Source organism: Artibeus jamaicensis, unplaced genomic scaffold (assembly GCF_021234435.1).
Source record: "Artibeus jamaicensis isolate MK-2021 breed Jamaican fruit bat unplaced genomic scaffold, CSHL_Jam_final contig_1132, whole genome shotgun sequence".
Lineage (NCBI taxonomy): Eukaryota > Metazoa > Chordata > Mammalia > Chiroptera > Phyllostomidae > Artibeus > Artibeus jamaicensis.
The window spans coordinates 7076285-7357409 of record NW_026521221.1 but is presented as its reverse complement, the minus strand read 5'-3'; the positions used below and the strand labels follow the sequence as shown (position 1 = coordinate 7357409).

At 46.2% G+C, this 281125-nt stretch overlaps 13 protein-coding genes, 1 long non-coding RNA gene, 2 other non-coding genes and 4 pseudogenes across 25 annotated transcripts; 8 read left to right on the top strand and 12 right to left on the bottom strand.

The window, feature by feature from the left end:
- Positions 1 to 552: 552 nt before the first annotated feature.
- CHAC1 (ChaC glutathione specific gamma-glutamylcyclotransferase 1) lies at positions 553 to 2927 on the bottom strand. The gene is made up of 3 exons (XM_037161692.2): positions 2539 to 2927; positions 2077 to 2112; positions 553 to 1656 (listed from the first exon to the last, which is right to left on the bottom strand). The coding sequence occupies exons 1-3, from the start codon at positions 2791 to 2793 to the stop codon at positions 1255 to 1257; spliced, it is 693 nt and encodes a 230-aa protein (XP_037017587.2). The 5' UTR covers positions 2794 to 2927; the 3' UTR covers positions 553 to 1254.
- Positions 2928 to 8308: 5381 nt separating this feature from the next.
- On the bottom strand, positions 8309 to 8412 carry LOC119061326 (U6 spliceosomal RNA). Its single transcript, XR_005084757.2, has one exon. It is a non-coding gene; the product is annotated as a U6 spliceosomal RNA (small nuclear RNA).
- A 5788-nt stretch (positions 8413 to 14200) lies between these two features.
- DLL4 (delta like canonical Notch ligand 4) lies at positions 14201 to 23968 on the bottom strand. The gene is made up of 11 exons (XM_037161809.2): positions 23547 to 23968; positions 23180 to 23449; positions 22590 to 22647; positions 21534 to 21800; positions 20793 to 20853; positions 20580 to 20710; positions 18690 to 18859; positions 18302 to 18521; positions 16456 to 17158; positions 15786 to 15894; positions 14201 to 15253 (listed from the first exon to the last, which is right to left on the bottom strand). The coding sequence occupies exons 1-11, from the start codon at positions 23610 to 23612 to the stop codon at positions 15248 to 15250; spliced, it is 2061 nt and encodes a 686-aa protein (XP_037017704.2). The 5' UTR covers positions 23613 to 23968; the 3' UTR covers positions 14201 to 15247.
- A 22215-nt stretch (positions 23969 to 46183) lies between these two features.
- VPS18 (VPS18 core subunit of CORVET and HOPS complexes) lies at positions 46184 to 55057 on the bottom strand. 2 transcript variants are annotated; one of them, XM_037161792.2, is made up of 5 exons: positions 54650 to 55057; positions 53459 to 53600; positions 50416 to 50507; positions 48389 to 50259; positions 46184 to 47504 (listed from the first exon to the last, which is right to left on the bottom strand). In XM_037161792.2, the coding sequence occupies exons 1-5, from the start codon at positions 54738 to 54740 to the stop codon at positions 46779 to 46781; spliced, it is 2922 nt and encodes a 973-aa protein (XP_037017687.2). In that variant the 5' UTR covers positions 54741 to 55057; the 3' UTR covers positions 46184 to 46778. The 2 variants fall into 2 exon arrangements, with proteins under 2 accessions (XP_037017687.2, XP_037017689.2); XM_037161794.2 differs by lacking the exon at positions 54650 to 55057 and having other exon boundaries at positions 50416 to 50596; positions 53459 to 53547.
- A 103-nt stretch (positions 55058 to 55160) lies between these two features.
- LOC119061285 (uncharacterized) lies at positions 55161 to 65733 on the top strand. 2 transcript variants are annotated; one of them, XR_005084749.2, is made up of 4 exons: positions 55161 to 55379; positions 55729 to 55848; positions 64368 to 64497; positions 64930 to 65733. It is a non-coding gene; the product is annotated as an uncharacterized LOC119061285 (long non-coding RNA). The 2 variants fall into 2 exon arrangements; XR_005084748.2 differs by having other exon boundaries at positions 64368 to 64529.
- Positions 65734 to 74512: 8779 nt separating this feature from the next.
- On the top strand, positions 74513 to 76583 carry RHOV (ras homolog family member V). Its single transcript, XM_037161834.2, has 3 exons — positions 74513 to 74798; positions 74998 to 75056; positions 75270 to 76583. Exons 1-3 carry the CDS (start codon positions 74591 to 74593, stop codon positions 75711 to 75713), a joined length of 711 nt encoding a protein of 236 aa, XP_037017729.1. The 5' UTR covers positions 74513 to 74590; the 3' UTR covers positions 75714 to 76583.
- Positions 76584 to 88446: 11863 nt separating this feature from the next.
- On the bottom strand, positions 88447 to 100698 carry SPINT1 (serine peptidase inhibitor, Kunitz type 1). 3 transcript variants are annotated; one of them, XM_037161797.2, is made up of 11 exons: positions 100099 to 100698; positions 99372 to 99911; positions 92541 to 92668; positions 92270 to 92408; positions 92013 to 92183; positions 91819 to 91845; positions 91359 to 91484; positions 91193 to 91243; positions 90050 to 90220; positions 89792 to 89839; positions 88447 to 89362 (listed from the first exon to the last, which is right to left on the bottom strand). In XM_037161797.2, the coding sequence occupies exons 2-11, from the start codon at positions 99826 to 99828 to the stop codon at positions 89151 to 89153; spliced, it is 1530 nt and encodes a 509-aa protein (XP_037017692.2). In that variant the 5' UTR covers positions 99829 to 99911; positions 100099 to 100698; the 3' UTR covers positions 88447 to 89150. The 3 variants fall into 3 exon arrangements, with proteins under 3 accessions (XP_037017692.2, XP_037017693.2, XP_037017691.2); XM_037161798.2 differs by having other exon boundaries at positions 100172 to 100291; XM_037161796.2 differs by having other exon boundaries at positions 99372 to 100698.
- Positions 100099 to 112893, top strand: PPP1R14D (protein phosphatase 1 regulatory inhibitor subunit 14D). The gene is made up of 5 exons (XM_037161827.2): positions 100099 to 100179; positions 105853 to 106125; positions 112111 to 112194; positions 112395 to 112427; positions 112620 to 112893. Exons 2-5 carry the CDS (start codon positions 105877 to 105879, stop codon positions 112683 to 112685), a joined length of 432 nt encoding a protein of 143 aa, XP_037017722.2. The 5' UTR covers positions 100099 to 100179; positions 105853 to 105876; the 3' UTR covers positions 112686 to 112893.
- An 891-nt stretch (positions 112894 to 113784) lies between these two features.
- ZFYVE19 (zinc finger FYVE-type containing 19) lies at positions 113785 to 120257 on the bottom strand. The gene is made up of 12 exons (XM_037161711.2): positions 120223 to 120257; positions 120043 to 120125; positions 118635 to 118756; positions 118417 to 118470; positions 117912 to 118030; positions 117681 to 117826; positions 117235 to 117343; positions 115423 to 115620; positions 114935 to 115014; positions 114526 to 114624; positions 114266 to 114393; positions 113785 to 114181 (listed from the first exon to the last, which is right to left on the bottom strand). Exons 2-12 carry the CDS (start codon positions 120094 to 120096, stop codon positions 114103 to 114105), a joined length of 1188 nt encoding a protein of 395 aa, XP_037017606.2. The 5' UTR covers positions 120097 to 120125; positions 120223 to 120257; the 3' UTR covers positions 113785 to 114102.
- A 172-nt stretch (positions 120258 to 120429) lies between these two features.
- On the top strand, positions 120430 to 145902 carry DNAJC17 (DnaJ heat shock protein family (Hsp40) member C17). The gene is made up of 11 exons (XM_037161712.2): positions 120430 to 120551; positions 135204 to 135273; positions 135566 to 135624; positions 135843 to 135930; positions 137748 to 137833; positions 138081 to 138177; positions 138723 to 138766; positions 139212 to 139286; positions 139821 to 139901; positions 140349 to 140459; positions 145720 to 145902. The coding sequence occupies exons 1-11, from the start codon at positions 120474 to 120476 to the stop codon at positions 145840 to 145842; spliced, it is 912 nt and encodes a 303-aa protein (XP_037017607.2). The 5' UTR covers positions 120430 to 120473; the 3' UTR covers positions 145843 to 145902.
- On the bottom strand, positions 127612 to 135054 carry LOC119061229 (TATA-binding protein-associated factor 2N-like; annotated as a pseudogene).
- On the bottom strand, positions 142634 to 145725 carry CUNH15orf62 (chromosome unknown C15orf62 homolog). Its single transcript, XM_037161713.2, has one exon. It carries the CDS (start codon positions 143357 to 143359, stop codon positions 142829 to 142831), a length of 531 nt encoding a protein of 176 aa, XP_037017608.2. The 5' UTR covers positions 143360 to 145725; the 3' UTR covers positions 142634 to 142828.
- Positions 145903 to 146078: 176 nt separating the features above from the next.
- Positions 146079 to 149888, bottom strand: GCHFR (GTP cyclohydrolase I feedback regulator). Its single transcript, XM_037161709.2, has 3 exons — positions 149504 to 149888; positions 147769 to 147863; positions 146079 to 146522 (listed from the first exon to the last, which is right to left on the bottom strand). The coding sequence occupies exons 1-3, from the start codon at positions 149537 to 149539 to the stop codon at positions 146399 to 146401; spliced, it is 255 nt and encodes an 84-aa protein (XP_037017604.1). The 5' UTR covers positions 149540 to 149888; the 3' UTR covers positions 146079 to 146398.
- A 9653-nt stretch (positions 149889 to 159541) lies between these two features.
- Positions 159542 to 176511, top strand: RMDN3 (regulator of microtubule dynamics 3). Of its 2 annotated transcripts, none has more exons than XM_037161717.2 (13): positions 159542 to 159633; positions 160020 to 160213; positions 161925 to 162117; positions 162449 to 162592; positions 169296 to 169581; positions 170554 to 170656; positions 172633 to 172693; positions 174310 to 174385; positions 174541 to 174618; positions 174854 to 174952; positions 175271 to 175324; positions 175456 to 175536; positions 175771 to 176511. In XM_037161717.2, the coding sequence occupies exons 1-13, from the start codon at positions 159557 to 159559 to the stop codon at positions 175822 to 175824; spliced, it is 1500 nt and encodes a 499-aa protein (XP_037017612.2). In that variant the 5' UTR covers positions 159542 to 159556; the 3' UTR covers positions 175825 to 176511. The 2 variants fall into 2 exon arrangements, with proteins under 2 accessions (XP_037017612.2, XP_037017613.2); XM_037161718.2 differs by lacking the exon at positions 159542 to 159633 and adding an exon at positions 159698 to 159718.
- On the top strand, positions 173523 to 173631 carry LOC119061330 (uncharacterized; annotated as a pseudogene).
- An 84-nt stretch (positions 176512 to 176595) lies between the features above and the next one.
- Positions 176596 to 207376, bottom strand: RAD51 (RAD51 recombinase). Of its 2 annotated transcripts, XM_037161715.2 has the most exons (10): positions 207117 to 207376; positions 203294 to 203396; positions 201683 to 201820; positions 194640 to 194757; positions 193916 to 194007; positions 187662 to 187756; positions 180586 to 180699; positions 180102 to 180231; positions 179749 to 179870; positions 176596 to 178228 (listed from the first exon to the last, which is right to left on the bottom strand). In XM_037161715.2, exons 2-10 carry the CDS (start codon positions 203378 to 203380, stop codon positions 178105 to 178107), a joined length of 1020 nt encoding a protein of 339 aa, XP_037017610.1. In that variant the 5' UTR covers positions 203381 to 203396; positions 207117 to 207376; the 3' UTR covers positions 176596 to 178104. The 2 variants fall into 2 exon arrangements, with proteins under 2 accessions (XP_037017610.1, XP_037017611.1); XM_037161716.2 differs by lacking the exon at positions 201683 to 201820.
- Positions 205655 to 206190, top strand: LOC119061242 (60S ribosomal protein L17-like; annotated as a pseudogene).
- Positions 207377 to 210221: 2845 nt separating the features above from the next.
- KNL1 (kinetochore scaffold 1) lies at positions 210222 to 268690 on the bottom strand. Of its 4 annotated transcripts, XM_037161800.2 has the most exons (27): positions 268585 to 268690; positions 268093 to 268136; positions 262541 to 262593; positions 261702 to 261741; positions 260135 to 260194; positions 258431 to 258492; positions 251698 to 251750; positions 251220 to 251253; positions 250641 to 250678; positions 238394 to 238446; positions 232299 to 237338; positions 230662 to 230800; positions 229980 to 230047; positions 229464 to 229562; positions 228189 to 228304; positions 226439 to 226529; positions 225729 to 225845; positions 224433 to 224520; positions 221115 to 221192; positions 220906 to 220945; positions 219712 to 219813; positions 219197 to 219297; positions 216328 to 216396; positions 215541 to 215650; positions 215236 to 215354; positions 214434 to 214556; positions 210222 to 213549 (listed from the first exon to the last, which is right to left on the bottom strand). In XM_037161800.2, exons 3-27 carry the CDS (start codon positions 262573 to 262575, stop codon positions 213450 to 213452), a joined length of 6975 nt encoding a protein of 2324 aa, XP_037017695.2. In that variant the 5' UTR covers positions 262576 to 262593; positions 268093 to 268136; positions 268585 to 268690; the 3' UTR covers positions 210222 to 213449. The 4 variants fall into 4 exon arrangements, with proteins under 4 accessions (XP_037017695.2, XP_037017696.2, XP_053522291.1 ...); XM_037161801.2 differs by lacking the exons at positions 268093 to 268136; positions 268585 to 268690 and adding an exon at positions 267556 to 267627; XM_053666316.1 differs by lacking the exons at positions 268093 to 268136; positions 268585 to 268690 and adding an exon at positions 263086 to 263118.
- A 356-nt stretch (positions 268691 to 269046) lies between these two features.
- TRNAS-GCU (transfer RNA serine (anticodon GCU)) lies at positions 269047 to 269128 on the top strand. Its single transcript has one exon. It is a non-coding gene; the product is annotated as a tRNA-Ser (tRNA).
- Positions 269129 to 277513: 8385 nt separating this feature from the next.
- LOC119061241 (apoptosis inhibitor 5-like) lies at positions 277514 to 279198 on the bottom strand (annotated as a pseudogene).
- Positions 279199 to 281125: the final 1927 nt, after the last annotated feature.

The following is a 281125-nucleotide window of genomic DNA, read 5'->3' as shown; positions in this document are numbered from 1 at the left end:
AGAAAGGACAGCCCACATCCCAGAGGAGGCAACAGTAGCACCTGGACTTCAGAGGTCAAAGGAAACACTAGGTCCTCCAGGCTACAGGTCTTCGCCACCAGCATTGTGCCAAAAGTCTTCAGGCCCCTACCCTAAGCTACATGCTCCTCTAGCAGGAAGCCAGAAGTTGAGCCGCACTATCAGGAAGAGGCAGCAGCCAGCCCGGGAGAAAGACCTGGTCTGAGCTCCAAGCCTGCCAGTCTCCTTGGGGCAGGGACATGGATACCGGTTCAGTGGCAAGAACACCGCTTGCAGAGCCGCCAGATAGAGCCACGCAGGCTGAATCCGGCATGACTCCATGGCGTTCTCTCTGCGCACTAAGACGTGAACGGCGCCCCTGGGAGTGATGTAACCCAGAAGCCTGCCTACTGAGCTGCCTGCTTCCTGGGACAGAGACAAAGAGGGAATCCTTTCCTCTCTTATGAGGCTTCCAGGGCTTCGCCACCTCTCTTACCCTGACCCCCACCCCACCCCTGCCATCTGAAGAAAGAATCACATTCCAACAGGCACAGATATTAAGAAATCAGTTTATGGGTAATATTATGGGATAGACTGGGATGGTGCCAGGGCCTATAGTGATAAATTTCACAGGAATAAACAGACAGACAGATAGGACTGACACAGACATAAGGACAGGAAAACAAAGCCAAATGGGTCAGAGTTCTAGACCCAGCCTCAGCAGCTGTGTCTGGGCTCCAGATCCAGCTTTGCCCTGGGGGATGAGATGGGGTAACGGGGTGCTCAGATCCCATAGGACCCCCTTTCCTCACACCCTCCTGTCCCTCACCAGCAGGCTGAGACCATTCAAAGGTTGTATTTCTGGGGCTACGGAGTTAGAGGGTCAAGGCTCGTGGAGACTCCCTGGGGAGGTGGAGGCCTGGGTGGAGTTGGGTTAGCAGCAGCACTGAGGGAAATCTGGTCAGGCACCAGGCAGCGGTGATGGGTACCGCTCAGCAGGGCCCGTGAGTCCAGGGCAGGCCCCCCACCCTGCCCACCACACCAACATGGTGCAATAAATACTTTCAAGTAGTAGGTCAGTGTCAGGAAGGAGAGAGCTGGAGACTGATGGACAGGCAGGGGCTTAGAGAGAGGAGTCCCCGCTGCCCACTGAGTCCTCTTAGTGGGCTCCAGCTGTACCAAGTCTGTCTGTATGCACAGGAGTGAGGATCTAGACCCCATGTCCACTCAGGCACTCCCTGCAGGGGCTCAGCCCCCTCAGACCAGTGCCAAAGCCTGCTCGGTGGGGCAGAAGCAGGGCAGCATGGTGCCCACAGCGTCCACAATGGCTGCCAAGTGCTCATCCTGTGCCTGGGGCCCACAGAGCTGCATGAAGTCTGCCAGGCGCAGCAAGTACTCAAGGTTGTGGCCAGAGAAGCCGCGGCAGGACAGGATCTGTGTAGCAATGGCCTCCTCAGGCGCAGGCCCCAAGTAACCAGGGTTCTGTGGGGTGGCCACGTAGGCCAAGGCCTTTAGTGGTTCATCAGGAGTGTCTTGCGGGTAGAAGGTGACCTCCTTGGTATCATAGCCACCGAGCACTGCTTCTCGCACGTTCAGGTACTTCAGAGCCTCGTTCACCTGTTCATCCTGCACCTGGTATGCCACACCCCAAGTGCAGCCCTAGGAGGAAACAGGGGCACAGGGGTCAGTCACAATAGCTCCTTGCTGGTCACACCCACCCTGGGACTCTGGGACACCCACCCTGGGACTTCCACCCACCCAGAAGGGAAGTGGAAGGAAAGCTGATAAGCCAAATAGTAGCAAAGCCTCCACCTCCCTTTCTTAAACAAGGTGGTCTGGACCCAGGGTGAACAGGATTACTACTCAAGAGTGTGATCTAAGAACCAGTAGGATCCTGTGCAAGCTTATCAGGAATGTGTTTCAGGCTTTAACAAGACCTTCAGGGAACTCTTGTGAGAAGCACTGAGCTGGACCACCCTTTCCTCTGCCCAGAGGGACATCTAATTTAATTTGAAGCCAAGGACCTGGAACCCCTCCATGCTCAGCCCCAAGGGCCCCTCTCTTCGCTCAGGCACTTACCTCATGATCTTCAAGAAGGGTCACCACACGGCCAGGCTGGGGGGGAAAAAAGAAAGATTTTGAAAAAGACAAGTTAGAAATCAGTTCTGCCATAACTGCCAGAGGATTTATCAACCCTGCCAGCAGAGGCCTCAGGGAGCTCCATTCATCCAGGGGAGAGCAAAGAAGTAATGCACAGATGCAGGAGAAACAGACACATGGCAGTAGCTGGACTGATAATCAGAAATATTCATCACAGGACCACAGTTGCCCACAGGATCACAGACTGCAGCCATCACACAGTAATCCACTGGGCACCCAAATTTAAGCCACAGGGTTAAATAGGTTAAACCCCGGGCACTGGTTTACCTATTTCACCCATCAGCAAGGAGTCAAGGTCTGCTCAGAGAGCCCTGGACATTCCAGCGCCCACTGTCCTGCCCCTACCCATCCTTATTCCCCAGGTCATGGTTGGATGCTCACCATCTTGTCGTTGCCCCTATGGAAGGTGTCTCCTTGCCAGAACCGGCGGCTGTAGCCACGCACAAAACCCACACGGCTGTCGCTATAGGCGAAATCGGGCCTCCATACCAGGGAGCCATACCCAAAAATCCACAGCGCTTGGGGGTGGCCGTTGTCCCGGGGGCGCTGTGCAGGCGGCAAGGCGGGTGGAGAGGCGGGTGGCGAGGCGGGTGGTGAGATAGGCGAGGTGTTCTGAGCTACGAACTCCTGCTTCATGGTGCCGGGCACAGGGACGGGCCCGGACGGTCTCCCGAACAGGTCTCCGGCGTGGGCACGGAAAGACCGACGGACTCGCACACCTGGCCTGGCACCGCTTAGACGCTCCAGCTGCGTTGCCCTTTCCAAGGCCCTTTTTAAACCCTCCGGCGGGCAGGCACCGCCCGCCGCCGCCAGCTGTCACAGTGATTGGGGCGGGGCAAATCCCTCCTGGCCAATTACCTTTGGGTTTTGCTGTCTGGTTAACCGCTCCGTCCTGTGAGTGGGTAACTGGGAGGCCCTTCTCGCCCGATGATTGGTTCAACTCCACCTCTGTAGCAAATATGTCAGGAGTGATGCAACCGCGGGGGAGGTTTTCCCAGCTTTGACATGCAGCAAGGGCGCCTTGGATTGCGTCAGGCGACCTGCAGCGGGCACGGACGTAGGTAGGGACGTGGTCACCGGTCATCTCCCCGTCTGCCTGTCCATGACCTGGGCCCTTCGAGAATCTCGGAGGGCGGGTGCCAGGCGGTGCGTCCCCAGCAGTCCTGCCGGTGCACCTGGATGAGCATTACCACTCCAGGCAGCACAGACTCACCAGGGTCAGTATAGGGCACCGCCATAAGGAGCTCTCTGGGTGGCATAAACGTCTGTTTCTGGGGCTCCGCCTGGGAGCACGCATTCTGGAGAAGCCGTTGGAGGCACCTTCCGCATTCCACACAAGTGTTTCACTCCGTATGCCCACGTGAGCAAATAGAGAAACTGAGTCACGAGGCTAACAAGGGGTTCTGCAGAGACTGAATCTGGCCGGGCGCCAGAAAGCTACGGAGGCTCACGTGAGTGCTATGCCACAAACCAGGAGTGAGGCCCCCTGAGCCCAGGTAGGCTGAAGAAGAGTCAGTCAGAGTTCTGAAACTGCCATAGTCACTTTGGCATTGTGACCACGGAGAGAAGGATGTAAGACTTTTGCAGCAATGGCTGGAATAATCCTTAGGCAATCAGATTCCTGGAGCCAGGACAAGGAGGGCCCAAATTGAGGCCCCCAGAGGGCTGTGAGCAGCTACTGGCCTTCTCCCTTGGTTACTGGCCTCCCCACTGACCGGAAGGGTCCTCGGGCCTCTTGGGGTTGACTCTCTAAGTATCAGCCAGGCTCTGTCCCCCAGGGACACCTCCAGCTGGAAAAGGGAGGAAGAAACAGCAGAAGGCCTAGCCCTCACAGCGGCGCTGGCAGTCTGAGGGGGGCCCTCTGGCAGGGGCAGTGGATAGCGCTGCTCCTCATTTTCTTCCAATTAGACATTCAAACTAAAATTTATCTGCACATTTAAAGCAATGATTCCAAAGGTGTCTAAGATATATATTCTCCAGTAGGAATGTTGCAGTACGGTGTATATAATATGAAACTAGTTCTTTTTTCTTTCCCTTAAAAAAAAATGATTTGAAAGAGTGACAGAGATATCAACTTGTTGTTCCACTTATTAACACTTTCTTTGGTTGATTCTTGTCTGTGCCCTGACCAGGGAACAAACCTGCAACCTTGGTGTATCAGGTTAACACTCTGACCAACTAAGCTACCCACTAGCACAAAGCTAGTTCTTTTAAAATGAAACAAGTTGTACATTAATTGTTGTAAAAAAAATCATCATCATCATCTGCGAGAACATACCTAAACTGTTAGTAGAGCTTGTCATCAGAGGAAGACTTTCAATATTAAACGCTGTGGTCCCCAACCTTTTTGTCACCAGGGACCGGTTTCACGGAAGACAGTATTTCCACAGAATGGGGGGTGGAGTGGGGGCGGGTTTCAGGATGATTCAAGCACATCACATTCGAGCTCCCCGCCTGCTGTGCAGCTGGTTCCTCACAGTCTGTGCACCAGCGCTGGCTCCTGGCCTGGGGGTTGGGGACCCCTGTTAAATGTAAACATTTATGAAAAAGTTGTTTTTTTACAAGGAGCATGAATTATTTTTCCAACTGGAAAAAATTACAGGCAACATTTTTTCTGGCCATTCCTTTCTCTTTCCCTCCACTCCCCATGTTCTCTCTCCTCTTCTCCTCTGCCCTCTGTCCTGTCCCCATTAGTCCATATGACACCTCCCTTGCCACTAGCTTCCCATGGAGAATGTCCCCACCTCCACCCACTAACTGTGGGGAGTGGGGTGGGAGGCCGGAAACCGGTCCCAGCACATTGCTGGAAGTATCTGAATTTGCACAAACAACCCTTTGAAAAGGCAGCTTGGTGATATCAATCAACAATCATAAAGTGTCCCTGCCCTTTGACCTAATGCTTCCACTCCAGGAAATTATTCAAAGTATGAGGCAAGCCATATACCTGAAGATTTTTCAATGCATTCTTGTTTATTCTAGCAGAAAGAAAAGAAAAACTACTTCACTATCCAATAATAGCTAAATCTTCAAGTAAATTATGGTCAATCCACATGATAGAGAAATATACAAACATAAACATGTACATAAAGAAAACAGATATCCAATAACAGATGCTTAATTACATAAATCTGATATAAACATAAAATTAAATCGTGCGGTCATTAGAAACAATTATCTATGAGGCATAACTAAGTGAAAAAACAGGTTATAAAATAACCTAATACAACACTCTAAATTTAAAAAGTCTGCATTTCTTTCCTTAGAAAAATATCTGGAAGGACACATAAACACAGACATAATTAGGCATAATCACTGACCATAATAATCACATGGTCAGATTACGTCTAAGTAGTAGCACTGTATGGAATTAGATTTGTACTTTCTTTTTTATACCAGTTCAGAATGTCTGGGATTTTTTTTAAGAGAATAAAAACCACTTCTATTCTGAAAAAAAAAGTTAAACATCCAAATAAAAATCCATTATGAAAACAACATACTATTGTTGCCTATGATTGCCTAGTCAGGCAAAAGTGCAAAATATGGCTACCACATGCGTCATGCTTAAAACTATTAAAACAACAACAATAAGACACAGGAGGAAAAAGGGGGTTCACTACATCACCAACGATAAATGTGTTGGGCTATTGGGATTAGGGGGGTTCTTTCCTCTATTTCCCAAGGCTTACAAAGTGTACTTCTTAATAATAAAAAGTTCCTTCTACAGAAGAGTAATTAGTGGTTTGCTGGTAGCTTAGGGACAGACACACAGCAGAACCACCCCGGGGAACATATTCCCGATGCCCATTCTGAGCTCTGCTCCCACAGCACCGAAGCCCCCGTTTTCAGAACCCCTTTGGTGAGCGCCCCCTCCAGGCGGAGAGGCGCTCCTTCCTCTTCCCTCCTCAGCCCCTTCCCTCACTCCTGCGTTTGTTTTTCACCCCCCACCTCATGCTTATTAACAGAAACCATATCCATCCCAAGCTGGCCATGAGCTAGGCAGTTTGCTAAACGCTTTCACATCTATTCTAATTACAAACTTCGGTGCTTTGTGAGACAAATGTAATTTCACAGATGGGCAGACTGGAGTGCTGACAATTCAGGTAATGTACTCACAGTGACACAGCAAGGGGTGGGGCCTGGGCCTGAAGGCAGGTGGTCCGACCCCAGAGCCTCCTTGCTGTTAAGCATTTGACATTCTGCCTCCCACAGACCTCAGGGGTCCCTAAGAGTCACTTCACCTTTGCATGCCCAAGGGGAACCAATAAAGTGCTGGCTCAGGCAGGTTCTCCACAAAAATAGGTAGAAGTAAAGCTCTTACTTGGTACCAGCCAGGGTACCCTGGAGTCCAAAAGTGGAGGCAGTAAAACACTCACTCAGCTGGTTCCTCTCTAACCTCTGCAGCAACCATCCTATCTTTTCTCCTAAAATCCCCTCGGGAAGGGCTGCAGGTGCTGCGCCCAGAGAAGCACCAGCTCCGGAAAGGTGATGAGAGTGTCACCGCCACCTGGAAGAGTCGCACATGATTCGCACATGATGTGCGCATGGCGGCTTCCTTTTATGGGCCGTTTCCAAATTAATCTTTCCTTATTGTTCCCCTTCGGGCAGTCACTTCCCATTTCCTGATGATCTGTTCCTTCTCAGTTCTCATTCCAGTCAGGGATCATGCTAATTTATCATGTTAAATGATGGCGTTGCTCTACAAAGCTGCTGATTCCAGAAGGGTGAGAAATCTTCCCAGACACGGGCTCTAAGCCCAGCTTGCTCAGATTTGAGCCTGACTCCATCGCTCATCACCAGGATGGTCCAGGCACACTCTCCATGCACCTCGGTTCTCCCAACTGTGAAATGGGGAATAATACGACCTACCCTGTAGGTTCTAATGAAGACAAAGAAACAACAGCCGCACCTGCTGTGTGGGGGCTCAATACATGTTGGCTCCTTATGATTTTTACCTTTGACTTTTCACTTGCCATTTTATCTAGGGTAGAGCCATAGTCTACCATGATATTGTGCTTTATAAGAAGAAACATCTATTTGGTCTCTGTCCTCTTATTGGCACAGAGCCCCTAAGCCCCAAGGGAATCGTCCCTTGGGATTCCCTCAGTGACAGCAGTGATAATGGTCTTTCACTACTCATAACAAACCTCCAACAGCCACATCTTAGTTTATCATAAGGAGCAAACTTTTGAGAAGCCCCTCAGGATGAAGGATGGTTTCCAGGGGAACCAACTACATGGTTGGAGAATTGGAACCTGCAAAACTCCAACCTCCTGGGAGGAGAGAAGGGCCAGAGATTAAGTTCAATCACCGATGGCCAATGATTTACTCAACCAATCATGCCTATGCAATGAAACCTCTATAAAACCCCAAAAGGACAGGGTCCAGAGAGCTTCCAGGGCGGTGAACATGTTAAGATGCTGGGAGGGTGATGTGCCTGGGGAAGGTGTGAACACTCCGCATCCCCTCCTGCATCCCTTGTCCCATGCACCTCATCCATCTGACTGTTCCTCAGTTATGTTCTTTCATAATAAAATAGTAATCTAATAAGTAAAGTGTTTTCCTGAGTTCCGGGATCCACTCAAGCAAATTCGTTGAACTCAAGCTGCGGGTTTGGGGAACCTCCAATGGAAAGCCAGTCAGTAAAAGCACAGGTAACAACCTGGACTTGTGATTGGCGTCTGAAGAGGGGGTGGTCTTGAGAGACTGAGCCCTCAATCTGTGGGCCGCGGTGCCATCTCCAGGCGGAGAGTGTCAGGACTGAGTTAAATGTGGGACACCAAACTGGTGTTGCAGGCGTGTGTGGTGTGTGGAAAACCCACACGTCTGGTATCAGAAGCGAAGCAGTGATCTATCAGTTCTCACTTAACATTAGTGATAAGTTCTTGGAAACTGCAACTTCAGGTAAAATGACATATAGCAAAACCAACTTTACCTTAGGCTAATTGACACAAACAAGAGATAAGTTCCCATGGCATGTTTCTGGTTACAAAAACATCACTATGTAAAGACTCCTCACACTTCTAATATTAAGCATGAAATAAATGTGAACTATATATGCATTTTAAAATATCTTTATCCTCCTGAGGACATTTTTTCATTGCTTTTATTTTTTTCATTAAAACATTTTTTAAATTTAATCTTTTTTTTTTTCAAAACTATGCAACACTTTCCGAATCTGTATGTCGTCCTTGCACAGGGGCCCTGCTAATCTCTGTATTGTTCCAGTTTCAGTGTATGTGCTGCCGAAGCGAGCACTTCATTGCTTTGAGAAAGAGAGGGAGGGGGAGGGAGAGAGAGAAACATCGATTTGTTGCCTTCCCCACAAACTCTGACCAGGGATTGAACCTGCAACCTGGTACGTGCCTGACTGGAAATGGAACCCACAACCTTTCAGTATATGAGACAACGCTCCAACCAACTGAGCCACACCAGCCAAGGAGAGCTATATGCACAATTAAGAAATATTAAAAACAAGTAAGATTATTTTCCAACCCGCTTGTTCCAGTTCAGGGCCATGGGTAGCCAGACCCTATCCTGGCAGCTCAGGGTGCAAGGTGAACCCAACCCTGGATGGACAAGCCACCCCTTTCATCACACTCCACACCGCACACACACAAGCACACACTAAGACTGGGACAATTTTGAGCCTCCAGTTCACCTCGAAGGCTCATCCTTGGGATGTGGGGGAAACTGGGGTACCCGGAAATAACCCATGCAGACATGAGAGAACATGCAAACCACACAGATGGTGGCCCCCGCCAGGAACTGACTTTTCCTCCCTTATCAATGTTGTAACAAAACAGCACTGAGCCAAACGACAACTTGAGGACCTGCTGCCGGAGAGCACTGAAAGTAAGTGAGGTGCAGAGGAAGAGTGAGTTTTCCTTCACGTCTCAGTCTGAAGAACTGTGTGGTCAACAAAGTGATCGGAGTAAGCATTTGATTCAGTGAAGGAAATCTCCAGTTATTTCACCCTTATTTCTTGCCATACAAGTCACAGATTGCTCCAGCAAATAGGATGCAAAAGAATTGTGTGTAAAAGGCAGAATGGGTGATAGTCTGCCCCAAGAACACTGTAAAAGGAATAGTAGCTTGAGCAAGGAGATTTTCGGTGTGTGCTTGGTGAGAGGGGCACTAAAATAAATAAATTAATTAAGAGAATAAATAATCAATACTCTATGAGAGGCTACACTTTCCACAGGCCCCTGAGAGTTAAGTGCGTCCTTAGGTCCTTGGCCCATGTGCAAGAAGGACATGGGTCCCATGAACACTCTGGCAAAAGATGGGAAGAAGGAGTAGCTGAAGCCCTGAATACAGTCCACCTCAGACAAGGGAGAAAAGAAGACAGATTCTCTGCTGGTTCTGTCAGCTGAATCCAGGGTCAAGTGGCAGAGGCTACTTGATTCAGCCATCCACAAAAGCAGGGACTGGAAGGATTCACCCACATCTTGGCAGAAGGGTTCATGGGTTGGTGGGAAAACCTGGCTCCCTGCCCACTCCTTGCTTCCAAGGAGGGAGGAAGATGCAGCTGCCCAGGCACCCTGGGGTGGTTACGGGTTCCAGTTACATTCAGAACTCCTGCCTAGTCTACCTAGAAGGGGAGGGGCCAGGGCTCCAACAGAGGGTTGGGATGGTGAGGCCTTGCTCCCAAGTCCAAAGAGAGAGGAAGGTGTAGTTTGTGGGGGCAGGAAGTAGCTGGTTGCTGGGCTGAGGAGACCTGTAGCAGGAAGCATTTGAATGGAGTGACAGGGCTGGTGTGGAGAGGAGACCCAGAGGGACAGAGTCAAACATCAGACTCCACGGAAATGCTCCAATATGGTAGGACCTGGCTGTAAAAGAGAATCCTAGGAGACCAGCCCGCGTGGAGAATTATGACTGCTCAGAAGGGGCCTGACTGTGGGAGCAGACATGGAGGCCCCCAGAGGGCCAAGAACATGAAGCCCCTTAAATGAGAGCAGCTGGGACACCATCCCCCACAGGCCAACTGAGATGGGAAGGAGATCCTGGAACCTTGTAGGTCTTTTTAACTAGAGAGATAGAAGAGAAAGAAAGCACTAAGTGAAGGAGGTCACTGATGGAGGTGAAACTGAACAGACCAGGCCTAGTATGATGAGCCTGGCCCAGATGCCTGCCATGGTGGGAAAGGGACATCAACCCCTGGACAAGCCAAGTGGCACATACCTTTCTGCTACCTCCCAGGGCCTGCTTGCTCTGCCTCCAACCTGAGCCAGGAGAAAGGATCATCGGAAACAGAGATCCTGCTGGCCCTGCCTAGCAGGTCTTTGGCTCTGCCATGACCCAGGATGGCTTTGGCCCACCGCCAACCTGCTGCTAAATCCAGACTCCTGAAATGTCAGTTACCTTGTGTCTGGCCATAGCCTCAGCTGGCTTTTCAGACCCTGTGCCATGGCCTCAGAGGGTCTTCAGGGATGAAGGGAACAGGCTGAGCCCACTCTTGGCCAGAGCATTAAAGGGAACAGGGCCTCAGAGTCCAGGGAAAAGGTGGCAATAGACACTGGTGGCAGATCGCTAAGGGGAAGGGGCCTCTTGAAGACTTGGGTTCCTGCTGTCCCTTCCCACAGCCAGGGTCTCTCTTCCCCTACTCCCCACATCAGAGGAGGTTGATCTAGACTAGTGGTGTTTCTCAAAGACACGGGCACAAAGGGAAGCAATGGTGGAGGCAACCTGCAATCTCAGCCGCCTTCTTGGTGTTAGGGCTACTGCTAGGTCCATCCATCCAGAGGTCCTTTCCAGTCCACCCCCATCCTGTGGCTTGCTACCATAGCTTGAGAAGACTTAACCACAATCAGTGGGGGAACTCGCTGCTCACGAATATTTTCATACCCTAACTCGTTTTGACCTCATAGTAATGTGCAAGAGATATTATCATCCTCTAAGAGATTAAAGATAATTAACAGATGGTTGGCATCCTTGGGCAGTAACCATGTTTTATCACCAATGCCCGGCATATAAAAGGGACTCAAACAGTGTGGAAGGAATGAGGAAATAGATGGACTTGTCCCAGGTCAGCTGGCAATAAGAGGTGGTGCCCTTTCCAGCCCATCCTCATTCCCTTCCATTCAGGATGCTGGCCGACGGAGATGGCCAGAGGACCGCGGACTGCGAGGTGGAGCGGGGCTGGCTGCTGAGCCGGTTCAGAGTATGCGAAAGGGCCCTACTTCTTTGGACACCCTGAGTCATATTTAGGGGAAAGTGTCGCACTGAGGTCTCTCCAGTTTACTCCCTCCGCTTGGGGTTCGGTGCTGGAAGGAGCTCTGCGAGAAAAGAGCGAAAACTGAATTCGCGTCCAGCTGCCGCTCTTCCTGGCAGGTTCCCTGGGCCCAGGACTGAGAAGAGCGGACCTCAAGCCCGGAGGGGTGGGGGCCCCGTTCGTGCTCCGCCCCGACAGCCGCACAGCGCCCTCTGGTGCCGGGCAGCTGGGTCCAGCGGGCTCGCCGGCCCGGGGCGGGATTCGGGGGTGTGAGAGGCGGGGCCTAGCGGGCGTGGGAGTCCGCGAGAAACCCGCGGCCTTCGGCGGTTTCCCGGCCGGGGAAGTAACCTAGGTCGGGCAGCCGCAAACAGGAAGTCGGTCTGTAACAAAGCGTGGGGGGCGGGGAGGCCGGGACCTCCGGGACTCCCGGTGGCCACAGCAGGTAGAGGGCTGACCCCGCCAGCGCACCGCACCACCTCGTTCGGCCGCTCCAGCCTAGGAGTCGAAAGGGACACGCTGTGAGCTCTGGGCTGGACGGAGGGTGCGGCCGCCCTGGGAGGGCCTCCGGGACCTCCCAGGCGCATCCTCTCCCCGGGAAGGGACAGTCATAGTACCCTAAGTGAATCACTTCCATCCCCTTCCGGGAATGCAGCAGACCAAGTCGGGCGGAGGGCTGGGTGTGCAGATCCTGGGGACCCACGCAGAGACTGGGAGTGCTGCAGAGAGGGGAGAGCCCTGTGGGTCCCTGCCTGGGGTGGAGCATCCATTCTACCCGAGTCTAGTCTAGTGGTTTTATTTAGCCTGGGATGGGGGACGGGGCGGGAGGGAGATAGGGCCACTGTCTTTTTGTAACCCCCGACCAGTCTGACCGTGGCCCTGAAACAGCAGAGGGCACCCTGGCTGAGAAAGCAGGATAAAGGCATTCCTTCCTTCCTTCTTCACAGCTCTCCCTGACTCATCTCCCCACAGTGATATCCAGGTGGTTCCTAGCCCCGGGCCCTGAAATAGTGTCCTCAGAGCTAGAGGTCACTGTGGGGTCAGACTTATCCGTAAGCAGGGCACTACCTCCAGCTGTTAAGGAACCGCTAAACTGTGAATTCTCTTGTGAATATGTGTGCAAATTAAACACGGGCATTTGCTAAGCCATGGAGAATTAGAAAATGAGTCTAGAGCTGTCATGTGGCCCTGTTTCTGCCAAACATGGGACCTTTCCTGTGGACCTGGACACTTCATCAGAAAAGTGTTGGGTAACTTCACTGTGAGAAGGGGCTGAGCCCTTAGGTCTGGAAATCCTGGGGAGAGGAGGGCTTCCATTATGGCCTTTTCACACCCCAACTGCCTGGCCCACTGACTGCCATGTCTCGAGAGGTGAAGCCCAGCATGAGCTACAGGTTGGAGCTGCCCAAATCAAGTCCACACGTGGATCCCCTCTTTCCCCAGAAAACTGGCATGGTGGGCTCTCCCAGCTCCCCATCTAAGGTATCCGAGCCAGTGAGTGAGCGTAGCCAGCCAGCTTCTCTCCAGGGCTCCTCTTGGATGGGCTGGCAGCCAGTGCAGTCCAGCACAGCCTGATGGTGTGGACGTGCAGGCCTGCGAGTGTCCTACCTGTCTCCCACATGGGAGCCTCGTCATCTGGCCTCTGTGTCCCAGCCCAGTTTCCCCCGCCCCCCAGGGTCCGGGAGCCGCTTTCCTGTTTCGTTTTGGGCAGGAAGAGTGAGGTGGTGTTGTTCTTCCCGCTGCTGCCGGCTCAGGCTGTGGGAACGGTTCCCTGAATGCTTTCCTGTTTGATACCCTGTGTGTGCAAGGAGAACACAGGGACCAAGGAGCGAGGCATGGAGCCCATGCCTGCAGAGAGTGTGATGAGCAAAGGTCTCTGGCAGAGGCCCCCAGACCAGGGGCAGAATGCTTTGTGTGCGTGCGTGTGCTGGGGAGAAGGAGGAAAAGGGAGACCAGGAGCACTGCATATACTTCGACTCCACTGGGAGCATCTGGTGGGTCTATTTTGTCTTACTGTGGGCAGGCTGAGACTGAGAGCAGTTGCTCGGCTTTTTGTCAGTGGCTCACTTTTTCATCATTTGCTTTCCATGGAGCATGTTTGTAAGGACTGTGGCGGCCTAGGACCATTCTACACCTTAGGGGAAGTGAGGCATGAAGCTGAGGCTGGAAACTCCCTCACTAGTGCGTCAGCCAGAAAAACCTGGTCTCAGGGAAGGCCAGCCTCTCTTCTTCCTCCCCTCCCTGCAGACCAGGTGCCCAGACTCAGCTCTCTCACTCAGCTGCAAGGAGCACAGACCCAAGGCAAAGCCCCCCACCTCCCCCAAGACCAGTACCCCTCGGGGGCTGAAAAAAGGAGTAGGGTGCCAGCCCATCTAAAACCCTGCATGGGCAGGAGGAAGGACCTCATTCTCCAGCAAGAGAATCTTTTTGAAAAGAGAATTGTCCTCTTCCCCCAAATTCCTATATCCCCCAGGCTGACTGTGGAGTCCATGAGCTCTTTTAGACTTGAAGAGAGAAAAGGGGGGTAGGTTTCAGTCAAGGGGCATATCTCTCGAGAAATGGTGGAGCATAAAGAAGATGGGGAGCCACAGCCGGCCTCCAACCATCAGGCAGGGAAGGCTGGCCTAGGCTGGGAACTGGATGGGCGAGACCAGGCTCCCGTAGGACTGGAAGGGGACGAGAGCTTGGAGCACAGCAGGCCACGCGCAAGGGCATGCACAGGCCCCAGGGGTTCTTGGGGAGCAGCTGGCAGCAATATGAGAAGGGGAATCAGAGAGGATGGGGGGAGGGTTCCCACTCGGCCATCACAAAGACAGGACCCGAGAAGTAATAAACTCCTATACACATCTTTCCATATTATAAATACACATTATATACAAAATAATGTTATAAAATGTAGAAAGGTCAGTGCTTCTGATTCTTAAATTATCGAAATACTAGACTCCAAAATAAACTACAAAAAAACAAACAAAATAAAAACTCATATTATTGATTTCTGAAGATCGACTAGGGGCAGTAGTGGGCATGGGCAGAGCTCGGACTCAAGGCCACAGTAACGGGCTTGAGGCGGGAGGAAAGGGCCCAGGTGATGACAACACCCAATTTCTCCCTCGCTGGAATTTCCAACATCACTGCCTTGAGCTCCCTAGTTAGTCCTGTCCCGCCCTGACTGGCCCTCCACCTGTCTGCTCATAGGAGCCCAGAGGCACCGGAGGCCGGAGGCTGTGGTAGCCAGGTAGGGCTTACCAATGTTCTCGCCCAGAGGGCCTGGGCCAGGGACAGGCTAGGTGGTGTTATGACAAGGCCCACACACGGTAGTTGGAGGCACACGGGCAGAAAGTGCTCCTCCCACTTCAGGTGCACACCTCACCTGCAGGGCAACTCCTGCCAATAGCCACACTGGATGGTTTCCTGGCCCACAGGTGGCCCTGCCCTTGCTGGCCTCCTCTCTTCTCTCTGGTTTGGACCCAGCTGTCACCATGGAGCCAGGGCCAAAGGCACTTTTGGACACAGATGTCAGTGAAGCCACAGCAGCTCCAGGCCCTACAAGGCCCTGCCGCTCCCTCGGGAGAACAGGCCAGAGCTCCCAAGGAGCCCTCTGAAGGCCACTGCTGGTAGGGCAGGTCCAAAGTGGCACCTCGCTTCTCCTCGGTTCCCCTGGCTGGTACGGCTGCCAATCTGATGCCAGACAGACACCCAAAGGTGTGGAAGGTACTGCATCTCTTGGCAAGTTCACAGTCTGTCCAGTTCATGCCATTCCCTCTTCCTCCTGAGAGCAGCACGTTGCGTATTAAAAATGTCCCATCCAGGATGCAATGTAAACAATGCAGAAAGAAGGTCCAGCCGCTGGGCAAAGCTGGGATGTCCTGGGAAGCTTCTGCCTTATACCTGGGGAGCATATGAGGAGTGGGTTACCCTGGAGCACAAAGCCCTCCCTCCAAGGCTTCCTTGGGCTTCCCTGGGAAACCAATGGGGCATGTGGGGTGAAGGAAAGGTAGGGCAGCCCTTCCCAGTCTTGGGCCCCAGTACACGCACATGCCTGGCAGCCTATGCTCATAAGGTGGGCCAATAGAGGAAGCCAGGGAGAAGGGGCAGGAGGGCCACCAGGCAACCACCCTCACCCACTGGCAGCTGGGAAGCCGGGAAGCAGTGCCTGGGAGCTGGCCAGGTGCCATGGCTGCCCAGCCCAGCACTAACACAGCAGGAAGAGACCAGGCCAGGCTCATGAGCACGGCTCCTGTTTCATACCCTCTGTGGCAACGAGGCTAGCAGGGGCCCAGAACCACCAAACCTGGCTTGCCAAGAAAGGGTCCTGGACCTCCCCAGAGTGGCCCCTGGCATCAAGAGTAACCAGGCCACTTTCCCATCCCCAAAAGGCTATCGGGGATCTACCGGAAGGGCAGGCGAGCCTAGCACTCACCTCCGTGGCAATGACACACTCATTCCTCTCCTCTGATATCAAACACACAGACTGGTACATGGAGTCCCTGGGGGCGCATATCGCTGATATCCGACACTCGGGCTTCTCACTGAGGGAACACAAGACTGGCTGCTGAAGGAGGCATGGGGAGAAGGCTGGGGGAGGGCTGGGGGAGGGCTGGGGGAGGGCTGGGGGAGGGCGGGGCCCTAACTGGGACCCCGGACGTCCGAAGGGCATTGGCCAAAGTGGCTCTGGGAGAAGACACAGGGATTGGGGGTGCCCGCTGCTAACCCGGGGTCAGGCAGGAACAGGCCCCAGAGAGAGAGCCACAGGACCACCGAGCTTGTCCTGGAGAGGGTCTCAGGCCTGGCAAAAGCCAGCACTGCCATTAGAGGCAAGCCATTCCATAGAAAAAAGGGAAGTCATGAGACACACAGTATGGACACGTGACATGTGTTAGTGAATGAATGCATGAATGAATGCATATGAGGAAGGGAGAGAGGGAGGGGCGGAAGGCTTCTGCAGAGCTCTTGTTGGAGGGTCAGCAGCAAAACCCCATTTGCTTAAAAGCAGTCAAGGGCCTGGCGCCGGCCTCCCACCTGTCCTGGGGGAACTGATGGTTCCACTTAGGGGTTCGTGGCCAGGCCCTGGGCCTCCCAGTGCTGCTCACCTGTGTAACCGCAGTGGTGCCTTCTCCCCTAAGCTCTTGTCACTGTGGGAATACTTCCCCAGCATAATCCCCCGGCCCAGGGGTCCTGGGGCCAGATTATAGTCCAAAGTGTGGTTCTGCTGTTTGCCACAGTTGGACTTGTCCAGGCCACAGTCTACTTCCAGCTCCTTCTTCTGGTTTGTGTTCTTCAGCTGAGCAGCGGGGATCAGGTTGTCCTTCTGGAAGTCTGACAGGTTGTTCATGGCCTCCCTGCTGCCATCGTCTGGCCGCCGAAGCCGCAGCTGCCTCACGGCCACTGCCACCATGCCCAGCAACACCAGCACCACCACCAGCCCCACGCCCAGAGAGACAGCCACCCAGGGGAAGCTGGGAGGCATGCTCACAGGAAACTCGCAGCGGCTGCCCACGAAGCCATAGGGGCAGTTGCAGACGAAACTGTCAGGGGAGCGGCCAGTGTAGCAGGTGGCCCCATTCAAGCAGGGTCCTGAGGCACAGGCATCGCTGGCTGTCCGCACCTCACAGAGCCTGCCAGAGAAGCCAGCAGGGCAGGTGCACACGAGCCCGTTCTCCAGGTCATGGCAGGTGCCACCGTGGATGCAAGGACTACGGGCACAGTCGCTGATCTGGAGTTCACAGTGGGGGCCCGTGAATCCAGGGCGGCAGCGGCAAATGCGGTTCGGGCCTCGGTTCAGGCACTGGCCCCCTGTAGGCACACACAGGGCACAAGTCAGCAATCGCCCAGGATGCCCTCTGGTGCAGAAGGTGAGCGCTCCCTCCCAGGGAGGCGCGCAGGTCCCTCTGCCTCTGTGAGCACAGCCAGCATGTAACAGGTCCCACTACGAAGAGCGCCGCAGAGTCAGAAACCTGGAGTGAGGTGACCCTGGTCGCTACGCCTCCGTGGCCTCATGTATCAAGATTACTAGCTTCTCACAGAGCTGTCCAGTAGAATCAAGTAGGTAGGCTTGGGGGTGACCAGCAGCTGCTTCTAGTGTGGATCTGGCACCTGTGGCTTTACCTTATTTCTAAGCCTCAGTCTCCTCATTTGTTAAATTGGGGTATAACCCCCATCCCCTCCATAGAAGGTCTCTGAGGGTTGGGTGGGGCGATGTGGGATGATGCATAAGCGCAGGAGCGCATGCCTGGTACATAGTAAATGCCCAAATAAATGTAATTATCATTGTTTCATCCTGTCTTCATAACCACATGAGAGAAGACAGGTGTTGTATTTCCCATTCGGCAATGAAGACACTGTGGCTCCAGGGAGTTAACTGAGTGATACTCCAGGAAGCAGCCTCCACCGCAGCCCTTCCAAGCCCCTCCGGCTCCTGAGGCTTCTCTCCTCCGCAGGGCTATCTTTTTGCCTCAGGGCAAGTCACCAGGAGGCCAAGGAGACAAAGATAATCAGCATTCTTTGGGTCCCAAAAGATACTGAACATTCTAGATGCCTTGGGCAAGGCGAGGCATTCAGGAGCGGGACCGACTGCACTAGCCTCGCTTGACGGGGGACTTGAGGCCTCCAATGTCCCTCTCTCTAGCCTAAGACTTCCTGGAGAGGGTCAGAGGCCACCCTGGTAGGGACAGGGCTCTGACATTGGAGTAGGAAAAGAAGCCACTCAGAGTACACACCACTGCTCCTCCCAAGGCCTGAGCCCACGGCTAACCTGCTCCTTTGCCAAAGCTACTCAGCTGATCAACCAAGCTCTTCCCCACCCAGGGCAGACGGTGACCCATCTCAGCCTGCCCAGAGTGACAGACAAGGCCTCTCTCTTCTCCTGACCCTCCCTGACCAGAAAGCTTTCTCATCCCCAGGTCTGGTACACCAGATTAGCAAGGCAAGAAGACACACCATTGGCACACGGGTTGCTGGTGCACCTGTCCACTTTCTTCTCACAGTTGGAGCCAGTGAAGTTGGGAGGGCATTCACAGGCATAGCTGGTCCCCTGGTTGCGCTCCCGGCAGGAGCCCCCATTGAAGCAAGGGGAGTTGGCACAGCTCAAAGTGCTATGTTCGCAGTGCAGGCCGTAGTAGCCCGGCGGACACAGGCAGTGGTAGCCATCCTCCTGGTCCTGGAGAGAGACCAGAAAGGGGCCAAAGTCAGAGGCTGGGATGCAGGGATGTATACCTCGGGGTTAGGCCCCACATGTCCACGATGCCTGTCTGTGGCCCCCTGGGGTGGAGTTGCCTGGGCACCACCCGGCCAAACCTCTGCCTTCCTGTGCTGGCCTGGGCCTTACCTTACAGCTGCCCCCATTGCGACAGGGGTTGCCGTCACACTCGCTGAGCTTCAGCTCACAATCCACACCAGTGTAGCCTGGGCGACAGGTGCAGGTGTAGCTCCGCTGCCCACTGTTGGAGCACGTTGCCCCGTTCTTGCACGGGGAGTGATGGGTGCAATAGTTGAGATCTGCAAAGACAGGAGCTCGCCGGCTGAGCAGAGCCAGAAAACTGTCCCCACCTCCAGGCTCCTTGTAATGCAAGATCACCACCCATGTTGGCCAAGAGGCTTCAACTCAGCCTTCCAGGCCCAAACACCCTCCCTCCTCCACAGCGAAATCACCACTATTGAAGCACCTTGACTCACACCTGACCAGTGCAATTGACAAAAGTTGAAAAACACAGGTGGACGACTGCCTGCCAGGTACGCTCACAAACACCAGCAGGCAGGTAGAATAAAGGTAAGGAAGGGAAGTGCCGAGGAGGAAGTCAGAAAAGGCTTCATGGAGGAGAGGCAGCTGAGATAAGCCTAGAAGGAGGGATCAAATTTTAACAGGTGGAAATGGTAGAGGGGAGATGAGAGCCACCGCATGTATTTTTTTAAGGGGACTACGTTATGTGGTTATTTTAAAATATAAGTGCCCTGGCTGGTGTGGCTCAGTGGATTGCATGCAGGCCTACAACCTGAAAGGTGGCAGGTTCGATTCCCAGTCAGGGCACATGCCTGCGTTGTGGGCCAGGTCCCCAGTTGGGGGCATGTGAGAGGCAACTTGTAGATGTATCGCTAGCACATCCAAGTTTCCTTCCCTTTCTCCCTCCCTTCCCCTCTCTCTAAAAAAATAAATACATATGTGTGTGTATGTGTATTTGTTTTCTTATTTGAAAAGGACAGGGAGGAGGAACCAGACAGAGCAAATATGGGAACTGTAAGGGCTGCGTCTGCATGTCATCAGTATATGACTGTGTCACCTGGGAGCAAACAGGAGCAGAGGACAGAGAATGGGCAGGAACCAGGTGTGTGTGTGTGTGTGTGTGTGTGTGTGTGTGTGTGCTCACTTGGGGATGAGGGGAGAAAGCAACATACACACACAAAAGAATACAGGGGCTGAATTTTAAGTTCCTTGTTGTCATCGAGTCAGGGCTCAGGGAAGTTCTTTCTATCCTGGCAAGCTCTTTGCCCACCCTACCCAGGCTTGTGCTGCTGTTTCCATGGCAGCACCATCCCATTTGACCCTGAAAATGGGAGGCACATGCTGCAGCTGGCTCCCAGGATGAAAGAGATAAAGGATCCCTCCTCCACAGTTGGGGCTGGCAGAACCCTGTACAGCCAGAGGAGTGACCAGCCCTGCCAAACACCAGGAAGACAGTGTGGGCTCAGGCAGCTGCCTGGCAAGTGCAACTGGGGATGAACAAGGCAAACTGTTTCTAACCACACCAAAAAGTCAGTTAGATGTCACTCCACCCAGAGGCCCAGCTTACACAGCCTCCAGGTAGCCGGTGGGAACACCCCACCAGACAGCTGTTTAAGGGAGAGCTGCTCAAACAGACCTGGCAGGTAAGCAAACACTTAGGGGGTTAATAGGTAACTATGAGGTAGAAAGAGGAACTGAGCCCAGCATCTCTCTCTCCCTCTGGCCTTACTGGAATTTTTGAGTGCAGCCTCCAGGCTACCAGTTTGTCACCCTCCCGGCTTCTCCAGCTACCCACCTCCCCAGCACCAGAGGAAGAAGTATACACCATCTTATTCTAGGCCAGTTGTAAAAATCCTTGAAAGTCCCAAGCGTCTCGGAAGATAATGGGAAAGCCAGCTCAGCAGTGACCAAGCAAGAAGGGTCCAGGCGATAACTCTAGTTCCCACCCCTTGCCCATCTCTCCCACCTTCCGTCCATCCCCTCTTTGCCCTCACTCACCTTGGTCACAAAAGAGGCCTCCCCAGCCCTCGTTACAGGTACATTGCCAGGGGACGCTGCAAGTGCCATGGCGACAGCCATTGTGGGGGATGCATTCGTTGCACAGACGGCCCTGCCAGCCTGGACGGCAGCTGCGAAACAAAAGGGAGGCTGAGGATGAGCTGAGCGCCAGGCCAGGGAATGCCCCTTTCCCGCTTCCTGTCCCCTACTCACATGCACTCGGCGGGCTTGCTGCAGTAGCCATTCTGTTCGTGGCAGCCAGAAAGACAGACAGCTGCGGGAAGGGAACAGAGCTGGGTGAGGTTGGGACGATAACAATGCTGAAGACCAGTCTCTCTTTCCTGGCCTCGGGGACACCCCCAGCTCTCCTGGGCTCACTTCCCACCCCTGGTCTCCCAGAGAAGGCATGGGTGTCTTAAAGGGGACCAGTGGCACAGAGAAAGAGAACTAAGACTGGATGGAATGCAGTAACAGGGTCCTTGTGTAGGCTTTGGCACAACGGAGAAAGGCACTAGGATGAAAGAGTTCAGCTCTGACTGCTGTGACTCAGTGGATTGAGCACCAGCCTGCAAACCAAAGTGTCGCTGGTTCAATCCCCAGTCAGGACACATGCCTGGGTTGCAGGCCAGTTCCTTGTTGGAGGGCGTGCAAGAGGCAACCAATTGATGTTTCTCTCGCACATCGATGTTTCTCTCCCTCTCTTTCTCCCTCCTTTCCCTCTCTCTAAAATAGATAAATAAATTATATATATATTTAAGAATTCCAAGTTCAAACCTGTCCTAAGCATGCCCAGCTGTTCCTGAAGGCCAGCTAGTGGGCAGGCCACACCTGCTCTGTGAGGGGCCAAGGGATGCAGGCTGTAAGAAGTCACTGATTCTGTGTTTCGTGTTTCTGTTTTTGCTCAGGAGACCCCCGCCCCACCCCAGGCAGGCAGGAGAGAGATTGGCTGCTTACGCTGTTCGCAGTACTCCCCGGTCCAGCCCGGCAGACAGGACAGGCTGCCGTCTGGCTGGCACACATAGTGGCCGAAGTGGTCATTGCGCTTCTTGCACAGGCGTGAGCAGCTGTCCCCATAGTAGTTGTCACTGCAGATGACCCGGTAAGAGTAGCGAAGTTTTGTTGGGAGAGGGTCGGTCTGTTCATCCAGTAACCAGTTCTGGCCCACAGCTAGGGAGCCCTGGATGGTGATCTTGCTGATGAGCGCGTTTGGTGGCATGGCCTCTGAAGGGGCAGAGGGCCAGGTCAAGGAAGGGCATCCTGTCCCTGAGGGTGCCCGCAACTGCTGGGTCAAACCAGATGTTCAGATGACCCCACTTGCCAGCAAGCACAGGCCAGAGGAACCCAAGGGTCCCACTTCTTAGCTGCCCTGTGTGTGTGTGCATGTGCAGGGGGACTGATACTATTCAAAAGGGGGACAATAGAAGGATGTTAAGATTTCCCAGTGTTCTGGAAGTAGATAGGCAAGGGAAAGAGGAAAAGAGGTCAAAATGGAGAGAGAGAGAAGAGAAACGAGAAAAAGAAAAGCTCTCCATGCAGGAAGGACTCTGGGAGCAAGGATTCCTCAGGTGCCCTTTCAGGGGTTCTGCCCTCAGAGATGGGTAATGGTTTTCTTTTTCCTTTTCAAAGTGAGAATTGTTGTGCTGCTGAAATATCCTTTTCCTCTGTGTCAGAACAACATCCCAAAGCCATTATTCCCTTTCCAAAGGAGCGGAATTCGCAAAAGGTGTAAAATACAGGAAGGGGCCCGTCAGCGGCGCTGGCAGCTTCGGCCTTTCTCACCACCATGCTCCCCGCGTTCCCACGCCAAAAATAACCCGCAGGAAACGCAATTGTGCTCAGAGTCCAGGCAGCGGGCGGAATCCGAGCGTCCAGCGCGGGGCGCAGCTCCCGGCCGAGCTAAGCGTCCGGCCCCTACCCCCCACCCCGCGCTTCCCCCGCCTATTAATACAGGTTAACTCTTTCCGTGCTGCGCCGAGTCGCCCCCCTGTGGCGGCGGAGCGAGCTACTCACCTGGCCGCAGGTCTTCTCCCGGCGCGTGCCAAGCTTCGATGGTGAGTGAGAAGGTGCCCTGGGAAGCGGAAGGAGGGGGCGGGAAAGAAGGCTCGATGAGCAGGGAGGTGGTGGGGATGCCTTACGGCAGCCGGTTTAATTAATCTAATTGCAGGATACGGTTACTGCGCCCGGGTCAACCTAACGGGTCTGCGCGCACCATCGCGCGCGAGCAAGAAAGGAGAGAGAACCTTGGATACGAGGAGGGTTGAGGGACGGGGTTGGGGGGGGGGGAGGGAATGTACGCGAGAACCACTCGGAGGTGGGGGACGTGCCTGGGTGATGAATATCGTATCCCGAGAATTGGGAGAAAAGAAGGCGTGCAACTGGGAAGAGGAGACTGGTGCGAGCTTTCCAGAGGATGAGGTCCCAAGAGAGAGTCAAAAGAGGATCAGAAGAGAACGCCCCTCGTTTTGTTTTGTTTTGTTTTGTTTTGTTTTGTTTTGTTTTGTTTTGTAGGGGAGCGAGGTATCTGGGGAGAGGGCTTTGGTCTCAGGGAGACCCCTTCAGTTGGCTTTCGTCACCTCCCAGTGCTCCCAGGCTGTGCTCACCGGCCAGGTGAAATTGAAAGGCAGTTGGAGAGGGTTGCGTCCCCCGCCGCTACTGTCGTCCGCGATGGCAAAGGAGTTGGTGCCCAACACAGGTGTGGAGACGCTACCGAAGGTGCAGGGCCCGGGCGAGAAGACCGTCTGGAAGTGCTTCAGGCAGACGCGGAAGAAGGTCCGGCAGCCGGGTTCGCACCGCAGCCCGCTGGCCAGTACGCCGCGGTCGTTGACAAACTCCTGAAGCTGCAGCTGGAAGACTCCGGAGCCGGCTGCGCGCTATTGCACAGGGTGGGAAGGAAGGAGGGGAGCCGTCAGCTCCTAGGACGCCCGGGCTCGGGCCCAGAGCGCGGTGGGAGGGGGCGCGGGACGTTACCTGCTGACAAAGTGCCACCAGCAACAGTAGCGCCCAACCAGAGGCGCTACGGGACGCGGCTGCCATTCCCTGGGGCGTCGCTCTCTCCACCCGCCCGCCCTGAAGCTGGCTCGGTCCTGGACTCTGTTCGCCCGTGAGTCCACCCGCAGGAGGAGTCTCTGAAAAGCCAGGCTCCGCTCGGAGCTGTCCTCCCGCCTCGCCTGCTCGCCAGTTCCGTTCAGACTGCCGCGGTGGGTAATCCAGGTGAGGGCGGCTGGGCGGCGGCCACGCAGAGGACGTGTCCTCGAGCTAATCCCGGGGCCGCAAGCCTGCTGGTGCCGGAGTACACGGACCGCACCGAGGGGGCTGGAGCTGCGGCTCTTTGCCTCGTGTTCTCAGCCTGCGCTCCGCGCTGCTACTGAAACCTGCGTGCTCGGGAGCCTTCCTTATATATATTGGCTCCTCTCCTCTCAGCCTGTCACTCTCCCCTCCCCTCAGGGCCTCTAACTGCTGTGGCCTCAGCGCCGCCGGGAGGGGGCCTCCGCCCCCGCCAACCCCCCTCCCCGCCAGCCAGTCAGGCCCAGGTCCCCGCCCATCCGCGCCGCTCTCAGCCCCCGGGTCTCCCAGCTCTGCGCGTGCCGAGGTGACCAGTTCCTCGCAGTCTCCGGATTACGCGCGGAGTCCGGGGCAGTGGGAGAAGAGGGGGAGGGCCGGGAGAGCAAGGAGACTGGAGCCGAGCGAGTGGTTCCCGGAAGGTCGCGGGGGCGGAGACACTGGGGAGTCCCTGGGAGCCTCGCGTCCGCAGGCAGCGGTAGTTACCTGCAGCAGGTAAAAAGAATTTATGTCCGAAAAGTGAAACCAGCGCTAAAAAGCTCCGATTTCCTGCTCCTTCACGGAGCCTCTGAAGCCCTCTCCTGCTCCGGCATCGACCTGTGAGGACCCACCCACCACGCCTCCCGAGCGCGGCAGGGAAGCGAGGGGGCGCCTTAACCCTCTCTGCGGTCGCTCGCAAGGAGCCAAGCGTTTCTAAGGCTCCGAGCGCCCTCCCTCCACCTGGTGGGCCTCTCCTTCATTTGTTGAGGGGGGGTGTCCAACGAGTGCTTTTTCCATTCTGCCCGCCCCCCGCCCCCCACCAACGCGCCCCGGCTGGGGCTCGGCGAGGGCCAGCTCTCGGACGCTGGGTTCGAGGCCGGGAGGAGGGGGCGTGGTCCCAGAGGTGGAAGGGCGGGCGTCAGCTGTATGGTAATGAGAGCCTGACCCCACCTCCAGCGCCTCCGCTCACCTGGGCTCAGCTTCAGCTCCAGCGCCCACCATCTCCCCCGCCCCACCCCAGCAGTCCCAAGTCCCTCCTGCGTCCTGTCGCTCCGTTGGGGCAGAGAGGTATTCTTCTGGCTCCAGATTACTGGAGAGTCAAGGTGAAGGGCTGAGGCTGGGCAGACCCTTTGCTCCAGGACGAGATGTAGAGTGGAACTGGGAACGTTCGGACTCGTTTTAGTTTCAGGAGGCTACAGCATCTCTCCTTCGCAGCTACCCCGGTGGCCCCACTTCTCCTAGTGGCGACAGTGCGGCTGCTTTTCCCGGAACCCAGCGTTATCCCCAGTGACCTTAGATCGCGGAGAGCCGGCTTCTCCCAGTCTGGGGTGGGGTGGGGGGAGAGCGCCCTCTCTCTTCGACGCTGAGGGCCGTGGGGGCCCTGTGGCTTCAGCTGTCAGCCTGCCCGCACCGCGATGGCTGTGGTCGGGAGATAAGATCGGTACGGGGGGGAGCAGGGACGCGCGGGCCCGAGGGAGGCTGGGGGCGCGGAACGGAGCCCAGCAGCTGCCTGTGCTGAGCATGGTCTGATTTTTTGACCTGGGGTGGTGGTGAAGTGGGGGGAGGAGGATGAGAAACAAGAGGTTGGGAGCGTGGGTCGGGGGAGGGGCGAGGTGAAGAGACGGGCTCCGGGGTCCCCCACGCACGGCCACCCCTCCCAGTCACCATCTGGCACGAGCGGGTTGGCGTGGGGAACCGAGGTGGGGCGGGGGCCGGCAGATGGGCCCAGGCTGCGCTCCAGAGTTAATGTAGGTTATGGGCAGGCAGAGTCCCCAGGCCCGAGGGAGGGGGAGACCAGGGCGTGCTTCCCAGCGAAACTGGTAAGTGGGTTTCCCATCCTCTCTCTGCCACGCTGTACGGATCCCTAGACCTACCTAGGGTGCCCAAGAGTGCACTCCTCAGAGCTGACAGCCAGCCCTGCCTAGTTCTTGTCTGCTTCCCCCCAAGCCCTGGCCTGGGGGTTCATAAAAACTTGGTTCTTGTGTGGTGCTGTCATTTGCCTGTCAAGGGAGACATACAACCCACAGGAGGCACTCGCCTAACACTGGTAGACCCGGAACACTACCTACCCCTTACACACAACTGGGCTAATGTGTCCAAAAGCACTTTGCAGCCACAGACCAAACAAAAGTAAGTACCGTCATTTTCCTCAGAGAATGAAATGCAAGGGGTCCCAGAAACCTAAAAATTCTCTGACCTGAGGAGGAAGGACATCACCATCAATCAAGTCATTTATGAAGCACCTAACTGGAGTTCATTATCCCGTTAGGACTCTGCCCTCCGCCCTGCATTCCTACTTGAGCTCCAGTCACCTGGGCCCAGCTTTGCCCACTTTTGGTAAACAGGAGAGGGTCGGAGCTGCGGCGGAGAGTCAGCACTGGAAGCCTCCACAGCTGGGCCCCTCCCTTTTCTTTCTCACTGGCCACTCGCAGACAGAAGAACTCAACACGTGTCCTGGGGGCTTCCAAGAGCAGGAGGCTCTGAAGCCATCCGAGGCCATAAATCACAGTGGTGTCGGACCCACGTGGACACCTGCGGCCCCGGCACCACCTAGCCTCTCCCTTCACCACCCTGGGCTCCCCCACCCCCAACTGCGCTGATGGTTTACGGTTCCTCACCCCACCGGCACCGCCACACTATCCAGAGCCCCGGGCCCGAACAGGGTCGAGGCCCAGCTTCACTCGAGCCCCCACAGCCTCCTCCCAGGGGCCTTCTGTTTCTGCTGCCCTCTCCGATTACCAGCTGCACAAAGCCCCGGGACAGGCAGAACCTGCACCTTGGCCAGAAAAGGCCAAGGTTGCCTTTCAGCCATGCCCTCAAACTGACCCCGGGCTATTGGGGCGCGACAGGGGCCCAGAAGAACCTGGGGATACATCCCGGGCCTGGGTAGCCTACTCGCCCTCCTCCCCCACACACCCCCGGGACAGCGTTCTCCTCGGGGCAAATTGCACGGCCGTGGGAGTGCGTGGGGGCCAGGCTGGCCAGGGGCGGAGGAGCGGGCCTGGTTTGGGTGGGGCGCTTAAGCCCTGAGGGGCCACGTGCGGGCAGCCGCTGCGGGGAGCGGCACAGAAGGCGGGGAGATTTGCAAACTGTTGCTGCCACATGGCTGCTCCGTTCGATCCATTCACATTGAAATGAGGCCGGCGCGTGCCTCATCTGCCGCAGGGCGCTGCCACGCGTCAGCACGGCCCGCCGCGTGCCAACTGGGGCAGTGGGGCTGGCAGGGCCTGCCAGCCGCGGGGGTGCAGCCTGGGCCTTGGGGCCAGGAGGGGTAAGGAGTCGGAGCCGAGGTACCCTAGCCACTTAGGCGCCGCAGTTCCGTGGACCTTGGCCCTGCAAGTGGGAGCAAGCCGACGAGAAAAGACCAGAACCAACGGGTTTCGGAGGGGGGTCAGGATCGATGCCGCCGCTCCCCGCAGATGCGCCCCGGCAGCGCTACTCTCCATCTGCCGCCGCTCGCACCTGCCGGTCAATAAATCGATTTTACAATTTAATGCAGCAGCTTCCCGCCAGCCTGGGACAGATGCCGCCGCAGAACCACCGCCCGCCCTCCCCCCTCCCCTCGAGGGGCGCCAGCGGTTAGGGCCGGGATTCCCGCTCGTCAAGCTGCGCCCCGCGGGGCCTCGTTCGCTTCTCTCTGGAGTCACTACAAGGAACTGCCTGCTCTGGGTCTTTCCCGAGGGACAGAATGGGTTCCCCGTAAGACAGGCCTGAGACTGGTGGAGGAGAGAGGAAATGACTTGGTGACGGCCTCCAGGACTCCATGGGGGCTTCACGTACTTGTGTGTGGTGGTGGTGGGGGGGGGGGATGTAGCGCCTGATAACATCTGAGAGCCCCTGTGAGAAGGGGGAAGGAGGGTCCGGTTCGTGGGCTCTGAGAGACACTGAGTCCTAAAGGGTCTGCAGGATGGAGTTGAGGCCTCTCCCCGCCCTCTGGCCAAGTCTGCCGCAGCAAGCAGCAGGTGGACCTGGCTCTTGGCATTTCCTAATCCTGTGGCCTTAGGCTTGTATTTTAACTATAACTCAGTACCTCAGTTTTCTCATCTTCAGAATGGGGATCATAATGATAGTGACCTGGGAGGGTGACCGAGGGACTATATCTGCTTATGGGCTTGCAGGGCCCCCGGGATATTAATTTCCTTTGTCACAGGTGACATCCTGACAGCCAGGGGCAGACTTGGAGTAGAGGGGAGGTCTTGGACAGCATGAGTTCCAGGGGGAAGAGAAGGAAAAAAGATAGCTGAAGATAGTCACAAGGGATAAGCCAAGAGGAGCAAATGGTGAGAGAGGGAGAGAGAAGCCAGGTGGAGCATGGGAAGGAGATGGATCTTGTGGAAAACCTCAAATACGAGGGCCTTTTGTGGGGAGAGAACCTTCCCTGGGGTTGGAGAAGGCAAGAACCACAGTGCGGAGCTAGCCTAGGCCCTCAGGCTCCAGGGAACATTGACAGATTCTCTACCGGAGGGAGAACAATGGAGCTCTAAGAACTGGGTTCAGAGAAGCAATAAAGGTTTAAAAGGATCTAAGCATAGGCTGCAAATCAAAGGGTCACCAGTTCGATTCCCAGTCAGGGCACATACCTGGCTTGTGAACCAGGTCCCCAGTGGGGGCCACATGAGAGGTAATCACACATTGATGTTTCTCTCCCTCTCTTTCTTCCTCCCTCCCCGTATCTCTAAAAATAAATAAATAAAATCTTTTTTTAAAAAAAGGTTTAAAAGAATCAATTGCCCACGGGTTTGGCCTTCCAAAGATAACGCTCTGACCAGGGCCAAGTGTAGGTCTCAAGCTGATATCTCTCCTCCTTCATGGTGCTGTTTCAGAGCAGAGGTGGGTGGGGGAAGAAGACAACTTCTGGACTGTTCTGGTCCTTCAGGCTCCTGGCAGCTCAGGGGTCTCAGTCCTCCCCAGGTCACCAAGAGATCACACAGATTGGACTGGACTGTCCACTGGCTGATGGCTCATGACTGATGGCCCAAATGTCCCCAGGAAAGGAAGTCCGAGTGGGTGGGAACATTGTGCAGGAGTCAGCGTGCCTCCTCTGGCTCCTTTTGAGACCCAGAAGGTCTCCTACCTTCTCTCCCCTAGGTTCCCAGGAGCCTGGAGGCCTGGGCCGGCTCCATCCTCTGATTCCTTTGCCTTCTCCAAACCCCAGCACAGTTACCAGGTGGTAACTGGTGTGGGCTGGGCCCTGCCTTCCTTAGTGAGAACAGCTTTGGCCTGCAAAGACAGTGGGCCCGAGAGAGGAGAGGCTGAGGACCTCTAATCCAAGAAGCCCCTTTAACTGTGTAGGAAGGAAGCTCTCCCCAGGCCTCCTGTGTGCTGATCAGGAGGAAAGGAGAGAGAGGAGGGGCAGGGTGGAGACCTGCTGGCTGGAGGCAAGGACCCTCACTGGTGGTGACCTGGTAACTGTCCCAGCTTCATTTACCAAACCAAGGGGATGCCTGGAAAGCTAGGGCCAGGAGCCATGCAGAGGGTATTTCCAGCCACAGAGGAGTCCAGGGTTTAGGGCAGCCTCCACAGCAACTTTCCCAGAGCCCCTGGCTTCCCCTTCCCTAGCTCTTTCCTGTCCCCACCCTAGCCAGTGAGCAGGGAGGCTCAGGGGAAGGGAGGGAGTGTTCAGGGTGGCCTCCGCAGGGAGACCCTCAGGTTCAGGCCTTGCCCCAGCCTGCCCTTGCCTCCAGCCCAGATGCCTCAGGGCACAGAGAACTCTGACGGGGGCTTGCTGGGCCAGAGGACAGAGGGCACAAGGGGAGGCGCTGCTGAGAAAGAACTTTCTGCCAACTTGTGCTGAAGGACAGGGCATAGGTGAGTGTGGGAGCAGAGCCTGAGTTGAAAGCAAAGGTTCAGGCACCCCCTCAGCCCCAGATCTTGGATTAGCTTCCCTGCCCAAAGGCTTTTCTCCCCCTGTAGAGGCCTCTTCACGCATTCATCCTCTACCCTGGCCGTGCTAGCCTCCCTGCTCCTCCCTCTGGCGCCCTCCCCACTGTGAGCTCACCTGCCCCTTAAACCTCTCGGGAAGCTCTCTCCAGCCCCACTGTCCCCCTCAGCCCTCCCTTCCCCTCTTCTGGAAGCATCCAGGCCAAACATTGTCCCCGATCCCGTGGGGTCCCTGGGTCCTTGTGTAGCCTCCACTTTCTGCACCTGAGCTACTCATCTCCTGGAAGAAACTCTGACCTCTCCTCACTTCTTCACAGAACCTCTGATCTCTAATCCCTGATGCCACCCAGGACTTGAAGGGAGAAGAGATAGGGGATGGGGTCACACCTCTCCCTCTTTGCAGGTCTGGGAACCTGGGAGTGGGGGTTGTTACTAGACGGGCCGAGGTTCCCTGCAGCCTCCCTGGAAGGAAGGGGTCAGGCCTGAACCAGGAAGTGCTGTTTCACATACTCTCCTACACACAGAGAGGAACCAGGGACAGGTGCCAAATCTGTGAACAGCTGCCTGAACAAGCAGGTCGCTGTTCCCTGGAGAAGGCTGGGGAGGAATCTGACTGCCTTGGTCAAGTAGGTAATGGGTCTTAAGCAGAGGACAGTGACCAGCTGTCTCCTTCTCCCACCACAGTCAGAACGAGAGGAAACAGCCTTCGACTGCGGCAGGAAGGATTTAGGTTAGATGTACGGGAGAACTTCCTGTGACCGTGTGTCTACACTCTGTATCCCAGTCGTTAATCCAGGTTGAACTCTCCCCTGGAGTCGATGAGAATCTCATGTTGATGCTTGCTAATGAGTAACTCACCTTGCCTGCGTTTATCAAAGAACTTCCAACCCAGAGAATTCTCCTTGTGTCTAGACTGTCCCCGGGTAAGAAGTGCAGGGAGACCTGGGAGGAACTAATACCTAGACTGCCTCTCAGCCCCGAGGAGGTTTTTGGGCAGTGCTAGGCCTCTGTGAGCTAATGCCACTTCACCACTCTGGCCCTCGGCAGTCTGGCTGCCACTCTCATGAAAACCAGCCCCACGGATCTGTCCAGCCCAGAATAAATTTCAGAGCAGCGGTGAACACTCAGGGTCTCCAACATCAGGACTTACAGTAACAGCCTCAGCTAACTCTACACACTTAGAAACAGAGAGGCTTTCAACCCTCTCATGCACCCACTCGTGCCGGTGTCCCGAGTCCTGCCTGGGCCTCGTGAGTGCCCCTGCTGTCAGACCTGCTCTGCAGAGATCCCCGTGCTGTCCCGTGGCCACCGCCCTTCTCTCCTGCTTCCCCTTCTCTCCTATGCGGCCTAACCCCCTACCTCCACTACCGCGGCCCCCTCGGAGTAAGAAGAAAGCTGGGGAGAGCTGGGAGAAATCCACTAGACTGCCATCAAAAGGAGAGAATGCAGGCAAAAGACATGTTCCCTCAGGGCATGGTTAGTTTTTCTGGGGCCCGTACATGCCCGCGCACATAGATGGAGTCTGGGCCCATCAGTTCACCAGTGGTGGGTGAGGTCTGCCACGTGCCTGGTACTGGGCTAAGGCCAGTGAGACCACAGAGAACATCGAACACAACTCCTGACGCCCACGGGACTGGGCCCTCAAGGGTCAAATGAGACTCTGTGGGGGGGATTGAACTGGACCTGAAAAATAGAGCAGAACTTAGATAAGGAGGAAAGAAGGGGTTCCTGGCAGGAGAAACGGGGAGCAGAACATGATCAGAGTAGAAATGAGGAAGGCACAGCTGGAGCAGCCCTCACACGCAGAGGGGGCAGGCGTGAGGTCCAACAGTTCAAGTGCGGAGATCTGCCGGGTGCATGAGTCCAGACCCGACTGAGTGGCCTGAGGGAATCTTTAGGGTTTCAAGCACAGCAGGGCGCTCAACCACCATCTGGCAGTGGTGTGCAGGGCGCTCCGGCGCAGGGAAGAACAGAGGGAAAGACAAGGGCAGCTAGGAGCATCTGTGGCTGGTGGCCAGGTGCGTACCTGGGCCTGGGTGTCTCTGAGATGGCTGGGCACTTGAGAGTGCCGGAGCCCCGATGATGGCCTGCCGGGACTGGCACTGCACTCTGCTTGCCGGCAGCTGCTCTTCCCCCTCATGCCTCGATTTCCAGAGAAAGCCCTGCATAAATGACCAGCATCAGGGCTGCCCTGGCTCCTACACTGGGAGTGGGGGCTGCCTTGGCCATGTTACTCTCCCATCCAACCTTCCCCTCTTTTCTCTCAAAGGCCTTGGCCCTGCCTGGCAGCCCAGACTTGCTTGGAAGAGGATGAAGGGTTGAATTGGGCCTGGGTTTATGCAACCTCAGTTCTGGAACCCACAAAGGGAGTCCAGAGGTGTCTGCAGAAAATGAGCTAGGGCCCTACATCTAGAAGCTGAGGATGAGATGAGCTCTTGAGGGCACTTACATTAGACCAATCCCATATTCCATAGTCAACGCCTTGAATACCTCCAGGGACAGGACCCTCACCCCCTCCAAAGGCTGATCCCTGCTATTGAGATGGTTCTAGTTGTAGAAAGTGCATCCTCTTGTTGATCCGAAAGTCCTGCTCTGGCCAGAGTGGACTGATGGTATGGGAGAACTTGGTCTGGCCTGGGCCTCACTGAGGGGCTTCTGGAATGCCCCTGCCAGAGGGAGGGTCCACCAGCATCCAAGGTCTAAGTCCTGTGGGCCTCCCCTGCTGTGCCTGCTTGGCACCCTGGGCTGGGGCAGTTTAAGCGTGAGAAGCACAGGTCCATTTCCAGCTCAGAGCTGGTGGGTGGAACAGCCAGGGCGAGGCCACCAGGGTGAGGCCAGCCCTGGGCAGCCCTTCTCAGCCTCACTGGGGAGTCCAGACTCCGGTCAGCCTGTCAAAAGGACCAACCCTCCCCAAGCTGAGATCATCGCCCTCCAGCCTCCATGGCAGCCCCCACCCCCAGCTGAGCTCACTGCCCCGGTCCTCTGGGGGACATTGTTGTCTCCCAGCCCCTCCCCCGGGCTCAATGAGCTGTTTGTTGGCATGTCCGGCTAGGGCAAGGGGAGGGCGGGCACACTAGGTCCTCACACAATGGGGATTCCGTCCATTCTGAGGTGGCTGCGGGAACCAGGCTGGCTTTGTCCCTGGGACCCTCATTCCCACCATTTAGCAGAGCCGGAACTCCAGGCGGAAGGCCCCGTATAAGAACAACAATGTCGTCACCCCGTCTGTGGGGGAGGGCGCTGCAGGCCAGGCCTCCTGGGGCCCAGGGGACGCACAGTCTGGGGCAGTCTGAGGGGCACTTGGGACAAGTCCTAGGGCTGAGGCTTTGCCTCCAATCTGAGGGAGACTCAGGAAGCAGATGGGCGCCCCCCCACCCCACACCACCTGGCCTGCCAGTCCATCTGCAGCCTGCACCAAGCGTTGGAAGGGGGCTCCCTGGCATCCCCAGCTATGCTCAGCGACTCCAATTGCAAAGATGAGCCCTAAGGTGCAGAAGGAATGGGTGCATCCGGTAAGCCCTGTTGGACAGTGTGCCATAGAGGGACTGAGTTAGGGGCAGCTTGACTTGCATGCCTTTCTTCATTCAACTTGGGCAAAAGTCTTTGCTCAGAGCTGGGCTCAGGTCTGTTTCTGGGCCTCTGGCCCAGCCAGCTTGCCCCTTCGGAAGTAGCACTGGCCTCTTAGACAACAAGTATTTATTTTCCAGGGCGGAGGGCGGGGTGGGGGAGGCGGGGTAAGCAAGACGTCATGGCGTTTCCCTCCTGCCTGGTATTGCAGTGGTTCTCACAGTCTGGGCACTGGTGACATCACCAGCCTTTCCTCTTCAGCCCCGGCCTCCTTACCTCCTCCTCCCCTTCACCCCACGCACTGACCAGGCCATACAGCTCCAAAGCTCCTGCTTCCGGTGCAGGCACCTCTGAGCGGGCTCTCCTGAGGGCAACGAGAGCAGCCAGGAAGTTCTGGACAGCCCCTCGTCACTGGTTACTGCCCTTGGCATTCAGGCCGAGCCTAGAGATAGCCCCTCTGTGCTCACTCTCACCAGAGTCGTCGGTATCCCCCCGGCCCACTCCTAGTGCCATGCGGGCCCTTTAAGGGTCTTGGGAAGCCAGAACAACAGGAAATCCAAACGGCCTCATTAGGCAGCTCGGAGCTCAGCACAGTAATTAGTGCCCTGAAAACAAAACAAGGAAAAGCAGGTGGTGGTTCCCCCCCTCCATCTTGGCTGCCCCCGGCATGGCCTGTTAGTACCCAGAGCTAGGCAGCTGGGATCTGGGCCCCTCCCTTCTAAGCCCCCTCGCCCCAAGCTCCTGAAGCCTGCTGCCCACTGCCCAGGCCAAGGGTCAGAGTCTAAGCTTCTGGGGAGCGGGCAGTAGATTCTCAGCCAACTGTTTTCCCCTCGGGAGACTGAAGCCCTGGGGACGTGCGCCGGGGCTTCCCCTCTCCTGCAGCCAGGTGGCTACTTGTCCATAGCATGTTCCACCTGTTTGAGAAATGCCGTACTGGGGGCTGGGAGCTGAGTCGGGCTTCTCCAGAGGCAAGGGGGAGACCCCTGGGAGTCCCAGGCCACGAAGGCTCCCTTAGGAGAGGAGAAAAGCCTACTTTTGGTCCTGCCTCTCAGGTCTCTGATGATTCTCCAGGTGGACCAGACTGCTTGGGCAAAGGAGGTGGTAACCCACAGGCCCTCAGGTCAGATCCGGGGGACTTGCAAGCCCTTCATTTGGTAAGAGCCTGGCTGGGAGCAAAAAAGGAACCCTAGTGAGTTCTCGTCTGCCAGGCTGCAGGCCTGACCCCTGAGATAGCTATCTTTATTTGTTCTGTTAGAGAGGGACATACTATGCTCTACTTAAGAAACAAACATTCAGTCAATAAACGTTTATGCAGTGGTTGTAATTATCCCTACACTGTGCTGATGGGAACTTCTGGGAATGTTTTGAGGACTACAAATGGTACTACACCTTGTTACCCTGTGATAGCTTCTGACGGCTCCTCCCTCCATCTTGAGAAGGTTTTGAGAGGGGAGACTGTGGCTCTTTCCATGCGCATATCCCCCCAAAGACCTAGCACTTAGGTGACTGGTACATGCATATAAACAATCAAAAATGGCCCTGGCTGGTGTGGCTCAATGGATTGTGTGCCAGCCTGTGAACCAGAGGGTCTCTGGTTCAAGTCTCAGTCAGGGCACAGGCCTGGCTTGCTGGCCAGGTCCCTAGTAGGGGGCACACAAGAGGCAACCACACATTGATGTGCCTCTCCCCCTCTTTCTCCCTCCCTTCCCCCCGTCTAAAAATAAATAAAATTTAAAAAATAAACAACATTTTGAACCACGGACAGTCCCTGACTTCAAAGTGGTTACCATGGAAGCCCAGTGTTCAGTAAAGCACAGCAGTGGCACCACGGTAAGGCCCTCTGACCCTTGAAGAAAATCACAAGCTCCGTGCTCAGAGCCCAGACCATCCCCAGGGCCCTAGGTTTTGTGCACGGCAAGGGCTGAGGGCAGTGTGGGGGAAGGGACCTCGGCCCCCCTGAGAATAAAGCTGAATAAAGCTGGTCTGGCAAGGACACTGGGGTGTGGGGAGGAGCTGCGCTGGGCTTGCCTGGAATGGGGGGGGGGTGTGGAGCAGGACAGCTGGACGGGCTGGGTGTGGATGGTGGCCAGCTTATGGCCAGTGAATGGGACTATAATTAAGCTGTGGGTAGGTTTCTGGTCACACTCCTGTTGGCTGAGAACAAAGGCCCCAGGCATCATTGCCCAGGGAAGGAGCAGAGGGAAGGGGCGGGGTAACCCAGAACCTGCTACTGGGTTGGGCAGCTGGCCTCCAGCTGGGCAGAGAACTCTGCAGGCACCTCTGGCAGACACCGGCTAGGTGACAATTTCTGAGGGGCTCCAATCTGGAATTGAGGGGCTAGGACTGAGGGTAGAGGTGAAGGGGACCAGCCAGCAAGTCACCAAAGGGTCATGGGGTCACACGGCAGGGTCGTCAGCCCTTACTACACACCAAAATCACTTGAGCAGCTCCCTAGAGATTCTGATATAACTGGTCTGAGGTGAGGCCTGGGAGGGACTAAGAGCTCCCTAAGTGGCCCAGTGTGCAACCACTCAAGACCCTGCTGCTGGCAGGGAGCTCAGGACCCTAATTTAAATGCCTGCCCCTCCCCCGAGCCCACAATGCTCAGAGGCCACACCCACCGGATCAAATAGCACAAGTGCTCTGGGCAGAGAGGGAAATGGGCACCGGAGTCTCCGAGGCCTGGAGGTGGGGACTTTGGAGAAGCCCGCTTGACCCCCCGCCCCCTAGTGGAAAGTTACCCAGGGAAGCAGCTGTGGGCAGACAAGGCCAGAAGTCTGGAGGAGGGGTGCCCATGGGGAACAGCACCCGGGGGAGCAGGCTGGGGACCAAGAGGGTGGAGCGGTGGGCTCAGAGCACCTGAGCTAAGGGGGCCTGCTCCCGCCCAGGGACGTGTGCAGGTCCTGAATCATTTCCCGGATATAGCTTAACAGCCCAGACTTCAAGGTTTTGGGGGGGAAATCTTTTTTCCAAGTTCCTCGATCTGCCATCCCCCTCCCCCGCTGGCCGGATAGGCCTGGACCAGTGTCCTCTCTCTGCTCCCCCTCAGCCTCCCAGCTCGGGCTTCTCCACTGAGCTTGCTGGACATTGTTTCCCGCCTCAGGAAGTCTCTGATGCCCTGCGCTGGATTTTGTTTTCCTTGTTATCGGGACAACTAATATTTTTTCCTGTGCGGAAAAAAAAGAGATTTTCCCAAGCAGATTACAGCTGTCAGTGAAGGGGGAGGGGCTGGAGGTTGAGCCCTCTGTTCACCCTCCCCTTCTGCCACTCACATGGCTGAGCTTTCAGATGAGGGAGGAAGTCCTGGCCTCTCAGGCGGCTGGAGCAGGGAGCAACTCTGGCCTTGCCAGGAAAGACCCCTGTCCCCTGCCTGTGGGGCCCCTGCTCCCTGTTAGCAGGTTGACCCACTGGCTGGGCCACCTTCCCGAGGACAGGGAGAGGGTCCTGGCCTTGCCTCCCCTCCAGTGGACAGGGGCAGAAAGGGCAGGCTGCCCCACAGTTGCAGAGTGGCAGAACGTGAAGAGAGACACCCTGGGAAGGGTGGGAACAAACAAGAGCCCCGGCTGTGCCAGACCGTGTGACTTTAGGCAATTCCCGCACCTCCCCATGCCTTGGACTCCTCACCTCCAGGTGGGGAATGTCTGGATACTAGGCTCACCTACCTGAATGGGTGTGTGGCGAAGACACAGATGAGAGCAAGTATCTGATTCAATGTCAAGAATTCTTATGACCCAGGTCACAAAGGTTAATCACAGGTGTCTGTGTGACCGGCCTGAGGTTCCCACAACCAGCAGACCAGAAAACAGAGGCTGTCACCGAGCTGATTCTGTTTGAATGGCACACCCACGCACCCAGGCACTCGTGTAACACATGAAACACACACAGACAGAGGCCTATGCCTTCCTCCTTGACAGACAAGCCTGAGATTTCTGCCCCAGGGCTGCGGCTCCAGGGGGCGGCCGCCGGGCCTGCAGGGGGAGCGCTGCAGCCCAAACACACTGCGGCAGCGGGGTCCCTCCTAACAGGACCAGGTTTCTTGTCAGGTTGACGACAACAGCAAATAGTATGGTTCAGGTGTGGGTTACTCAGCTGTTTGTGGTGTGCAGTGTATTAAGAAAACCAGGCCCTGCCTGCGGAGCTCAGTCGGTTAGAGTGTCATCCCAATACGCCAAGGGTGCAGGTTTGAACCCCGGTCAGGGCACAGACGAGAATCAAACGGTGAATGCATCAATAAGTGGAACAACAAATCCATGTTCCTCTCCTCCTCTCTCTCTCTCTAAAATAAATAAAAGATAAACAAACCAGCCCCGCCCCCACGCCCTGCACCCTGCCGTGAGGTGAGCGGTCTGCTCTGCGAGGGGCTCTCCCCCCTCGTCTGTGATCGGCTTCTCGAGGGCTGTGTGTGGAAGTGAGCGTGGTCATCTGTGGGGGAGGAGGGGAAGATTTCCACTTAGACTTATTTTTTTAATAAAAATAAATTAAACTTTAATATTTAATTTTTGACTATTGTGCAAAATCTATACATAAATATTCATAATGAAAAATGTTTGGAGACCACCACCCTGGGAGGTTAGTGAGGGCTTTATATACTATTAGAAGCCGGTTCAGATAGGGTGCTGGGTGAGGGAGGGGAGCGTGGAGTCGGGGTGCAGAACCATTCAGGCCCAGACTACAAAACACCACCAGCAGCGTAGACCGTGGCGACCACCACTGACCTCAGACCGCCTCCCACCCCACGTCCTCCCTTCTCCCTGCCCACCCTCGGACCTGCTCGTGTGACCCCAAGTGGGTTCTAGGATCTTTGGCTGCCATGCTTCCTGCAAGGGAGAGAGTGGTCCTGTGTGACACTCCCTTCACCCTCGGGCTGGCTGCATTGTGGCCAGGGTCCCAGCAGCTGCCATGCATGCTGTGTCACCCCCAGGAGAAAAGTCCCTGGCGGGAGGCGGCCCTCTGCCGGGAGGCTGTTTCCTCAACTGGCCAAGGTAAGAAGTGGGGGATTTCCAGCCCTGTCCACTGTGCTAACTTCAGTCCTGGGGCTCCTCTCCTTTCTAATGTGGCGCAGGACCGGGTGGGGACAGCAACTCCAGAGTTAGACCCGAGAGTTGGCAAGGGAACGTGTGGACTTCAGAGTCCGCTAAGTACACAAGCCTCCGGCCGTTACCCTGTGTTCTGGAGGGAGCCGAGCCGCGGGCAGAACCACATGGCTGCGCCTGGGGCCGACAGGGACCCAGCCCTGGAAGACCCCGGCAGGCATCCTGGTGAGGAGCAGGGCTGGAAATCCAGAGCCACACTTACTCATGGGTCTGTGGGGAATGACTCAAATCGATGAATGCCCCTGCCTAATCCTGGTCTGCTCTGGTTCTGGTGAATGGCAGGTCTAAATCTTAGTCTTTGAGGCCCTCCTAACCGGCTGGCACTTGCAAGAACCCTGGAAAGTCAAAGGAGCCAATGTGGGCCCTTGGGGGTGGAGAGCCAAAGAGCCTCACAACTCAGACGTCTTGTCCTGAATCCTTGACCCAGGGAAGGAGAGCCATACCCTAAGAGCATTCTTCGTATTCCTGCACTGTGGTCAGCTGGGCAGGGAGGGCAGGTGCAGTCCCAGAGGCTGAGTGGAAGGAAAGGTTGACAGTTGTGGTGACCTGAGAATGGTGGTACACACGTGTCCCAGCTCCAATGTCAGTGCCCTCGGGCCCAGGCACGGGCTTAGGAAACAGCCAGTGTGTTCGCTGTGTACACATGTGCTTTTGCATATGTACACATGCTCCTAGGCTGGTATGATGGGGGCATGCCAGGTGGAGGGATTCACGCAAGGTCCCCGAGCAGGAGAGAACCCGATGGGTAAAATAATACATTCAGCCACCATCAGTGCGGGCTAGCCACACGCGTGATACCTCCCTGCTGCGTTATCACCAATCTGTACAGCAACAAACCAGTCCCCTGAGGGCCGTGTTATCTCTGTTTTACAAAGCGATAAGCTGAGTCAAGTGTAGAAAAGTTAAATTCTCAGCCTGAGGCCACATAGTGACCTAGTAAATCTAGGTCATGATTTGAACCCAGGTCAGTCTAAGGCCATGCCGTGGATCCCTCTAGCAGGTTCCCCTTCAGCATGGTCCCCAGTTACGATCCATCTGCTCCTCGTCTCCGAAAGCCTCGCTGCCCTGGTCTGAGGTGACAGGCCTTTCTCCTCCTTTACTCCTTCCCCTCCAGTCCAGGTGGCAAAGCAGAGCCTGTCCAAGGCCACACGCAGCCCAGGACACCGTGCCCAGACCTTCTCACATGGAGCCAGTCCCCACTCCAGAGAGGGTCTGGCTGGCCCTGGGCAGGATCAGCTAAGGCTGAGCTGGGGCAGCTGTTTACAGTAAACAGAAAGCTCCTGAGGAAGGAAGGAGGGGGAGGGCCTGGGGTCGTCATGGAGACAGGAACGAGCACTGGGCCTCAGCCCTCATCCACAGCTTGTACAAGGTCCCAAGGAAGGTCTGGACCACAAATGCAGGAGCGGACAGGCAGGGCCTCAGAGCGATGCCCCCTGAGGACACTGCCCCCCATCATGTATCGCTACTTATTACTAACAGTAACAACTACTGTTTATTAAGTTCCACAGCACACAGGGCCCTAGGCCCTGAAGAATATGTTTTCTTATTTAACCCTAACAACGACCAGTCTCTAGTTAATAGATGAGAAAACTGAGTTTCAGAAAGATTAGGCCATTTGTCAAAGCCACATAGCTTGTAAGTGACAGAGTAAAAATTTTGAATCAAAAAAGTCTTTTTACCAAGGCAGGTAGGACATAAACCAGCTGGTGAAGCTGTGTCCCTCGGCTAATGGGGAAACTGAGTCCCTTGGGCACCAAGGGGAGTTTCCTAGGCTTCCGGCCTTAGTCAAAGAGATTGCTGGGGACAGAACCCATGTGTTCCAGTCCTAACCACTAGACCACACGGCTTCTCCATGGCTTCGGCTGGGAAGGTCCAAAGAGAAACTCCCTTTCCAGCCCCAGCGTAGAGTGTAGACTCTTCCCCAGCTGGCGGGCCGAGCCCGTGGAGGCCAGGCTGGGCCAGGTTGCTGTGGGGGATGCCGGGGGGGTTTCTGCCCACACATATGGTTTCCAGATTCCAAGGGATGAAAAGGAGGCCCTTAGGGCGGAAATGGGGGATGTGCGATGACAAATTTAGACTGATTACTTAAAAAAAAAAAAAAAGGCCAAGAAACCCTAAAAAATAAAAGCAAAAATTCCGCTAGAAAACCAAAGGGAATTATTTGATTGTGAAACTGATTGTCGTGAGGTGCGGCACGGCTTAGTGCGGAACACTGTCGAGGGCTCTTCAGACTTCGACTGCTCAGTCTGGCGGGAGAGAAGGAAGCCCTGTCTGCTGTCCCCGGTCTACCGGCTGGGCTTTGGGACAAGGACAGAGTCTGGCGGGGCACCTGGGAGAATGTCTGGGTGTTCAGGAACACTCATTGCAGGCGGGGGAGGCTTCCGGTAAGGCTTGGGTCCTTCAGACAATTAGACTCCAAGGGTCCTGCTGGCCTGTGGCCAAGGGTCCCCATGGGCTCAAGTAGGGAGCTGCCCCAGGCAAGGCTTCAGCTGGTCTGTCCCCAAGAGCATGTGAAAGGGGTTTGGGGTGCCTCCGAGTCTCAGCCTTAAAGGAGAATGGCCAGGAACAGAAGGTAAAAGAGAGGACAGTTGCCTGGAATTCTGGCCTGTAGTAGGCCTGAGGGGTCAAAGGTCAAGGGGGGAACAAGAGGGACTTCCTGAGGCTCCCAGGGGAGTGCCAACTAGCCCGTCAGCCAGCCTGTTGTGCAAGCTCTGGGCTGGACAGTGAGTGAGGGCAGGCTGGCAGAGGAGCCGTGCTCAGCCTCCTCAGCCCATCCCCTGCGTCCCCTGCGTCCCCTGCAGCCGGAGCAGCACCCTCTCCCCCAGGAAACAGCACCCGTCCCCCAAGGGAGCAGCACTCCGGCCCCACCTCAGTGTCCATATTCTATCTGCCCGAGGGCTTCATCTGTCATACTCATCCTGAGTCTCTTTCCCCTGGAATCACCACCTTTGAAGAAACCAGAAAAACCTTTTCAAGCGAGCCTCTTTCTTGCAATTTCAACCTGATTCTCAAAGAGATCAGAGGGGTTTCTGAGGGAAGAGCCACGAGAGGGCTCACAGGGTGCCGGCCCTAGAGGAATGAGGCACAGAGTCCAAGAGAGGAGAAAGCACGCCAACGGGGATGGCTCAGGCGCCAGGTCCCAGGCTAACTGGGCGATGATGCGCTGCACTGCTCTGCTCTGGGCTTTACCCGAGCCTCTCAGGTCTGTTACATTTACTCCCATTTTACAGGTCGGGAAACTGAGGCTCTGAGGGTGTGATTAAACTGACAGCTGGTAAATGACAGGGCAGAGACTTGCCCTTGCTCTTTCCAGATCTCCTCCCTGTCCCTCAGCACAACCCCACTTTGTCTGGAGATGAAAAATGAGCACAATGGCCCTTGGCCTCATGGCTCAGTTGGCTAGAGCATCACCTAGGTCACCGGTTCAGTCTGTCTGGGGCGCGCGCGTGAGACACCTGATCAGTGTTTCTCCCACAGACGTTTCTCTCTCTCCTTCCCTTCCCCTCTCTCTAAAATCAATAAGCCTGTCTGTCTGTCTCGCTCTCCCTCCCTCAAATGATAATAAAAAAAAATACCATCAGGTGAAAAGAAAAAAAAAGAATGAGCACAACCAAGGGCCTGGACAAGCGTTTGGCTCCCGGTGGGTGTAGGATCGCTGATGACTGATGGTCAGTCTCAAGAAGGGGCAGGACCCTGGACGGACCTCGTGCCCACCACCAATTTCTCCTGAGATTCAGCGTCTGTAAAATCAGAGGGTGGAGTTGGCAGCTCAGTGATTTTCAAACTGGGCTCCTGGCATCCCCTAGAGATTGGGATGGGGGTGGGGGCAGGAAGGACAGTGAATAGGGCTGTGCCCCAAGCCTGGCTTCCCCCAGGAAGCTTAGCATATGAATTTCAGGTATTGGATGTCCATGAAAGTTTGTATCTGAACTAGGGTCCCACATCACCCCATGGCCTCTGAGCAGCTCTGACCTCGGGCAGCCACGATCTAGGCAGTTCGGATCCTGGGCTGGTGAGAGGAGCCGCAGGATCTGGGGAGGGAAGTGGGCTAGACCATGTCTGGGTTCCTAGCCCTGGGGGAGGAAGCAGGTTGAGGTCAGAGCCGTGGGTTGAAGCTACGGCAGAGGAGGCAAGCTACAGAGATACACGGCACCTGCCCCTACACCTGGGAAACACAAACAGACCTTTGGCCATAGCAGGCAGCCTGGGGACCGGGAGAGCACACGGCTTCCTGGGGCCATACCAGTGCCCTTTTCTCTTTTACTGCCAGGTCTGCCCTGGCTTGTTCTCCATGAACATCAGTTGCTGGTCGCCAACCTAGAGCCCCTAACCTCCCATGACCTCATGTTTTCTAACTGCCAAATTTAAGGGCTACTTCAAGGCAAAAGCGGAGAAAAGGCAAAGCTGCTCAGGAAGAGGAAAGCACCAAACAGGGGGCATTCTCCAGCAGGCGCTAATAATCCCCTTGAAAAAAGAACCCTCCTTTATGCCCCCTTTATCACCCATCCTAGACCAAAGTTTGAGTTTCTGCATCTGTTTTCCCTTTTGGAATTTGAGCATAAGAATGGTTTCCCTGCCTTGGCAGCTTCAGCACCCCTGGAATATAATCATCTCCGTGTTCCAGGTGGAGGAGAAATCTAAGGGCCGCAGCTGCCCAAGAGCTGATCTAGCATCCTGCTTCTATCCTGCTGCCCACCCCGGGCCTAGCTCTGACCACCATTCACCCTCAACCTGCTGCAGCCGCACTCCACATAAGCAAAGCTGCCAGCAGGGTCCTTTGTGGTGCTGCTCCCTTGTGGCACAGCCTAGGGGCCCCACCATGGGGCAACAGATGGACCTATGGTCTCTACAGAACAATGGTGGAGGAGGGGCCCTGGCATAGCCCGCCCCAAACAGGAAGCGCTGCATGAGCTTCAAAGAGCTGTCAGGGCCAAGGGGCTGAGTGGTTGGAGCCAGTGCCAGGACTGGCTGCTGCCTGAGGAGATGCCTGCCAGCCTCGGGATGACCAGCCTGCAGTGGGGGTGGGGCTGCAGCTAGGTTTTGGGCAGAGGATGCCTTGCAGGTCCCAGTGCCAGTGCAGCAACCTGTGACCCTGGAGTAGGCTGAGGCAAGGGGGCTTGGACCCTAGGCTGTTTCCCAGCCCCCTGCCACTCACCTGCGGGGCTGCAGGTTCTTTCCCAGGCCACTGTGGGTCTGACCCTCCAGCAAGTAACCACGAGGGGCAGGGCTGGCACCAAGCCTGCCGCCCACTCCCTGCCTCCTGCTCCCAGCTGCTCCGTTCAGAGCCTTTTCCTCTCCACTTCCTGTTCACACAGGGGGGGGCGGGAAGTGGAGGGAGGAAGTTGGGGGAGGCGTGTAGGGGGGGACCCATTGAATAAAAGGAATTAACCGTTTCCCTCCTCTGACCTCTGGGAATTTCCGCCTGTGAAAGTGTCTCGAAGAATCTGCAGAGCTGGGGGACTTGCGGGGAGGTGTGCCCCTCTTGCTCCCCCCACCCAGTGGGGCCAGATAACTCCCTCTGGGCCTCCTAACCTTTTGTTTCCCTGGCGCCAGGGGGGCAGCGCCCAGGGCAGCCTGGAGCCTGGTGGCCTTGTAGCCCCCTCCCAACCAATGAGGTTGGTGCCAGCAGGCCTGCGACCCAAGCCCTGGTGGCACAGGCAGGAACTGCAGGAATTGCTGGTCCCGGGAGCAGGAGCTCACACCCAGGCTGCTCAGGCTCTGAGTCCTGAGCCCTCCCTGCCAGGGCTGGTGCCCTTGGCCAGTGTGCCTTAGGGTCAGGAGAAGGGAGGGTGGCCAGGTGGCTAAGCAGGGCTTCAGACACTGGCCCACCACACCCTCTGATGGCCACTCCCCCAGGAACTGTGGAAGGGAGCTGGTGGGTTTGGGAAACCAGTAGACAGCGTCCCCTAGTGTCCACTGTGGACTTGACCAAACGGCCCCCCAGGGCCTTCTCAAGGGCGGGCCTCAGGAAGCACCTGCTCTCAGGACCAGTGGCCGCCCTGTGTCTCCCCCAGGTGGCTTCCTTGTTTACAGGCCTCCTGCCCCGATCCCAGCGTCACTGACTGGCCACTCCTTCTATTTCCAGTGACCGCTCCAGGAGCAGCTCATTCATCTTGGCCCCTGCTCTCGCAGCTGCTCTCCTACCCCACCCCCTTCTGGCCCTCCCCCAGGCTTAGTGCCAAGGCCCTCAAGCGCCTTCTCTCTCCCCTTCATTCCAGGCCTTGCTTGGTTTCCAGGGATCTAAGAGCTGTGGCTTCCCGTTGCCTTGACTCAACGGAACCCCATTCTGTCAGTGCCAGGGAAGCCTGGGGCCTTTTTCCAGGAAAGAGGAAGCAGCCTAGACCAGATGGGCAGGCTTAGGAGAGGACAGAAGGGGCAGGGGCGTCCCAGGCTGTCTTAGCCAAGTCCCCTGAGAGGAGGGAGCAATAAGGCAGCGTTTGTTTAACTAACATATATTAGGCACCCATTATGTGCAAAGACAGAAGCCCCAAGCTGTTCTAAGTAAGCAAGGGACCGTGCCAGTGGCAGGCCAAGGTTTATACCGAACACTGACTGGGGTTGGGGGGTGCAGGGGTGGGGAGCAGCTCCCCTGAGCCCTCTACTGGACATGTCTAGACGTGAGGGGAGCTTTAGGCCACAGGAGGAGAGGGAGCAGGCGCCCTCCAAATCTTCCTGGAACAGTGGAGAGAGAATAGGTTTATGATGTCCTGTACTTATCCCACGAGATCCCACCCCCTGACACACACGTTTACTCCCACTCTTGGTTCTGGGAGAAGATAGAAAGCTGAGGCTCATCCAAGATGAGCAGCTTTCAGCCCTCGAAGGTGGCAGAGGCCCTGAAGAGACGCTGTTGCTCTGGCGGTTGGGGAACTCAGCAGGACAAGATTCCACCGGGACTGCGGGGGGTAAGTCTTGGAAGAGGATTTGGCTGCAGCAAAGAGAGAAAAGCCTGCGGACACCAGCCAAGTGCCCTGACTCCAGCCGATTCCCGATTATTTCATTTCAGTCTGGCGGCTGACAGACCACACCCGCAGAGCTGGGGAGTGGACTGTGGACACCGGTGTTTGGAGCAAAGGGTGCTCAGCTGATGACACAGGAAGGCCCTGCTCTAAGAATCTTTCATTGTGGCTTAGCCGCCAGCCACAACTAAAGAAGTGTAATCTGGGGGGAGGGACAAGCTATGGGAGCTAGGCAGAAAAAAACCTATCTGCCAAATGCCATGATTGGTGGCAGTGGCAGTCCCACCTCCACATTGGGCCCTGACGTTATGGCTGAGTGCCAGACAGTGGTAGGGAAGTACCAAAGCCGGGCAGAACCTGGGAATGTGGGGATCCAGGCTGGTAAAGAGAGGGGCAAGTAAAGTCTAACATGTGGAAGGGCTGGTGAAGGGAGGAGGAAAGGTGGGCTTAGGCTCATGGTCAGGTGGTGGAGATACCCAGAAGATTCTTGGGACAACTAGGGAAGGAGCAGACTGAAAGCACCCAGGGAGAGAGTGACTGGAGGAGTCAGCACCTCCAGCTGCCCGAGGCAAAGGAGTCTGGGGGAGCAACACCACCTGCTGGCAAAAGGGAAGAACAGTCCCTGCTCATGGACAAGATGGTAGGCGTAACTTCCAGCTGAAGCCTGGGGTCAGAGGATAGAGTAGGGGGACAAGAAAGGGAACAGAAAATGGCAAAATCGCCCTGTCACACCTCCAGGTGAAGAAGCAAAGGCCAAGGCTTGACAGCATGTAGGGCTCTGGCACCCCAGTCCCTTCTGGGGACTGCGCACACACTACTCAGCCCAGCATCAACATGAAGCCATCAATCAAATGCAGACAGTTTAATCCTCTCCAACCCACTATCAGCTCCCACTGTTTCCATGGGGCCCAGGACACACCTCACCGTGGAGCCCCAGTGTACAAGAGCACACCCACCATCAGCCCTTCCCAGTCCCCATGCCCAGGACTTGGAGGGGCTCTTTTCACTTCTGGGACCTGGGGGCAGAGAGACGAGAGGGGTTCCTCTGAGGGAGAAGAGGCACGGAGTGAAAAGGAAGAATGGCGCTCTCACTCTAGGTGAACAAGATGTGTGCACAGAGTGAAAAGGAAAAAACGACCTGCTAGATGCTGAGGGAATGGAAAGGCGATCAGAACTGTGACTCTCCAGCCTGCACTCTCTGCTGGGAGGCAGGCTGATGGCCTGGAGGAACAGCAGGGCTCTAAGGCAGCTCTGAAGAAGGGTATGAGCAGTGGGCAGGTGCACTCAGAGCTGAGCCCCTTGGGCGAGGGCTGGCCCTCCACTCCCCCATAGCTGCAGCCCAGGGGTCTCCAGATGACTAAGTACACACTGCCACGCAGCCTTCCCAAGACTGGACTAGCAGCTGCTCCTGACTGCCTGCCCCCATCAGGGGCAGCCCCCTCCTACAGCCAACTGAGATGCTCCTCCTCGTAGTGCTGGGGGTCAATGAAGGGCCGGTCGATAGAGCGAATCATCAGCTCCCCACAGTACACACACTCAGCCGCCACCAGCTCATCTAGGTCAGCCTTGAGCTGTTCCCGGCTGGGGCCCCCAGCGGCAGCCCCACCCTCAGCCTCCTTTGCCCGGGCAGAGCCCTTGGTTGTCGGTGGAGCAGCCCCCAGCTTGCGCTGCAGCTCCTCCAGCCGGGCCTGCTTGTAGGCCGGCAGGCCGGGCCGTACAGCCTGCAACAAGCAGTCAGCATGGAACATGTGGCCACACAGGAAGAGGTAAAAAGGACGGTTGAGAAGGGGGAAGTCGCAGGTGGCACATTTGTCCTGGGGTTCCACAGTGCCATAGCGACCCCGCAGCTCCTGCAGGTCTCGCCGGATGCGCTGGGCACTGGCGGTGGCCTCTTCCATCTCCCGCTGGAGCTCCTGGATGTGGTGGTTGTAGGCTTTGAGGGAGCTGCAGATCGCCTCCTTAAAGTGGTCGATGGTGACAAAGTCAGGAAAGAAGGGCAGCACATCCTCGATCTTGAGCAGGGGGCAGCTGGCCAGGCAGGCCATAGCTGTCTGCACATCTTCCTCTTCCTGCACCACGTGCCGAGCAATCTTCAGCCACAGCTTCTTTCGGAGTTCCTCATCTTCCTCGGGCAAATCAGCACACTGCTTGGCCAGGTCCACATCCACCTGTGGGGAAACGGTGGGTGTTAGGGTCAACCCTCCTCCCCACCCAGGACAGAGACCATGGGAGACACGGATGCCCAGGGAGACCCCGAGGCAGGATTCCCAGCGCTCCCGGCAGCAAACAAGGAGGGGCTTCTCGGGCCAGGATAGGAACCCATCTCAGTGACAGGCCTGTCCCTGTCACAGCTATATAAGAGCTACTTATGACGGTGGGGCTTCAATTTCAGTGAACTTAAAATTCACCTGGGGAACATGGTCAAAATTCAGATTTGGGGGCCCACCTTCACATATTCTGATTCACTTAAGTTCTTTAGGTAATAATTCATGATCTGAGAAATGTCACTCAGCATCTTCTGCTTCTGCACCTGGGACCATACACAGTAGCTAGCAGGTATGCACCCTTTACCTAAGCAAGAGGCACCATTCTGAGTGCTTTTCATATACAGTACTTTTAAAAAAATTTTATTGACTGGTATTAGAGATAGAGAAACATCAGTTTGTTGTTCCACTCACTTATGCATTCATTGGTTGATTCTTGCAGGTGACCTTATCAGATTGGGATGATGCTTTAACGAACTGAGCTACCTGGCCAGGGCCACATACAGTACTTTAATCAACCTTATAAGGAAAGTACTATAATATTACCCCCATTTTGTGGATGAATAACCTGAGACAACAGACAGGTTCGGGACTAGTCTGAGGTCACACAGCTTAGAAAGGAGCAGAATCAGAATTCAAAGCCTGACTTGAGTCCCTGCAAATTAACCTCTATAATTCTATACTACAGCACACCCTGGCCACAGCCACCTACCTCTCCAGCCTGTCAGCATTGAAGCTATTGGTCTCCAGGCCCCTCTCTTAGAGGCCGTGAAGATTCAATGGCTCACCTGCAGGGCCAGGTCCACAGCCTCCTCATACAGCTCCAGGACCTTGTAGACGTGGACACAAGCACGGTGGTGGCCGTGCTCAGCACAGAGTCGCAGTGCGTACTTGAGATCGTAGTGCACACGGTGCGGGCTGGTCCCAGCCTGCTCAAGGTAGGCTAGCAGAGAGGCTGGCTGGCCTCGGGCATACAATGACAGCAGGTAATTGTGAATGGCCTGCTCAGTCTCGCCTAGCACGTTCACGCAGAACTCCATGTAGCGGATGGCCTGGCTCACCTGCTGGGCCTCGCCGCCCTGGCTATAGCTCACCAGGGCAGGGATGAGCTTCCGGGCATCGAGCCGGCTACCCATCTCAATCCAGGCATCCACCAGCTGGCGAGGAATGTGACGGATGAGGATGGGTGAGAACTTGTAGAAGAGCTGGGGGTCCCGGTGGCGGGCAAGCACGGCCAGGGCCTCCTCGTAGGCCTCATGCTGGCAGTGGTACGCCACCACCCGCTCGTAGTCCTGCATGATCACAGCAAAGTACACCATGTGTTCCGTGTCCCCATGGCTGGCAAGCAGCTCGTGGATGGAGGACCTGCTGGCGAAGAGCCACTCCCTGTGGCGGGGGCTGCTGAGGAAGGCACGGAAGTGCTCCCGTGTCTCCCGGTAGAGGTTTAGGGCCTCTGGGTCACCCTGCAGAGCCCCGAGCCTGCTCAGGTAGAGCTCTGTGAGCCAGGTGGTCAGCAGCGTGGCCTGGGTACGCTCGGCTGGTTTCAAACTGGCCAGTTTTCGTTGTAAGAACTCAACGAGAGCCTCCTCCTGCCGGGCCTCCAAGAACTTGAGGGCAATTTCTTCGAAGTAGCTCTGGGTCAGAGCGTAGCAGCGGGCACTCTCCAGGTAACGACGCTGTTGAAAGCAGAAATCGGCCTCCCGAGCTAGGACGGTGTCCAGGCAGTCGGGCCGCTCTCGACAATACTCTTTGGCCAGGTCAAAGCGGTTCATGTCCAAGTAGGTACGCCAGACATCACGGGCCTCCCGCTGCACATGGTAGCGGAAGACGGCCCGCTCGGTGTAGGCCCACAGGTGGCCGGTAGAGGAGTCCTTCACCATGTGCCTCAGCGGCCCGAACTTCTCCAGGAAGTGATCCCGAAGCACCACCTGCCCCGTCAGCGTGCACACCGCCTCCACCCGGTCTGCCAGCAGCAGCAGGAAGTGGAACTGGGTCAGGACAATGGCCAAGGGTGGGCTGGCCCCAGGTCCTACCCCGTCTGGGTATTCCCAGACTCGTTCCTCACTCAGCAGGGAGTCAGGGCGCCCATTGTCCAGTGCTCCGTACAACACGCCATCCCCCATCATCCAGGCGAAGGCCCTCGGCGCAGAACGCAATTTGGGGGTATAAAAGGCCAACTCACTGTAGCCCAGACTGCTGGGGAACTCACGGAACGGGGGTGGGTGGTCAGTGTAGGCAGCAAAGAGCCCCAAGAAGCCCTGCGCCTCAGCTCCCTCTGCTGTTCGGCCTATGAACTGGAACAGGCGCTGCCGAGTGGTGGCAATAACAAAGATTCGCCCATCAGGGCCGCGCTCTGCTTCAAGGGAACACACAGGTGCTGGACCCCCTTCTTCATTTAGAACATACAACGGGCGGAAGTAGAGGTCTGGGGCAGGGCCGAAAAGCCCACCCTCGCTGGCTGAGAGCTCTGCTTCGAAGATCTGGCCTTGGGCAGTGCCGACGAGGATAGGGCCAGTGCTGCTCTCGGAGCCCAGTGCTTTGTTCCAGCCCACGCTCTCCACCAGCTGCCCCTTCCAGCGTGCCAGAGGCCGTACCTTCTGCCCATTACGGTTCACATAGAGGACCTCAGTGCTGCTCAGAGCAATTAGCAGGTGAGAGCCTAGAGGGGGGGAGAACATGGATCCTAAAGGGTGCTGCTATTCCCACACTCAGCCTCCTCCTTGCCCCAACCACCCTCAGATCCCACCCACCCAGGCAGTGACTTAACCCTAGCCTCACCCCCACCCCACCCCCTCAGACCTCCATCACCACTCACCTGTATGGTCCAGGAACATCTTGTGAACTTTGGCATCATCCTTGCGCCCCAGCTCCACGTGATTGGGTTCATTTGCCTTGCCCAAGTCAATGCTGTCAGGACAAGAGAAGGGCAGATCCTTTTCTCCAATCACAGACCTCTTTATAAACTGATGAAAGCCACAGCCTTTCTTCCCTGAAATCTATATACACACATAAAATTCCAAAACATACACAGGGTCCTACTTAACCCTCAGCTGAAAGTTCCTGCATCTCATTTTGAGAAGTCCACTGAGCAGAAGTCTTTTCCTCTGCTCAGCAGGTCTCCAGTGCATCTGGGAAGATGGGCAGGGGTACCCCAGACTTCTGGGTGAAAAATGAACAAATAGTAGCTAATGGTTATTGGGCACCTTCTATATATCAAGCACCATGCCAAGAGCTTAATCTAGTATGATCTCAATTAATTTTCACAAAAAACTTGAGGAATGCTCCTGTTTGAATTATATCTCTTTTATGAAGTTCTTTTCAAAGTATACGCTCATTCTAACTAAAGAAGTCAATGCAAAGATGTATAAAGTTAATGATTTTCTTCTCAAACTTGTCATTCCCAACACAGAAAACTGATGTTAACATCTTTCTCCATGAACATAAATAGGGTTGTTTTGTCATTTTTCAAAAGAGATTTTATTTATTTATTTTTAGAAAGGGGAAGGGACGGAGAAACAGAGAGAAGGAACCTCAATGTGCTAGAGATAGCCCTGGCCTGTTCCCTGACTGGGAACCAAATCGGTGACCTTTTAGTTTGCAGGCTGGTGCTCAATCCACTGACCCACAGCAGCCAGGACTATTTTGTCAATTTTGACAAAAATGGCTTCATATTATATATATGTGTGTATACATGCACATTAATTTATAACTTTCTTTCCTCACTTAGATGTTTCATATGTATTCCACCGAATCAACAGATACAGCTCTAAGTCATTGTTTTAATTTCTGCATAATATTCTCTTTTGTGACTGAACCATAATTTATTCATCATTTTCCTGTTGATAAGCATTTGGCTCGAGTCCAGTTCTTCCTGCCACAAATAATGCTGCCATCAATGTCCTTGAATCTATACCCTTGCAAACTGGTACTTTTCTTTCTATTGCTGTATATTCCCCCAAATGGGGTTGTTGGGTCAGTTACATATACTTTAAATTTTAATAAACTTCACCAATTATTTTTCAAAAAGATGGAGGCAATTTATACTCTCACCAGCAATGTACGAGAGTCCATTTCTGTGTATCTTCACCAACACCGCAAATTCCTGTTTCTAATTTTTGCCAATCTGATAGGTTTTGGAAAAATGGCATCTGTTACTTTAAATTGCATCCCCAGAGTTTAAAATATTTTCAGATGTTTAACGGAAATTTGGAGTTCCTCTTCTGTGAAATGCTTGTTTATATTCTTTGCCCTCCCTTTTCTACTGAATCGTCTGATTATTAATTTGTACGGGCTTTTTAAGAAACAAGATGGTAAATTGTTAGTCATGTGGAAAAAGATGATTTTCCCACCACCTTTGTCTTGACTTGACTCATAGACTTTTTTGCCTTTGTTTTGTCACAACGGCAATTGCTATGCAATCAATTGTCTCTTCTTCCTGTGGCATCTGGACTTTTTAAAAAAGATTTTGTTTATTTACTTTTAGAGAGAAGGGGAGGGAGGGAGAGAAACATCCATGTTGGAGAGACACGTGGACTGGTTGTCTGTTGCTCGCCTCCCACTGGGGACCTGGCCCACATCCCAGGCATGTGCCTTCACTGGGAATCGAACCAGCAACCTTTCAATTCACAGGCCAGAGCTCAATCTATTGAGCCACACCAGCCAGAGCAAGAATTTTCCAGCTGAAGTAAAAGGTCTTTCTGCAGCTCCAGAACACAGACATTTATGAATAATTTTTAAAATATTCACACTGCTGTTTAAATTTTTTAATTCATTTATTTTTAGAGAGAGGGGAAGGGAGGGAGTAAGAGAGGGAGAGAAACGTCAATGTTTGGTTGCCTTGTGTACCCCATACTGGGGACCTGGCCTGCAAACCAGGCATGTGCCCTGACTGGGACTTGAACCAGAGACCCTCTGGTTCACAGGCTGGCACTCAACTCACTGAGCCACACAAGCCAGGGCTTATTTTTTATATTTAAATAACTGTTCCACTTAGATTCACTTTTGTGATACAGAGGCTTTGCTCTGTTTTATCCCAGATAGATAAACAATTTTCCTAATACGTTTGTCATATATTATTTTTGTTTATATATTTATTTCCAGCTTTATTAAGACATAGTATTTCTATGTCTTAATAGAAGGATTTTATGTCTTTATAGTGGATTTATTTCAGGACTCTAGACAGTTCCACTGATCCAAGTGGCTAACTTATGTGTTGGTATTATCTTTAACAGATGAAGGGACACATTCAGAGTGGCTGCGTGACTTGCATGAGATTTCATAGCTCCTAAGTGACAAAGCTGGAATCTGCAGAAACCTGGGATTTGAACGCAGGTCTACCTGAGTCCTTTTTTTAAAACAGGTTTCTTTTATTCTCATTCTTTTTTTTTTTTCCCACCCGCCCCTATTCTCATTCTTATTTGAGAGAGAGGGGAAGTCAGGAAGGGGAGGAGGGAGGGAAGGAGGAAGAGGAGGGAGGGAAGGAGGGAGGCGGGGGGAGACAGACAGACAGACAGACAGGCAGACAGACATCAGTGCTAGAGAGACACTGATCTGCTGCCTCCTGCATGCGACCCAACCAGAGATTGAGCCCACAACTCAGGAAAGCACCATAACCTGGAACTGAACTGGTGACCCTTAGGTTACAGGCACACACCTCAACCAATTGATCCATGCCTGCCCTGGTCTGCCTGATTCTGAACTACTGCACTACACTGCTTCTCTTTGGGAAGGATATTTCCTGAAAACTCCCAATCCTCTGTGTTTACCTACCCAGAGGGCAGAATAACCTGAGTCAGTTAACAGTCCCAAAATATCACCATTCCACTCCATACTCCTGTAAGTTTTGGACCCTCACTTACCGGAGCAGTGTATCCTTGCCCAGGCTCATGCAGAGCTGATTGCAGGAGACGACAAGGCTGGTGATGCGCTCAGAGGGGGTAAAGTCAATGCGCTGCTTCGTGAAGATGGGCGCTTCCTTTTCTAGCTGGGCATTCACATACCCTACAGACAAGGAGCAAAGAAAAGTTTGGCTATGGAAGAGATGGAGGAAGGGTAAGGAGAAGCAACGATGATAAAAAACAGCTCCTCTCCACTTCCCCAATATATTCCTACCCCAAGACCTCGGTTAACAAATAGTTTAATATCAATATGTCAAGTAGTTTGCTAATCACCCCTACATTAGGGGTCCTGGGCTCTTCCCACACTTCTGACAGCAGTGAGGGGCTGATTCTTAGAACACTTGGGACCCTGTTTCACCAAAATGTAACTGCTCCCAGTGATAATGGAGGAAAATGCTGGACATTTTCCCTTATCAATCTTTGGCCCAGCAACCCCTGCTTAAGTAGCGTCCTCTAGTTCCACTGTTTCCCCTCGTCTCTGCCCATGCAGTTATGCCCTCGGTGAGTATCCAGAGGAATACAGGTAGAGGGAATCCTGGAAAACTGTTCTAGTTGGTTGGCTAACAAACTGAAGCTGCTTTCTCTTTAGGTTTTACTCTCAATCCTTTACCTCAATCTCAATCCTTTATTGCTCAAAATATTCTAATACTTCACACACGCCCAGCCAATCCTGTACTACTTTCTACAAAAATTTTCCCTCAATGCCAGGCCTAAAACACTTCATTTCCTTCAGTTCCATAACAAAATTCATTCCTTCCCCTACAACAATCCCCTTTCACTAGTTTCATGGCCCACTATCTTCCTCCCACCAGAAGGGCCCTGGTGAGAAAATCACAGAATCAGGTAAATCCTGAAGCCTATTCTCATTTCTCAAGTGTAGCCCTGTAGGCAAGTCACTTCCTTATCTGGGTCCCACTTCCCTCTTAGGGGGGACCCTAGTGGCACGGCCTAGATTACATAGCTGTTCTTGTTGTTCTTTCAATCTTCAACCATCCACCAGATGGGGGCCAAAAGAGCCTGAGGAGAATGAGGGGCCTAGACCCAAACTACAGGTCCAGGAGGTGAACCAGAAGTCTGGAGCCACCCTCCCGACTCCTACCCCGCAGGCGTCAGGGGAGCTGAGAGGGATGGCGGTGCCCTCCCTTCCCTTACCCGAATGGGGGATGCCCACGCTGGGGCAACCGGGCTGCAAGACGGCCGAGCGAGACAAGGAGTCCTCATATTCATCCAGGATGGACGCCATGGTGCCTGGTTTATAGACTCTTCGTCCCAAGCCCAGAGATTACAACAGGGCTTCCCCCAAGTATCCCTGTCGTCCCCACTGGAACCTGCGACTCCCCAGCCTAGACAGAGATCTGACAGGTCCCGGCAATCCGCCGCTGACTCCTCCTCTTATAATACAGAGGAGGATCTCACTCTCGCCTTATAGAGCGAGGAGACCAGGGAGCCCTCCCCCGTGAATCTGGTGCAGTCTTGCACCACTCCCGCCCCCAAGAGCTCAGAGACTCCGTACAGCATAACCCAGGTGTTCCCAACCTCGCCCCGGCTGCTCAGCTGACTCCCGCCCCCGAGACGCGCGCCTATAACGTAACTTCCGGGTTCTCAGACGCTCACGTACGCAGGCGCAGGAACAGCGCCGGGGCGGCCACTGGGAGGTGTCGCGAGTAGTGAATGGAGCGGGCCAGGGGGGTGGGTGGAGTAAGGCCTGACCCAGTCTTCTTTGCTGGAGGTAGGGACCCGGGAGTGTGACTGCGGTTTTCTGCTGGGGGCGGAGACCTGGATGCGTCCTTGTTGAAGACCAGCGGAGTGGTGGACTGGCCCCGCCAAACAACAGCCTCTCCTTCCAGTACCTTGCTGCAGTTTCGGGCTTTGGCACTAGGAGGTAATCCTGGCTTTCTCAGCCGCTTTCTCCGATCCACCCAGCGCTATCCAGCTCCAGCCTCGCCGGTCCCCAGCACATTTCATGCCCTGGTTTCCTTCGCTCACACATCCTACCCAGCTCCACTCCCACCTTTCTAAACAGCTCGCTGCCCTAGGCCCCAGAAGAACCTCCTTCTTTTCCTCAATCTAATCTTTTTCTCGTTCCTACCTTCGCAAAGCACAGGCAAGCAGTCCTGATCTCTCTTCTCACGCATCCGCGGGCCCACCAGCTTCCAGAAAGTGGCAGAGCTGAGTGCCCCAGCCAGTGGGAAGCCATGTACTACCTAACTTGCCTCTAATCTGCTCCGTAGTGGCTCCTCTGTGTGCGGGGAAGCAAGAAGAGGCGGCAGAGAAGAAAAGGCACAGCTAAGGAGTGTCAGACTGCTTCCATTCACTCATTCAACAAAAACTTACTCTGTGCCTGGCCTCTGGTATGTGCTAGTCATAGAGATAAGTAAAAGTACAGTACTGCTCTTGACTGTCATAATACAACAGGGACGATGAGCCAATAAATAGATAATTAATGCTAGAAAAGAGGCTGATGGATTTGTTCACCCAGTACACAAATGAGTGCACTCTCTGTGCCAGGCACTGTTCCAGTCTCTAGGGCACAGCAGGGGCAAACCCACAGATGTGGCCACAGCGCTGTATGAAGGAGCGAGGAACAAATAACTGCAAAATCTGGCAGGAACTAGGGACGATCCGCCCTAGGAGGCAAGTATGGTGTCCTAAATGACAGACTTGCGGGAGTGCGACTGCGATTGGGTTTCCCTCTTTCTCCCTCGTTGGCGACTCGGAGTTTGTTCCTTTATGGGGCCCATGGACTCTGCTTTGCTAAAGTAGGAGGCTTTTGGCCAGAGTCACCGCCATCCTGCTTTAACGGGTAGCCCCTCGCATAATGACAAAAAGCTCCCCCTTTGCTCTCAAAACTGTCCAGGTTTGCACGGTAGACCGTGTGGCCAGGATACTCTTGCCTAACTTCCCTGCCAGGTGCAAAGAACTGGACCCTCACCAGCCCCCACCGAGGGCTCTCTGGGCCAGGAGTGCCCCAGAATAGGGTGACTGCTTATTTTGTCCAAGATAAGCACCCATCGCTCCAGGGTCTCACTTCTCCCCATCATAACCTGCAACCGGGAGCCGCTCTCGCCGCCAGGGGCGCTGCCCCATAGTCTAAGAAGCAGTCCCCAACCTTTGTGGCACCAGGTACCACTTAGTGGAAGACCATTTTCCATTTTTCCATGCACCCAGAATCCGCGCGGGGAGGGGGGGTAGGGGGTGGGGGGGCGGTTTTCCAGATGATTCAAGTGCATTTCATTCAAGCTCATCTCTTGCTGTGCAGCCGGTTCCTAACAGGCCTCAGATAGGTCGAGCTTGGAAGTTGCAGGAGTTGGGCATTAGGCAGGATGTTGCCTCCCTGGGAAAAGTGATCCTAGCGAGGGAGCTACCCCGCTCCCTGCTTGAGGCTCCACACCAGATCACCTGTTATCTGCACTAGGGAAACACAAACAGCTCCAGCCAAAGGTCAAATAACCATAAAAGATACATTTACCGAGTACTGGTAATGTTCCAAGCACCAAACTACAGTAAGTCCCTAATAATCATTGTTATTTCATTTTGAGCACACACTATTGCTATGAAGTAGGCACTGCTCTTTTCCCCACATTACAAAAGTAAACACTGAAGTTCGATTGTGGAGCAACTTGTCCAAGGTCCTGTGGCCAGGAAGTGGGAAGCCAGGAGGCAATATTCAAATCCAAGCACATTGCCCATGTCCCCAGTGCAAGCTGAGAGAAGAGGGTGGGGGGCCCACCTGATTCTCAGATCTGGACTGTGCAGAGAGAGTGTGCTCCTTGCATGGAGCCCATTAGCATGGTGGTTTGTGTCTCCCAGACGCAGAGTCCTTCCAGCTGTCTGACTGTTTCCAAAGCCTCCCTATTGGGCTCCACTGCTCTCTGAGATGTGGGGTGGGGCCTGAGTGGGTTTTGCTTGCTACAGACACAGTACATACTCCCTGTTGAGGTGATTACAGCTGTATTCTTCCACATACTCATTACTAAATCCTTAGGCTAGACTTTGGAATAAGAACCACAGACCAGTGCTCTTATCCCTGCCCAGCCCAGTCACTCTAGCTGTGACATTGCACACCTGATGCTCCTAGCTTCAGTTTCCTCGTCTACAGAAATAGATACAATGATTACCTAGGTCTGTTTGGAAGAGTAAATGAGGTTGTCTGGTAGAAAGCTCACTACTATAGCGTGATGTCTAACAGCACGTGCTCCATAAACTCCAAATGTGGCTTTAATCTGACAGCCACTCTCCAGTCCTCCCTATAGGTCTCCCTGGACCTGTACAGCTCCCCCTCAAAACTGCTATGGCTTTTCTTGTCCTCACCATTTACTGGCACCTAATTATGAAGTGTAGGCATTATGCTTTTATAACAGAAGCTGACTGTGGGAAATAACTTGAACTTTGCTGAGCAAAGGGATACAGAGGTGCCTTAGGGAACTCACAGCTGCAGGCAGATCCACTAGTTCCTACCCCTCACAAACCAGGTGGTAGCTGCTGTGGGACAGATAAAGGGTGACTGCTGGGCCAGGGAGAGAGGTTTGGTATGCAAAAGCAGGTGAATTTGACCTAGGACCATGTGATTGAGCTCAATCTGAACATTGGCATCTGAGGCCCCTGCAGGGAATTAATTGAAAGAGACCCCCACACCTGTGGGGCAGTCACTAACTCACTAATAAATATTTATTAAACAGTTGCATGAATGAGCTTTGTCATGCTTCTGTTTTTACATTTGTAAAATGAGAAAAAGTTGCCTTACACTATTTTGAGTGTTATAAGGTATCCATATCACTCAGCATTGTGCCCATACCTATAAAATGTCTAGTATGGGTTGACTATTACTAGTACTTGTGAGCTGAATGAAGACCCAGGCCAAAAGGAATCATTTAATTGACATAAGTAATTTATTTTTTAAAAATAGGTGTTTTTTAAATGGTTTTAGGTTTCCAGAAAAAGTGAGAAGGTAGTCATTTCCATATACCTCACATTCAATTTCCCTTAGTATGAACATCTTACATTATTAGTATGGTACACTCGTTAGAATTAGTGAACCAATATTGACACACTGTTATTAACTAGAGTCCGTGCTTTAGTTCAAAATACAGACTTCCTTAGTTTTTAGTTAACATCCTCTCTCTGTGCCAGGACATCAGAAGGGATTCAGTTGTCATGTTAGGCCCATCCCTCTTGACCATGGAAATTTTTCAGACTTTCCTTGTTTTTGATGACCTTGACAATTTTGAGGAGTGTTGTAGGATGCTCTCTGTTGGAATTTGTCTCATATCTTTTTTTCATGGTTAGCAGGTGTTATAGGTTTGGTAAAGTATTATTACCATACATCATATCAAAGGTACATACCATTAACATGACTTATCACTGTTGATGTTGACCTTGATCACCTGACTGAGGTAGTATTTGTTAGCTTTCTCCACCTTAAAGTTTCTCTTTCCCCCTTTTGTACTGTCCTCTGTGGAAGGAAGTCACTACACACAGCCCATGCTTAAGGATGGGGGTTTATGTTTCCTGGAAGGTGAAGTATACATCAATTAAAATTCTTCTTCATGGGACATTTAGGCATTTGTTTAGAAATTGATTTTCTTTTATATTATTTTTCAGTATATTTTCTTGATTATGCTATTACAGTTGTCCCAATTTTTTCCCTTTTGCTCCCCTCCACCTGGTACCCTCCTTCCCTCTGGGAATTCCCACCCCCCTTAGTTCATGTTCATGGGTCACACATATAAGTTCTTTGGCTTCTACATTTCCTATACTATTCTTAACATCCCCCTGTTCTTAATTATGCTTCTTAATCCCTGTACCTTTTCTCAGCCCATTCTGCCCCTTTCCCCACCCCATTTGCCCCTTCCCCTCCCAGCTGATAACCCTCCAAATGATCTTTATGTCTATGATTCTGTTCCTGTTCTGCTTGTTTCCTTAGTTTGTTTTTGTTTTTTAGATTTAGTCGTTGATGATTGTGAGTTTGTTGTCATCTTGTGTTTTTTGGGGTGCAGTCCTCTTTGGGTCCAGCTCGTTTGGGACTCTCCGTGCTTCCTGGACTTGTATGTCTATTTCTTTCACCAGATTAGGGAAATTTTCTTTTTTTTTTTAATTTTAATTTTTTTTATTGATTATGCTGTTACAGTTGTTCTATTCCCCCCTTCATTCCCCTCCACCCTACCCCCTGTCCCCACCATTACCCTCCCTTTAGTTTATGTCCATGTGTCTCAATTCCTTTAGATTCTATATTTCCCATGCTATTCTTGCCCCCCCATCTATTTTCTATCTACTGTCTATGCTACTTATTTTCTGTACCTTCTCCCCCCTTCTCCTCCTCCCACTCCCCTGTTGCTAACCCTCCTTGAGATCTTCATTTTTATGTTTCCACTCCTGATCTAGCTGTCCTTTTAGTTTGCTTTTGTTTTAGGTGTGGTTGTTAATAACTGTGAGTTTGTTGTCCTTTCACTGTTCATGTTTCTTTATCTTCTTTTTCTTAGATAAGTCCCTTTAACATTTCATATAATAAGGGCTTGGTGATGATGAACTCCTTGAATTTGATCTTATCTGAGAAGCACCTTATCTGTCCTTCCATTCTAAATGAAAGTTTTGCTGGATAGAGCAATCTTGGTTGTAGGTTTTTGGATTTCATGACTTGGAATACCTCTTTCCAGCCCCTTCTTGCCTGTAAGGTCTCTTTTGAGAAATCCGCTGACAGTCTGATGGGGACTCCTTTGTAGGTGACTGTCCCCTTAGCTCTTGCTGCTTCTAGGATTCTCTCCTTCATTTTAATTTTGGCTAATGTAATTATGATGTGCCTTGGTGTGTTCCTTCTTGGGTCCAACTTCTTTGGGACTCTCTGAGCTTCCTGGATTTCCTGGAAGTCTATTTCCCTTTGCCAGATTGGGGAAATTCTCCTTTATTATTTGTTCAAATAAGTTTTCCACTGGTGGCTGTGCCTTTCCCCCTTCTGGTACCCCTATAATTCGGATGTTGGAGCGTTTAAAGATGTCCTGGAGGTTCCTAAGACTCTCCTCATTTCTTTGAATTCTTGCTTCTTGACTCTTTTCTGTTTGGCCATTATTTGCTTTCTTCTGGTCCACTCCATTGATTTGAGTCCCAGTTTCCTTTTCATTGCTATTGGTGTCCTGTGCAATTCCATTCATTTCAATTAGTTTCGCCTTCATATGTTTGTCTAATTTGTCGGTATAATCAACCAGTTCTGTGAGGATCCTGATGACCAGTGTTTTAAACTGTGCGTTTGAGAGTTTTGCTATTTCTTCATCGCTTAGATCTATGGGCTCTGGGGCTTTGAGATATTCTTGCATCATTTTTGGTCTGTTCTGGCCCTTTAAGTGTGAGAAGCGGTGCCTAGGACTCCCAGGTCGCTGGGTTGTGACGCTGTATGTGGGGGCGTGGTCAGAGCGGGGAAATGGCGACCCCCTCTGTTGTTTCTCACAGCTGGGCGAGGTCTTAGGTGGTTCCCCTGGGCCGGGCCACTCAGAGTCGCTGGGTTATGACGCTGTATGTGGAGGTGGGGTCAGAGCAGGGAACTGGCGGCGCTCTCCCTGCAGCTTGCTGCGGGGGGACGGCCCGCCCCCAGTCCAACAGCCCACTCCCTCTCCTGTCCGCCCACACACAAATGCGCGACCACAGTCAACACGCAGCACCGCTCCCCCGCTGTCTCCCCCGAGGTCGCTGGCCTGGTGGCTCTCTCGGTCGCTCACTAGGTCCAACCCTGCACCTGGATTCTGCGCGTCTGGATTCCGCGCCTGAGTCCGGCTGACCGAGACCTGTGCAATCCCGCTTCACCAGCCGCTGGTTTCACCCCTTACCGGTCAGACTGAAGAATTTGTTGTTAATGGACTTCCGAAAAGTTCAATTTTCTGTGTTCTGGCTGTGTTTTCTGTTGCTAATATTTAGTTGTCTCTAAACTTGGTTGTGTGAGAAGGCATGGCACATCCACCTATGCCTCCATCTTGGCGGAAGTCCTCCGGAAATTTTCTTTCATTATTTTTTCAAATAAGTTTTCAATTTCTTGCTCTTCCTCTTCTCCTTCTGGCATCCCTGTGATTCTGATGTTGGTACATTTAAAGTTGTCCCATTGAGTCCTAAGCCTCTCCTCATTTTTTTCAATTCTTGTTTCTTCTTTTTGTTCTGGTTGAATGTTTAGTTATTCTTTTTGTCCAAATTGTTGATTTGAATCCCGGCTTCCTTCCCTTCACTGTCGGTTCCCTGTATATTTTTCTTTATTTCACTTAGGGTATTCTTCATTTCTTCCTTTATGTTGTTGCCTTACTCAGTGAGTTCTTTGAGCATCTTTATCACCAGTGTTTTGACTTTGCATCTGATAGGTTGACTATCTCCAATTTAGTTATTTTTCTGGGGTTTTGTTCTTTTCTTTCATCTGGGCTATATTTCTTTGCCTCCTCAATTTGGCAGCCTCCCTGTGTTTGCGTCTATGTATTAGGTAGAGCTGCTTCAACTCCCTGTCTTAGTAGTGTGGGCTATGTAGGAAAGGCACCTGTAAATTGTGTCGGTGGGGCCGTAGGTGATTTCAGGGCAGGGCAACCTGCTTCACTGCTTTGTGGCTCTGTGGGGGTGTGGGGTGGGGAGCTCAGAGAGGGGTCAGTGCTGCTGCCTGGCTTCTGGAGGCCTAATGGGCACTTTCCCCCTGCTTCCACCCACCTCCCATATGTGATTGGTGCCCTTCCAGCCACCCCTGGGGTTTGCATATGTTCTAAGTCTATGTGGGCCCTCTCAGTAGCAAAAATCCAGCAGTTTCTTCTACTGCCCCAATGTCACTGGGTTTTATAGCCAGAGGTGATGGGGGTTCCAGCATCTTCCTGGTGCTGGAACTCTGGACTATGCAATCTGGCCTAGGGCCAGGGTCACTGGTTCCCAAGGTGTCCCTTGTGATTTTTATCCACCACACATGAACCGTTTGTTCCTCCGCTGCCACCGCTTCTCCACACCTCACTGCATCCTCTATACCCCTGCTCTGCAACTCCGCCCCTCCTACCCTTCTGAATGAATGTGGCTTCTTTATATCCTTGGTTGTCATACTTCCATACGGTTTGATTTTCTGACATTCTGGTTGTTATTTGTCTTTGAGATCTGGTTGTAATTCTTTCTATGGTTGTGCAAGGAGGCAAAGCATGACTACCTACACCTCCATCTTAACCGGGAGTTCCTGAAATTTAATTTTTAATCATGACAACATATGTATATACATTTTTTTCTTTTTTGTTTTTTTCTTTTGTATATACATTTTAACATAGAACCACAAAACTTATTAAGGAAACCAAGCAGTTCTTTGCCTCATTGTCAGTTAAACTCCATTAAACTCCATTGGGTCTGTTATTATCTCTCAGTGCTGATCTAAGGATATGCCCAGAATGCACCAGCTCCTCCAGATGCTTGAGAATTTATTCCTAGGGCTTTGTGTTCTCTGGACTGGCTTTCCTGATACTTTTCCTCCAGCCAGGATCAGGGCCCCTCCTAGGTTCTTCCTGAGCCCCCTGTGCTGATTACCCTATATAATGACCACCCTGCATTACAATTGCCTGATACCTCTCTCTCCCTTCCTCTCCCTCTGTCTCTTTCCTCTTCCCCTCTTCCTCTTCTTTCTCCTCCCACTTCCTCTCTTCCCCCACCCTCCTTTTCCTCCCTGGGTTGACTGTTCACTGAGGGCAGGAACAGGTGTCTTGTGCACCCCGTACTGGGACAGGGCCTGGCCCATTGTTGGCTCCTATTAAAATATGCTGAAGAAAGGAAGTCTCTTGGCTCACTCAGCCTCTTCACAACTCTTTACAAGAGGTCATAAATCTATTCTTTTACCTATTTGGTTTCAAACCTACCCAAATCTCCTCAATTCTCAAAAAGCCTACTCCCTTCCTATTACTATTATCTCTTCTCCCGCTGAGTAAATGGCAAAGCCCCACGCAAGGCAGTTGGGGACCCAGCCTGCTCACTTTCTTCCCCACCACCTTCCAGGGTTGTAGGCCCAGTGGCCCCAAAGAAGCCATTGGGCAGCAGGGAAGAGGACACTGGTCTAGGTAAGAAATAAAAGCATCCTCAGGTCTGCAGTCCTCAAAACTAGGATTCACACATCCTAAGGGACATAATAAACCAATAGTTGTAAGGGAATTGGTGTCCAGAGCCCCAGCTTCCCTTGACTCTTTTCCAAAAGTAACCAGCAAGAGAAGGTCCAAAGGGTAGGTTCCCTTCCACCTCCCCCACTTCTCTTCAAGGAAAAGAAAGTAGACCACTCAATAACTTGAATGGCGGAACACCCCTTCCACCACAGTGCATTGCTTCAGGGCATAAACATTTGCAGAGAGGCCACTGGAATTACTGTTGGTGTTCCCACAGAAACAGCAAAGACGAGATAACAAGTCCTTTGAACATCAGATGGTGTCTAGTTCTTTAACTTGAATGCAATTTGAGAACCTAAGCAGGTTTTAGCTAACTGAAAAAAAATCACTAACATTTTTGGCATGTAACTTTGAAGGGGGGGTCAAATATTCTAACACCACTGTTATACCAAAGCTCCTGTCATTCCTATCTAGTGATTTATGTGAACAAAGTTTCTCTACATTTATATCAACACAAAACAAAAAATATGTAAGAAGAGAATTGATGCTGAACTTTCTTTCAGTCAAGCATTCTATCCACAAATACATGAACTAATTGAAATAAAAACAAAAAATCCCTATGCATGTCATCAAGAGATGTATTTCTAATACAATTTTACTTTTTATGTATATTTTTATGAAAATGTGTAATGTGTTTATGTTTTGATCATTTGGATGATATTATAATAACTTAATTCAAAAGAAAACAATGTCAAGACCTAGAAAATTTTGCCTCCATTCTTCCCGTCCCCCAGCCTGGTATAGGTCGTGCCGCCAGTGACGGCCCTGACTCTGAGGACATGGTCGCCTAGGACAGTTCAGTGACACTGATTCTCTGCACCCTGCCTGACACCTGAGAAAAAGACATGCCCCTCAACACGGGAGGTAATGAATTTGGATACACCCAGGGCCAGGTGGTGAGCGAAATAAAAACTCAGAGCCTTACAACAAAAAATAAATGTAACATTATAATATTTAAATATATATATGCTAATTAAAAATAATTCAGATAAGGTGTCAATAAAAACTTTCAAGCATAACATACATTACAGTAAGATTAGAAATACTGAAAGAGAAAATGAATAATGTAAAATTTCCAACTGTCAGAGAAGAGCTAGTTCACATGTTTTTTAAGGGATGATGGAGCGTATCAGATTGTTTTAGTATTGAGGTTCCAATATATATGTTTAAAAGAGCAAAGTAGTAGTTTATTTAAACATCAATATTAACAATATGCTAGAATTGGTATCCTTTGCAACTATTTGGTCTTAAAATTCTAAGTTTTAGTATTTGATATAGTTTATAAACTTCTTTTAGGGAGCATGGGTGCCTTGGTGGGGTCCGTGCTGTGCACCTGTACCACCTCTGCAGGAGCCCCTCCCGGGCTGGCCTGGGCTGTCCCCTCCACCCGCTCCATGCCGTCTTTCCAGGCCCCCTTTTCAGATACAAAATCACACTCAACCAGACGCTGCTGTTGGACAAGTCACCTAGCCACTCAGCTCCTCTCCTCCTCCACCATCAACCTCAACTTCCCTCAACTGTGACCATCTTCAACATTCTGGGATTCTCTGAAAGCCAGTCCACTTAGAGACATTTGGGGACAGTGCCCAGGAAATAATGGTATTCAGAGCACTGCCTCATAGGCAGTCGCTATGCTTCATACTGGTTCCTTAGTCTAGGATAGACCTGGGCTCCAAGATCCTGGCTCTCTCTTTACCTGTGAGGCCTCAGGCAAAAGATGCCTAAGCCAGGTGCCTAATCAGAACTTCCTCTGATTAATGTGAAACCCCATAAAACCTAACAACCAGCCCTCATCTGTCTCCAAACTTTTAGATGCTAAGACCTGACACGCTGTAGGGACTTGGGGAGTGTCTGTTGAATGAATGCATGACTTGACATGTTAATATGCATTTACATGGTTATACTGTATCACACTGCATGTATCTGAATTAAACTTGCCTATATACTCACCGAAAATGGTCTGTTGCAGAAGCTGTTTTACAACTTTTTAAATGATAAGATTTACTTTACTTTTAAAATGATAAGATTTTTGTATTTAAAAGCAATAGCAACAACAACAGTAAAATACAAAATGTTTAAAAAGAGCACCAATAGCCCTGGCTGGTGTAGCTCAGTGGATTGAGCGCGGGCCTGCGGACCACACGATCGCGGTTCGATTCCCAGTCAGGGCACATGCCTGGGTTGCAGGCCAGTTCCCTGCAGGCCAGTTCCCAGCAGGGGTCGCACAAAAGGCAACCATACATTGATGTTTCTCTCCCTCTCTCCTTCCCCCACTTCCCCTCTAAAGATAAATAAATAATAAAATATTAAAAAAAAAAAGAGCACCAATACCAAGGGTTGTGAGGCTGTGGAGCATCTGGAACTTCTTATTGGTGGGAATATGAAATAGTACAACTATCAACATGCACTTCCTTTATGACCGAGCAATTCCATACCTGGATATTTACCCAAGAGAAAGAAAACATATGTCCACAGAAAGATTTGTACATAAATGTTTTTTTTAATATTTTATTCATTTATTTTTAGAGAAGGGAAGGGAGGGAGATGGAGAGAGAAACATCAGTGTGTGGTTGCCTCTTGCACTCCCCCCACTGGGGACCTGGCCGGCAAACCCAGGCACGTGCCCTGACTGGGAATCAAATTAGTGACCCTTTGGTTTGCAGGTCACCACTCAATCCACTGAACCACAGTAGCCAGGGCATGTTGTTCCACTTACTATGCATTAGTTGGTTGATTCTTGTATGTGCCCTGACCAGAGATCCACCCATAACCTTGGCAGATGGGGACGACGTTCTAATCAACTGAGCTACCCAGCCAGGGCCGGGACTGTTTCAGGGGAGACAGAAATGTTTTATATGTCGACTGTGGTGGTGTGATGACATCGGGGGACACACAGTCAAAACTCAATGAACTGTGCAGTTAAAATGGGTGCATCGTGAACGTGAATAATGTCTCAATACAATGGGTTACAACACAAAATTTTAAGAAGATCTCTGACCAAATGTCACAATGGTAAATACTGTATATAAGGCAAAAGATAATAAAACAACAGGTAACCTGCTTTGTAGCCACAGTTCTGAAGGGGAAGATGGAAAGGGGGTGTCTTGGGAGCAACAACAGACCTGGGCTCTGAGACCCTGCCTCTCTTACCCATGAGGCTTCAGGCAAGTACTCAATGAAGCTGGGTTTTTTCCTCATCTATAAAATAAACACAATAACAATACCAGTATATTAGAACGATGACTTGAATAAATGCTAGTTTCTTTTTGTTTTCCCTGTCTGAAGCACAAAAAACAAAACTGTGGACCTTACATGACCTGGTGAATTTGCATTGTTCACTCTCAGGCAGGGCCTTGACTTTATCTGAAAAAGCTTGCCCTGACCCAAGGGGAAGGTGACTGCAGTAATAGTTCACTCTTGCAGAGCACTCCCTAGGTGCGTGCACTAGAGAACATTCTCTGAGGTAAGTACTATTTTAAGTCCTTTTTACAGACAAGGTAACTGAGGCCCAGAGAGGACAATGGCTGGTAAGTGACACAGCTGGACACCAGTCCAGGTGCTTGGTCCCAGAGCCTGTGCTCTGGACTATCAAGCTAAATTCTCTCTCTATATATAAATCTTTACCTAAGGATATATTTACTGATTTGAGGGAGAGAGAGAAACATCAGTTGGTTGCCTCCCATCCAGGTCCTCCTGATGGAATCGAACCCACAACCTTGATATGCACCCTTACCAGGAATTGAACCTGCAACCTTCTGGTGTACAGGATGATGCTCCGACCACTGAGCAACCTGGCCAGGGAAAGCTAACTTGTATCTTGTTGACAAAATTTTAATTTGAGACGAAGGGGAAGGAGTTGGATTTAGAAATACTAGCTTTATATAAACTTAAGTATGAACAAAAACTAGTACCTTTCAGATAAGTACTTTCACAAAAAAATTAGTGAAAGCTGATTTCCTGCTGGCTTGGAAAATCCTGCTGTGTTTCCAGTTCTGCGTGCCGTGGTCTCTCTGAAGAGCAGGCTGGGATTATTCACAGGAGCAAAAAGAAGTGTATGCGTACTTAGGGGAAGCGGCCCTCCTGGTTTTAGCACTTTAAGTTCTGCTTCCTGGGACACCATTAGTCCTGCTCCCCCTAGTCTGAGCTAGCTGACCCCCATGACATAAACCCGAAGCAAAAGAGAAGCTGTAACCTGGAGCTGGCTCCTGTCTCCCTTTCCAGCTCATTCTTCCCATTCCCTCCCTCAGTCAGACTGAGCTACTTTTAGTTCCAAAATGGACCACACTCTCTTTCCCCTCTGGGCCTGCTTCCTGCTGTTTCTTCAGGTTGTTCCCAAGCCTTCTGTGCTGGATTCACACTCACTCCAGATCCAGCCAGACTGGCGAAGTTCAGCAAGTTCATGCCTGTATGGCCACACCAGTTGTTGAAATACCCACTTCCTTGAGTGTGTCCCTGTCATTCCCCTGCAGAATACAGCCACTAGGGTAACCAACCTTTGGCATCTCTGGGCCACACATTAAATACCTTGTAATACATAATCACAAACAAAAAAATTCATCGTGAGGCCCTGGCTGGTGTAGCTCAGTGGATTGAGTGCGGGCCTGCGAACCAATCGCGGTTCGATTCCCAGTCAGGGCACATGCCTGGGTTGCAGGCCGGTTCCCTACAGACCAGTTCCCAGCAGGGGACGCATGAAAGGCAACCATACATTGATGTTTCCCTCCCTCTCTCCTTCCCTTCCCCTCTAAAGATAAATAAATAAAATATTCTTAAAAATTCATCGTGTTTTAAGTAAATATACAATTTTTGTGTTGTGCTGGATTCTCAGTCATCTGGGCTGCATGCAGTCCACCGGCCATGGGCTGGACACCCCTGCAAGGGTTAATGTCAAGCACACCAGAGGCCTAATAAAAGCTGCTCTAGCACAGGACTAGTATCTTTCTGAGGCCATACCAGTTGCTAAATAATTGAAATATCCCTGATTACACCTATGCAAAGTGTGAATTTATATAACCAATGCCAAGAAGAGAATTTGGAGTGATACGAGTATTAATTGGATATTTGTTTATTGGGTGCTCTTTTTGTAAAACTGCTGATGTTTGTCATGGTCATGACCATTATCGGTGCTCTAGGGTTAACCCTGGGAACCTGAACAGACCTCAGTGGCATCGGGCCCCAGCTTTTGTTCAAGAGGAGGCTTTCGGCCATTGGAACCAGTCTTTGGGGAAAAGCATTTAAGAGTTTGGTTGGGCCCAGGCCTTGGCTATTTGGACAAGTACATATGGCATCAGGGAAGGTGGGGCTACCCACCAGCCTTTCTGTCCTTTGGCAGACCGCGCCTCACCATTCATTCATTCATTCATTCACTCACTCATTCCACAAGTAGTGGCTGAGCCCCTGCCGTGGGATGCCACTAGACTGGAGCAGCAAGAGCTTGTAGTTTTACAAGACCTTCCCTGTCTTCTAGCTACTTAGAGTCTAATTGCAGTATGAGGTGTGCACACAGCAAACAGAATGTTCTCAGAACTTGTCAAATAGGGAGCTCAGAGAAAGGGGGTTGATGTCAGGCAGAGCAAAGTGGGGGAACAGAGGAGCCCTGTTTTGTTCACCATGTGCTCAGAACTTGCCACAGCGAAAAAACTCACAAAACAAACGAATGAGAACAAACCATTCACAATCCTGCCAGAGGTAACCATTGTTGACATGTTAGTGCATTTTCTTTTTTTTCCGTAAATATACAGTAAACATATTTTTTAAACTCCAGGACCATTTTTTTCAACAGTAACATGTTCAAGCTTCTTGCTTAGTGGTAATGACTCACAGTTTGTATGTGTCCTTATAGGACTCTCTTTTAGTCTAAGTGCACTTTTAAAATACTAAGTGCACTTTTTAAAATACTTGAGCTCAAATTGTTTATATCATTCTGCATTATTTAACATTATCTTTTAATATTTTCTCTTATCATTGGAAATTCTCTTAAGGATCATTTTCAGTGACTGCTCTCCCCATGCTGGGGGCACTCCAACCAGGGGATGCGGGTACCGGGCAGCAGCTTTACCCTCTGTCTATGGCTGATGGGTTCACTGTAGGTTTTTGAGTGGAAGAGGAGCAGGATAAATTTATTGCCCTAGGGATCTTGGGTGCACTAGAAATGAAGGAAACAAAGTCAGAGAGGCAGATATGAGGTGATTATCATGGCAAACGGTACCTAAAGGAAGAGGGAAGTCAGGAACTACTTCAAAGAAAGGACCCAGGAGAAAGGAGAGGAAGGGGTCCAAGTGCACTGTGAGGTTTGGGAACTATTCGGGCTTCACTTTTTCCAGTTCACGGCTCTGGAGAATTATGCTACCATTGTCAGAAATAAAGAAGTAGGAGGGGGAGTCCTTTTAGATGAATGTTTGCAGTGGCAACTCCTACAGGTGTTTCAAAAATACCAGCCAGGGCTTAAATGCAAGGTCTGGTCAGGGAAAAGCTGTTAGTAGTTGGGATCAGCGGGATGGAGAGAAAGGCAAGGAGAAGCTGAGGCTAAGGTTGAGTATGGGCAATGGGTCAGAGCAGATCAGAAGCCCGGAGACAACCTGAGCCTTGGGAGGGGAGGTTGATGTGGCAGGGGTGGGGGGTGGGGGTGGGGACCTGGGGCTGGCGTACTGGCTAGCGAGCTCCTGTTCCAGAGGCACAAACCCAGCCCAGGCCACTGAGTTCGCCACCAACTCCCCTGCAGGACACAGGCTCACCGAGCAGAGAAAATCTCTGGAAGCCCATTTAACTGGAACCTCCCAAAGTGTGCAGTCTGATTATTGTAGTATTATTGTCGTTAGTGTGTTAGTAAATAAGTGGCTTTTCCCCCAGCCTTATTGGTGTATAATTGACAAAGAAATTATGTAACAAGTATAAATTTTTTTTCTTGCATCCTGTTTTTATTTCAAAGCTTTCTAACCTGCTCACCTGAATCTCTGGGCTGTTCTGAGCAGCAGGCCTGGTGGTTTGGGGGCCTCGGAGTGGAGTGTGCAGATGGAAACAGACTGCTTGAGGTGCATTTCATTAACAAAGAGCCGCTGGGTGGAACTCTCTATAAACACTGCCTCACTACTGATGTTGTTCTGTTAACCCCTTTTTCAGCAATAAGCAGATTATGGTGGTGGTAGGGGCAGATTTCTTTTGGTTTATTCTTATTGAGTTTAGTTGAGTTTTGGCTGCAGGTATCCCAAGGTAAGCAGTAATTTTGAATAAGATAAGGAATTAACAGAAATGCCTAAGAATGTGACCAGGCCTGAGGGTTGCTGTGGATTGCTGGATTGCTGATTCTGGGACTGCCACTTAGTAGCTTCTTTGATCTTAGGGCAAGTCCCCTAACTCCTCTGGGCGCCAGTACACTCACCCCTCTCTTCCCAGCAACCTCACTTGGGTTCTTATGAGACAGGGCAAATAAAGCCCTTTCATAAGGCTAGAGCCCACTCCAACTGTGTTGGGTATTTTTTAAAGATTTTATTTATTTGTTTGTTTGTTTATAGAAAGAGGGAAGTGAGGGAGAAAAAGGAAACATCGATGTGCAAGAAATACATCAATAGTTGCCTCTCCCACACCCCCAAATGGGGACCTGGCCTGCGACTCAGGCACGTGCCCTGACCTGGAACTGAACCAGTAACCTTTCAGTTCTCAGGCCTGCACTCAATCCACATGGTCACATCAGCTGGGGCTGTGCTGGATATTTCTGGAAAAAAAAAAGTTATTACTGCCATGATTCAATGTCAGGATCACATTTTAGGGGGGGTTTGTTTTCTTTTGTTGCTGTTTAATAAACTATTTTTGAACAGTTTAGATTCACAGAAAAATTGAGAATGAGAGAGTCCCGTATACCTCACACCCAGGTTTCCCCATTAGGATCATCTTACGTTAATATGGGGCATTTGTCAGAATTAATGAGCCAGCATTGATCCACTATTGTTCACTAAAGTTCAGATTTTATTCAGAGTTCTGTGTTCCTCTTTGTGCTCCAGGACCCACCCGGCACACAGCACATTTAGTCATCATGTCCCTTAGGCTTCTCTCGACTATGACAGTTGTGCAGACTTTCCATGTTTTTGATGGCCTTAGCAGTTTGGAAGAGTGCTGGGCAGGCATTTTGTAGAATGTCTCTCAATGAAAACTTTTCTGATGTTTTTCTTATTAGACTGGGGACCCTTATTCCTGTGAGGAAGACCACAGATAAAAATGCCATCACATCATATCAATAGTCCCTACTATTTACGGGACTTACTGATATTGATCTTAATTTTGATCACCTGGCTGAGTGTTCAGGATTCTCCCCTGTAAAGTTACTCACTTTCCCCCACCACTCATACCGTCTCCTTTGGATGGAAGTCACGATGCACAGCCCACACTTAAGGAGTGGGGGTTTAAGCTTCTGGAGGGTAGAGTATCTACATACATTATTTGGAATTCTCTATGGGAAATGTCGCTATTATCCCCCTTTTAATGTGTTCAGTCATTTATATCAGAATAGACCTGTGGATATTTATTTTATACTTTGGGCTGTCACCCAATAACCCTTTATTTAGTTGCTCACGTTGTTTCAGATGTGGCCTTTGAAAGCTCCTTCAGTCGGCTCCCGCACCCATCTGTTGTATCTCCATCTTCCTGTTTTGTTTGCTTAGCACTTCCTTCCTTTCGATCCTATAAAATACGCCAAGCTCATCTTGTATATTCTCTGCCCCAGTCCTACGATCAACCATTTCTCCAAGGAGAATGTCAGGAGCAAGTTTAAATCTTAGCAAATGTGTTGTCTGGCTGGAAGTTGGGACAGGTGATCTGACAGGTGGATAGAAATAAGACTCAACCCACCCTTAGGAGGTGATTTTCCCAGCAGTAGCAGCCAGAATTGCAAGTCCTTAGCTGAGAAATAGGTGACTCACCAGCTCCCCCAGGTTGTCTCCTTCCTCCCTCTCTTTCGGACAAGACTGTCTCTAAACCAGTTCAGACAGAGGGACCTAGGTCAGAAAGTGTCCCCACCCATGGGGCGAGAGATGAATGGCCTGTCTCGGGCCAAGCCAGGGCTTTTACCCATGCCCAGCAGACCCCACCCCCATCTGTGTATTATTTATACTCCTCCTCCTTGCAGAAAGGATTAAAACAGGATTACCCTTAAATTTACAGCTACAATTAAACTATTATTAAAACCTGGGTACAAGGACAAGAGCACTGTGAGGAAGAGCCTGTGTGTGTGTAGTAATTTTGTCCAGACACCTGGACTGGGGTGACTTGCCTAGGTTCCCTGAATTATAGATTGCTAGCACCAGAAGGGCTCTCAGAAATAAAGACACTTCACTTGTCATTTTATAGCATGGAGATGGATCAAGTGATATCTCAGGAGTCACATAGCAAATGAGCTGAAGAACTAGGAATACAGTGACCAGTCTCATTGATGTTCAAATCTCCATTCTTGCCTCCCTTTCCAGGAGACTGAATAGTTTTTGAGATCCTCTGTGAGATACAATGGTAAGGCAATATTTTGGGGCCTCTTTCACTTGCTAGATGAATAAATGTATGTGGATGTGGCTGAGAAGTCTTTGGGACTATAACTAAGAATTATTAGCATCGCCAGACGTTTGGACATAGGAGATATAGGATGTAGGCATGGTGATATAGAAGTAGTGGGGATTCCACCATTTCCTCACAACCAAGATTTTAATGGTTAAATCAGCAACGTTCTAGCTATTCTCGACTTTTGATTTAAAAAAGGAGGAGGAGGAGAAGGAGAAGAAAAGCAAGGAAGGAAGGAAGGAAGGAAGGAAGGAAGGAAGGAAGGAAGGAAGGAAGGAAAGGAAGAAGGAAGGGAGGGAGGGAGGAAGGGAGGGAGGAAAACAGGGATTCTGAGATTTTTTCCAAGAGATTCAGAGATTTGGATTTGTGGATTTTTATACTACAAGCTATTTGAGAAATAGGATTCTCTCTCTCTTTTTAAAATATTCATTGCCTTCTTCCATTCCCAACATTCTCCCTGCAGAAACTCATGAATGACATGTTTTGAATGATTTTTGTATAGGCTGAGATGAAAGACTGCCTTGGAGTTCAGAGAAAGGATTCTGGGCCTGGTGTCAGTTGATGGTGTGGCTGCAATAGAGGTGAAATTAACATCAGGCTCCTCTTCACTTACTCTTTTGGTGACATGCCTAAGCCACCTGCAATAGCTTGTCTCAGTCTGTAAACTCCTTCTAGGGTAAGGACAGTATATGGCCCAGACGGGCATGTGCTTTTGATGATTATGATGAAGATAATATTAGGGGTTTTTCAGACTTGGAAAATAGTCACATGAAGAACTGTCCTTGAAAACCCTCCCCAGCTAGTTTCTCCAACACCCTGAGTTCTTTCAGCAGAGCAGAGCCCTACCTGGAATGGGTACGTTCCTGCCCGTAGTGTTCGCGCCAGTGTTTATCTTCCGCCTCTTCATGATCTGTGTATTTTTTTAAATCATCTTTAATTAATAAAATTACTATCCAGACTTTTAAAATACCCGTACAATCGTGTGTCAGGTTTGTTTTAATTTGAACACGTTTAATAGAACTGGCTTCATTTTGTGTTCAGCAACTTGCTTCCTCCTCTGCAAGATAAATCCTCCATATGTTTCTCTGACAAAATACCTAGATCTACTTCATTTTGGCGATTCTTTGTCCTTGTACCTGTGTGAATCTCTCAGCGTCAGCGCTCGGCCCGCCTCTCCTACTCCCGCGTTTTGAGATAGCCTGGCCTGGCGCGCGTGGCGACTGCAGGGGGAGTGCCGGGCGGGTGGGCGGGGTCGGGCCGCTCGGGCCATGCAGATGAGGTGGGCGGGGCCCCACTTAAACGGGCGGTTAGCGGCGCCTCCGCGCCGGGCCTCCGCAGATCCAGTCGGAGGCAGCCAGCGGAGCCGGCTTCTCCCAGCGCAGCAGTGCCTGGTCCTGGGCTGTCCCCGGAGCGGGCCATGCCCCCGCGGGAGCTGAGCGAGGCCGAGTCGTCTCCGCTCCGGGCCCCGACCCCTCCCCCGCGGCGGGGCAGCGCAACCCCAGAACTGGGCATCAAGTGCGTGCTGGTGGGCGACGGCGCCGTGGGCAAGAGCAGCCTCATCGTCAGCTACACCTGCAATGGGTACCCCTCGCGCTACCGACCCACGGCGCTGGACACCTTCTCTGGTACGTTCCACAGCCCCGGCGGCCGCGCGGCTGAGGGGTGGGGTTGTGCACCCGGGGGGCTGGGGCGGGCCAGCCGGCGGGAGGGCACGGAAGCCCCCAGCGAGGGAGGCGGGACCAGGCCCCGAGGTGGCGCTCTTGAGGCCCGGTGGGGCCCAGGACGCCTTCCTAACTCAGGCTCTTCTCCGCCCCGCCCCTGCAGTGCAAGTCCTGGTGGATGGAGCCCCTGTGCGCATTGAGCTCTGGGATACGGCCGGACAGGTGAGAAGCTGGGAATGGTCTCTACTAGCCTGGGGGTAGGTGGTCTCGAGGTTGGGAGGACCCCAGATGAATCAGGAATGGACAAGGCCTTGGGGCCTTGGGCCTTTGGTAAGGAGTCTCAGGTCCCCAACCCTATGTGAAAAGCGAATTCCTGAATTCCCACGTGCTGTAATAGGGAATTATCCTACTAATGACCTGGCATTCCCATCCCAGGAAGACTTTGACCGCCTTCGCTCCCTCTGCTACCCGGATACTGATGTCTTCCTGGCCTGCTTCAGCGTAGTGCAGCCCAGCTCCTTCCAAAACATCACAGAGAAATGGCTGCCCGAGATTCGCACTCACAACCCCCAGGCGCCCGTTCTGCTGGTGGGCACCCAGGCCGATCTTAGGGATGATGTCAATGTCCTGATTCAGCTGGACCAGGGGGGTCGGGAGGGCCCCGTGCCCCAACCCCAGGCTCAGGGCCTGGCCGAGAAGATCCGGGCCTGCTGCTACCTTGAGTGCTCTGCCTTGACTCAGAAGAACTTAAAAGAGGTGTTTGACTCGGCCATTCTTAGTGCCATTGAGCACAAAGCCCGGCTGGAGAAGAAACTGAATGCCAAAGGTGTGCGCACTCTCTCCCGCTGCCGCTGGAAGAAGTTCTTCTGCTTTGTTTGAACAGCTGTGGCAGAGTAGGGAGCAATAGGCTTAAAGCCACAGACATCTGGAACCAGGGGTAGGGCCAGGCCACCCCATGAGACTCGGTCCCTTCTGAACACTGGGGACATGGGCCTCTGCCTGCCCACTCATGCCAGCTCGAGCCCATGGCCTGGAGGAAGAAAGGCTATAACTTGGATTTCTGTGGTCAAGGCTTACAGAGAAATCCCAGCACTTTGATTTTCATGGGATGGTCCTAACAGTGTCCGCCACCTCCAAGCAGTTTGGGATCCAGTTTCCTGTTTCTTATGGGCCCTCAGGTCAGGCTGGCTGAATTAGGACCCCTGTAGTGGTCTCTCCCTCCTTGGCACAGGGGTGAGGAAGAGCCCAGGGAATAGCTAGGCGTCTTGGACGGCTGGAAGGTGTGCGGCTCTAGACAAGTTGGGGATGGACTGTGTAAAGATAGAAGTCAGTGAGAGATGGAGAGGGAGCAGAGAGCGAGGCCTTAGAGCCTTGGGACTGGAGGCAGGCTGGGGAGGATGTGGCAGATCAGAGAGTGAGGCCTGGAAAGAGTAAGAGTGAGAAGGAGAGCAGAGAAGTGGGGCAGTTGAGGAGCAAGGCTGACACCTGGGCTGCCCTCAGCCCCCAAGGCCAGGAGGGCGGGGCTGATCCCTGGGAAGAACTGGGTCTCACCGCTCCCTAGGCACTGCCCAAACTGGCTGGGCCAGGAGTGGGGCAGGAAGTGAGATGCAAGGCCCGGCAGAGGAGGGAGAAGCTGTAAACTAGAACCTGAGGGAAGAAAGGGCTGGGGGGATCACCTTTTTCTCCAAGGTCACAGCCTAGAAGGTAGGGCAGTGCCGAGTGTGCAAATAAAGACTTAAGTTTCTGAAGCTAATGGTTTGTGTCATTTCCTAGAGTGATCAATCCATTGCTCTCTCATAGTCCTCCTCAAGGCTCCACAGCGTGGATAGAGACTGGTTGGGTACTACAAGACAGAGGCTAAATTGAAAGGTGGGGGCTGGACTAGATGGGGCAGTGTGATGGGAACTGGACTGGGGGTTGGGGGGGAGGTTTGGGTCTCCCTGCTTGGGGCTTAGCTGGTTCCCAGGAGAGGTAGCGTGGGAAGCAGCTTGGAAACGGGTTTCCCCAGGTGTCAGCGCCAGAGCTTCTTTCCCATGACCTCACCCGGTGGGTGGTGCCCCTCCCCTCCTCCTTTCCAGAGCACCTTGCTCAGTGCTGAGGCTCTGGGGCAATCCTGAGCCCTCTAACTCCTCCTCTGATCCTTCTAACAGTTCTCAGGGCCCAGGTGCTTAGGTTGGGGGCCCCCCACTGCTTTACAGCCTGAGCACAAAGGGACCCCATACAGCCTAAACCTCAACCAGTGGCCACACTTCTTGGACTTGGCATTGGTGTGACCCAGTCTTTAGCTTTGGCACTCAAAGTTCACATAAGGACCTAGTCAGGGTACTAGTTGTTAACAATTTAAATAGAAGCTTGGTCTTGGAAATCCTGTGGAAATGAGGGTTCATTTTGTGAGGACCTTGAGAGGAGCAGGAATCCAGCAAACTCCCTATTCCCTGGGGATTGGAGCTGGAAGGAATTTAAAAGGCCACCTTTTAAAGGGGGTGGGGGTGAGAGATGAAGGGACACTTCATTTTACCTTGAGGCCCAGAGATAAAAGGCAGTATCTCAATTGATATTACCCAGTGGCTGTAAGAGCACTTTGCAGACTCTAGAATTGGGTACCTGGATGTTACTCCTGGTGTTTCTAAGGCACACATCAACACCTGCCAGGCAACTGCTGAGCCAGGAGAGCACTTGCCCTGTCTCAGCCCAGCCTTCTCTGCAGGAAGTACAGTGTGTGAGCGTGTGTGTGTGTGTGTGTGAGAGAGAGAGAGGCTGGCTGAGGGACAGAAACCCCAGTGGAATGAAACCTCAGATAAGCCCCAAGTTTAGTTTTCGCCAGGACTGTCCAGCCCCTGCCCGGCCAGGACCCATCCCCCAGAGCTCCAGTCACCTCCCTGCACTCTGCACGCTTGCCACCTCGGTCAGGTCCTGAGGGGTCTGAGGCTCCAGCTCCACAGCTCACTGTTACCTCAACCCTGCCCAATACACCCCACGCTGGGGCAGAGACCTGGGTTCAAGGTGGGCTTTGGCATTAACCATGACCTTAGGCAATTCTTTTCTCTGTGCATCAGTTTCCTTATTTGCAAAATGAAAGACTTAGGACTCTGAATTAGAGATTTTCAAAACTGCTCCAAGGAGCCTGAGTTGTACCATGGATTGGGAGACAAAGCCTAACCTCTGACCACTCCCTGCAGTTCTTCCCCTAGTCTGTGATGGTCCCAGCACATCCAGGGCACAGAGTTTCCTCTGTGAGGGTTACTGAGCCTGGTCAGCACCTCCATCACCCCCGTCCTCTGCCACTGCCGCTCCCTACACCAGTCCCTCCAGCTGCCTTCCCTCTGGCTTCTCTCATTCAAGACTGTTAACCAGCTTTCGTTACTAGCAGTGAACTCCCAGCTCCTCATTTCAGCATTCAAGGCCCTCAACTCTAACACCAACCTGGACCAGGCCAGCCTGTCCCAGTGACCCCCAAACCCTAATCCCCGATTATTTCTCAATTTTTGACTCCAAGTCTTTGCTTTTACGAATCCTCTAGTTTGGAAAGTGCCCCCACTGCATGGCCTGTTTCTCCTCTAACCATTTTCCAATACTCCCCTTCTCCAGGAAGCATCTCTTACGGTATTAGTGTCCACGCTGCTCTCAGCACATTGAAGACACTCGGCTCAGTCCCTCACTCAAGCTGTATCTCCCCAGCTAAACACGAATGAGAAGTCTCATTCATGCCCCACAGGGTCTTGGGCTGAAACAATGTTTGCTGCTGGCCTTTAACTGCTTAAGATAAAAAGCCAACCAGTGAGCGATGGAGGGGATCCCGAGGGTCAAGTTCAGCCCCAGGTGCGTGTCACTGAAGCCTGGGGACAGGCCTAAGAGTGTGGCTCCCTGCAAGGGCCCTCTAAAGTGCAGGGCCCAAGCCCATGCAAGACCAGAGGGATTTCCCTCTGGTTCCAAACCTAGCAGCTTGCTCTGCTCTGTCTTTCTCTATAAATAGGTCTCTCTGTACTTTTTCTTTTTTTCCTAACCCTTTGCCCATTTTTAAATTGAATTGTCTTTATTGTTGACTTTTAAGAGCTCTGTATATTCTGGATACTAGACCCTTATCAAATCTATGATTGCAAATAATTTTTTATTTATTAATTTAGAGAGAGAGGGGAAGGGGGACACAGAGAGACATTGATTTGTTGTTCCACTTATTTATGTATTCATCGGTCGTTTCTTGTATGTGCCTTGACCGGGGTCAAACCTACAACCTTGGCTTGTAGAGACGATGCTCTGTACCCAGCCAGGGCTCTCTCTACTTTCCCGATACTGTTTTTATCCCTATCTCTCTTTCCCTCGCCTCTTTTCCCTGGCATTCTCCACCATTGAATCTAAATTTTAGGGAATATTGATTATACTAACTAGATAAAATTCTGTTTCTTATGTATACATTCATACATATGCCCTTATTGATATAAATTGTTTTTAATGTTTTTATTTAAATCCTTAGTGGATTTAAAATATATATTTATTTTTCCATATAAATACTCAGAAACACTGGAAAATTCAAAGAATTAGAAGATTACAAATGTGCTCTTAGTGTTAAGTCCCAAAGATAATAACATTTTTTAAAAATATTTTATTTATTTATTTTTCGAGAGAGGGGAAGGGAAGGAGGGGGGGTCGGGGCTGTTTTAAAAAATATTTTATTTATCTATCTTTAGAGGGGAAGGGAAGGAGAGTGGGAGAGAAACATCAATGCGTGGTCGCCTCCTATGCGTCCCCCACCCGGAACTGGCCTGCAAGCCAGGCATGTGCCCCGACCGGGAACCGAACCGCGATCCTTTAGTTTGCAGGCCCACGCTCAATCCACTGAGCCACACCAGCCAGGACGAACATTTTGATAAACTTTCTTCCAGTCCTGTGTTATATGCATATTTCTGAAATATTTTTCATGATCATGTTGTATATATAATTTTTTTGCTTTTTTCATTAAGTTTATTTTAATCCTCACTTGAGGATCTGTTTATTGATTTTAAAGAGAGAAGAAGGGAGGGGGAGAGAGAGAGAAACATGCACACCCCCACTGGGGGTCTAACCAAAGCTGTTTGGTGTGCAGGACGGACAACAGAGCCACCTGCCTGGGGCTCATTTAAAATCCTGACAGTGTTATTTCATGTTATTATAAACTCTAACCAGAGGCTGTAACCATAGTGTATGTTTGCTTACTATTTCACCCTGACCATGATTTCTTCAACTAAATCTCCACTTGGGGTCATTTAAGCTGTTCAACTTCTTTTTTTCTATTACAAATAAGACTATGTCAACAGTTGATTTTTTCCCATCATTGCTTGGTGACCACCTATAGAAAAAAAGTTCTTCATCTTTGGCTTAGAGACTGGGCCCAACACAACCCTGAGCTACTCAAAGAGGAAGCTTGGGTTCCTGTGTATGTGTGACTTGGCGGGAAGAGGCTCTTTCTATGGGAACACGACTAGCAGATCATGTTTTAAAACATACCAGGTGATGACAGGATGCGTAGACGCTATATGAGTATATTCGTGTTCATGTACATTTCTCTGTATCCCTGTTTTTGCTCTTGTGTATTTAAGGTGGGTGTTGTCTTTGTGCAAAATTCTGAATAACTCCATATCCTTGTGAGTCTGTGTGTCTGTGTCTGTAAATGCTGGTGTCTGTCTTTATCCCAGATGTGTACAGCTCTGTGCACGTGTGTCTGGATATCCAGCTGTGTGCCCTGAGAGTGTGCATTATGCACAGTCCCATGGGGGGGTGCGGGTATGGTAGCCTCTGTGTCTGTGTGCACATTGGGGTTTGGCCTAGTTTCTCGGGGGGCTGTGTGTCTGCGTGGCTGCCCAGGCCAATTCTGTGTGGAGATCTGTCTCCATGTGTATCTTCTGCTGGGTGTGTGTGCTTGGCCTGGGCTGGTGTGTGAGTGTATGTGCACCCTGGGAGCAGAATGGTGCCCAGGGCAGAGGCGACACACCCTCCCTAAGCTCCCTGTTCTCCTGGGAACCAGCTTGGGAGAGTGAGTGAGACCTAGAGCAGATCGCGTCAGGAGCACGGGGCCCCTTTTGCAACCAGCCCAGGCCCCAGGCAGTAACTGTGGCTCTCACAGGTCAGCCCTGCCCACTGTGCCTGGCTGCCAGGAACCCCGGCTCCCAGCAGGGCTTTGCTGTTGGCGCCCTCCTTGGGCCTGGGCCAGATCCTCCACAAACAGAACTCAGCCAGTGGAGGGGCCACATTAGTCACCTGTGGCAACAGCAGGAAGTGACTACTTGGGCCTGGGCAGTGCTGGCTGTTCGGGGAACCATTGCTTTTTGTCCCTGTATGCAGCAATGCTTAAGCAGCCTTATCTCCTCTATTATCACCTTCTATTCTTACAACTGAACTTCAAAGCAGGCCAGATGACTCTTATTAGCTCCACTTTTCAGATGAGGAGACCGAAGCACAGAGCCAGACCAACACAGTAAAGGCAGAGCTGGGCCTTGGGCCTGGGTTTCCTGACCCTGGGTCCAGGCCTTTTCAGTGTGGCACTTATGGGAGGGTCTGCCCCCTAGAGATGGTTCTCTTAGAGAGCAGCGCTGGTTCCCTCGCTGGTGTAGTTCAGTGGATTGCGTGCCAGCCCATGAATTGGAGAGTCGCTGGTTTGATCCCAATCAGGGCACATGCCTGGGTTGCACGAGAGGCAACAACACATTACTGTTTTTCTCGCTCTCTTTCTCCCTCCCTTTAAATAAATAAAACCTTTGAAAGAGTGGAGGGACCTCATAGAGAAGCACGGTTTATGGGAAGACTGGTTGTAGGCTGGGGAGTGAGGCAGAGGGAAACGGGGCTGTGGGTGGAATGTGAGGAGAGACGTCAGCACTGACTCAGGCCTGCCTTCCCGGTGCAGTGCTCTCAAGTCTTTCTCCGCTGACCGCAGGATTCGCCCCATGACTGGGATGACCACGGGGTTCATTGTCAGGCTCAGGGTATTTCTGAAATTGAGTGGGAGCTCTATTAATAACATGGGCATATGGTCGCCCTACTCATAACCCCTTCAGGAAGCAGAGCCAGTCATTGTCACCAACTCCATGGCCTCCTTGACCCTGCCAGTCTGCCTCCGTTCCCAGGTGTCCAGATGACTCCCCGGCCCCTTGGTAGTGAGGGGCAGTGGGGCAGCCTTTGGGCCCAGGCTGGGCGCTGGGGTTCCTGGGGCCACCTGAAACTGGTAGAAAAGCAGGCAGCACAGACCTCACTCGCGGTTGCCTGGCCCATGACAGCTTTCTCCTCAGACCTGCATTCTCTGTGGCCATGTTTGGCTGCCTCTGTCCATCTCTCTCCTTGCCCAGCGCCCTGCACCAGTTGGTCTCCCCCAAGGGACAGAAAGATCACTCTCCTGGGGAAGACAAGAGCCCCTGGAACCCTGGAGCCATGTGCATTTTTGTGCCTAAGGTGCTGGTCCGCCCCTGCCGATAGGCCATGTGCTCTGCTAACCCCTCCGTCTCCCATGGGCCGTGTGTTCCGTCCCCATCTCTGACCTGCTGGGTGACTTTGGGTAAATTACTTCCTTCCTTCTTGTCTGAGTTTCTCCTATTTGTGAAGTGGAGCTAATACTCTCTGCCCCTCCCAGGCTTGCAGGGGACCACAGGGATAAGCAAGATAATACTGAGGAACTGATTTAGAGGAAGCTATCGAGAGCCAAATAAGAAATATCAGTGCTGGCCTTGTTTACATGGGCGTGGACCTTGGGTTCCCAGCCTCCTGGGGCTTGGGACCAACCCTGACAGCTTCTTGGCCTGGTTTCTGGCTCCTTTGTCTCATTTCCAGAGAAAGGACAGAAACTCAAGCCAGGAGTCTGGTCGTCTGGAGATGAGACATCAGAAACAAAGTCTGGGGCTCAGGAACGCTGGCCTCCAGGCCCAGCTCAATCCCTAACCACTGGCTGTGTGACATTGTGCCAGTCACTGCCCCTCTCTGGGCCTCAATAACTTGGCTCTGACAGCCTCCCCCAGCTACGCACTCAGGTGCCCTAGAGCCTGTAACCAGAGGTCAACATCATAGTTTGGGGATAGAAAAGCTCTCGTCATCCAGTCCAAGTCCTTTACTTTCCATAGATCTCCGTGGATCACCTCTGGGGGCTGCCGACTCACGCTGATCAGCCTGACTACCCCGAGGTGGTAAACTGATCGCAAAAGGGATCACGCAAAAGAGGGTAAGTGGGTCAGAAACAATCCGCTGGGAAGACAATTGCAATGAGTTAGTGGGTCAACTAGACGAGGCTCTGTCCTCACGCTCCGTTCTCCCCTCTCCAGGCCTGCTGCGCTTCTCTCTCACAGTGATCGCCGCACCCCTCAGGTTCCCTCTTATGTGGCTTACACCCCAATCCGGAAGCGTGACCCTCTCCACCGAGCCCAGACCCCTCACCTCGAGAGTGTCCGGGCCTCCCAAGGATGCACACAACTGGAACCCTGGGAGCTAAGCCGACGGCCCGGACACTACAGGATTCATGTTTCTGTTTTGTTCCTAGCCCCATTTCATGTTCCTTCTTGGCCTTTTCTTTTTTGTTTTTTTTATCTTGGTCCAACTTTATACTCGTGTTATGTCCTAATTTAGAGTTCCTTTTAAGCTGCCTTTTTAACAATAAGATTTTATTTATTTATTTTTAAACAGAGGGGAAGGGAGGGAGAAAGAGGGGAAGTGAAACATCAATGTGTATGTGTGACTGCCTCTTGCACATCCTCTACCGAGGACCTGGCCCACAACCCAGGCGTGTGCCCTGACTGGGAATTGAACCAGCGACACTTTGGCCCATGGGCCCACACTCAATCCACTGAGCTACACCAGCTAGGGCATAAGCTGCCTTTTTTTTTTTAAGGTTTTATTTATTCATCTTAGGACAGAGTAGAAGAGAAGGCGAAAGAGAGGGAGAGAAACATCAGTGTGTGGTTGCCTCTCGAAGGCCCCGTGCTAGGGACCTGGCCTGCAACCCAGGCATGAGTCCTGACTGGTAATCTAACTGGCGACCTCTTGGTTCACAGTCTGAGCTCAATCCAGAGCTACAGCAGCCGGGGCTTCCTTTTTATTATTATTATTAAATATTTTATTGCCCTGGCTGGTGTAGCTCAGTGGATTGAGTGCAGGCCTGCAAACCAGACAATGGAGGTTCGATTCCCAGTCAGGGCACATGCCTGGGTTGCAGCCCCGTTCCCTGCAGGCCAGTTCCCAGCAGGAGCCACACGAAAAGGCAACCATACATTGATGTTTCTCTCCCTCTCTCCCTCCATTCCCCTCTAAAGATAAATAAATAAAATCTTAAAAAATATATTTTATTTATTTATCTTTAGAGGGGAAGGGAAGGACAGGAGAGAAATATCAATGTATAGTTACCTCTTGTGCATCCCCTGCTGGGAACTGGCCTGCAACCCAGGCATGTGCCCTGACTGCAAATCAAACTCTGATCGTCTGGTTCTCAGGCCCGCGCTCAGTCCGCTGAGCTATACCAGCCAGGGCTGCCTTTTTTTAAAAAAAATATTTTATTTATTTATTTTTAGAGAGGGAAACATCGATGTATGGTTGTCCCTTGCATACCCCCTACTGGGCACCTGGCCCACAACCCAGGCATGTGCCCTGACTCTGGTACTCGATGGCCCCTCACCTTCTGCCTGGTTCTCCTGAAGCTTCTCCTCCTCCATCCGGCCCTGTTTCTGTTGGTGGCACTGCTACCCACTTGGACCTCCAGGACAGAAAGCCTGGCGGCTCCACTGATGCAGGTTCTCGCAGGTCACAGTCCCGGTACCAAGTCTGAAAGCTTCTCCCTCCCCCAGATCTTGAGCTCTCTCTTCTTTTCCATCCCCACTGTTTCTATCCCATCTCAGAGCTTCATGGACTGATGATTTGTTTCTTTCTAAAATATATCCGAATACTTGTTGAAGAAATAACTTTTTATTACAAAAGCAAGAGATATTCATTGTAGAAAATTTAGAAAATGCAGGTTGACAAAAAGAAGAAAATGAAAACCACCTGCCATTTAACCATGAGAGAGAACACTGTGGACATCTGGGTAAACACACCCTGGTTTTGTTTTGTCGTTGTAGACACACAGCCGTTTTGTTTTTCTAAGTTCCATGACAAGGGGCCTCCAAGTTTATTTTCTTCATCGTCCTGGGTTTGGTCCCCACTGATAGAACCCCCAGGAACCACTGTGGCGGGGAGGACAGGCAGGCTGTCTCAGAGCCTGTGAGACAGTCTGGGACACCACCTGGGCCACCACCTGGGCCACCACCTGGGCTGAAGCTGAGCTTCCGGGTACGGGGATTCCCGGTGGCACTATTGATTACAGCTCCTCCCAGGGGGAGCTGCAAATTGCCTTCCCGGGCTTTAGTCTAGTTGTGGTTGGGTGGGGAAGGGAGTGATCTTGTGTAATAGGGTAAACCACTCCTCATTCAGAGCTGTTTGTTTAAGTGAGCAGGGATGGGTTTGGGAGAAACAATCCAGTTTTTGTCAGCGTTTACTGAACTGCTAGGACAAATAAGTTTTGGTGCAAACTCCTCAATATGGGGAAGGCAGGATGGGTTTCAAGGATAAGATGATGGGAGACCCAAAGATGAAATGCCTGGGAACAGCAGGCTGGGTGGGGGCTGTGGACAGGTTAGCACCTGCCCAGATCGAGAACCTGAATCTGGCACCTGCATTACTGCAGAAATGGGGGTTCTAGATCGCCAGTCCCCCCAGATTTCACAAGGAGCTAGAAATGGCTTTTTAAAACAAAGTTTCCTGACTCTAAATGTTGGTACTAAAAAGAAAGCACTGTCTGGGCCAAAGTGAGACTGACTGCAGGCTGCAGGGGCAGCCAGTCTTTACGTCTGCCTTGTACTTCACTTAGGTTACCCTGCCCTGCTTACTGGGCGTGGCTACCTCCCTCTCCCTGTGGCGCCACCCCTAGTAATATGGCCTGCTTACCTGCCCATGTCTTCAATCTGAGTTTAGGTCACTCCTTCCCCTGCTCAAATCCCCAAGTGCCCAACAATACGGCCTCCACCCACCAACCTCCTGGCTTGCCCTCTCAGGGCTTGAGCCAAACTGAGCAGCTTGCTTGTCCCCAAATGAAACTAGATCAATGATCCCCACTGCCCAGCTGCTGCTCGCCATGATTTTGTTTTGCCTGGAACAGCCACACCTACCAGGTCATCTTATTCTGTACCTCCTTTGTGAAGCTCCATGGTTTGACCAGCCTGTGCTTTCTTCTACAGTCATTTGCCAGGTCCCTCAAATCTACAAGCATGGGGAACGCTGAAATAAATAAGAACCCATCCCTGCCCTGAGGAGTCCCGCCCACATAAGGGCAGACATATACTAAACCAGCTGTGTACGCTCAGCAGAGCTGTGTATATGTGACGGAATGGAGGGCAGCGATGAATTCTGCCCGGAGAAACAGGGAAGGCTTTTTGAGCTGGATGACAGTGTAAATAGGAGCTTTCCAGGGATCTGAGGTAGAGGCAGCTGCCTGCGTAAAGAAATGGAGGCATGAAATTCTGAGAAGAGTTATTTGGGTATGGAAGGGCAGAGGACAGCTTGGGAAGTCAGAGATTAAGGAGCGATTTGGGAATTAAGTTGTTGTGTTACAGTATTTGCATCTCCTCTGCCTTTATTCCAGAATGTAACTCCAGGAGAACAGGGGCCGCGAGTCAATTTTCATTGCTTCACACCTGACACCTGCCTGGGACTGTGTACTCTGTTCAAAGCCTTGCAGCAACAAACGCAGCGCCCAGTAACGGTGAGCGCGCCCCCTAGTGGCCTCTGCGTGATCCCACTTCCAGCCGCTGTGGGTGACCCAGCAGGGCCCTCCCTCCATCCAAGCGGCTCTTACCGGGATTGGTGCTTTGCCAGGCATGGTCTCACTTCATCTTTCACCCTTCCCTGAAAGGAGGATGCCTCCTTCGGTCCAGATTTATTAAGCACTTGTTCTGTTTTGATCACTGTTCTAGGCATTGGGATACAGAATTTCATGAGGCATTAACCTCCTCAGACCTGGTAGTGCTTTTAGAGAACTGAAGATGATGGGAGTTGACTAATGCCTGGCAGTGGTGGAGGGACCCAGAGAGAGCAAGGATGGACGAACAGCTGGTAAATTGGGAAGCGAAAATGAAGTGTCCTGTTCTGTCCCATGCACCAGAGGGCTTCAGGTTTAATTCCCAGTCAGGGTACATGCCTAGGTTGCGGGTTCGGTCCCTGGTCAGGGCGCGTGGGTAGGCAACGAATCAGTGTTTCTCTCTCTCCCCCTCTGTCTCTAAAACCAATAAACATAAAATGCAGGGCCCCATGAAATGGGAAGAGCCAAAGCAAGCTAACAAGCCCAACCCCTTGCCATCTACTCAACGTTTAGCGATACATTACCATTTACTAAGATTATGGAGCACGGGGAGACCCGGACATGACTCAGAAGCCACCTGCGGCCCAGCAGAAAGACAGGTAAGTAAATGGAAAGGAAAAGGGGGTGCTCTGTGCTCAGGGTGCTGTTAGCGGCCACAGGGGTGAGAAGCAGGAATGCCACTCACTTGGGTGTGTGCGGGAGGGTCTCAGAAATAAGAACTTGAGTTTGGGCTAAAAAATGAGAAACAGGGAGGTGGTCCAGGCTGAGTACAACAGGCACAGAAAACAGACGTACGCAAGGTACCCATCGAAAGGAGGCCCATCCATCCTGGGGTGCTAGGACCCTCTGCTTCTAGGTGACCTAGGTGTTTGCCTTCTGGGTGTGTGCAGTTCTGTTAACTCATTGAGCTGTATACTTATGACTCATGCATATTCACCCAAGGTACGCTTCAGCTGTTTAAAACCAGCCCCCGACCTCTCACACTGCCATCTAATTTTCCTGTATAGCCCTCCAGACTAGACTCTGCAGCGCTAAGACTGTGAGAGCTTAGCCATCAGCCTCCTCACCTGTAGAATGGAAACAACAGTGCCCTCGTCACAGGGCTGTGCGCTGAGACAGCAACTAGAGACGGCGAAGCCCCTGCCTATATTGACAAGACCAAATTTCCGATGATTGTTCTAATGATTGGCAGTATCTAGCACATAGGAACTCAATTATTTGTTGACTAAATAAAAGAATGATTTTTTTTTTTTTGCACCAAGACGTGGCTCAAACAAAGAGAGGGGTGTGGGTGGAGTGGAGCACCTCAATCAAAGGCCCCTGGGTAGGAGTTCAGATTCTGGGGGCAGCTGCTCCTGGGAAGCCACAGCTCCTGTGGGTGGGAAGGGGACAGTGGTGACCTGGGCCAGATGGGACCCCTGTCCCTAGCCCCCACACCAAAGGGAGTGAAGATAAGAACCGAGGTTCAAGTCCGTGTGGCCACACTTCCTGTCCTCAACTACACACTGAAGTGAGGACTTGCCCCGGCTGCAGAGGAACACTACACAGCAGCACTGCAGCTTCCCCGCGCCCCTGCCCCCGCGCCCCCCCACCCCTCCCGCCTGGTGGTCAACCTTGGCACTTCTCTCCACCCTCAGGGGCTGGGGCAGTTTCGGGAAGGGTGGGAAAACCTGCTAAACAGGGTGGCCAAAGCCTGAACCGGTTGGACTGGGCGGTCACAGCTCCCCCCCCCCCACCAGCCGGGTCTCTCTCTTGGCCCACAGAGCAGAGGCAGAAGCCTCACAGGACAAACCATTTTATTACACTGTGGGTGGACTGGGGCCTGTGGGAAGTGGGGGCTGGTGCAGGTGTGGGGCCGGAGAGCCCTGGGAGTGCAGTGAGGATGGGGCAGCTCCGGCTCCATGTGCCAGGCCAGGCCGAGTGGGGTTCATCCTTGTGGGAAGGGGAAGAAGCAGCAGAGGCCAGAGAGCCACTTTCCATAGCTCTCATCCACCTCCACAGCATTAAATAAAAATAAGAACTCTGTACAGCACAAAATATATAGGGAGGTCCTTACCCCAGCTCTGGACTGTGCAGAGCAGGAGGGGTGGGGCCTCCAGCCTCTGACACTGCCCAGACCCCTTCCTGACACCACATCACAGTGTGGGGCGGACAGCTTTGAACAGGAAACAAAACTCCAACTTCCTCTTAAATCCTAGGCAAGGCAGGTCCATCTACATGTAGAACTCCTGGCTCAAAGTTTCTCTGCTCCCCTCAGACACGAGTTTTCTCAGGAATGAGTGGCCTGAGCTCAGCTGAGACGTCTCTGAGAGGGACTAGAGCCCTGGTCTCTGAGGCAGAGAGGCCTGGGAAGTAGGCAGGAGGGGTCTGGTCCCAAAGTCTTTCCCAGTCTAGGCCTCCTTGGTAAGGAGGAAGCAGGGCCAGAGGAGGGCTGGCGAGAGCCCGCGAGAGCCCTAGGCCAAAGGGCCGAGGCAGCCCCAGGCTCACAAGGGTCGGGTGGTGTGGTTATAGACCAGGTGTTCTGTGTCCTCGGTGGTGGAGACCGTGGAGCTGGCAGGGGTCGGGGGTGGGGGGTGGCCATGGTGGTATCTGTGGACACTCTTTTTCTGGTTCTTAAAGAAGCAGTACCCCAGGATGGCTACCACCACCACAATGCAGGTGACCAGGAGCACGGCAATGGTCATCTCCACGGAGCCTGGGGGAAGACAGGGTAGAATGAAGAGCTCCTGGGACGTGCTCAGTTGTTACCCACCCCCAACTCTGTATCAGAAACACCGAGTCAAATGGATGCCTGGTGTGGAAGGACCAGCAGCACACGAGCAGCCGAACTGCTCTCTATCTATTGGGAGCTCAGTGAGAGATTCTGCTGGGCCGCAGGTCTCAGCTCCAGGTTGCTCCACACCCAGTTAGCTTGGAGAAAGGCCTGGGACGATGGCAAATGTTTAGCACGCACTCTGCTGGGCTTCCCTTCCCTCTACGGCAGGTATCGCTACTGCTTGTGACTCTGCCCTCTAGCCAGCCCCCGAATCCTTCTGAACACAGAGCTGGGGAGCCACAACCAGTTGCGTGGAGTTGATCCTTTAGCTGATACTACTCGTTGGCAACAGGGCAGTCCGGGGCTTACCTGCGTTGGGAATGGGGCTTTCCCGCCGCAGACCAAACACATCCTTCTCTACAAAGTGATGGGGGAAGACAAGTCAGTGTTAAGTGCTGACACTCAGCTCCTTCCAGTGCCCCAGGCCCCCCACTGCCATCCTCTCCCACGGCCATTTCAAGCACTCAGAGGACTCAGTGTGACCAGCCCAGGCTTTGGGACAGAGCACAGTGCTCTAGCTACGCCTTTCCCCTCCCCATCTTCCACCCGCTCCAACACCCTGCTCACTGGAGATGCCATGACAGGACTCGAGACACTGATGCTCCTCTTCAAAGTTGTTCTTGTTGCCATAGCAACCACCATAGGTAAAGCGGGCGCAGTGCTCAGTGAAGGGGTTGTAGTACCAGCGAGGGATGCTATCCTTGCAGACACCCGTGTCTGGCAGGTCCACGCAGTGCCCTGGGGGGTGAAGTGCAAGCAAAGGGGTGAGAAAGCCCACGGGGCCTTCCTGCTACTGTCTGCCAGGCCCCCCGTGGTCGCTGCCCACCACCTCCCGACCCGCGTCCTACTGAGGAAGCCTGTGGTTCAGTGCGGGCCTCGGGGGGCCCCAGGAATATCTGGCCCATCTGCAGTGTTGCCGGAAGCAATAAAGACAAATCCTGAGCAATGTTCTTAGACACAGAAGTAAACCACCCTGACTCACATAACTATTTCTTTTTCAAACGTCTCTCAGCTTTTCTGACTATGTCAAAGTCTCGGTTTTCTCTCCTGCAGTAGATGATCTATCTTTTAACAAGAGAATGCCCTGGCTGGTGTGGCTCAGTGGATTTGGGTGCTGGCCTGCGAACCAAAAGGTCGTTGGTTCAACTCCCCATCAGGGTACATGCCTGGGTTGCAGGCCAGGTCCCCTGCAGTTGGGGGTGTGCAAGAGGCAACTGATGACTGATGTTATCTCTCGCACATTGATCTCTCTCTCTCCCTCCCTTCCCCTCCCTCTAAAAGTAAATAAATAAAATCTTAACAACAACAACAACAAGAAGAGCAGCTCAGGGTTTAAGCCTTGGCAGGCACCTACGTCCAGCTAAAATTTATTATTGTTTTATTATATATGTTTTAATAGTCAATCTCAAGTTGTGGCATGTAATAGTGAATTTCCATTCATAGTAGTGATATGAAATTTCCTTTTTGATACATTAAATTAAAACAGTAATCAATAAAACAATATTCAGTCAACGCCACCTCAGTGATCCGTGGACAGGGCTAAATTTCTGAAGGTATTAAGAGGCTGACTCTGCTTGGGAAGCAGAGCCCCAGGAGGGAACTGGGAGCCCACTCTGGCTCTTTCTGCCCAGGGCCTGGCACACAGAGAGCACAGAGAGGATGGCAGTGCCAGTGCCCGCCCTCGCCCGGAGGGCCTGGGGGGAATCTCACCTTTGTCACGGGGGAAGTGGAAGTTCTGGAGCTCCTCGAAGCCTCTGGTGTCTGCGAAGATGACAGGTCAGAGGCACGGGCCCAACGACAGTCTCCCAGGGGTGCAGGGCGGACGGTCGGGACCGCCCCCTCTGTTGCCCACCACCCCTGAACCCCTGGGCCTCACATTTTTCACAGGTGGCCTCGTCGGAGGCGTCAGGGCAGTCGGGAGTGCCGTCGCACTCCAAAAAGCTGTCAATGCAGCAGCCGTCGCTGCAGCGGAACTCGGTGGAGTGACAGGTACCGGAGCACACTGGATGGGGGTGGGATGGGGAGGGGGAAGGTCATGCTCCAGCAGAGGCCAGCAAGTACCAGGGGTTCCTTGTCTACCTGGCCCTCTCTACCCCAGCACGGAATCCTGAGGTGTCCCCTCTCCCCACCTGTCCCGCCTGAACCCTTCTGCACACACGCCGGGCAGGTCCTGACAGGAGGACCCCAGGCTGCACGGGGTGGGGAGCTTATGGTCCCTCTGCATACTATGAGGGCAGGAATGGGTTGGGCAGAAGCAGCCTGGTCAAGGGCACGGATGTGATATGGGCTGGAGATGTGGTAGGGGTGAGGGGACCAGGAAACGGAGCAAAGCCCACCTGTATGATGCCTTTCCTTGGAGGGGCCTAGGAAAGAGAAAACAGAAGTGAGAGGAGACAGAGCCAGCCCAGCAGGGTGAGCCGATGGGGGGAAGGGGCCCTGGGAGCTGGGAGCTCTCAGGCCCACCTCCCTGACTGGCGAAGGGAAACCACCCGCCCTGGGGGAAAGTTCACCTGAACCTGCAAAGGCCCACCTTTCACATTGAAGCAAGCTAGCTTGCACTCTTCCTCCCAAAGGTAATTGTTCTTGTTGCCTGAGCAACCTCCATAGACAAAACTCTTGCAGATCTGTTCTTTGGGGTCGTAGTACCAGCGGGGAAAGGAACCACGGCAGCGGCCCACCTTTTTGGTTACCAGGCAGTAATCTGTGGGGAGGGAAGCTTGTAAGGTGGGCTGCGGGGCCAGTGACAGAGGGGCGTGGCTCCGCATGCTTTCTCCCCACTCCCCTCACCTTCCGTCTGCTTGGCGGAGAGAACGCTGACTGTGATGTTGGCCGTGTTCTCTGGCTGGTTTGGGCTGGCCAGTGTCAGCTGGAACAGGTAGGTGCCTTCCTTGAGTCCCCATAGCTCCACCTGGTCCGAATCATTCCTCTGTACATAGAAGAGGGTATTAGGCTGGGATTCCCTGATGCCCGCTGAGCTAGCCTAGGCCCTCCCAGCCACACAGCCCCCCCAGGGAGAACAGAGCCGAGGGGGAGTCAGGGAGCCGGACCAGTGTCTCACCTCTACCCTGACATCCGGGTCACCCTGCAGTAGGTGCCAATCTGTGTTCTCCATACCCTTCAGCACCAGGGGTTCCTGGGGCTGTACCTTCAAGTCTATGCCTTTCCAGAGCATGGGGGTCCGGGACCCTGGGGGGACGGAGAGGTAAGGTCAACTCCTGCTGAATGGACCAGATGTCTCTGGGGGGGCAGGGAGCTAACATGGGCCACACCTAGACAAACCTAGAACTTGGCAGCCAGCATGGGGCATAGGTGGGAACCCACAACTAAATCATCTTCTTGCTCTCTGTTTATATATATTATTATGTCTTTGGTATACTAAAGACCTTTTTAAGTTGTAAGACTCACTTTCTGAAACAAATTCCTATACAGCCTGTGCCATCTGATCTGATTTAGGCAGAAAGTATATCTATTTTAGGGGGAAGCTTATTCCTCTCTTCTACAATCAGTAGGTATTGTGCTAACTGCTTTAAAAAAATTAAATATTTTTGAAAAGCCAAATAGTAAATACGGAATTAACACCCATCGCCCCTCTCTCTGCTGCCCAACTGCTGCTGACAGACACCTAAGCACAGAGTCCCCAGGCAGCAACGTGGCAAGTCTTGGTGTCCCCAGGTGACTGGCCACAGGAAGAGGGTGCCTCTGCCACCTCAGACAGACTCTGCCCGCAGTCATGAGAGGGCCTGAGGGAACACGCCCTCCCTCAACCTGTAGTGCCTGAGCCCGAGGCTTCCCTGGTCTCCGGTTAGGGGCTGGAGAGAGAAACAAGCACACAGCCGGATCCCTGCCCGTACTGGGTTGAATGGTGGTCCCCCAAAACCTAAGTCCATGTCTAAGCCGCAGATCTCGTGCATGTGAACATATTTGGAAAAAGGGTCTTTGTGGGAGTCATCAAGTTAAGCGTTTCCACACGAGATCATCCTGGATCAGCTAAATGCAATGACAAATGTCTTTATAAATAAAGACAGAAGAGAAGAACAGAGTGGAGGGGGAAAAGGCTCTGTGAAGACAGAGGCAGACACTGGAGATAGGCAGCCGCACGCCGAGAAGCCCTGGAGCCACCAGGAACTGGAAGGTGCAGACTGACCTCCTCTAGGGCTGTCAGAGCGAGCTCGGCCTTGCCGACACCTCGATTTCGGACTTCCGGCCTCCACAACCGTGAGACCATAAATTTCTGTTGTTTTAGCCACTCAGTTTGTAGAAATCTGCTGCAGTGGCCAGAGGAAACTAGTATTGCCCGTGAGGGGACCACAGTCCAGTTAGGCAGATAAGACCCAACAACCGGAAGCAACACGGGAGAAAAACCCCAACCAGTGAAGTGACAGGTGGCAGGTGTGCAGCACAGGAAGCGGATGGGCATCCACAGACTCGAGAGCCTCTGAAAGACTGGAAGAGTAAGGGAAGATTCTTCTGGAGAAGGGAGAAATTATTTCTTTATTCTTTTATTTTTGTTTTTGTTTGTTCGATCGTGGGAAAGAATGTGCTGTGCTGTTGATGACAACAGAAAATGTGAGGGTCCAAAGCAAAGAGCTGGGGGTTTTCAAGGCTGATTTGGTGAAGTTAAGGAGAGCAGCTGGCCTGGACAGACCTCAAAGTGCCCTGAATGCTGGGCCAGGGCATGTAGACACAGCAGGAGTGACATCCAAATGTTTAACAACTGGTGGTACAGGAAGGGCAGACTGGCCGTGAGAAGTGGTGCCGAGTCCTAGAAGCCCTGACTGCAGCAGACACTGACCTTCTAGCTGCAGGATCAGAGTCCAGGAGCGCTAAGGTAGGGGCCAAGGGCCTGGGTAGCAGGGTCACTCCTGAGCTCCAGGCAATAGCTGTTTACTCTCTGTTTGGAATGATCTCTACGGAACAAGGAGCGAGGAGAGCGGACCGGTGTGGTGGGTCAGGTCAGGTGCAGTGGAAATGCTCTGAACTAAGGGGCGGCCAAGGGGATGGAAAGGAGGACGTTAGCAACCGTGCTGAGCAGACGCTGCGGGCCTGACAGGCGCTGGCAACTGGGGAGGAGGCAGGGAGCAGGCAAAGGGAAACCAGATCTAGAGGGAATGTGTGGGTTCAGTCACAGAGGAGGTAAACTTGAGGGAGGCAACACCATCCAGAGGGGAGGTCTCCAGTGGGAGCTCCAGAGAGGCCAGGGCTGGAAACACATCTGGAGTCCTAGTTGGGTTTTTTTTTAGATTTTATTTCCTTATTTTTAGAGAGGGGAAAAGGGAGAAAGGAACATCGATGTGTGGGAGAGACACTGACCAGCCAATTCAGTTACCCTTCATAAGCCCCCCAACTAGGGACCTGGCTCACAACCCAGGCATGTGCCTTGACCGGGAATAGAACCAGTGACCTTTCAGTTCTCAATCCACTGAGCCACACCAGCCAGGGCAAGAGCCATAATGATGAACAAAGTTGCCACTTGTTAGATGTATACTGGGCACCGTGCTGTGTACTCACCCTGGCATGGGCACCATGGGTAGGCAAACGAGGCCCACAGTCCAAATCCAGCCCACCATGTAGTATATTTTCAAATGGTTGAAAAAATCAAAAGAATACTATTTTGTGACAGATGAAAAGTCCAAACCAACCTCTCCTTTTCAGTTCCATATTATGGATGGCTGCTGTCACCCTACAACAGCAGGACTGAATAGTTGCAACAGAGCCTGAAATATTTACTGTTTGAAACTTTACAGAAAGCTTGCTCACGCCTGACCTCCACTGCCCATCTTCCTCAACACCCTGCCACAACTGCGTTCCCATCGCTCCTTCCAGGGGAGGGAACTGGCACCGGAGAGGTTCAATGCCTTGCCCAGGGCCCCCGAGTTTCTATACGGCAGAGCTGGGGTTTGAATCCTACTCGGACTCCATAGCTCATTTTCTCTCCAAAATACCATGCTGCAGGCCACCCTCCTGCTTAGAGGTGTAATTTTGGCTACTTTTACAATCTTGGGATGTTTTGTATTTTTCTTTAAAGACTCATTTATTTTTGGAGAGAGGGGAAGGAGGGAGAGAAGCATCAATGTGTGGTTGCCTCTCATGTGCCCCCTGCTGGGGACCTGGCCCACAACCCAGGCAGGGGCCCTGACTGGGAATCCAACCGGCAACCCGGCAACCCGTTGGTTTGCAGGCCAGCACTCAATCCACTGAGCCACACCACCCAGGACTTGGATTTTTTATTTTTAATTTAGGTAACAGATGTACATGATGTAAAATTCAAAAAGTACAAAAGGGTGGTGAGAATTATGTTCCCTCTTCTCCTTAAACCCCCGTTCCTCTTTCCAGAGACATCTATTCTTAGTAGTTTGTGTGTGTGTGTGTGTGTGTGTGTGAGAACAGAGACAGTATTGGATTCACAAGCAAACAAGTTCCTCTTGTTTTTCTCATATCTTGAGAATAATTCCATAGCAATGTAAAGAGTTTCATTTCTTTTTCTTTTTTGGTTGCATATTACTCACTGTATAAATACATCATAATATGCAACTTATTTAACCAGTCCACTAGTCTCTCAATTTAGTTTTCCCTTGCTTCCTCCCTCCTTCTCTTCCTTCCTTCTTTTCTAACAACGAAACTGTGCTGCCTCGGGGGTTTTTATTATTATTGTTAAAGTATAAGCACAGTAGCCCTGGCTGGTGTAGCTCAGTGGATTGAGCACAGGCCTGTGAAGCAAAGGGTTGCCGGTTCGATTCCCAGTCAGGGCACATGCCTGGGTTGCTGGCCAGGTCCCTAGTAGGGGACATATGAGAGGCAACCACACACTGATGTTTCTTTCCCACTCTTTCTCCTTCCCATCCCTTGTCTCTAAAAATAAAAAAATTAAATATTTCAAAAAACAAAACAAAATAAAATATAAGCACAGTATCCGGTTATAGGATGTGCGGGCAGACACCACGATCTTTCCCATTCTTTGCTGGTACAAACAGTGCCACAGCGGACAAGTGGCTGGCACACTGTCCTACACATGGGTGAGTAGAGCCGCCTCGCAAACTCCTCCAGGCGGAACTGAGTTGTAGTAATATGCATTTAGTTTTGATGGACACTGCCCTCCACAGGGGCTCTGCAGAGCAGATGTCCGATGAGCAAGAGTTCAAAGGAAGAAAAGAAGGCAAAGAAATCACAACAGCTGGCTGGCGCTGAGTCACAGGATTCCTCCTTGATAAGGCGGAGAAAGCGGATACGGCAGGGACTCTCAGAGGTGGTCCCAGACAGGTGAGAAGGCCAGGACACACAGTGACAGCAAAGCGCTGGGCGTGGAGCGCTTATGTAGAGAAACATGTCAGACTGGGCAGAGGTCTGCAAGAACGAGAAAAGGGACTCTGGTTTCCAGGGGCCAGGGGGAAATAAAATGGAGAGCAGGTAAGAAAACTGTTTGCCTGGAACCACCCCTCAGTCCCGTAGCTTAGCTGGAGATCAGGTGAGGCCAAGAGAGACCGGCCCTGAGGTAACCTCTGCAACTCAAAGCAAAAGGGGCAGTGAGCTGCGAAGAGTCCATTCCACTCCCTGCATTTCACAGAATGTGATCGGCTGTGTGAAAGGGGAAAGAAGATGGACTACTGGGCAGTATACCGAACAGGCAGACAGGCTAGCCCGACGGGCACCCAAGGTGGAAGTGGCAGACTTTGTGCCAAATTAACAATCCCACCCCCACACAACTGGTAGACCCTGGTCATCTCCAAGTCCCAGTGTTCAGGAGGCAAGAGGCAGATGACCTGTTCAACCACTCCCTTCTTCCCACCCCAAGAGAGCAAAGGGCCAGGGTGGTAATAAATCCAGCCCCTCCCCCAGCTGCCAGGCCCCAGGACATCTGCAGGCAAACACAGACTCCACCTCCGAAGCCACTCCTCCAACGGAAAGGGGGAGAAGGTAGGAAAAGAGGAAGGAGCAAGGTACTCGGAGGCCACAGGAATCCGGACTGAACTGGCCTGGCTACACGCAGAAAGGAGAACAAACAAACCCACCCTGGGAGGGATTTCTCTACCTAATACAAGAATCAAAGGTTTAGAAGCCGCAAGCACCTGCCCACCCTGCCTGACATACAGGCTTTATCCTGCTCTCACCCCGCTCCAGCCTCTCTAGGGGACTCAACTGAGAACGGATCCCTTCACACCACACAGCTTCTCCCACTCCCCAAGGCATGCAGCACAATGAAAATGGCCTGGAGTTCACACTCAGTCCACGCCCTATCCAGCTTCCTAAGTGCCCAGGAAATCCCCACTCCATCCTGTCTTGTGCTCAACAGGCCAGTCTGGTGGGCGGGAAGGTTTTCAATGAGGAAAGCTGGTTCTAAGACCTTGTGGCTCATCCAGCTCAGCTCCCTGACCAGACCCCAGAGTTTCAGGCACTGGCCAGGAGTGGGACTCAAGTCAATTAGAGTCATCACCACCTACACTGTCTGCTACTTCCTGTGGAACAGGCTCGGGCCCTGGCCCAGTGGGATCTGGTGGCCCAGCCTGGCCCAGAGATGGTGCTCCCTCCTGGAATTCCCATCCTAGTCCCCCAGGAGAGCTCATCGAAGGAATAGGGAGAAGCGAGGGTCCCTAACCCAGGAGAGAGGCTAGTCCAGAAAAGAGCTGGAGAGGACAGTCCCTTCTCCACTCTCCAGAAATGTGACCACCCCTGGACTCAGCCCCAACCCAGTCCTGACCCTGGGCTTCCTAGTCTCTGGCTCAGAGACAGGTTTCTTCCAGAAGGGTGGTCTTGTGTAAAAAGCAGCACAGGACATTTGGAGGTCCTGCCTAGGGTTGAGTCCCAGGTCTACCATGTATGCAACATGAGAGTCAGTTTCCTAATCTGAAAAGTGGGACTACTAATAGCAAGCACCCTTGTCAGAGCTGGTTATCATGAGGCCTCCGTGAGAGGCGGAATGGCACTGCAATCAGAAGAGCTAACCGAGGTTATCAGTCGCAACCCTTCCCTGCCCTGGAGCCCCGCCTGGCCACAAAAGCAGGTGGAGGAAGTGCGGAGTGAAGGCTTCAGGAGGAGCCCTGATCCCAGCTAGTTGCTCAGTCCCAGGAGAAAAGAGGAGGAGCCCTGACCCCCACTTTGCCCTTATCCACGGAAGTAAACAAAGTGAGCAGAGAGCTTGGTTACCAGATCCTAAGCAGGGAGAAAGCTCTGCCTGGCTCACACGCACACACCTGCCCGGACACACCTGACATCCCTCCCCTACCAGGTATACATACTGGTGAACTGACTCACCCAGCAGTCCTTCGCACCCCCACCCCAGAGCCTCTGGCTACTGTGCCCACAACAGCATCCCCTCCCCTTTTGGGTCAACCCGAGACTGGTCTTGTTCTTTAGTCTCTGGGGTCTGGTGGCTTTCCCCCACCACAGAAGGCCAAGAGGTGGGGGAGGGGTGCACAGACGCTAACCAGTCCCAAGTCCATCAGTAGGGGAGGAGACACTCCACCAGGCTCATTTGACAGGGCCTCAAGGTGCCTCAAACCAAGCTCGGCTAGGGCGGGTGGCTGGCCCAGAGGGTACCTGCTCCTCGCCAGGCAGCCTCCAGACAGCTCACTCCCTGACTCAGCATTTCAGGGCCAGAAGTCCAGGGAAGGTGCCTCCTCCACCACCCACACACATCCCAGGGCACCAACCCACTCAACGGCACCCTGAATTCAGGAGCAAGTCTGGCCTTTAGGATGTTACTCCGCCTCACTCCCCCAGACTGCCAATTGTTTACGGTTCACACCGCCTACTTCTCCGGAGGAGTTGGGGTGGGGTGGGGGTCAAGACCCCCCACTCTACTCCTAGAGTCTGCTGAAGCTCGACTCTCAGGATTCCATAACGCGCCCTTTTCTGAGTCTCCCCAAACCCATCCATCCCCACACCACCGTCTTACCTCCAAAGCCCTGGGTCCGCAGCTCGCGGTAGGAGCGGTAAACCTCCCTGGTGAGGTAGTTGACAAAGCCCTCCCTAGGCGCAAACTTGCACACAAAGTTCTGCCCGTAGAGGCAGTTGATGAGGAAGCAGGCGGCTATGGCGTCCTCCCCGCCGGCGGGCTGCCGCTCCACCAGCGCCAAGTTGCAGTTCTGGGTGGTGCAGCAGGCGCGCACGCAGTCCCGGCCGCGGCGCACGGCGGGGGAGCCCAGAAAGGTGGCCCCGTTGCTGACCGAGGCTTCGGTGTCAAGTACAAAAGCGGGCACCCCGGGGGTAAAGCGGCCCAAGCAGGAGGCTCCTTCTGGCTGCGCGGGGGGCGTGGGCGGCGGCCCGGCGGCGGTGCCCGGGAGGCCGAGAGCACACAGGAGCCACACGGCGACCGCTGGGATGCGGGCCTGGGAGAGGGGGACGCCAGCCATCGTCCGCCCAGAGGCCGTCGCCCTCCAGCCCACGGGGGTCACCTTCACAGTGCTGGGCTCTGGGCTCCGAGGGTGCTTGCGACCTGGGAGCGGGGAGGAGGCAGAGCAGGAGGCGCACGGGATCAGCGGGGAAACCGGATCGGCCGGGGAGACTTCGAGGGGGGCGGGCCGGCGCAGAGGAAGCGAAGGGGAGGGCTGGGGAGCAGGGGCGCCCCGGGAGCCCAGGCCGCCAGACCCACGGCCCGAGGGACTGCTAAGGAGGTCACGTACCCGGACACTCGGACTAGCGCGGAACAAAGAGCCAAACATACTCCGAGTCCGCTCCGCCTCCGGCCCGGGTTACCTGCGCAGGTGAGTGGGGTGGGGCCCGCGCTGTTGAGGTTCCGGTCCCGGCTTCCTGCGCGGCCCCAGTGGCCGTTTCCGCTCAGGTGCGGGGTGCACTGCCGGTCGGCCACCTCCACCCCCTAGTTTCTGGCGAAACTGAGTCACCGCGGCCGGGCGGGGCGGTCGTTAACCCCAGCGCGCCCGCCCGGCCCACGCCCATGGCGCTTGGGTCGGCGCTTCCCGGCCCCGCCGTCGGAGCAGCTGCCCCGCGGCCCGGGATCCCCGCCGCCTCCCCCGCGGCCGGGGACGCCCTGCCCCTGCCCCGGGCCGCGCCCCTGGAGGCCGCTGCTCTGCGCGACTCCACCGAGTCCAGCTCGCGGGGGAGCCCGCGCCCCAGCACAGCACCCCCGGGCTCCTGACCCCCCGGACGCGCCAGGACGCGCCGGGGAGGACGACGGGCGCTTCGGGAGGGGGCGCCCTGGGGAGGCTGCTTCCGGGCTCCCTTTGGGGTGCGGCCTAGTCCCAGGCTAGCGGTGGGGAAATGGGGAAAGCCGACGCAAAGGGCTTTGCCGTCGTTCTCAGCCCCCGAGAAGTAGTTTACATCTGGTGGCGTAAGAGGTCCCGGAAGCTGTGCGGCTGCACCTGTGATAACCGGGTGCCTGCGCCCGCATCGCCGCCCGGGAAGCCCTCCTCCTGCCGCCGTGAGACGCGGGCTTCATCCCTTTCGCTGCCAGGCCTCTGCTGGTCCGCAGTGGTGTCCACCCCCTTTCTCGACTCGTACTAACGTTTACTCGTTTGTGTCCTTTGTAGTTTGTGTCGGGGCCGAGTCCCTCTCAGCGCTCAAGGGTCTGCTGCTCCCTCCTCGGGCCACAGGTTCCTTCTCGTATACCACCAAGAAGGTCTGGAGCTGGCCACTTTCTTCCAGTAAAACGCTGTCCTTGGAAGTAGAGGTTCCAGCTCACCAAAGCAGCGGAGTAACTTTACAGAACCGTGGATTCTTTGAAGCAGTACTCATTGCTTTCTCTGAGTGGAGAATCCCTCTTAAAAACCATTCCTCTGGCTGGTGTAGCTCAGTGGACTGAGCGCGGGCCTGCGAACCAGACAATCGCTGTTCGATTCCCAGTCAGGGCACATGCCTGGGTTGCAGGCCGGTTCCCTGCAGGCCAGTTCCCAGCAGGGGACGCAAAAAAAAGGCAACCATACATTGATGTTTCTCTCCCTCTCTCCTTCCCTTCTCCTCTAAAGATAAACAAGTAAAATCTTAAAAAAAAAAAAAAAAACATTCCTTACAGAGCAAGATTGATCCTATTAATGATCTCCCCAAAAAAGAGATGCCACCCATTTTCATGCCACTTAACACTCACCCCCACCCCTAACATGGGAACATTCTTCCTAATTTCTCTGGAACAGCTTTACCTGCTAGGTCTGGTAGCCAACCATTTGGTCATTTTTCTGGCTGAACTGCGACATCTCCCAGCTGCCCACATAAGGGTGAGAATCTGGGGTCTGTCTCCCTTTCTCTGGAGTTTCTGAGTTTTTCCCGCAGCCCCTGGCACAGCGGTGAACATAGGGTAATCAGTGATGATATGCTGGCAGTGAAGTAAATGATCGTGCAGTTACTGGGAAGAAAGGGTTTGCGGTTTGATTCCTGTCTCCCCCCATACATTATACATGAGATTCCTAACACAGGAGACTGTTTCCTTGTGGTACTATTACATCACTGCAATTTATATCACATCCATTATACACACCTTTACCAAAACACCTCCTTTTATCAGGCCCAATTGACAGTGTTTCTCAGCACTTCCCACATATTGCCCCATACACTCAAACCAAGAAAGTAGGTACTATTTTTCTCTCTGTTTTACAGATGAACAGACAGGTCAGACAGATGAACTAACTTGTCCAGTCCCATGGCAGTTTGGTGGCAGAGTGGGGACCAGTGTCCTGGCAGGCCAATTCCATTGCTTCAAGAGGGCTTTTCCACACTTGAAAGTCTGAGTTCAGGGGGAAGTTCCACCTCAAATTCAACCTAACTGAAAAAAACTTTTCTTCCAGTGGCGAGCAGCCGCCACTCGTTGAGAGCATGCCTAACTGCTGGTGTGCAGACAGCTCTGAGAACAGTTTGCACTGCGCCGAGAAGTTTACTAGCTCTTTCAAGTTCACATATGAAGAGTGGGAGACAAGCCTGTATCCGGGCTGAGCCTGTGGGCTTCACACTCAGACTACGGGGTTTAATTCTCTTTTCTGCCACTTACGATCCGTGTGCCTGCCTCCTTGTTTACAAAGTAGGACTTGGTGAGGATTAAATGAATTCATACAGAGGAAACATGTGACACCATGAGTGCTCAATAAGTGTTACCTGAAAAAGTGACAAGGCCATAATTTCATCCCATCTCTCTGACGTTAAGGACCGTACTTCTAGGCCCGGCTGGCTAGCCCGGTGCACTGCAGCACACCCCCGTGCGCCAAGGTGCCGAGCGCCGAGCGCCGTCCCCGTCAGGCACGTGCAGGAAACAATCAGTGAGTGTGTAAGCGAGTGCAGCAAAAAAGCGACGTTTCTCTCTCTCTCTCCTTCTCAAATGAATGACTAAAAAAACAAACTAAGGAAAAAACTACATTTTCCCCATTCCCCTAAGCTGTTTCCAACACACTGAAAAGAAAAAAATTGCACATGAGGGGAAAAAAGTCTAACAAAGAAGTGGAGGTGATGGTATTTGATGGTGGGAATATGGGCTAAGATTTTCTTCTTTTTAGTCTCTAAATGAGTTTCCAAGTGCCCCTTAGCGAACACGGACTGCTTCCACGATGAAGAGAGAAATAATACATCATGACAACGTCCACATTTCTCACATTTAATCCTAAGCTGCTCTTCTCTCTCCCTGTTTTCTCCTGGCCTCATTGTCCCAGGGACGTTGGAGCCATCTGTGCCCCCTGCCTTTCCTTGGGCTTCCTTCCTGCCAGGCCTGGGTCCTGGCAGTCTTCCCTGGTAATGGCTCACATCTCTCCCTCCTTGTCTACTGCCACTGCTGCCCTTGCTCTGGGCTCTGCACCCGCCTCCAGACAGACCCCCAGCCACCCTGCACACTGCATCAGATTCCCTCTTCCGCCCCTGTCTCCATCCGCCCTTCACCTGTTCAGACGCTCAGTGGCCCCCAAGAGCCTCCTTAGCAGTGTGTACAGCTGTTGCCTGGATGGATTCATGAAGCTGTTTGTGGAGCAGCAGAGAGGGGTTGAGCTGTGGGGGCCTTAGTTAAAGGCCTTCCCCTTGCATACAGGGAACAGAAGCCCCGTGATTTGCCCTCTGTATGTGCAGAGACATACAATTAGTATGTGACAGAGGCCAGCCCAGATTTAAGGTCTCTTGACTGCCAGTGTTGGGCCCCTATTAGGATTCTGACCTGCCTGCCTTTCTACAAGGAATTTCCATTGAAGAAAGTCCTCAGATCAAAGGACTTGCTCTCCTGGCACTCTGGCCACCTGGCCTCAGGCCTCCTGGGTGCTTGCCACCCCAGGCTTCAGCCACCGTCACTTCTGCCACCCTGCTTTGCCCTGAGCCTATGCCTTTCCCTCCCCTGCCTTAGCTAGGCTCCTGCTCCTCTCTGGGAACAGGTCACTAATAAACCCTGACTGCATGCTAATCGATTTCCTGGTCTGTCATTCTTTATACGCATCTGCAAGAACCAGGTCTCTCCCATCAACAGTATCCCTGGTACCAAGCATTAGTCTTAGGAGGGGGTGGTTTGGTGAGAATATTCAGGCCTTAACACCAAGACTAGGTGAGGACCGCGGAGTGTGTTGTCTCAGATGGTGCAGTGGTAGATGGTCTGTGAAGACAGACCCGCAAAGATGGTAGACCAGACCTCGCCTTCCTGTGCTCTTCCCACCAAGAGGGAGTGTCTATCCTTTCCTTCCCTTTGACTCTGTAACTTGCTTTGACCAATAGGACATAGCAGAGGTGGTACCACCTGACTTGCAGGTCTCAGCCTCGTGGCTTCCATTTTTCCTCTTAGAACCAATTGTGATGTAAAGAAGTTTGACCCCGTAGGAGAGAGGTCACCCAAAGAAGGCAAAAGAGACTCTGGGGTCCAGCTACCGCACAGCCAACCCCGCTGAGGAGTGGCACTAAGCGTTCTCAGCCCTAATCCCGTCGCCCCAGCAGAGATCGGCTGCATCTGCCAAGCCCTGACCAAGTGGCAGATTCATGGACACATAATGGCTGTGTATGTCTTAGCCTTTAAACTTTGGGGTGGTTTGTTATGTGGCAATAATAACTGAAAGAGAAGGGTAACATATTTGTAGAATACAGTTTAGTTTCTATAGTCTAAGTAAAAGCCCACTAATTGCCTTGATAAGGCAGAACAAAGGATTTTTTATGAAGAATTTTGGGGAAATCATGCAATATTTTTCAAGGTAAGGCTGTTGTCACTGGATTAATCTTTATTTAAAGAAGATGCTTCCTCTCAGACACTGCTGCAGCCCTAAAGGGGCATTTTTAAAGATTCTTTTAGTCATAGAAGATGATAAATTAAGTAGAACATTTTTTTAGAGAGAGGGGGAGGGGGGAAGAAAGAGAGGGAGAGAAACATCTGTCAGATGCTGCCCCCAGCCGGGGACCCAGCCTGCAACTCAGGCATGTGCCCTGACAGAGGATCATGCCGGCGACCTTTGGTTTGCAGTCCAGCACTCAGTCCACTGAGCAACACCAGCCAGGGCAGAGGAGAAACTTTCATTTTCATTTGTTTGTCCTTCTGAGATGGTCATTAAGAAATTAGTGTTCTATAACTTTTCTAAAAACGTTCAGAAATTTTTCTTACAAAGGACTATACAAACGAAAACACCCTTCATTTGGAATGCAAGGGTGTCTAGAAGCAGTAGTCCCCTGACACCTGGTAAAAGTTTGCAGGTTTTCTCTGTGTCAGGAAGGATGGGATTCAGGGGAGGGTCATCGATGCTAAAACGTGGCTTCCTAAGCAGCTGCCTCTGGGAAAGGGAGTTGGAGGCAAGCTTGGTACATTTGTCTTTGCAAGCACACAGGGCCAGGCTAACACAGCAGTGCCCCTTCCCTCACATATTCCTAGAGGCAGCTCACATTCAGACACACCCAGACCCAAGAGGGCACTGACTCCACGAGGACCACTGGTAATCACCCCCTAACTCCCCGGGGAAACTGCTTCCCGCAGAGCCACACTCTGAGGCAGGAGCTCCTGCCGGCCAGGGACGCTGCTGCTGCAGGGCTGCTGCAAGATCTCTCCGACTGCCGCTTCCCCAGGTGGGCCTGGTCCCAGGGAAGTGGAATGCGGAGGGTTCTCGGGCAGGTGTGACCCCGGTCCTGTCCCAGAGCTGGTCAGAGAGCACAGAGCACAGACGTGCACCCCTCCGGACCCAAGGTCCTCTTTCTCCTCCCAAGGCACAGCATCCTCTTGACCTTTGCTTATCTGCAGTTGATGTCACTGGGGGCCTCAGAAAGGGATGCTGGGGCACAGTTCAGCTCAGGAGTGCCACTGGCTGGCAGCCTGGAGCCAGGAGTCTGGCATTCCCGGCACCAGACGAAAAGCCCTGGAGATCTTTGACCCCTGCCGCTCCCAGAGCCTTGGCCCTCCCGCCCTCTCTCCCGCCTTTCTCCCTTGCTGGCCTCTTCTGTTTTCTGTCTCCTCACTTCCCTGGCACCCTTGCCCTGACTGGTGGTTTTTATCCCAGCTCCTTGCCCAGGCCAATTCCTCCATGCTGTCTTCAAGCCCTGCTTCCTGCACTCCTCCCGACCCTGACAAGGAGGGCCCCAGTAAGAAGGTGCAGTGGGCTTCTGGGAGGAGGAGAACATCATCCACAGACTCCAAGTCCCACCCCGACCCCTCCAAAGCGTCCAGGTCCCGGAAATCAAGCCGGCTGACAGTGAAGTACGACCGGGGGCAGCTCCAGAGCTGGCTGGAGATGGAGCAGTGGGTGGACGCCAAGGTTCAGGAGCTCTTCCAGGTGCGTAGCATGGGGGAGGGTGGGAGACAAGGTGGCCTCAGGCTCAGCGGGGGGAGGGGGAGTGGGGCCTGAGCCCGAGGGCTGCTCTGAAGCCTGAGGAGGAGCTGAAGGGTGGATGCAAGGTGCTCGCTCCCACGGAGAGAAAGCTTTCCCCAACAGGTAAAGCATGGGTTTGCAGTCCAGAAATCTGGCCCCTCGGGTCTGGGCTCTGCCTGTAACTCTTCCTAATCTGGGGCATGTCTTTTACCATTTCTGAGACTTGGTTTCCTAATCAATGAAACAGGGTCTATACATCCCTGACAATATCTCTTTTTAGGATCTTTTGATGCTCCAACGAAATAATAGAAGGGCTACTTTTATTTACTTTTCATCCTCAACACACATGTGTAGAACTGCATTGTCCAATGCTGTAGATATCAGCCATATAATGATTTAACTTTAAATTAAAGAAAATTACAAGTTTCTCAGTTATACTAGCCACGTTTCAACTGCCCAAGAGCCCCATGTGGCTAGTGGCCACCATATCGTCAGCTCGCATGTGGAGTGTTTTCATCACTGCAGAATGGATAGAGCCGGACTAGCGTGCCCAGCACCAGCACCAGTCGCTGACCTAGGCTCGGCCCTGGCTCTGCCTGACTACCCTCCACTGCACCCTGGGAAGAGGACAGGGCTTGGCATATATCTTAGATATCTCCAGTTGGGGTCCTAGAGGAATACAGTAACTGCAGCGTTAGCAAGGGTGACGTTTTGAGCACTAAGCATGTGCTAGGCACAGTGCCAGCGTTGGACACACGTTATTTCACGCAGCCTCCCTGTGACTCCCTTAGGTAGGCCCTGTTTTACCATGGTGGAGGAAATGGAGGCTTAGCGATGTTGAGTAACTAGCCCAAGGTCACACAACTAGGAAGCTGCAGGACCCGGCGCCGCACCGGGGGCTCTGGCAGCAGAGCCTGAGCACTTACTTGGGCATTTAGTAACTCTCCACACCTGAAGTGCTTCAGACAGGAGCCAGTGCTGTGGCTGCACCTCAGCTGAATTTAATTTAAATCTACTAGGGTGGGGCTCAGGCACTGGCCTTTATTTAAAATAAGCTCCACAGTTGATTCCAGAGTGTGGTTGGCACTGTCCCAAGCCAGAAACCAGCAATCCTCCTTATCCACATACGAGGAGAGAGAGGGGAAGGGAGGGAGAAAGAAAGGGAGAGAAACATCAATGTTCAGCTGCCTCTCATGTGGCCCCCACTGGGGACCGGGGCCGCATGCAACCCAGGTACGAGCCCTGACTGGGAATCGAACCTGCAACCCTTTAGTTCACAGCCTGCGCTCAGTCCACTGAGCTACACCAGTCAGGGCTCTTCTCTTTCTTGACTTAGCTCCTTTTTCCTTTTTTTCCATATAACAAAGTTATTTTTATTGATGATCGTGTAATAATCAGAAATAGTGGTTTTCCTGATTTGACTCTTTTTTCCCCCAACCACCACTCCCACCCTTTCTTTTTCCTTCTGGGGGCAGCAAGGACCTGCGGTTCTTCCAGGGGAGGGCTGTGTCAGTTGGGGTTGGGGAGAATCATCCCTGCAGCCCAGGCTGTCCCAGGAAGCTCACTGGGCCATGCATCTGCTTGGTCCAGGTATTGGCCATGACCCCTGCTGCATCCTGGGGTAGGTGGGACATGTCCTGAGGCTGAGAGCAGGAGCGGCAAACTTTCTTGGCCTGTGTCTGCTCTTGGCCTGTGACCTTGCAGGACACCTTCACTGCCCTTCACTACCGCCAGCACCCTCCCTCTCTTGATCAATTTCAACTTCAGATTGTTGTGCACTTGTGTGAAAAGTCTCATATTTCAGCACCACAGGACAAATCCAGGCATCAAAGAAACTACAGCCAAATCTTGTTTTGCAACATTAAGGGAAGGGGGAAAGTGGTGCAATAATGAGCTCGTAATATTAGAAAACAGGACAGGTGGGAGGATGGCTTCCAGGCAATGAGGGATATAAAACACCTGGCCTGCAGTTGCCATGGCAATTGTCCAAAGGTGCCAGGTAGCAGCAGTTCCTCTCCCAATCCCTGCTCTTTTCATCGGGAAGCAGCCAAGTGACTGGGGAAGTCCCAGTGGCTGATCACCCTGGGCAGAGACCGAGTAGCAGAGCCTCCAGGTTGACCACGCCCCAGCTCTTACTTTACAGAGCCTCTCACCAACCCCCCCCCCCCGGGCTCCCCCCACAGTCTACCTCAGATGACACCACTGGAAATGGTTTCAGGGATGCAACACTGCTTATGTAGGTTGTTTTAAGGAGATTCAACCTTCCTTTGTTGGAGGGCCCCACCTCTCATTAGGTGTGCAGCCTGCTTTGCAGTCCTCAGAGGAAACAAGTCTGGGTCCAACCCAAACCAACAGATTCGGGGGCCCTGCAGCTCCTGTGGGTCAGAGGGGGAGCTAGATCTTGCTACTAAGCAAGCACTTAAACATTCATAAGTTTCTCCTATTTTAAAAAGACTGTTGCTCAACAACCTGTCCCCTTCTAATTACCAGCCCATAACATGTCTCCTTTAGGAAAAGACTACTTAAAGGATTTGTCCACCCTCACAGTCCTTCTGTACCTTTCCCCTTCCTATCACCATCCAAAACACCCAAGTCTGGCTTCTGTCAGATTTTTGAAACATTTCTCTCCTGTGGCTTTCAGAACACCGTCTTTCCCTGCTGGCAGCTAACATTTTGATGCAGCCCTCAAGATCATAAAAAATGAGATCGTAAGAAACAATCTGTTAGCCTTCCAACTCTAAGAAACGGTTGTTAGTGAATATTTGAAACAAACATTGTTTGCTCATCCCTGAACCTTACGGCATTGCTGGTCCCGTAGTGGAGAGGTCATAGGGCTGAGGAGGGAGTGGAGGTGAGAAATGGGTCAAATCTGGCAGCGTCTGGCAGGGGACTGCCACGTGTCCTCCAGAGTCAAGGTGCACCGCGTTCGTTCGTCTCAGCAGTTGTTTGATATATCTGCCCGTTTTCTGAAAATCCAAAGAAAACAACTTGAGGAGAAGAATATTTGGATTATAAGGTGAGCCCATTTCTCAACTCCAGGCTGCAGTGGGAATCTGACTCTAGGTAATGCACATACCTTATATTCTTTTTTAAAAATATATTTTATTGATTATGCCATTATAGTTGTCCCATTCCCCCCTTTCATTCCCCTCCACCCTGCACACCCCTTCCCCACCATCCCCCCTTTAGTTTATGTCTATGTGTCACAAGTTCTTTAGATTCTATACTTCCCATACTATTCTTGCCCTCCTACCTGTCTATTTTCTACCTATTGTCTATGCTACTTATTTTCTGTACCTTCTCCCCCCATCTCCTCCTCCCACTCCCCTGTTGCTAACCCTCCTTGAGATCTTCATTTCTATGGTTCTGCTCCTGATCTAGATGTCCTCTTAGTTTGCTTTTGTTTTAGGTGTGGTTCTTAATAACTGTGAGTTTGATGTCCTTTCACTGTTCATCTTTTTATCTTCTTTTTCTTAGATAAGTCCCTTTAACATTTCATATAATAAGGGCTTGGTGATGATGAATGCCTTGAACTTGACCTTATCTGAGAAGCACTTTATCTGCCCTTCCATTCTAAATGAAAGCTTTGCTGGATAGAGCAATCTGGGGTGTAGGTCTTTGGATTTCATGACTTGGAATACTTCTTTACAGCCCCTTCTTGCCTGTAAAGTCTCTTTTGAGAAATCCACTGACAGTTTGTTGGGAACTCCTTTGTAGGTGACTATCCCCTTATCTCTTGCTGCTTCTAGGATTCTCTCCTTCATTTTAATCTTGGCTAATATAATGATGATGTGCCTTGGTGTGTTCCTGCTTGGGTCCAACTTCTTTGGGACTCTCTGAGCTTCTTGGATTTCCTGGAAGTCTATTTCCTTTGCCACATTGGGGAAGTTCTCCTTGATTATTTGTTCAAAGAAGTTTTCCACTCATGGCTGTTCCTCTTCCCCTTCTGGTACCCCTATAATTCAGATGTTGGAACCTTTAAAGATGTCCTGGAGGTTCCCAAGCCTCTCCTCATTTTTTCTGAATTCTTCTTTTTTCATTCTTTTCTGGTTGGATGTTTCTTTCTTCCGTCTGGTTTGCTCCATTGATTTGAGTCCCAGTTTCCTTCCCATCACTGTTGGTTCCCTGTATATTTTCCTGCATTTCACTTAGTTTAGTCTTCATTTTTTCATCTAATTTGCAACTAAATGCAACCAATTCTGTGAGCATCCTGAACACCAGTGCTTTGAACTGTGCACCTGATAGGTTGGCTATCTCTTTGTCGCTTACTTGTATTTTATCTGGAGTGTTGATGTGTTCTTTTGTTTGGGCCATTTTTTTTGTCTTGATGCACCTGTTACGTAGTGAGGGGCGGAGCCTTAGGTGTTCACCAGGGCAGGGCAACCCATGTCACTGGGTTGTGAGGCTGTATGTGGGGCAGGGTCCGAGAGGGAACAATGGCACTTGCTCTGCTCTCTGCCGATTTCAGTCACTTTCCCCACTTCCTCCAAGCAAATTGGGCCCTTCTGGTGCTGGTTCCTGGGTGTGTGAGCTTGTATACATTCTAGGACCCTGTGGGTCTCTCCAGCAAACTCTCCTGTGAGGCTGGGAGTCTCTCCCAGTGCCTCAACCCCCAGAGGTGTTTTCAATCAGTGGTTTGAGGCTTTATTTCCCTGTGCTGGGACCCTGGATTGCGCGGTCTGTCTTGCTCCCCAGTTTCACCTAGTTTATCTGCATGTGAATGTGGGACTGCCTGGTCAGCCAGCTGCCTTGCATGCCACACCCCTCCACAATCCACCACCTGGCTGGGTTCACCTGCTGCAGCGCCTATTGCGTCTGGGGTCTGCCAGCTGCTGCTTTGCTGAGAGCCCTCTCTGCCCAGCCACCCGACCCCGCCCCTTCTACTGGTCTGGATGAATGTGTCTACTTTAACTCCTTGGTTGTCGGACTTCCATACAGTTCCATTTTCTGTCAGTAATGGTTGTTGTTTTGTTTATAAATTTTTGTTGTCCTTATTTTGGTTGTGTGAGGAGGCACAGTATGTCTACCTACGCCTTCATCTTGGCCAGAAGCTCTCATCTTTAATTTTATAACATCTACAGTCTAAATTTTTTCAATGACTATAATAACTTTTAAAGATGGCTTTATTCCACATACCATACAATTCGCTCACTTAAAGTAGAAAATTATGTAGCTTTAAGTGTCTTCACATGATTGTACAACCATCACATTTTAATTTCGGGCGTTTTTATCACCTCTAAAAGAAACCCTGTACCATCGGCAGGCACCCCTCGGTCTCCGCCACCACCATCCGGCCCTGAGAAACCACTGATCCATTTCATGTCTCCACAGATTTACCTGTTCTAGACACTTCAGACGAGTTGAATCATAAATAAGTAGCCTTTTACAACTGATTTCTTTGACTAACAATGTTTTCAAGGTTCATTCACATTGTAGCACAAGTCAGTACTTTATTCCTTTTATTGATGAATAATGTTATATGGCTGCGTCATATTTTGTCTATTCATCAGTTGATGGGCACTTGCCTCGTTTCTGACTCTCTAGCTGGTGTGAATGATGCCATGGTCAATGCTCAAGTGCAGGTTTTTTTGTGGACACATGTTTTCGTTTCTCCTGCAAACAGACCTGGGAGCAGAGCTGCTGGGTTGGACAGCTGTATGTTTAACCGAATTGCCAAACTGTTTTCCAAAGCAGCTGCATCATTTTACATCCCTACCAACAATGTATATAACTTTCGAAATGAAATGCACTCTTTTTAAAGAACTCTGGTGCTGTGTCCAGTGGAACACAGTAGGTGTTCAGCTGCCGTTGTGGAAGAGTGTGTGCTTTGAGTGAGGAGAGGGACTGAACACGGGGAATGGAGTGGGCAATGGGTTCGCCCCCGACAGTGACCTCCATTCCAGCACTGGCCGGCCAGGCCTCTCTGAGCCTCATGTGATTCCCAAACAGGATCAACCAACCCCTTCTGAGCCTGATATTGACCTGGAGGTGCTCATGGAACTCTCCACAGAGGAGCAGAAAACTCAGTTGGAGGTAGATTGGGAGGCTGGGCTCCGGGCCCTGGGGTTGAGGTTGCAACCTGGGCTTGGACTGAGGGGAACCCAGGAACCCAGGTTCTGCCTCTCTGGGCAGAGGGGGAGAACCAAATCAGAGGGGAGAATTCCTGGAAGACTGAGTGGGGGCTTGTGGGAAAGTGCTGTGGCGCTGGGACCCACTGTCTGTTTTCTACCCAGGCTCTTCTCCGAGACTGTCCCCGCCCCACAGAGGTAAGGGTGCTTTTCTGTTCCGGGGGTAAGAGGATGCCCAGTGGGGAGGCAGTTAATGAAAGGGAAGCTGGGCCTTGCATCTTTCCCCCCTCCCAGGCTCTAGGGAGATAATGGGGTCAGCCAGGAATAAGAGAGGGCAGTGTGGCGGGTGGGCGTGAATCCACGCCTTAATCTTATCTGTTTCTCCCTCAGCCTTTTATCTCTGAGCTACTCAGTCAACTCAAGAAGCTCCGGAGACTCAGCCGGCCTCAGAAATAGGACCTGGGAGGCTGGGTCAGCAGCCTGGGCACTGTCAGGCCTGCTCTGAGTCTCTGCACCCTGGGCTGAGAGGGAAGTGGCGTCCCGGGACATGGACGAGGAACTCTGGAAAATGAAGAGGGGCCTTTGGACACCCCTGTTGTATACAGTGACAGCTAGTTCTCGTCATCTGGGTTTCCATGAGCCAGCCACACTGTTGCCCGGTGCTTCTTCCCTTGACAGCCAAGTGGATAAAACCTTTAGAAGCCCCAGCTGCACGGAGTGTGAAGCGTGTATCTGGGCTGAGGGAGGGAGGGGAGAGGGTTGAAGTGATACACCAGCATCCTGTATCACTACACTCTATCCACACACCCCATCCACCCAAACATGCAAACAGTCCTTGAGAATTTAAAGATGAAGGTCACAGTTCTACTTCAGGGAGACCACAATCCAGCAAGGCCCAGAGGCTAAGACACAAAGCATCCTGCCATCAACGTGAAGAGCTCAAGTGCCAAAGACTAGTGTTGAATCCCAGAGAGGTAATGGGAAAAAACTTGGGTCTGGGGCACCAGGGACGCTTAAACCCTCCAACCCCGAAATGATGCAGGTAGGCGGCCTGACGTTGGGAAGTCTTCCTGGAGCTGGCTCCAGCCAGAGGAGGAGAAAAGCAGAGGGATGTAAGGGGTACAGGGCAAAAGGCCAGGGGTCAGGTCAGGAGGGAGTTGCTGCAAACAGACACTGAGTCAGCATGGTGGCAGGCTGGGCCAGGAGCCCTGGGAGGTGGTGCCCTTTAGGAGCAGGGCAGGAAGCAGGGCACACAGCCACTGTTTGTGCGAGGGGTCCGCGTGTAGAGACGCCAACAGCCCTGAGTGGTGGGTGTGGCCTAAGGGCCAAGTTGGGCTGCCCAGAGGACACACAGTTCAGCTCAGATGAACGAATATTCATGCCTACTGCCCATGCCGCCTCCCAGAGCGGGGTACTGTTCCCAGCTGGAGAATCTTACCTAAGAGCTCAGTCCTTTCCCTCTCTCCACAGGACTGGACTTAGAGCCTACTCTGCCTTTACCACCGAGGGGCCCAGGGTCAGGGCCCACAGGGTTCTAGAGGTAAAAGATGCTGAGCCCAAGGAATGAACACGCTTTATTTGATACGCTAAGTGCTAGGGCCCTTGAGCAGGTTTCAAGGCTCATCCTCAGATTCAAGTTGGTTTCCAGTCCAGGCTCTGCTGGTAGAAGGCTCCCGCCATCTGCCTGCCTCTGGCTCCTCCATTCAGCATCTCTGATGGAAAGCCCCTCCTCTTCCCAGGGACACTGAGGCGCAGGACAGGTGCACCCCTGAGCAGTCTAGCCTGACATGCTCTCCCAGCAGACGCCCTGAGGCTGGGCCCAGAGGGGCTGTCGCAGCCTGTGTGACTGCCTTTGCCGGAGACCAGGGTTTCCTCAGTGCACTTGGCCTGCGTGTGGGGGGTGGTAAGCAGATGTCTGGTGCTCTTTAAGTTCAAAGGCATCATGGCCTTCCCTGTGGAACAAGGACGTACAGGTCAGGAATCACAGACAGGCCTTGAGCACTCCCAGTCCCACAGACCACTCTGCCTGCACCCACCGGAAGCAGCGGACACAGTAGAGGTCTCCATCGCAGCCAGCGCAGCGCAGGGTGGCATCTTCATTGCAGATACAGCACCAGGGGAGCTCCTCTTCCTCAGCTGCAGGCCTGGGGGCTGTAGCCTGTGCCTTTGGGGAGCAGAGGGGAATGGGGGAAGGTACCCCGTGGGGTAAGGGTGGGAGGGCCGCCCCCGGAACGGTCGGCCAGTCAAGAGGGAGGGTGTGGAGGCCACCCAGGGGTCTGTCTGGGGCTCTTCTCACCTCAGGCTCTGCCCTGCAGGCCTTGGCCTGGGCTTGGAGAGTTGGCTCTGCAGGGATGTTAAAGCCACTCGCCTCATCCAGGGCAGCTTCTTCAGTGAGCTGTAGACAGGGCAAAGAGGTACAGCTCCCTCCTCGTGGCCCAGGTCCTCCCTCAAACCCCCAAAGGTTCTGTGGCCTTAGCTTCTCAACCCATCATCCTTTATCTGGTGCTTGTGGCTGATGCCCCATCTCAAGAGGCCAGGGTACAATTCTGGGTCACAGGGACAGGGTGGCCCCAGCTAGAATGGCAGCCGTGGAGTGACTGGCCATTTAGTCCCAGAGTGGAGGCGGGTTGAACAGGGCCAGGTGGGTGGTGGGGCAACAAGGTAGGGACGGGACAGGGATGGTTGGGTAACTGAAGCAGGCCCACCTGTTGCAGGACTCTCTGGATGGCTTTCTCCTCATCCTCACTGTCATCACTATCTGGGAGATGATAGTCTTGGAGGGTCACTTGAAGAGGGACAGAGGTAAGAGAAGGGGGGGAAGAATGAGTGTGAGCATTCGCCTGAGTGGCTGTTCTCTTGCCACTCGGAGCTGGTTCAGTTTCCAGTGCACTTGTCCCAGAGCTGAGCAGTCTCTGTGGCCAGACTGACCAGACTCCGCCCCTCCCTGCTCCACCCTGCGGGGCTGGGGGTTGAGAACAAAAGGCTCTGCACCTGACGGGAATGAGGGTCCCCTGCCCGCTGATGGCTGCCACTTATTCCTCAACCACTGCCTTGTTCCAACTGTCCTCCTTGCTCTGGGCAGAGCTCAACAGACCCCTGGGCACAGGGGCCCCTAGTACCTCACTGAACTCGGTAGCCATTTTGCAGAGCTTGGCTTGGGGGTGGGGGTCGGGGGCTGCTCCCCCGTCTCTACCTCTGTCAGGGTCCCGTCCCTGAAGCACAGCCAGGCGTTTGGCAAGGGCCAGGATCCGCTCCTGCCTCGTGTTCTCCTCCTGCAGCTTGGCCGCTGCTTCAGCCAGCAGCCTGCTCTTCTCCCCGTCCAGGGAGCAGGTGGCCTGCCCCTTGGAATCAGTACTCTGGCCCTGGTTGAGGTCATTCTGGATGGAGGTACCTGGAAGGAGCAATGCAGTCAGGGAGGCAGGGACATTCCAAGATCTCTCATCAGGAGCCACTAAGCCCATTTCTCAACTTTTTAATATAAACCCACATATCATCAGCTTTTTGTTCATCACTGGCTCCTGTGGTTTATGTTACAAATGAGTATTTCCTCCAGTTTTCTCCCAGTGTAAAAAACAGGTGATCTTAGATGTTTTTTCAACCACATGCATCCCCACCCACCCATTATTTTAACATGCTGTCCTTGGCGGTGGCATCTCGTGGTATGAGAACTGTTGCCCAAAGGATGGGGATACGGGGAGGCCAAGGTTCAGCCAGCGCCCCTGCCCTTCAGGCTGGAACTATCACTTCCAGGGAGCAGCACAGAGCAGGCATGACGGAATCTGAGGTCTTTGTACTAGGTGAGAAGAATTTTGCCAGAGTGGGTGTGGCTTTGACATGTCCTCTTCAGCTCAGTCTTACGGCAAGAGTTTTGAAAGCAGACAGCTTTGGGTTCAAGTCCTAGCTTTGTTACTTAATAGCTGTGACCTTGATCAAGTCCTTAAGCTTACCAGGTCTCAGTTTCCTCATTTATACAATGCGGGTAATAACAGCATGTACCTCATAGGATTACTGAAGATGTTTGATGAGACTGTGTCACTAGGGCAGGGTTTCTCAGTGTTGGTTCTGTTGACATTCTGGGCTCTCCTGTGCACTGTATGATGTTTTACCAGCATCCCTAGCTTCTGCTCACCGGATGCCAGTCGTACTTTCTGAGTTGTGATAGTCAAAGGGTCTCTAGACACTGTCAAATGAACCCTGAAGGGGACTGAAAACCACTGCTCCGAAGCCTTTGAAAAGCACAGTCCTATAGAATTTTTTATGATGATGGAAATATTCCATATCATGGTTACATTTGTCCAAGATGGTAGCCAGCACTTGAAATATGGCCAGTACCACTGAGGGAACTGAATTTTAATTAAATTGATTTATTTTTAAAGATTTTATCCATTGTTAGCGAGGAGAAGGGAGGAAAAGAGAAAGAAACATCACTGTGTGGTTGCACCACCCACTGGGGACCCGGCTCACAACCCAGGCAGGCATGTGCCCCGACTGGGAATTGAACCAGCGACCCCCTGGTTTGCAGGCCAATGCTCAATCCACTGAGCCATACCAGGGCTGAATTTTAGTGGAATTTAAATAGCCTCTTCCTCCTCCTTATCATCATCATTCATAGAACATTCACTGAGCACTTACTGTGAGCCAGGCAGGGTCCTGTGAGCCAGGCAGGGTCCTAAGAGCTCATTGGATTATCTCATTTACTCCACGCAACTTCCCCACGAGGTTGGTTTTACCGCATGCACCTCCATTTTACAGATGAGGAAAGTGACACTTCCCAGGGTCACACAGCTAGTAAGTGGTAGGTCAGAGGATCCCTGACTGATTTTAAAGCCCACACGCTTACCCACGAGGCTTACATTGGCTCCCAATGAAGTAAACACTGAACAAATGGTAGCTCTTATAGTGTCGATTGTTCTGATTTCTGTTCACCTCCCAGAGGGTGGGCAGCAGAGCCCCTCCCACCTTCAGAGGGAGGGCCGGTCCCTGGGGGCCCAGGTGGAGAAGTTACCTTGGCCTCCTCGTTCCCAGCGCTCATCAATAGCCACCTCTGCTGTCAGCTGTGTCAACAGATCCTGTGCTTGCTGGGCCTGGGTCCTGGTGTCTGGTGTCTGATGCACCTGCTCAGAGGGGGGAGCCTCAGTGGGGATCAGGGTTTGGGGAAGCTATACCTTGAGACCTGGAGCAGTCCATGTCAGAGGTCAACGCTGAGGAGTTCCCAAAGCTCAGGGAAAGGGGGATTGATCCAGGGCCCACATAATCAAGTAGGTCTGCCATTCCCCAATAGGGCTGAGGGGCCACTCTTTCCTGCCCCATCCAAAACTGCCTGTCCCTAGTTCCTTGGCCTGGCAGCAGACCCGAGAATCCGGAGTTGGGGGTCAGAGGCTTGCCAACTCCTACAGAGTACATAGGCATGCAAGTACTAGGACCCCTTCCCTCTCAAGCCATAGCACTTACCGGCTGGGGGGTCCGAGCAGGTGGAACTCTGCCCTGAAGTGCAGCAAGCCGCGCCTCCATCTCCTGGGTAGAAGGGATGGAACCCTGGGGTTCATCCTTCAGCGCAGCCAGCCTGGCTTCTATCTCTGCCTGTGAGGGCACTGACTCTACAAGTGGCATGGGGAACCATGTAAGATCCAGAGGAATCCCAGTCCCAGGAGCCTTTAGGCCACACTGCCTGCCCCTACTCACTGGGCTTCTTTTCCTGGCGGAGCCGTGCTAGGCGCTCAGCAATGAGTTGGTCTTGCTTGGTCAGTCCCTGCCTCTGGGGAGTGCTGGGCTTCTGCTTGGCTTCTAAGGCTGCCACACGCCTGGCAGGACATGGGATAAATGCTCTTAGAGAAGGCAGAAGGGAGGGGTGAAGGCACCCACTCACTTTTTCCTATTCAGATCATTTCTAGGCATCTAGACAGGCCTCTGATGGACAATCTGCTGCGGCCCTCAGCATGTTGTCCTGCAGCTCAACCCAGCTGCCTAGATGGAGGGTCCAAGCGACAGGGCAATGTCTATCAAGAACTTTCTCTTGGGAGAGGGCTAATGAGCTGCTTTCTGATCTCAAGAAGGCAGGTAGGAGCCTGAGAAATAGATATTCTCCTGACCCCGTGTTCATCTGATCTAGAGGTTGGGATGAGAGTGCTGCCCTGGGGCTCATTTGTCTTTTCCCCATCACACTTGTCTCTGTTCCTTCAGTACTTACTTCTTATAGTTCTGAGGTGGTGACCACTTGGAGGCATTGGCAGGAGAAGATCCTCTGAGAAAAGAAATCTGGTTTCAGAAGTCCTGCCATCTGCCAGTCATTGCCACCAACCCCAAACACTCCCTGGGCTGACCTCTGGCTACAGAGCACAGACTGCAAGGCCTAGCCAGCTGCCTGCTGCCATACCTGGCTGAATCCTCGCCAAGTTGGCTTCTCACCTGGTCAGGACCTCATGGCATTGCTTGCAGACTTTCTGTTGGCTGTTCCCAGCCCGGGGCACCACTGCGCTGAAGCTAAGGCAGCCAGAACAGTAAGCCCGGCCGCAATTCTTACAGCCGTTCTATAAGAAACACAAAGCAGGGTTATCCACCTTTCAGCTGCCCTTGCAGGCTCCTCCCTAGGTCTCTCTGAGCACATACACACAGAACACACTGAAGTTGTGATCAGCTGCTGGAAGAGGATGAAGAGTGGGGCCCCTGAGGCCTGGGGAGAGCCAAGGATGGAGGGTAAAGTGATTCCTCAGTCTCCAGACTTTCATTCAAATCAAGTAAAGCTTCATGCAAAATTTCCATGTTTTCTTTCTACCCTGTCTTCAATTCCCTGACACTGAATGTAGAAGACAAATAGGCAAAGCTCCCTGGTTACTGACTCTTCAACAAAGGAGAATCAGAGCAAGTGCAGAGCTCACGCCTCCCCTGCTCTAGCAGACGTGGAAGGAAGCTTGGCTCAGGATGGAGCGATAATGACAGCCTCCATTTATTAAGTACTTACTGTGTGTCAGGCACTAAGCTCAGTATTTAACACTCATCAACTGATTTAATCCTCACAATTTCTATACACTATTTTACACAATCCTGATGCCCTATTTTAGGTGGGGTCAGAAAAGTTACGTTACTTGCCCAAACACAGGTCACCTGGTGAATGAGATGGATCCTCTTCCCTCCTTTCCTCTATCTCTAAAGTCAATACTACTAATAAAAAGACAACAGAGCTCAAATCTGAACCCTGGCCACCCTGATTCCCAAATCCAGGTTTCTAGGTACTATATGGATCTACTCCTTATTCATCTTGTTTGGTTCCTATCTCTTGGTGACAGCTGAGGCAGAGGAAGCCTGCAGTTTACCAGGGAAACCTGGATGGTCTGTGCTGAAGACAAGAGAGACTTTACTATGGTGCCCTGAAGGCAGGAAAAAGGCCGGTAATCTAATTCAAGAAGCCTGGGAAGGGCAGGCTTCCTGATGATGATTTCAGAGCGGAGAGAGTAACAGGGCTTGATGTCCCAGAGAGTGTGATCACAGGGCTGCGGAGAAGCAGGGTTGAGGAGAGGAAAACAGCCGGTTCCTATACTTGGCACACAAAAAAATCTAGCTTTCCAAAAACGACAGGAGCGTGCTTTACAATTTTTAGAGAACTTTTACTTCCATCACATCTTTGGACCCACAATACCCGCAAACGAGGGAGTGTTAGTCCCATTTTATAGAAATGGAAACTAAGGCTCAGGGACTTAATCAAAACCATACTGCTGGAAATGGGCGGTAAAACCAGTCTACGGGAGGCAAGTCCCGTGTTTTCCCTTCCACTCTGCGTCCTCCCTGGCCCTCCAGCCCATGGGGTGAGAAGACTTGCCTCCTTCTTGAAAAAGGTGAACTTAACAGCACAGCCGTAGCACCTACTCTCCATCCTGGTTTCCCGACGTGGCGCGGCTTGGTCTGCAGAATTGCGATCACGCCCTCAAGGTCCAGGACCCCTCGGACCTTCACCCAGCTCCGCCCCTTTCCCCCACGCCCACTCCCGCAGTCCAGCTACCGTCTACCGCAGAGGACTCGCGACCCCCCACCCTAGTCGACGGCCACAGCGGCGGGAGCTTGGGGCTGCTGGGAGTCGTAGTTCATTCACTGCGGCTCGCTTCCCTCAGAGGCAGTCGAGCTCGACCTGGAACACATTTCCCAGGGGGCTAAGCGCCACTCAGCCTGCGCAGCACAAACAGTCCCCCCCCCCCCCCGCCCCGCACGCTTAGACTTGGGAGTTGTAGTACTAATCCAGTCTGAGTTGGAATCATGGCGGTGACCAAGGAACTCTTACAGATGGACCTGTACGCGCTGCTAGGTATAGAGGAGAAGGCGGCGGACAAAGAGGTGAGAACGGTGGCTAGGAGGGCCAGTCTCAAGAGGTCTGGCAGTCCTTTCTGTCTTGGCACCTAATGCGCAGCTGGCACTCGCTTTCCAGGTTTGGCCGGGCCCTGGGCCGGTAGAGAGGGGCTGCTTGACGGCCTCAGAAGGTGGGCTGCTAGACCATTCCAGGGTGCTCTGGGAGCCTCACGAGGAAGAGGGGATCTCAGAAGGGAGGCTTCTCGTGCGGGGTAGTTACTGTCCCTCTGGCCCTTGTCTAGCAGAGGCTGCAGGGTGAGCCGGGGAGGGAACCCTAGTCTCCTCCCTGGGCCTGCGCAGGGTTAGTTCGCCTCTAATTCCGTTTGTCTTGACTGTAGATATTTAAGTCTCTTCTGAAAGTTGATTTAACTTCTCTTGGACCCTAGGTCTCAAGGCCCCTCCACTCCTTTTCACCTCCTCCTTGACGTTGACACCTGTGACTCTGCCGTCTCTGTTTTCTTTTCCACCCCAGCCCATTGACACTTTTTAAGTAACAGATGCTCGGGTGTTGTCCTCTCAGCATTTGCTAGTGGGCCAAAGGAAGGAGGATCAGGAGGGGAAGGCAAATGGCCTGAAGTTCCACGGGAAGTTGTTGATAAAGGTGCCAGGGAGTGGGACACTGGTCAAACTGTAATTAGGATTTCTGTTAATGCCCTGGCTGGCGTACCTCAGTGGATTGAGTGCCGGCTATGAACCTAAGGGTCACCAGTTCGATTCCCAGTCAGGGCACATGTCTGGGTTGCAGACCATGTCCCCAACCCAGTGGGGCGCGGGAGAGGTAACTGAGGCAACTGCATATTGATATTTCTCTCCTTCTCTTCTCCTCTCTCTAAAAATGAATACATAAAATCTCTTAAAGATCAATAAGATTTCTGTTATCTAACCCTGGAACAAAGGAAGGGGAAGTAACATCATACTGCTTTCCACAGTGGCTGCACCAATCTGCATTCCCACATTCCCACCAACAGTGCAGGAGGGTTCCCCTTTCTCCACATTCTCACCGGTACTTGTTGTTTGTAAATTTATTGATAACAGCCATTCTGACTGGTGTGGGGTGACATCTCATTGTGGTTTTCTTTTCTTTTTTTGGTTTCTCTTTCTCCACATCCTCACCAGTACTTGTTTGTTGATTTATTGTTGATAGCCATTCTGACTGGTGTGAGGTGGTATCTTATTGTGGTTTTCTTTTTTTTTATCCTCACCTGAGGACATTTTTTCAGTTGCTTTTAGAGAGAGAGGAGGCTCCAACCACCTGTGCCACACTGGCCAGGGCTGTCGTTGTGCTTTTTAAATTGTATTTCTTGATGATTACTGAGGTTGAGCATCTTTTCATATCTGTTGGCCATCAGTATGTCTTCTCTGGAGAGATGTCTAATCAGGTCCTTTGCTGACTTTTTAATCGGATTTTATTTTAGTGTTGAATTCTATTTATTTATCTTTAAATTATCTTTATGTTTTTGGATATTAACTCCTTATCAGATGTATCATTGGTGAATAAATTCTCCCAATCAGTGATTTTTAAAATTTTGTTGATGGTTTCCTTTGTTGTGCAAAAACTTTAGTTTAATATAGTACCATTTGTTTATTTTTTATTTTATTTCCCTTGCTCTAAAAGATATATTAGAAAAAATATTGCTACAAAAAATGTGCAAGATTTTACTGCCTATGTTTTTTTCTATCTAGGATTTTTATGATTTTCAGTCTAATATTTAAGTCTCTTATCTATTTTGAGTGTATTCTTCTGTATGGTGTAAGAAGGTGTCTAGCTTTATTTTTTTTGCACATATCTGTCCAATTTTTCCAACACCATTTATCAAATAGACTATCTTTACTTCATTGTATGTTCTGGCTTCCTTTGTCCAATACTGTATTGATTGACCATAAAGGCATAGGTTTATTTCTGTGTTATCTATTCTGTTCCATTGACCTCTATGTCTGTTTTTATGCCTGTACCATGTTGTTTTGGTTACTGTGGCCTTGTAGTATAGTTTGATATCAGGTAGCATGATTCCTTCAGTTTTGTTCTTCTTTCTCAAGATTGCTGTGGCTCTTCTGAGTCTTTGGTAGTTCCATGTAAATTTTTGGAATATTTGTTTTAGTTCTGTGAAATACACCATTGGTATCTTGATAGGAATTGCATTGAATCTATAGATTGCTTTGGATAGTATGGACATTTTAATTATGTTAATTTTCCAGTGCATGAAAATGATAATGTGCTTCCACTTATTTTTATCTTCTTCAATTTTTTCTTCAGTGTCCTATAATTTTCTAAGTACAGGTGTTTTACATCCCTCATTAAATTTATTCCTAGGTACCAAATTTTTCAGACTATAAGACACACTGGACCATAAGACGCACCTAGGTTTTAGAGGAGGAAAGTACAAAAAAATGTTTTGGAGCAAAAAATACTGTAAAATATTTAATAATATAAATAACAGGCCACCTCCCCTCCCCCCCCAGTGAGCCAGGTAAGCTACATTCGGACTATAAGATGCACCATTTTTCCTCCTAAATTTGGGGGGCGGGTGCGTCTTATAGTCCTAAAATATGGTATTTTATTTACTTTTTGATGCAATTGTAAATGGGATTGTATTCTTAGTTTCCCATTCTGATAGTTCATTATTGGTATATAAAAATGCAACTGACTTCTAGATATTTATTTTATATCTTGCTAATTTACTGAATTCATTTGTCAGTTCTAGTAGTGTTTTGATGGAATCTTTCGGTTCTTTATATACAGTATCATGTCATCTGCAGATAATGACAGTTTTACTTCTTCCTTTCCAATTTGGATGCCTTTTATTTTTTGTTTTTATCTGATGGCTGTGGCTGGGACTTTTTATACTGTGTTGAATAAGAGAGGTGAAAGCAGACATCCCTGTCTTGTTCCCAGCCTTAAGGGAAACTCTTGTAGTTTTTGCCCATTGAGTATGATGTTGGTTATGGGTTTGTCATAATGGCCTTTGTTGCACTGAGGTCTGTTTCTGATATTCCCACTTTGCTAAGAGTTTTTATCATAAATAGGTGATGGATTTTGTCAAATGCTTTTTCTGCATCTATTTATAGATTTTGTGGGTTTTTCCCTTCATTTTGTTTATGTGGTGTATCATGATTATTGGTTTGCGACTATTGTACCAGCCTTGCATCTCTGGAATAAATCCCACCTGATCATGTTGTATGATTTTTTTTATAAGATTTTATTTATTTATCTTTAGAGGGGAAGGGAAGGAGAGAGGGAGAGAAACATCAATGTATGGTTGCCTTTCATGCGTCCCCTGCTGGGAACTGGCCTGCAACCCAGGCATGTGCCCTGACTGGGAATCGAATCGCAATTGTCTGGTTCGCAGGCCCGTGCTCAATCCACTGAGCTATACCAGCCAGGGCTGTATGATCTTTTTAATGTATTCCCGGATCTAGTTTGGTAACATTTTGTTGAGGATTTCAGCATCTGTGTTCATCAGCAATGTTGGCCCATAATTTTCTTTCTGGTTTTAGAGTTAGGATAATGCTGGCCTTGTAAAATAAACTTTGGAGTTTTCCCTCCTCTTGATTTTTTTGGGAATAGTTTCAGATGGAAAGATGTTAGTTTTTGAATGTTTGGTGAAATTCACCTGTGAAGCCATCCAGTTCAGAACTTTTATTTATTGGGAATTTTTTATTACTGCTTTAAATTCTCTACTGTAATCTGTCTATTCAGATTTTCTGATTCAGTTTTAAAAGGTTTTATGTTTCTAAGGAATTTATCCATTTCATCCAGAAGGCCCATATATATTTTTTATTTTATTATTTTTTAGAGAGGGGAAGGGAAGGAGAAAGAGTGGGAGAGAAACATCAATGTGTGGTTGCCTCTCATGTGTCCCCCACCTGCAACCCAGGCATGTGCTCTGACAGGAAATCGAACTGCGATCTTTTGGTTTGCAGGCCCGTGCTCAATCCACTGAGCTACACCAGCCAGGGCTTAACCTTTGCCAATTTAATTATGATGTGTCTTGGTGTGGGCCTCCTTGGGTTCATCTTGTTTGGGACTCTCTGTCCTTCCTGGACTTGTATGTCTTTTTCCTTCACCAGGTTAGGGAAGTTTTTGGTCATTATTTCTTCAAATAGGTTCTTAATCCCTTTCTCTCTCCTTGATGCGGATGTTGTTATGCTTCATGTTGTAGCAAAGGTTACTTATCCTCATTTTCAAAATTCTTTTTCTTTTTGCTGCTCATGGGTGTTTTCTGCTATGTTATCTTCCAAGTTGTTGATTTGATCCTCTGCTTCATCCAAGCTATTGTTTATTCCTTCCAGTGTATTCTTCATTTCAGAGATTGTATTCTTCATTGCTCACTGTTCTTTTTTATGGTTTCCATGTCCTTTTTTTCTGCTGCTGTAGTTCTCTTTAAGTTTCTTGTAGTTCTTACTAAGTTCCTTGAGCATCCTTATAATCTTTTTTTTTTTAACTATACAAGGTCTGTCTGGAAAAAGTCCAACCATTGTTAATATAATGAGAACAGTTTGTGTGACATTGATGTAACCTGGCAGCCAAGGAGAGTTGACTGGAATGAGCATGCAAGAACAACGATGATTTCACTGTACTACTCAGTGGGTCTGGTAGATGCCATTGAGTGAGCATGTGTACTGTGTGGCTGTTGCATTCAAAATAACTGAGCGAGTAGAACAATGAATCAGCATTAACTTTTGTGTTGAGCTTGAACACTTGTAGAAGTGTTCTCTGCAGCTATAGGCAACTGGTGATTGGTAGCTTCTCACAACAATGCATCCACTTATGCATCATGTCTTTTTTTTTTTTTTTTTTTATCTTTAGAGGGGAAGGGAAGGAGAGAGGGAGAGAAACATCAATGTATGGTTGCCTGTCATGAGTCCCCTGCTGGGAACTGGCCTGCAGGGAACCGGCCTGCAACCGGGTATGTGCCCTGACTGGGAATCGAACCGCGATTGTCTGGTTCGCAGGCCCTGCATCATGTCTTGTGCAGAGTTTTTTGGCGAAACATCAAGTCACCCAGGTGACTCAGCCCCCCTACAGCCCAGATGTGGCATCCTTCGACTTCTGGCTTTTACCGAAATGAAATTACCTGTGAAAGGGAAGAGATTTCACACCATTGATGAGATTCAGGAAAATACAGTGGGGCGCTGATAGTGATTGGGAGAACTGTGTGAGGTCCCAAGGTGCCTACTTTGAATGCAACTGAGAAATCATTGTCCAGCATACAATGTTTTTTGTTTCTTCAATAAATGTCTCTTTTTTTTTAAAACAGTATGTGGCTGGATACTTTCTGGACAGATCTTGTAACACTGATAAATCGCTTGCCTCCATTTCATTTAGCGCTTTTCCAGCAGATTTCTCCTGTTATTTCATTTGGAGTATGTTTGTTTTTCTCCCTGTTTTGGCTGCCTCTTTGTGTTTGTTTCTGTGTATTAGGTAGATCTGCCATAACTCCCAGTCTTGGTAGGGTGGCCTTATGTCGTGGGTGTCCTGAGGGACCCAGTGACTCTGTCTCCTTGATCACCTGAGCTGGGTGCTCTATGAGTATCCCTTGTGTGGGCTACGTGGGCCCTCCTGTCGTAATGGCAGATTGGTTGCTATTGGTCAGTTTGTGCAGGGGGTCAGCTCTCAGACTGCCTGCCTGTGAGGATCAGCCCCACCACAGTGTACCAGCTGCCGTGCAGGTGCTGACCACATGAAGCAAAATTCACCTCATCGGGGTCTGGGGCCTGCCAAGATCTTCCTTTGTAACATACACCACTTGTGAAGCTAATTGGATCCTGCTTTGACGCTCTCTGAAGCTGGCTTCTGGGTATGTTGGCTCTGGGGCCTCTTGGGAGGGACTCTGGCAGATACGCAGGCATCATTAACAAGGAAAACTCATGGAGGAGGGGAATGTGGTTTTGATGTCTTTATAGAGAAGGCTCCAAGAGGAGGCTCTTTTGAAGGCTATATTGCTGGGCAGTCAATGTCAAATTTCAGGTGTAATAAATCTCAGTTCCTTGTTTTTTAAATACAATCAAGAGTTTTGCAGTTAGATTTTCTTTTTAAATCAAATAATTAAAATCCTCATTACTGACCAGCCCAGCTTTGCCACAGTTGCTGCCACTGTCTTCCTTCTCTCTGATAGCAGGCCTTTCCAAAACTTTTTCAAAACTGTCTTTCAGAAAGGTGGTACCTTCACCAAGTAGGTAGATCGCCCATCTCTCTGCTGGCAGCCCCTACCCTCGTTGCTGAAAGCAGCACGCTCTGTGCCCAGTGTCCTGCCTGGAGCAGGTACACACACACTATTGACTCACACTGTGTAGTGTTCCCCTGCTGCCTTTCAGCTTCCTTTTTCTTTCTCCTTGCGTGTTTTAGGGGAGGATAGAAACATTTCCCACAAACATCATTTAATTCCACAAACTTTTAAGTGATTGCTATGTGTCTGTCCCAGAGCCTGGCGCTAGGGGTACTGACGTGATGAGAGCAGTCCCTGTAGGGTCACCCCAGCTTGTGTGTTGCTGCTGCCCTGCCTCTTACTCCTGTGGCCCATCATTTTGAAACACAGAGGTTGAAGTTGATAATCCTACAAGGTGATGTTTTCTAATCAGATGATGATTTCCTGGAGAAGGTCACTGGTGTAGAAAATAAGTGTTTATAACTAGTCTTAACAAGTAAGGCCAAGAATTGTTTGTTGCTTGTTACACCAACCGTATGTTGAGAATGGATGGAAATCACAATACAGAGCACCCGGCAATGCCGGGAATCGTAAATGTGCCTTTACTGTATTGCTACTGACGGTTAAGCAAGTGGATTTTGAAGTCAGATTGCCTGGATGCTGGTCCCAAGACTTACCTAGTTTGCGACCTTGAGCAAATAAAATTTTTTTTTTCATAAAACAATCAGGCTTTATTGCAGTATTTTAAACACTTTCCATTTGGGCACTATTTTACAACATACTTAGCTTCAAGGGCTGGGAAGGAAAGAGTTAGAAACATAAGGGGGAAATTCCAATGGACGTCACTAAAGGAAAAACCGTCCAAGCCCTCCCACCCAGATAAAACCGCACGTCACTTAATGTCACTGCCTAAGAAGAGGCCACGAGGAAAGCACCAGGCAGCAGTGGATCATGTCAGAAACGGGGACATTCAAGTAGCCATCAGTGTGGTCAGTTGCGCTGACCATTTCTGGTACCATTTCTTTCTCCTGTTCGCCCCCATAGCCACCTTGGTTTCCTCCATAGCTGCCACCACTCCTGTCTTCTCCGTAGCCACCCCCACTTGCGTCTCCATCACAGCCTGCTCGGTCTCCTCATAGCCATCTCCTCTGTCCCCACCACAGCTGCCTCAGCCCCCACCTCTGCCCCCGAGACCTCTGTGTCCTCGCTCCCTGGAAATCTCCTCCTGAGGGATGAGAGTCCTCTGGTCTGGGCTCACTGATTGCAGGTATTCCTTCGAGCAGAGTTCATATTTGCACATGATGGATTAAGGTATACCCAGTCCCCACTTTGGGGGTCTCCATATCTCCCCCCAAAACCTCCATGGCCTCGGTTTCTTCCATGGCCTTGCTACCCCACTCCACTTCCACCTTCTTTCATGAATTCAGGTCTTCTGGTGGCAAAGGACACTCCAGTGATGCTGCCATGGAACTCTTTTCCAACAAACCTGTCACTGGCCGCCTTGGCTGAAGGAGGGCTGTCAAACCTGCTGGTGCTCCCCTTTCGGCTTCCCTGTGTCCTTTCTGTACAGATTTATCACCAGTTTTCCAATCTTCCTGTTCGTCTTGATAATTTATCTGTTTAAAGAATGCCCCCACTTGATCTGTGGACACACCCTCCCCAAGTCCTTGCACAAAAATTGTGTCGTTATCTGAATTATCAGATTCTGAATCAGCATTGGATCTGGGTCCATAATCACTGTGACCACCAAAATTTTTGAAGCCACTACAGTAACCAGCACTCGATCCTGTCGTAGGAACTCTTTCATCTTTGTCGTGTCTCCCATGCCCTCTACCTGCTGGCCGCGACCCACCACGGGCTCTGTTATCTCCTCCATACCTGTTCACGTTAGACAGTCATCTTGTGTGTGGTAGCTGTAGTTTTTTCTTTGCTTATGGCAAGACTGCTAGTTTTCTTTTCTTTTTTAAACTGTTTATTCTTTTTAAATTTTTTAATTTATTTACTTTGGTGGGGGAAGGAGAGAGATAGGGAGAGAAATAGCAGTGTGCCGGGGATACATCAGTCGGTTACCCCTGACATGCACCCAGCCAGGGACCTGACCCCGCAGCCCAGGCATGTGCCCTGACTGGGAATCAAACCAACAACTTTCCGGTTTGCAGGCAGGTACCACACCAGCCAGGGCTGCCCTCTTTTCTTTTTAAGATTTTAATTCCTTTTTGAGGGGGAGGGAGGGAGAAAGAGAGAGAGGGAGAAAGAGAGGGAGAGAAACATCGATTGGCTGCCTCCCATATATGGCCTGAGCAGGGACCAAACCCACAACCTGGGCATGTGCCCTGACCAAGAATTGAACTGCTGACCTTTCACTTTGCAGGATGATGCCCAACTTAAAAAAAAAATTGTTTATTGATTTTAGAGAGAGAATCCACTTATTTATGCATTCACTGGTTGGTTCCTGTATATGCCCTAAGGATCAAACCCGCAACCTTAGTGTATCTGGAAGACGCTCTAACCAACTGAGCTGCCCGGCCGTGGCAGCACTGCAGGTTTTGGTTATACGAATCATGCCGCTGATGATAATTTGACAGTTGAGCAAACATTTAACTTCTGTGTACCTTGGCTTCCCCATCTGCACAATGGGAGTGCTGGCAGTTTCTCCTTGCTGATGTTGTGAAGCTCCATCTGGGTAAAGCACATGGCACGGGGCCTGCCACAGAGCGAGGATGTGCTACAAGTTAGCTTCTGCTGGCCTCAAAGGTGAGTACGGAAGACACACATGCAGTGGGAGCCTCTCCCAAAGCCTCGTACCCCTAGACCAGGCGCCACGTCCTTGAGGTTGGGCTCCCAGCCTGGTTTCACTGGACGATGGTCGTTTGTTCACCAAGGGCCTGAGGGCCTGACCGGCACTTCCCTGTATCTCTTTGATGGTTAACTCACTCCTGGGTTTGGTTGTCTGGCTGAAACTCTGGATTTCTGAAGTTACTTGGCTGCCTGTTAAGTCAAAAGGAGTGATTCACTTGTGTTTGTAAGCTGTTCATTAGCACTGAAGATAATACCTGGCCTTGGCTGGTGTGGCTCAGTGGCTTGGGCATCATCCTGCAAACCAGAAAACCACTGGTCTGATTCCCAGTGGGGACACAGGCCTGGGTTGCGGACCAGGTCCCCCCGCCTGGGAACGTGTGAGAGGCAACTGATCGGTGTTTCTCTCCCTCCCTTCCTCACTCTCTGGGGGAAAAAAAAAGATAATACCTTACATTTATATGATACCAAATTGCTTTCACATAAATGATCTCATTTGATGTGATCTTCAAAACAAGCCTGTGAGGTAAGCAAGGACCATGAGCTCCAATTTATACATGAGAAGATGAAGAGTTTCATTGATCCGCCCAGCGTAAGGTGGCTAGTAAATGCAGAGCACTTGCCCAAACCGAATTTTTTGCTTTTCTCTTGGAGCTTTTTCCATGCCCCATACTCAGGAGCAGTAAGGGCAACAAGATCCCGGTCTTTGGGCTCCACAGAGCCTTCGGCCTCCAACTATTGACACAGAGATGTGACTGAGTAAAACTGCCTGACTTGGTGAGCCGGACAGGTAGTAAGCTGACCTGGAAGGTTTGAGGAAGTGCGTCAGAATTTGAGTTAAAGCTACTGCAGCAGAATTTCCATTTCAACTGAGGCAGTATTCAAAATATTCTCCACTTGCATAGCTGCTTCCTTATTTTTGCTGTTCCTGAGTACTGTTACTTAGTTGATATTTTTCTTTATATTGGCTCACTTCTTTTTACTAATATAAATCTGTTTATAAAAGAAATCAGTGCATTAAGGAAAAAAGAAATGAGATGCAGGATGTACCAGGGCCCAGAGGGAAGGAGTTCCACACCCTGGGAGAGGGCAGAGTGTGGCTTTGTGGCTGGGGACTCGGGTCTCTGGGAGTTGAGGGTGACAGCAGGCAGTGGGGTGAGGGGAGGGGCAGCCAGATCCAGGGTACCTGATAGGCCTGCGGGGTGGGAATCTCTAGCCTGAGATAAGAAGGTGGGCAAGGATCTTGGAATCTGAGCCTGATATAGGGGTACTCAGGGTTAGCATAGGAAGGTAGAGTCAGGGCCTGAGGAGGAAGAGGAGGGGGAGGGGAGGATGTAGACTGGGCCCCAGGTGAGTTGCTGATTTGGGGAAGTGGGCTGAGAAGGAGGGCAGGGCAGAGGCTGAGTCCCAGGACAGAATGCCTGAAGGGCTAAAGGGAGGATGGAACCCAGAGGGGAGAGCCCGAGGTACCCGAGGTACGAGGTACGGGAGGAGGTGAAGAGTGACCTCAGAGATGGGCTGAGGACCCAGATCCTAAAGGGTGCAGAGAGGCCACATTTGGGGCGAAGCCAGCCAGGCCCCGTACATGGTCCCAGTTTGTTCAGGCTACATAGCTCACTACCCTGAGTTTGGGCCGGGCTCGTGGTTAGCAGCCTGAGAGAGATATTGGTGTGAGGTCTGCCCCCCCCCCCCAATCATCTTGGTGCCACCAGCAGGCCCACATTTTGGGGGTTTTGAGCTGAGGCTGCTGGTCTGAGAGAGGGCTGGCACCCTGCCTGTGCTGAGCCTTAGGTGCAGTCCCTAGTTTCCTTGGTGACCAGGCACTCGGGGGTTTCTCTGTAGTGCTGTCGCAGTGAGGGCCACACAGCGCGGGCCACAGGCCTGAGGAAGGAGAGTGACCAGTCTTTAGTCCACGGAGCGGGCTGCCAGGTGAGTGCCCAGGGCTCTGTGTTTTACTTCATGCCTGTGACATCAGGCAGTCACTTACCTCTGATGTTCCTGGGGAAACGTCTGCCGCCCACAGGCTTGGAGAGAAATCCCTACTAGGTGGTAATTACGGACTCTTCCCATTCCTGGAACCTGGCCTTTCTAGCTGATTCACGGGAGTGCTTTGTTCATTCGGTACCTGTCGTCACACAGAGTGGCCTCCCAGTGTCCGCCACATCTGAGTCCTCCCTGGGAGTCTCCACATCTGAGTCCCATTTACGAGCCTGTCTTTTGAGAACAGGGCCTAATTACTTTATATCACTTACCTGGCTCCAAGTTTTATTCCAACAAAGGCCTTTTAAAAAAATGTTTTCTTTGTAGGGCGCCTTTGGTTTAAGTTAATAATGGCTATTTTATGTTTACTGGACCCCTTAGTGTTTTTTTGGGTAAATCAGGAGGAGTTCATTCCCCTCAAGAGGTGGAACTGGATGCACCTCTGGAAACTGGATGGGAGGGCCCTGCTCTGTGCCCTGTGCAAAGCCCCTTGGCAGCAGCAGGTGACCTGCTGGGGCTCAGGTTGCTGCAAGTGGTGGAACCAGTTATGAGGACTCCAGGAAGGGCTGGGTGGCTATTAATTAATGACTCACTCTTCTCTGTGATACAGGCTGTGTGTGTGTGGGGGGGGGGCGGCATTTAGTTCCCACCGTGGTTTTCCTGGCAGTCTGCTATAGTGATTTCTTCCCTTTTCCAGACTTGGTTTCTCAAGAGGAGCTGTTAGGTAGAGGGGAAATTGTAACAGTGGTATGGGCTCCTAGCGCGGGACAGCATCCACTTCCTTCCACTCCTCAGGGGGCCTGAACTAATTGACATAGTTGAGGCTTTCTAATTGTTTTGGTGGAGAAGTAATGAATGTTGGCCCCTTTCATTCAATAGGGCAGGAAGGCAGTGGGTGGGAAGTCTCTTAGCTGTCACCTAGCTCCTTTTTGAAGGCTCAGGAAATGCAAATGAATGTTTCCAAGTATTAACTGGACCAGAGGACTTAGGGGAAACCTACAGGTGGAGAAGGAAACTGCAAGTGTTAAGACAATGTCTGTTGTAGTCTGGCAACTTTTGTGACTACTTCCACTCTGCCTAAGCGATCCCACCACCTGCAAACTGTTTCATAGAGGAGCTGCCAAACTCGATGCCGGGAATAAGCAGTCCTTCCTGTCTTTATCTCATCATTCTATATCTGGCCTCTCTATTTGTTCTTTTAAAGGTTCCTCTTTCTTCCCAACTTTATCATAGTTAAGAAAAATATTGTTGCCCTGGCTGGTGTGGCTCAGTGGATTGAGTGCCAGGCTGTGCTCAATCCAAGGGTCGATATTTGGATTCCTGGTTAGGGCATGTGTCTGGTTTGTGGGCCAGGTCCCCTGTTGGGGACATACAAGAGCTAACCACACATCAGTGTTTCTCTCCCTCTCTTTCTCTAAAAATAAATAAATAAAATCTTAAAAAGAAAAATATTTTTCATCTTTTTCCCCTAATCTAGCCTCTGAGCTGCTTGTGAGGCAGGATTATTTCATAATAAACAATATTGACACTGGAAGCTTTTCCAAGGCCTGCTTTAGGAGAGTCGTGTTTACTTGGTGAGAAATTCTTCAGGCAGCAGTCACTCCAGGAGGGCTGGGCAGAGCTGGGAGTCCAGTTTGTAACACAAAACACCAAACTCCAGGCCAGCTGGTTCGAGGTCAAAACTGGCCTTCCAGGCTAAAACCCGGGAAAGGCCCTGCCCAGAGTGGGCTGAGCAGCTAAAGATAGCAACAACTAGTTGATCAGGACAGACACACTTGACCAGCATTCTTAGGCCAGCTGGGTTTTGGTTCCTGGCCTCTCTGGAAGATCTCAGGCCACCGGCCCGTGCCCTCTACCCTTTGCATGACAGTATTTCAGAGCCCCGGGGGCTAACAAAGGGAGCGTTTCCTGCTGCCTCCTGCTCCGCCAGGAGAGGCGCATCGGCCAGTGGCTTCGGCAGGTGAAGGGGTGGTGCTGGCGGTGGCCCAGCAGGTGGCAGCACTTCCCTGGGGTCTAGGCAGCTGCCTGCCCTTCTTGGAGGCGGAAGTGGGAGAGGAATGGGGCACCTGCCTACACAGGCTGTCGTCCCCCCACAGCTGCTGGGAGCTTGCCCACCCTTATTCGGCACACACTGGACAGACGTCTGTCAGTTCCCTCTGAGGAGTGGAAGTTCTGGGTCCCGGGGCTCCTCGTGGGAGGGCTGGGCAGCAGGTCAGGTTTGCAGGCAGAAGTGAGTACGAGCCCCTCAGGAAACAGAGCACAGATTCTGGGACTTTGTGCTCTGCCTTCCCCTAAACCAGCCAAGTGGGTAATATATGAGAGGGAATCTTGGTAGCTATTTATTTTTACTAATAAGAAATGTAGCTTTTCAAATCAGATATGCAAAGTTAAAAGTTAAAAATGGACCAAAACCTCCCACCAAAATAACCTTTGTTGACAACCAAAAATGATAGTAAAGTAAGACTTGTTTAAGGTTTGAAAATTTGAAGTGCAGAATGGCCTAAAATGAGATGTAAAGGTTTCCTTCCCCTCCGTCCTTAGCTTCTCTCCAGGGGAAATAACTTTTACATTTCTTATGATCGCTTCGAGGAAAACAATAAACAAGCTCTGCACGTGCCAGAGTATCGGAACTATTTTGATTTCATTTGTTTATATATTTTTAAAGAATGGGTCTTTTTAAAATTGAATGTTTAGAGGGAGAGAGAGGGGACACGGGGGAGAGGGAAGTGAACACCGGTCTGCTGCTGCACCCCTGACGCACCGCTGACGGATCCCGCGTGCACCTGTCCTGGGTCCAGCCCGCACCCCGCAACCCTGGCCTCTCCGGCGGCACTCCGACCTGCGGAGCCTCCCCACCCCCCGCCAGGGCCTCATTTCTCTGTTTATTTTAAACCCCAAACTGACAAACTGATCATATTATGTATGTGTTCTAAGCCTTCCCATCCTCCATGCACACTATACCTTGAAGATCCTTCTTTTTTCTTTTCTTTTTAAAATTGAGATATAATTGACACATCACATTGCCTTAGTTTTGGGGGATATAACACAATGGTTTGATATTTGTATATAACATGAAATGATCACCACAGTCAGCATTTGCCACCACACATAATTACAGAATGTTTTTTTCCTTGTGATGACTTGGAGACCTTTCTAGTCGGCACACATGGGTTTCCACCTATCCCAGTTTTTAATGGGTCTCCCTGTCGGTGGAGGTTCCTGCTGGCTCCAGTGGGGGCAACGTGAGCAGTGGTGCAGGGGCGTGTGTGTCAGTGCTGGCACTTCTGTGAGTCCGAATTCCTAGGGGTGGGGTAAAGGGGAAGTAGTACCTTCTAAATTTCAATGGCAGAATTTTCCTCCAGAAATGTTGCCCCAACTCACATGCCTACTGAGAGTGAGTGTGAGTTCCCAGGTGGCTGTGGAGGGCCTGCCCCCGCCAGGAGCCTGTCCCCAACCTGGTGGGGAGATCGGATGCGCGGCAGGAAGTAGGCCCAGCCCCTCTGCTCCAGGCAGCAGTGGGCTCCCTCCATGCCTTTGCGTTCTCCGCTGCCAGTCTCCTTGGTGGTCATAAGGTGACTGACGACCTTGGCGCAGGAGCCAGCAGCCTCTCTTTCAGAAGTGAGGGACACTTTCTGGATTTCCCTTGTCACTTTAGCAAGGTTTTCCTCTTCATCCCGGGTGAGAGAAAGTGAATGACTTTGTCTTCTGATTCTTCCAGGTGAAAAAGGCATATAGGCAGAAGGCCCTCTCCTGCCACCCAGACAAAAATCCAGATAATCCCAGAGCAGGTGAGGCTCTCCGAGGCGTGGGGAGGAGGAGGCCAGCCGCCTGGGCATGGCTCGTCCGCCGGCTGCACTCCTGTGGGAGTGCTGAGGAATGCTGGGCGCCCGGCTTGGCTCCCGGGGTCAGGGGTGTCGGTAGGTTGCTGAGGCACTCACCCTTTGTTGCTGATCTTGTCACCTGCTGATGTCAGCTTTTTGCCTACCTGTGGCTTCCTGGAGGTGCTTTTTCTGAGGGACTGCACCGTCCCCGAATCTAACTTAATTTTTCTCCTCTCTGTTTTTTGATCCTTGTGTTTAGCTGAACTCTTCCACCAGCTTTCTCAGGCCTTGGAGGTACTGACCGACGCTGCGGCCAGGGTGAGCATGTCCTCCTCTACTGCAGTCGTCCCCGTGGTTAGAGATCACCGTGGGGGTCCAGTCTCGGTTCTCTGCCCTCTGCCACGAAGCACAGTCCTTGCCGTCCCAGCCTAGACACACTCCCAGTGGTTCCGGGGCTCGGTGGCAGGGCCAGGAAGGCGGCTGGGCCGTGTGCTTGTTCCCTGGCTGACTGCTCCCGCATTCCTTTCTCCTGCCAGGCCGCGTACGACAAGGTCAGGAAAGCCAAGAGGCAGGCAGCAGAGAGGACCCAGAAACTAGATGAGAGGAGGAAGAAAGTAAAGCTTGGTAGGTGACATCGCGGTGCTGGGTGGCCTGTGGTTTCCCTGGGCCATTTTTTAAAAAAAGATCTTATTTATTTATTTTTAGAGGGGAAGGGAGGGAGAAAGAGAAGGAAAGCAACATGAATGCATGGTTGCCTCTCATATGCCCCCCACTGGGGACCTGGCCTGCAACCCAGGCATGTCCCCTGACTGGGAATTGAACCAGTGACCCTTTGGTTTGCAGGCCAGCACTCAACCCACTGAGCCACACCGGTCAGGGCTCCCTGGGCTGTTTTTATGCGGCTCCCTCACCTTTCTTCTTGGAGCTTCATTCTGTTGCAGCAGCATAAAGCATTTTGGCACCAGCTCTGAGAAGAACCTTGTTCTCAAAGGTGGATCCTAAAAGACACTCTCAGAAATAATAGCAATGGCTGGATTTACTATTAGCTAAGTGCTGTGACAAATGTTTTATTATCGCTTTTATTTTTTATTTGTTTATTTTTTATTATCTCTTTTAATTATCACAGTGCTCCAAGGGTGGGTATTACTAAACCCATCTTTGTGGACAAAGAAGCTACAGCACCAAGGGTGAGGACGTGCTGAAGCTGAGCTTTAGCCCTCGAGGTCTGAGTGTGTCCGTGCTCTTGCTCACGGTGCTGTCCTGGGTCCCTTTATTCGTCCCAGCCTCATTGTTTTATTCTCGCCCGAGGACGTGGGTGAGGTGGGGAACATCGATGTGAAAGAGAAACACTGACTTGGTTGCCTTCTCATACATGCCCCAAAATGGGATTGAACCAGCAACCCGGGTGTCCGCCCTGACTGGCGATCAAACCTGCCACCTTTTGGTTTGCTCCAACCCCCTGAGCCACACCAGCCACATTTCATCACAGCACTTTCATTTTGAGAAGTCTCCTCAGAAGGATCTTAAACTATTTTATTGTTATACTTTTTAATATTACAATATCCACTCATTTCAATTGTACAGTTCAGTGATTTCTAGTAATTTACCAAGTGCTGTAACTGTGGCTGCAAGTCAGTTTCATCACACAGTAAGATTGGTCCGGGCCTTCTTCACTCAATTTTCTCCCCGTCTTCTTGCCTACTTGCTACCCATGTATGTTATATGTACATATACTATTCTAGGCATCCACCTCTGTACCAAAAACAAACAAAAAACTTCAGAGATTGTAGGAAAGTAAAGTGCACAGAAAAGAAAGCAGTGAGTCCCAGGCCTGAGAGAAGGGTCACAGCAGCTGTCCTGGAGCAGGGCCACAAGCAGGTTGCCCTTGGAAGGCAGGAAGGGCTTTATAACCTGAGTGCTGTGATTCTCACAGAGAATCTGCCCTCTCTGTAGGAGCCACTGTGGCTGGGTTCACAGTGAGGCTTGGTGAATGTGAGTTGAGGGGCAGGTGAAGGAGACAGTGACAGCGTGGCTCAGTGGCAGAAAACACATCAAGGCCACGCCACATTGCAGGTCAGACTATGGCGCCAAACCGAGGAGCGAAGGCCCACAGCCCCACTCCCTGCCTTCCCGACGCTTGGCCCCAGGTTGCTGACATGAGGACCCACCCACACCTTGTTCCTGTTCAGAGAACCAGCTCGGTCAGCGTGGCTGATTTATGCTTCCAGACCCTGGCCACTCGGCTGGAGCCTGCACTTCTTCTGTGCTCTGACTTTTTTGTAATGGACATTATTTTGAGGGCACGTGGGCATGGAGGGAGGGGCAGAGTTACTTCATGGTTTTATCCTGTGCGAGACTGGGGAAGTAGCCAGGCCTGGGGGTGTGAGGCCGCATGGAAACTGCTTAGACCAGCCATTGCGCCATTCAACCCTTGTGTCTAGATCTGGAGGCCCGGGAGCGGCAGGCGCAGGCCCAGGGCAGTGAGGAGGAGGAGGAGAGCCGCAGCACCAGGACACTAGAGCAGGAGGTGAGCTTCCGGGTGTGCGGGCCTGAGGCCATCTGCAGCAGGTAGAGGAAGGTGGACTGAGGTGGCTGTGGTGGCTGGGGCGGCCGTACCCTCCCCACCTTCTTCTGTGGGGTCTGGGTAATCTGTCCCACCTGCAGGTCACTGAGCCCTAGTTTACAGGCGGAACCTCCCAGGGACCTTTACAAGGGAAGCCAACCTGGAATTGGATCTGCACAGAACTGTCACCCCTCAACCCCCCGCTCTACAGATCGAACGCCTGCGAGAGGAGGGTTCCCGGCAGCTGGAGGAGCAGCAGAGGCTGATCCAGGAACAGATACGCCGGGACCGGGAGCAGAGGCTGAGAGGTGAGAGGCCCTCACCTGCACCGCCGCCCACTCGGAGGTAGCTGTCTGTGGAGTTGCTGTAGAGACTTCCGCCCGCTGGGACCCTGGTGGCACCCCACTTTGCATGCATGCCACCTGTCCCTTCCTCCTGCCAATTCTCTGGGGCCTATTTGCTTTTCATTCTGCCCTAGATCTCCTGGGCTGGTATGTCTTAGTCACAAGTAAGCCTGGCTCTATTTGGAGCAGGTCACGAGGAGAAAGACTCCGGGATACTTTGTTTTAGTAGAGTGGCGTGGCCTGTGCCTCTGCATCCCGCCCCCAGAGGTGCTCACAGCCCTGCGCTGACGGGGTGCTAACCGTGCCCTTCAGCAGGCAGCTGGGCAGCCTGCCCCAGGGCAGTGGGTCCCAGGGGTGGCTGCAGAATTGCCTCTCCCTTCGCCACCAGGCTCCTCAGCAGCAGGCACCCTTGGTTGGGAGTGACCTTTTCTAGGTCCTTCTGGCCCTGGACTGTGTCTCCTTTTATCTCTCCTCATACTCTACCTCACTAATTTCTCCAAATTTCCTAGGAAAGGCAGAAAATCCTGAAGGCAAAGAAACTCCCAAGCTAAAGGTGAGCCCCGTGGGAACCCATGGGTCACCTGGCACTACTTCCTCTCAGCAAGAATACGTACTTCCTATGGCTCAAGGGGTTCTGGTGGGACGTGGTGGGGCCATTGGATCTCTGGGGGCCCGCACTACCTCCCACACCCTTCTGTCTCCTGCACCTGGCGATCAGGAGGGCCTCTCAGAGCCCGCCACGGGAGGCCGCCCTCAGCCCTGACTTGCAGGCGGCACTCCCCAGGAACCCTCCAGGAGAGCACCGGACAGGGCTGGAGACGTGGCTGCGGGTGAGCAGGCCACCCTGCTTGTCCGTTTTCAAGGGAACACATTTTCGAGGGGTGCTCCCTGGGTTACTAGTGGAGGGAGTCTGTTCAGACTGTAAAGCCTGGTGTGGGGTCCCATGCTGTTCAGGCAGAGGCTGGAATCCGTGGTGATGCCCTCTGCTGTCTTTCCAGCTCAAGTGGAAGTGCAAGGAGGATGGGTCAGACGGCGGCTACTCCAGAGATGTCCTCCTGCGGCTTTTTCAGAAGGTCTGCCCTGCCGACTCCCCTCCTTCCCATCGCCTCCGCGCAGACCCGGGCGTCACCTGCCCCGACACCTCTACCTGCCCTTGTGTCTCTTCATAGACCAGAGGACAGGCTGGCTTCCCCCCAGGCTCCGCTCCAGCCCTCCTCCTGCTTGTGTTGCTGGGCCTGGCCCCCCCCCCCAGCCTGTCTCACCTGTACTGCCCACTTCTGCCCCGGCCATCCTTAGAAGAAGAGGCCTTGACTGAGTGTGTGGGGCGGGAGGAAGTGGGCATCTGGCGCAAAAGCCCTGTCCTCTTGACCGTCTTCGGTCACTGAGGCAGCTTCGCGACTCTGCCAGTCCAAGTCCCAGTCCTTTGCCCAACTCTCCTTTGCTTTTCTTCTGCGTTCCCGGAAAAAATCTGCTTTCCTTTCCATCTGTGGTCTGCCCTCCGGAAACCTGGCAACCAGAAGTAACCCCCCAGCTAAACATGCCCCGACGGGCCTCACGGTCGTGGCGGCTTGTCTGTGGCGTGAGCTGGGCCTCCCTTGTCCCCACAGTATGGAGAGGTGCTCAACCTGGTGCTTTCCAGGAAGAAGGCAGGCACCGCCGTGGTGGAGTTTGCAACCATCAAGGCTGCGGTGAGTGCTGCGTGAGGCTCTGGGGAGCCACTGCCAGCCCTGCCATTCTAGGGCAGGGTCTCAGTTCTGTGGGTTCCCTGAGCGCAGGTACCCGCACTCTCAGGGAACCTCCGGGCCAGCTCAGAGCCTAGGGAAGGGTGGGAGACTGCTCCAGGATAATGGAGAGCGCAGACCAGCTCCATTTCCTGCTGCCTGGCTCCACACCCATTGTGCCCCGGAGACCTTCAGGCTGCGGCCCCTGTCTCTGCCCCTCGTCCGCCTACCCAGTTAGAGGCTTACACCCCACTCGCCCACGAGGAGGGTCAGAGCTTCAGTATACCAAAGGAAAGGTTGCTCAGCTTTGCTTGGAGGATGAGATTGCTGGTTCTGGTACTTTCTGTTGGAGTAGAGAGAGCCACGCCCCAGCTGATTGGAGTGATGGGACTAACTGGATGCTGTGTTTGGCAGGAGCTGGCTGTCCAGAATGAAGTGGGCCTGGTCGATAACCCTCTGAAGATTTCCTGGTTGGAGGGACGGCCTCAGGGCAGAAATGGCCCCAGCCACCCAGGACTGGCACAGGTGAGGAACCAGGCCTCATACAGGTGGGCCTGCTGAGGATTCGGGGGGCCTTTTCCTGTCTGGGCTCTTTCCTCGCAACTCTAGGTCATCCCGATGGAGTCAGGGTGGTAGGTCCTCCATCCAGAGCAGGAGGACCACGATTGCGTCCTGAGCACCTTTCCTCTGCGAAGGCCAGTGGGCCCCACCACACACAACTCTCAGACCTCCCCCCACATCCCAGTGTCCTGTTGGGGACCTTCGTCAGCAACCCAAGGGGTTCTGGCCCTCGGGCTGGTTGGTCTTAGTGTGAAGCATTTGGCACTGAGAGAACCCGGTGCTGTGGGGAAGGGGCAGAGGACGAGGACAGCCGCTTCTGTCCCCGACTCATCTTCCAGGTGTGTCTGTGGCTGCCCGGACAGGACCTGCTGAGCAGAGGCACTGACCCCTCCTCAGAAGTAACACTAGCCTCCCTGTGGACACCAGAGCGCTTGTGGCCTGGGCGCCTGCTACTGCGCCTCAGCACTAGCTGTCTGTCCCCACAGCTCCATGAGGGCTTCCGTTCAGCAGCTCCCCCCACCCCACACACACACAGGCCCTAGTCACACCTGCCCCCACTCTGATGGGACAGAGAGCTTCTTCTAGGCCAAGAACTCGCCCTTTTCCGAAACGGCCCACAAGTCTGTGTGGGAGCCTCAGAGTGTCGTGTTCACGACCTGTTCTTGGGGGGAGAGCCCCTTGGTGGGTCGGCGAGGCCTTTGCTCTCAGTCACCGCACCCCAGCCCTCCCTCTTTCCCCTCCCCTGGCAGTGAGAGGGGGAAGCTCTCTGGGGGTACGTCGCAGACCCTGGACAGAGGAAGAAAAGGAACTGGCCTGAGCCCAGCTCAAGATCCTTTCCTAGAGAGCTCATTCCCTCACCCGAAGTCCCTGCATTGTATGGCCCCAGACGACGTTCCATAGGCGGTCACACAGAACTTTATTAGCTCCTGCATTCAGTGCAGCCTTCCTCTGGGCACACCCACACAGGAGCTGGGAGGTGGAGGCCACAGGCGGGAGTTGTGGAGGCAGTCTGCATCAGAGGTCCCCGCTTCCCTCTGCGATCTCAGAACCACCTGGTCCAGCCGACCTGAGCTCTGGTTTCAAGTCTTCTGGCCAAGCCACCATGTGGGGCAGTAGCACAGAGTGTGGCCTTGACCCAGGGGTATCAGCCCTGGGTGGCAGGCCCCCATCTGCAGAGGGTCTAGGCAGGGTGGAGCTCCCCGGTCCTGGTGGAGGGTTCTGGAGACTAGCTGTGCCTCTTCATGGTAACAGCCATGAGTTTCGTGTGTCCGGTCCTCCTGGGTTCTCGTCAGGGAGCAGGACGGGGGGAAAGCTGCCGTCATTCTTGTTGCATTTCCCAAGGACTCCCCTCAGCAGTAATTCTGGGAACTCCCCAAAGCGTCCCCTCAGAGCTGCGTCAGTGCCTTCTGCCGACAGTCCCTGGGGCCACCTTCCTCAGACACCGGGGCTGCTCCAGGCCACTCTGTTGGCAGCTGGAGTCTCTCCTGTGCCCTTCTCTGCTAATGGTTCGTGTGGCCTTTTTCCTAAGTGACAGTCAATCTGCAGATCTGCACGTGCCTCGCTCTTCCTGCCACCAGCCCCTCCCTGCCACTGCAGGCCTCCATGCTCCCACCCCCCCCCCCCCCCCTCCCTGCTGGCTGTGGCCCTGCTCCAGGCCAGTGCTGTCCAGGACAACTTTTTCCAGCGATGTCGCTGTTCACCCTCATGGCCCAGTGTGGTAGCCCTCAGTTGGGTGTGGCCACTGAGCATTTGAAATGCAGCTAGTGCAGCTGAGGAACTAAATTTATCATCTTTCTTAGTTTCAATTATTTAAATGTAAACAGCTGCAAGTAGCTAGTAGCTGCCACATTGGACAAAGTCAAGGCCGTGCCATGCTTCTCTCCTCAGATCTTCCCCTTCCCTCTTAGGCCTGGTGTGGGCCACGTGAGCCCAGACCTGTCCTGTAACCTCTCTGTGTTGACAGTAGCGTCAGAGGAGGCTGGGTCAGGGCATCACCCACCTGCTCTCTCCAGTCTGTGTGTCCTCCATTCTCTGACTCACCCTGTGTGCCACCCACCCCCCTGCCGGCCTCTGCCCGGTCCCTGGGCTTGCAGCATGGCCTCCCTTTGCCCACCCAGCCAGCACCCTTCAGGGCTCACCACATGTCCAGCTTGCCTCTCTGCCTGTGGCCCTCCGCTCGGGGGTGATCTGGAGGACTGTTGAGGACTCAGAGGGCAGGCAGGGTCCTGGATTCCTGTCCCCACCTTTTTCTTAATCCATGAGTGTACCTTCCTTTCTTGGGTCCCAGGCTTTTGGCTCTTCAGTCGCCACACTTCTGCCCACCCTCACCCCATTCAGAAGCCAGGCTCACTGGGAAATTGCTCCCGCAGCATCTGTAGAATTTCCTCAAGAAGTGAAATCCCCAGGTCCACTTTGAAGGAGAAGAAGGGGTCATTAAGGTCCGGAGCAGGTGTCCTCTGGAAGGGGGGCGCATCCACAAGGTCCTCCTCGGAGTGTTCGTGGAGGGGGCCTGCCAGGGAGCGTGCTGAGGGCAGGGTAACCGAGTAGGCCGCAGTGTAGGCAGGAGAGGCTTCCAGGATGTTGGGGCAGCTGGAGCTCTCCCGGTAGAGGCGTGGGGGCTTAGGAGGGGCCAGAAGTGTGGCCCGGGGCTGCTCGTCCCCCCACAAAGGTAGGCGCCGGCCATCCGGCCTCCCTCGAAGCTCCCGGACCACCTCTCTGTTGCTGTACTCCTCGTGGTCCCCGCCAGCCACGCTGGCCTGGCTCAGCACACTGCCCTGCCGCCGGAGTAGTCGCCGAGGCCGTCCCAGGCTCAGCCGCTTGAAGAAGGAGGCATTGCGGAAGGAGCCTTTCCGCCAGGTCTCCATGGACCTAGGTTGCCAGCAGACCTTAGAAGTCCAGTTCAAGAGTGGCCAGGGGGCATCTGGTTCCTGCTGGAGCAGTGAATGACAAGGAGCAGGAGATAGCCCCCGTGGACTCTCAGCAGAGGCTGCCCGCTTTCCACCCGGCACAGACCTCAGGCCAGCATCCTGGGTGTTGAGACCAGGCCCCAGGAAGAGTAGAGCAGAGTGCTGTGAGCTCCTGGTGTCCAGAGTTTCCCGGAGGGACAGGAGCGGCCCAGTTACCTGATAGTGGAAAAAACCCAAAGACGAAGCAGCAGCCTTACTGGAGCCGAGTGAGAGCAGCTCCAGGGGCGTCGGAGACGGGTCTTCTCAGGTGGGCAGGAGCTCGTGTGCTCCTTCCTTCGCTCCCTGGCCCCTGGCGCTCTCTGCCGAGGCGCCCTGCCTGCGGTTAGTGCCCAGCTGGTTGTGCTGGTGTGTGGCGTGGAGGTGTGTTGTTCTCAGCTGACTCAGTCAGGTGGGAAGCCGGGGTTTCACGCTCTGAGGTGATTGCAGCATTGCATGCAGGGGTTGGAGCAGCCGTGGCCAACGCCCCAGAACTACCAGGAAGCTTAAGATTCCTCTGGGGGCTGGTCTGGGGCCAGCCCTGCTTTCTGTGTCACCACACTGTCGCCTTTTGCCCCACCACCCGGGGCCCTAGCAGGTGGCCCAGCTGCCCAGTCCCTGGTGTGTCTGGGAGGGAGGAGTTCAGGGAGGGTGGCAGTTAATTGAAAGGCAGGCGCGTGGAACGATTGTTAGGGAAGGAAGGGACCTGTTGCTGGTGTGGGTGACTCAGCCCTGGGGCCTGGTGACAAGCCTTCATTAGCAGAGCCCACAGGTATGGGGGGTAGCAGGCAGAGGGTGTGTTAACAGGGAGCAGCCCCATGCCAGGAAAGGGCCAGCTCTTCCCAGGGCTGGGCTCAGGGTATGCCAGGGTGACTCTGAGTTTTCTCAGCAAAGCAGTATTCCTTGGGGAGAGGAGAACTGCCCTCCCGTTGGCCTGGCACCCAGTCTGGCTGCTGGGTTTCCTCATTCTTCCTCATTTACTCCATGGCCTCAGGGCAGGGGAGAGCAGCTGAGGGGCAGGGTCCTGCTGCCTCCTATCTTGTGCTCCAGTCCTTGCCCGTGGGCCACCCTGGCCTCACTTGAGGCCCCCCCTCTGCAGAGGGGGCTGAGCCATGTGGACTGCCTTGACCTGTCCGCAGCGCCCTGGCCTGTCTGGGAGGGCAGCTCTCCCTGGAGCTCTGCAGCCTAGGAGAGAGGAGCAGGGCAGGGGTGGGGCGGCTGGGAGGAGCAGGGGGATCTGGGCTGAATAACACTTCCTTGCTCTGTACACCCCTCCCTCCAAACCAGTTGGCCAGGGCCTGGCACCTTGACCCCAGCCACTCCCTTCTTATTCTCTGGGTCACTGACCACCACCTCCTCCTGACTTACTCCACGAGAGTGCACCAGCTCGGCATGCCACGGGACAGGGCTCCGCACCTTTGCCTGCTCGGCAGCCCCTGGTCTGGCTCGCCTCTGCGCCCCGTCAGGTGGGCTTCACACTGCCCACAGCTCCAGCTGCCTCAAGGGAGGAAGTGATTTCATTCCCACTGCGACCTTATCAGGGCGTGGGGTTGGCCACTCAGGGCTCGTGGCATTGTACAGCTGCCTCTCCACCCCTCAGCCTAGGCCCATCGAGGTGGTTGTTTATTATTCTTTTGATTATTAAAATGCAGCAGTCTTTAATCCCTTGCATTCTGCTGGCAAGATCATAAAAGAAAAAGCTACAGCCCTACCCTCCAGGAACCCTGGCGTGTATTTTTAGGAGGCAAGCCAGTCTTCTGCTTGTTTCTCTCTTTCAGGGTGGGGCTGGTTGAGACTGGGGTGGGGCTTCCTTCTGTGTCCTCAGCAAAAGCCAGGCCACAGGAGGATGGGCAGCTGCGAGGGAGCAGTGCTGCCACCTCCACCTGGCAGAGCAGAGTGGGCTTCCCAACCTCTGACACGTCCCCTCGCTGGCGGCCTGTGAGCAGCAGAGCAGAGGGGCAGAGGGCTGAGGGGAAACGAAGGGGGTGCGGGCCCGCCTAGAGCATGAATAAGCGAATGACCCGGGAAAGATGAACCAGAGCTGACTGCAGGTGTGAAGGGCCTGAGGGGGGGCAGTGGGGGTGGCCACTGGTGGACATGGGTCGAGGAGCCACCTGGAGGCCAGAGGCTTGGAAGAAACAGGGACTTCAGGCTGCTCCGGGCTCCTCCTCTTCCTGGGCATCGTTCTTCCTCGACTCTTGACTAGCTCCGCTGAGGCTCTGTCCTCTGAGTCTGGAGTCTGGGGCTGTGCCCTGACCCCTCCCTGTGTCTCTGTCTCCCAGGGCTCAGTGGTGTCTGAGAGGGACTACGAAAGCCTCGTCATGATGCGCATGCGCCAAGCAGCTGAGCGGCAGCAGCTGATTGCCCAAATGCAACAGGAAGACAAGCTGGGACAGCCCACGTAGCTCCAGTCTTGCCACCCCACAGCCTTTTCTTAACCCTCACCAATAAATTTTTTTTTTAAAGTCTGCTTCTTTTGCTTACGTAGGGGTGCAGGGTGCTGGCCTGTCCAACCGTGGCCCTGGTTGCTGGGCTCTGCCTCAGAGTCTCTGCCCAGGCTGGCACTCCCTCCCCGGCAGTGGACAGACACTCAGGAAGGCACTGCACTTGGTGAGAGTTCCTGCATGTGCAGAGCTTAGTATCAACACTTATGGCCCTTTATTGGCTTGAACTAGCTACACAGTCCTGGGGCCATTGCTCCTGGCCAAGGACAGCCTAGCTCTCGCCAGCGCCTCAGCCCACCCTCCAGAGCCCTCAAGCCAGACCAGAAGGTGGAGGGGCTGCTCCCCCTGCCCCTTGATGAGGCGGGTTTCAAAGTAGGCCATTCACTGCTCAGTGATGCTGGGGCCAGGAAAACTGGCGATTTGGGAAGGGAGGGGCAGGGCTGTGAGTGAGGTGGGGGTTGGGATTGGGGCCCCTGGCAACCAAAAAAGGGGTGCCCTGTGTGCTCCTCAGTTTGAGTCACTCCTTGTGCAGGCACCACACCAGTGTCTGGCCCACACCGGTCATGCTCAGCACGCGGAAGCCCCTGCGTTCCAGCTTGTCCAGGACTATCCGAGGGGGGTCATCCACGTAGTACTCCTGGCTGTGAACGGAAGGAGGGGGCAGTGTGAGAGTGCGTACAGTGGTCAGGGACGCACGTTTGACAGTACCTCACTCGTTTGCTGGTGTCTCCTAGGCCAAGTGCGTGTTCCTTGTCCCCTCCCGTGGCAAGCATTTTTTGTGCGTCGTCTCATTTATTCGTCTCAACGACCTGAGGAGGCTCATTGATTGTTCTCACTTTATAAATGAGAGAACTTAGAGGGCTTACGTGGCTTTCCCGATGCCTTAAGACAGTGGAACCCATGCTAGTCAGATGACAGCCTCACCCGCCCTCACCTGCCGCACTGTTCAGGGGCAGCTGGCTGCGCTCCCCAGGTCCTCACCCAGGCCTTTGGCCCTCCTGCTGCCCGGGCTGTCCCACAGACCTGGGACAACAGTGTGGCCCTAATAGTTCCTGGCTCTGGGTGCCTCTCCCTGGCACAGAATGCTTGCCTTTTCTTCTTTCAGCGTGAATGAATTCTAAAGAGCCAACAAGTAGATGAAGGGCTCAAGCCCCAAGCTGGGCATCTCCAGACAAATGCCTCGTGGCAAAGGGATAGGGTTGGCTTCACCCTCCGACCTTGACCCAAGGGGCTGCCACCAGCTCTCCTCCCCTTTGCTGCCATCTTTGGGACTCACCCTGGGGACCCTTCTAAGGAGTTGCAGCTTGTGGAGCCAGAGTTCTCCATGCCTTTGGGGCATGAGGTGGGGAGGAGCAGGGAAGGAGGCAGCTCTCTCACTGTTTAGACGCAGAACTGGTACAAAGAACGCCAAGGGAAGTGGCCATGTCCCCAGGCACCTGGTTGAGCTGGAAGTAGGACCTAAGCTGCCTGCTCCATTTCTAGGGCTTAGCTTTGTTAATCAGATGGCTCTTCAAAGACAAACCTTTTCCTCTGTGCCTGTCTTTGCCTTGATAAGGTCCAGCTTGAAAGGGGGTAGGGCAAGGAACAGTCCACTTAACATTGATCTATCTCCAGAAAACTAGACTCTGTCCTGGGACTTTGTCCTTGGGCTCTCGTGTGAAGGGAGGGCCAGTGGGAAAGCCTTCAGAGCAAGCCTGGGGTGGGGGCGGGGGGCTGTGAGGCTAGAGACCAGCCCAGACCAGCCTTACATGAGTGCAGAGCCCCAGTAGGCAGGCAGAGGGACTCTGAGTTTGGGTGGTGGCGTTGCCCCTGGGTTTGGTGGTGTGTGAGGGAGCAGGGACTGGTCTGGGGGCCAGTGAGAAGATACTTAGGAATGCCACTACTTACAAGTTGTTTCCCAGGACGTGCCTTCTTGCGGCCCCCAGATGCTGCATCAGCTCTGGATCTGAGTGTTCATCGCCCACTAAGGTGGGGCCCACCTCCTGCAAGGTAAGCAACAGGGGATGCTCAGCTGGCTGCCAGGTAGAGGTGAAAGGTCTCTACTCTCCTTCCTTCATTGTCTGCTGGCACTGAGTCAGCTTCAGGTAAAGCCTGGAGGGGTTGGTGAGGGAACTTGAGGGCTGAGAACAAGCTGGCAAAGAGTGAGGCCAGTCAGTGACCCCACCAAGCAATGCAAGGCTTCTCTAGCCCCTCCAAGCAGAGCTGGGCAGTGCCTGAACTGACTCCTTCATGCCAGGCACCACCCACCACCCATTTGGTATTATCAGAATCAGCTGGAGAACAGAGACAAGAACACTTGTCCAAACAAAAACTTGTACACGAATGTTTGTAGCAGCATTATTCATAATCAGCAAAAAGTTTTTCAGCTGCTGAGTGGATAAATAAAATTTGGTGTAGACATATGATGGAATCTTATTTGCAATAAAAAGAAATGAGTACTGATACCTCCTGCAGTACACATGAACCTTGAAAACCTTATGTAAATGAGAGATGCCAGATACAGGACCATGTACTGGGACAGAAAGTAGATGGGTGGATACCTAGGGCTGGGGGACTGGGGCAGGGGTAATGAGGAGTGACTGCTAAGGTGATAGGAATGTCCCCAAATGTATTAGGAGGATGGTTGCAAAACTCTGAGTATGCTAAAAATAATCACAAATACCATTGAGTTGTAATATTGGTGACTTCTATGGTATGTGTATTATATAGCAATAAAGCTGATTTTTTTTTTTTAAATCACCTGAGGACCACTGAATTCCCGCAACCCAGGCTTACAGTGTTTGGGGAGGTCTGGGAAGGGGCCCAAGAGTCCAAGGGACTAGTTCTCAAACCACTGCCCTAGGCACTGCCGAGACTGCTCCTGTCACCTAGTGAGTCAGCCCTTTCCTTCACCCCCAGGAGGCTGCTTACCCTCCGATGAATCACTCGGGCCCTGGGAGTGAGAAGGGGCAGAGGAGAGGGACCTGCTGTCCAGCTGGGGACCAAGTCATATCACTCTGCACCTAAACGGGGACCTTTGGGGCAACCAGGAAACTACAGCCAGAGAAGGGAAGCAACTTTTGACTCCTGAATAGTGTTCTTCCCACCTCTAACCTCATGGGTGATGGTCTCCCCTTCCTTTCTCAGCGATCAGAAAGGTCTTTCTTTTCCTTTCCTAAGGCTTCAGGGACAGCTCTCCCTGGATGCGCTTAAGGGTGCAGCTAGCGGCTGTGGGTGGGCCGGGCACTTGGGACAGGTGTTATAGCCTCTTTTTTCAAACCTCTTTCCCTCAGGTTTTTGCACTCCTTCTACCCTCCCGAGAAGAAGGCTCTGTGTAGAGCAGTGGGTGTTGCACGTATGAGGTCAGGGTTTCCCCGCCGCGAGCACCCGGAGCTCGCTGGGTTGCGGGGACGCATGCACCTGGCCTTCTTAGCGGCCCTGAAGGGCGTGCCAGAGTCCCGGGAGCCGGGCAGAGTCCATCCCCAGGCTTCCAGCCCGCGGCCCGGGGTGGGGCGGGCGTGTCTCGGACCGCTTCGCTGAGAAGCACCCTAGACGCTACCCTGGAGGGAGGCGCCAACGTGCGGCTGCAGCCCCGGAAGCCCAGGCCCGGCCCCAACTCCACTGGTCAGGCGGGGCTACTCACCATGCGGATCTGGGTGCTGATGAGCACGTAGGGCATGGCGCGTCAAGGCCGGGCTCCCAGCGTGGGCTTTGGGCTTGACACCGACGCCAGCCCTTGGGCTCTCCGACTGCCTCCCGCCACCCCGAGTCCCGTTACTCGGTTCCGGCCTCTGGCGATGCCAAACCCCCCTGTGCGCCTGGTCGGACCGCGGGGACCTCCAATCAGGAGCGGGCGCCCGTGACGCGCCCCCGGCACCGGGGATTCAGGGCCCGCCCCTGCCCCGGGACCGCGCACACAGAGGGTGCGGGTTGTGGGGGTCGGCTCCGGTACTCGCGGCCTGGAAGCCAGAGTGACCCGCCAGACTCCCTGTCTCCCGTGGGCCAAGGCACCAAGCGCGGATGTCGACTTTGCACCCTCTTACTGCAACACTCTCAGTAACAGGTTCTAAAGTCCGGTTGGTCTCCTCACGCCCTCCCCCACCTCCGTCCCGCGAAGCCTCCCAAGATCCAGCCCATAGCACCCAGGGACGCCTCTCAAGGTTTTAGTGGATCCCACTTCCCGTCCTCAAGACAAGTTCTCCAGGGGCTCCTTCCGCGGAGTAAGACAGGGGTAAGAAGCAGTGGTTACAGCTCAAGTACCACTTCGCGAACGCCGCGCGTTCCCGCCTCCCTGACTGTAATTCCTAGCACCGCGGCGGGACCGTGCATTTCTGGGGGGATATCGGTAAACTTGTAAAGGAAATGAGCGGTTGGCTGGGTGCCAAGCCTGGAGGGACTTGAACCAACAGAATTTGGCCCTCACTTTGGAGAACTATCCGCGAAGCTGGAGAGACGTGGCACAAGCGGAGATCATAAGGCAACACCTGGGGCAAAATAAACAACTTCACCCACACTAGTCTCCCGAGAGCGTGCAGCGAGTTCACCTCCGTGCATCCACGCCCTCATCTGGCTGTAGCAAAATCTTTCAACTTAACATTCTTGGTCTTATTATGATTAGTTCTTTTTGTTTTGTTTTGTTTTGTTTTTTAAATCCTCACCCAATGATGCTTTTTTTTTTGGTATTGATTTTAGAGAGGGGGGAAGGGAGGGAAAGGAGAGAGAGAAATATCGATGCACATCCATGGGCTGCCTCCTGTACCCGGGCGACCCAGAATCAAAAGGGCAACCTAGGCTTGCGCCCTGACCAGGTAGGTGTGTATGGGCGCCGCTCCAACCGAGACACCCGGCCAGGGCGTGATTGGTTCTTTAAAAAACAAAGCAAAACTAAAAATGTCTGTAACTTTCCAGCCTAGCGATTGAAAAATCTTGACTTCATTGAAGGGCTCTTATAAGTTATGTTCTGTCTCCAGCACTTTGACAGATGTGAAGAGAGCTGTAAGGGCAACAGGAAGTTGTATTTCTACAGGATCCTTTGTGATCTAAATCATTTTCTGTCCTCTTTACCCCTCCCCCCCAGGGTTAACAATTTAGCTAGAGGGGGAAGACAGAGACATATTCATGATTAACAAAGGATATTTTTCTTTTTAAATATATTTTATTGAGTATGCTATTACAATTGTCCCATTTTCCCCTCCCCTTATTCCCCTCTGCCCTGCACACCCCCTTCTACCCACATTCCCCCCCTTTAGTTCATGTCCATGGGTCATACATATAAGATCTTTGGCTTCTACATTTCCTATACTATTCTTAACCACCCCCTGTCTATTTTCTACCTACCATTTGTGCTACTTATTCTCTTGTACCTTTTCCCCTCTCTTTCTCCCTCCCACTCCCCTGTTAATAACCTTCCATGTGATCTCCATTTCTGTAGAAACAAACAATTTGGCATGATCTGGTAAAGCTGAAGACATGCATTCCCTGTGAACCAGCCCATCTTCTCCTACGTAAACCTCAGGAAAACTCACTGGGTACAAGAAAATTCGTAACAGCACCATGACTGGTGTGGCTCAGTTGGTGGGGTGTCTGTCCTCCGGCAAAGTGAAAGGAAGGTTGCCTGTTTGATTCCTGGTCAGGGCTGATGGATGTTTCTCTCCCCCTTTCTCTCCCTCCCTTCTCCTTTCCCAAGCAAACCAACCAACCAACCAGAGATGGTTAAATTATAAAGAAAATTAAGGGAACTTATAAAGAATATATAAAGAAAATAAAGGGAATTAAGGGAATGATAAATGTGAATTCAGGGTAGATGTTACCTTGGAAAGCAAGGAAAGGGATGAGATAGGGAAAGACATGTGTTATGAATATTCTTTTGTAGCTGTTATAAGAACAATTAAAAATAACATTTTTTAAAGTGTCAAGTTCTATAGAGCAGTGATTTTTAACCAGTGTGCCTCAAGAATTTTTAAAACATGTAATACCTGACTATTTAGTCAGGGGTGCTGACCTCTTTCCCCTGAGACTGTCAATTTTAAAAATGACAACAGCCAGCACAACAATAGCTGTCCGGTGTGAAAGCCCTGTCTTGGCCATATTGGCCATGTCACATAAGGTTGTGCCTGTTGGTTAATTCTTGGTACTAGAAATCCTTATACACAAGTATAGGCACCCGATATTTTAAAAACTCACCTTGGAGCAAAAAGGGTAGGTAATTACTACTCATATTTTTGTTTTGGTAAATCAATCAAAATTATACCTTTTAATTGTCAGATCGGCAAAAATGTTTTGGTGTGCTGCAGAACTTTAATAATTACTTTGTATGTGTCATGAGATGGAAGAGGTTGAAAGTCACCGCCTCGGGCTGCTGGCCCGACCCCTGTGTCTAACCCTAAGGCAGCGAATTTCAATCTTTTCCATCACACATAAACCAATTGACAAAATTCTGTGGGACACCAAAAAACATACATATATTTTTTGCCAAGCTGACAAAAAATAGTTATAATTTTGATTCATTCACACCAGGTGGCTGTTGTGTTGGCCGTTGCCATTTTTAATTTTTTATTATTCCTATTATTTATCGTTGGCACTCTTCCAGGCGCCCCCTTGTTCCCGCTCTTTGCCTCCCTCCCCTGGCCTTCCCCACACCATGTCTGTGTGTTCGTGTACGTTCTTTGTCTGATCTCTTCACCTTCTTTTATTCAGACCGTTGTCCTTTTTTCTCTTTGACAATCTAAGGGAAAGAGGTCAGTGCCCCTGACTGAATAGTCAGATGTTGCATGTTTAAAAAATTCTTGCGCCACGATGGTTGAAAATTGCTGTCCCAAGGCATTTGACGAGGTCACGTCACTTGGAAGAGCCAGGTAGATGAGGGTGGCATGTCCTGGGCAGAGAGCATGGGGTCTGTCTGCTCTGCTTCCCCCTCGGGCTGGGCTATGGAGAAGTGGGGAGGCCACGGATGGGCACTGCTTCTCTCAGGCTGCCAGGGCTTTATTACATTTACAAAACTGGTCTGTAGATGCAGCTTAAGATAGAGAGCTTCATCCAGAATCACCCACCCCACCGCTGGTTGCCCTGGCAGCCTCACACCCTCCAGATAACATCTTTAATATCCAGGGGGAAATGAATTCCCTCACTTGGTCAGCCCATCTGGCCTCGCCTCTTGCCACAGTCTGTTTATCTGGCAGATCTTCCTCCCCTGTAAACAGGAGAAACTGTTCTTCCAGGGCTCAGCTTTTTGTCATAAAAGCATCCTCCAAGTGTCAGGGCCCGATGTTGCTTATTCCTTCTTTCTTTCCTCTGTTGAGCTTTTGCGGACGGCTTCTGTGGTAGAGCTGTGTGAGGCACCCGGTACCCAGAGATCCGCAGGCACGGACTCTGTCCCAGAGCAGTGAGCAGGCCGGTGAGGTGGACAGACCAGAGAGCGAACGGTCACGGGACCCCGTGGAACAGGGCTAACAGAGCTTCAGAAGCAAAGGAAGATAAAAAGATGAATTCTACCAGAGGAAATGAAGTTTTATTCCCTCCGAAATTAAGTTAACATTTTTTTTATTAAAGAAGAAAATGTTACACATGCTTAGTTCAGAAAAAATGAGAAACAATAAGGGAAAAGGATATTAAAACATTCTTTTAATATGAAAACACTTACCCTAAAAATAAAAGGCCAAAGCGAGAGGCAACCGACGACCACTGAGATCAAAAGGAATAGCTGTTGGGGAGGCTGCGATTCAGGCAGAAGCCCAGACAACGCGTTCTGAGGAGGAGGGGCACGGGCTCGGGGCACTTAGGAGAACCGCAAGGGGAACGGTGACCACGTTTTGCCGTATATAATGAGCACCTGAATTTTGGGCCAAAACTTTAGGAAAAGAATCTTCCGTTTTATTTTTTAGTTCAATTATTTATTTATTCATATTTAGAAACAAAACTGATCATCGTGTTCCAGGCTTTGCATGCGGATATCATGGTTGCTTTCTAGAATTAGACTTTTAACGCATAAGCGTAAATAAGACAATTAAAAACATTTATATAGCCCTGGCTGGTGTAGCTCAGTGGATTGAGTGTGAGCCTGTGAACCAGGGAATTGAGGTTTGATTCCCAGTCAGGGCACATGCCTGGGTTGCAGGCCAGTTCCCAGTAGGATTTGCATGAGAGGCAACCATACATTGATGTATCTCTCCCTTTTCCCTTCCCTTCCCCTCTAAAGATAAATAAATAAAATCTTTAAAAAACACATTTATATAGATACAGAATTAGTATTACCCATGTATAATGATCATCCTTATTTTTCCCTAAAAAAATTGGAAAAATGTGTACATTATACACAGCAAAATATAGTATATCAACACCACAGGAAGGAATTTCTTCTTCTCTCTCTACCTGTCTTTTTTTCATCTTCACCAAGGACATGCTTATTGAGCTTAGAGAGACGGGGAGGGAGGGGGAGAGAAACATTGGTTGGTTTCCTCTCATATGTACCCCAGTGGGGACCAAACCCATAACCTAGGCATGTGCCCCGATGGGGAACAGAACCTGCAAACTTTGGTGTGCAGACCAATACTCCAACCAACTGAGCCACACTGGCCGGTGGTAGAAAGACATTTCTATTGGTCCCGATAAGAATTAGTGGCTCTAATTTTAATCAATGACTCTAATTTTAAGTGACTCTACTGCTAAACAATTCTAAAAAAATTAATACATTTCCAGTCTATACTCAGCAGTCCAGTAAGCAGAATATTTGCTTTCTTGTTATCTTTGCAAAAAGTTCTTTAGTCCCACAATGTTGCTTTAGGCCCAGTTTAAAGGTTAATTTTCCCTGTTTAACATTCCAAAGGTTTGAGGCAAAGACCTGCCTCTGGAAAAGCAGCTCAGGCTCCACTGATATTATTTTAAAGTGGCTCCATTTACAGCTCTGGCTGGGTGGCTCAGTTGGCAGTGGTGTTGTCTGTGACATACACCAAAATGCTGTGGGTTCTCGGGGCACCTGTGGGAAGCAACCACATCCATGTTCTCTCTCTTCCTCTGTCAAATCAGTGAATACATTCTCTGGTGAGGATTACAATAAAAATAAATAAACAACGTGGCTCCATTTTTGTTATTGTTGGCACATTGCAACATTATTTACAGTAGCTAAGATATGGAAAACATTCTTAATGTCCGCTGAGGGATGAACGGATAACGATGTGGGACGTACATACAGTGGAATACTACTCAGCTGTAAGAAGATGAAATATTGCCCTTTGTGACAACATGGGTGGATCTCGGCAGCATTATGCTATGTGAAATAAGTCAAAAGGAAAAGGACAAAAACCTGTGATTTCACTCATACGTGGAATATAAAACAAAAAGTAACAGCCCAACAAAACAAAATCAGGTTTGTAGATACATACAACAGAACGGCGTTACCACAGTAGAGAGAGGATGGGGAGAGCCCAAAGGGGGTGAAGGGGTCAAGTATATGGATGGTAACAGAACGGAACTAGACTTTGGGCAGGGAGCACACAATGGAGTACACAGATGTCGAATTATAATCTTGTACACCTGTCAATTATATAATGTTATTAACTAATGTTACCCCATAAGTTTAATAGAAAATAAAAACTTAAACACCTTTCTTTTTGGAGACTTCCATTCAAGATGGCGGCATCGGCAGGCATGGCCTGCCTCTTTGCACAACCGCATCAAAATAACAAAATGTAGAACGACCATCGCTCAGAACCATCAGAAATTGAGTTGAATGGAAGTCTGAGAACTACGGAATTAAAGAAACCACATCTGTCCATACTGGAAGGAGGGTGCAGACACAGAATGGGCTGGTTGCTCACCCAGGTGTGATGTATAAAAATTTGGGAGAGACATCTCAGGAGTGAGGAGACCCAGCCTCATACCAGGGCCCCCCAGCCCAGGGTTCCAGTGCCAGGAAGATAAGTCCCCACAACTTCTGGCTGCAAAAACCAGCAAGGATTGAGTTGGTAGAAGAAACTTCTGCAGCCCCAAGCAGTTCCTCTTCACGAACCCATACGCAGAGGCACCTCCTCAGACTCACTCCCTCTGAGCTCCAGCACCAGGGTAGCAGCTTGAAAGGCACCAGTGGCATACAGCGAGGAACTGAAGTGTCTGGCATCAAGGTGAGCAGAGGCCATTGTCCTTTTTCTAAACCCTTCCCCCACATAGCGGGCAAGCTGGTGCCATATCTGAGATTCCATCAACCTGGCTAACATTGTTTGACCTGCCTTGGAGATCCCTAGAGACTCCATCCACCCAACTAATATGCCTACCCAAGCTGCTTTTCTGTATGAAATATAAATGCTGGTCTTGGCTCCTGCTTAACAACTCCCTAAATCCTATCAAACAAGCCAACCCTGAGCCCCAGGACAGTGAGCCCCAGGACAGACACTAGCAGCAGCCAGGCTAGATTCACAGCTTGGCTTTACCTGGGAGTCTCCAAGCCCAGCGCAAGTAGTAGCCACCTCAGATTGCTTTATAGCTCAGGCAGGGTGGCCCAGGGCAAACCACACGTGGAAGCTGACCTTGGCCCACACCACCTGGGGAAACTGGGGCCTGTGCACCCAGTGAACAGCTACAGATCACGTTGGAGCACTGCCACCCTGTCCCTGCACAGCTGATCCTCCACGGAGGATGGAGGTTGGTGGTCAGTGGTCACAGCCAGTCCTTGAAGCTGACTGGCCTGGGTAAATTCCTCCCATTGATCTTCTAACAGCCACCAAGGCTCAACTATAAGAGGAGGGTGTACTCAGCCCACACAAAGGGCGCATCTTGAGTACCCAGCTTGGGTGATAGTGGAGGCTGTGCCAGTAGACCCTACAGGACACACATTAGGCCATACTACCAAAACACAGAGTCAAAGCACCTCTACCTAATACGTAGAAAGAAACACAGGGAGGCTGCCAAAATGAGGAGACAAAGAAACATGGCCCACATGAAAGAACAGATCAAAACTCCAGAAAAAGGACTAAATGAAGTGGAGTAAAGCAATCTATCAGATGCAGAGTTCAAAACACTGGTTATAATGATGCTGAAGAAACCTAGTGCAAAACAACAAGAAGAAAAAAGAATCCCCCAAAATGAGGAAAGTAAAGCAGCCTCTAGAACAACTTAAAGAGGTCTAACATTTGCATCACTGGGGTGCCAGAAAGAGAAGAGAAAGAGCAAGAAACTGGAAATCTATTTGAAAAAAACAGTGGTCCCAGCTGCTGTTGCTCAGTGGGTTGAGTGCTGGCCTGTGAACCAAAGGGTTGCTGGTCCACTTCCCAGTCAGGGCACATGCCTGGGTGGTGGGCCAAATCCCCAGTTAGGTGTGTGGGAGAGGTAACCAATCAATGTATGCCTCACACATTGCTGTTTCTCTCCCTCTCTTTCTCCTTTCTTTCCTCTCTCTCTAAAAATGAATAAATAAAATCCTTAAAAAAACAGTGAATGAAAACTTCCCTAATTTGGTGAAGGAAATAGATATGCAAGTCCAGGAAGCAGAGTCCCAGACAAGATGAATATAAAAAGGCCCACTCCGAGACACATCATAATTAAAATGCCAAGGGTGAAAGATAAACAGAGACTCTTAAAAGCAGTAAGAGAAAAGAAGTTAATTACCTAGAGGGGAGTTCCCATAAAACTGTCAGCTGATTACTCAAGAGAAACTTTGCTGGCTAGAAGGGATTGGCAAGAAATATTCAAAGTCATGAAAATCAGGGACCTACAGCCAAGATTGCTCTTCCTAGCAAAGCTACCATTTAGAATTGAAAGGCGGATAAAGAGCTTCCCAGATAAGAAAAAAACTGAAAGAGTTCATCATCACCAAACCATTGTTATATGAAATGTTAAAGGAATTTATTTAAGAAAAAGATCAAAATTATAAACAATAAAATGGCAAAAAGTGCCTATCAATAATTGAATCTAAAAAGCAAACCAAGCAAACAAGAAGAAAAAAGAATCATAGATACGAAGAGTGTTTGACTGTTGCCAGATGGGAGGAGGTCATTCGGGAATGGGCGAAGTGAAGGGATTAAGAACTGAACTGCAAATAGGCAGTTACAGAATAGCCATGGGGATGTAAAGTACAGTGTAGGGAATGGAGTAGCCAAATAATATATATGCATGACCCATGGGCATGAACCATGGTAGGGGCATTGCCTGAGGGAGTAGGGGGTGCTAGGTGGAGGGGGGCAAAGAAGGAAAAATCAGGACAACTGCAGTAGCGTAATCAATAAAATATAATTTAAAAAACCCTTCTTTTCTCACCACCAAGACAATTATAGTGTATTTCATGAGGTACCAATTAAAATAAATCCTTAAGAATGAATAGCCGCTATTGAAGTTCTGTTCCTTAAATTGTGGGGTGAATACCTTACTGTTTCTAAATTATTATTTACAATGTACATTTACATTAAATGTACTAATATGTAAAATATCTCACAAACAGGAAGCAACCCTGTTTGAGTTTGTCTACACCCATGTTTCTCTCTTCCTCTCCCTCCTGTCTTCTCTCTCTAAAATCAATAAACATATCCTCAGGTGAGGATTAAAAAAATTGGAGGAGGACATCTAAATATTTTGGCTGTCACTAAACTAAATTTTAACTCTTAAAAAATGCTGACAATCATAGTTCATAAAAATACAGTATTTTTAGTTTCTAAAATTACAAGTTACATAAAATCACGAATAAAAAGAAATAAAAGAATCTACGGGCCAAGGGTGGTCCTTAGACTAACACAGATTCAAACACACAAACACACACACAAAACCGAAAATGGTGTCTGAACTAATTTGAGCAACCAGAGATCAGGTTTCAGCCTCACCCAAATGTTGGAGGAATGAATTTTCCATTTACATTCTGAAAATGGAAAAACAGTTTATAACCCTCACCCTGGTTAATGAAATAACAATAATGTAAGGTTTAAGAAGGTGGGATTAAAAAAAAGATTTTATTTATTTTTAGACAGGGAAAGGGAGAGAGGAAGAGAAACATCAATGTGTGGTTGCCTCTCAAGCGCCCCCTACTGGGGACCCAAAGCATAACCCAGGCACGTGCCCTGACTGGGACTGGAACTGGCCACCCTTTGCTTCACCAGTCGGTGCTCAATCCACTGAGCCTCACCAACGAGGGCTGCATGTCAGTTTTTCTTTTTTAGAAGGTGGGATTTTAGAAAATTTAATTTTTTTTGGGGGGGCTTATGTGTGCGTCTATGATAAGACTTTTTAAGTACAGAATAAGAGTTTTTACAAAGCTGGCCCCGGGAACTCAGGGACCTTTTGTGGTCAGCCACCAATTTATCTGGTTTAATTTGTTCTAATTTAAATTGCGAAAGGCGCTAGTGTCTAGTGTTTAGTAAATGGTTTTCGTAAAAATGCATAAACAAATTAAGCCCAAATGAAGTCGGAGTTAGAGAATGGGTTATTCTAGGCGGAAGCGACAGTGGACGCGAAGGCAGAAAGATATTCTGGAAACAGCAGATAATCTAGCGTGACTGGAGAGAAAAGGTAACTCAGCCGGCCACACCGCAGGGTTTCTGCTCGAGCTTCCGCCGCAAAAAAAAAAAAGAAGGAAAAAAACCCCAACACCTTCCCCCCCTCTCCCTCAGACTCGTTTCCTTTTCCCGCTGGTGTGCTGGCCCCGCCCCGGGAAACAATTTGGGCGGGAGGCGCAACCTAGGTTGGTCATCTCACCGCGCCTTCCTAAGGTCGCGAGGAGTTTATGGCGCCGTTTAATGACGTAACGGTCATTGACAGCGTGAGGCGGTGGCAACTGCTGCTATGGTGTGGAGCGGCCAGGTGAGGGTCTGAGTTTATTCCCAGCAAGGCCTTGGCACCTGCAAAGCGCGCGGGGGAGGCTAGAAGTTTGCTGCCAGGGCGGCGGGTGCGTGGTGGGCAGCGTCGCGAGGCTGGAGGGGAGGGTTTGGAAGCCCAGAAACGTGACTGTAAGATCAGGGCTAGGGGGCGTGTTGGAGGAGAGGCTCTGTCCACGCTGGGTGAGAGGCGCAGTAGTTAGACTCTGGGGCTGGCCGAGTCTCAGGGCCCGGATTGGGGTGAGGGTAGTTGCGAGCTCAGGGTATGGGCAAAGAGATGTCTCCAGGGGCTCGGCGGGGCGGTGGGTGGACCACGCTCACGAATCTCTCTCCCCGTGCCCGCTTGCTCCCGGTGGCTCACGCGGGCTGCAGGTGCATCATGTCTAGATTGGGGGTCTTGGGCGGCGCCCGCCCCGGGCTGGGACTGCTCTTGGGCACCGCCGCGGGCCTTGGATTCCTGTGTGCCCTTTACAGCCAGCGATGGAAACGGACCCAGCGCCATGTCCAGAGCCCGCACCTGCCCAACTCACTGGACCTCACGCAGACTTCAGAGCCCGGACGCCAGGGTAGGAGCCGGTCCGCTGATCGATGGGCCGAGGAACCAGGCTGCCTTTAGCAGAGCCTGTGGGACAGGACAAGGAAGGCGGGTGCCTGAGAGTCTCTCACCTTTTTGAAAAGCTTATTGATAAGGAAAGCATTCTCCCTCTTCTGTACTCTTTCTCCTAAAATCCCAGGAAAGTATATTGTGAAAAGGCTGTTTAGCTTTCACTTTTAGGACTGGCCACAGTGGATATATATATAGCACTTTCTTAGTGTTGGGTGCAGTGTTTGATAGGTAGAGGAAAGGTCCTAAAGTAGGCGAAAGGAAAAACTAATCTCGGAGGAATTCAAAGTCCTGAGGCTTACGTGTGAAATTACATATTAGAATTTGAAGGGAACCTTAGAGACTATCTAGTCCAAGTGTTTTTATCCTTCTTATGATGGAATCAAGATTTTAAAAAGATTGTGTTACTTTCCCAGTGGTTTTCCTAGTGGTTTGTTTGTTTGTAATTCCTTAGCAGTAGTCCTGCTGAGGAGGGGAGAAAGTGGCCATGTTGCCGGGGATCGTTCTTGCTCTGCAGTCTTGAGCACTGGTGGCTGTGTATTGTAATTTGGAGTAGATTATTACTATTTACCAGATTTATGCTTGCTGGCCTGTGGGTTCTGCCTCCCTGATTTCTTTCCCATTTTTATATTTTCCAGTAAAATTGCCTTAGGTAGCACTCAGTTTGCTGGCATTTACTGTTAGCATTTACTCAGAGCTCATTTCAGGGCTTGGTGATGGTGTTTTTCCAGCGGGTTTTGATGGGCTTTTTTCAGGGTACCTTTTCTTTCAGTAACTGTCCTTTTTCTCTTTGCTCCTCTCTGATGACAGTAAAAGAAGTTCTTGAGAGGAGCTCAGAATTTTCTTTGCTATTCTTTTTTCCTTAAAAAATTATTGATTTTAGAGAAGGAAAGTAAGGGAGAGAAAAAGAGAAACATTGATTTGTTGTTCCACTTATTTATGCATTCATTGGTTGCTTCTTGTATGTGCCCTGACTAGTGGTTGAACCTGCTACCTTGGAGTATCAGGATGATGCTTTAACCAACTAAGCTACCTAGCCAGGGCTCTTTGCTATTCTTTTGGAAGTGAAAGATCAGAATTTGAGTGAGCTCAATTTTAGTCTTGCTGTGTGGTTGGTAATGACTGGTATTTGGGCATTATATACAGGCACATCTTGTTTTATTGTGCTTTGCGTTATTGCACTTCACAGGCATTGCTTTTTTTTTTTAATTGAAGGCAAGGCCCTTCACCAGCAAAAGGTTATGCCTCACTTTATTGTGATACTGGACTTATTGCAGTGGTCTGGAAACAAACCTGCAATATGTCCAAATTAGGCCTATAGTCAGGTAAAGGTTTTTCTTTTATTCTAGCAGGGCAGCCGTCCAGAATTTGAGGAATCTCACTCCTGCAAGCATTTTATATCATCTGCCATTGCATGCAATACTGCCAAAGGCCCTGGTGTGGGAGATTCATAGAACAGCAGCTGTTGCTTGTAGATTGGGACCTCGATGTTTTTTTGGAGAGTTATTTGGTACTTGTTAATGGGACTTAGCTGTGAACATAAGCTTTCTGAGCCTCGAGGGTTTCTGTAAATTGAACTCCAATGAGAAGCAAATGTTCTTGAATTCTAGGTGCAAGATCTTTTCCTTACTATGTCTCATGGACATCACTATCTCCTGCCCTCCTTCCTTCAGTGAGGCCATTGCGGGCAGTTCCAGGTGAGGCTGGAGATGCTGCGGTGCTGCCCAGCCTTCCACGAGAAGGGCAGGAGATGGTGCTGGACCGCCTGGACTTTGTGCTGACCAGCCTGGTGGCTCTGCGGCAGGAGGTAGAGGAGCTGAGGGGCAGCCTGCAGGGGCTTGCTGGGCAGATTGTTGGGGAATTTCGGTGAGTAATACAGCTGCCTCTCCTACCTCTTCCCCTGCCCCTACAGCTTTTGCAGTTGAGCCTTTTGGCCTTTGCCCTCCATCTCTAAGGAGGAAGCAGACTTATAGCTTCTAACCTAATTGGCAGGGAAGCCAATTATAGCAGCTGAAATGCTTCATTCTGACTAACCTGGTCTGCCCTGGCTTGCCTAGGGGGCTGCCATTGTTGTTTTCCTGAGTGTAGAGACCCACGATTTTCTCTGTTCTTGGCCCTTTAATGAGGAGCAATAGTAAGAGGTTCCTTTGAGGGGAAAGACAGGCTGGATGGGGCCTCATGCCGCCCTGCCTTTCAGATCCCACATGGAAGAGAACCAGAGAGCGGCCCGGCGGCGAAGGCTCCCCTTTGCCCGAGAGAGGAGCGACTCCACTGGCTCCAGCTCCGTCTACTTCACAGCCACTTCGGGAGGTGCCTTCACAGATGCTGAGAGCGAAGGCGGGTGAGTCGCCTCTCCTGGTGGTAGCTGTGGCTCCGATCAGGTTGTTTTGTAAAGGTAATGTTTATCAATGGAAAATTCATACCAAGTTGCTATAAACATTTTTTGGAACAAAGTAAAAGTATAAATAAGTACAGAATAGCTGAAATAAGAAAGGCCATCCATCTCATGTCATCTAGAAGAATGGAGATGTCAACAGTGGCAACTACTTGCATGTTGCTTTCCTCTGAGTAGGCGTGTTTTTTATGTCATCATCATGTACTTGTTATTTCTGTTTTCTTATAACATCAGCCACAAGAACTTTATTTCCCTCACTGAGCGCGCTCCCCTTCCATAGAAGTTCTCCTGTTCCCACAGGGAGGCTTGCGCCCTTGCCGGCTGTACAGATGGGAGGTGACTGAGCCAGTAATTGGGGCCCAGCAGGTCTGACCATACACCTTACTGGGAGGGCGAGCAGCAGGCAGGAGTCTTGTGGAGTCTCCAAACTTGGTCAGGCTAAAACTTTGGATTTTAGACTGTAGTGCCATTTTGAAACTTTGGTCCCCAGCATGAAGTCTGAATAAACTTCTCTGTTGCAATGCCTGATCCTGTCAGTGGCGGCATCTGCCCTGAGCGCCAGCAATCCAGGTGGTCTGCTTGAGGTCTCCTCTGCTGACCTTTCTTCCTCCTCAAGGAAGAGATTGGTGCAGAGAACACCCAAGCCTTCTGTCAGGTCAGAATGGCTGATTGAGCTATAAACAGGCCTTTCAGGATGATCTTTGCAGCGTTGTCCGTCTTTAGCTGAAACACCTTATAACGACTGGTTATTCTTCCTCTGTGATGGACTGTGCTGAGCACCTTAGAGGCATTTTCTCACTGAATCCTCATGAGGGTACTGCGGAGTAGGGGCTGTTTTTCTGTTTCTCAGAGCAGACTTGAGGCTTAGTGAGGTTGATGCCTTGCCCAAAGTTGTACACCTACCAAGTTCAAGCTTAGCTGGGCTCATCTGCAAGGTGCGAGGGTCTGTGATCTGAGGAATGGCTTGGTCATCAGCGCACAGAGGGGCTCTCACAGGAAGACCTGTCCCGTGCAGCCCTTGGGAGTTCTTCCCAGTGGCCAAGGGCTGCCGCAGCTCACTGCCCATAGTAGTACTGCGTGTTCAGTACATCTTACTCAGGAGATTTCAGCCTTGTTTTCTTGTTTGGGCCATTATATTCTCCTGCCTCTCCTCATTTGGTTTTCTAAGAAAATTAAGAATGGTGTTATTCTTTTTCCATGTCACTGCCATTGGGCACCCGTGCTAGATTGGATTATAGCCCAGGGGCCTCTTGAAACAAGTGAAGTCTTGGTACAGCATTTGGGCTCCATTCATGACTATGGATGCCTGGGTTATCTGATCCCTATTATCTGTATTCTCAAGGGCAAGTGGAGCTCGCCCTTTTCTGTTCAATTTACCTCATAACTGGGCTGAGAGATGCTTCCCGAGGGCTGTTTTTTGGGGGGGGGCAGAAATGAAATATTCGACACATCTGGATTGAAAAAAGGACAAAATGGTCAATAATGGGCCCTGAGACTTAAGGAGCATCTCTCTGCACCCAAGGAAGCAGGTCACTTGTGTGGAATTGAGGAATTGAGGTTTGGATTTTGTAAGACAGTAGGACAGGAGAGGTCAGAGCTCTGCCCAAGACCAGGATGTGGAACTCAAGGTCCTTGGTGATTTCTAAGAAGTTATACAAATTTCTGTGGGCAGCGAGAGCTAGTGTTTAACCTGGGCAGCTTGTGGGTGCTCACTGGGGCTCCCGTAAGGGGCAAGACATCCCGCCTGTGATGGTATGAGGGGGCTGGTAGCTTCCTTCATTAGAACTCCAGCAGGGCCACCCCATGACTGACTGTGTCATGTGGAAGCCAGTGGGGGCGTGTGATGCAAGACTCTGGTCTAGCTGGCTGCCATCTGGGGCAGTGGCCATAGTGACTAATTATTTTTGCCATGGTGAGTGCCACGTAGGTCAAGGGGAAATAATGGGAGGAGGCCTCAAACTCTGGAATGACTTTGAATGTGTGGGCCCGAGGGAAGGAGTGCCTCTTTCAGGGATGAAAGGATAAGAATATTGGGTGGTCTATTCATCTCCACGGAAAGCTGCATTCCCTTTTCCCCTCGGGAACGGACTGTGTGGCAGAGGCAGAATCACTGTGTGGGTCCGCTATAATCCAGTCTGGCACGGGTGACCAATGGCAGAATCACTGTGTGGGCGGAGCATTGTAGCAAAGACAGCTTAATTCCCTCCCTGTAAAGACCCAGCTTGCCCTAAAACACCAGCTCCTTCAGCAGGCTTTCCAGGCAGCCCATCCAAGAGGGATTGCCTGCGACCTCCTCTCCTTCTTGGGTGTTTGTCACCTCATTTAGGTTGGTGTTATCTTCTGCACACTGGGAATGTCTTAGGGTCGGGGCCCATACCTGCTTTGTTTGAGTGCTCCGGCTGCTCTCTCTAATGGGCTTAGGATGTTACAGAAAGAAACTTAATTGCCAGGAGGGGAGATATGCGGAATCGAGTCCTTGATCACTCAAGGAGTGGAGTAGGATAACTCCAGGCTGCCCAACCCACGGTGGAAAAAGTGTGCTCTGAATGCACAGATCCAAACGGTGTTTTCAAAGGTCCCTGCCGGTCCCTTGCTGATCTCAGAGGCTGCAGGGCATACCACACAAAAGGGCTGCCCCTTTCTCTCTGGTAGATTTCTCCAGGTCTGGGTCGGTGGGCCAAGAGGTGTGAGCACGATGTGAATATAGGGATGGCAGCCCGTGTAGCTCTGGCACATGATCAGTCTCTTCTCAAGCTCTGGAAGCCCAGGGGGCTGAAGTCAGTGCTCACTCAGCAAGTGTTTGCCCACTGCGTGCCAGGCAGTGGGGCTGCAAGTGAGTGAGGCAAAGCTCCTTAAAGGGGGGCTGAGGTGCAGTAACACCTCCTCACTGCGCCAGCCTCGCTGGAGTGTCTCTGCCTCATAGGGCTCTACCGTCTCTCACTGTGGACGGCAGCGAGGGCCCTCCTGACCTCTCCTCCTCCTTGGACTTTAGGACCCAGAGGGATCACAAACTGGGATTTTCCTCCTTCCTCTGCTCCCTGGAGAGACTCCTGATGCTCATGCTCTAAGCATATGAGGAGAGGTCCTTTCCTGGGAGACTCTTGATTTGACCTCCTGATTGACCAAGACAGCCTTCGGTCCGGCAGGGAATGGGGTCTCCCCTCCTTTTTGAAACTGGAGGTGATGAGACCCAGATACTCCATTCACCCATTTGCCTTTGGGCCTGGCTGACTAGATCAGGGCGTCACTGTCCAGGCCCGAGGACTGGGTTGGGAGTTTCTCTGGGATGCCCCTGTGTGGTCTCAATCATCACCACTAGGTTGGTTGTGAAATCTGATGCCACTTTTCCTTGTCCCTTTATTTTTTAAAGATTTTATTTATTTATTTTTAGAGAGAGGGGAAGGGAGGGAGAGAAAGGGAGAGAAAGAGAGGGAGAGAAATATCAATCAGTCACCTCACGTATGCACTCTGACCAGGAACTGAACCCACAGCCCAGGCATGTGCTCTGACCAGGAATCGAACTGGAGACCTTTTGCTTCCTCGCACAATGCCCAACCGACTGAGCCAGACTAGTCACGGTTTTCCTTGTCCCTTTAATTTCTAAAGTTCTTACTGCAAATTGCTAGAGGGGAAAGATAACTTGATAACTTCTTAAAAAGCAGGGTAAAGCTAAGGTTTTAAATACCTTATAATTTTTATAGTAGATGTTACTAGGGCCCTTTTCTTTGGGGCCTCTGGAAGCTCCTCTATAAAGAAGCAGTCAGTGTGGATTGGATACCAGGTCTGATTGCTCACTTGGTACCTTCTAGATGGAGCCCGCTTCCCTGCCATCTCTGGCTTTCTGGCCTTGCACAGTGTTCACCCCCTGACTTTAGGCTGCCTTTTTTTGTTTTTAATTTTTTTTTTTACATTTTTTTTTTTAAATCTATTTCTCCCATCCCACCCCACCCCACCCCGCCCGGTCTCCCCCCACCCTCCCATTCCCCCCCCCAGTCCTCATCTCTGTGTCTTTCATACTTGTTCCTCATGTTTTTAATTTTTATTTATTGGTTTTAGACTTTAGAGACAGAGGGAAGGCGAAGGATAGGTAGAAAGGGAGAGAGGAAGGGATATATATGAAGTCTGTCCTGAAAAGTCCACCTCTTGTTGATATAATGAGAATGGTTTGCACGACATTGATGTAACCTGGCAGCCAAGGGGAGTGGACTGGAATGCACATGCGTGAACTATGATGACTTCACTGTACTGGTCAGTGGGGCTGGTAGATGCCACTAACTGAGCATGTGTACTGTGTGGCCATCACATTCAAAATGACTGAACTAGTAGAGCAACAAATCCGCATCAGATTTTGCATTAAGCATGAACATTCCTCTGTGGAAACTCTTCAGGCAATTCAGAAAGCTGCAGCTATGGGCAACTGGTGATTGGCAGCTTAATTTTGACAACATGCCCGCTCATGCATCACGTCTCTTGCAATGTTTTTGGTGAAACATCAAATCACCCAAGTGACCCAGCTCCCTTAAAGCCCGGATTTGGTGCCCTGTGACTTCTGGCTTTTTCTAAAACTAAAATCACCTTTGAAAGGGAAGAGATTTCAGACTGTTGATGAAATTCAGAAAAATATGATGGGGCAGCTGATGGTGATTGGGAGAGCTGTGTGAGGTCCCAAGGTGCCTACTTTTAAGAAGATGGAGGCGTTATTGTCTTATGTACAATGTTTCTTGTATCTTCTTCAATAAATGTCTCTATTTTCATATTACGTGGCTAGATACTTTCTGGACAGACCTCATATATATTAGATTGGCGAAAAACTCCATATGTTTTTTCTGTAAAATAAAAGACATTTTTCATTTTCACCAATAACTTTATTGATTTGGGTATTTTGATTATGTCAGCCATCTCCCACTTGGTATAACATTCATTGTTCTCAATTAATGTCTTGATTTGATCGCTATCAACTTCAACTGGTCTACCTGACCGTGGAGCATTGTCCAGTGAGCAATCTCCAGTATGAAACTTCACAAACCACTTTTGACTTGTTTGATCAGTCACAGCACCTTCTCCATACACTGCACAAATCTTTGTGTTTCAGTTGCATTTTTGCCTTTCATGAAATAATAAAGCACAATATGCTGAAAATGTTGCATATTTTCTTCCAACTTCAATATTGACATGGCTACACAAAAATTCACCAATTTTGATAGTTTTTAAAAAATGCATGCTGATATGACAACTGTCACAATACAAGCTAACAAAATTATTTCACATGAAGTTAAAGACAATTAAGCACTAATAGAGCCATCTTATGGAAAAAAAATCAAATGAACCTTTTGGCCAACTGGGGGAGGGGGAAAGAGAGGGAGAAAAATAGAAAAAAATCGATCTGTTGTTCCACTTATTTATACACTCATTGGTTGCTTCTTGTATGTGTTCTGATGGGACTGAACCTGCAGCCGTGGCATATCTGGCCAGGGCCCTAGGCTCCTTGTATTGAATTTATTTGTAGGTGCTTCCCCTATCTCTTCTTTAGTTCTGTTTTGCTCCAACAGTAGGGATCCTTTCCCTGGCTCTCATTCTAGGATGGAGGAAAGCTCGTCCCTAAAGGTCTTCTCATGTGCTTCAGAACCTACATTTCCTTACTCAGTCTGGAGGCCTCTCTGTATAAGTCTTACTTTCTGCCATGCTCAGTTTTTGTCCGTTTCAGTTGGCAGTTAGGAAAAACACCCTAATCAGCTGCTGGTAGAGGCCAAGATCTGAGAGAAACGTGGCTTTCTGTTCAATGGGTGCATCAAGGTTGGGGTTCCCTAGGAGACCCCTGGCTTATGGTGGCCTCAGGTACTTTCCCTGGGGTTCCGTTTGCATCTTCCTCCTCTCCTGCTTCGAGCTACAAATGGCCCTTTCTACACCCCCAGCAATTCCAGACATTTCCAAGGGCTACTCCTGTTGTAGTTTAGGTTTGGTTATTGACCTGGGATAGAGGTACACATTGAATTGAGAAAGAAAATGTAAATATCTGGCTGCCCAGGACCTCCGAGGCTGGCACCCACCCACCCATGTTGCTTCTGACAGGTGCCTTTGTCTGATAAAGCGAAAGTGATTGGCCAAGAGCCAGCAGAGCCATCTAGCTCAGTTCCCCTCCACCTACTTTACAGTTTTGTTTTTTGACTTTTCCCATTACCATACCCCCTAAAGTTTTTATCTTAAACACTTACTTCTTTTTTAATTATAAGAATATATGCTCACTAAAGCAATTGTATTAAAAGATAAAAAACCCCTTTTAATTCTTCTACCCTGAGAGGTTGACTGGCAACATTTTGGTGCATACCTTTCTAGGCTTTTCTTTTTCTCTATTTTCTGGCAGATTTGGTAATAGCTAGAGCATGGGGTTCTCATAATAGCCCCTCACTGTCACAGCACCTTCAGAGTTGGTCACTCTTCCCTTAAATAATTTTTCCCAGCCCATAGTTCTCATAGGAAGCTTTGTCTAGAGGACTAGTTTTTTGCCCCTGAGTGAGGGAGAACATTTCTTAGTTGGTGCTCTGGACAACAGTGTCATGGAGAGTCCCTCTTTGTGGGTAGGGGATAGACCCTAGAGCTCTAGGGGTGAATGATCCCTTCGTTGACCTTGTAACTTACATTTCTCTGTCAGTTACACAACAGCTAATGCGGAGTCTGACTATGAGCGGGACTCTGACAGGGAGAGTGAAGACGGGGAAGATGAAGTGAGCTGTGAGACCGTGAAGATGGGGAGAAAGGATTCTCTGGACCTGGAGGCAGAGGTGGCTTCAGGCCCGGTTCCCAGAGCCCTGGAGGCTGAAGGCTCCCCTGACTTGGAGGATGTGCTGCCCCTCCTACAGCAAGCTGATGAGCTGCACCAGGGTAGTGAGCAGAGCAAGCGGGAGGGCTTCCAGCTGCTGCTGAACAACAAGCTAGTGGTGAGGCTCCAGCTGCCTGTCTGCCCACCCCCTCTCCCTGCTGACTTCTAGGGAATGAGAGCAGGCTGCTGTGGTTATTGACCCTGCAAGGTGACATGGGAAGGAAAATGAGGGTGCGATGGCTGGTTCTGCACCTGTCCCCCAGGGTTGAACATCCTCCTCCAAGGGGCTAAATGCCACCCTTAGGGGCCTGGGTTTACTGCGTGCTCCAGAGCTTCCTCCTGAGGGCAGTCCCCTGCCTTCTGTGGAGTCACTGCAAGAACTCCACCTGTCACAGTACAGGGAATATGCAGAGAACTGGAATGTCCTTTCTTTTCCCTTGAAGCAGAGCCCAAGCTGCACACCGTTTGAAGTTAACACCAGGGATAAACGTGTAGCTCACTCAGCTGCAATTCCCTTTTCCTCCGGTTCATGGCCGGGATTTATGTTCACCCAAGTATATAAATGTCCCCCAAATTGGAATTTTCCCTTTTTTGGGCATTACTGCAGAGTGAGGGCATTCTGGCCTGCTGATAGTATAAAAGGAAAGGTCAACTCCAAGATGTAAAGAGGCACAGAAAAAGAGACTTAAAAAAAAAGATTTTATTTTTAGAGAGGGGAAAGGAGGGAAAGAGACATCAATGTTATGGTTGCCTCTCGCACACCCCCTACTGGGGACCTGGCCCACAACCCAGGCATGTGCCCTGACTGGAAATCAAACCAGTGACCTTTTGGTTCGCAGACCAGCACTCAATCCACTGAGCCACACCAGCCAGGGCAAGAAAAAGAATCTTGCTGACACAATGAAAAAAAAATGTGAAAATGCCCAGGAAATGAGAGGCAATGTGGCAGGACCGCATAAAACTGGCCTGTCAGCATTTTTAACACAGGAAACTTAAACCTAGGGTGTGGGAAGGCCAGAGCCCCAGAGAAGGAAGCCTCTTCGTTCTCTGAGGGAAGAGGCACCTCCATCCCTTTCTGTTTGGTCTGTAGTATGGAAGCCGGCAGGACTTCCTCTGGCGCCTAGCCCGGGCCTACAGTGACATGTGTGAACTCGCTGAAGAGGTGAGCGAGAAGAAGTCTTATGCTCTTAATGGTAAGTGCTAACAGGTTCCTGGTGGGAAGGTGAATGACTGTGGGGGTGGAGCCAGCCCACGTACTTGGAGCCCAGAGGAACCAAGGACATACAGACTGCCATGGCAGTTGTAGCTGTTACTTACTAGGGATTAACTCTGGCTCCCAGGGACCCCTGCATCCTCGATACAGAGAACAATCTCTGCATGTAATTATGATCTGGGAGTGTTTTTAGGAGTACTTGTATCCTGTCAGCGTAATTCTTTGTTCTCAATTCCCAAGCACAAAGAGAGGGCAAAATCCCCTATCTTAATTTGAAGAGTTTTGCTGGTTTCAGCTGTGGGGCGGGTGTTCTAAGAGATGTATGGAGTGTTATTTGGTGAGCACCTGCAAGTAGTAATTTGGGAGAACACTGCTAGCTTAGAAGTCCCTGGGATCTACTTGGCAACTGTTGCCAACTCCATACCCTAGGGAATAGAGGGCACATCTAACTTATGTCAGGCTCAGGGCTCATCCCTCTCTGCCATTAAGTCACTGAGAATCCTGCTTTAAAAAGTGACTGATTTTGTGGGGAAGGTGATGTGTCCTGCCTCGCCACACACCTGAGGCGTGCACCATCAGTGGGCCTCCACGCCTTGTGATTCCGTTAGTTATCTAAAATGGGTTTGTCTACTTTCCCACTTTTATAAGTACAGTCTTGTAAATGTTACTGAATCTTTGAGGATACTGATTAGTTCTTGGTTTATTTTGGCTATCTATAAGAACCTTTCCTTTCCCTCTGGTCATTGAGCATGTCTTATTAGGAGCCCCCATAGCCAGCATTGGTCTGGTTTCCCAAGCTTAGCACCCTGGACAAGCTGGTTCCTGTTGGAGGTCAAAAGGCTGTGCAGCATCTTGAGAAGCCCCACTCTGGGACCCTAGCTTTTTAGGACCATCCTTGCTGGGTCTACAGTTCTTCATTTTGTTCTACCTCTGGAAGCTGGACCACCAGGAAAAGCTATTCTTTGGGATCATAGGAGTTATCTGTTCACCCCCGTGTTTAACTTGGCAGGGACTGTGTCTCATTTTTAATTTATTTTCCTAGTGAGATAGTGCTGTGAAGGGGAGAGAGAGAAATCCCTTTAGAGACAATGCCCCTCATTGGTGGGGGCATATAGTCCTTCTGTTTGGGAAGGGAGATGGAAGGTTCTTATCAGTTCTCTTAAAAATGTATGTTGCATGTACAACATACCATAATTACTGTCACTTAAGGATGAAGAAACACTTCAGATTAGCCAATCTACCATTCCAACACATGACTTTTGCTTTGTTTTAATCAAAGGAGTTCTCTGTTTTGCAGGGTGTTCTTTTTTGCATTGTGTAGGTATGATGGTCCTCATCTGGAGGGCTCCATGCTCCTTGTCACTCTAGGGGACCCTTGTCAAGAACTTTCATGTGTTTAGGCCTTAATTTCTTTGTTAGTCTCGGTATCTAGAAAACTTAAGACTAAAGTGAAAGTCGCCTCTGGGCATACCTCAGGCCATTTGGCTTTGGTGAGGAGTTTTGGCCTAGAGCTGTGATAAACGTTCTCAGATCACTGATCGGTCCTTTTGAGAATTTTTGAAGCTGTGGACCCTCTCCCTGGAGAGACTCATGGACATCCTGAAACCTGTTCACAGACCCCAAATAACTGACCCTCTATGGTCAGGTGTATTGGGCAGTTTCAGATCGGCTTTGGGTCCCTTCATGTTTGAAGTCCTGTGAGCACATCAGTGAGTGTTGTAAACACAAGCTAGCTGGGTCAGCTCATGACAGAGAGCAGAGAAATGCAGTGCAGCAGAAGCCATCCCTCAGAAGCTATTTGCAGCTTTTCACTCTGTTCAAGTTCACAACTATTTCCAAACAAATCCAGGCTGGGTAGGCATCAGTGAGAGCTGGAGCAGTCATTCTTTCCAAAAGCCCCTCTTAGGAAGTGTGCTTGGGAGCCTTTGCCAACTCTGGACCACCTTTGTCTTATAGGAAAAGAAGAAGCGGAGGCTGCTCTGGAGAAGGGGAATGAGAATGCTGACTGTCACCAATGGTAATGCCACGCAGGGTCCCAGGAAGAGCCAGCAGTGGAGGGGGAGGGGCTTTATGGACTGATCTGGCCATAAAGGCATCTGCCAAAAGAACCAGGAGAGGGAGCTCTGGCCTTTACTTCTACACGCCCTACCCTACCCCCAGGTGGGAACTAGGGAAGTTTTCTTTGGCAGGTGCCTTCAGGATGAGGCAGGGGAGAATATAAGCTTTATTTTTTTCCTGCTGGGGCTTGGAAAAATGAGCAGCTTTGTAAGCCACCTTAGCTACAAAACTTGCGGGTTCTTGGCTCCTCTGGGAGCCAGTTTGCAGTCACCCTCCCCTGCACAACACCTCTTCCCCTTAGCTGCTCTCTCTGGCTGGTGGTGAGTTTTGGCTTCTTTGCTTGGCTTGCAAGAATAAGTGGATGTGAGTTCACCCCCAGGAAGTTGTCAGTTTCTCTGCTCACAAAAACAGTGGCCCTGTTTGTGGTCTCATGTGAGGCAAAGTTCTGCCAGTTTGCATGGGTCAGGGCCAACCTGTGTCCTGGTCCCAGCACCTCCGAGTGTTAATGGAAATGTTCCTTTCCTGCCTCCTTTCTTCCCATCTCTGTCCTCAGACTGTGAGTTGAGAGAGGCTTTCTCTGTCTGTTGCTGAAACTTTATCTCTGCAAGGCGCCTTCTCAGAGGCCAGGTCAGCACTGGTTCTAGGGTGTCACAGGTGCTCCTTCTCTGTGGGCTTCCTGGATTCCCAAGAATGGAAATTGGCCTCATGCTTTCTTATTGTTGGAAAACAGCTATTGGGACTAAATATGGAAACAAGCCTCTGGAAGTATCTGATAGAAATACCCCCAGGGCTCCAGGTGCTTACCACAGGCTGTTCTTATACCACCTGTACAGAAAGAGCAGAGCAAACCCACCCCAGGCCCTTCGCCTGGTCTGTATTGTGAATGGGGGGACATGGAGGAAAAAAGTACCCCCAGATAATTGGTGAATATATGAAAGAGCACCTTGGGCCTTTAGACACTCATTTAATGTCAGCTGTGCCCTGGAAACAATGCTGGAGGGAAAGACCTGTGTTTTTCAACACAAAAGACGGGAAGCTGGTTGGCTGGCCTTGTCCCCCTGGAAGGATGTGAAGGACTGAAATCAGAGGCCTTTCTTCCTTCACTTTGTTGGTTCTCAGGTTAACACCAGAAAATTCCTAGACCATCTCATCCCAATTTGATTGCTCCAGAGTACAGCTGGTATGTGTATACTGCCAAGGCTAATGAGACCTCTTTTGTACTTGGGTATCTTACCCTATGATGCTGATTATTAGAGAACTGCTTTTTAAGTTTTATGATACCTATGTATACTCATTATGAGAAATTTGTTGGACATCTGGATAAAGAGCTTGCCAAAATTAAGAATAAGAGAGATTTACTGTGGAGGACCCGGCTTTTTTATACCCAATATGTATACTTTGGAGAGCCTACCACTGTATTTGCAAAAGAATACGAATGGGAACACAGGTCTGTGAAAACACAAATTATCTGCAGATATCTTCAGCTCTAAGTTGAGGGTGCAGGGGTGGTGCCATTAGGCCCCGGGTGGGGAGTCATCCTGCCCCTCCCTGAGCTTGCCGCTGCTTCCCCCTTAGGTATGCAGTGCTCTGTGGTCAGCTGGCTGAGCATGAGGGTATCCAGCGGCGCATCCAGAGTGGCTTTAGCTTCAAGGTGAGGAAAGGCTTCTCTTTCCCTTGTGCTGCCCACAGCCCCTGCTCCATCTTAGCTCCTTGCGAAGGGTGTTTCTTCTGCCTCCATGACTCGCCCCTCTTCCCTTATCAATTCTGGTGTCTGATGTTAGTTTATATTTACATCTTTCCCCTCAGGAACATGTGGACAAAGCCCTTGCTCTCCAGCCAGAAAACCCCATGGGTCACTTTCTCCTTGGCAGGTGGTATTACCAGGTGAGCTAAACTTCAGGGCTTAGTATAAGGATCCTTAGTGTCCTGTGACGCAGTGACATCTTGCAGTGAAAATTTGGGAAGCAGGGGCCTCAGTCTGGCTCAAGTGCATTTCCTCCGAATGCAGTTATATGATTGGACCCAGCCCTGACCCTGTTTTTCAGTACAGAATATGCATTATTTCTAAAAATACTTGCTAAAACTTTTTATTCATACCTTGATCTTTTTTTGGTGACAGGTTGCTCACCTGAGTTGGCTGGAAAAAAAAACTGCTGCAGCCTTGTTTGAAAACCCTCTCACTGCTACTGTGCAGGATGCCCTCCAGAGCTTCCTAAAGGTATTGGGGGGCGGGGGGGGGGAGGGAGAAAAGGAGGGGGGTAAACAACAGCCAAAAATGCCTGGGTTACATCACTTTTCCTAACAACATTGTTTGGAGGCATTTCTGGCAGGGGGCAGTTCTGTTTGCCTATTCTATGGGAAAATCAGAACCATCTGGAGAGCTTATTTAAATAAATAAATAAAAATTATATATCTCCATCCAGCCCCAGACCCACTAAATCAGTCTCCAGGTAGAGGACTGGAAATCTCTATAACACTTCAGAGCCTGATCTGAATTTGGGAACACCGTACTGAAATGTCTTCCTCCCTCCTTCAGGCTGAAGAACTACAGCCAGGATTTTCCAAAGCAGGAAGGGTATATATTTCCAAGGTAAATTCACCTATTTCAACACAGATGAAAAGTGTGTATGTTGACAATATTCTGAAAACTCCTAAAGCATACCTACTTGTGCCTTTCTAGTCTGCTGGTTTCTCCCAGGTTTCACTATTGTCTCTTCTCAGTGCTACAGAGAACTAGGAGAAAACTCTGAAGCCAGACAGTGGGTAAAGCTGGCCAAGGAACTACCAGATGTCACTAATGAGGTAATGCTTTTAAGAACTTTTCTAACACTGGGTTTATCAAGTCATTCCTGGACCTTCTCAAGAAAGAAAATCTTCCCTCGAAATCTCATTTCCCTAGAAAAGAGTCTACACTTTTGCATATAGGTGCTATGATAACAGCTCAGAAAGGAAGCAAAGGGCCCTTCTTAGGTACCAGTGATTTGGGAAATGTTGGCTTAGATTCTGGGTCCTAGTCTCATTCTCTTGTTTCCCTAGGATTCAGCTTTCCAGAAGGACTTGGAAGAATTGGAAGTAATTTTAGGAAACTAACCACATTACAATGGCCTTCATGATTTGGGAGATATCACTGCTTAAGGGGGATGAAAATCAAGTCTTTTTCCCCCTTAGTCCCTGCTTAGATCAGGAAACTGAGCAAGACTGGTTAAGGGAGTAAGTATCCTGACTCCTGGGTCTAACCAGTACCTGCTACCATCTTCTTACCCATTGTCCACTGGTTACTTTATTCTAATTGTTCAACTAATCTGCAATTAGGAAAGTACTTAAGCCTGAGTTTCTGTTGTAATCTCCTGTAAGTGAATTCTTGAAAAATCAAGACCTGTTCTAGGGTTGAATGTGGGTAGAGAACTGAAGGCCTCCTTCCAACTCCTGGTAACATGAAAGAACCTCAAAGAGCTGTAAAGAACAAAACACAGAACTTGTACTCTCTAACCCCATCTTTTTCACTGATTAATATTCAACACCAAAGTACATAGTCCTAAAATCATATCCTACCTATCAAGGTAAAAGGAAGGGTCAGGGCAGTCCATGGATATTGCCCTCTTTTTACCTATCATGTTGATTCTAACTGTATTCCTGGGCCGAGGGGCTGGACGTCTTGGCTGCTTTTGGAATGACAGTCGTGCATAAGGCTTATGAGACAGTAAAATGATGATATGAGGAATGCCTGGAATATATTTTGGTACAAACTTAAAATAAACCAAATTTGATTGGAAGCAATTATATTCCCCTATGTTTATTTGTTATCAACTCCTTATGCTTGACACTTCCATAACTGTTACCTGCTACAGAGGCTGTTGTAGACTAGTAGAAAGCACCAAAGAGTTTAGAATAGGCTCTCTGGTTAATGCTATTTCAGTGAAAATTTTATTTATATGTAAAATAGAGGCAGAGAGCTGATTTTTAGCCCAATAAGGCCTATTCCACGTAAGCAGGTGTTCCCTGACCCACTTTGAGGCAGCAGCACAAAGCCTAATCCCAACTATGAGGAAAATTAAGACAAATTTCTAAGTCAAAGACATTTACACTTTATAGGTCCTAAAATACTGAGATGCTTTTATACAAGAACCAAACTTTCATTCCAGAATCTGTCACTGTGGCTTTATTCTACCACCCTAGGTATGTTTTTCGGTAAGAGAAGACCTGCGAGATACTCCATTTTTAAAAGCCAGGAAACAGAATTGCTTTTAAAACAAAGCTGCATCAAATTGTATCCCCCTATGTGCACTGGGGTCAACACAGCACCAGTAGAGATTTCACTGCCTTTCCTCCCAGTACTAGCAGAGAGGCCTTCTGAAATTAGAAGAGCTTGTTAAAACCCATCCTAAGTAGAAGTTTAAAGGGGAAGAAGAGTATATCAACCCCCCTGAAGTAGAATAACCCAGGGAAGCATCAGAGTTCTACAACATGAGACTTTCGGAATAAAAACAAAGGCCACAGGAAGCCATGGTACATCCATCTTGTAATAGTACACTAGGTTGAAGGACAATAAGCTCAATCATCTGAATGTAGGACTTCCCTTTTAAATTTCAATTTTAAAGCAATAGATACTGACCATCCCTACCCAGTGCCAAAAAGATATAAAGGCCCTATCTTGAAATACTTAGTTTGTTCTAGAGTAACTCTTATAAACAGCAGTCACTACAAATAACTACTTTATAGCAGCCTCACCCTGAATCTACTTAAGCCTCTGAAATGCTTATGATTCCAGAATTATCTTGAGATGCTCTTAGCAGTAAAAACAAAACAAAACTAAGCAAGTAGGTGGTTAATGGGCCAGTGGCACAGCAGGTCTGCTCAGTATTCCTTAACTAAAAACAAATTCTTACATGAGATAATTCAAGCATACAAACTTAAAAACCTCTGTCTGATTGACAGATTTACTGACAGAGAAAAAAAACCTCTGAGGAGACCCATTCCCTTTGCCACAAAGCTGAGACATTTGTTTTCGACATTATTCAGACAGTGAGGAAAGAGCCAGGTCTCCCCAGCTCTAGTTCTTTTGGAGGCACAGCTGTTAGTCACGAGTCAACCACAAGGCACTGTGTCAAAGGTATGCCATACATCAACCCCCCCAAACCAAAGAATTCACATAGAGATTAACACACTCTCTAGAGAAGGAATAAACAGATCCATTTGTGACCACTGACCTGTCTCCTGTTTACACCACCAGAAAAGCTGATACAATAGATATTTCCCCGGAAGCCTTTTTCTGGCAGTCACAACAGGAAGAGGCCCACGAGAAACCCCAGGGAGCAGTCTTCTCCACCAGGCTGCAGCACTTAGGTTCATCACAGGAAACGGCCCAATGATTCAGTCTTTGGCATCTCCCACTCCATCCGCATTGATGGCAAACATAGCCTCGGCCTCAGGAAGACAGGGAGAGTCGTAGATTTTGCAGATTCTGGTTTCTCCTCTTCCTTTTCTCAGGTAAAGTCTGACCCAAAGACACAGACCAAAATACCCAAGTTATTATAACTAAAAATTCTATTCCTGTATTTATGGTAGAACTAAAAATAAGTTTGGATGTATATACTTCTTTAAATGACTTCTGGAATCTTCCTGTACTCCTCGGGGTACCTCCCACCTGGAGGAGACCGCTTCTGCCCTGTCCTCCCCCACCCTAGTGGATTTTCCACATTACAACAATTATTTTCTTTGAGTAAAAAAAAAAAAAATCTTTATTCACTAATTTTAAAGAGAGAATAGGGTTTGGGAGAAAGGGAGAGGGAGAGAGAAAAGAAAATCATCGATTTGTTGTTTCACTCATTTATGCACTCATTGGTTGACTTGTATGTGCCCTGACTGGGGATCGAACCTGCAAACATGGTGTATTAGGACAATGCTATAACTAATTGAGTTGCCTGGCCAGGGACAATTATTTTTATTCATTCATTGAGAATGGAAGGGAGGGAGAACAAGAGGGAGAGAAACATTGATGTGTTGCCTCTTGCATACCCTCAAATGGGAACCTGGCCCACAACCCAGGCATGTGTTCTGACTGGGAATCAAACCAGTGACCCTCTGGTTTGCAGGCAGGCACTCAACCCACTGAGCCACACCAGCCAGGGCTACTTTCTTTTAATAATGAGAGGGAGGCATATTCTTCATATTCAGCTCTCAACATTTGAGGGCTTTAAATTTTTTTTTCCCAAGATTTTATTGCCCTGGCTGGTGTGGCTTAGCAGATTGAGTGCTGGCCTTTGAACCAAAGAGTTGCTGGTTCGATTCCCAGTCAGGGCACACGCCTGGGTTGCAGGCCAGGTCCCCAGAAGGGGGCACGTGAGATTAAACCACACATTGATGTTTCCCCCTCCCTTCCCCTCTCTCTAAAAATAAATAAAATCTTATTTATTTATTTATTCATTCATTCATCTTTAGAGAGAGGGGAAGGGAGAGAGAAAATAGGAAAGAAACATCTATTGGTTGCCCTTCCCATTCCCCCAGCCTGGGACCTGGCCCACAATCCAGGTATGTGCCCTGACTGGGAACTGAACCTGCAACTTTTTGGTTTGCAGGATGATGCTCAATCCACCGAGCCACACCAGTCAGGGCAATTAATTCTTTTCTTTAAAAAAAAAAAAAAGATTTTATTTATCTTTAGAGGGGAAGGGAAGGAGAGGAGGAGAGAAATATCAATGTTTGGTTGCCCCTCGTGCATCCCCTGCTGGGAACTGGCCAGCAACCCAGGCAGGTGTCCTGACTGGAAATGGAACTGTGATCCTTTGGTTCACAGGCTTGTGCTTAATCTACTGAGCTACACTAGCCAGGGCACTTTTAATTCTTTTATGAACTAAAAGCAAACGTGTACTAACCAAAGCATGATAATTAGATTTAGCAAAGACTCCTTTGTCCAATTACATAACAATAGCTTTAACAGGGAAATGTTGAATCTTCACGTCTGCTTCATAGTTAACACGACATTCCAAGATGAAGTCGTCTATTGCATCACTTTACCTGGTTGTTGAGGCGTGGGCAATGATATTTCCTCCAATAGGTTTTTTAGGATCTGCAGCAAACATGGCTGCTCCATCCACTTGGGCTACCACCTGGTTGGTGATTACCACTGCTACACCAAACTGATGAAGAAAGGATAAATGTCATTTTTTGTGGCCACAGACATTCCAGGGACCTTACTAAGGCCACCCCTTTCCCTCACAAACCAATGAATGACTCAAGTGTCTCTTCAGATATCTAACTGATTGATATCTGGATGATCACCAAGCCCTGATGTCCTGGTCTCCCAGCAAGTCTTCTGGAATTCACGGCCTCTGAAAATAGTTATTCTCTGTCACTAACCCACAACTTACCTCATCAGCAAGTCGCAGAAGCATCCGCAGAAACCTGGCCAAGTGCATCTGCCTGGCTGAAAGCTCACCTCGACCGGAATAGTCTGTCCTGTAGAGGGCAGTGGCACTGTCTACAATGAGCAGTGCGTACCTACAGGGAACAAGGGAAGCCTACTTCAGGCTTATGGCAGATTCTGCTTCATTCCTCACTATACTAAAATTCCATATTCACAGTTATACGTAGATGTTTCATTAACATACTTGTGCAGCCTTCATGTCTGAGGTACCATATAACAAGGTAAAATTTCCAACAAGTTCAGGTGGATTATGGCTTCATTTTTTAACAGTGACTTGACTTTAACCACAAAGCAATAATGTCAAAACATTATTGACATTAAATCTCTCCATTTCTAATTCAAGGTACTATCAGTTTGGTTAAATAGCTTGTGTAAGATTCAGGTAAGGGCCCCGGGAGCATATGCAGTGTCTTCTATTGAGCACATACCTGGACTCTACCATCATAGCTGATGCCTGATAAAGCAGCTGGGTCTGGTGGTCTGTGTTGAACCCACGAGCATATGCTACATTATCTAGGACATCACTGCCAGACAGGCCATATCTGGAAGAGAGGAGAGACATTTTTAGGCTACACACAGAACTCAGGCAGATGAGAAGTTACCTGGATGGTTAGAAGTGGTGGTGTTGAAGCTAAAAAACGTTAATTCCTTTCCTATTAGGAAGTCCAGTACAGACAAAGTACAGAGGGAGAGATAACAGCGTTGCTTTGAAGTAGATCTGGCAGGACTTCAAAATAAATCTATTGAAAACTCCTTAAGTATAAATTTCCAAATATAAGGAAAAAATGTTCTGGACAAACCAAGAGCAACATGACAGAATTGAGAATGAAACAAAAAAACAATCACTCAAAGATCTATTAATTCACATAAACTTGTTATATAGGAATAAAACCTAAACAAAAACTCAAAATTCTAAAAAGTTAAACAGAAACAAGTACATTTTTATTGCTAATAATTAAGATAGAATATGTGACATGTATCTACTATATTTTGCTGCATATAATGCACACCTGTGTTTTAGTACTAATTCCCAAGTACAATATGTACTCTTATTTTCCCTAAAAAATTTGGGCAAAAAGCATTATACACGGCAAAATTCGGTAGTATGGTTAAATGATCGATACCTTAATTCATTTCATATCTCAATCATGATTTCCCCCATATGCATTTAAAAAAGGCAAATAGCCCTGACCAGTGTGGCTCAGTTGACTGGGTATGGTCCTGCAAAGCAGAAGTTACCCATTTGATTCCCAGTCAGAGCACATGCCTACGTTGTGGGTTTGATCCCTGGTTGGGGTGTATGAGAGGCAACTGACTGATGTTTCTCTCCCTTTCTTTCTCCCTTCCTTCCTCTCTCTTAAAAAAAAAGGCAAATAAAATATCTCCATTTTCTTAGGACAATCTGTATTTTCTCGCCTTTATAACTGCTACCTAAGACGTGAATGGTTCAATACAGCTTTCATTTTCATTAAATGTACCATAATGAAGCCCCATTTCTTAAAAAATAATTTGATTTATGCATCTATCAAGACTCAACTAACTGCCTGCACTTTCATGAAAACTTCCCTGTACCTCTCAAATATATATATGATTCTCCCTCTTCTGTGCTTCCAAAAAAAATGACACTTCCAAAAGTGTCTTTTTATGGCACTTGTGAGAGGCCATCTTGCCATTCTTTGACTAGATTACAAATTCCCTGGGTAAAGACTAAACTTCTCTACCTAGTACATTTTTTTATAGCTAGTAAATTCTGAATAAATGTTGCTGAGTAAAGCTTTACCTACAACCCATTCAAAGAGAATCATATATGTCACTTTAACCCAGTCATATTTTCATATGTCAACTCATTTCATGATACTCCAAAAATACACTTCCCTTATGTAATATTTCAAAAGAACGTTTAAACAAATCAATGTGATATAATTCTTTGAGAACCAAAAATTCCTGTTTATATTTCTATCAGTCTTTAAAGAAGCAGTTCCTTCTATGTGGAGACTCTGACCACTACAAAAACATACATTACATCAAACTTGTTTTTCTGAAACTTAGCTTTATTAGTTTTTCTCCCAAAAAGAATAGAAAAACAAAAGACTGTTCTAGCACTTGAAATAACACTGCAACAAGCTAAATCTGGCATCATTAGATGCCACCCTATCCAACTGCATTTTCCACACCATACAATGGATTCTTCACATTATGTACTTTCCTGGACACTTTCTCTGATATTCTTCACCATCACCAACATAAAGGAAAGGTTAGTCCTGGCATTAAGTGGATTGATAATGATGAATTATCTGTTAAATCTGGGCATGAAAATAAGGAGATGGAGAACAGAATTTTACCTTGGGATACTGACTAAATAAAATGGGAATAGGAGATAAAATTTTCCATATTTAAATCATGGTTGTAAGATCTTTAAAAAGATTCAAGAGGCCTAAGTATTATACCACACAAGTCTTCTAGTCTTGACTCAAGAAACATAGATCTACTATGAGGAAGGGAGATTATCTTTTGCTACCAGAACATGGATGGTTTACCAGAAAAACAAAGAATTGTCCTGGCATCCTGGGGCCAGGTAGCTGAGGTGGTCAGAGCACTGTCCAGACATACCAAGGCTGCAGGTTTGGATCCCTGGTCAGGGCACATACAAGAACCAACCAATGAATGCACAAATAAGTGGAGCAAATAAATGTCTCTGAGCTCGCTCTCTAAAAACCAGTTAAAAAAATTATCACCTGATGAGTGCTAACTAGATTAAAAAACGATCCTGGCTTTCCTCTCAGCAGTGTGCACAAACGTGACTATGGGGATCTCTGTGCTTAAGTTCCAAAAGCAACATGAAATTTTCAATCCCCAGTTTGGAAAAAAGTTGGTGAGAAATAAGCATCCTCTCTCACAGTGTTTCTGGAACTTCCTCAAAGATACGAATAACCTGGAATACCTATTAAAAATGTAAAAATCCTTGAGCCTAAAAAAACAAATTAAAAAAAAAATAAATCACAATTTTCAGGGAAGACACATTAATTTGTATATTTAACAAATACCTCAGGTGATTCTTAAAAAAATTTTTTATTTACTTATTTTTAAAGAGAGGGGAAGGGAGGGAGAGAGGGAGAGAAACATCACCATCTGTTGCCTCTCACGGCCCCCCAAACTGGGGACCTGGCCTGCAACCCAGGCGTGTGCCCAGACCAGGAACTGAGTGGCAACCTTTTGGTTCACTGGCTGGAGGTCAATCCATTGAGCCACAGCAACCAGGTTTCATGTGATTCTTAACATGTAAGTTTGAAAAACTCTTCTGTATCACCTCAAAGGGGTACTGTCATTCTTTCTTTCATAGTACTTAAAAGAGCTTTAAAAAAAATGTGGTGACACTGACAATTGTGACTGTGGTTCTCAAACTTCAGCAAAACATTTTGATTACCTGGAGAGCTTGTTGGACCCTATCCTCAGAGTCTCTGCTCCTGATTCAGCAAACGTGGTGTGGAGTCAGATAATTTGCATTTCAAACAAGTTCCCAGGTGATGGTAATGCAGCTGTACTGAGGACCACATTCTGAGAACCCTGAGTTATAGTAACCTAAATGTGGATTAATATTCTTCAGCAGGGCATGGCGAAAATTAATCAGGGAGAGTTGTTCTGTTATGAGGGGAAATTTGGTATTAGCTTAAGGAGGCTCTGTAATTTTCTCAGAAATTAAAATCATAAACATGGCCCTACTTAATAAATATTAATTCATTCTGAATGCTGTTTTAGGACTCAGGGACACTTGGAGTGATGAAAACAAAGTCCCTGCCCTGGGAGGTGTGGCTCAGTTAGAGCATCATCCCACAGAGCGAAAGGTCAGTGGTTCAATCCTGGTCAGGGCATGTGCCTGGGCTGCGTACTCACTCGCCAGTTGGGATGGGCGAGGGAGGCGTCTGACTGATGTTTCCCACATCACATCAATGTTTCTCTCCCTCCCCTCCCCTCTCTCTAAAAATAAATAAATAAAATCTTAAAAAGTCAATAATCGTGTCTTCGGGTGAGGATAAAATAAAAACAAAAACACGATGTCCCTGTCCTCACAGACAATATTCTACTATCTCATCCATCCTATCTGAACACCCAATTACGCTACTAGACAAAATCTTAATGACTATCCAAGAGAACTCTTTGACTACTAAAATAATGTACTTAAAAATCAAATGTACAATTTCTGTACAAGAACACAGAAAATAACTTTGGGAAGGAAGATACAGTTTAGTATACACATCTTTAGAAAACTAAAATCAGGTTGCAAGAGAGGGAGTCTTTTTTCATGACAGGAATTTTGTAAGCAAAAGCAAAAGCCACAATTATTGTTCTAAACTAATGTTATGCCTCAATGGTACATACTCCATGGCTTGGATTCCTCAAGTTGTTAACAGGGAAGAGAATTTGGTTAATAATTATAAAACTAGAAAAGAAAATTCTCTATTTAGCTAGGCAGTTTCCAACTTAAGCCTCGCAATGACTTCCTAGTAAATTTGCAGAGTTGTACAACTATCATCACAATCCAATTTTAGAACATTTCCATCACTTCAAAAAGATCACGAGTTTATTTGCAGTTACTTCTCTTCCTACTCCCAGCCCCAGGAAACAACCTAATTTACTATCGTTATAGATCTTCCCCTTCTGGAAATTTCATATAAATGAAATCACATACAATATGTTTAGCTTCTATCACCTAGTATGTTTTTGAGGTTCCTCCACATTGTAATATGTATTGGTACTTCATTCCTTTTTATGGTTAAATAGTACTTCATAAATAATGGAAATACTATATAATGAATAAATCAAATTTTGTATATTCATTCACCAGTTGATAGACAATGGGTTGTTACCGATTTTTGGAGATTATAACAATACCATAAACATCCACATACAAGTCTCTGGACATGTTTTCACATCTCTTGGTTACATACAGAGTAAAACTGCTGGGTCATATGGTAAATTTGTTTAATTGACATAGTCTTTTCTAAAGTGACTATACCATTTTACATTTTCACCAGCAATGTAGAAGGGTTCCGGTTTTTCTACACCCTCCCTAACACTTGTTACTATTTGTTTTATTATAGCCATCCCAGGAGTGGTATCTCACTGTGACTTTAATGTGCATTTCCTTTGACCAATGATGGTATTTTTCCATGTGCTTATTGGCTATTTGCATATCTTTGGAGAAATGTCTTTACAAATCTTTGCCCATTTTTAAAATTGAGTTCCATTTTATTTTCTGGTTGTAGGAGTTATTCATATATTCTGGATACTAGATCCTTATCAGAGTTTTCTCCCTTGCCCCCAAAGTGTTAGTTTTAGCTCTTATGTTTAGGATGATTATCTTTTTAAAATACTGTTGTAAATATACATAAAATTTACCATTTTAACCTTTTCAAAATATATAGTCCAGTATCAATAAGTACATTCCCACTGTTGTGTAATCATTCCAAACTGAAACTCTGTACCCATTAAACAATAAGTCCCCATTCTTTTCACCCCCTAGCCCCTGGAAACCACCACTCTAATGTTTCTTTATGAATTTGACTAATCTAAGTACCTCATAGGAATAATACAATATTTGTCCTTATGGCAACTGCTTTATTTCACTTAGCAGATTTTCAAGGTTTATCCATGCTGTAGCATGTGTGAGAATTTCCTTACTTTTTAATATTGAAAAATATTCCATTGTGTGTATATACATTTTGTTTATCCATTTACCTGTTCATGGATACCTGGATTGTTTCCACCTGTTGGCTATTGTGAATAGTGCTGCTATGAACATTGTAATACAAGTAAGTATCTGTTTGTGTCCCTGCTTTCATTCTTTTGAATATATAACCAGAATTGGAATTGCTGGATCATAATGTAATTCTGTGTGTCCTGACTGGGAACTAAACTGGCGATCTTTTGGTTTGCAGGCTGGCACTCAATCCACTGAGCCATACCAGCCAGGGCTCTATGTTTAATTTTTTGAGGAATCACCTCACAAGACCATTATCCATTTTTAGTTAATTTTATGTATGGTGTAAGGTAAGGGTCTAAATATATGTTTTTGCATGCAGATATTCAACTACATTAACCAGTTGTTAAAAAGAACTATTTCTTTCTCCCATTAAATTGCCTTGGCACCTTTATCAAAAATCAAGTGACTATAAATAAGAGGATTTATTTCTGTACTCTCAATTCTGTTTCATTGATCCATATGTCTGTCCTTATGCTAGCACCACACTGTTTTGATTACCGTTGCTTTATAGTAAGTTTTCAAATTGAAAAGACTAAGGGAGATCTCCAATTTCTTCCCCTCTCAGTAATGTTTTGGCTATTCTGGGTCCCTGATATTTCCATATAAATTTTATAATCAGTTTGTCAATTTCTGCAGAAAAGCTTGCTGGAATTTCAATAGGGATTGTGTTGAATCCATAGATTAATTTGAGGGAAAAATTACCATTTTAATAATGTTATACCTTCTAATCCATGAATATGGAATATTTGTTTATGCAGATGTTTCTCAGTAACGTTTTGTAGTTTTCAGTGTACCAGTCTTGCACTCCTGTTAAATTACTAAATATTATTTTTGATACTACTGTGAATGGGTTGTATTTTTAGTTTTTGAACTGTTCATTGCCAGTATATAGAAATACTGACATTATAGCATATCTTGCTGAATTAATTTAGTTCTAGTAGTTTCTTTTTGTGTGTGTAGATTCTTTAGGTTTTTCTACATATAGGATCATGTCATTGGTGAATAAAGAGTTTTATGTCTTCCATTCCAATCTGGATGCCTTTTATTTTCTTGACTGATTGCACCAACTAGGACCTTTAGTACAATATGGAATGTAAATGGTGAGCGTGGACACCCTTGCCTTGTTTCTGATCTCAAGAAGAAAGCATTCAGAATTGCGCCATTAAGTATGATGCAAGCTGTAGATTTTTGTAGTTCCCCTTCATCGAGCCATTTATCCATTACTGATAGTGAGATATTGGTCCTCAACTATTATAGTCAAATTGTCTATTTCATCCTTCAATTATGTCAGTTTTTGTTTTATATATTTTGGGGCTGTTATTAGATGTGTGTATGTTTATAATAGTTATACCTCTCCACTGAACTGACCTTTTAATTATAGAATGTGTCCCTAGTAATATTTTTTTTGTGTCTTAAAGCCTATTTTGTCTGATATTAGCATAGCCACTAGAATTCTCTAATGGTTACTGTTTGCATGCAAATCTTTTTTCAAACTTTTACTTTCAACTTCTTTGTGTCTTTGAACCTAAAGTGTTTCTCTGGAAGACAACATAAGTGGGATCTTGTTCTTTTATCCAGTCTGGAAGTAATTCATGGATTTCTGACTAAAGAAGAATGCTTTTCTCTGATATACAAACAACTCTGGAATATGGACTAATAAGCAGACACTCTTCAGCCAGACTACCCCTGGGCAATCACAATGACAGTACAGCCATACTTCTTTCATCTAATCCAGTAACCTACCTCTCAGCCACTGCTAGCAGTCGTTCTGGCCTAAAGGTACCCTCGGTGTCAATGTACATGGCCTTTCCTTCACCTCCACCCCGGTCAATGGGAAGCTAGAGAACAAAAAGAACAGTAGAAATGAACGCTGTACTTCTGGTATAACTGGCCAACCTTCCCATGATTCTGTACACTCCCCATCTCCAATAAGGCAAAGGGAAAAAACATATCAAAGTGACAATCAGAGGTAGGAAGAGGGCATTCCCTTCTGAGAGAAATACAGCTGGCAGCCGACCTGTAGTTTGCTATGTCCCATAGCATAGGAGGCTAAAAGTTTTCCCAGAGGCCGACTGCTTGGAAATACACAGCACAAAGCAGGTGATAAAATTCTATATAGCATAGCAACACAAGTGATCAATCCTCTGAGAAGTACAAACATTTGGAATGTCATTCACCTTAGCTTTAGTGAGTAAGACAGCCTCATCCAATACCCAGTTAATTTTAGCATATCCGAACCACACTCGCACTTCACTTTATTGAGCAGGGTTAATTTCTGTGGGTTACTAAAGGATCTTGGCAATGCCCCACAGGTGTCCCCATCAAATTTAATGTATGAGTAAGAAAACAGGTGTCTGCTCCACTAGTACATACGGATGTTAAAAATGAACAAAAGGAAGAATAGAGTTAAAAAAGAAAAGGAAGAAATGCCATGAAAATTGTCTCATGAGCCACTCAAGGAAATCTCTGCTTTAGGCTACCCAGTCCATGCCGGACACCTTCGAGTTCTACAGATTTTAGGTGAATGCTGCTAAAGGGTAGTTTTCACCCTAGAAATACACTGTGGAGCCATAATTCACCTTTAAATTCTGAGCAAGATCCCTTAGGACATTTTACATTAAGGACTTGATAGCACCAGATTTTCTTTTTTTGTTTTGAGCAAAAACTTTATTTTCAAAATTATAAAAGTACTGTATGCTTGCATGAAATATTCAAATATAGAAGTGGAGTAGTAATCGAAAGCTCTCATTACTCCCGTCTCCAAGAAGTAATCTTCCAGATAATTTTCTATGCATTGTCATACAAACATTTTTGTTATATGTGGTTCTGACACTTACTATGTGTCCCTAAGAATATTCTCAGTTTCCTTTTCTGTAAAATGCAGATAAAACCCACCTTCTGGGATTACGCTGAAGATGAAATAATTTATGTAAAGTGTTTAGCACGGTGCCTGACAGAAAGCACTTTGAAGATTTGTGATATTCTCTACCTCTAGGGCACTGACTATAACATACATTCAGTTACAGAAGACTTTATTACTTTGGAAGGGAAAAAATGATGCTATCATTTGGCAGTTTAGCAGATGAAATCTTTCAAATCATAGGAATCCATGGAAGGGGCAAAGCATATGTATACAACAAGGTTTTAACAAAGGAAAGATTTGGAACTACTGGCCAAGAGGACAAAACAAAAGCTGCCTATTTTGGGGGGGAGGAGAAAATCCTGACACTCAGGGGGTTAAGTCCCCAGGAATTAAGATGAACGAGGTTCCCCTTTCTCTCACGCTCTGGTGTCCTTAGTACTAGTATGAGAGGGGTTTCTTTTCCAGCCAGGTAGAAGGGAAGGAGGCCACAGGTCACTGGACGTAGGTAGGCAGACTGACAGCAGAGGCATGGACAAGGTCCCCATGTGTTCCTGGGCCAGTCTCAAGGGGACCGACCACACTCGCATTCCAGTCAATTTTGTTTCCCCATCTTGCTCTCCCAGTGCCACGGTGGCCACCCCGCCTCACTGGACTGTGATATCACCAATTAGCTTTTTAAATAACTGCTTAGTTTTTTTGTTTTCGTTTTTTTGTTTTTAGTGAGGCAGATTGTCTCAAACTTTTATCATTTTATAATTTTGTTGTGCAAATTTTTTGTACATTTATTCTTGACCATATGTGAAAAGTTCTGAAAGACATCTTCTGTCAAAGGACATGTGGATTTAAAATTGGTAGTTATGTTAAATTGTCTTCTCAAAATCTTAAAATTACGCCAATACTTTGAACAAGCCTGACCTGCTTGAATTTTTGTAACCTAACTGTGGCTCAGTTTTTTATAATTTTACTGTAAGACAGAGATCTAGCTCCGGCCAGGTGGCCCAGTTCGTTGGAGCAGCATCTTATACACTAAAAGGCCGTGGGTTTGATCTTGTCAAAGTGCACACAGGAGGCAACCTATGGGTGTCTCTCTCTCTCTCTCCCTTCCTTTCTATAAAATCAATGGAGCTTCACTTTACTGGGAAAATCTAAACAAATGAGAACAGAGAATATTTAGATTCAAGTAGTAATCTAAATTACTATGCCTTCTCTATACCTCTGGTTCTAGCTTGTAGGCTGGTGAACTGTATTCCTTTTTAAAAAGAATTTTATTTATTGATTCTAGAGAGAAAGGAAGGGAGAGGGGGAGGCAGGAAGAGAGGTAAGGGGTGGGGGAGAGGTAGAGAGAGAGAGAGACAGGGAAATATCAATTTGTTATTCCACTTATTTATGTATCATCAGTCGATTCTTGTATGTGCCCTGATTGGGGACTGAACCTGCAACCTTGACCTATCAGGATGATGCTCTAACCAAATGAACTACCCAGCCAGGGCTGTAATCACTTCTATTATTAGTGAGTTAACATTGTTTTTCTCTGAAAAAAGATATTTAGCCACCTGTGAATGTTCAGTTATTTTTACAGAAGGGATATGTTTATTTGAGGATTTTGCTTCAGTTTATTATTGACAGGCATTAACTGACTACTAAATAAACATTCCTAGGACAGCCCTGGCTGGTGTGGCTCAGTGGATTGAGTGCTGGCCTGTGAACTGAAACGTTGCCAGTTTGATTCCCAGTCAGGGCACATGCCTGGACTGCAGGAACAGGTTCTGGGTTGGGAGTGTGTGAGAGGCAACCACCAACTCTTTCTCTCTCCCTTCCCCTCTCTCTAAAGGCAAACAAACAAACAAACAAACAACCAATCCCACGATAGAATTCTGTTTGTACAACTTAAGAGCATCAGTAACCTGTTGAGTTGCCCTGGTAACTATAAATATTGTGGTATTATGTACTGTACTCTAAATATTCCACATAAATCCCTGTCAAGATATGAGGAAAACATTTCTATTTAAATGGGTCACATATCATGTCAAATGACCCAAATGAGGGTGATAACTTAAACAGTACTATTTCCCTTTAGCTAACAATTTTCTACTGGTGCTCAGGCAATAAGTTAGTTTCCACAGCTTACTACTTCTGCTCTTCTTCTCAATGATTCTCAATAAAGTTTTTCTACCCCTGTAACTCCTTCCTCTGTGGAATTATTTATAAGTGGAGCCAACAATGGCTTAGGTCTCCTTGATAACTTGGCCAACTCAGAAACACAATCAAAATGATAAATGAAAAAGGAAAAGTATGAAAAAAATGAGAGACTATCAAGTTGGGCCTCTTTTTAAAATATTTTTTATTGTTGTTTAAATACAGTTGTCCCAATTTTCCCCAAGTGGGGCCTCCTGCTGTTTTTATTCATAAAGTATCATAACATTTTCCTATCTTAAGAAATGGCATTCACCACTTCAACACAGAAGCGGTGACCGATAAAGAACATATGTGTAACATGAGAAAAACAAGGAGGCAGCTTTTCTTGGGTGACTTGAAAAAATCAGTCTCATTATACTAGTTTCCATACATATGTGTTTTGCTAAATGTAAACGCTATGCAAGACATAGGATTCTAATAAAATTGTATTTTTTATAACACACACCATCTTAAACTAAAGCACAGCATTGCATCAATATAATCAACATTTTTTGATTAGGAAAAAACGGAAGTTTTTAAGGGAAAAACTTGTTGTATAAGGGAAAATACGAAAGTTTAGGGCTGGGGGAGGTAGAGGAGGGTACGGGGGGGATAAATGGTGATGGCAGGAGACCTGGTGTGGTAAACAACATGATGACATGTTATGAAATTGTGCACCTGAAACCTGTATAATTGTTAACTAGTGTCACCCCAATAAATTCAATAAGAAGAAAAAAAAAGACAATTTATATTTGATGTCTAAATTTATAAATAAGTTCCAAGAACTATTATTGTTTTGTTGAGAGGATAAGAACTCACACTAGGATGGAAAGAAACTATATATAAGGAAGATTTCATTCCAGTTGTTCTTGAATTACATCGATAAGTTGTGTCCTTGGGTGAAGTATGATCTATCTAAATTAAAATAATGCCATTTTCTTCAAATACCTAAAAGTATAATAAAGCCCCAAAAGAGCTGGACCATGGGAATGCACAAGGTTCCAAGGTACTTTGTGGACTAGCCACTCACAGCAGCATACCCTTAAAAGCCAGGGAATGTGAGGACCCCATTCAAAGAGGGAAAAGATTTCCCCAAAATGCTGCTTGAAGTCACAAAACAATACAATGTTTTTGCCCTTCTCTCCTATATCCTTCTCTCTCTCACAGATCTTTAATTTTCAGAGATTCCAATGTTACTTCTCTACATAGGACTTCGTTCTACATCTCTAAATAAAGCTGGAAATTTTTACTTGGTTGTCTCACCATCTCAAATCCACCACCTCTGAACTTGAATTCATCTTCCCACTAAAAACGGTCTCTTCCAAACCCTAGTTTACCCAAGTAATACAGTGTTCAGTGGAGGGGTATTTTTTTTATTGCCAACGATTAAGTGTTGACCTTTACATCACCTCTATTCCCTCAGTGACACTTTTCAGTTTAGTCCTGATCAGCTAATGCTTGTAATAATTATATACCAAATATCCTGGAGTCTCCCATCTCCTTTCAAATCATTCAGTAGGTTGCTACCAGAAAATTTCTGAATATAAAGCTGTTACTCTTTAGTTGAAAACACTGAATAATTCCTACTCTCTATAGAATCGAGTGTAAGCTTCTTACACTACAATCAAGACCTTCTAAAAAGGTTTATCTCCTACAACTTATCCAAATAAAACTTCTGAACTAGGTAAATGAGTTTATTGTTTTCTCCTCAATACATTATGCCTTCCTGCCCCATGTACTTCTTTTCTGTTCATACCATTCCCTGTAGGTAAATATTAAAAAAAATTTTTTTTACCTGCTCAAATTTAGTATTCTTCAAAGGTCTGGTCTCATCTCTTTTCTCCATAAAGTATTCCATGGTTACTCTAGGGTGAGGTAATCTTTCTCTCTTCCTTAAACAGTTAAGCTACTTCCCCTATACCATTTATTTTATAATATATCAGGTATGCCTTAAGATATCCTATCATATCCATCCAGTCAAGTATTTACTAAGTGCCAAGCACTGACTTAGGCACTAGCAATACAGCAGAGAACAAGCCAGTTAGTTTCTTCCCTTATGAAGGTTTTAAGAGCTTTGGCTCTGAAGTCTGGTTTGATTCCTGTATCTACTAGTACTTAAATACCATATGATCTTAGGCAATTAATTAACTCACTATGTCTGTTTTCAAATATGTCTGTGAATGGGAGCATAAATAAAGGAAGAAGAAACTGAAGGAGTCCAGTGGAAAGTTTTTCCTAATGGAGCTAAGTCCTTGAGAAGCTGGCAGGCGATAGTAACCAGATACAGTGGTAGGACCGGCCTTTCAGAGGAAAAGAACTTTCTCCATTGTAACCCATGATAAGAAAAGGTGGGCATTAAAAAAAAAAAAAAAGGTGGGTATAAACGTAGGTGAATTTATAGATCTGATACAAAAAACGGGTCACTGATTGATAGTAGTGTTAAAGACGAGCATGAAGGTTGAAGAAGAAAGGATAAAGATGTCTTACTGAGTGGGACAAAGTATGCCCAAATGGAGAAACTCAGTAGATCCACCAAGCATTATTGAATGTTAACCTAAAGTTTGTCATCTTTCAAGTAAAGCCAATCAGCTTTATGGTATGATTTTTCTCCTGCATGATCAGCTATTTGAGGCACAGGCATTGAGAAGACAGGGTTCACTGAGACTGGCATCTCGTCAGGTATGGGATGTTAATCTGAGGGTATCTGTAAAGGAATGACTTTAATGATGAATCGTGAAATTTAGACTAGTGAGGGGAGGTAAAGCCACAGGAGGCCTAGTGGATGGTAAGAAAGTCTTTGAAATTAATGATCTGAAAGTTTCTATAATGTGGAAGAATTTTGCAATAGGGTTCTTTAGGAGAGAGAAAGTACCTTTTATGTTTACCCCAACAATGTTTAAAAACAGTGGACATCAAATCATTCTTGCTGATTTCATTAGTTAGAAGCCCAGCAACTCACCTGGCACGTTACAGCCAATGTGTGACAGATCTGTGTCTTCCCAGTTCGGAATTCTCCAAACATCTCTGTGATGGATCCAGTCTCAATTCCTCCTAAAAGAGCAATAGCAAACACCTCTTATCACAATGCGAATGTTTAGAAACAATAATCACAGAAATGTTCCTGAATCTCCTTAGAAAGAGGAGGGTACAGAGATATAGGAAAGAGAGACAATAGCCAAATTTAAGTGTGATTCCTGAACCCAAGCTATTTTATACCCCCCCCCAAAAAAGAACATTTGAATGATTAAATATTTGTGGAAGCAACAAGAATCAAATTTAATTTAGGACAGCAATGTTTTCAAAAGTTCAAAAAGTAGCACTTTCCATGAAGTCCTGAAGATGAATGTACACTACAGTGTAGTATTCAAACATGGAGTGTTTTAATCAGTCTTCAGATTTTCAACCTTGTGTTAGGGTAGAAAACTAAAATTATTTGTTTAGGCAGAGGGTACTTACTCTCTGAATGCAATATTAAATGGAGATTAAATTATTTGACAGATAACGATAGTATTTTACAAATTATGTTCCACCTCGTAGCAAGTCTTACTTCATCAATGTGGATACTTCTTTTATCTCTTAATTATCTCTAACACATAAATTCTATCCAAATACTTTAGTTTTGTTCTATGATCTGGATGCTTTGCTAAATGCAGTTCACAACTTAGGATAAGAAATTATTATACCTTGAAGTAGTTTGTCAAGCTCCTTGGAACCAGTTGTAATCTGTATGATCTCTGACCGCCTTTGGTGGAACTCAGTTGCAGTGGTGAAACCCATTGGAACTAATTTAGCTGCCTCAGTCTGGGAAAAACAAGGAATGTGAAATCAACAAAATAAGCTTACCAAAACAAGAACCAGACACATGGTGGGAAGAGACAACATCTAACAAATTTCCAGTATTATTTCTCTTTAAGAAGTCATCAAAATACTAGTAGCTCTAGTTCTAGATTTAGTCGATCTCTCTGGCAACTAAAGGATAAGCTAATGAAGATTAATGTTTAAATTGCCAATTCAAGTAATACATTCATGTAACTTCCCCATGTCTGTGAACCATACCTTTTATGTTTTACTTCATCTAAGACATTTATATTCTACTTTGTAGTTACTGATAAGTCTTCAATGATCAGTCTATCAATTGATTCCAAAACTGAAAAATAAATGCATTCATAAATGCCTGGGAATTAAACACTACACTCCTAAATAACCAATGAGTCAAAGGAGAAACCACAAGGGAAATTAGAAAACACTTTGAGATGAATAAAAATGAAGACACAACACCAAAACTTATGGGATACAGCAAAAGCAGTGCAGACTAGGAAATTTATGGCTGTACATGCTTATATTAGAAAAATCTTAAATCAATAACCTAACCATCCACCTTAAGATACTGGAAAAAAAAAGGCAAACTAAACAAGCAGAGGAAGGAAATAAGATTAGAGCATAAACTAAGAAGAGGGTGAACAGCCCTGGCTGGATTGCTCAGCTGGTTAGATCATCTTCCTGACACCACCAGGGTTGTGGGTTCGATTCCCTGTCAGGGCACATGCAAGAGTCAACCAGTGACTGCATGAACAAGTGAACATCTCGATGTTTCTCTCTCTGTTGTTCTCTTTCGCTCTCCAATTAAAAAAAAAAAAAAAAAAAAGACAGAGGACAGAAATGTAAGAGAATAATTAACAAAATCAAAAGTTGACTCAAGAAGATCAATAAAAATTAATAAACCTTTAGCTAGACCTCTCCCACCCCTGACCAAAAAAACTAAAATCAGGAATGAAAGAGGGGACATCAGTACCAACCCTACAAAAATAAAACTATGGCCCTGGCTGGTGTAGCTCAGTGGATTGAGTGCAGGTCTGAGAACCAGAGAATCGCAGTTCCATTCCCAGTCAGGGCACATGCCTGGATTGCAGGCCGGTTCCCTGCAGGCCAGTTCCCAGCAGGGGACGCACTAGAGGCCACCATACATTGATGTTTCTCTCCCTCTCTCCTTCCCCTCTAAAGATAAATAAAATCTTAAAAACTAAATAAACAAATAAAAATAAAAATAAAACTATGCTAACAAATGAGATAAGTTAGATGAAAGAGGCAAATTTCTAAAAAAGACTCAAATTATCAAAATCACTCCAATAGGAAAAGAATCCAAGTTAAGGAACTGAAAGATCAGTAGAGCTTGAGTCTAAATTCAGTAAAATAAATAGTCTGAGTTTGATTACCAAAAAGGAAGAAAAAAAAATCTGAATAGATCTAAAAGCTTCCTCCAAACTTCTCTATATTCTTAAAACTTCACTTGAAAATTCATTACAATGTCTATATTATAGCTTTGTGAATATAATTCACTGCAGAACCAATGGTGTGATAGATATACAATTCTTTCACTAAAGTTCCAATGTTAATAATACTATCTCTCAAAGGTTTCTACTGTCAAATTCTAATAAATTATTTTTTATACTCCACCATTTAAAAAATCATGCTCCATTTTACCTTGCTTTTATATCTGAACCATGTTTTTCTCTAGCATTTTCTGACTACCATCACTCAAATTGTCCACCCCTCAATCTTGCTATGTATTCTACTGAACCCTCCTTCCCGGCTCCAAGGATCTCCTTTCCTTCTCCAAACCGGACGGCCTGCTCTCTTGGCTAGCTACTGTCCTGGCCCGTCCTTCACTGAGTACTGGAGTTGGAGCCACTCTAATCCTGATACGATGTTTTTCTATCTTCATTTTGGTGAAGTGTATCCTCAAATAACTTCCTAAGAAAAAGTATGTAAGAGAAAAATGTTTTGAATTCTTATGTTTCTGAAAACGTTTTATTCTGCCCTAATAGCTGATTAATAAGGATGGAACTGGAAAGCATTATACTCAGTGAAGTAAGCCAGGTGGTGAAAGACAAATACCATTTTGATCTTGCCTATAAGTGGAACTTAATCAACACAACAAACATGCAAGCAAAATATAACCAGAGACACTGAAATAAAGAGCAAACTGGCAGCGACCAGAGGGGAGGGAAGAGGGAGACAGCAAGGAAAGAAAGGAAAAGAGTCATCAAGGAACATGTATAAAGGACCCATGGACAAAGCCAAAGGGGGAAAGTGGTGTTGGGTAAACGGAGACACCTATATTCAAACAATTAAAAAAAAAGTTGCTACAAATAGAATGCTAGGTTTAAGATTATTTTCTCTCAGAGGTTAAAAGGAACTGCTATACCTGCTTCTACCATCCACTTTTTTGATAGGAAATGTACTTTCTAATTGTGTTCCTTTAGAGATCACTTACTTTTTTTGTTCTGAAAATTTTCAGAGTCTTTTCTTTATGATTGCATACTGAAATTTCACACTGATTTGTCTAGCTGTTGTTTGACGCTCTATGGGTCCTACTAGGTAAGATTTCTGCTTCCCTTTAACTCTGTTAACTTTTCCTATATTGTTTCTTTGAGAATTTCTTCCCTTCTTTTTCTTGTGATCTCTCTTCCTGTAACTTCTACTAATTTCAGGATAGAGATGAATGAAAATTAGAAAATAAAAATACCAAAGCGGGGGTAGAAAAAGCTAAAAACCAATATTGTACTCTACTTAATGTAGGCTAAAATACTTAGGGAGAAATGTATTAATATCTCCAACTTCCTTTGAAAAGCATAGAAAAATCTAAGATAGACTGAGTACTGGATAGAGATGAATAGATAGGTGATAAATCAAGTATATTGAAATACTAATGATACAGTTTAGGTGATGGGTGCATGAGTGTGCCCTATATAATTCTTTCAGCTTTGCAATAAGTTAAAAAATGTTAAAGACTTTATTTATTTATTTTTAGAGAGCGAGGAAGGGAGGGAGAAAAAGAGAGAGATACATCCATCAGTTGCCTCTCATATGCCCCCACCTGGGGACCAGGCCCACAATCCAGGCGTGTGCCCTGACTACGTGACCTTTCAGTTCGCAGGCTGGTACTCAATCCACTGAGCCACACCAGCCAGGGCAATTTCAAAAATTTTAATAACAGCCCTGGCTGGGGTAGTTCAGTGGGTTGGAGCATTGTCTCCATATGCCAAGGTTGTGGTTTGACTCAGGGCACATACCAGAATCAACCAATGACTGCATAAATACCTGGAGCATCAAATTTATGTCTTTTTTCCTCACTAAAAATCAATCAATAAATAAAAATATTAATAACAACATGTTGAGAAAACTCAGGAGACGCTTTACCTTCTTGTCATTTTAACCCCTACATTTTCTAGTCGCTGAGCTCTTAAAGGAACAGAATATTATAACCAAAATGAAATCTGAAGTAAAAAACCATGCAACTGTCTAATCTTGCAGAACTTTACTTCTATTCCTGTTGTAGACTACTCTGCCTGGCTTTAGGAATTGTATCTTGATCCCTTGTGGCTAAGGGTGAGGGACGACCTTTGGAATGCGAGACCTTTGGAATGCCAGCAGCAGGACACAAAGCCTGTCTCTGGTAGCAAATGCTGCCTCAGTTTCCTCTCCCTGCCCCCAAAGCTTGGTCGGAAGTCAATGACTGGTAAGACCCCCCCTCACAGCGGGGGGCAACCTAAGCCAGACTGGATCGCTTGGGAGGCCTTCATGGAAGGACTGGGGGGGGGGGCGGCTGTAATAAGGAGCAATGGACTCTCACCCCCCTACTTTGACAAAGCCTGAGTCCCCATGTTCTCTGGGAGAAGTGCTTCCTAGCTCTAATCCCCTTAACCCTGAATACCTGACAGGGAGAGGTGCAGCTCCTTGCCTTGCTAGAGCGTGTCCTGGGGAAAAATCTGGCACCACGAAGACTTGCTGATAAACCTGTGAAATCTGCTAAGAGTGCTTCCATTCATATGTTAAGAGTTTGAGCAGGAAACCCCAAAACTCTGTTCCTGACAGACTTGGACTCATATTAAGCCCTCGGATATCTTTGAAATGTTACCTACTGTTTGATCCTTGCCACCCTGTATTCCTGTGTATTAGAACCCAATAAAAGCCCTGGAAGAGGGGGCTCGGGGCCTTTTTCTCCTGGGAGAAACTGGCCGCAATTGGCCTTTTTCCCTGAGAAACTGGCCACTGCTCACTTCTCCTCCCCAAGCAGATCACATCATATCCCGGTCATATTCACTCTCCATCTGTGGCACTCAGGGGGACTTGCGAAGAAGGTGCCCCCACATATTCCTATACTTAACATAATAAACTTGCTTTCATCTGTGCTAGGTGGAAGTCTTTGTAAGTTTTCAATAGCCAAGAACTACCAAACCCTTGGACACAAGACATAAGATGGCAAGTAAAGGAAAATATTACAAAAAACATCCACGCTGAATGTACCAGTGTTGTGAAAGTGTGCCAGACAAGGGAGAAAAGCTCAACAAAAGCCAATAACAATTTCTTTAAAATCTGAAAATGTGGAAAAGGCCACAGGAGAATCTGGTACCTTCTGAATGAATTACTTCATTCACAATACCTTTCTCTCTCAACTATATAGATTTTCATTTGTATTCTAAAAATGGATTTCTTTTCATTTTCCTTTCATCTTCCATCACCATATATTTGGCCCCTTTTACCATTTACTACCCTCCTTCCCTCTGGTGACCACCATACTGTTGTCTGTGTCTATGAGTTTCAGTTTTATATCCCACTTATGAGTGAAATCATATGGTTCTTAGCTTTTTCTGACTGACCTATTTCACTTAGCATAATATTTTCAAGGTCCCAGATCATGTATGATAGAAATGTACACTTGAAACCTATATAATCTTATTAACAAACACCACCCCAATAAATTTAATAAAAAATAAAATAAATAATTCTGGAGACAGTTATATTTCTCCACTGTGACAATGGATATCCTTGCTGAGTCTCAATTCCAAATATTTTTGGGAATGAGAGGAAATAGCCATAGTACTGAAGTAATCTTTAGCCTTTAAAAGTAAACAGCACAATCTTTACTCACCAGAAACTCACAATATAAAGTATCTGAAATCAGGAGGACAAAAATGTAAAAAGACACATCTATATTATTTTGCACATCTGATTTTACTTATTACGGGTTTGTATGTTTTCACAGAAGCAGAACATTGATTTGATTTCTAAAACTAAGGTCTGATAAGCCATAACTAAAGATCCTGTCAGGATATGTTCAGTCACAAATTCTGATATGAAAAAAGAAAGAACAAATAGACTTTAGGGACACCTACTGGCTTAACTAATATCACGATATTTCAGTGAGGTATTAGAGACTGAGAACTTACTTCTAATAAAGTCACCATTCCAACTTTATTTACTTGAGTAATCCAATAAATAACAACATCTTTCCTCTAAGGGCTTAAATTAAGAATTACTTAATAAGTACACACAAATCTCGGACACTGTCCATTTGACTAAATTACATAGCAGAACTAGATGTAGTGATGCTACCCAATGACAAAGGATAAACTCTTTTGAAAGGTTCTTCAGCTTTAAAAAAATTTTATTTAATTATTGTTCAAGTACAGTTTTCTGTAATTTTTAAAATAAATATTTTATTTATTTTAGAGAGAGGGGAAAGGAGGGAGGAGAGGGAGAAGGAGAAAAACATTGATGTGAGAAACACCCATCCTTTGCCTCCCATATGCTCACTGTGAAACTCCCTATGCGCCCCGACTGGGGACCAGACCTGCGACCCAGGTGTGTACCCCGACTGGGAATAAAAATGATGGTCTTTTGCTTTGTGGGACAACACCCAACCAACTAAGCCACATTAGCCCAGGCAGATTCTTTAGCTTTTAAAGATTATTTTTCAGAGAAAATTTCCATAAAGCTGTTGATTACTAGAATTAATACAGATAATACTGGCTTTACCTATCTTTCTCAGTGTTGTAATAAAGGCCTAATAATAATATATATGAAAGAGATGGGATTTCACAATTAAAGTGCTTTATCAGAAATTGAATTTTACTTCACTTTGGTTAAGCCAGTAAAATAACTTTTCTGTCATTTACTAAGGTTAAAAACAACAACAAAACTAAGCATATGATTTGAAATCATACCCTCGTTTCATTATTAAAAAATCTTGCCTATGATTAGTTGATCAACAGATTATATACACTGACAGCCTAATTAATATGGCTTTAGTATTCAAGTAATAAAAACAGCTTTTCCACTTAAAAGTAAAACATTATTATAGAAAGTGTAGAAACTTCAGAAAATTGAGGACAAAAAAATTGCTTACATTCTTACCATCCAGAAATAATATTAATATTTTAGCGGATACATCCCCAGTGTAAGTGCTATACATTTATACATACATTTTAAAAAATAAAAATCAAGCATGTGGGTTACACATGCACTCACACATTCATACACAGATGTTTTATTAACATTTCTTGTATCAGGAATATTATTCTCCTATGTCAATGAATATTCTTTGAACCTGTTTTTTGTGGCTGCATTCTAAAGAATATTTCTAAGGCATGAGGTCATAATACTGAGAAAAACAAGGTTTATACCACTCACTGCTGGTAGGAGTGCAAATTGGTAGTCAATTTGGCACAATTTATATCATAACCCATGATACTGCAATTCCTTAGAGAAAAATCCCAATTTAGTCTATAAGGTACATACAGAGATAATTAACTGGTAATACAGTCACCTTTGAAAAGAGGAACAGGACAACACAAGGAGGGATGGAAGGACTGCCACCTTCCACTGTGCAACCTTTTGTACCACTTCCTCTAATGCCTCCCTAGGTCATGTAAACACTACTTACCAGAATTTTATCAGCTTTGGCTTCACTAATCCCCTTAATATTTATTAGCTCTTTCTTTGGTGCATAGGCAACAGCCTCCACAGTATGGAATCCGGCTTCTTCCAATTTCTTTACATCATTGGCATTTATGCCACATTGCTGCAAGTGAAGAAAACCATTGACAAATTTCTCATTTGTCTAATGCGGACACCGGCCCTACCAACTTCACAGAGCTGTTTGGAAAAATTGTGATATTACATGTGTGAGTTTTGAAAAGTGGGCCACACATATAAGGTATTTAATTTTTTTAAATTATCAAAACCAGGAGTTTTAAACTAGTACCATCTCATGTATATTAATAAGGACTCATCATGAATTAGGCTTAAACCAGTAACTTCCAACACTGGAAATAAAGGCATAACTTTTGACCTTTTATGACTAAGAAGCTAAATGAACTCTGAGACCCTGGGTTCTAAACGACAACTTTAAGCTACTCTTTCTCAATATTTTCCACATCAAGCACACATAAATAATGGTATTGTTTTACACTAAACTGGGGTAAACAAATGAGGCTGCCCCAGAGTTGAGCAGAGCACTACTTTAGCATATCAATACTCTTTTTTTGTAACACAATGACTAAAAAGCTCTCCTCTACCAACCAACAATGAGAATGGAAAAGCTACTTTTGGTGGAGACATACATAACACTTCTCAACACAAACCACCCAAAGACACTTCTTTCTCCCTATATCTGAAGTCAGCTTTGGTTTTACTGGCCACCAAAAGCATTACTTCTGGGAAACTATCAGGCAGTGGGGGCGTGTATATGTATTAGGTAGTCGGGGAAGGTTTGGGAGATGAGAGAATGATATCTGTCTATAGAAACCATGCCTGCAATTAATATTTAGGCAATAAGCAATACATGTGTGGCTATAAGGATGCTCATGATACCGAAAGTTATGACTCTGAATTCTCTGTCTATCACAAACCAGTTTAAGTAACTTCTGGAGTCTTGAAGCTCAGCTGGGATTCAAAAAAATTATGCGTAAAGAGAATGAAGGCTTTCTCTGCTTCCCTTCCTACTTCTTTCAGCCCATGTTAGTTGTACTCACACTGGTACCTCTGCACAATGAGCAGAAACAGTGCAAGGCCCCAGCTCTGATGTTTAATGTTCTTGTGCCAAGTACTGAATTAGGGCTTGGCTCTTATACCTCAGCAACTACAAACCCTTCTCCCTGTTATTAGCTGTCTTGCTAGTAACTTCAGCACAGCATCCCTGCATCACTGGCCAGGCCTCTGTATTCCCTGGAATACAGAGTAACTTTATGCTTAGTACAAACAGCACAGGCTCATGGGATCCTAGGACTTCTTAGTTTCTGACACTCTAGCTCTGAGAAAGAAAAGTGATAAAGTAGGAGGAGAATTCTTGACAAAAGAAGAGATCTGCCCTGACATGTTTAGCGACTGTCATAAACCTTTCCACGGGCTCCTTGACAACTATTCTGAGAGCTCTAATTTGGGTCTTAACAACAGGTAGTAAACCAATAGCTTATATAAAGGTTTTGATTTCTCCAAATAGGTAGAAGAATCTAGTCCAACTTTAAACTTTCCAAATTAGCAACTAAGTGCATACCTCTAACCGTGATATAGGTTGTGGGCCAAAGCTCTCTTCTTCCACTGAAGTATCTGCATTTGCTTCAAGCTGCATCTGCATTGCCATCACTTGGTGTTCAATACTGAAAAACACAGATGGCCATCAGGAAGAACACCAGAGAAAGTACAGAGCTGCAAACTTAGTTTTGCAAGACATCTTTGAAGAATTACTTCTTAGGCTTCTGGTGACCTATCCAATGGCAAGAAAAAGAACAAATCTCTCACCAGTTTTCCCTTCTATCTAGCTAGATGTATCATAAAAACTTTAGGAAGAGCCAGGATTATTCTGCTTCTTAATAATGCATAGCATAACTAGATCAACTATGTCCCTGTTTCCCTGCTTCATACTCCTTGAGGGTAGGGACTAAGTCTTATTTATTTGTATAAGCCCCAAAATACATTATAAATATTAGGTGTTTGGTAAATATTTGGTAAATGAATGCACTTTCCAGAACTCTATTTAAAAACAAATTGACGAAAGGTTAAACTGCTTCGGTTCCATTGTTCCTTCCAGCAAGCAGGGATTGGAGGTGGTGGGCCAGGAGTGAAATGATGGTACGGAATGACTGCCCAAAAGCCCCCATTCCTGACAGAGAAACAGTGGACTGAGATGAGAAAAGTACTTCCCATCCTTAGGCAAGGATCATAGCTTGTAATTATGCACTTTTGCTAACAGGAGTGTATGAAATTTAAAGATCACCATTTTAATGAATTCCAGACCTCAGGAAATGCACAAATGAATAAATAACAGGCAAGTATGCTGCCCAGAGGGAAATCTTCCATAAAAAACGTACTTAAAAGTCTGGTTATTATGATAAAGTTAAGATCACTCAGGTTGAAAGAACTGAGGACAAAAAATTTTTAATTATCTTTAAGAGGTGTTATTAGTAAAAGCGAACAAGTCTTAATGCTCACAAGAATAAATGGCCTTAAATAATATCAAAATGATCTGGACAACACAACAATCAGGATAAATTTAATTCAAAAGGCAACATATATGAAACATCCATTCTTAGAAATTTAACAAATGACCATTTGTTCTTGAATGGTGCAGGTATAGATCTTTCAGATGGCAGTTTTAGCATAATATGAGTCCATGATAATTCTGAGTATCAAGATCACCTGAATGCAATTTAAACTTAAATCCCTTCATAATTTATGAAAAAGATGCCACTGCAGAATAATGGGGAAAGGATGGTCTTTTCAGTAAACGGTGCTGGGTTAATTGGATAGCCTTATAGAATGAGAACAAAACAACAGGAAAAATCTATTTCCAATTTAGATTATAGATCTACATGTAAGAGGTAAAACAAAGCTTTCAGAATATAGGTGAATATCTTTATGACTTTGGAGAAAGATTTCTTGATTGGATACATAAAGTAGTAACCTACAAGGAAAAGACTGAAAAACTGAACTACATTTAAACAGAAAACTTCTATCAAAAGACACCATTAAGAGAATGAAAAGTAAAACTATAGTGAAGGGAGAAAATATTTACACATATAACCAAGGGTTGATAACTAGAATATATAGTAAAAAAACTACTGCCCTGGCCAGATAGCTCAAGCATTGTCCCAATATGCCAAGGTTGCAGGTTCGATCATCAGGGTACATACAAGAATCAACTAATGAATGCATAAATAAGTGGAACGACAAATTTGTTTCTCTTCCTCTCTCTCTGAATCAATAAACCACCCCCAACACATACCAAAACAAAACAACAACAATAACAACAACAAAAGAAACCCAAACAAAAAACTCCAACTCCAAATCATCAAGAAAGCAACCCAAAAGAAAAATGGTTTGATTCCTGATCAGGGTACATGTAAGAAGCAACCAATGAATCCATAAAGAAGTAGAACAACAAACTGATATTTCTCTACCTTCCTCTTTCTCTAAAGTCAATTAAAAAAACCCCATAAACAAATGCTCAACACCATTAGAAAAATTAAAACAAAATATTACTATATACCCATAAAATTGAAAAGACTGACATTATCAAGTGTTGGCAAGCATGTGAAACAACTAGACACTCATACAGTATTGTGCTGGTTTTAGTGTAAATTGGTACAAATTTGGAAAACTGGCATAAATACGAAAGTTGAAATAGACAATGCTATGACTCAGAAATTTCACTATTCTACATTATTGACCAACTGAAAAGTATACACATGTCCATCAAGACATATACAGGAGTGTTCTTTCAGCAGCCTTTCTCATACAGGCTAAAAAACAGAAATAATCCAAAGGTCCACCATGAGTTGAATAAGGAATACCAACCACATAGCAACAATAAAGTACTACTGCACTTCCTGAAAGTGACCACAGGTAACCTCTGAAAATGGTTCCCTATTCACTTGACTCAGAAAACTCCACAAAATCATGCAAAACATGAAGTTCAAATCTTCGTGTTCACTTTAAGAACACTAGTAAAACTGCCCAGGCTGTCAAGGGTATGCACATTAAAAAAGCCACCAGGTACCTGAAGGGTGTCACTTTACAGAAGCAATGTGTGCTGTTCTGTCCTTACAATGTTGGGGTTGGTAGATGTGCCCAGGCCGAACAGAGGGGCCGGACACAGGGTTGGTGACCCAAAAAGAGTGCTGAGTTTTTGCTGCACATGCTTAAAAATGCACAAAGTAATGCTGAACTAGATGTAGATTCTCTGGTCCTTGAGCATATCCAGGTGAACAAAGCTCCCAAGTGCAGCGAAGAACTTACAGAGCTCGAGGGTGGGTGACCCCACACGGAAGCGCTCCCTGCCACACTGAAGAGCAGGGTGTTCCCGAACCAGAAAAGGAGGTTGCACAGGAGAAAAAGATGATCCAGGAGGAATGGAAAAAACAAAAACTTATGGTTCTCAAAAATTCAGCATGAAAAAAGTACTAATAAAAGTAAAAGTAGGAAAAAAACCCTTACCGCTATGTGCAAAGGTATGTATCAATGTACAGACAGAATGTTAAACAAAGCCAGAAATAAATATGTATAGCATTACTTAGAAGAGCATTTGAGATCTTGCTTCCCCGCAAATATGTCATCAGTTTGGCTCAAACTCATGCAAATACCATACACACACACACACACACGCATTATTACTTATATAAAATTCAGAAACAAGCAAAATTAGTCAATGGTCTTAGAAGTCAATAGTGGTTACCTTTGGAGAGAAGGGAGAGCATTAGACAAGAGGGCACAAGGAGGCTTCTGGGGTGCTGACAGCATTCTATTTTTTGACCCGAGTGGTAAGTATACAGGTATATTCATTTTGTAATAATTCATGGAGCTGTATACACTTTTGATTTGTGTTATCTATATTACACTTCCCTTCAAAGGTTTAAAAAAGAAAACCCCAGCTCACTACAGATCATTCCCTAGGCATATGAATGGTCTTCCAATCAGATAATGAAAATATGTTTTTGACAGCTGGAGTAAGCAAAGCATGGTGTAATGGAAAGAGGGCTGATCAGAAATCCGGTCACCCTGACTCTAACATAAAACAGCTGTGGTTTAAGTCATTACACCTCTCTGGATCTCGGCTTCCTCGCCCACGCCCACAAAATAGGAGTTGGAAATGAAAAGGAAGGTCTCAAAAAGGCTCCTCTCAGCTCTATAAAGACCAGTCAGCTTCTGTATTCGCCATGAAAAGCTCCAAAGTTCGGTTGGGCCCAGCACTGCCCTGCATCACTTGCGGGGGAGGGGCCCCATAAACTGAGTGAGGGAGCACCGGCCTGGATCCCGGTCTGGCTAACGAGGGGACCAACCCGGCAGTGGAAAGGGACCGTGTGTGTGCCTGACACACTCACCTGGGCTTGCAGCGCTACTGGATCCGGTGAGCTGCGCGCTCCGACCTCCGTCCGCTGGCCCGGCACGCGCCCGACCCTGGACGGACTCCAGACGCCCTACCTTGCGCCCCACTTCTCTACTCCCTTACTCCCACCTTCTGCACACAACCCAACCGACTTTCAGCTCCCAACTAAGCGCCTCGGGGGACGCCTCAGCTTCTCTCAGGCCTCAGCTTCTCGCTGTAACTCCGCGCATTGCCCGACTAGTTTCGTAAATCCCGCCAAACGTTCCCGGGTAGCGTCACGCTCGCGTCTACGTAACGTCTCCCCGCCCCTCTCGGATCCGTCGGGCCGCTGCTCGCCACCCCTAGAGATAAGCTCATGGACCGTGAACTTGGTGTTATGATTGCCCTCTTCCTTTTACCTCTAATGACTAAGTTTAGTCATTGCTGCTTTCTCATTTACCAGATCGAGGACTACGTCTATCAAGCGGGAGTGTGGTTGGACCGAGACTACATCTCCCAGTATGCACTGCCGGCGGACGCGGCGGAGGTAGCTCCTCCACCTCTCGGAAATAGCCTCGTCCTGAGAACTGCTTAGCTACCTTGGATAAATAATCTGAACGTGAGCTTTTGGCTCAAGGTTCTGATTTAGTAAAATTCCCAGAGCCAGGCGCTTTCCAGGCTTTGGAGGTGGTTGAGCTGAGGAAGCTAGAGTAGATGGATGAAACTGGAAAATCGAACTGGTGGAGCTAGGAAAAAAAAAAATGGCTGGAATATCAGTCGAGCTGTGGTACTATACTGGAGATTTGCAGGCGTCCAAAGGAAGGGGAGGCATTGATTTGGAGAAATCAGTGGTAAACTTATCGCGGTTTACTGGCAAGTTTGAGCTGTTACTTTGGTTTTTAAGGGTGAATAGGGTTTCCCTGGCAAAAAAGCACTGGACGATAAGCAAATAAGACCATTATGGATATAGAAATTTAACAACATGGTCAATGAATAGTATTGTCTGTTATGGGAGGGAACGTATTGTAAGAGATTATGAGACTTGAGAATTACGTATTCAGGCTATGAAGAAGCTGAAGACCATGTATGGAGCTTTCGTCTTCATTTTTAAAAAGATTTAAAAAATTATTTTTAGAGAGTGGGGAGGGGAGGTAGAGATGGAAAGAAACCTCAATGTGTGGTGCCTCTCGCCGGCCGTTATTGGGGACCTGGCGGGCAACCCAGACACGGGACTGGGAATCAAGCCCGCGGGACCCTTTGTTAGCAGGCCACACTCAGTTCACTGAGCCACACCAGCCTGGGCTTGTCTTCATTCTTTAGGTAATAGGGAAATAAATCATTTTATGTGTTTACGCAGATGAGTTATATGGTTAGATCTATTTTTTCTCCAACCACTACTTTGTATTTGTGGAGTGCTTCAAAGTTTTCATTTAATTCTCACACCATTGTCTTGCACTGAAGGATAGATTTCGGAAGACAGCAAAAACTCTTAATCTCTTGCAGTATTTCAGGCAAGAGATGAAGGCTTGAGTTAGAGCCATGACAACAGATTCAGGAAGCATTCTTGAAGTACAACCAACCTAACTTAGTGATTATAGATAGTACCTGGGGATAATAATGAGTTGCATGTCATACCAAAGATACATTTACCTCCCATTCTTCACACATACTGCTCAGAGCATCTGCAAATCCATAGCCCCTCTTGGCCGAGTGAGTCACATGATTTTGACCTTTACTAAAATTAAACTGTGGCTTTGTAAGATGTTAAATCAGAGAAACCCCATCTACAGAAAGATTAAGAAATTGAGAGACTAAGAAAGTGGGAAAGAGTATGAGCCAGGAAGTTTTGAATTCTGACTGCTTTCTAGATCTGTTTCTCAGGGGCCCCAAAACACATACTGCTCTTAAAGTCTATGGGATATCCCTACATTCCAGTAAATCTCCCTTATTCCTGTGTAAGCCAATTTGAGTAGTTTTCTGTTCCTTTCCTACAAGATAACCTACCAATAACTTGGAAATAAGACAAAGTAGATTTCTCACTAATTAGCAACTCATGAGTATATTTATATAAATGTGTAACCGAAAAGTTTTGGATATATCCTTAATTATAACCTAAGTGATCTGACATCTTCATGAGGCAACCTCTGATAAGACCAACACTCAGCAGAAACCTAATTTTTTGCCTGAAGAAAAATAATATCAGCATAATCGACCTGGAACATAGAAAGGAAAATTAGGAAAGGGAAACCCAGTGTCCAAGTGATCCATTTGAGTAGCAAAGATGATTTGATATTAGGAAGTCTGTTATAGCTGACCATATTAATAGGTTAAAGAGAAAACAGCTATATAATCAATTCCATCACTTTGAAAAATCATTCAGTAAAATTCAACATAAGTTCCTGATTAATGTGAAAAAATTGTTTCCTTAACATGATCAAGAAAAAATAAACACCCCAAATAAGCTGCCATTATCTTCTTACTGGTGAAACATTAGAAACACTTAAAAAATTTTTTTATTCATTTTTAGAGAGAGGGGAAGGGAGAGAGGGAGAGAATCATCGATGTGAGAAACATTGATGTGTTGCCTCTTGGACACACCCTGACCAGGGACTGAACTTGCAACCCAGGCAAGTGCCCTGACTGGGAATGGAACTGGCGACCCTTTGCCTTGCAGGACTGTGCCCAACCAACTGGGTCTTACCCCAGTCAAGGCAGAAACACTTTGATTAAAACCAAGAACAAAACTGTCTATTGTAAGTATTATTTAATAGAGAACAGGCAGATAGGGACCAGAGGGGAGAGGGGAGGGAATTTCAGGGGGAAAGGGGAAGGATTCACAGGAACAAGTATAAAGGACACATGGACAAAAACTAACGGGTGGAAATGGGAAGGAGGTTGGGAACACTGTGGGGGGGTGGGCTGGGATGGAAGTAAAAGAAAACTGTACTGACAAAAAATTTTTTAAAGTATTTACTGCTGTTCAGGAAATGCCACTGAGTGTTATAAGATGTAAATGTTGGAAAATATTTACAGATATGATTATATACCTGGACAGTTTAAGGGACAAATAAGAGATTACAGTAGTGTAACTAATTACAAATACAAACAGATGAGAGCTTTATTAAGTGTTAACAATAACAAATTAGACAATGTAATAGAAAAAAACTCATTCACAATAGCAACAAATATCATAAGTAACCAGAAATAAGCTTTTAGGATCTACATGGAGAAATATATAAAACTATGGTCCCAAAGGAGAAGGCTCAATATTATAAGCTCAAAAATTCTCTAAAATCAGCGAATTCCCAATAGAAATCCCAGTGGAATTTGTGGCAATCACTGTTGGCTGCCTACTCAACAGTCATAGGTCTTCTTTATAGCTGAAAGAAACTAGCATGTAGAAAGATGCTCAATACTTAACTTTTGGATGACTTTGCCTTCATCTTTATTCTTTTATGTATGGTTTGAACTTTTGGTATAAATTTGTTTTGACTTTACAATAATTTTCATATTTTAACAAAAATATAAAATGCCTTGAAATAAACTTAAGTGCACATCCTATAAGAAGAAAACTTTAATAATATATTAAATGTTATTATAAAACTACAGTGAAAAGGTACTTGTACAAAAAAGTTAGGTCAGTGGAACACAATAATTATCCCAGTGTCTTTAGTTTCCTATTGTGGCTGTAACAAATTACCATAGATTTGGTGACTTAAAAGAACAAAAATATCTTAGTTCTGGAGGTCAGAATTCCTAAATGGGTTTCATTAGGCTAAAGTTAAGGTTTAGACAGAATTGTGTTCCTTCTGGAGGTTCTAGTAGAGAATCTGTTCCTTACAAGGATTCTTGTGATTACACTGGGCCCACCCAGCCAATCCAGGATAGTTTCCCCACATCTGAGATTTCATCCAGGCTTTAGGGAAGCCTAATTAACCATTACTGCAACTGTTTTTGATGCTAAATTTAATTTCTTTCTGCCCTAGACTATGCCAAATTCTTGGTCTTGATGTTCCCTCATCCTTTGAAAATTTCCCAAAATGAAAAGTTTTTAATGGTGTTCTTATTTATTTAATCCTCACCTGAGAACATACTTACTGATTTTAGAGAGGGGAAGGAGGGAAAGAAACATCAATGTGAGAGAGAAACATTGATCAGGTACCTAATATTGGCCACAACTTGCAACCTAGGCATATGCCCTCACAGGGAATCGAACCTGTGACCGGAGCCACACCTGAGCCACACAAGTGAGGGTTATATTGTTCTTTTTTTAAAAAAAAAATTGTACTGAAATTATTTTTAGTTTTTCGTGGTTAATAACATTCACATGATCCAAAATTCAGAAAGTACTCAGTACAAAGTTTTGCCTTTCTTCTGCTCCCAGACACCCAGCTTCCCTTCTTGGAAAGAACAAATGTTACCAGTTTATTATCCATCCTTCCAAAGCTATCCTATAATAAAAAGTCAAAACATTGCATGCAAATAGGTATGAGTATATAAATACTCTTTTTTACACAAATAGCAGCACATAAATACACTGTCTTTCATTTTGCCTTTTTCACTCAACTACATATCTTCATAGGTTCAGATCAGTACATACAGGATTTCCAACGCATAATTTTTCCTTTTAATCAAATAGTATTCACTGAAGGCATGTACCACACCCCTACTGATAGACATGTAAGTTGTCTATCACCTTTTAATACTGTAAGCAGTGCCAAAATTTTGCATGTTTATCTGTAGGATAGCTTCCTAGAAATCGAGCTGTTGACTCAAAGACTAGCTGCATTTGTAATTTTATTTTTATTTTTTCTCAATTTTTATTGAATTGAGGTAACGGGTACATGGGTATTTAACTGCACTGTTCTTTCAACATTTCTGTAGGACACCAAGCAAACTTCTTTTCACTTTCAATTTTTTATTAAAAAAAAAATTCAAGCCTACATATTAAAACCAGTGAATTTAAACACCCATGTACCCATTACCTAGATCCATCAATTGTTAATATTTTGCTGTATTTGCTTTCTTTTTCTCTCACACATATGTACACAAACATATACGATACAGTGTTAAAAGCCATGTATAATTAAGTTGCAGATATATATATCCTAATAAGGACATTCTCCTATAGAACCATAATACTATTATCACACCCAAGGTATTTAACTAATACAAAAATATAATCAACATGTAGTTTAAAGTCATATTTCCAAGTATCCCCAACATATCCTTAATAGGTTTTGTTTTTTTTTAATATAGAATTCAATGAAGGATTAACCATGGTTTTTTTCAAGACTTTATTTATTTTTAGAGATGGGGAAGGGAGGGAGAAAGAGAGAGAGAAGCATCAACATGCTAGAGAAACATCGATCGGGTGACTCTTGCACACCCCCAACCGGGAACTGGCTCACAATCCAGGCCTGTGCCCTGACTGGGAATTGAACTGGCAACCTTTTGGTTTGTGGGACAATGCCCAACTTACTGAGCCATACTGGTCAGGGTGATGTTTTATTTTTGTTTATGAGAAAGGTACGGCTTCAGAAACCAATACTAAGTTCATTACTATGGTCAGAATTTGAAAAAACTGGTGTTTTTGGTGTGATATTGTTTGAAGTATAATTATTTAATGAAAGGAGTTGAGAATATTGCTTCAGAAAGATGGAAACTGCCTAGGCAGAAATAGGGCATCTTTCTAAACATCTCTGTGTATTTCTATCTCCTTACTACATCATAAACACAAAGTCAGTATTAATATATTTACATATATGTACTAGGCCAAAGCCAATGACCTTTCCATACAAAATTATACTTACTAAGAAAACAGTAACAGACATTATATAATAAAAGGAGGCAAGGCCATCAAGAAAAAAATGGCAAACTAACAGTTGAGTGCTACTGATTTCTCTTAATAACATTTCTGGAATGGAGAAAAAGGAGGATGAGTACTTTGTAGACAGACATGTCTCTATTTCAGAAATATCTCCTAGGAAGAAGCTAGCAAACCTGTTTTTGCCAGTGGTTACACCTCCTCATGACTAAACTGCTCCTAACTAAAGCAGAGAGTGCCACTTTAGTTAGGAGAAACTGTTCCTAAGTGCTCTACTCCTCATACCTTTAGCAGGAAGGTGAGCAAGTTGACAGCTTGCTGTTTGAGGCTTTTCATTATTTCTAACTGTAGAGCTTTAAAAACCAACCTAACTAGAAAATCATCAGAAGGAATTTTACTAGGCTATTTTCTAGGACGTAAAGATGAAGATTAAACAGCAATGGGGACTTTAACATAATATTATTGAGTGTCCTGTGCTTTGTCCAGTTATAGCTGTGGTCCATGGGTCTACTGGTAGGAATCTCAGCCCTGAAGCAGATCTCGGTAAATTTGCTTGACTACATTCTTTAAGTAGTTGTCCTCCAGTGGCACTTTAAATAGAAGGGCAGAAATTTCACTGTGGCTGGAAAGAACAAAAGATTAATTAATTTTTCTGGAAACTTACACTTATCTCCATTTCAGTGGAATTCATGTTTTTGGGTACAGTCTCTTAGTCTCCTGGGAAGCATAAATAAGCATTTCTGGAGGGGGTGGAAATGGGAGGGAGGTGGGGAGCAAGGGGCGGGGGAGGCTGGGATGGGAAAAATAGACAAAAAACTGTACTTGAAAAATAACTAAATAAAATTTAAAAAAAAAAGCATTTCTGGAAATAATTAGACTATTCAGTTTGAACTGAGATTCTAAACAAAGCCTAAACTAAGAACCAATTCTGAATGTAATTGTCAGGTATCTTGACCTAGCTGCTTTCTCTGGCTATAAAATTAAACCATTGGACTGCTGGTGTTTGCTGATGGATTTGAAGTTTGCTGATGGCACTTTCTAAATTCTGCCATCTTACAATCTGTCAGCAGTGAGTCTAAAAAGTCACACAATATATTGCAGGAATTGAATATTTTTAGGCCTGGTTCCACAGGCTAATTGAGAAAAGCATTATGACTGCAGAGTTTTATAAATGATTATTCTATTTTTAAGGCCATAAAAGTTGTTCATATATGACCTGGGCTAAGCTTATGCAGGACTTTTTTCTTTCTTGATTCCTATTTTAGGTAACAGTGTTCAAAAAGTGGAGCAGGTATAAAAGAATAGGCCAGTGCTCTCCAAAATCACCTGGAGATAGCAACAAAGGTCACTGACTAAAAAGAACAAATTCTTCAAAATGGAAGTCAGAGAAGTAACATTTGGCTCACTACGGTCTATCCACTTGCCAACCACTTTGAAGATCTTTCAAATGACCTAACAAAGATAAAAAAGTAGTTGGAAGCTCTATCCCGCTGGTCCTTCACTCACCTGATGTTTCCAAGGTGATTTTTAATGGAGAAAGGTAACAGGACAGATGGATAATGGGCTGAGAGAGACAAAGTTATCTCAAACTTCGCAAATGCTGCAGAGCTGGAGAATAAAAGGCTCAATCTGTAAAAGACAAAATCCTCAACTGAAAATACAAAACAAAAACAGAATGAAACACAAATATATTTTCCTTTTACAATGGCATGTGAAACTTTGATGCCCATTATTTCTTGACTTTATCAGATATACAGAAGGTAAAACATCTGGAACGAATTATTACTATGATTAATGAAACTCATTAACAAAATATTTTTTTAAGTTTTCTACTATTTACTCTCATGATTGAACTGTGTCCCCACTTCCACAAATTTGTATGTTGAAGCTCTAACCCTAGTACATCTCAGCATGTGCCCTTATTTGGAAATAGGGTCACTGCAGTTAAGATGAGGTCCTACTGAAGTACCATGGGCTCCTAATCCAGAATGACTGATGTCCTTATAAAAAGGGGACATTTGGACACAGACATACACACAGGAAGAACATCATGTGGAGATGAAAGCAGATAGTGGGGTTATATATTTACACGCCAAGAAATGTCAAATATTGCCAGCAAATCACCAGGAATTAGGAGGGAAGCATAAAACAGATTCTCCTTCACAACCCTCAGAAGGAACCAACCATGCTGACACCTTGCTCTCAGACTTCCAGCCTCCAGCACTGTGAGATAATAAAGTCTGTTGTTTAAGCCAACCAGTTTGTAGCACACTTTGTTATGGCAGCCCTAGGGAACTAACACACTTACTCGGTATCATTCACATCTATGTGCATTAGGTTATAATTTGGTCCCCATCTCTGTAAAAACTCAATCTCCTCTCCAAGGAGTCTGCAATGGCTTACTACCATTGAGATTTCTTGAAGCATCTGGGAAAAATAAAAGAAGCAAAAGAAATTATAAAAACATTTCAGTGTTTAGTGGCTCTTCTATAAAGAACTCCCCAAAGTTAACTGATTTAACAGTCATCATTTGAAGATCCATTATTACACATATAGAATTTTAGTTCTGCTTTTTGGGGCCGATAACATAATTTGCCTTTAATCAAAATTTACCTTGGATACCTGGTGCTGTGTTGTACATTTCTTCTTCCAGGATTCCTGTTCCTCAATGTACTGAAAAATAAGCTTATGCACTAAAAGGGAGGAAGGAGGAGCTTTCTCCTCTGAGGACAGAAAAAAATAAATAAAAAGCAGGGTATTAATTATTCGATTGTTTTATATAAATACAGAAGCTAGAAATATTACACAAACTAGAAATACATTTCTTCAAGCTACAAGGTGTCTAAGTATCCTATTTTATTTTCGAACATATAAATCAAAATACATGGTGAACACAAGACATTCTTATAAAAACTCAAGCCTTTATCACATACAAAATAAAACATGGTCAAGAGTATAGGGTTATGTAACATAAACCTGAGTTTAAATTCAATCTTTCCTTAATATCTGAGTGATCCTAAGCCCAACACTTAATTCTTCTGAGCTGTAGGCCACTAATTTGTGAAATGGGGAATAGTACCTACCTCATAGTATTGATGTAAGTAATATACATACCTGATAGAGAACAAGGCTCACAATGGTAACTTTTAGATTACAGAACTAGCTATTATTAATCATCACTCAAGATCTAGTAATAATAATTTTAAAATTACTTCTTTTAAAACCTACCCAATATTTGGAACATTACCCTAGCAGTTTTGTGTCTACCACACATTTCTAAGGACAAATTATTATAATTATTATTTATATTTAATTTAAAATGTGAAAGAGTTCTCAGGGAGCAATTTACACTTGTAAATTTCCAACATATTTTCTAGTGGCTTAAATGTTTTGAACTTACCATCTAACAGAGATTGAAAATTCAGGTCAACAATCCTCCTATAAGCGTTGTTCACGAAAGGGAGACCATCTAGAAAGAACCAGAATAAGGACGGTATTTCCTTTTATTATCTGATTTTAAGCCACATACAACTCAAGTACTTTAGAGCCCTACTCTTTCTAGGTAGCAGGACTTTTTTTTTTATAGGGAGTTGAAGGTTTATCCTTGAATCATACTTATTCTTTCTCCACTGTAAAGGCCCCCTGAGACTGCTGAACTACACTGATTGGCAGGCCTTTGAAAGAAATTTAAGGTATAACACTTATATTTGTTAAGGCCTCCTTTAACCCTTAACTGATGTGCAAAGATATTATTTTCAGGAACCATATGAAGAGACTATGACCTCCCACACCTGTTATCTTTGTACAAAAATAGTCATAATGACTCATGTTTTTAGCATTACAGTATGAGTTTTAGGTAGCCAGAATAACTGCGGCTCGTCCAAACTCTAGAGTTATCTCTTGTCTCCCAAACTGATTTTTACTTTTGGATACAACTGTGACACAAATAGACATGATCAATCTATACTCTCAAGAAGCTTACAACTCAGGGGAACATACAGATAATTGCAGTAATATACACACCAAGAACTACAAACTGTGATAAACACTATTAAGGCAAACTGCAGGAAGCAATGAGAACATATAAGGAGGGCAAGTAGCAAAGGGAATAGGTATAATCAGAGTCCAGTAAAATTTCCCTGAGAAAGTGATAATTAGTCTGAGCTTGTAAGGATTATTAGTAAAAATTTATTTAGTAAAGAGGGGTTGCTAAACATTTGTGTTTCGTCCAAATTCATATGTTGAAATCCTAATGTCCAATGTGATGATACAAGGAAGTGGGACCTTTGGGAGGTACTTAGATCATGAAGGTAGAGACCCCTTATAAAAGAGATCCCAGAGAACTACACTTGGCTTTTGTCATGTGAAGATACAATCAGAAGCATGCAACCTGGAAATGGGCCCTCACCTGACCATGCTGGCTTTCTGATCTCAGACTTCCAGCTTCTAGGACTGTGACAAATTTCTGTTGTTTATAAGCTACCCAATTTATGTTACTTTTCTTACAGCAGCCCTAATGGACTAAGTGAAAGCTCCCAGGTGTAAGAAACATCAGTATGTAGGTCCTGAGGTAGAATAAAATATGACTGAAGATAAAAGCCCTTACTTTTTAAAAACATTTTATTAATTTATTTTTAGAGAGAGAGGAAGGGAGGGAGAAAGACAGGGAGAAAAACATTGATGTGAGAGAGAAACATCAATCAGCTGCCCTGATTGGGAACTGAACCTGCAACCTAGGCATGTATCTCAACCGGGAATCAAACAAGTAACCTTTCACTTTATGGGACAATGCTCAACACAATCACAGTGGCCAGGCCAAGACCATAATCTTTTTTTTTAAATTAATTTATCTATCTATCTATCTATCTATCTATCATCTATCTATCTATCTATAGAGGGGAAGGAGAGGGGGAGAGAAATATCAATGCACAGTTGCCTCTAGTGCTCTGCTGCTGGGAACTGGCCTGCAGGGAACTGGCTTGCAACCCAGGCATGTGCCCTGACTGGGAATTAAACTGCGATCCTCTGAAGACCATAATCTTTTAAGACAATAAAAGAAATTCGCTGTGCCTGACATGAAGAGAACAGTGTCAGATGAGGCAGGAAAAGGAGAAAAAAAGAGCTTTATAGACTATGTTAAATATTTTAATCATCAGTCTAAAATAATAGGGGCATGATCAGATTTCCAACAATCATTATAGCTACAGAAGGGAGAATGAATTGGAGAGGAAAAAGAGAAGATCCAGAAAGACCAGCTGAACTGTTACTATAGTCACCTAGGTTAGAGATGACTATGAACAGAAGGGAAGAAAAGTGGTGAATATTAAATTAAAATCAATAAGTCTTATTAATGATTTAAATATGCTTACTGAGGGAGAAGAAGGTATTGAGTGATTCCTAAGTTTTAATTTTGGACCTGGAAGTTAATGGTATTCATTAAAAAAAGAAAAAATTTAAAAAGATTTTATTTATTTTTAGAGAGAGGAGAAGGGAGAGAGAAAGAGAAGGAAAAACATCAATGTGTGGTTGCCTCTCATGTGCCCCATACCAGGGACCTGGCCTACAACCCAGGCATGTGCCCTGACTGGGAATCAAACCAGTGACCCTTTGGTTCGTGGGCTAGCACTCAATCCACTGAGCCAAACCAGCCAGGGCAATAAAAGGAACTTTGACAGAGAATCACATTTGGAGGCTGGGAGAGTGTAAAGATCCTAAATTCCAATTTGGTCATATTTACCCATAATTGGCTATGATGAAGTTAATTGTTTCAAGAGAAAAAACCTAAAGATACTGACAGGCAACTCTAACAAAAAAGTTAATACTCTCTCCAGTCACCATATAGTAATATCTACCTACTTTGATAAGCCCGTCAATACACACAGGACTTCCAATGAACTTTTAGGTTAACTGAAGTACAAAAGTACAGTCAAGAGTCACCAACCATTAGAGTAAATTATGCATCGCAAAAGACACAGAAAAAAGGAACTCAGAGTAAATAGATGTGAATAGCATGCTGATCCAATAACTGAAAATGCAAAATTTCTACTAATGTTATTCAACAAAGGGCAACTGTCACTAGCTGAATTTTTATTTTACTCTTATCTAATAAAATAAAAACATAATTCTATTCTCACTAATTAAGGTGATAGCCTCTTCTAAAATTTTTCAACGGTGCTTTCATTATGTCAATAGTTACTATTGCATTAAAATAAAAATGAGTTTAGCCATATACTTTTCTGGAGAGGAATTATCTTACTTTTGCTACTCACCTACTGGCTCTCCGAAAGTGATGATGAGTTCTATCGTATCATAAAGAAAGGTGAATATGGCTTGGTCATCACTCCACTCAATGACATCCCACTCAGACAAGCTGGACAGATAAACAAGACAAAAAATATGTTTTTGAGATAAAAGAATAAAGTTAACTTCAGGTAACACACAGGACCAGCAACTGCTACTAGAGCTTTTGTACTGGATTGGGAGTACAATTTTAATTAAAATATTGTGAATGTACAAACATGCTTTTGACAGAAATAAGAATTCACTCAATCCTGGGTTGTATATCAGAGAAAAACCAAGTCTAGGCAATACAAAGTATTAAATATTTAAAATTATAATTACATAGCTTTCTTACCTTGTATACTTTCAACTTGAGTACAGAGACTCTCTCTGTTGGTTAAAACACTGATATATACTACAAACACATGTCAACTGTTCTGGTAGGTTCAGATAACCCCAAAGGCACAGGATAAAACACAAACTAATGATACCAGCTTTTTCTTACCTCAACTGATCCAGTAGCTCTTCAGTTGTACTTATTTGTTTTTGCACAAAGTCTATTTGAGCAAGGGTTTGCTCTTTCTGTACCTCTACTTCTAAGAGACTTCTGAAAAAACAAAACAAAACAAAACAACCCCCCCAGAAAGGTAAGTCTGTTGTTAGAAAATTCAGACTCTATTAAAAGAAAAGGTTTATGACAAAAAGTCACATTCTAGATGGCTCCTCAATGAGGTGAATGTCATCCATTTTTGCATTCTCAGGTGGGTTTTTTGGGGGATGAGCATTAATCTGGAGCCTGGGTCTAATTAAGAAAGGCTTAAATCAATGGCTTTCAAATTAGAATTCATAAACATATCCTTGGGGGCTCTCATGTTCTTTAAGATTATTATTTTTTTTTTAAGATTTTATTTTTAGAGAGGGGAAAGAAGGGAGAAATAAAGGGAAAGAAACATCAATGTACAGTTGCCTCCCATGTGCTCCCTACTGGGGACCTGGATCACAACCCAGGCATGTGTCCTAACTGGGAATTGAACCAGCAATCCTTTGGTTCACAGTGAACCCTCTGGTTTACTCAATCCACTGAGCCACACCAGCCAGCGTTCTTTAAGATTACTAAAATTTATATTTTCGTTTTGATGATAAAAATATAACCATAATGCAGATTATGAGACTGCCTACCTTAAAACTGAGACATGTCATAATTTCAGTGTTTTCATTTGGTTTTGTTTAGTTTATTTGATCTAAATAGAACTGATGCTCTATTAGTTATTTTGCTAGCATCAGTTTAATTTCAGCCAAACATTATCACCTGTCAGATTAATGTTGTCAATAGAAATTTTACTTGTTTTATCATTTATAGTCGATCTCTTTTAGTCTTATAGTTAAATAAAATTCATGAGTATAAACATATACATCTCATATTAAACTTATTGATACTTACTTAAATACACTATAAAAATAGGTTAATGCTAGGTTTCTTTTCCTTAAAAGGATCCTGATATTATTCAAGTTTGAGAAATATTGCCTTGAATTAATTCCCAATAAACAAGGGTTCTTAGAAAATACTATCAACCTCAGGGTCAAGGTCAAAGCTCTGAGTCAATAATCATGCCCCCAGTCTTGTCAGTTTCTGGAGACAGGAAGTCATTTAACCTTGTGAAGTTTAGCATATTTTCTAACACTCAAATTGAAGGCTGACCTTTGAAGCTCTTCTTCTTCAGTTTTCAACTGTTCCAGTTCTTTGAAAGAAAAATAAAAACACATCTATCAAAATGGACCCATTGAAATGTTGCTACAGAAATCATCTATTTATTGAAAATTCTATCTCATTAATCTCACCTAAACAAATAAACTCAGCACAGAAGGGTTTTTCTCCCCATTTATCTCCTTAATTATTAATTCAGTTACCTTTCTCTGCAGCTCTCATTTCAGAATCCCATTCTTCCACAAAATTATATTTCTCTTCACTCTCCAAATTCTTAGTTTCTAAAATAGACAATGTGCATTAGAATAACCAGTCAAAAATAATTTAAAAACTGGCCTTGAAAAGTCCACTTGCTCCTAAAATGAACTGTTAAGAATATTTGATGTGACATAAAAACAGACAGATCAATGGCACAGAATAGAGAGCCCAGAAAGAAATCTATGCTTTTATAGTCAATTAATATTGGACAGAAGAGGCAAATACAATGGGCTAAACATACAATGGGCTAAAGATAGTTCATGAAATAAATTGTGTTAGGAAAATTGGACAGATGCAGAAAAGTAAAAACAGACTTTCTTACACCACAAACAAGAATAAATTCAATATAGATTAAAGACTTAAATGTTGGAGTTGAAACCATAAAAATCGTAGAAGAAAACATAGGCAGTAAAATCTCAGACACTGCTTGTAGCAATATTTTTTCTGATATATCTACTCCAGCGAGGGATACAAAAGAAAAAATAAACAAATGAGACTACATCAAACTAAAAAATTTTTGCACAACAAAGGAAGCCATCAACAAAATGAAAAGACAACCCACTGAATGGGAAAATACACTCACTGATACATCCGATAGAGAATTAACATCCAAAATTTACTTTAAAACTTATAAAACTTAACACCCCCAAACCCCTCAATCAATCCAATTAAAAACTGGGCAAAGCACACTTCTTCAAAGAGGACATACAGATGGCCAACAGACATACGAAAAGATGCTCCATGTCGCTAATCATCGGAGAAATGCAAATTAAAACAATGAGATAACACCTTACACCTGTCAGAATAACTATCATCAATAAATCAACAAAAAAGTGCTAACAAGGATGTAGACAAAGGGGAACCCTTCTGCACTGTTGGTGGGAATGGAGATTTGTGCAGCCACTGTGGAAAACAGTATGTAGTTTCCTCAAGAAATTAAAAATGCAACTGCCTTATGATCCAGCAATTCCACTGCTGGGAATTTACCCAAAAAAACCCGAATTGCTAATTTGAAAGAATATACGCACCCCTATGTTCATTGCAGTGTTATTTATAACAGCCAAGATGTAGAAATAGCCCAAGTGTCTATCAGTAGATGAGTGGATAAAACAGCTATGATACATTTACACAATGGAACGCTATTTGGCCATAAAAAAAAAAAAGGAGAAAATGTCACCATTTATGACAGCATGGATAGACCTTGAAAGCATTATGCTAAATGAAATAAGCCAGTCTGAGAAAGAAAAGTATTACATGATTTCACTCATATTGCATAATCTAACGAACAAACTGAAGTAACAAGCAAAATAGAGACAGACTCATAGATAGAGAGCGGGCTGATAGCTCTGTCTGGGTGGCAGGGGTGGGGAGACGGAGGGATTGAGCAAAAAAGAAAAGCAACTCATGGACACAGACAACAGTGTGGTGATAGTGGGTGGAGGTGGAAGAAGGTATGGGGGGATAAACCGGTAATAGAAAAAAATTCGAAAAATGAACTATGAAAAAAAAAAAGAATATTTGACAAACACCCACCATTCCCCCACCTTTACTTGACAATAAAGTACTGGGATATAATTATAATTTCATATAAAATTTGCTTCTAGTAGCAGACAGCTGAACTTTGAGCTACATAGCAATAATCTCCAATAGTAGCCTTTCAGAGGCCATTCTCTGTTGGAGATTATTTACATAAATTTGCATAATCAAAATTATTGTTAGGCAACACCATGGACTAAGCAGGAACAGATATGCATGCACACACATGTACAAATTTTTACTTATTTTTAAAACCTTGTAATCATCCTTAAAATCCTGCTCCCCCCATCCAAACCAAGTAACCAAGTTTAGATTTTTACCTCAAAAATATTTTTTAAATCTTTCTTTCTTCACCATCACTAGCCTCCCTTAATACAAGCTACTGTCCTTTCTTAACTATACCAGTCTAACAATTACTGAACTTACATTTACTCTTGATCTATTCAAATCCCATCCCAACACTCCATTGAATAGTCTGCTTTCCCCTCTACTCAGTCTTTATCTTAGCTTAAATGTCACTTCCTGAGAGGGAAGCCTTTCCTGATTCAACTAGGTCAGAATTCTGTTTCAGGACTTTGTAGCACCATGTAATCTGTCTTCCATAGCACTTACTGTAATACTATTTGTTTAATTCTTATATTCTCATCTAGACTAAAAGCTCCATAGGGCACAAACTCTTTGTTTTTTTTTTTTTATTTTTTTTTTTTTTGGAGGGAGGAGGAGGGGGAAAAAACTTTTTTTTCCCGTGGGAATTGCCGGGAACTGTCTAACTCAGGCATGTGCCCTGACTGGGAATCGATCTTTGTTTTTAATCACCATAGTATTTTTAGCACTGAGCACTGTATATGACACTTACTAGGTATTCAGTATATTTGCTCAAGGAATGATGAAAGAACAAGAAAGAAGTTGGGAGTCATTTAGTAGTGATGCCCAAGAAGGAAGTGTGGTCATTAGTATTTTTAAAGATGAGAGAGGAGTGAATACATCCGATAGAGGGGGCAGAGAGGTTGACTATATGAGATAAGGGAAAATCAGTGATACAGGATTCCTGAGAAGAAGGGATGGAATTCAAAGTTTAGGTAGAGAGACTGGTCTTAGGGAAAACAAAGGATGAAAGAATGAACATATAGATATATTCGAGTTTGGTTTGTTTGGTGGCAGAAAGTTTAGAAGTTCAAACCTAACTGGCTTCTTTTTTTTTTTCCTGTGAAGAAGACAGTAAGGTTGGGGGGACAGGGCGAAGAGGGGATAAAGGGGGAAAAATTGGGAAAACTGTAAAAGCATAATCAATAAAAATATTTAAAAAAAAAGAAAATGATAATTACATTTTCAAATGCTGAAAGAGGTCGAGATAGCTAAAGACTGAGTTACCAATGTGATGATTATGTGGAATTTTGTGATCTTTGAGAAAGCGGTTTCAGGACAACAATACTAAACAAGCTGGGATTACGAGAGCTCAAATAGAAAGGATCATACTTAGACATAAGTTAATATATTAAAAAAACAGATTATGGTCTAGGTTAGAAAGAGCTTTCCAAAGAGACTTATTATTTTGGCCCTCTCTTGTTGATAGTGTTATAGAGGACTACAGTAAAGGAGCTTTAATTTGCTCTAATTTAATCTTGAACTGCTAATACAAGGCTTCAGCATAGTGATACCAGCAATCTATATGAAAAGAAGCACTTATATAAAAATTTTCTTTGCAAAAAATACTCAAAATACTTTACCTAGTTTCACCTCAGTGAGACAGCTGTCCATCTTCTTAAGTATGTTGTCCATCTCTTCTATCCTTACCTGAAGTTTCTCCCTCTCATTCTAAACACACAATATTATACATGGTTAAGTTCAAGTTCCAAACAAAACATTATAACATTATCAGATTTCAAACAGCTGATATAACTGATAGATCTAAATCATGAACAGGTAGATCTTAAAATGAAGGTCAATGTTTCCAGTCTACGTTTAAATATTACTTCAAAAAGAGTTCATTGCCCTGGCCGGTGTAGCTCAGTGGATTGAACGTGGGCTGTTGAACTGAACCAAAGGTTTGCTGATTCGATTCAAAAGTTGGGGCACATGCCTGGGTTGCGGGACAGGTCCCTAGTGAGGGCCACATGAGAGACAACCACACATTGATGTTTCTCTCCCTCTTTCTTCCTCCCTTCCTCTCTCTATAAAAATAAATAAAATCTTAAAAAACAAAAGAGTTCATTGAAAAATGTTATATGGTCAAAAAAATGTTCTATCTATAGAAAACACTGGTCAAACAGAATCATAGTATTTTTTTCTTTTTAGGCTTTTAAAAAAAGATTTTTGATTGTAAACATTAATATGCTAACTATTATATTTCTCTGAAAAGTGATATTACATGTAACATTTCCCAGACTTATTTGCTATAGAAAGTTTTTAAACACAGAACTTTCTTAAAGGATGATCATTTTGGGAAACGCTACTTTAAACACATATACAAATGTACACAGCTAGGTATGAATTATGTGAAAGATAGTACTATAGTCCTTTGCAATGGAAGAGTAGAATCCTATATTGTTTTATTTTTTTTTAATTTTATTTATTTATTTTTAGAGGGAAAGGGAAGGAGAGAAACATCAATGTATGGTTGCCTTTTGTGCGTCGCCTGCTGGGAACTGGCCTGCAGGGAACCAGCCTGCAACCCAGGCATGTGCCCTGACTGGGAATCGAACCTCGATTGTCTGGTTTGCAGGCCCGCGCTCAATCCACTGAGCTACACCAGCCAGGGCTCTATATTGTTTTATTTCAAGCTGTATAATAAATAACAAATTTGAGATAAGAAATAGGCCCATATTAGTAAATATATTTTAAAATTGCTCAAGGTTTTAGGATTTGCCATTTTTGATAAATTAAATTCCTTTGCCTTATGAACAATTCTAAACTTTTGCCCAAGTTTCACTCACATGTCTAAGAAACATTTTTCATATTCCATAACCACCATAAAGTAACTTTAATAGATCTTTCTTTCTACGCTATTAACTGTCTCAAATTACCTGAGCTGACTTCACCAGCTTGCTGTAGAGGGCCACTTTTCCTTGGTGAGTAAAGACTTTAGTCATCTTGGTAAAATGTGATTTTATTTTGTTCAGGTAAATTCCAAAGGCCTTCAGCTACAAGGAAAAGTCAAAGGTAACAATGCACTAAACAAGAGTCAGAAAAAGCACAAGATCTGAGGAGGCTGGTTCAGAAGACGCATGCTAAGCTTTGACAATTCTAGACTCTGCTTCCTAAAACAGGACACTTCTCATTTGCAAATTTAATTCCATTTAATAGTTTAAAAGCACAACCAAAGATTTTAATTTTGATTCCTGCTTCCAGTTCACTTATTATTATTACAAACTTGAAAATGACAGGTTCTTAATAAAATTCCTTGAATGAACTAGAGCCCATATAAAACAAGTTCATTATTATTTAATCAATTAAATCTTTTCCTCATCTAAATCTAAGTGAAAAGCAAATAAGAAGGAGGGAACTCTAAATAAACTTCAACTATATTTCATATATTATTTGATCATTTCAGGTTTGACAAAATTATATAGTAACAATTACTCATGTATAATTAAATAAAACCTTGGTAACATATTATACCTGAGAAGTAAATTAAAGAACTCATCACTAATTAACAAGAAAGTTACCTATTTCATAATGAGAATTATTCAAAATGTCTATAGTGATTCCCACTCAGTAAATAAAACAAAAGTACCTCCTCATCACAGCAGTGTCTCATTTTTTCCCATAGGTTCCTATTTACATTAGTCAATAGTTTATCTTGGTTCAATGCAGAAAGCTTTAATCTAAAATATAAAAATGTTAATTAGCATAGGGTTCAGAAGTCAGCTTCAATGAATCAACTCAGATCTACAGGCATACTTCATTTAATTCTCTCTAGTTGTTTTCCTATATAAAAAGAGGGGAATACACTCAAGAACAGCAACCAGTCTTATTATTTCAACACTTGTAGAACAGTTCGAAATGTTATGAGTCAAAAAAACTTCTCTCACAAATAGAATTCTCATTGCAATATTATCAGCTTGAAAACATATGCTAATATGAAAACATACGCTAATAAAGAATCCTTAAGGCCTGTCAATGCATAACTGTGAAGTTGTAACTATTATTTTAAATAAAAGTTCCCAATTCAGTCCAAAGCCCTATCTCACCTTTACAGAATAGCATTTATAAAAGTAGCAATGATATATATTAGTCTCTTATTAATAAGCAGAAAAAATAAATTTCTACCAGAGTTAAAAGATATTATATACAGGCATAGAAGTGTAAAATCAAATAGCACAGCACATCTAAACAGGCTATTCATTGTATTTCATTCAAAATAAAGCATTCTCAGACAAATCATGAGATGCCCAACTCATTCACACAACATAAAGAAATTTCTGTCTCATTCAGTGAAGAACCTCAGTACTTAGTACAGTACCTAGCACATAGTAGGTGCTCAATATATATATCTGTTGAATAAACAAGCCAGAATCAGGCAAATCTGTAGTATAATAATTTAACAGCATCTTAAACCTCTTTTTTTTTTAAAAAAAAAAGATTTTATTTATTTATTTGTAAAGGAGAAGGGAAGGAGAGAGGGAGAGAAATACCAATGTATGGTTGCCTCTTGTGCGTCCCCTGCCAGGAACTGGCCTGCAACCCAGGCATTTGCCTTGAATGGGAATCAAACCACAATCCTTTGGTTCACAGGCCCGAGCTCAATCCACTGAGCTACACCAGCCAGGGTTTAAGCCTCTATTTTTAAAACTACATACTTCCTAAAAGATTATTTTATTTCTTTTCTGTTAGATTGGTTCAAATTTAGTTGGATAATTTTAGATAAGTATGATGTAAACATAACTTGGCTTGCAAGTCCTGATCTACCTGTGGGAATCTAAGTATGCTGTACCTAACTTGTAAATTAGTCTGCATCTCTATATACCAAAGCACTAAGCTACAGTCAGAGTAAAACCATGTTATTTTATACATGTGGATCAAGGGCAAATGTGACAAAATTATCAACTCAAAGGCATTCTTGATGTTAGGCACTACATATAAATCTCTAAAGGATAGCTCTCTTTGAAGATGTTCCTTTGCAATCAATTTATGATATCATAACCTAATAATTATTGTTCACTGAGGACATACTTTTTACTAAAAATGGCATGAAGACATTTTATATACACTCTTTTCTACTTTTCATATCTACCTGCTGAGTAGGTATTATTATCCCCAATTTACAGATATGGAAATAATGCTTAAATGGCTCATATAATGTTCCACAGTGTCACAGCCAGGATTGAGCTTCAACCTGAAAGCCAAAACTCTTTCTTTAAACATACTGTATCACACCACCGATTAATGCCATCAAGTTTTCTATGCTAGTGTTATTCTAATCAACACCTTAACATACAAATTATTCACTCATCCAACAAACACAAAAACAAAAACTTTCATACTCTTCGATCTTTTGGCGAAGAGCTTCACAATCTTCTCTATAAATCTGTATCTTGGGTCGGTAAACATACTGACTTAACATCAGATCTTCTGAAGTAGACTGTGTGTTTATAGCAAACTGAAAAAACAAAATCAGACAAACCATGTTTAAGAACTGTTTCAAGTTTTAAAGTGTCTATTTCTAAAAGTTCTACAAAGAAATATTTGAATATTCTTTGGAAATTTTTATACTTAGTAAAGAAAGTTACAAGTTGAAATCTGGATTCAAGTCTCTGACATCAAAGTCCATTTCCCACAGATGTTTAGGGAAACTAGATGTTCTACTCACATGGAATTGTAAATGTCTTGAAAATGGCTATGCAGTATTTGTCATTAACCTCAACAAAGCCGAAAAATAATGGCTATACATTAAGTAATTTAATACCTAAAAATTCATTAACTTTATCATTTATTTGCATTAAACGTCTTTCTGACTTTTTATGGATATGATTTTATTGTTCCAATTTCTTAAAGTGAGTATTAACAATTCTTTTATTTTTAGACTCTCTTCTGTAACAATGATATGTGAGGCTCTTAATTTCCTGTTAAGCATAATTTTTGCATAGATTTGGTATTAACTGTTTTCCTTTCCTTTGCTTTCTAAATACTTTTGATTTCCTCTTTGACATAAAAATTATCAGAAATAGGTTTCTTATTTCTAAGAAGCTAAAGAATGTTTAGTCCTTTTATTAGTTCTAATTTTATTGTACTAAGATCAGATGATGTGGTCCATAAAATCTCCATTTTTTTCAATTTGTCAATGTTTTCTTTGTGGCCAAAAGCATAACTAATCTTTGTAAATGTTCAACAGAGTTAAGAAAAAAAATACTCCTATAAAAGTGTTATAAGTTTTTCTATTAATCTTTGAAATTGAGTTTGGTGACTGTATTATTCAAATGTTCATGATCTTACTACATACTTATTTCAAAAAATGTTTATTAAAAACTTAGATTTTTATAATGGGAAAGAGCATACGTTTAGAAAAAGTATCAAAGACAAAATAGATGGCAAGAAATGAGAAAAATAAAATTTCACCTTATGAAAAATCCATAGTACAAAAAAAGGTATAAATTTTTACAATAACCACAAATATACCTACTATGGGAAAACGTGTATAGAAAAATTTGCTTCCCTTATTCTTTTTTCTTTCTGAATAAATGCTTGCATTGAAGCAGTTTAGTAAATAAAAACAATATTTTCTAATTGAGGCAATTATTTTGCCAAGAAATTACACTTACTTTGGCTGGGAGAGTGCTCTGTCGGGGTTTCTGTATCAAAATGTGGACTTGAAGTAGTATAAAGAACTCCTTTATTGTTATTCTCCCATCTTTGAGTTTCTGAGGAAAGAAAAAAAGTTTGCATGACCATTCGAGGTGAGCTCATTTTGATTATAACCACCTCATTTGTTGGTAAATAGCTTAAAGTTCTTTATATATATTTGTGGAAATACTATCCAGATATTTGTAAGTTAGATATGAGTAGATTTTATCTAAAATTTACTTCTTGAGATTATTCAGTAACAGTAGAATTGGGGAAAAAAACAGCAAAACGTAGGTCTTCTAACCATTATTTCCACTCCATATAATTAACTGCCATATTGGACCCTTAACACAGAAAACTCATCTTGTGTATATTTGAAACATTTCAACATTTTTTAAAAATTAAGAAAAAACAAAACAAGGAAATTAATTACATTAGAAATTAGGAATACTTTAGGAATACTAATTCCTAAATTAGGAATTAGGAATACATACCTCCTTCAAGCTCTCTTCACAAATAGTATCTGTGAGAAACTGTGATTCCATCTGACTACTGCGGTATGCTAGAAGTAAGGCAAATTCAGGTGATAAGTCGAAATTAAATTGTAAACTTAATTTTAGTTATCATTCAGGTTTATGTGTGGTTCATGCTCCTGAAGCAATCTATTAAGATCTTGTTGGAAAGACAGTTATTTATAAGGTAAAATATGTTAGTTTTAAGGCTCCATTCAATGTTTTCTTAACTGAGTATAAGCCTCTTAAGGAAACTGCTCTACTCAGTGTAGTATTTCACTTCTCAATTTATTAAAGTAACAAGAATTAAACATAAAGTATTATTTTACTTATCAACTATTTATAACTCCTAAAAAAATTTATACAAATTTCATTTTTATTTATTTCATTTTAGAGAGAGAGGAAGGGGGGGATAGAAATATATTGATTGGCTGTTTCTCCCATGCCCCACGCTGGGGACCTGGCCCACAGCCCAGCCATGTGCCCCACTGGGAATCAAACTGGTAACCTTTCAGTCTGTGGGAGGATGCCCAGCCCACTGAGCCACATCAGTCAGGGCTAGCTTATATACAAATTTTAAAAATCTCTTGAATGGATATACATTTATTATTAGTCAAGTAAGCAGATGACTTGTGTTAATTAGTTTTCACGAAGATCATCTTACTGCTGCAGTCCACAGAGGTCCCATCAGTCTTGATCGAGTCCAGAGAACTGCTGCAACTAGAGGGGGTCCTGCTCAGGCTTTTTATCAATATACTGTTACCATTTTTATCTATATCCCCTTCAGCATGGTGAATGAAAATCTGAAATTATCAATTAAGGAACATCATCAGGACAAAGTTGTAACACTGTATACTCATAATGACTAAATGTTTCTTGAACACTAAAGAAATACTTCTAACATAAAATTTATAGATAACTCATATAACTTATGAGTCCCCTTAGCAAAGAATTAGAATAAGTAACAGGCAAATGAAGTCTTTAGAGTTAAAAGTAATTTTACTTTAAAATACACAGAAATAACTTTGCAAATTACACTGTATAAGAAATTATTTCTCTGATGTATCTTAGTTACAGCCAGATTCTACGAGCTATCTAACGTTGACCTATCCTATTACTCAACTACTAGCCACCAGGATCAGGGATACCACGCTACAGAAAGCCAGAATAGAATATTGACTAGTACAGAAAGAAACTTATGTCCAGGCTTTAGTATTTCCTTCATTTGGTGAACAAGACTCCTTTGGATGAAGTCAAATAAGTCATGGGGTCCTGTTTTTAATACTTTAATCATTTGACTTTACAGCCTTTAATGTCATTTTTGTTTACCAACTTTATATATGTTTTTGAGGACATTATATTCTTTGTCTAAATGCCATAGTGTAAATATGCTCCATGACAGCAGATTTTTGTCTATAAATTCCCACTGAAACATCCTAGCAACCTCAACAGTACCTGGGACATTACAGATACTAAATAAGTATTTACTGAACAAAATAGCACTAATTTTCACAGAATCTATTCAGTTATGCATTTTATATTACTGTTAACTACTTTCTTAAATCTTCATACACAAGCCAATTCCTCACCACCTCATCTTATAGAACCACTGAAATAATCTTCTAAGCTTACATTATTTCTTGAGTTTAAACTGTTTTGATGATCCTGATAATTTTAATCTTTATTTCTCCACCTGTAAAACTCAAGTTGGATGACAGGTCTTAGTCTCCCAAATTATTCAAATCAGTGTCCTTCAACTTTAATATCTATGACCTCTTTCAAAAATACAAAATCTCACTTACTTCATTTTGAGGTACTGCGCTTGACTTAGGCATTTTCCCATCCACTAAAGAAATGGACTTTCAGTTTCTTCACACTCTCGTTAGCCAAGAAAATTCAGTCAAGTTTTTCTTTATGCAGTTTGCATAATAAAAAGGCTTTTTATCCTCTAAATATTTTAACACTGAAGATGACTTTTCAAACCACATGTATCCTTCCTAGAAATTTTCATATGCAGAACTACAACAAATCACCAGAGGTGATAGAATATTTAGAATTCTATCATTTCCACATTAATTTTTGTACTACTTTAAATTTCATTTTTTTGTGACCATCTGCCACTTCAGAATGTTTTTAAGTCTAGCTGTTAGTCAATTAATCCCTTAAGATTTTACAAAGAAATATTTCTTCAGCCCTATAATTGAAAATAATTCTTGCTTACCCAAGACAAAAATAAAAATTCAAGTATGCTCATAATTTTTTTAAAATCAAGAACATTCCTTAGTTCAAGACAGAGCTTACCTCCTGATCTTGTGTAGTATCAGTACACTTAATCTCCCTTTTTCTGATTTTTTTCTCATTCTGAATATCATCATCATCTTCTTGTACCCAGGTTCTTTTCTGGCTATTGCAGGTTTCTTTCATTTTATTTTCAGGTGGTGAAATCTCTTTTTCATATGTCTTGATCAAAGACTTTTCCTCAGTTTCTATGCTAATAGAGTCTGAAGAATTAATCTCACCAGGATATATAGGAAGATTTTCCTCATTTATATATTGCGATGGACTTAAGTTCAGCTTAGCTGCAATAAATCCAATGCCTAAATCCTTATTGGAGACCAGCTGAGTTTCTAGGTGATTTAAATCAGCTGTGTCTGATGGAACCTGCTCTAGGTCATCAATACCAGTGACACTACAATTTCTCTTGTTTGGCAATCTGGGCAAAAATATTCCCAAAGAACATCTCCTCACTTTATCCTTTACAAATGTCACTAATGGTAGAGAGTTGGTTTCAGATTCATTATGAAAAAATTTATTCTCATCTCTATCATCTTTAACATTGTTGGACACTGTGTTCATATTACATATTTCTGTAGCTTGCACTCTACTCACATCATTATCTGCATTATTTACTAATTCAAGTAGTTGTTCTGGAACAGCTGGTATACAGACAGTTTGTAAATCCAAAATTTTTTCAGTTTCCTTATTCAAATTATTCACATTTGGTTTGCCACTACTAAAACTTGCAGTATTAGATGCAATGATAGGATTTGATGTTTCTTTAGGATTGTCATGAGTTTGAACAACTTGCTTAGTCAAGTCTGAGTTACTGCAGAAATCTATGGCTATATTACATTTAGCTGTTTGGATATTTTTCTTCGGTTCTTCTTCACAGGCTACAGTAAACTGTTTCTCATTATTGAGCATTATGGACTTATTTTTACTCAATTCCTCTATGGGTACAGAGGAATTCCTTGTAACAATATTTAAAGTCTTACTTTCATCTTTATTAACAACACTCTGTCCTTGTTGAGGTAATGGAGAGAGCTGCTTTGAGAGATGAGGCTGAGAACCAATACAAACATCATCGACAAAGATCGGCTTTAAACTATGTTCTGCATTATGAACAAAGGTCTCCATCTGATCCTCTGGAAACTTAAGAGATACTTGCATTGAGTCAAGTTTGGTCATGTTCCTCAAATCTTGACCACATACTAAAGTTTGATTAGCTAATAGATTTTGGGGCTCCGTAATCAGATCTTGATCTTTGAGCACTGTTATGACACAGTCTGACTGTCCTTTGGTATCAGTTTGAGTAATTTTTTCCTTCTCTAACAAAGAACAAGAATCAGAAAGAAGCAGTCCCTCAGATTTCAAGTAATACTCACGGGCTAAATTATTTGCATAAGCAAGACCATTTTGCACTGGGCAATTACTGGCTTTCTCATCTTTATCATGTAAGGACATGACATTCCCCTCCAAATTATCAAAATAGGAAATAACATTAGGTAAACAGGAATAATTATTGCTGGATTCACAAATAGCAGGTGCATGACTGTTTGTAAAATCCACATTTCTTCTAGCTGTGCTACTTAAGTGGCAGCTTTCAAGTTTGGCTTTTTCCAATGTGTCGGCCTGGCCTACAACTCCCCCCCTGTCCTTTTCATCCACAGCAGTGCTATAGAATTTGACAATTTCTCTCTCACCTTGATCCCCAGAAAATGTATTAGAAAAGGCTATCACATGATGCTTTTGCTCAGTGTGAAGAACAACTTTGTTTTCTACAGCCTGTACTTGTTTTTCAGTGATTTCTTGAACAGACCTACCATCCTTAGGAAAAGAAACACCCAAGGTTTCTCCTTTTGCTGTTCCAAAATTAGAGTACTCTTGAAGTATTTTCTCAGTGGCTTGACAATCAATGAAAGCATTATGGGACTTGGTGACTTCCATATCATTGTGATTATCAAAAAACATTATAGTATTCTGCATAGGCTTACTGGTTATTTTAACCGGTGAGACAGTTTTACACTCTAAGGCAGTTGTGTGACTTCTAGTGATCTCCATGTCATCCTGCCCACATGTATAAAGAACAGTTTTAGAAGTTCCTGCCAAAGGCACCAAAAGGAGGTCTTCTTCATCTTCTACGGCACTTTTATTATTTATTTCTGTACAACTCTGGATGATATCCATGTCATTTTTATGATTACTTGATAATGCAATGGACTTGTCATTTTTGAATCTAAGGCTTTTCCTTCTTTGACTTATGTCTGACAGAGGTTCATTCAGAAATCTAGGCTTTGGTACATCTTTGTTATTTTTCCAAATGGTTGATGTAGACACTTCCATGTTACCATTAGCTATAACTGCTACAGCTTTCTCTACAGAACCACTATTAGACCGTTCCCTAGTCAGCTGGCTGACTCTTGCTGCTGAATTGTCACTTTTAACATTCTCTGGAAAGAAAACACTATCCTCAGAATAAGGAGTCACTGTTGATTTTCCCAGGCCTTTCTTTTTGGATAGTTCAAAATCAGGTCTCTCTGGAAGCACAGTTCTTTCCTTTGCTTGGTAGTCAATGAAAACAGTGTGGGATTTTGTCATTTCTAGCTCATCATGATTACCTATAAACATTACAGTCTTGTCCACAGGCCTGGTAGTTATTTCATCTGGTGAGACAGTTTTAAATTCTATGGCAGTTGTGTGACTTCTGGTGACCTCCATATCATCCTGCCCATATGCATACAAAACAGTTTTAGAAGTTCCTGCTGAAGGCACCAAATGGGAATCAGGTTCATCTAATAAAGGTCTATGATTTATTTCCAAGGTATAACTCTTGGTGATATCCATATTATTCTCATCACCCTCTGAAAATATAACAGTCTTATCAATTTTTAGTCTGTCAATACTTTTCCTTTCACAAATTTGGACATCTTGGTTTTCATTCAGAAATCCAGGTTGCTGTATACATTTGTCCTCCAATGTATCCATATCATTAAAAATGAATACTCCAGATTTTTCAGTAGGAGTTTTATTATAATTCTCAACTTTTACAGCTTCATGTCTGATACTATTTCCTAAATTAGTCTTATCAAGTTCTTGTACTTCAGAAGGTCCAAATCCAATGACAACAGTGTGACTCTTGGTTAGATCCATATTTTGCTCCTCTTCTGAACAAATAATTATCTTGTCATGAGAACAGTCAAGGGCAGGATTGCCTAAACTTTTCCTCAGTGGCTCAGGCAGTTTAGAGTTCTGGCCTGGTACAGATTTTACTATATGACTGTCAATAGCAGTATTATGATTTTTCACAGTACATTGTCCTTCTGATGAAAACAGCTTTGTGGTAGGAAACATAGATTGCTCACATGACACAGTATTTCTGTTATTCCCCAGGGCTACTTGTTTATTAAGATCTCCACCAGAGTATAGTATATTATACTTTGCACTGTCCTGGTTAATATTGACTGACTGAGGAGAAACTTCATCAAGATAGGGTGAAACCTCCAAAACTGGATCTTTTTCTCTTCTCCAAGTGTCAGTTAGGAAGTTTTGAGATATTATGTTTGGCTGTTGGGATAGTTCAAAATGACTTTTGGTCATTTTTTCTAATTCATTTAAAAGGCCATTGCTGTCAGAGTGAGACTTATTAATATCTTCAGATGCTAGATTATAAGATGGAGAAGGAGCTTGACTTCCCAAATTAGTTTTGTGACTTTTAGTCAAATCGTTATCTTCACCTGTGAAGATTACATTCTTTTTGCCAGTCAGTGAAATAAAGGAAGGATTTGCCAGGCCCTGTTTTAATGTTTCCCTAGATACATCGAGAACTGAGCTACAGTTTACATTAAATTCTTTATCCTTTGACACAATTATGTGATTTTGGAGCATTTCTTTTTCAGATATTGGTATGGCTATCCGTACATCTGTCTGATCTTGTTTAAAAATCTGATTATCTATTGCAACCGTGTGACTCTTGGTAATGTCCATGCTGTCCTCTCCTGAATATATCGTATTCTCTGTAAGAAGAGAGCTGACATCTGGATTAGGATACATTTTGGCATAATTACTGTCATGCTTCAGCAAATTTTTTTCTTCTCTCGTACTTGAGAGACACTTAGTCAGTTCCATGGCATTATTACAACTAGAATACAAAAATGTCTTATAATCTTGAATTGCTGTACTGGAACATATAGATTCTGGGATCACAGCCAATGTACTGATATCTTGGTTAGAAGGCTGTGTGACCATTTGAGTTTCTGTCCCAGTAATATCACTTCTGGTAATATGTATTTCACCTTTAGGGTTTAAGGAAGGATCTTGGAAAGCAGCATTTGGTTTATTCTCAAAGACGCTCTTTTTCTCTGAAGCTTTAGTTCTATCATCTGTTGTAACATCCATCATGACAGTCTGGGTTTGATTTTCAATTTCAGGTAAATTATCTGCTGAGGGTAAAATTTGTATAGTGTGGTTTCTTGTCAAGTCCATTAAGTCACTTCCATAAACTGTAATATCATCACTTTTAAACTCCCTTAAGTTAGCCTCACTGGATGTGGGAAGCAAATTCTGAATATTGGCTGTATGACAATGGGTGAAATCCATCTCATCATCTTGTTCTCTAAAGATTCTAGTCATATTACTGCCAGTTTCATCTACATGAAAGGATTCATGCATTTGATGTACAGAAGAGGTCCTATTTGATTCTTTTGAATGAATAGATATCTCAGAATTTTCCTTATCAGGTCCTGTACAAGAAGCATTAGATTTCCTTGTTTTCAATCTTTTTATGAAGTCATTGAAATTTATTTTCTTTTCTGAATTAGTATTTTGATCCATGGAAAAATTTAACTCTTTTTCTATTCTTGAATCCTCAGTGTGAAGCTTTAAGTTAGCCAGGAAGGCCGTGGTATCTATCTTGGTGGACTTCTCATTTTTTGTATAATCTAAAAGGCCTTTGGTAATCATCACAGTGTGACTTGCTGTCAGGTCCATCTGGTTTTCATCTGAAAAGATGACTGTCTGGTCACATGAATGTTTCTTTCCATGATTGTGCTCTGTAACTGAAACCTATAATGAAAACAAAACATCAAAAAATCAAATAAAATGCAAATTAAAAAAAAAAGGCATTTTACATGTGCTATATAAATAATCTTCAATGATGGTCTCATGATATTTTGGTGTGTCTGAAACAATGGTGTGGTGTATAGTAATTTGTTATAAAATTTTTTTCTAAAGACTTAGAATACTTTTAGTGTTTTTAGACAAATTAAAAGTTCAAGGTTAATTATACATCCACTAGAATGATAAAAAATAGAAAGGACCGACAATACTGAATGCAAATATAATGAAACTTCTAATCACTGTATTAGGTCATTGTCATTCTAAATAAAAAAGACTTAGAAAGGGGTAAGTACATAATGACTAATTTATAACACATTCTGTACTTTTGGGAGTTAGGATTTTCTTTTAATCTGATTTTATTTGTAAGGATATGGTCAAACTCCTTGGTACTTGAAGTATGGTCCAACAGACCATAACACCTAGGTATATTAAACACGTAGGTATATTAATAACACCTAGGAGATTGTTAGAACTATATAACACAAGGGCCCACATTAGATCTAGTGGATAAGAATCTATATTTTAACAAAATCTTGAGATGATTCATATGCCCATTAAAGTTTGAGAAGTCATGATATAACTAATATATTTCCCTAATATTTAAGCTGAGAGTAATTAAATTTTCCCTAACTAACTAAAAAGGTAAGTTTTTCCAGCCCTGGCTGGTGTAGCTCAGTGGATTGAGCATGGGCCTATGAATCAAAGGGTCGCCAGTTGGATTCCCAGTCAGGACACATGCCTTGGTTGAGGGACTGGTCCCCAGTCAGGGGCAATAGAGAGGCAACCACACATTAATGTTTCTCTCCCTTTCTTTCTCCCTCCTTTGCCCTCTCTCTAAAATAAGTAAATAAAATCTTTTTTTTAAAGAAGTTTTTCCAGTCTACAGGTCCATTTTGGTAGGTGACCCCTGAATCATACCATTACCATTAAATTTTGACTTTTTAAAAAGTTGTAGCTGTCAAGAGAAATTAAAATATGAAGGCACTTGCATGAACCCATACCTCTCTTTGTTGCATCTGGGTCTGAATGGGAGCACACAGCAAAGTGTTCATTCCTATTAGAAAAAAATTAAAAAAAAAAACCCAAAAACTATAGTCAATGACAAAAATATGTATCACCAAGAGGCTAACTTTCCCTTTGTTAGGTTCTTCATCAGTTTTAAGTATAGTGGAGCCCTTATCAGCAGCTTTGCTTTTTGCAGTCATTCGTGGTCAACCATGGTCTAAAAATATTAAATGGAAAATTCCAAAAATAATTTCTAAATTTTAAATTACATTCCATTCTGAGTAGCACAATGAAATCTTGAGCCATCTGGCTCCATCCTGCCCAGGACACGCATCAGCCCTTTGTCCAACGTATCCAACACAGTATATGCTGCCTGTCTGTTATTCACTTAGAAGCCATCTTGGTTGTCAGGTCTACTGTGACGGTATTGCAGTGCTTGTGTTCAAAACTCCTTATTTTACTTACTAATGAACCCAGTCTAAGAGTAGTGATGCTGACTATTAGAATATGCTTCCTTTAAGTGAAAAGGTAAAATTTCTCCACTTAATAAGAATAAAAAAAGCTGTATGTTGAGGATGCTAAGAACAACTCTATTTGTAAAATAGCTTAATTTATAAATTAAGCTTTATCATAGGTATGTATATAGAGAAAAATACATAACTATATACAGTTTGATACTATCTATGATTACAGGCATACAACTGTGGATCCTGGAACATATTTTCCATGCACAAGGGGAGACTACTATATTTACTGAAGTTTTAGTTACTAAGTCCTTTATGAGGACATAAGTATTAAATTCCATTGACTTTTAATTGTCCCATTTTAGAGACAGAAATAGTTGCTGTATTCTTTGTGTGGCTAAAGTATTTTTAGAATGTGGTACACATTTTAATGGTGGAAATTTTAGACTACTTCCCCCCCTCTTCTCCATTTTTAAAAATTTCTCGGATAGTACAGATTACATGGTAAAGAGTACCAACTGATTAGACTGAAATGTTAGTGTACAATTTTGAAGCATCTTTTATTCTATGTTAAGAAATCTAGACCTCATAATTAAAGGTACATTTTATTAAAAATATTTTAGATCTCTTCCAAATGGCAGAGGAGTAAATGGAAGTCACACTGACCTTCTCCCAGGACCAATCTGAAATTACAATTAAATTGTTGAGAAATCACCCAGAACAAACTGAACAATAGTAAGAGAGAAGCCTTATAACCTCAGACAGACAGAAGAATAAGCTTCAGCACAATCTGACTGGTAGGGAGTTCAGTAGAAACGTGAGAGGGCTGGCTAGGTGCCCACTCAAATATGTAAGCTCCAGAGTGATACTTAAGCAGCCAGTTGGATACCCCTCAGAAGTGTGGGATCTAAACCCTAAGCTGGAATCCCCAGCCTAGAATACTAGAACCTAAAACATACACAGATAATATCCTGTGGCAAAAAGCAGCAGGGTCGCTCTCTGACAGAGATGGATGGCTGGAGACACAAAGACTCATTTAAAGGGCAAATGCACAAATTTTCATTGATCCAGCAAAGAGGTGGGGGACAGAGTGAGCTAAAGACCCCTCAGGAGAGACTAGGGACAAAAGCTTTGGGGAGAGAAATCAGAGTAGATGGCAGGATCCCGGTGATGAGTCACCCTCATATGGCAATACCATGGTGCTCAGGCAGACCATGCTTCTCTGAGTGGAAGCAGCCTGAGGGGAAAAAACAGCCCCAATTCCCAGGGATTTTGAACCTCCCTATGGTGCTTAAGCCTGACTGCTGAGGGCAGTCTGACTGAGTGCAGTCTGACTAGATTAAAAAATGAAGGAGGTAGCCACAGACAGTAGAGCCATGGAAATCTCAAACAGGCTCCTGAAGGTCAGAGGGGATCAACATCTGAAACCACCAGAGGTGGATCCAAAAAGAAAGAATAGTGGTAAATACTAGATGCTACCAAGACAAACTGCACCATGGTCTTCAGGATTTGCAATATTTTCTTTCTTGCATAGTTTTTTATCATTCATTTCCTGTACATCAAGTTTGTACATTTAAGTCACTAGATTTTATACTATAGTTTATTTCAATTCACATATTTTGCCATTCCCTTCTCTTACCCATTTTACCTTCTTCTTCCCTCTCATTATTTTCATTTTAAATTTTGTTTTCTCCCTTACTACAACTTGTTTCCATCTGGCACCCTTACTATTTCACTCCATCTAGGCTCTCGAAACCAGTTTTCTTGTCAGTGGTCATCTCACATCCTTTTTCCCAATCTTAAAATACCTGCACTCTCTACCTTTAGCAATCTTCGCCTGTTGTTGTGGATAGGGTAGTTGTTGCATTTTTTCAGTGTTATGTGTAGATCTTCACTAATTTTGTATTTAAAATCTCAAATTTTACCCTTTCCCCTCCTACTCTTTTTTGTCTCAAATGTTATTTATCGTAGCTTAGCTTTTACTTTTTTCTTTCTTCTTTTTCTTTCATCTTTCCCCTTTTTTTTCATCTCAAATTTTATTTTTTCCCTGTATTGCCTGTTTTCACTCCTGACTCTTAGTACTCTCTCTCCATCATTTAACTCACTTCCCATTCCTCTAGAAATTTTCCTTTTTTCCCCTCTCCAATTCCCATTACATCCATATTAATTTTAGCTGATTTGTTTTTTAATTTTTTATATACAGATTATCTATTATGCTATTACAGTTGTCCCATTTTCCCCCTTTCACTCCCTTCCACCCTGCACACAATCTTCCACCCACATTCCCTGTCTTTAGGTCATGTCCTTGTGTCATACTTACAAGTTCTTTAGCTTCTACATTTCCCATACTATTTTACCCTCCCCCTGTCTATTTTCTACCTACCATCTATGCTACTTAGTCTCTGTATCTTTTCCCCCTCCCAATTATAACTCTCCATGTGATCTCCACTTCTGTGATTCTGTTTCTGTTCTAGTTGTTTGCTTAGTTTGTTTTTGTTGTGGTTGTTAATAACTGTGAGTTTGCTACCATTTTACTGTACATGTCTTTTATCTTCTTTTTCTTAGATAAGTCCCTTTAACATTTCATATGATAGGGGCTTGGTGATGATGAACTCCTTTAACTTGACCTTATCTGAGAAGCACTTTATCTGCCCTTCCATTTTAAATGAAAGCTTTGCTGGATAGAGCAATCTTGGATGTAGATCCTTGCCTTTCATGACTTGGAATACTTCTTTCCAGCCCCTTCTTGCCTGCAAGGTCTCTTTTGAGAAGTCAGCTGACAGTCTGATGGGAACTCCTTTGTAGGTAACTGTCTCCTTATCTCTCGCTGCTTCTAGGATTCTTTCCTTCATTTTAATCTTGGGTAATGTAATAATAATGTGCCTTGGTGTGTTCCTCCTTGGGTCCAACTTCTTTGGGACTCTCTGGGCTTCCTGGAAGTCTATTTCTGTTGGCAGATTGGGGAAGTTCTCCTTTATTACTTGTTCAAATAACTTTTCCACTTGTTGCAGTTCCTCTTCCCCTTCTGGTATCCAAATGATTCAGATGTTGGAACATCAGAATTCAACCAATTCTGTGAGCATCCTGATTACCAGTGTTTTGAACTGGGCATCTGAAAGGTTGGCTATCTCTTTGACACTTAGTTGTATTATTTCTGGAACTCTGATCTGTACTTTCATTTGGGCCATTTTTTTTGTCTTGATGTGCCTGTTATATAGTGAGGGGAGGAGCCTTGGGTGTTCACCAGGGTGGGCAACCCACGTCCCTGGGTTGTTATGCTGTACGTGGGGCAGGGGTCAGAGAGGGAACAATGGCACTTGTTCCACTCTCTACCAGATTTCAGTCACTTCCACTGCTTCCCCCAAGCAAACTGGGCCTGTCTGATGCTTGTTCCCAGATGGGTGGGTTTGTGTACGTTCTATGACCCTGTGGGACTCTCCAACAAACTCTGGAGTTTCTCCTGGCACCTCAACCCCCATAGGTATTTTCAATCAGTGTTTTGAGGCTTTATTTTCCTGAGCTGGAACCCTGGGTTTGGCAGTCTGTCTCACTCCCTAGTTTTGCCTGGTTTATCTGCGTACAAATGTGAGACTGGCCATTCTGCCAGTGGCCTGTGCACCATGCCCTTCCACAATTCGCTGCCTTGCTGGGCCTGCCTGCTGACGCCTTATGCGCCTGGGTTCCGCCAGCTGCCGCTTTGCTGCAAGTCCTCTCCAGTTGGCCACCCAATTCCGCCCCTCTTACTGGTCTGGATAAATGTTTTTTCTTTAACTCCTTGGTTGTCGAACTTCCACACAGTTCAATTTTCTGTCAGTACTGGTTGTTTGTTTGTTTCTAAATTTTTGTTGTCCTTATTTTGGTTGTGTGAGGAGGCACAGTGTGTCTACCTACGCCTCCATCTTGGCCGGAAGTCTGATTTGTTGTTGATAGTGCTCTGGTGAATCTTTCTCTCCAATCCCCCTGCCTTTTTCTTTTCTTTAAAGAAGAAAGAGAGGGAGAGAAGCATCAAAGTGCAGTTGCTTCTCATGTACCCCATACTGGGGACCTGTCCCACAATCCAGGTATATGCCCCGACTGGAAATCAAACTGGCAACCCTTTGGTTCACAGGCTGGCACTTAATCCACTAAAGCCACATCAGCCGGGGCCCCCTTCCTTTTTTCTTCTCTCAGTTTTATTTTAATTTCTGTTTAAATCTAATACTATATGCTTCCTTTCTCTTACTCCAGTCTGCCTTCTTCCTTCCATTTTTAATTTATGATGTAAATTTTACATTCCCCTTTCAATTCCTCTGATTCCCAACTCTTATTAGTATTCCTCTCTACCCTCTCAAAGTCATTCTTCTTTCAGTAGGTCATCTCATATTTGCTCTCCTTTCTTATAATACTCTTAATCTTTTTATACCCTTATTAATACTGGTTCATTTGCTGTTTATAGTAGGATTGTGGAGGAAGATATTTTTACGGTTGTTATTTTGCCTCCTGGGCTTTGTGCTTTTGTTCTGGCAGCACCTGCACAACAACATACAAGAAATGTTGGATGGAGTGACCCTCAGTTAACCAGCTGGAGGGAAAGACCCACCAAAGAACAGCCCAATGACAATCAAAACCCAATTACATCCAGAAAGTCAATGTAAATGTCATAAAGGACATCCCAAGAGCAGCAAGTTCAAGAGATAGCACCACTGAATCTCAAAGATCTCCTACCACCAGAAGTTCACACCACAAAGTCAGGAAGTCAAAACAGATCATTTTAAGAAGCAGAAGCAAATAAGAAGTCTCACAAATAATGGGAAGACAAAGAAATAGCCATCAATCAAAAGGAAAGAAAGAGTCCTCAAAAAAGAGTGCTAAATGAAACAGAGGCAAGTCAATTATCAGATATTGAGTTCAAAACAATGGTTATAAGAAAGATCAATGAACTCAGTGAGAATTACCAAAAGCTACAGGGAAGCTGCAAGGTACTTACTGTAACTATTTCAACCTGAAAAATGACACAGAAACAACCAACATGAGGCAGGAACAAATGAAGAATACAATTTCTGAATGGAAGAATACAATAGAAAGAATCAAAATAGGGCTAGATGAAGCAGAAGATCAAATCAGGAAGCTGGAGGATAAGGTAGAAAAAACTCTCAGAAAGTACAAGAAAAGGGAAAGAGACTCAAAAAAGATGAAGAGGGGTTAAAGGAACTGCAGGACAGCATGAAATGTAATAATATACAAATAATAGGGATACCAGAAGGAGAAGAGGAGGAGCAAGGGGTAGAACACCTGTTTGAAAAAGTATTGATGGAAAATTTCCCTAATTTCGTGAGAGAAAAAGCCACACAAGTCCAGGAAGCATAGAGGATCCGATCCCAATCAAGAGGAACCCAAAGAGGCCCACTCTAAGACACTAAAATGGCAAAATTCAAAGACAAAGAAAGAATCTTAAAGGCAGCAAGGGAGAAAGGGGAAGTATCACACAAGAGAGCCCTAATAAGGCTAGCAGCTGACTTCTCAACAGAAACACTGCAAGCCAGAAGGGAATGGCTTCAAATATTCCAAGTAATGAAAGGCAAAGGCCTGCAACCAAGACTACTCTATCCAGCAAGTCTCTCAATTAAATGCATGGTGAAAGCAGGAGTTTCCCAGACAAAAGAAAGCTAAAAGTATACACCCACACCAAACCAGCATTGCAAGATATGCTAAAGGGACTGCGTTAAGACGAGGAAAAAGAGTGAGAGTAAGAGGCATACAGCTACAAAGGGGAAAAATGGCAATGAGTAAATACCTATCAATGATAACCTTAAATGTAAATGCTCCAAGCAAAAGACACAGGGTAGATGAATGGACACATATGATCGACACATATGCTGCCTACAAGAGACCCACCTTGGAACAAAAGACCTACATAGACCGAAAGTGAAAGGTTGGAAAAAATATACCAAGCAAATGAACAGGAAAAAAAGCCAGGGTAGCAATACTTCTATCAGACAAAATAGACTTCAAAACAAAAGCCATAAAAAAAACACAGAAGGACACTTTATAATACTCAAGGGAAGAATCCATCAAGAAGACACAAATACTGTAAACATATATGCACCCAAGACAGGAGAAGCCAAATATATAAGAAAAATCTTGGAGGACTTCAAGAAAGATATAGATATCAACACAATTATAGTAGGGGATTTTAACACCCCACTGTCAACAATGCATAGATCTTCCAAACAAATATCAATAAGTATATTTCGGAACTGAATGACACATTAGATCAAACGGACTTAGCTGATATCTATATAGAATCCTTTCATCCCAAAGATGCACAATACACTTTCTTTTCAAATCCATGTGGAATATTTAAAGACAGACTACATAATAGGACACAAAACAAGCCTCAACAAATTCAAGAAAACTGAAATCATATCAAGCGTTTTCTTGGACCACAAGGGCCTAAAACTAGAAACCAACCTCACGGAAAAAACTCAAAAACATTCAAACTCATGGAGACTGAACAGCATGCTATTAAACAATGAATGGGTTAATAATGAGATCAAAGAAAAAAATCACAAAGTTTCTTGAAACAAATGAAAATGAACACACAACAGTCCAAAACCTATGTGGGACACGGCAAAGGCAGTCCTGAGATGAAAGTTCATAGCAATAGAGGCCTACTTAAAAAAGACAGAAACATTTCAAATAAATAGCCCAATCATACATCTACAAGAACTGAAGGAACAGTAATAAACAAAGCCCAGAGCGAGTAGAAGTAAGGAAATAACCAAGATTAGAACAGAATTAAATAACATAGAGACTAAAAGAGCAATTCAAAAGATCGATAAACTCAGGAGCTTGTTCTTTGAAAAGATAAACAAAATTGACAAGCCTTTAATGAGACTTACCGAGATAAAAAAGGAGAGAACTCAAACAAATAAAATAGAACTGAAATAGGAGAAATTACAACTGTTATCACATAAATGCAAAGGATTATAAGAAATTACTACAAACAAATATATGCCAAGAAATTTGAAAACCTGGGTGAAATGGACAAGTCTCTAGAAACATACAGTCTTCCAAAATTGTATCAAGAAACAGCAGAAAGCCCAAACAGACCAATAACAGCTGGTGATATTGAAGCAGTAATGAAAAAACTCCCAGCACACAAAAGCCCTGGACCAGACAGTTTCACAGGAGGATTTTACAAAACATTTAAGGAAGAGCTAATGCCTATCCTTCTCAGACTTTTCCAAAATATCTAAGAAGAGGGAAGATTCCCAAACTCTTATTTTGTGAGGCCAGCATCATCCCAATCCCCAAACCAGATAAAGACACAACAAAGAAAGAAAATTACTGGCCACTATTGCTGATGAACATAGATGCTAAAATCCTCAACAAAAAATTGGCAAATTGTATCCAGCAATACATTAAAAAGATCATACACCATGATCAAGTGGGATACATTCCAGAGATGCAAGGATGGTACAATATTCACAAATCAATAAATGTAATACATCACATAAAACGAAACACAAAAATCACATGATCAAATCAATAGATGTGGAAAAAGGATTCGATAAGTTATAGTACCCATTTATGATAAAAACACTCAGCAAAGTGGGAGTAGAAGAAGCATACCTCAACATAATAAAGGCAATATATGAAAACCCTACAGCCAACATCATACTCAATGGGCAAAAACTAAAAGCTTTCCCACTAAGATCAGGAACAAGACAAGGATGTCCACTTTCACCATTTCTCTTCAACACAGTATTGGAAGTCCTAGCCACAATGATCAGACAAGAAAAAAAAAAAAGGCACCCGAATTTTAAAGGAGGAAATAAAATTGTCATTGTTTGTAGATGACGATGGTGTAAACAGAAACCCTCAAGACTTCACCAAAAAACTACTTGACGTAATAAGTGAATTTGGCAAAACAGTGGGATACAAAGTCAGTATTCAGAAATTTAAGACATTTTTGTACACCAGCAATGAAATATCAGAAACAGAAATCAGGAAGAAATCTCATTTGCTATTGCAACATGAAAACTAAAGTAACTAGGAATAAACCCAACCAAGAAAGTAAAAGACCTGTACCCAGAAAACTACATAACAGTGAAGAAAGAAATTAAGAGAGACACAAATAAATGGAAGCATATACTGTGTTCATGGATTGGAATAATTAACATCATCAAAATGTCCATATTACCCAAAGCAATTTATAGATTCAACACAATCCCTATTAAAATACCAATAACATATTTCATAGACGTAGAACAAACATTTCAAAAATTTATATAGAACCATAAATGACCCCGAATAACCTCAGTAATTTCGAGAAAGAACAAAGTTGGAGGGATCACAATACCTGATATCAAACTGCTGTAATCAAAACAATCTTGTACGGGCATAAGAAAACAGACACATAGATCAATGGAACAGAATTAAAAGCCCAGAAATAAACCCAGGTCTCTATGGTCAATTAATATTCAACAAAGGGGGCAGAAGCATAAAGTTGGGTAAAAATAGCCTCTTCAACAAATGGTGTTGGGGGATCTGGACAACCATATGCAAAAAAATGAAACTCGACCACCAATTTACACCATACACAAAAATAACCACAAGACAGACAAAAGACTTAAATAAATGTTGTAACACCATAAAAATCCTAACAATATAGGCAGGAAAATTTCAGATATTTCATTCAATAATATTCTTATCATTATGTCCCTAGAGCAAGTCACATAAAGAAAAGAATAAATAAATGGGACTACAATAAATTAAAAAGCTTCTGCATGGTTAAACAAAATATCAGCAAAAAGAAATCAACCGTATGGGAAAAATTATTTGCCAATGATACCTCTGATAAGGGTTTTATCTCCAAAATATATAAAGAACTCACATGACTCCACATCAGGAACACAAAGAATCCAATTTAAAAAATGGGCAAAGACCTGAACAGACACTGCTCCAAAGGGGCCCAGTGTACATATAAAAGGATGCTCAGCATCTCTAGCCATCACAAAGATACAAATTAAAACGACAATGAGATACCACTTCACACTGGTCAGAATGGCTGTAGTAAGCAAATTAACAAACAAGTGCTTGCAAGGTTGTACAGAAAAGGGAACCCTAGTACACTGTTGGTGGCAATGCAGATTGGTACAGCCACTGTGAAAAACAGTATGGAATTTCCTCAAAAAAGTAAAAATGGAACTGCCTTTCAATGCAGCAATTCCACTGCTGTAATTATTCCCTAAGAATCCTGAAACACTCATTCAAAAGAACCTATGCACCCCAATGTTCATAACAGCAATTTACAAAAGCCAAGCATTGGAAACAGAATAAGTGGATCAAAAAACTGGTACATTTACACAATGAAATACTACACAGCAGAAAGAACTCCTATCCTCCACAAAAGCATGGCTGGAACTGGAGAGCATTATGCTAAATGAAATAAACCAGGGGGTGAAAGACAAATACCATATGATCTCACCTATAAGTGGAACCTAATCAACAAAACAAAGAAGTGAGCCAAACAGAATCAGAGACATGGAAATAAAGAACAAACTGACAGTAACCAGAAGGGAGGGAAGAGGGGTACAACAGGGAAAGAAGGGGTTGTCAAGGAACATGTATAAAGGAATAAGGACAAAGACAATGAGTGGGGGAGGACTGAATGTGAGAGTTGGAGGTGGGTGAGGTGGGGGAGAGTAATGAGGGGAAAATGGGGATGAATGTAAATGAACAACAATAAAAAAAAGTTCTAGCCCTGGTTGGTGTGGCTCAGAGGATTGAGCACCAGACTGCAAACCAAAGGGTTGCTGGTTCGATTCCCAGTCTAGGGCACATGCCTTGGTTGTGGGCCAAGTCCCCAGTAGGGGGTGCTTGAGGGGCCACCACACAATGTGTTTTTCCCTCTCTTTCTCCCTCTCTTTCCCTCTGTCTAAAAATAAATAAATAAAGTCTTTTAAAAAATTCCAGAGAAGAAAGTAGATTCAAGAGAAGATGAACCAATAAGGAAACTACTGTAATAGTTCAGATATAACACAATAAGAATTTGTTAGGGCAAGACCCAATGAAAATGGAAATAAAGAATTAGATGCAAGACATTCTAGAATTAAAATATAAAGGTTTAGGTAACAAATTGGACTTTAAAAATACAGGATTGAAGATGGTATAATAAAAAAAGAAAATACATTTAAAAATACTTAAGTTTAAAGGCATATCTTTAGAACATTTTTTTTAAAGAGTTTACAGCAACCTTGATTAAACATGATGATGAGTTACAGGCTTTTTATTAGGAGCCTTATTTATTTATCAAGTTTCCACTAATTTATTCAAGAAATATTGCTTCACAACCATATATTATGTGTCCCCAAACAAGTATTTACTAAAATACAAAGGAAAAGACAAACTTTCTGAACTCAGAGTTTCTAATTTAACAAGAGCCAGAAGTAAATACCAAACTACAATGTGATAAATTTTACAACAGACTGTGAAATAAAAGGAGTGCTATGACAGCACAGGACACAGTGACTAACTTCTTGGTCTTGAAGAGAGACTCCATTTAAGCCAGTATTACTCAGTGTATGGTGTCAGTCTGTGAACAGCTGGTTCAGAGATCTTGCAGCTAATGTAAATTACATAGTATTTCCTTCATCAAGTAAGCTTTATTAGGAAAAAATGTCACCTAAACTAAACAGTAGCTTACTGCCACAGCTGATTTACAGTCCAGTGAAAGTTCTTCTCTCATGGACTGTAACAGTTTGTGGACTGGTTGCTCTGTTCTTTGTTTGTTGTGTTTTGTTTTATCTTCACATGAGGACATTTTTAAATTGCTTTCAGAGAGAGAATAAGGGAGAGAGAGAGAGAAACATCAATGTGAAAGAAACATTGATCAGTTGTCTCCCTGCATATACCCAGACCTGGGATCATTGACTCTTGGCCAGGGGAACAAACCTGCAATCTCTCACGTGCCCTGAAAAGGAATCAAACTCACAACCCTTCAGTTATGGGACGATGCTCCAACCAAATGAGCCACACAAGTGAGGGCAGACTGGTTACTCTGAATAGCACTGAAATTAAGCTGAGTAAAAAATGACAAGACTGCTAGGCAAATTGTAGTAGGAAAAGCACTATTAGGTATAGGAAATAGCATTTTCAATGAATACAGGCAGAAAAAAGTTCACATGGGGAACTTCAAATAATTCTTCATGGGCTAGAGGAAAGGACATCTATAAATAAAAGAAAATAAGGTTGGAGAAGATGGCAAGCCAAATCCTTTCTAAGTCTATACTGAGGAGTATGGGTTTTATCCTGGAAGCAAAAGAGTATCATTAAGTAATTTTAAGCCAGAAGGTATTATTATCTGATTGAGAAATACATAAAATAGATTAGAAAGATAAGAAACAAAATACAATAGCCCAAGAAAGAATAATAGGAACTTAAATTAAAACAATGGCAAGAAGGCATGTAGAAAAATAAAAGATTTGCAAGATATTCAGAAGACAGGACAGAGAGTGGGGCCAAATAGGTATAGGGAATGAAGCAAAATTTTTAAAAATTTAAAAAAATGGCTCAATGCATGATTTGAGTAAATAAATGAGTGGGAGTCTAAGATAGAGAAAACGAGAAGAGCAGATTTGAAAGAAATAAATATGTGAAATTTAAAATTGAAAATTTTGTGTAAATCACACAGCTCTCTTCACACTTTCTTTTTCATGCTACTTTTAGCTATTATTTATCAAGGTATCTGGATAAAAAGAAAGGTATGTAATAAAAGTATTTTGATCATACTCACCAATAATCTCACAGTAATTATCTTCTGAATTATTATTCCTAAAATTTAAAAAGTGTTTTAAAAAACTGTACCTCAAACAGTTAACAAGAATCACAACACTGAATAATAATGTCAATTACCTTCTACAATTTATTCCCACTAGCAATAAGTGATTAGCAATAATAGATTGAATGAAAAATTATATCTCAATCAATCTGGTCTTAAGTTTTAAAGATAAGTATCTTTTCATTTGTTCAAGAGCTACTGGCATTTACTTTCTTATGTATTAACATTATAAAAATAAATTTCATTTAAAAAATCTCTAGATTAATATTTCTTCCTTTACACTAGCTTATATATTTAAAGGATTTAAAAATGAAAGAGTGTTTCATCACTGTTAAAATAAGCTTACAAATACACATACTTATCAGATATAAGTCTATTAAATTTGCAAAAAAAAAAGTGTTTCTTTAATCCTAAATATTCCTCAAAAGGGACACAAAACTAAAAAACAAAAAGGATATTAATTTAAAAATCCCTTTATGTACTGGGACTAAACAACTTTTAAAATATAATTTGAATCATATTTTCTTTACTTACTGCATAAACAGAACATTTTCTCTTGCTTCTGTTTCTAAAAATGAAATAAAATTGAAAAATTTTCAAGGATAAACTGATAAAGCATTAGAACAATTGCATAAGGACATTAACACCAATTTAAAAAACTGTCCCCCCATGCCTCAAGTTATACTGTTTTATCAATAAAATAAACAATGTTATATCAATTATCGGGTTAGATACCCACAGTAAATTTTTTAAAAGATTTTATTTATTCATTGTTAGAAAGAGGGGGAGGGAGGGAGAAAGAGAGGGAGAGACATATCAATATATGGTTGTCTGGTGTGCCCCCTACTGGGGACCCAACCGACAAGCCAGGCATGTGCCCTGACTGAGAATTGAACCGGCAACCCTTTGGTTCGCAGCCCACATTTCAATCCACTGAGCTATACCAGCCAGGGCTATCCATAGTAAAATTTCATAAAATGCAGAATTAGCAGAGATTGCATTATTATATTACCTGCAATTTCTGACTTTCTCACTATTTTCGTATGAGATTCTGCTTGGAATACCCTAAAAAAGAAAATAAAGATTAATGAATATCTGCAATTTTTAATTAGAACACTATGGTATTATGTTTTTCTAAAATATATTTTATTAATTATGCTATTACAGTTGTCCCATTTCCCCCCCCTTTATTCCCCTCTGCCCTGCACATCCCCCCACACCTGCATTCCCCACTTTAGTTCATGTTCATGGGTCATACATATAAGTTCTTTGGCTTCTACATTTCCTATACTATTCTTAACCTCCCCTGTCTATTTTCTACCTACCGTTTATGCTACTTATTCTCTGTATCTTTTCCCCCTCCCAATTATAACTCTCCATGTGATCTCCATTTCTGTGATTCTGTTCCTGTTCTAGTTGTTTGCTTAGTTTTTGTTTTAGGTTCAGTTGTTAATAACTGTGAGTTTGTTGTCATTTTACTGTTCATATTTTTTATCACCTTCCTTTTCTTAGACAAGTCCCTTTAACATTTCATATAATAAGGGTTTGGTGATGATGAATTCCTTTAACTTTACATTGTCTGGGAAGCACTTTATCTGCCTTTTCATTCTAAATGAGAGCTTTGCTGGATAGAGCAATCTTGGATGTAAGTCCTTGCCTTTCATGACTTGGAATACTTCTTTCCAGCCTCTTCTTGCCTGCAAGGTTTCCTTTGAGAAATCAACTGAAAGTCTGATGAACACTATTTTGTAGGTGACTGTCTCCTTATCTCTTGCTGCTTCTAGAATTATCTCCTTCATTTTAATCTTGGGTAATGTAATTATGATGTGCCTTGGTGTGTTCCTCCTTGGGTTCAACTTCTTTGGGACTCTCTGAGCTTCCTGGAAGTCTATTTCCAGGAAGAGAACTTTCTCTTTCATTATTTGTTCAAATAAGTTTAAATTTCTTGGTCTTCCTCTTCTCCTTCTGGTACCCCTACGATTCAGATGTTGGAATGTTTAAACATGTCCTGGCGGTTCCTAAGCTTCTCCTCATTTTTTTGAATTCTTGTTTTCTTTATTCTGTTCTGGTTGGATGTTTCTTTCTTCCTTCTGGTCTGCATCATTGATTTGAGTCCCAGTTTCCTTCCTGTCACTATTTGTTCCCTGTACATTTTCCTTTATTTCACTTACCACAGCCTTCATTTCTCCTCTAATTTGCAACCAAATTCCACCAATTCTGTGAGCATCCTGATTATCAATGCTTTAAACTATGCATCTGACAGATTGGTTATCTCTTTGTCACTTAGTTATATTTTTTCTGGAGCTTTGATCTGTTTTCATTTAGGCATTTTTTTTTTTTTTTTTTGTCTCAGTGCACCTGTTTCCCAGATGGGCAGGTTTGTTCTAGGACCCTGTGGGTCTCTCAGCAAACTCTCCTGTGAGGCTGGGAGTTTCTTCCACTGCCACCTTAATCCTCTTAGGTATTTTCAGTCAGAGGCCTTGAGGTTCTATTTCCCTGCACTGGAACCCTGGGTTGCTGATCTATCTCACTCCCCAGTTGTTCTTCTCAGTTTATCTGCATGTGAATGTGGGACTGTCCCGTCCGCAATTTGCTGCCTCACCGTGTCTACCAGCTGCCACCTTGCTGAGAGTTTTCTCCACCTGACTGCCTGTCTCCGCCCCTCCTACTGGTCTAGATGAATATTTCTTCTTTAACTCCTTGACTGTCAGACTTCCACACAGTTTGATTTTCTGTCAGTTCTGGTTGTTTTTGTTTTTAAATTTGTTACGTCCTTCTTTTGGTTGTGGGAGGAGGCACAGTGTATCTACCTATGCATCCATCTTGGCCAAAAGTCCAGATATCTAATTTATGTTGTTTTTACATCAACATAATAAAGGCCATATGTGACAAACCCACAGCTAACATCATACTCAACAGGGAAGAACTAAAAGCATTTCTCTTAATATCAGGAACAAGACAGGGATGTTCACTTTCACCAATCTTAGTAAACACAGTATTGGAAGTCCTAGCCATAGCAATAAGACAAGAAGAAATAAAGGCATCCAAATTGTAAAAAAGAAGTAAAACTGTCATTATATGCAGATGACATGTCACTGTATATAGAGATCCCTAAAGAGTCCACCAAAAAACTCCTAGAACTAACAAATTCAGTAAAGTAGGAAGATACAAAATAAATACCCCAAATCAGTTGCACTTTCATACACCAATACATAACAAACTATCAGAAAGGAAAACTAAGGCCCTGGCTGGTGTAGCTCAGTGGATTGAGCACAGGCCTGCGAATCAAAGGATCGCGGTTTGATTCCCAGTCAGGGCATATACCTGGGTTGCAGGCTGGTTCCCTGCAGGCCAGTTCCCAGCAGGGGATGCACAAAAGGCAACCATACATTGATGTTTCTCTCCCTCTCTCCTTCCCTTCCCCTTTAAAGATAAATAAATAAAATCTTAAAAAAAAAAAAAAAAAAGAAAGGAAAACTAAGAAAACAATCCTATTTACAATTGTGTAAAAAAATAAATAATACTTAGGAATACAGTAATATATCTAGGAATAAATTTAACCAAGGAGGCAATAAAAAATTATAAAACACTGAAGAAAGAAATTGAAGAAGATAGATATAAATAAATGGAAGCATATATCTTCCTCACAGATAAAAAAATTAACATTGTGAAAATGTTCATACATCTATAGATCAAAGCCATCTACAGATTCAAAGCAATTCCTATAGAAATAACAATGGCATATTTAATAGAACTAGATAAAATAATCTAAAATTTTATAAGAAACTACAAAAGACCCCCAAATAGAAAAATCTTGAGAAAAAAAAGACTATAATTAAAGGAATCACGCTACCTGATATCAAACTACAATATACAAGGCCACAGCAGTAAATAAAACAAAACAATGGTACCGACATAAAAAGACATATAGATAAATGGAACAGGACAGCCCAGAAATAAACACACACCTATATGGTCAACTAATATTTGACAAAGGAGGCAAGAACATACAATAGAGTAAAGAAAGTCTATCCAATAAGTGGTATTGAGAAAATTGGATGGATATGTGCAAAAATGAAACTAAACCACCTTCTTACACCATATATGAGAATAAAGTCGAAACAGATTAAAGTCTTAAATGCAAGACTCAAAACCATAAAACTCCTAGAAGAAAACATAAGCCATAAAATCTCGGTCATTTCTTAGTAATACTTTTTTTCTGATATATCTCCTCCAGCAAGGGAAACAAAAGAAAAAATAAATGGGACTGCATCAAACTAGAAAGTTTTGGCACAGCAAAGGAAATAACAAAATAAAAGACAACCCACAGAACGGAAGAACATATTTGTCAATGATACATCTGATAAGGAGCTAATTTCCAAAATTTATAAAAAAATCATACAACTGAACACAAAACAAACAATCCAACTAAACAATGAGCAGAGGACTGGAACATACACTTCTCCAAAGAGGACATACAGATTGCCAATAGACTTAAAAAGATGTTCAACATCACTAATCATCAGAGAAAGGCAAATTAAAACCACAATGAGATAACACCTCACACGAGTCAAAATGGCTATCATCAATAAATCCACACAAAACAAGTGCTGGTGAGAATATAGAGAAAAGGGAACCCTTGTGCACTGTTGATGGGAATGCAGATTAGTGCAGCCACTGTGGCTAGCAGTATAGAGGATCCTTAAAAGATTAAAAATGGGGCTGCCCTATGACCCAGGAATTCTACTTCTGTATATATATCTGAAGAAACCCAAGTACATCATCTCTATAGTGCATTGTGTGCCCACCACCCAAAATTTAGTCTCCTTCCATCACCATATATTTGACCCCTTTTACCCTCTTCAACCTCCCCCGACCCTGATTCTTTTTCAATTGCTCTATTTCAGTAATTTTCAACCTTTTTCATCTCACAGCACATAAACTAATTACTAAAATTCTGTGGCACACCAAAAACAAGAAAAACTAGGTATAATTTTGATTAATTTATAAAAATAATAGTAATTTAATTACTTATCCTTTTTGCTCCAAAATTACTTAAAAAAAAAAAAAAAGATTTTATTTATTTATTCTTAGACAGAGGGAAAGGGAGGGAGAAAGAGAAGGAGACAAACATCAATGTGTGGTTGCCTCTGGTGTGTCCCATATGGGGGACCCAGCCTGCAACCCAGGCATGTGCCCTGACTAGGAATCGAACCAGCGACCCTTTGATTCACAGGCTGGTGCTCAGTCCACTGAGCCACACCAGCTGGGGCCAAAATTACTTTTTAAAAAATCATGTGCCTATTCTTGTATATAAGGCTTTCTGGTACCAAAAATTAATCAACCAGAAGCAACCTTATTATGTGGTAGAACCAGTAAGATGCAACTCCATTATATGACTTACATATTTATGGTTCAAGACAGCATTTACACCAACAGCTAGCGTTGTGTTGGCTGTTGTCATTTTTTTTTTATTTGACAGTCTAATGGAAAAGAGGTCAGTGGCCTGACTAATCAGGTATTGCATGTTTTAAAAGTTCTTGTGGCACACTGGTTAAAAATCACTGACCTATTTTAACAAAGAACAACTTTTTGAAATACTACTTATACACAGTTTATTACTCAATTTCATACCTTATGACCATGTAATAACTCTATGAGATATGTAAGGACTATTATTCCTATCCTAAGAAAGGAGAAAATTAATACTCTGATAAGTTAAATGACTTTGAATTAGGGGTTATTTAGTGATAAGCCAAAAATTGTTCCAAGTTCTTTTGGGTTTTGAATCTGAAATTTGTTTTATTATATATAATTTTTATCCTCGCCCAAAGATATGCCTTTTTATTGATTTTAAAGAGAGCAGAAAAGAGAAGGAGGGAGGGAGGGAGAGAGAGAGAAAAAGAGAGAGAGAGAATGAGAGAGAGACAGAGAAACATGGATGTGAGAGAAAAACATTAAAACATTAATCAGTTGCCTAATTACCTTCTGTAGGTGCCCTGCCCAGGAAATGAACCCACAACCTAGGTACATGCCTTAAATGGATATGGAACCCGCAACCTTCTGGTATAGCTCCAACCATTTAGCCACCTAGCTAGGTTTGAAATTCCTTTTAATATCCCACAGCCATTAAAAAAAATAAATACAGTAAATAGATTATTTATAAGGAAAGGAAAGGGTGAAATATGTTTAATAGCACTTGGGCAAGGTAATCAGAAGTAGTAGAAAAAGCAGTCGACTAGAAATCAGAGGACCTACATTATCATTACCAGGTACTGACCTGCCTGTATCACTACCTACACTACCTTGGGAAAGTCGTATCACCTCCCAGGTTTTAATATTCTCACTTCAAAAATGGAGAGTTTTAGACAATATCCTCTTGCCAAGGTTTCTTTTAATTAACATTCTATCATCCAAAATGAAAATCTGAGTAGAAATGTTGATTTTTCTTATATAACTAACTGTATTTTATGGACAGATAAGAAAGGAATCCTATCCCAAACACCTCTTCCTGTCCCATAAGTTCCCTGCTGACTTCTGAAAACATGTCTTTAATTAACCAAACTCATTATAAGACAAGCAGAAGAAACAGAATAAGCCAAGTAAGCATTAATAACAGAACAAATCTGAAAAACAAAAGAAGTACTGTAATCAATCAGATGGGCCTAAAAAAATGCATCTAATTTCATAAATAATACAGGTACCAGAGGAAAAAGAAAATACCAATAATGTAAAAGACATAAAAGAAGACATAATAATATAATGATTAAGAATACTTGATGTGAAGTGGTCCAAAGTCTGAGCCCTACTCCTTAATAAGTATGGGAACCTGGGCAAGTTACTCAAGCTAAGTATCAGTTTCCTTACCCATAAAATAAGATACGACTGTTAGAATAAAATGAGTAGTAAATGCATATAGCAGTATAGTGCCTATCACATAGTTGATATTAATAAATATTTATAAATCAAAAGTTGACATATACAAGAAATCCGCCTTTAATTATTTGAGACAGGTGATCTTTCTATACATATATATTTTTTTAAAGATTTTATTTATTTTTCAGAGAGCGGGGAAGGGAGGGAGAAAGAGAGGGAGAGAATCATCAATGTGTATTTGCCTCTAGCACGCCCCCAACCGGGGACCTGGCCCGCAGCCCAGGCACGTGCCCTGACTGGGAATTGAATCAGTGACCCTTTGGTTTGCAGGCTGGCACTCAATCCACTGAGCCACACCAGCTAGGGCAGGTTTCATTTCATATGTTTTTAGTATCATATTTATAGCAATAAAATTTAACATAATAGAAAAAAGATATCTTCTACCTGTTTATTATTTATATAGAGAAATATGTTGATTTCCATGTTAATTTTATATCCTACTACTTATTTACTATAGAGGTATATCAATTCATATTCTTGGATTTTCATAACATACAATTTGCAAAAAGTAATAACAGATTTACCCTCATTATTGTAATTTTTATAACTCTGATTTCTTTCTCTAGTTTATTTTTGTTCGTTAGCACCTCTAATAACGATGTTAAGTAACAGTGGTAAGACTTAGTTGTTTTAGAGGGAATGCTTTCAATGTTTTTCTTTTACGCATAATGCTAAATAACAATCTTTAAAATAACAACTCTTTAATTCTTATCTAATAGAAATGGGTTATCTGAGTCAGCACCGACATTTAGTATAACACACAAAAAAGCTTTACCTGTCACTTTAAATTATTTCTTCTTTCAACTTACTTTATAGTATCTGCAAAGCTGACTCGACGAGAGCTTTTCTTATTTCTCAAAGCATTAGGTTCCTAAGGGCAAAAAATATATGGTATAATTTTTTTAAATTTTTAAAAAAATTGTATTGATTATGCCATTACATTTGTTCTATTTCGCCCCCCGTTCCCCTCCACCCTGCACACCCCTCCCCCACCATTCCCCCCCCTTTAGTTCATGAACTCGTGTCTCAAGTTCTTTAGATTCTATATTTCCTCTACTATTCTTACCCTCCCTCCTATCTATTTTCTATCTACTGTCTATGCTACTTATTTTCTGTACCTTCTCCCCCCTTCTCCTTCTCCCACTCCCTTGTTGCTAACCCTCCACATGAAAACACTAATTCGAAAGAATACATGCACCGTTATGTTCACTGCAGCATTATTTACAATGGCTAAGATATGGAAGCAGCACAAAAGCCCATGACAGATGAGTGGATAAAAAAAGCTATGGTACATATATGCAATGGAATATTACTCAGCCATAAGAAAGAATGAAATTTTACCATTTGTGACAGCATGGATAGTCCTAGCCCAATTTTACTTATTGTGCTAAGTAAAATAAGTCAGTCAAAGTATGATTTCACTTATATGTGGAATCTATAGAACAAAATAGACAAATAAAATAGAAACAGACTCATAGATACAGAGAACAAACTGACAGTTTCCAGAGTGGATGGGGGTAGAGGGACTGGCTGAAAAAGAAGAAGGGATTAAGAAGTACAAATTGATAGTTACAAAACAGTCACAGGATGTAAAATACAGCAAGGGAATATAGTCAATAATATTGTAACAACTATCTTTGGTGCCAGGTAAGCAATGAAAATATCGGGAGGAGCACTTTGTGAAGTTTATGATTATCTGCTCACCATGCTCTACACCTGAAACTAACTCAAAATAATATTGAACATAAACTATTATTAAAAAAAAAGAAAAAGTGAAAGTAAAATACCATAAGAAACACAGATGAGAAAGACCAAAGTAGAATGAGCACTCAGAATTGTATGTTCTCTAAAATGCTGCATTAATAAACAGAATGTACTAAAAGCCATTATGCAATGAGTACAATAATTTAAAAAATACATGGTAAAGTTCCTGCCCTCAGGGATCTCTCAATTTAGAACAACGTACATTAGTAGACAATTACAATAGAAGGTTTAGGGATAATTTTTCTGAGATAAGTGATTCCAAAGCTGAATCTTAAAAGACAAACAGGAATTACCAAATAAAGAGGGCTACAGATTTATGATAAAATATGATAAAATATTAATTGTACAAACTAGGTGAGGACTATATGAGCTTTCACTGTAAAATTCTTTCAACTGAAAAGTATGTTTGAAAAAATTTTGGAAGAAAAGAAAAGAATGGAGGACTAGCCATTTAGTCAGAGGAAATATATGCAAATACTTGCAGGTTTGACAGTTCATGTCTTGTTTGGGTAACTGTAAGCAATTCCAAATGGTGAGATACATATGTGGGAGTGGCAAAAAAGGAGGATGCAAAGTAAATGGGGGTTAAAAATTATGGGTTCCAGCTTATTCAAGTTGTTGGGATTTTAATGTGAAGGCCACTGGATGCTTACTTGTTCATATTTAATTGAGAATCATTTATGATGCTCTCTTAATATTGTTAACCGATGAAAACAATCATCTGTGAAACATTTGCATTAGAAACTTACCTGAACTATTTCATTCCCATCTCTGATATCCCGAAGAGGACTCCGTGGAGGTTTCAAAATCTAGAAGTATGAGATTTATCAAAGAAAATATGGGATATCTATTAATAATCAGTTTATTTCAAGTTATACCATGAGTAGAAAGGTAGAGATGCTAAAATTCCTGTAAAAACCTCTCAAGTTTCTCAAATTCGTAGTGTACAGCGCTATCCTTTGTGGCTCGTTTAAATAATTTTTATTTATTCCCTTCTCCCTCCCTGCCCACCTTCCCCAATTATTTTGTCACCTCTGATCCCACGTGGTCTGAATGAAGCTCCATCCCAACCTAGGGCTACATTCCCAATATGTAGCCCTGGTCTAGAACAATCTGCACATGATAGTCCCTCAGCAACAGTGATTGGTTCAGGAATGAGAACTTGACTCAAATTGAGATAATCAAGTCAAATGATTCAATCCTGAGTTGTTTTTAAAAAATATTTATTTTTTTAGAGAGAGGGGAAGGAGGAAGAGAGGGAGAGAAACATCATTGTTAGAAGCACTGACCCACTGCTTCTCTTCTGTATCTCACTGGAACCTGCAACCCAGGCAAGTATCCTGACCAGGGATGGAACTAGCAACCTTTCACTTTGCTGGACAATGCCCTACCAACTGAGCCATATTGGTCAGGGCTATTTTTTTGTTTATTTGATTGTTGAGAAAACAGATACTATTTTTCATGTAGGACTTGAACTTGGAAGTTGGAAAAGCTAGATATACCGTAGTAACCAAAGAGCCTGTCTAGTAATGGAGATTACCCAGAGAAAGTAGAAAGCAGTCAGAGTAGAAAAAGTGAAAAGAAATCCTACTACTGATGATATTGTTGGAACCCGTGGTAAGTTGTACCTAAAGTCATTCTTATATTTGCAAAAATAAAAATAAATAAAATAAAGTCATTCCTATCTTTGGTTTTTAAATTTCACAACCAATAAATTTTGTCCTCAAATCAGTTTCAGTTGAAATGTTTTCTGTCTTGCTACAGCTTTGTACACCAGTATGTGTATGTATATATTTTCATTTTTTAAAATCCTCACTTGAGGATATATTTATTGATTTTAGAGAGACAGGAATGGAGAGGGAGGGAGGGGCACTGGGAGAGAGAGAGAGACATAGTGATGTGAAAGAGAAACTTCTAATGTTGCCTCCTGGGATGCCCAGCCCTGACCCTGGATGAACCAGCAACCTAGGTATGTGCCCTGACCAGGGAGCAACTTACAATCTTTTGGTGTATGGGAAGACACTCCAACCAACTGACCCACCAGGCCAGGGCTAAATATATTTTTAAACAACTTTATTGATGTATGATATATATAGCATAAAATTCATAAAATTAACAACAAATTAATAAATATTGATAATAAAATACACATTTAAAGATATTTATAGAATTGTGTAACCAGGTTAAATATTTGAGTCATTATCCAAGGAGCAATAGAAGTCAGTGGGGGTGGGATGATGATGCCACAGTCAAAATTACTGTTGTATATAGTCATTCAAAAAACATTAACAATTAACTTAAATAACTGTTTCTTACTGAGGAATGTCGTCTTCTAACAGGTCTCTCTATATGGTCACTGAAAGAGGAAAAAAAATTACTTATACACTAAAAAAGGACAATTTTCAAAAGCCCACAGCATCCTTTACATGCTTTTAAGTGACTATCACTTTCACTTAACACCACTTTTATTCAGCAAAATTTATAACACTTTAAATTCAATATTTAGAAAGTTAGTATTTTAAAATACAAATTGTTTACTATAATACCATCTCTTAAAACACAATCACTACAACATAATTTAAAATATTTACAGAAGTAAAATTATAAGATAAATGGGCTATAAAACAAAAGGCTCTACCTCTGGTTTTACTACTGTGTGATTATTAGGTCAGGTTTTGAAAATTTAAATGCCTGTGGAGGCTACATACATACTTTTAGTAAGTGCAAGAAAAATAGGTGGAGTGGAGACTACAATGGAAAGCTCAAAATCTAATTGTTATACGAACTCTTGAGACTTTGAGATTTGGCAACTAGTTCAAAAATTAAAAATCATGGCTTAGGAAAATAATTATGTCTCTGATTATAACCAGGCCACCAGTCTGTAATGCCAATTTTAGACAAATCATTTCATTTCCTTGTGCCTCAATTTTCTCATCCTTAAATTGAAGAGATGAGACCTGGTCTCTAAAGTCTCTCTTAGCTTTGAATCTAGATGAGCTTATATAAAGATATGGCAAGGAAAACCTATTGATAACTTTTGAAATCTTTCAGGGTAAAAGAAGGAAATGTTACAAAGTCAATAGGTCTTACTAGTTGAAGAAGTATCTTTTCTCTGATAAAGTTAAACATGTTTTTGAGGTATTGCATGAACTTACTTTTTGTCATTAGTCTCTGAAGACATCGCATCCATTTTTGAAGATAACCTTTTCTGTAACAAACACAATAACAGAAAGTTGAGAAAGCAGGAAGAAAAAGTACAATCCATGAAGAGATTAAGAGCAGAATTTTGACTTCAGTATTATTTTCAGAGGGAATACCAAAAAAAAAAAAAAAAAGGAAGGAAAGCTATACTATGGGGCTAAAAAACAAGAAATTTTGAGGAGTTCAAACTACGTACTCTGATACGGTCAATATTCCTGGAAAATTCTCATGTTTAAGATAAAATCAGTGATTAACAATGAATGGGATGATATGAGCTTTAGTGGTTAAAACAAAAATTTGCCCTAGTTTTATGGATTACATAATAAGTGAATCCCAAAATGAAGTCAATTAGGTATCAAAACAGTGGATTTGCATAATATGCATACTTATCTTACCAAAACTCAACTATAAGTACTCAGCAAAAATATTTTGTTTATTTTCAGAAACAAAAATAACATTTTAGCCCTGGCTTGTGTGGCTCAGTGGACTGAGCACCCACCTGCAAACCAGAGGGTCACCGGTTCAATTCCCAGTCAGGGCACGTGCCTGGGTTGCTAGTCAAGTCGGGCCCTCAGTGGGGGGCGCATGAGAGACAACTGCACACTGATGTTTCTTTCCCTCTTTCTCCCTTCTTTCCCCTCTAAAATTTAAAAAAATAATAACATTTTAAATAGTGCAGCTGGTTACACTTACAATTCCATTCAATGAGTGTTTGTCTTGGAGAAAGTGTAAAACAAAAGGTAAAACCTCAGTTGGTCTTAGTTCCTACCTACCCATTACTATACAAGATTTTTACTTTAGGCATTAACTTTTGAACCTCACCCTGGGTAAGAAAAACTTCCATTTCAAAAAAAAAAAAAAAAACTAGAGATTTGACTCAACGATATTAGCATTTCTACCACAACACTAAATTAATACCATTTACTCAAACTGTTAAAATCAATATTCTTCTTTTTAGCAATAAGTAAAAACACCATTTAAAAGATATCTTATTTTACATGCTTTCATCATATATAAAAAACAAATTAGGAAATAATTATTTTTATTTTATTTAATTTTTAGACAGAGGGGAAGGGAGGGAGAACGAGGGAGAGAAACATCAATGTGCAGTTGCCTACTGGGGACCTGGCCCACAACCCAGGCATGTGCCCTGACTGGGAATTGAACTGGTGACCTTTTGGTTCACAGGCCTGTGCTCAATCCACTGAGCCACAAGAGCCAGGGCTAGGCAATAAATGATTTTTCATAATGAAACTGAAGCTCAAGCTGAAACAAAAGTCTGATGGACATCTAAAGAAAGAAAGAAAGAAACAAAAAGATGATGGACATCTTCTAGGATTTGATCTCTAACCCTATCCTTTTGTCCTCCGTCACTCTCAGTCTCTCACTGTTTTCACTTATCTCCTGTTCACAGGTAACACCCACATCTACTTAAAGCAATATTTTAAAATGTCTGTCCATAGTGTAAGAAGTTGATTTTACAAGATTGGTTTTTTAAAATATCTTCAATTTCCTCCTTCCTAAAAGCAGCCACTTTACTACGTTAAGCTAATTATTTTGTATATTAAAAAAGCTCTTTCCTTGCCACCACCTCCATCTAACATACACATTCACTCTACCCACCACACCCAGATAAATACAGTACAAGAAAAAAATACACATCAATTTCACTGCCATAAATATAAAAATCCTAAATAGCAAAAAGGAGCCAGCAATTTGTAAAAAGGATATATATCATGACCATGTTTATTTTATTCCAAAAATGCAAAATTGGCTTAACATTAGAAAATTGTACAATTAATCATACTAACAGATAAAAATGGAAAAATCATATGATCACCTCAACAGATGAGAAAAAAAGCTTGATGAACTTTAACACCATTTTATGCTTAAAACAAAAGAAAAACTTAGCAAATAGAAATAGAAAGTTAATTCCTTAATCTAACAAACAATATCTATTTAAAAAAACAACAGCAACAATTGACTTAATGGTAAAACGTGGAAAACTTTCCCTTTGAGATCAAACAAGTATGACAGCTATTTACACTTGTCCAAACCATTATCAAGTCTTAGTATTCAATTTCCATTACACATGGTCTGTCCAGAAAAAGTCTAGCCATTGTTAATATAACGAGAATGGTTTGTACAACATTGATGTAAACTGGCAGCCAAGGAGAGTGGACTGGAGTTCATGTGCACATACATGAACAATGACAACTTCACTGTACTAGTTAGTGGTGGCAGCAGACGCTGTTGAGTGAGCATGTGTACTGTGTGGTCTCACATTCAAAATGACGGAGCAAACGGCAACAAAACTACATCAAATTTTGTGTTAAGTTTATACATTCCTCCACAGAAACTATTCAGATGATTCAGAAGGCCACACCTATGGACAACCAGTGATTGGCAGCTTCATCATGACAACATACCTGCTCATGTATCATGTCTCAATCAGAGCTTTTGGTGAAACATCAAATCACGCAGGGGACTCAGCCCCCTCTACAGCCCAGATTTGGTGCCCTGTGACTTCTGGCTTTTCCCAAAACTAAAATCACCTTTGAAAGGGAAGAGATTTCAGACCATGGATGAGATTCAAGAAAATATGACAGGGCAGCTGAAAGTGACTGGGAGAGCTGTGTGAAGTCCCTAGGTGCCTACTTCAAAAGGGACTGAGACATCATTGTCCCATGCACAATGCTTCTTGTATCTTCTTCAATAAATGTCTCTATTTTTCATATTACATGGCTGAATACCTTCTGGACAGACCTCGTATACCCCAAATCCATTCACTTCTATCTCTAGTACCATCACCATAGTTCAAGCTACCATTATCTCTCATGTACAATATTGCAATATCCACCTTACTGGTGTACCTGCTTTCACTCTTATCCCCTCTACTCCCAGGTCCTTTTCCCACACACTAGGGAGTTATCTTCTTAAACATAAATCACATTTTAGATATTCTTCTACTTAAAACACTTCAATAGCTTCCCATTGTACTGAGATAAACTCTTCACCAGGACCTAACAAAGCTCTACAAGATCCTGTCCCTGTTTGTCTCTCAGACTTCACACTGCATCTCTTACCCTTGTCTTCCTCACTCACTATGCAAGCCACACTAGCATTTCTATTCTTGCACACACAAAGTTCTTTCCTGCGTCATTGAATTTATATCTGAATTTATATTTTCTTGGCAAAAAAAGCACTCTTTGTCTCCTTTGTAACATTATCATTCTGTAATTTAAAAGTATGATTTGTAAATTAATTATTCCTGTTATCTCCCCAGACTACTCTTGTCCCAGCAGTAAACTATGAGAATAGGGCTGGTGTCTCTTATGTTTACTGTTACAGTCTGAGAACCTAGCACAGTACTCATTTGCTGAATAAGTAATTAAGAAACAATGTTTTTAATTGTTGTTTAAGTACAGTTTTCTGCCTTTCCTCCCCCACCCCTCCCCACCAAAACAATTCTTTAAAGTTATCTTTGTGATCACTGTTGTGAACAATTTTTCTTCTTTTGGTAACATTTTCAAATTCAGTGATATTCAAATTCACAAATAATGATATTAAATACTATCAAATCAGAACCACCTGAACATTTTTACTGTTTGAAATCCTCATCAAGCAGCATTCCTGACTAACCTACAAGACTAGCTGGCACTTAATTAAGTGATAAAATTAAAAAATTATTAAAGTCTTCTTTTCAAAATGTTTTATATATTACATAACTGTAAGTTCCAACTTTAACAGAAATAGGAGAGCCCAGATCCCCATGTTAAGCCTCATTTATAAATGCTGTTATGGTTGAACTCTTGATCATTGCCACATTGGTTGATATTGATTGGTTCTGAAACTGCACCTGGAAACCAGGGATACTATAGCATATTCACAGAGGTCTCCTGAGATATTTTAAATGTTTGTGAGAAACAGCAGTTCTCAACATTGGTCAGGCACTGTATTAACTACTTGTTCAAAATAGCATCCATTTGCATTACATTAGTTTTGACAACAGATTATTGCAAAGCTGGGTCTTTGGCAGATGCTGCAATATAAAGCAGTTCTTTTAAGTAATATAGCACAAAATGAACATCCAATCTGATTCGAAGACTTGAGAAGTTGTGCAGTGTTCAACAGGCACAGATATCCAGTTAGTATATAATTGTGATTATTAAGAATAAAATTAAAATCTTTTCCTTCAATAGATGCATATTATTTTTTAAATGGCTACTATGTGGTTAAGGCATAAATTCATTTCAACTTAGTAACAACTTCTAAAGTTGTTTTGACCTAACTAAATAGATTCCTTAGTTATTTCTTTTAGCCTAAGGATACCACGAACCAAGACAGTTTGGGAACTACTAGTGGACTAGACTACTAGTCCAGAGGTCTGCAAACTATGGCTACTGGACTAAATGAGTCCTTAAAAGTGAGTTATTTACATTCTAAATGGGTGGCAGAAAATAAAACACAACAACAAATAAAGAAGAATATATGACAGAGACCACGCCAGTGACCATGCAGCCTGAAATATTTACATAATGGCTCTTTTTACACTACCAATAAAAGAGTTAATATGTTCCACAGTATCCACTGATATATGCTCTAGACTGGTGCTGTCCTATACAGTATCTATTTAAGCTTAAATTAATTGTAATAAAATTCCATTTTTCAGTCGCCATAGCCCCATTTCAGGTGCTTAATAGTCCCATGTGACTGATGAGTACTGAGCTAAACAGTATAGATATAAAACATTACCACTGTCACTGGAAGTTTTCTAGGACAGCTGTCCTGTCAGTATTCAGAGTTTTTAACACAGTTCATTTATCATCAAACACATCATTATTACCACTCCAAACATTTTTACTCACTTTTAATCTCTTTGACATCTTATAAACATTTCCAGCCATCACATAATCAAGAATTATAGTTCTTTGAACACAACCTTCAATTAGCAAAATCTTACATTTACCTCTGTAAATCATTCTTCCCTTCAAGTTACACTTCAAATGCCACTTTCTCAAGGAAGCCTCCTGCAGTCTCCATTGTTAGAGGTCTCAAATGAGGTCTTCCTTCTTTGTGCTCCCACACAGCTTTAAAATGTCTTACAATCCTTTAAATCGTCTTGTATTATAGTAATTTGGGTACATTACCTCCCTTTCTGGGCTGTAAACACTTTTAGATCAGGGACTCTGAGTCATCTGGTCCTAGCAGTAGCATAAGACAGCAATGAACCCAATAAATATCTGAGGAATTCGACCGACCCAATTCAAGGGAAGTGACGACTTTCATCTTAATACCTAAAGCAAGCTCTGCTTAGTCTTCTTTGACATCCCTATCTTTAAAATTCGAATCAGCAATTTTTTAAGAGCTTTTTTCTTAAACTCTAGTATTGGGATAAACAGTAAGGAAAGGGGCTTTAACTCTGAGGTAATAATGAACAGAGGAAGATTTATAAAAACTCGTTTGTAGCGTACTAATACTGGCTTATTTCCTAGTGTTACTTTACCTGCAAAACCCCGAGTCTGTTCAGTGCTGCTAGCACTCCCAACACTGTAAAGAAACCACGACAAGCCGAGAGTTTAAAATCACTTATTGCTGTCACTTCATTTATATCTAAGAAAAGATTGAGTCAGAAATACAAACAGCCGAGAGCTCCCAGGGAAGAGCTGCAGGGGTGCAAGGAAGAATCCGGGGAAGCGGACACAAGACAGCAGGGCGCCGCGGACCGGGTGGCCGAGGGAGGCGCGGATGCACCAGCCGAGCCGGCCCAGGGGGCCCAGGTGTTGAAGGAAGTGCTCGGTAGGAGGGAAGGCGGCACAAAGTGCAAACCAGACCCAGGTGAGGAAAGGAAGGAGCCTCGCTCTGAGCCCAGAGCTTTCCTGGGCCGCCTGGCTGACGGAGCGTCCCTCACCTTCCACCACGACGTTTCAGAGCACTCAGACTAAACCTAAAGCACCCCCACCCCCGGAGCCCAGAACGAAAGGATCATTTTCTTTACCAGCCGTAGCTTCCTCCTCTGACTTGTTTGGGGGGGTCTGCCGTCCTCAAAGAGGTAGCAGACCACCGCCTATCCCCGTCACCTCACAGCGCCCAGACTGCCTCCGTGCAGTATTCAAATCTAACCGCCTAGATGACGCGCAAGCGCAAAGACGCTCTAAGCGTCGGCTCCTCCCCTTAGACGCCAGAGGGATCCCGTTCGGAAGACTCCTTTAATCCAGCTTCCTTTCCAGCCTGTATGCCAATTTATATCCTTCAATTTTCTCATTTTCTACCGAATTTTCTTTTGTTTTACCCACTGAGATCCCCCATACCATGGGAGCAGCCATTTTCTTTGGATTACTTGCTGTGAAAAAAGAGCATTAGCGTTTTGCTTCCGTACAAAATGGCAGCCGCCATACTATTGCGTCACATCCTTCCTGGTATTACTCCCTATAGCTACCAAGGAGAGCTAGACTTCTGGGACGAGGTGGCCGAGTGGTTAAGGCGATGGACTGCTAATCCATTGTGCTCTGCACGCGTGGGTTCGAATCCCATCCTCGTCGACGTTAAGTTTTGCTTCAGATTTCAACAGATCAATAAGTTTATTTGCGGAAACGAAATAATTTAATAGCCTTCAGTTGTGGGTTACTGGTCGCTGATCTCTTATACCACTAGTCTCAGGCCTGAGATATTTAAAAGACGGTTTGGGGAGCGTTCGGACCTCACAGATAAGGAAAAGGGAAGGAATGCCAACGGTGCATCTAAAAATGCAGAGCCACTGATCAATTTGGATGTAAATGATCCTGATTTTAACGCTGGTGTAGTGGTTTTCACTAACCATCTTCAGACCGAGCGTCGTGAGCGCCTAATATTGGATGCAGTTGCTAAAGCAAATCAAACAAAAGAGGGGTTGCCTGTTGCTTTAGAAAAGCATATCCTTTGTTTTGACACAGGAGATGCGGTTTTTAATGAACTGCTGAAATTCTGCGATTGCTGCATTGACAAAAAAATGAATGAAGCCATAGCACCTGTCCAGGCAATTATCGCCGATCCAAAGACCACAGACTAGAGAATCTACTTAGTACGGTTGGGAACCACGTACAACCGTGGTGCGTGTTTTGAAATCAAACATCACATTTTTAAGGGAAGAATCCCCCAAACTGACCATGTTCTAGAGAAAGGCGTTTTCTGGGAATCAGAAAATGGCTACACTGGATTTAATTTCTTTTTATATGAAGTAAACAAGTGCAGAGAATTCTAGGATTTATTGCCAAATGTTGGTCTGCTCCATATTAACTAACCGCTTGATTTTTTTTTTTTTAAACCTAGCTCTTGATTGAACGGCTTCAATTATTGTGGACTCTCACCCCAGTGTTTTTAATACCTGTCCTTACTGTGAAAAATCAGGTTTCACTTCAAAAGCTACCTGGAGACACAGAGTGTTCAGGGTTGTCGTCCAGATCCCAGCAGGCTGCAGGTGCTCAAGAAAAATATGCACTGGGAAAGTAAAACGATGTTGATAACACGTGTAACCTTGGTAGTGCACGTCTAGAAGCCAGAGACCAAAGACCTGAAATATGGCTTCTCCTAAAGGACAAAGTGTTAAATCCTCTCTTGTATTTAAGCAGAGCTGGAGGCACTGGAAGCAGAAAAAGAATAGAGAGATTCCTCTCTTGAAAGGTCATCAGACAGATTTATTCAACTCACATGTAACAGCTTTTATTTATCCAGTATTTATCTACAGGCATCAGAATGAATTACATCACTTTGATTCACCGTAACACTATGATCATCGGAGACATTTTTTATTATTCCATTTCACAGATGAGGACACTGGATGATAAACTTGCCCAAGGTTAGACAGCTTCTCTTATTTTTGGAAGGGCAGTGTAACTAACCCAAGTCTGTCAACTCGGGTGACTCTTAACCACCATCCTATCCCATGCTGGCAATTAGTAAGAAGGGCTGGCTCATCAGTGGGTTTTCAGGTTCTCTCCACCTAGCATGGTACCGCAGAACCTGGCACCTGGCAGGTTCTTCAAGGTTTGCAGCACTGAGGGTGGAAAGCAATAAATAGCCCTTGCTTGGCCTGCTCCACTCCTCCCTCTGAAATTTATATCTCTTGGGAATACTGACACCTCCCTGAGTTGAGGGCTAGGAATCACCATGGCACCTGTCTTCAGCCTTGCTTTCCAATCCATTCACTACCCTGCTGTGAGGAAGGGTTTCTACTCGGGTTCCACACACCCAAACGACCCTGGATGATAGCATTTAATTGGTTATTTGGTTGGGAGAAAAGTGCATCTTTATTTTCACTAATCTAATTGAAAGCACTTCCTTCAATAAAGATAAGCAACGAATCACAGTAATATTAACCTTACCTGTGATTTTTGTCACCAATATAAATCATGGATATTTTTATATCACATTATCATTGTTGCTTTATGCTCATCAATACTTCAAAATAATGGTAGTTATTAGACCTGTCATTAGATTTTATAATGTCATTCATTCATAAAGAAGTACATACATTATTATATTATTATATGACAGCTTTTAAAACATATTTTGATAACTGTATTCCAACATAATGGATTGCCTTTGTATTCCAACACATTTATTTCAAAACAATATTCTAAAAAAGTTAAAAAATAAACAATATTCTGAGAAGGGACCCATAGGCTTCACCAAGCTCCCAAAGGGGTCTATGTCATGAAAAAAAGGCAAAGAGCCTCTCAGGGACTTTTGTAAAGTACCCTCAAGACACGGATCTTAAGCTTTCCCTGAAACAGGCCTTGCTGTCTCTCCCCAAGACCTAAGCAACTGCTGCCCCCACTCCTCTCCCTGGGACAAGCACCCACGTTCCCATCTACCCCTGCTTGGCTGGTTCCTGCCCCTCCTTCGGCTCTCAGTTTAAATGTTACCCCATCAACAAGCCTCCCCTAGTTCTGCAACTTGCAGCTCCTTCAGAGATTTCCTTCAATTAGTCCAGGTGCTCCTTCTTGGTTCAGGGCCTCTGGTCCCCTCCTAGATGCTCCTGTAGTTCCTATTTCCCCCCCAGCACTTGCCAGACGGTATTTAAATTGCCCATTAGTGCTGCAGTGTCTCTCAAAACTAGTAAGGCCTGCATCATTTTTCTCAGTTTTGCCTGCTTCTTGTAGTGATGGTTTCCTGTGGGGAATGGATAGGTCTATCAATGTGTCCAGTATCTACAAATAAAAAATGAGTTGATTTTCTTCTCAAAGGAAAATCTTCAGCTGTAGAAGTTCTCAACGTACAAAGTACACTAGAAGTGTCTAGAGAGAAAAAGAAGAAATTTTGAATGGAAACTCACTTTTCTTTTCTTTTTTTTAAAAGATTTTATTTATTTACCTTTAGAGAGGAAGGGAAGGAGAGAAGGAGAGAAATATCAATGTATGGTTGCCTCTCATGGGTTCCCTGCTGGGGACTGACCTGCAACCCAGGCATGTGCCCTGACTGGGAATTGAACCACGACCCTTTGGTTCACAGGCCCACGCTAAATCCACTGAGCTGCACCAGTCAGGGCTGGAAACTCACTTTTCTATTCCACGTTTCTGTACCTGTTTTCATGCCTAGTTCATTTGTGGTTCCTTCCATAGGACATTGCAGTAAGACTTGCTTTGTCAGTCTACTTTTTGCATTTATGATCTTCTGATCTATAAAACCACTTTTACATTTTTCTAAGAGAATCAAGAGGATCAAAATAATCAACAACATGCAAGATTATTTAAAAGTCTAGGGAAAAATACTTAAATGAGTAATGGAAAAAGCTATTTATAAGCTAAGGCAATATGAGAGTTAGAGGCGCCATCTACTGGAGCAGCAGGAACTGCAACACTTGGACAAGGTAGTTCTGCAGGAATGGCTGGCTGCTAGGTTTAGAGAGGTCTCCAACACTCCCCTAAATTTGTCAACAGACTACGATTCAAGGAAACCATCCTCCAACACCAAGGTTCCTCCCCACAAGTCCTATCCTGAACAAGTGCAGGACTCCTCAAACTCTAGAAGACCACGAGAGAAAGATCCATGGCATAGTCAAATGCATTACCAATATATTCCAGCTTTCTTACCACTTCAGTGTCAGGGAATAGTCCTTCATTCTCTGAGTCCAGCTTCAGGAAGAAGACTCATTCTGTGTCTAGACAATGAAGTGCTCTGGGACGAACTGTCCAGTATGTGACTGGTGATGGTTTGCAGCGGGCAGGCCCTTATGTGTCAGTAGCCCCACTTATGACATAACTCTGAAGGAAGAATTAAAATTAAGAAAACATTTTTGGGTTTGCCTACAGTTTTATCTAACTCTTGCAAGAAAAACTCAGACTCCAGGCTATGAGATTGCAAAAATTGATTGTGAGAGGGAGGCAATGACAGAAGTGAGTTCAATCTGTTTCTTACCATTAGGAAGTATGGTGTCACTGGAGAACCATCTCTAGGAAAACAGTCATGACAAGGCCTGGGGAGGTTAGGAATGAATTCAGCTCTTTCTCTGACTCTGCAAGACCAACCCCAAACATTCTTCTTTGCTCAAATTATTCCTTGAGCTGCATGCTATTATGTGAAAACATCCACTTTTCTACAACGGTTTCTGGGAATGTCTACTGAGCTGAAAATGAAATGATTTTTTTTCATATTGAAGAACAATAGAGCAAAAACTAAAATCTAGTTTATAGTAATCTTGCTTAGGAAAGACAAAGTGAATACATGCCAACACACTACGGGAAATGGGGAATAGCATGTGTGATATCTATGGTTTGTATCATCTGTTGAGATGGCTGTGGGTCAGGGGTGTCCAGCTCACGGCCCAGGATGGCTAGGGATGCAGCCCAACACAAAATCGTAAATTTACTTGAAACCTTTCTTTTGCTCATCAGTTTTCATTAGTGTTTGTGTACTTAATGTGTCGCCCAAGATAACTCTTCTTTTTCCAGTGTCCCCCAGAGATGCCAAAAGGCTGGACACCCCTGAATTACACGTTTCCTTCTCATCGTTTTGAGGAAGAGCAATGCACCACATTTCAAATTTCAAAATGAGTTTTTGTTTGAAATCTCCAGAATAAAGTGAATTTGGGTTGAACCCAACCCCTACAGGGCGAAGTGGATGGATGAAGGCAAGACCTGGGGACATAACCTGATGATTCAGTCAAGTTAGAAACAGAAGCAACAATTCCTTTTTTGACTGTGATGCTATGGAGTAGTAAGTGTGGTTTTTTTATCCTCACCTGAAGACATACTTATTGATTTTAGAGAGGGTGGGGAGGGAGGGAGGGAGAGAAACATTGATGTGAGAGAAACATTGATGATCAATTGCCTCTTAAGTTCACCCCTACCGGGACCAAACCCACAACCTAGGTTTGTGCCCCGACTGGGAATCAAACCTGCAACCTACCCTTCGGTTTAAGAATAAGGCTCCAACCAACTGAGCCACATTAGCCAGTGAAGTAATTTTCTTATATTTTTCTTTGGGCCAAATAAAAAGTCCTAGACTCTAAGTACTTTTTCCTTCTATGCCTTTCTCAAAGATTATTATCTGAACATTTTGGTTTTTTAAATATTTTTATTTGTTGATTTTAGAGAGAGGAGAAGGGAGAGAGAGTGAGAGACTGAGAGAGAAACACTGATTTGTTGTTCCACTTACTTATACTTTCATTGGTTGATTCCTGTATGTGCCTTGACTAGGGATTGAACCCACAATCTTGGTATATCAAGACAATGCTGTAACCAACTGAGCAAATCAGCCAGAATCTGAATATTGTGATTTATACTTATCAATTCTAGATCAAATTTCTTCAGTAGATGCTTAGGTGTTACTGATGGACAAATGAAGGCTGCATTTGTTATGAACCATGACCTCATACCAAGTGATAAAAACAGACCATTAGAAAAGCCTAAGTCATCTCAATGATCAACTTTCTATTTTAGCTAATATAACTATGGATTTAAAATTCTGACTTTTAGCCCTGGCTGGTGTAGCTCAGTGGATTGAGCGCGGGCCTGAGCGCGGGCCTGCGAACCAGATAATCGCAGTTCGAATCCCAGTCAGGGCACATACCAGGGTTGCAGGCCAGTTCCCTGCAGGCCAGTTCCCAGCAGGGGATGCACAAAAGGCAACCATACATTGATGTTTCTCTCCCTCTCTCCTTCCCTTCCCCTCTAAAGATAAATAAATAAAAATGAAAAACCCGGGACACACGAGAGGCAACCACACACTGATGTTTCTGTCCCTCTCTTTCTCCTTCCCTGCTCCTCTCTCTAAAAATAAACAAATAAAATCTTAAAAAAAAACTTGACTGACAAAGAAATTTGGCTCCTTCTGACTGACAAATTTGGCTCCCAAAGAAGGTTTTTCCTTATAGCTTTTAAAAAAGGGAACTAGCTCCTTGACAGTGGTTTCTGTGTCCTCGCTGAAAGACTCAGTCCCAATCAGCTAACTCTCCTTTCAGTGACTGTCAGTAACTATTCTTTGGTATAACCTTTTTCCTTTATTTCAGTCCATGACACAGGACTTAAAAAAATTTTTTTTGGCTGAAACAACAGAAATGGTCCCACAGTTCTTGTGACTAGAAGTGTGAGCTCAAGGTGTGAGCAGGGAGGCCACAGCTGGGAAAGAAAATGACCCTTTCGTCCTGGGCTCCAGGGGTGCTTCTGGTTACGACTGTGGCCACCACTCCCTAGTCACGCTGACCCAAGTCTTTTGCTCACTTGTGTCATTCTAGTGTTAAAAAAATATTTTTCCCGTAACCACGTGCAGTAATTTTAACAAAAGGGTTTGCTTTTCCGCTGATACAAGCAGCAGTGAAGACACTTGCATTGTAAAAACAAACTATTCCTCAAAAAAAATGTCAAATTACTAGAAAATGTCATTTAGACACTGGAGTTGAAGGCAAACTTGGGGAGGGAAGATTAACTGTGGAACAAAAATATATGAAACAGTCAGATGCCGAGCAAAGAGCCTCTCGTACTAAAAATGCCCGTGACATTAAACTTTCCACAAACCCCCCATCTGTTGTTTTAGCCTAAAGATTCTATTGGTTAACTTACATGATAATTCTTATTAATAACCCAAGAAGTTAATATTTTCAAAGTGACAAAAGCAAACTGATAGAGCATCCCTAATTATTGGTACAATGTGTTATCAAGTTACTTTCAAGTCGAGTTGCCCTGGTTATTAAATCCCCAAAATTTAAATTATTCTGTATCATTCTGTAGAAAACTATATGTAAACCTGATTCAGTATTTTGGCTGTATTTCTCCAACAGGGATTTCCACATCTATATTTGAAAATGCAGCCTTTGGTTTAGATTTATAATAATCATGTAAGTACAACTGACTCAAAATTCCTTTTTGGGAGGAAAACCTAGATAACAAGTTAGTAATGGATTCAGCCTCAAAAGGATAATCACCACGTCAAAGACTACATATTCCTGAAATTTCAAAAAATGATTTATGTTGTATAGTCAAGTTTCATAGCATGCATATACATGCATATATACTTATGTGTATGTACATTATACATTCACATTTCCGTTCATCTACTAAGACCCCATATTCAGAAGTTTTATATTATACCCTGGGCAGCATGACTCGGTCGGGCATCGTCTGGCAAGGCCAAAGGACACCAGTTCAATTCCCTGTCAAGGTACAAGCCTGGGTTGTGAGCCAGGTCCCCAGCTGGGGTGAGGCAGACAATCAATGTTTCTCTCTCACATAGATGTTTCCCTCCCTCTCGTTCACCCTCCCATCCCCTCTCTCTAAAAATAAATAAAATCTTTTAAAAAAAGTTCATTGAACAACAATTAAAATAAAAAAAATAGTTCATATCACAACATATGGACAAGAGGTAAGTAAGCAGTGCAATTTACTTTCTCCTAGAAAAGTAATGTCATTTCTACATTTTAAGAAAGCTGATAATTTGCTCTTGTGACACTAGGTAGGAATGCTGAGCCACTGCCTAGCAGCTTTATTTAAAAATAAAGAACATAGCCCTGGCTGGTGTGGCTCAGTGGATTGAATGCTGGCCTGTAAATCCTAGGGTTGCTGGTTTGATTCCCAGTCAGGGCACATGCCTGGATTGCAGGCCAGGTGCCCAGTAGGGAGTGTGCAAGAGGCAACCACACATCAATGTTTCTCTCACTCTCTTTCTCCCTCCCTTCCCCTCTTTAAAAAGAAATAAAATCTTAAAAAAAATAATAAAGAATACACTGGCTGGTGTAGCTCAGTGGATTGAGCGTGAACTTGCTAACTAAGGGATCATGGTTTGACTCCCCGTCAGGGCACATGCCTGAGTTGCAGGCCAGTTCCCAGCAGGGGACACATGAGAGGCAACCATACATTGATATTTCTCTCCCTCTCTCCTTCCCTTCCCCTCTAAAGATAAATAAGTAAAATCTTTTAAAAAATAAATAAAAATAAAGAACATAAAATGTTTAGATTGACCATTACTCTTCTCCATATACTGGGGGGTTGGTGGGGGTAGAAAGAGGGGAGAGAAAAATCAGTAACTTTTCAAAACTGATGATCTTTACCAGTTATCAGAACTGGACTGAATTGCATTACATTTTAGACTTGAATAGCTCTCAGTAACAAATCATGAAGGTGCTTAAAAGTAAAAGATTCACAATATGAAACCTGAATAATGACATAGTGAAAACAAGTCGAGATTGCACACAAAGCATCCAAGAATATCACCGTGGTTTTTTACCTTGGACCTACAACCATGGCCTGTTACAAAAGTAGATCATACATACAAGGTATAAAGAACATTGACTTTTTAGCTAAAGGTGGCAGTTCTTTTAAAGGGACATCCCGAGCAATCCAGTGACTAGTAGAATGCAAGTATATTAAGTGCATGACAATGCTGAAGAATATGACATCTTATCCAGTAGAGTCGTCCCCAACTACGAGACTATAATTTCCTCATGATCCCCAACCTCAGCCACCTCCATGACTCCTGAAGGCTCCTTTCTGCTTATAATTAAAGTTGCCCAAATTGGTGCTATATTTCTCTTCAGGAGGATTATAAATCTGCCTGACATCCCTTTTTGGTCCTGCTGGAAATTTCTTGGTGGTAAACCCAAAGTTGTGTCTTCATCAAATTTCTTTTGACTGATTTCAACCTTCTGTATATTTTCAGGATAATGGTATTGTGCTCTTATAGAAGGAGGAATGTGGAAGAGATCCTTGATTAAAACATTGGCATGATTTGTTATTTTTAATGCAGTAACTTTAATCTTGTTCTCTTCTGTTTATAAGGCCTTGCCTGTTCACCCTGGAGAGCCAAGTGAAGTTGTCTGATATAGAACTTAAGACCTGGTGCAAAGTATTGTAGCCTAACTTTAAAATTTTTGAGCTCTTCTGCATTCAGTTTGACTGTTAAGAAATCTGGAAGTTTTCAGCCCAACTGGTAGAAGCTGTACAACAAACATTCCACATAACTGAATTGCAGCTTGGGTTCTTCATTACTAGGATTCTCCCCATTTTCTGCTTTTTCTGGAGGGAGAGGCATGTACTCCAATAATTCATTTTGATTCCCTAAAGTTCTTTGTAGCTTTTCCATGTCACCACAAAATGAACTCATCTCCACCAACAGTTTCAATACCTCCAAATATATATCGGGACTTCCCACTGAAAGAGTCAAAGAGCTGAGGTTAGAGCAAATCTGCTCTCAGAAATAAGCCACAGACCCTGTAGAATGCACACTTTTAGAGAAGAGGGGCACCGCCTGCACCGTAAGAGCCTAGCCACATGTTTGGGATCCGATGGGCTGAATGTTTGTTCCGGGTCAGCCTGCTTAGCTACCAAGTCTACAAGTTGCTGTCTTCCTTTCACTGTCTAAAAGAATTTTAACCTAGGATAGTTTGTTCATGAATAGGACAAATTCTTCCCCAGTCACAAATTCTAGGACCTGTTTGGATTCAGTTAGTGTCTTTACTTCCTTTGTTAAGACTTCATCTGGTTTGGAGTGGCAGGGATGGGGTGGTGGTCGTGGTGGGGAGAAAATGGAGACAAATGTACTTGAACAACAATAAAACAAAACAAAACAAAGTCTTCCATAATGCTTAAACAAAGTAGGCGTGTGAAATTTATAGAAAAAAATAAATTTAAGCATTAGTCTCAAAAAAAAAAAAAGACATCATCTGGTAAAGTCTCAAGTTTTATGGAAAGGATTACGATTACTCATTCTCTAACAGTGTCCTCTCCTTGAAGGATTAGGATGAATAAGCCACGTAACGTCCCTTTTGCATCCATTTAAATAAAGCTAACATGGCATTGTTTGCTAAGTTAAATTCTTTAGTCATCTGCTTGCAAAAGTTGGGTTAGCATATCCACCACTGGGGAAGAACCTTCCCCAGTGGCAAATTGAGGAAACTCTTTAATTGCTTGTTAGTGAATTGATACATCTTGATCCTCACAGATAACTAACTGTGCATTAATAACAGAAGCAGCCAGTTCTGGAAAATGTTTAAAGAGTTTTGGTATAAACTGAGCTACTAATCTTTTTGCCTTAGCACCACCTTTCACACCATCCAGTATCACATGATCAGCATCTGTATGTAGGCCACTTGCTCCGTGCCATTGGCTGGGATGCCGTAACTGCAGTAAACCTCCACAGTCATAATGGTGAGCGACAGGCCGAGGGCTCCCTCCTGTTGTCATTGTAGCCCTCACTGGTACCTGTGTTGCTTCTGAAGTTCCCAAAGCTCTCGAGCCACACTATTATGCTTCCAGTTGCTGCTGCCAGTCACATTGCTAGGTAATCTTAGTTGTTCTGATGTAGTTACTAACTGATCAAATTGCCACTTTTGAAACATGAACAATCTTCAAATGAAAAGAAGAGAGTATGCAAACAGTTTAGAGGGGAAGTAAAATTATCTCTACCTGCAGATGACAGGAAAAAATACAGGTGCTTTAAGAATCCATACACACACACACACAGTATTAAGCTAATAAATTCAGCAAAGTTGCAGGATACAAAATCGACACAAAAATCAGTTGTAATTCTATGTACTAGCAATGAATGATTCAAACAAAATTAAGAAAACAATTCCATTCAAAATAGTGTCCAAAAGAATAATATGCTTAGTATTAAAATTTAAACAAGGAGGTATAAGGCATGTACATTGCTGGAAGAATGTGTATCAAAGTGTTACAGAACAGACCAGGAGGTCACGATATACTATTACCTAGAAGGACCCCCCCCCACTAGGTTCGTTATGCCCGCTGCCAGATCGGAAAGAGATCTCTCAATGCCAGAGATTTGTGAAAAGGAAAGGAAATGTTATTTAAGGCTATACAGACTTAAAGTAGTGACCTAATGTCTTCATTAAAATATCAAAGTCCTTTTGGATACCCCCAGATACCCACAGTGCTTCCTTCTTCCCCTGCCCTAATTTGGGGAACCATAACACAGGAAAAGAAGGAGGCGTCCGTGATTCAGGTTGCTGGTACTATCAGCTGTGTCACTGTCCAGGCAGGATCTCTAATTAATCAAAAGCCATGTGGCACCTTCTCATGGCCTACTGGCAAGAGTTCTTTTACCCTTCTTCCAGGCAAAGCCTCTCCTGCTTCCCAGGCCATGTGGCCAAAGGGAGCACCCCAAAGCCTTGAGGTCTTCTTCTACCACAGCTGCAGGGATCCCCACTCTGGCCAAAACCACATGGTTCTTCTTTGCAAAGGAGGGGGGGTCACCACTCTGCCAAAGCCGAGTGGCGGTTCTCTGCTAAAGCCACATGGTGATTCTCTCCACCCCAGCTGTGGGAGTCCCCACTATGGTGAAAAGCACGTGGCTCTCTCTCTTCACTGCCACAACCACGTGGTCCTCTCTCCCACCAAAGCTGATGTGGCTCTCTCCTCAATGGCTACCACGTGAGGGTTTTAAATCTTCGCAACAATCCTCCTCTGCAGCTTCATTTGGGACTCCTCCCACAATCGGCTACGCTTGCCAGCACTCCTGTATCCTTCCAGCTTTACTGGGCTGCCATAGTGGGTCTGGGCAGGCGTGGCCCTATGGTGTAGAGCCAATCTTCTCCAAGCTCTCATGCAGGTGCCTTAACCTGGGGGACCTGCCCCCAGTTATACCCTGGGGGGGGGAGTCCCTTTCCATTCCCCTGGCTCAGAGCGAGGCCATAGCTATTTAACATATCTATGCAACCAGTTAAAGGTTATAGATACGTTAAATGGCCATGCCAGAGGTTAGCTGCAAAGCTGTTGCTGTACAAAACAGCTCTCAATGGCCCTGCTCCATTTGTCCCTTCCCCCAACTCATACCTGTGTGTGTGGGGGAGGACGCCTTATATATCTTTCTAGTATTTCCTGGACACCTTGAGTTCTGGACCCCATTCCAAATCCCTATTTGGGGCCCCCTTCTTGGCCGCACCCTGTTACAAAAGGACATAATCACCAGACAGAAGAAAAAGAACCTGTAGAATGGGAGAAAATATTTGCAAATCATACATCTGTAAAGTTAACATCCAGAACATGTAAGGAACACTTAAAGAACTCAACAAAAAACAACCCTCTAAAAAATGCACAGACTTGAATAGA

Coding starts and splice junctions, on each gene's coding strand:
- DLL4 (XM_037161809.2), bottom strand. CDS start 23,612: ATGGCAGCCGCGTCCCGTAGCGCCTCTGGTTGGGCGCTACTGTTGCTG. Junction 23,450..23,546: donor TGGTGGCACTTTGTCAGCAG/GTAACGTCCCGC, acceptor CCTGTGCAATAG/CGCGCAGCCGGCTCCGGAGT. Junction 21,801..22,589: donor GGGAGAAGACCTGCGGCCAG/GTGAGTAGCTCG, acceptor CTGCCCCTTCAG/AGGCCATGCCACCAAACGCG.
- KNL1 (XM_037161800.2), bottom strand. CDS start 262,575: ATGGATGCGATGTCTTCAGAGACTAATGACAAAAA. Junction 251,254..251,697: donor GAGAAAGTCAGAAATTGCAG/GTAATATAATAA, acceptor TTTCATTTTTAG/AAACAGAAGCAAGAGAAAAT. Junction 228,305..229,463: donor AGAGCACTCTCCCAGCCAAA/GTAAGTGTAATT, acceptor TTGTTTTTTCAG/TTTGCTATAAACACACAGTC.
- CUNH15orf62 (XM_037161713.2), bottom strand. CDS start 143,359: ATGGAGACCTGGCGGAAAGGCTCCTTCCGCAATGCCTCCTTCTTCAAG.
- DNAJC17 (XM_037161712.2), top strand. CDS start 120,474: ATGGCGGTGACCAAGGAACTCTTACAGATGGACCTGTACGCGCTGCTA. Junction 135,625..135,842: donor TGACCGACGCTGCGGCCAGG/GTGAGCATGTCC, acceptor TTCTCCTGCCAG/GCCGCGTACGACAAGGTCAG. Junction 140,460..145,719: donor GCCACCCAGGACTGGCACAG/GTGAGGAACCAG, acceptor TCTGTCTCCCAG/GGCTCAGTGGTGTCTGAGAG.
- RMDN3 (XM_037161717.2), top strand. CDS start 159,557: ATGGCGCCGTTTAATGACGTAACGGTCATTGACAGCGTGAGGCGGTGG. Junction 159,634..160,019: donor CTATGGTGTGGAGCGGCCAG/GTGAGGGTCTGA, acceptor CGCGGGCTGCAG/GTGCATCATGTCTAGATTGG. Junction 174,386..174,540: donor AGAGTGGCTTTAGCTTCAAG/GTGAGGAAAGGC, acceptor CTTTCCCCTCAG/GAACATGTGGACAAAGCCCT.
- CHAC1 (XM_037161692.2), bottom strand. CDS start 2,793: ATGAAGCAGGAGTTCGTAGCTCAGAACACCTCGCCTATCTCACCACCC. Junction 2,113..2,538: donor ATAGGGGCAACGACAAGATG/GTGAGCATCCAA, acceptor TTTCCCCCCCAG/CCTGGCCGTGTGGTGACCCT. Junction 1,657..2,076: donor CCCTTCTTGAAGATCATGAG/GTAAGTGCCTGA, acceptor GTTTCCTCCTAG/GGCTGCACTTGGGGTGTGGC.
- SPINT1 (XM_037161796.2), bottom strand. CDS start 100,137: ATGTTTGGCTCTTTGTTCCGCGCTAGTCCGAGTGTCCGGGTACGTGAC. Junction 92,184..92,269: donor CTCCGCCAAGCAGACGGAAG/GTGAGGGGAGTG, acceptor CCCTCCCCACAG/ATTACTGCCTGGTAACCAAA. Junction 91,244..91,358: donor CGAGGCCACCTGTGAAAAAT/GTGAGGCCCAGG, acceptor TCATCTTCGCAG/ACACCAGAGGCTTCGAGGAG.
- VPS18 (XM_037161792.2), bottom strand. CDS start 54,740: ATGGCGTCCATCCTGGATGAATATGAGGACTCCTTGTCTCGCTCGGCC. Junction 50,508..53,458: donor GGCAAGGATACACTGCTCCG/GTAAGTGAGGGT, acceptor TTGTCCTGACAG/CATTGACTTGGGCAAGGCAA. Junction 47,505..48,388: donor CTGTGGACCTGGCCCTGCAG/GTGAGCCATTGA, acceptor GTTTCCCCACAG/GTGGATGTGGACCTGGCCAA.
- GCHFR (XM_037161709.2), bottom strand. CDS start 149,539: ATGCCCTACGTGCTCATCAGCACCCAGATCCGCATG. Junction 147,864..149,503: donor TCAGCACCCAGATCCGCATG/GTGAGTAGCCCC, acceptor CTTACCTTGCAG/GAGGTGGGCCCCACCTTAGT. Junction 146,523..147,768: donor CACGTCCTGGGAAACAACTT/GTAAGTAGTGGC, acceptor TTCCGTTCACAG/CCAGGAGTACTACGTGGATG.
- RAD51 (XM_037161715.2), bottom strand. CDS start 203,380: ATGGCAATGCAGATGCAGCTTGAAGCAAATGCAGATACTTCAGTGGAA. Junction 180,700..187,661: donor CTGCTAGCAGTGGCTGAGAG/GTAGGTTACTGG, acceptor CCTCTCTTCCAG/ATATGGCCTGTCTGGCAGTG. Junction 179,871..180,101: donor TTCTGCGACTTGCTGATGAG/GTAAGTTGTGGG, acceptor TTTCTTCATCAG/TTTGGTGTAGCAGTGGTAAT.
- RHOV (XM_037161834.2), top strand. CDS start 74,591: ATGCCCCCGCGGGAGCTGAGCGAGGCCGAGTCGTCTCCGCTCCGGGCC. Junction 74,799..74,997: donor GGCGCTGGACACCTTCTCTG/GTACGTTCCACA, acceptor CCGCCCCTGCAG/TGCAAGTCCTGGTGGATGGA. Junction 75,057..75,269: donor TCTGGGATACGGCCGGACAG/GTGAGAAGCTGG, acceptor TTCCCATCCCAG/GAAGACTTTGACCGCCTTCG.
- ZFYVE19 (XM_037161711.2), bottom strand. CDS start 120,096: ATGGAGAGTAGGTGCTACGGCTGTGCTGTTAAGTTCACCTTTTTCAAG. Junction 118,031..118,416: donor CCACCTCAGAACTATAAGAA/GTAAGTACTGAA, acceptor ATGTCCTGCCAG/GCGTGTGGCAGCCTTAGAAG. Junction 115,621..117,234: donor CTGGGAACGAGGAGGCCAAG/GTAACTTCTCCA, acceptor TGCTCCTTCCAG/GTACCTCCATCCAGAATGAC.
- PPP1R14D (XM_037161827.2), top strand. CDS start 105,877: ATGCTGTCTTCAAGCCCTGCTTCCTGCACTCCTCCCGACCCTGACAAG. Junction 112,195..112,394: donor AGCAGAAAACTCAGTTGGAG/GTAGATTGGGAG, acceptor TTTTCTACCCAG/GCTCTTCTCCGAGACTGTCC. Junction 112,428..112,619: donor ACTGTCCCCGCCCCACAGAG/GTAAGGGTGCTT, acceptor TTTCTCCCTCAG/CCTTTTATCTCTGAGCTACT.